Here is a 288,358-nt window from a genome sequence, read left to right on the forward strand (position 1 = left end):
GGTGGCCGCTCCTCTGCCTTCCGTCGACCCATTTGTGATCCGTCCAATGCCTTCCTGAAAGCCAGTTGCACCTGCCGGGGCCTCTGAAATGACTGAGACAGAGCATTAGCGGGCCCCGCCCCACCTTGTGCCCACCAATCCTCCTCCTCCCCCTCCTCAACCAACTCCCCTTCTTCCACACTGCCCTTATCAAATTCCAAAACACACGTCTCATCGCACCACGGGTCCCCTCCTTGTATCGCTGCTGCCCGGGTGCCCTGTGGATAGAACTCCTGCTGAGGCTCTACGCCCGCACAACGCACAACCTCACCCCGCGGAAGCCTTGATGGACCCAGACGTTGCTCCCAAAGAGGGGCGTCGTCACCGGGATCAATACCCATACTACCACACCCCCCTTCAGGAGCATCCGCAGTTAACGTCCTCTTCTTCTGCCCGCCTGTTGACGTACACCGGCCGGCCACACTAGGCTCTGCCTGAACTTCAAGCCAGGGTATCCGAGCCGCCCCAGACTCACCTCGCTTCACTGGACCACTCCGTTCCATCTGCCAAAAAAGGTCTGGCGTACCGGCAAAAACTTTATCCCTGGGCTGCACCCCCCCCTCACCCTGTCACTCACCCGCGCCTCCCGGGACCCCCCCCTACTTGGACCTCGAAAAGACCCTCTCCCGCAGTGGCTTACCCGGCACCTCGCCCGCCCGGTCCCCATAAACCCGATGGGGAACTCTGCAACGTGGCGGGGGGAAGGTGAACGAGACCTCTGTAGCCCTTGGCCTACTAACTCCTCTCCTTCACTATCAGTGGTGCTCCACTCAAGCATAGTGGGCCACTTCCTAGAAATAGGTATCAAAGGGTCTACTTTCGCCCCACAACCCAAACCCACTCTACCTTCATCATCCTCACTGCCATGAAACGACTCCTGCTGCCAGATCTCACCTGCCCCGGCTCCTCTGCACTCTGGGGACTCACGCCTTTCCAGCTCCTCTCCTCGCTGCTAGAAACCTGCTGGCCCCTCGGTAAAGACCTGCCCCGGCTTCGCGAGGGAGGACTAGGCCTTCAGCCTTAATGGTCCCCGCCACCCCTTCTTCCTCGCGCTGCGGGCCCGGGCCGGCCCCGCCCCCGCCCTTCTGGGTGTGTGGCAACACCCCGGTCCGCCTACTGAAGCCGGCAGCCTTGAAGGCTGCATGGCTTGCCGAAGCGACTTTCGCCCACCCGCGGCCCCGCCCTGCGGCCCGCCCAGGACTACTCACCTTTCCAACGCGGCCCGGGGAGTGAGACGGCGAGCACTAATGCGAGCGCCTCCTCCACGAGCCCAGCCTCCATCCTCTGGAAAACACCGACCATGTCGTGTGAAGAAAAAACACGTCGGCCTCGAGTCGCTTATAAGATTACCGATGCGTATTTCAAAACACCACCGGTATGCAAAACCTCTTGCCTCTATGCTACCTGCGCGTTTGTCTTGTTTTTTTTTTTTTTTTTTTTTAAACGAACTCGAAAATGCGAAAAAAATTCCCTGCCCAAAACGAGCCGGCCACCGTGTCACCTTATGACAAAATGGTGGCCGGCGACAAAATGGCCACATATATATATACCCCCCCTGCGGAGCCCAAAAGACACCCAAAAAGAGCCCACGGTGCCTCGGACCGCACCACCCTCCCCAAAGACCCCAGGGGGGAGACCTCATTCTTCGGCAGGTCCCCCCCCACCCAGGACCCCATAGGATTTCGGTGAATGTTAGCTTTTTTTATCAGGATCTTGTATCTTACTGAGAGCTCCCCTTCCCGTTTGTGTTGCTGCTGCCCAAGCGGCTTCACGGCCTTTTTGCAATGAAGAGCAGTATAACCAGATCTCTTCAGGCTGCCGGGGGCGACCTCCGAGGCCACCTCTCTGAGGGCGGTCTCCGAGGTTGCTTCTTCCCATTTACCTCAACCGCTTCCAAGAGCGGTTCACTTTCGGGCTGCACTTAGCAGAAATTATTTATTCCCCTGAGGTGGCTCCTTTCAAGAGTGGGCTGCATTCTCTATCATCGCGTCCGCCATTGGGGCATATGGAAGGATGTTAGAGGAATGTATTGGGCAACAGTCTCCAGACCCAACACAAGACTTTAGCCTCCCTTTTTCCATTCTCCTTTGGGCCCAGGCCCACCTATTTAAATTACAGACTGTACAGAGCTTTTGAAAATTCTATGTCAGGATCGGAGGTGAGGATTATGTATCATCTTTCTTCACTTTTTATTAACAGCAGGGTTCAAAGTTCAACAAATAGAAAAATGAACTACAACACTCATGGGACAGCGTCACCATGGCAGCCAATGTCCAATCACTGTTCTATCCGACAGTCCGTATATATATCCAGCGGTGCCGACGTCCGTCCTCTTTCTTCACTGCTCATTCGTCAGTTAAGTCTTTTCCCTTACTGTCTCTGAGTTTGGAAAGAGTGCATATCTATTTCTGTATTTTGCTATTGCATGTGCTATTGCTGTGTGCCGGCTGGTTTATAGTCGCTGTTTCTATTGTCAACAACGTGCAGTAGGCAGTTTTCTTTGCCCGAGCGCAGATTCCGATTTTAATCTAGGTCGGGTCCACCAGAGGGCGCTCTTTCGTGCGCTCTGGTGCCCAAAGCGTTTCCCTTCAGCGATCCGAGTCGCGTTAAGCGCTCGATCGCCTTAGAGTAACGCGTTAGGGTTTTAGTGAGCGTAAAGCTCAATTTTAACCCTCCAACCCCCGCAATAACACCTCTCTTTAAGAGCGCGACGCAGCGATCGCACATCGCGCGTCGAGACCGTTGGTCTCCTCTGTTACTGACAGGAGTGCGGGGGGGCTTCCCTCATTATTTTTTAAGGAAGAGTCTCCTGTCTTGACCCTCTGTGTCCCTCCATGCAGTCCTCTCAGGACCACAATATGTACCCCAACCTGTCCCCAACCTGTCCTCAGGGGAGGGCACCTCTCAGCGGACGCTTCCCCCTGAGGTGGATGTTTTCCTTACTCAAGCCATAATTAGGGCCTTGGCCCCTCTGAAGGATAGTGTAGCCAAACGACCTGACCAGGTTTTTAGGGGGACAGGCATGTTTGGGGGGACAGGGGCTGAACATAAAAGTGCGGCGGCCCCAAAGATAATTCGCAAGCGCGACGCGGGGCACCTGGAAGGCTTCGACATCCTTACCGAAGTCTTCCATAAGAGTGCGTGCACGCTTAAGTGACCACCCTTCCGGGAGGGTTCTTACCCCGGAGAGACCGGTGAAGAGGTTCACCAAATATTAGACCCGGATGCAGGGTCACCCAAGCAGGTCGAGGGGGACACAGGAGCAGGATTCAGGGCGTCCGTGGCGTCCGACCTCTACCTTAACAGACCCGCAGGAGGCTGAAGACTCTGAATCCGAAATGTTCCAACCAGAGGATATTTACCACCCTAGATTATCTGAATGGCGCCCGGAGAAGAGAGTGGCGGACTATGTCGCCAGTAAAATGCAGCAACCGCTAGATAAGGAGGTTAGGGCCCGGCTGAGGTCCGAATGCCCTTGCCCTACTCTGCCAGGCAAAGTAGCGGCGACACCAGAGATTGACCCGAAGATGTGCACATTCTTCGCTTAATACTTTAAAGACCCCAAGAAGGGCATAGACCGTTCCTGGAGAGGATGCCAGGACAAATTGTTGGACGTCCTGGTGCCTCTAACACAAATCATACAACTCGCTGAACACGCGAAGCACACCAATACTCCCCTGCCTACGGATATCGTGGCGGGATGGGCCCAGAGGGCAGTATGTCTATTGGACAACGCTGATTGCGCCCTCTCCGCGGAGGGGCAACGCTCTTTACTCTTCAAGATCGACCCCAAATTGGGAGAACTCTCCAACTCAGAGGCAGGGGCTATTGCCCAAGGGAACTTGTTTGGCGACCCTTTTGTGAAAAAGTTGGGCAAGTTCGTGGCCACCTTCTCAGCGCTTGATAAAGCGCAAACCTCCATAAAAAATATCTTCCCGGGGAAGGTGTTTGGGGGGGCCGGAAGAGGCAGGGGTCGCTCCTCCGCCGCACGTACCAACAAGGCCCCAGTCCATACCCCTCCAGAAACAATGGATGGCGAGACGGCCGACAAGGCACCTTCTTCCCCAATCGGGGTAGAGGAAAAAACAGAAGAGGCGCCCGGGGCAGAGCGAACGCTCGCGGAGGCACCAACGGTGAGTATTACCCTTTTTTCCCCTCAAATTCTCAGAGGGAGGCTGCGTTTTTTCACACACAAGTGGCCCCAAATAACTTAGGACGCCTGGGTTCTACAGGCGGTGTCAGGGTTCCACATAGAGTTCTGGGGAACTCCAGTCCAGGAGGAAATGCCGTGACCTTTGGTCTTTACGGAGTCAGACACCGCTCTGATAGACTCTGAAGTCCAGGATCTCCTGCGCAAGGAAGCCATTCGCGTGTCAGTCCGTCACCCCAGAGGTTTCGTGAGCAATCTTTTTCTCGTAGAGAAAAAGGACGAAGGCTTCCGGCCAGTCATCAATCTCAGAGCCTTCAACGAGTGGGTCGTATACAGGCACTTCAAAATGGAAGGCATTCACATGCTCAGGGATCTCCTGCTGCACGGGGATTGGCTGATTCGGCTGGACCTCGAGGATGCTTACATGACGGTCCCGATTTTTCCTCCTCATCGCCGATTCCTGCAATTCCTCTGGAGGGATCAGGTGTTCGAGTTCACGTCCCTGCCCTTCGGCCTCTCGACGACATCCTCCTGATTGACCAGTCCCGCACGCAGCTACTATCCAATGCAAACACAACTATTCAGCTCCTCCAGGACTTGGGGTTCGTGATAAACTCTCAGAAGTCAGACCTCCTTCCCTCATAGTCCATGACCTTCCTGGGGTTCCTCATCGACTCCCAGGCAGCCTTCTTCAGTCTCCCGGGCTCGAAGATATCCAAAATCGAAAAAGAGTTGACGAAGGTCTTGAGGCGCGACAGGATCTCTCTCACGCAATTGGCCAGAGTGGTGGGACTCCTCTCATCCTCGATTCAGGCCATGTTCCCGGGCTCGCTTCATTACAGGGCCCTTCAGTGCCTGAAGGCTCACCACCTGCGACGCAGCCTTACATATTCCGAATTGATAACTCTCCCCCAGGAGGCACGGACAGAAATCCAGTGGTGGCTGGACCACATGGAGGCGTGGAATGGCAGAGCGACCTTCGGAGCCTCGCCGGACCTTGTGATAGAGTCGGACGCCAGCAGTTACGGCTGGGGGGCCCGATGTGGGGATGTCTTGCTCGGGGGACGCTGGACCCCACAGGAACTCAACCTTCACATCAACTGCCTAGAACTCCTGGCGGGATCCTTTGCAATCAAGTCCCTGACGCGGGACAAGGTCTCCTGTTGCATACTTTTGAGAATGGACAACATTTCTGCGGTGCAGTACATAAACCGCTTGGGGGGCACCCCCTCAAAAGCCCTAACGGAGATGGCGAAGGATTTCTGGCACTTCTGCCTCCAACGGCAGATATCGGTGACGGCGGAGTACCTTCCGTGCTCCCAGAACACCCTTGCGGACTGGAACTCCAGATATCTGGAGGCTCCCAGCGATTGGCGACTGGACAGAACTGTATTCCTCACGCTCATGAAGCGCTGGGGTCCCTGTTCAGTGGACCTCTTCGCATCCAGGTGGAATGCCCACCTACCACAATACTTCAGCTGGCGTCCAGACCCCGGTGTGACGGTGGTAGACGCATTCCTACAGGATTGGGGGTGAGATCAGAGTTATGCGTGCCCCCCTTTCCTCCTAATCCCGAGAGTGACAGCTCAAGTACATCGCCAAGGAGCTACAGTGATCCTGATTACTCCGCTGTGGAGATCGCAGGTGTGGTTTCCATCCCTTCTGGAACTCTCCTGCGATTTTCCGATTCAGCTTCCGGTCTTCCCGACCATTCTATTGAATCCAGAAGGACAACTACACCCGCTGGTCCTTCAGGGCCATCTCTCTCTGGTGGCTTGGAGGATTTCCAGTCTCGCTGGACGGACCACAGACTTTCACAGGAGGCTGAAAAATTTATCAGACAGGCTTGGGCCCCGAGTACCTGTAAAAGATACAAGTCAGCCTGGAATCGTTGGGCTCGTTGGTGTGTGGGAAGGCACATCGATCCCATGGGGGCCCAGATTACAGATGTCATAAATTTCCTAGCCGCTCTTGCAGAGGCAGGTCAGTCCTACTGCTGGATTAATTCGGTTCGATCTGCTTTATCGGCGGGACACCCCCCTATTAACAATTGCCCGGTGGGGGAGCACCCATGGGTGTGCAAGCTGCTAAAAGGCATCCGGTTGACCAGACCTCCTGAACCCAGGTACTCCACGTCAACCAGGTTCTACGTCTGTTGCTCTCTTGGCAAGACAACTGGTATCTTTCCCGAGAAGAATTGTAAGCAAAGTTAGCTATTCTGCTCTGCCTCATCTCGTGTAAGCGTGTCTCGGATGTGAAAGCTCTGGACATATCTGCTAGGGTTTTCTCTCCAGAGGGTGTGACCTTCACGATATCCAGACGTACAAAGTGTAATACCAGTTCGGTAACCTACCCAGCTTTTGAACATACACCCAAACTGTGTGTGGTAAGGTGTCTGAAGACCCATGAGGAAGTGATGGACAATTGTTGATTTCCATAAAGAAACCCTTTAGGGCAGTTTCTTCCCCCTCCATTGCTAGGTGGGTCAAATGGATTTTGATGGAAGTGGGCATCAATGTGCAGGTTTTTGGGGCACAGTCCACTCTGGGGGCCATGGCCTCCAAAGCAGTACAGGTAGGTGGAAGGCTGGAGGACATAATGAACGCGGCCGACTGGTCTTCAGAATCTACGTTTAAAAAATTATATTTTAAACCCATTTACGAAGCAGCCTCTTTGGTGGTAGGTAAGCTTTAAAAATGCATAATCCTCACCTCCGATCCTGACATAGAATGAGAAATTTCCTAGCTATCGAGAAGGAAAGTTTCAATTCTATTAAGGACACGGAAGCGAGGATTATCCGTCCTGACATTACAGGCATGTCTCCCACCCAGGAGCTGACTCAACAGATCTGGTGGTGGTATTCACTTTTTCCTGATTTAATCAATGAGGTTATCTAAGGTTGAATTTGTTCAAGCCTGTTAATGGTGTTTGCAGGCATTATCGTTTCTTATAATGAGGGGAGGGGGATCTCCGGACTGTTTGGTTACTTCATTTGATTACACCTTAACGGACACAAGTCCCAATCTCATTGTTTTACATTGCTTCCTAGGAACAGAAACCGCACCAACCTAACAACAGCTTAACTTCCTATTGCAGTGAACTCGAGGACGGACGTCGGCACCGCTGGTTATATATACGGACTGTCGGATAGAACAGTGATTGGACATTGGTTGCCATGGTGACGCTGTCCCATGGGTGCTGTAGTTCATTTTTCTATTTGTTGAACTTTGAATCCTGCTGTTAATAAAAAGTGAAGAACGATGATGCATAATCCTTGCCTCCGTGTCCTTAATAGAATTGAAACTTTCCTTCTCGATAGCTAGGAAATTTCTCATTCAACTTTTCAGTTGACAGTTTTAATCTCTTCATTGCATCGGCAACTGTATCAACCTACTGAACAACTCCCTTAGCGAAACGGGCATTTTCCAGCTCCAACTTTAATTTAACAATACTACATAGATTGGCAAACTTCCAATACAGCATTTTCAACCTGAAACATGATTTATTACTACTGCTTCACAAGACAACCTTATTTTAACTCTAAAAATGTCTGACATAGATGGGCAAGCACCTGAAAGTTGGCAGGGTAGAATTAATTAAAAAACTGATCCAACATGAATGAGCTCCTGTGTCACAGAGACACTAGACCAGTTCATGTTTGGGAGTGACTCGGATGATAATGGAGGGGATCCTCCTCCTATTACCTTGGAGAGGATGGCTAAAAGTAACTAAGGGGATAAGCGGAAAACAAAAACTAAGCATCTTGATAACACTGAAAGAGAGGTTATAGCCTATAACAAAAATAGGAAGTCTAAGCACCTTGCATAGAATGGAGGTCTTAAGCACCTCAAGGAGAATTGAAGGTCCAAGCACTTCACAGAAATTGGGTGCCCTATGCGACGCAAAATTGAATACTGCCCCTCGCAGGACAGTGGACTCTGATGTTCCCAATGACATCCAAGATCATGATGCAAATGATGTTGAGTCTTTTAATGAAAACCCCTTGGATGATATGTTTTAGATTTGAATAATGATGATTTTGGTCAAGATGACTTCCTTATAGAGGAAGACCACCCCTCCTCCGCTTCAAAGGATGTAATTAGAGACCCTTTGGGTGAAGAATGTTCTCCCCTGATAATATCAAGCACCCAAGGAGTGCAGAATGGTGCCCACAAGAACATGTGACAAAATTCATCAAGCAATAGATTTGTAACCCTCTTGAGAAGAAAGTTAGGAACATTGTAAGAGCTGAATGTTCTCAGGCGGTCATACATGACAAGTCTTGGCTTACACCCTACCTTGACCCAGCATTAATAATGTTTCTCTTTAAACTGGGTAGAGACCCAAATAGAGGTCTTGAGACATCTCTCAAATCTTGCCAGGATCATCTCCTAGATGTGATCAGACCTCTGGCGAGGATTATTAATATGTTAGAGGATGCCCGAAGCAATGAGGTCCCTTTGGATAAAGCCTTACTAAGAGGATGGAGCTAAAGGGCTATGGTTTTTCTTGGCAACGTTACCGCCCAGCTGAAAATAGAAAGACGAATGGTTGTCCTCGTAAAACTTTGTCCTAAACTGGAGGACCTTGCCGAACATGAACCCTAAAGGCATTATCTCTAGACAAGGCACAAACCAACATGCGCATAGTCTTCAGTCCATGTGTTTTTGGACGGGCCGGCAGAAGGGGACTTTCTGTCAGCCAGGGCACACAAAGGTCCCAATGTTCAATCTATAGACAATCCAGGGGATTCTACAGAGGCTATCATGGCAGAAACTTCTCTCAGAGAGGACGCCCCTTCCATGGAAGAGGCAACAAAGCATGTGGTCAACCTCGTCAGGATATTAGGGTGAGTACAACATATTTATTTCCTTTCCCGGGTAAAGGTGGAAGGACGTCTCAGGTTCTTTTTTCATGTTTGGGAAACAGTCAAGCAAGACCCATGGGTTTTAGAAACTATTCAAGGATTCAAAATAGATTTCTGGGAAGAACTCCTCCGATCCTTTCCCCTAAGAGAACTAAATTTATCCCCTACACAAGAGGTTATTGTAGAAGAAGAGGTATGTACCAGGTTACAAAAACGAGCCATCCTACAGGTGCCCCTAGAAAACAAGTTGTTCGTAAGTACTCTATTTTTAGTGTAGAAGAAGGACAAGGCTGTAGACCTGTAATGAATCTAAGAAATCTAAACAAATTCCTAGTCTACAGACACTTCAGGATGGAGGGTATCCATCTTCTAAGGGATATGTTGTTAATAGAGAATTGGCTCATAAACTTAGACCTGAAGGATGCTTATATTACAATCCCAGTGGCTAGGGGGAATCAACCTTACCTCCAGGTCACCTGGAAGGGTCTCCTTTACAATGCTGTGCACTTCCTTTTGGCCTGTCATCGGCACCTTGGTGTTTCACCAAGGTACTGAGGGCAGAAGCATCCTACTTCAGAGAGAGAGGCATACGGATGATCATTTATCTGGACGACATCCTCATCATGTCTCAATGCCAAGCGCAGATTCTGAAGGACTTAGATATGACCATTTCCCTATTACAGAATTCAGGCTTTATTGTTGTGGTGTATGGCTTGTGTGGGCTCAGCAGGGGTGGAATGCTCACATAGCTCTGCCTCCAGCTGAGGTCACATATGACCTCATGATGGAATGTGGAGTGTTGATCTTGTTGGAGGAGAGCAGAGAGGAGAGCTGTTGTACTGGGCTGTTAGTGGATGGGATGCTTCAATAAAGGACCTGCAATACTTATTTGAAGACTCCTTGCTTCTCTTCTACAATTGTAAACAGAGAGAAGTCTGTCCTTACCCCTTCCAGGACCTCACAATAGATACTGTGAACGTAGTTCTCCAACTACCCCTAAAAATGATCACCAAAATACTAAAAGAAATATGATTTGCTCTCAAACAGGAGTCTATCACTCTGACAGAACTAGCCAGGCTCTTATGTCTTTTATTTTCCTCTATTCAGGCGATCTTTCTAGGTCTGTTACATTACCGAGCATTGCAGAGAATAAAAGCAAACGTTCTTCGGACAGGTTTGTGATGTGGAGATAAGGTAGTCTTAGATGGGGAAGCCAAAATTAAACTATCTTGGTGGCTGGACAATATGGACGCATGGAATCGCAAGGCAATATTGTTGTTCTCCAGACTTCATTTTGGATTTGGACGCGGGTTCTGTTGATTAGGGTGTTCATCTAGGGACAAGGGTTTGTGGTCACATTTAGAAAGGTCACACCATATAAACTATTTAGAGTTGACAGCAGGCTTTATAGCCTTATGAGACTAAAAGATTGTTTGAAGGGCAGCGCAGTACTTCTAAAGATGGATAAGATGGACAATAGTTCTGCCTTTGCATATATCAATCGACTAAGTAGAACAACATTTTCAGACCTGTCATCATTAGCAAAAGGGCTTTGGTTGTTTTGTTTGGAGCACAAGATCAAACTAAAGGCAGAATATTTTCCTGGAAAGGCGAATTTTCCTAAATCTGGGGCCCTCTACAGTTAGACCTGTTCACGAGCAGACTCACGTTTCAACTGGAGAGATACTTCAGTTGGATGCGAGATCTGGGTACTCTAGCAGTGAATGCCTTTCTCCAGACTTGGAAGGGAACAAATGCCTATGCGTTTCCTCCTTTCACGATGATCCCAAGAGTTCTACAGAAGATCAGACAGGAGAGGTGCTCCCTTGTTCTGATAACTCCTTTTTGGATCTCTCAGGAATGGTTCCCGATGTGCCTGGAACTAGCTTGCGCCATTCCCTTCTTGATGTCTGCAGTGCAAGGTCTTTTATTAAACACAGATGGAGAAGAGCATCCTAAGGTTCTGAATGGGACTTTGAACCTTCTTTCATGGAAAGTATCAGGAGATGTAGAGAAATGTCCGGTCAGTTGGAGAACTCCTGGATGAATCATGGGCACAGGGAACCCACTGAAGGTATAGAAGAATCTGAAAGTTTTGTGTATGTTGGGGTTTGGAAAGGTGTTTAATCCCATGGAGGCCCCTATAATGGAGCTAGTGAATATTTTAGTAGAACAGTTCAATAAGGGTCTTGATTATAGAGCATTAAAATGCTGTAGGTCTGCGGTTTCTGCAGGACACAGTCTCCTAAATAGCAGAACTGTTGGAAAGAACGTTTTAGTTTGCAGGGTGCTTTAAAAGCATTAGACTTAAAATGCCTCCTAGATCTAGGTATAGTTCTCTTCGGGATGTTAATTTGGTTCTTTCCATGTTTACCTCTTGGCCTTGCAATAGGTGTTTGGATGGCAAAAATACATTTTATGAAGTTGACCTCCTTGCTCTGTTTAATTTGTTGTCAAAGAGTGCCAGACGTTAAAGCCTTTGAGGTAAGTAACGGAGTTTATGATGCTCTTGGGGTTTCCTTTGAGATTACAAAAAGGACAAAAACTATGAAACAATTTTCTACCTACGTTTTGATTCCTGCAAAAGGTTTTGTGGGGTGGATTGCATGAAAGAATATGATTGCAGAATGAGTAAATTTCGTCCAGATGGTAATGACTAAATATTTATTTATTTTGTTAAGACTTTTAAGACAGTTACTATGGCCACTGTTGCAAGATGGGTTAAATGAACGATGCAATCAGCTGCCAGTGATTTACAGAAATTTCAGCACACTCTATGAGAGATTGTTGTGGCCTCTTTCTATCTTATGCATTCTCCCCACTACCTTAATGTTCCCTACTGCTCAGCCAGTGTGTGAAGTCATTGTATGGTTGGAATGCTGACAGTGTTTGTGCTTGGATGAGTGGACAGTTGGAGTGAGAAGGGCTGAGCGGCAGGATGCTGCTCATGGTGGGGCTTTATCTGTAACCTACAACTAAGCTAATAAACCTACTTCTTTTATTGGTCTAACTCCTCAACCTTTGCTAAACATTATTATGAACCAATCGAGCACATGTCCAATGCAGTTCTCAGGGGCTACCAACATGCATTACAGTAGCTTCCGGTCTTGTAATGAAATAGCAATTCTTCAAATGAAATGCCATTAGAATCTGAGGCCCATATTTATACTTTTTGACGCACAACTGCGCCAACGAAGTTGTGCGTCAAAAATTTTACCGCCGGCTAACGCCATTCCAACGCGCCATGCGGGCGCCTTATTATTGGAATGACGTTAGCCGGCGCTGCGGACTGGTGTGCATTAAAAAAATGACTCACACCAGGCAGCGCCGGCGTATGGGAAAATGGGGGTTGTGCGTCAAAAAATGGTGCAAGTCAGGTCTGAGGCAAAATTCAGGCCTCAAACCGGATTTGCGCCATTTTATTTGACGCCCAACCTCCATTTACATGACTCCTGTCTTAGCAAAGACAGGAGTCATGCCCCTTGCCCAATGGCAATGCCCAGGGGACTTATGTCCCCTGGGCATGGTCATTGGGCATAGTGGCATGTAGGGGGGCCCAAATCAGGCCCCCCTATGCCACAAAATAAATTGGAAAAAAATAATTACCCGAACTTACCTTTACTTCCCTGGGATGGGTCCCTCCATCCTTGGGTGTCCTTCTGGGGTGGGCAAGGGTGGCAGGGGGTGTCCCTGGGGGCCGGGGAGGGCACCTCTGGGCTCCTTCCGAGCCCACAGGTCCCTTAACGCCTGCCCTGACCCAGGCGTTAAAAAACGGCGCCCATCAGGCAGAGCGCCGTTTTTTAAGGCCCACTCCCTCCTGTGCGTCAAAATGACGCCAGAGTATAAATAAGGGGCACAGGCCTTAAAGTCATTTTTGGAAGGGAACGCCTACCTTGCATATAATTAACGCAAGGCTGGTTCCCCCTTCCAAAAAATGACGCACATGGTGGAATTTTGACACCTGCGGGGTCGGGCGTCAAAGTATAAATATGGGGCAGGGTTTGCGCCGATTGTGCGGCAACATTTTTGACGCACATTCGGCACAAACAGAGTATAAATATGCCCCTGAATTTCATTGAAGACACAGAGGCTAACATTATCCCCCCAAACCCCTCCCCTACGGACGGTTTATTTGAGAAAAATAAATTTGCAAAAAAACAAATATATATATATATATATATACACTATTTATATAGGAAATATGTATTACCCAACAGTGAATTAATTCAAGAGATTTGAATTATTGTTTTGCTTATGAAAATCCCTTGTCGTTTGTCTAGTTTGTCAGTTATTAGCGCAATTTCTTTAACAATTTTTGTTGTTTGCAGATAATTTGCAGTAATACTGTCTACTAGGGTGACTGTCATGGTGGCGCCGATGTTCTACATGTTTGGCAAATGGAAGAAGGAAGAGAATATCTCATGGCTGCGCAGCTAGAGGATTTCTTGCTCTGATGTTCTTTCTGTTGACATTCCTTTGGACTACTTACCTGGACAAGTTTCTTCAGCATTTAAAAGAGGCAGAATATTGTCTCCATAGAGTTGATATGTATAATGAGTGTTCTGTTCTGGAATATTTTATTTATGATGTTATGCTGCATGGAGTGGCATTAAAGGAACATATGCATAATTTTAGCCTCCGTGTCTAATGCAATTCAGATTCTCTTGGTATTTCATTTGAAGGATCGCTATTCGCTATTTGCAAAGTTAATGATGAGCATTATTGATTCCACACTGATTACCAGGTTAATATGGAAAATGAAACCAGAACCGTGTACCTTTGTGTTGATAGCAAAATCGAAAAAGAAGAAAAGAAAACATGTAAAGAATAAAAAAAAAAATAGCTCAAATCCTTAACTACAATATATGTACAAAGAACATTCAAATAGCTACCCATAATTTATCCACCAATAAGTCATCTCTAGTTGTAATCACAAATTTATCTTCACAAACACAACACCTTCCACAGTATCATAGTCTTAAGACCCCACACCCAGTCTACATCCAAAAGTATGTGAAAAAGAGGGTGAAAACAAAGATCCAAAGGGGGAGGAATTATCATAAACTTCTTTTTCAGAACAGCTTTACATTTGTATGTTAATTCACAATAACATCTGTGTAATTTAAACAAAAATGATATCATTATGAGGCAGTTAGTTTAAGGTGCAAATCTGTTAAAAACATAAACTATATCCAGGTCTACCCTCAGAGAAATCATCAAAGGTCATAATTTGTCTCTGTTGACACTAACAAAGGATGAAGTGAGGTCCCTATAGGCCATGTGTAAACTGGCTTACTTAGTCACCGTATATTTTTCTTTTTTATAAGCAGATGTAAGTTTAGACATTGGTCACATGGGCTCAAACCAGGCCGGAAATAATCGCTCACCATGACCGCCAAGTCAACTCAGTTGGATCCTCCTGCTTTTACGCACTCAGACTTCTCTGGAAGATCTACAAATGGATCCCAAAGGAATGCCGCAAAACCGTAACCGATGCACTGGTTACCAGCAGACGCGACTATGCCAACGCCCTCTACACCAGTATCCTGAACATTCCACGCCGCAAACATATCTCCAACCACCTAAGAGACCTCCTCTGGCTTCCCATTGAGAAAAAAATTAACTTCAAGCTCCTTGTCCACTCTTACAAGGCCCTCCACGACCTACGACCGCCTACCTCTACCACTGCATCACCTCCTACTCCCCCACCAGACCTTTCCGCTCGACAAGCACTAGAGACAGTACCCTGCATACGGAAGGCCTCACCGGGTGGAAGATCCTTTGCCTACCTCGCTGGTAAGAGCTAGAACACCCTGCCCCTGAACCTCAGGCAATTCAGGAAGGATCTTCAACTGAAGCTCAGAGGACTAACCACCCTAGAGCCTTGAAACCCTTGGCGGTGAGTAGTTGCGCTTTATTAACTCCAATTTGATTGGATTTGATTTTGGAAATCAGATACTACCTGATTTTTCACTGCCCAGCCCATGAGCCTCAAAAGAATCTCCTGTTCGAAAACCTTAACTATTGAAACAATTTGCATAATGGGCCTGTAACAACAGATCTCATTCATGTTCCCGTTTTTTTTGGAAACAAGGACAATTATTGAGTGTGACCATGATGAAGTAATCCCTTCTCTGACGGCAGCATTTTAAATCTTAGTGATTGAAGGGGCCCATAGATCAGGATTTAATTGAAGTAAGTAGGAAGGAACCCCATCAGAAACAGGTGCTTTATTATTTGCAAGTCAGGTATTTGCATCAGCAACTTCGTCATAATGAAATGTGATTCCCTAGGAATCCTGGATTTCATCTAAGCATGTACCAGACTTTTTATGGACTGCCGAATCATAAATCGCTAAGAGGTATATAACCCAATTTACCAGAGGGATGTGAGAGCACAACTGGGATCCTTCAACCTTGGAAACAAATTGGACGATTCACCACTGTTAGGTTACTTCATTTGTTTACACCCTACCTTGACCTAGCATTAATAATGTTTCTCTTTAAACTGGGTAGAGACCCAAATAGAGGTCTTGAGACATCTCTCAAATCTTGCCAGGATCATCTCCTAGATGTGATCAGACCTCTGGCGAGGATTATTAATATGTTAGAGGATGCCCGAAGCAATGAGGTCCCTTTGGATAAAGCCTTACTAAGAGGATGGAGCTAAAGGGCTATGGTTTTTCTTGGCAACGTTACCGCCCAGCTGAAAATAGAAAGACGAATGGTTGTCCTCGTAAAACTTTGTCCTAAACTGGAGGACCTTGCCGAACATGAACCCTAAAGGCATTATCTCTAGACAAGGCACAAACCAACATGCGCATAGTCTTCAGTCCATGTGTTTTTGGACGGGCCGGCAGAAGGGGACTTTCTGTCAGCCAGGGCACACAAAGGTCCCAATGTTCAATCTATAGACAATCCAGGGGATTCTACAGAGGCTATCATGGCAGAAACTTCTCTCAGAGAGGACGCCCCTTCCGTGGAAGAGGCAACAAAGCATGTGGGCAACCTCGTCAGGATATTAGGGTGAGTACAACATATTTATTTCCTTTCCCGGGTAAAGGTGGAAGGACGTCTCAGGTTCTTTTTTCATGTTTGGGAAACAGTCAAGCAAGACCCATGGGTTTTAGAAACTATTCAAGGATTCAAAATAGATTTCTGGGAAGAACTCCTCCGATCCTTTCCCCTAAGAGAACTAAATTTATCCCCTACACAAGAGGTTATTGTAGAAGAAGAGGTATGTACCAGGTTAAAAAAACGAGCCATCCTACAGGTGCCCCTAGAAAACAAGTTGTTCGTAAGTACTCTATTTTTAGTGTAGCAGAAAGACAAGGCTGTAGACCTGTAATGAATCTAAGAAATCTAAACAAATTCCTAGTCTACAGACACTTCAGGATGGAGGGTATCCATCTTCTAAGGGATATGTTGTTAAAAGAGAATTGGCTCATAAACTTAGACCTGACGGATGCTTATATTACAATCCCAGTGGCTAGGGGGAATCAACCTTACCTCCAGGTCACCTGGAAGGGTCTCCTTTACAATGCTGTGCACTTCCTTTTGGCCTGTCGTCGGCACCTTGGTGTTTCACCAAGGTACTGAGGGCAGAAGCATCCTACTTCAGAGAGAGAGGCATACGGATGATCATTTATCTGGACGACATCCTCATCATGTCTCAATGCCAAGCGCAGATTCTGAAGGACTTAGATATGACCATTTCCCTATTACAGAATTCAGGCTTTATTGTTGTGGTGTATGGCTTGTGTGGGCTCAGCAGGGGTGGAATGCTCACATAGCTCTGCCTCCAGCTGAGGTCACATATGACCTCATGATGGAATGTGGAGTGTTGATCTTGTTGGAGGAGAGCAGAGAGGAGAGCTGTTGTACTGGGCTGTTAGTGGATGGGATGCTTCAATAAAGGACCTGCAATAGTTATTTGAAGACTCCTTGCTTCTCTTCTACAATTGTAAACAGAGAGAAGTCTGTCCTTACACCTTCCAGGACCTCACAATAGATACTGTGAACGTAGTTCTCCAACTACCCCTAAAAATGATCACCAAAATACTAAAAGAAATATGATTTGCTCTCAAACAGGAGTCTATCACTCTGACAGAACTAGCCAGGCTCTTATGTCTTTTATTTTCCTCTATTCAGGCGATCTTTCTATGTCTGTTACATTACCGAGCATTGCAGAGAATAAAAGCAAACGTTCTTCGGACAGGTTTGTGATGTGGAGATAAGGTAGTCTTAGATGGGGAAGCCAAAATAAAACTATCTTGGTGGCTGGACAATATGGACGCATGGAATCGCAAGGAAATATTGTTGTTCTCCAGACTTCATTTTGGAGTTGGACGCGGGTTCTGTTGATTAGGGTGTTCATCTAGGGACAAGGGTTTGTGGTCACATTTAGAAAGGTCACACCATATAAACTATTTAGAGTTGACAGCAGGCTTTATAGCCTTATGAGACTAAAAGATTGTTTGAAGGGCAGCGCAGTACTTCTAAAGATGGATAAGATGGACAATAGTTCTGCCTTTGCATATATCAATCGACTAAGTAGAACAACATTTTCAGACCTGTCATCATTAGCAAAAAGGCTTTGGTTGTTTTGTTTGGAGCACAAGATCAAACTAAAGGCCGAATATTTTCCTGGAAAGGCGAATGTCAGTGCATACTGGAATTTAAGGTCTTACGTGATTTCAGAAACTGGAAACTCAATACAGAGTTTGTCAGAAGATTTTCCTAAGTCTGGGGCCCTCTACAGTTAGACCTGTTCACGAGCAGACTCACGTTTCAACTGGAGAGATACTTCAGTTGGATGCCAGATCTCGGTACTCTAGCAGTGAATGCCTTTCTCCAGACTTGGAAGGGAACAAATGCCTATGCGTTTCCTCCTTTCACAATGATCCCAAGAGTTCTACAGAAGATCAGACAGGAGAGGTGCTCCCTTGTTCTGATAACTCCTTTTTGGATCTCTCAGGAATGGTTCCCGATGTGCCTGGAACTAGCTTGCGCCATTCCCTTCTTGATGTCTGCAGTGCAGGGTCTTTTATTAAACACAGATGGAGAAGAGCATCCTAAGGTTCTGAATGGGACTTTGAATCTTCTTTCATGGAAAGTATCAGGAGATGTAGAGAAATGTCCGGTCAGTTGGAGAACTCCTGGATGAATCATGGGCACAGGGAACCCACTGAAGGTATAGAAGAATCTGAAAGTTTTGTGTATGTTGGGGTTTGGAAAGGTGTTTAATCCCATGGAGGCCCCTATAATGGAGCTAGTGAATATTTTAGTAGAACAGTTCAATAAGGGTCTTGATTATAGGGCATTAAAATGCTGTAGGTCTGCGGCTTCTGCAGGACACAGTCTCCTAAATAGCAGAACTGTTGGAAAGAACGTTTTAGTTTGCAGGGTGCTTTAAAAGCATTAGACTTAAAATGTCTCCTAGATCTAGGTATAGTTCTCTTCGGGATGTTAATTTGGTTCTTTCCATGTTTACCTCTTGGCCTTGCAATAGGTGTTTGGATGGCAAAAATACATTTTATGAAGTTGACCTCCTTGCTCTGTTTAATTTGTTGTCAAAGAGTGCCAGACGTTAAAGCCTTTGAGGTAAGTAACAGAGTTTATGATGCTCTTGGGGTTTCCTTTGAGATTACAAAAAGGACAAAAACTATGAAACAATTTTCTACCTACGTTTTGATTCCTGCAAAAGGTTTTGTGGGGTGGATTGCATGAAAGAATATGATTGCAGAATGAGTGAATTTCGTCCAGATGGTAATGACTAAATATTGATTTATTTTGTTAAGACTTTTAAGACAGTTACTATGGCCACTGTTGCAAGATGGGTTAAATGGACGATGCAATCAGCTGCCAGTGATTTACAGAAATTTCAAGCACACTCTATGAGAGGTTGTTGTGGCCTCTTTCTATCTTATGCATTCTCCCCACTACCTTAATGTTCCCTACTGCTCAACCAGTGTGTGAAGTCATTGTATGGTTGGAATGCTGACAGTGTTTGTGCTTGGATGAGTGGACAGTTGGAGTGAGAAGGGCTGAGCGGCAGGATGCTGCTCATGGTGGGGCTTTATCTGTAACCTACAACTAAGCTAATAAACCTACTTCTTTTATTGGTCTAACTCCTCAACCTTTGCTAAACATTATTATGAACCAATCAAGCACATGTCCAATGCAGTTCTCAGGGGCTACCAACATGCATTACCGTAGCTTCCGGTCTTGTAATGAAATAGCAATTCTTCAAATGAAATGCCATTAGAATCTGAGGCCCATATTTATACTTTTTGACGCACAACTGCGCCAACGCAGTTGTGCGTCAAAAATTTTACCGCCGGCTAACGCCATTCCAACGCGCCATGCGGGTGCCTTATTATTGGAATGACGTTAGCCGGCGCTGCGGACTGGTGTGCGTTAAAAAAAAGGACTCACACCAGGCAGCGCCGGCGTATGGGAAAATGGGGGTTGTGCATCAAAAAATGGTGCAAGTCAGGTCTGAGGCAATATTCAGGCCTCAAACCGGATTTGCGCCATTTTATTTGACATCCAACCTCCATTTACATGACTCCTGTCTTAGCAAAGACAGGAGTCATGCCCCCTTGCCCAATGGCAATGCCCAGGGAACTTATGTCCCCTGGGCATGGTCATTGGGCATAGTGGCATGTAGGGGGGCCCAAATCAGGCCCCCCATGCCACAAAATAAATTGGAAAAAAATACTTACCCGAGCTTACCTTTACTTCCCTGGGATGGGTCCCTCCATCCTTGGGTGTCCTCCTGGGGTGGGCAAGGGTGGCAGGGGGTGTCCCTGGGGGCCGGGGAGGGCACCTCTGGGCTCCTTCCGAGCCCACAGGTCCCTTAACGCCTGCCCTGACCCAGGCGTTAAAAAACGGCGCCCATCAGGCAGAGCGCCATTTTTTAAGGCCCACTCCCTCCTGTGCGTCAAAATGACGCCAGAGTATAAATAAGGGGCACAGGCCTTAAAGTCATTTTTGGAAGGGAACGCCTACCTTGCATATAATTAACGCAAGGCTGGTTCCCCCTTCCAAAAAATGACGCACATGGTGGAATTTTGACACCTGCGGGGTCGGGCTCAAAGTATAAATATGGGGCAGGGTTTGCGCCGATTGTGCGGCAAAATTTTTGACGCACATTCGGCACAAACAGAGTATAAATATGCCCCTGAATTTCATTGAAGACACAGAGGCTAACATTATCCCCCCAAACCCCTTCCCTACGGACGGTTTATTTGAGAAAAAGAAATTTGCAAAAAAACAAATATATATATATATATATATATATATATATATATATATATATATATATACACACTATTTATATATGAAATATGTATTACCCAACAGTGAATTAATTCAAGAGATTTGAATTATTGTTTTGCTTTTGAAAATCCCTTGTCGTTTGTCTAGTTTGTAAGTTATTAGCGCAATTTCTTTAACAATTTTTGTTGTTTGCAGATAATTTGCAGTAATACTGTCTACTAGGGTGACTGTCATGGTGGTGCCGATGTTCTACATGTTTGGCAAATGGAAGAAGGAAGAGAATATCTCATGGCTGCGCAGCTAGAGGATTTCTTGCTCTGATGTTCTTTCTGTTGACATTAGTTTGAACTACTTACCTGGACAAGTTTCTTCAGCATTTAAAAGAGGCAGAATATTGTCTCCATAGAGTTGATATGTATAATGAGTGTTCTGTTCTGGAATATTTTATTTATGATGTTATGCTGCATGGAGTGGCATTAAAGGAACATATGCATAATTTTAGCCTCCATGTCTAATGAAATTCAGATTCTCTTGGCATTTCATTTGAAGGATCGCTATTCGCTATTTGCAAAGTTAATGATGAGCATTTTTGATTCCACACTGATTACCAGGTTAATATGGAAAATGAAACCAGAACCGTGTACCTTTGTGTTGATAGCAAAATCGAAAAAGAAGAAAAGAAAACATGTAAAAGAATTTTAAAATAAATACCTCAAATCCTTAACTACAATATATGTACAAAGAACATTCAAATAGCTACCCATAATTTACCCACCAATAAGTCATCTCTAGTTGTAATCACAAATTTATATTCACAAACACAACACCTTCCACAGTATCATAGTCTTAAGACCCCACACCCAGTCTACATCCAAAAGTATGTGAAAAAGAGGGTGAAAACAAAGATCCAAAGGGGGAGGAATTATCATAAACTTATTTTTCAGAACAGCTTTACATTTGTATGTTAATTCACGATGACATCTGTGTAATTTAAAAAAAAATTATATCATTATGAGGCAGTTAGGTTAATGTGCAAATCTGTTAAAAACATAAACTATATCCAGGTCTACCCTCAGAGAAATCATCAAAGGTCACAATTTGTCTCTGTTGACACTAACAAAGGATGAAGTGAGGTCCCTATAGGCCATGTGTAAATTGGCTTGCTTAGTCACCGTGTATTTTTCTTTTTTATAAGCAAATGTAAGTTTAGACATTGGTCACATGGGCTCAAACCAGGCCGGAAATAATCGCTCACCATGACCGCCAAGTCAACTCAGTTGGATCCTCCTGCTTTTACGCACTCAGACTTCTCTGGAAGATCTACAAATGGATCCCAAAGGAATGCCGCAAAACCGTAACCGATGCACTGGTTACCAGCAGACGCGACTATGCCAACGCCCTCTACACCAGTATCCTGAACATTCCACGCCGCAAACATATCTCCAACCACCTAAGAGACCTCCTCTGGCTTCCCATTGAGAAAAAAAAAATTAACTTCAAGCTCCTTGTCCACTCTTACAAGGCCCTCCACGACCTACGACCCGCCTACCTCTACCACTGCATCACCTCCTACTCCCCCACCAGACCTTTCCGCTCGACAAGCACTAGAGACAGTACCCTGCATACGGAAGGCCTCACCGGGTGGAAGATCCTTTGCCTATCTCGCTGGTAAGAGCTAGAACACTCTGCCCCTGAACCTCAGGCAATTCAGGAAGGATCTTCAACTGAAGCTCAGAGGACTAACCCCCCTAGAGCCTTGAAACCCTTAGAGGTGAGTAGTTGCGCTTTATTAACTCCAATTTGATTGGATTTGATTTTGGAAATCAGATACTACCTGATTTTTCACTGCCCAGCGCATGAGCCTCAAAAGAATCTCCTGTTCGAAAACCTTAACTATTGAAACAATTTGCATAATGGGCCTGTAACAACAGATCTCATTCATGTTCCAGTTTTTTCGGAAACAAGGACAATTATTGAGTGTGACCATGATGAAGTAATCCCTTCTCTGACAGCAGCATTTTAAATCTTAGTGATTGAAGGGGCCCATAGATCAGGATTTAATTGAAGTAAGTAGGAAGGAACCCCATCAGAAACAGGTGCTTTATTATTTGCAAGTCAGTATTTGCATCAGCAACTTCGTCATAATGAAATGTGATTCCCTGGGAATCCTGGATTTCATCTAAGCATGTACCAGACTTTTTATGGACTGCCGAATCATAAATCGCTTAGAGGTATATAACCCAATTTACCAGAGGGATGTGAGAGCACAACTGGGATCCTTCAACCTTGGAAACAAATTAGACGATTCACCACATTTTAAAACAACTAGTTATTCTTAAAGTGCTGGCTTGTGAGAGCTGAGCCCGCGCTTCATCTCTCACATTCTTTTTCCTCTCTTCTAAAGCTCCCTGATATTTCTGAAAATAGGCCATATTGCATTACATTTTAAGGAAAGCAGAGTTGTAGCACTTTCCCTGCTCGTCAGTTTCACTCTAGAAAGCTGCCATTTAAATATCAGGCTCTGCCACCCCATAACAGCAGATGTGGTGCAGAGGGTGAAAGCTCATCTCAGTCCCCCATCCCTGTGGCATCAGCCTCCAAATCAGTTAGAGTCCCCTTAGTGGCACACAACAACAATGGAAGAGGCAGAATCTGACATTTTCTCCCAGGGATGCAGTCCATTACATCCAACAGATGGGTTCTCCAGATCGCCAAGCAGGGATATGCCCTTCCATTTCTCTATGAATCACCACAACTTCATCACACATCAAAGCAGCTTTCAGCGGAGCACCTCTCCATCTTTCTACAAGAGGTGCAGGACTTTCTGGCCATAGGTGCACTCAAAATCAAAAGGGTGCCAGCCTTGGATGTGAAAACAGGTTGTTACTCATTCTTTGGTAATGCTGAAGAAGGACAGAGGCCTTCATCCTATTTTGGATTTTTTCCCTATGAATGTCTTCCAATAGAATGCCAAATTCAAAATGCTTAAATTGACCCAGGTTCTATCTGCTCAGGATCTGGGTGACAGGATGGATCTGCAGGACACATACTGTCATGTTCTGGTTCTGCAGTCCTACAGATGTTATCTGTGGTTCAAGGTAGGCTAGGACCATTTTCAGTTCACTGTGCATCCCTTCAGTCTCACATCACCCCACAGATGTTCATAAAAGTGATGACAGTGGTCGCCACTTGTCTTCAGAACTTGGGGGTACCGGTTTTTACTTACCTCAACAACTGGCTGTTGAAAGTGGGCTCGCCACTGTCAGTCATAGACTACCTCCAGACAATGGCTAACCTCCTGAAACTGTTGGGATTTTCAGTCAATAAGCCAAAGTAACACCTGACTCGTTTGCAGAGACTTTGTTTTATAGGAGCTGCTCTGAGGACAGTACAGTTCCAAGCCTTTCCTCCCTTGCAACTGCAACAAGTCCAGGACATTTGAGCTATGATCCCTATGTTTCAGTCTTGGTCCTGGGTCTCTGTGAGAGCAGCTCCAAGGCTTTCTGGCCTGCTGGCCTCATGCACCCTGCTTGTCCACTTTGCCATGTGACAAGTCTAAGGGGCCCAGTACCAGGGACACCTGTTGGATATCATCCAGGCTTTATAGGAAACTACACGAGAGCTGCAGTGGTGGCTGCTCGACTGCAACCTGACCCACAGCTGACACCTTCCCCTTCCTCACTCAGAGTTGATGGTGGTGACAAATGTGTGCCTGCTGGAGGTCATATGGGAGAGGTGGAGATCTGAGGGCTTTGGATCTCCAGGGGAAATCCTGCTTCACATAAATCTGTTGGAGCTACAGGCGTTGAAGGCCTTCCTGCTGTCCAAGGGAAAGCTGTTGCAGGTTCTCACAGACAACATAACTGCTATGTTGTACTGTCACAAGCAAGTAGGGTCCTGGGTTTTGTGCCAAGAGGTGCTACAATGCTGGAATTGGCTGAAGTCTCAGGGTATCTCCCCGAATTGTGAAGCACCTGGCAGGATCTTTAAGCATCAGGCTGTACAAGCTCAGCCTGCACCACCTGGCAGATCACATACGGCGGTGAATCCTAACGTAGCACAGGACATCTTCAGACAGTGCGGAGAGCACTAGCTGAATCTTTTTGCCACCGCAGAGGACATGCAGTGTCAAAACATTTGTGTGTGTTAGAGTTCTCAAGAACCCTGACTCTAGCGGACGCATTCAGGCTAAAGTGGAGTATGAGAATTCTCTTGCCCCGAGTTCTGATAAGATCAGGAGTGATTGGGTCCAAATTCTCCTGATGGCTCTGAATTGGGCTAGAAGAGAGTGGTACCCCAGGCTTCTTGGCAGAGCATCTGTCCTACGATCAGGCCATTGCTTCAGGAGGATCTTCTGTTGCAGCAGCAGAGCATGGCTCTACACCCAAACCTGCTCAATGTACACTTCCATGAATTGAGATTGAGAGGTGGCAGTTGACTGCTTTCAATCTACCTCCTAAGGTTGTGAATGGCATCCTTGTAGCAAGGCACCTGTCCATAAAGTCTATTTATGGAGGATGATGGAACTAATTTCTGGCCTGGTGTGGTGTCCCCAACATAGATTAAACTATCAGATGTTTTTATGTTTGTTTTATGTTTGGCCCAGCAGTCCTGCATTGAGCACCATTAAAGGTTGGCAGCGCTTTCGGCCTTTTTGCGTTTCCCAAACCAACTGTCCTTCTTTAAATCACTTGTTATGATGAGGTGTTTTCTAGGGTTTGACACATGTTTACCCCCAAACCATTTGTGATGCCAGAGTGGGATCCTAGTGGGATGTTAATTTGGACCTGAAGTTCCTTGTGTGTATCCACTTTCAGCCAATGCACAGCTGCTTGTTGTGTTTACTGACTCCCAAAACCATCTTCCTTATTGTGGTCACTTCAGCTCATTGTGTAAGTGAGCTTCAGGCTCCCTCGGTTCAGGTGCTCTACATCACCTTTTTCCAGACACACTGGTGTTGAGGATTGAGGACGAGGGCAAACTTTTTGCCTCCAGCTGTGATGCCTTTTCACGTTGAGCAATCTATCACCCTCCCAATGTTTAATGCCCTGCCTCACCCCTCGAAAGAGGACAAGAGATTCCATCAACTAGACTCTAAAAGAGCCTATGCATCAACTGCAAGAAAGACAGTTGGGTGGAGCTTTTTGTGGGGCTCTCCAGCGTTAAAAAAAGGTAAGGGGTGAAGCATAAAGGTACTTTGTTGTGGTGGGTAGTCCTCTGCATTAAGGTCTTGTGAAGAAGAGGAAAGTGAAAGTGTGGTTGTGCAACCTCACTGTGTAATACACTAACAATACTTTCTTGGGTTCAGTCGGGCTTATTTCTTAAGCCTTAGCTCATCCTTAGTAGCTTTGAGCCTTCAAGCTTAAACAAAGTGCACAGTATTTTGAAGTACCATAACAACCAAATAAGAAAGTCATCCCACACAAAAGAAATCTAACACCGATTTATAGAAATAGATCCTTCTTTATTAATATTTAGAGAGAAAAAAATCAACCACAGGGTTCCAGAGATATTGATTACAAAAGAAAACATAAATCAATGCTTTTCACTACTAATATAAACAAGCACTGGTAACTACCGTGGTTAGCAGGAACTTTGGAAATGCTTTGAAAAGTTGTGTTTTCCATCCCACTTTGGGTGACCAACTCCGTTAAGGAGCCAGTGAGGAGTTGTAGGACAGTTACTTTGTCCCCAAAGCAGTCTCCAGTCCATTTCCTAGCTATATGGCAAACTACCACAGAGTTCAATGGAGTGTTCCTGATGCAAGGGTTATAGGATGCTGAAGAAGCTGTGAGGTCGATGGCGGAGAGACTACTCCTCAGTTCCCCAGCACTTTGGTTGCAGAGGTCAATGTCCCTCAATGTCCTGAGGGGTCCAGCAGAGGTCCAGTTGCCATTGGTCTCCGGTCACAACAAAACCAACGGTTCCCTTTTGTGTAGATTAGTGTCCTTCTTGGGTGACCAAACTGCACTTTTGTCAACTCTCCTGGGTCCAGCAGGCTCAGGTACAACTTTTGAGAAGCTGGACTTGATCTCCTAGGCTACACATTAGAGGTGAGTGAGGATTAAAGGATTGTAGCAGTTGTGTTGCCAAGGTGGGCTACTTTTACTTTTGTGGCCCTGGAGCTTTAACAGTAAGTCAGCCAACTGACTCCAGGGGTTCAACTCTTCTGACTGGAGCAAGGAATGACTTTTTCCTAAGCCAGGCACTGCAGGCACAGTCCTCTTTTTGCAAGCCTCGGAGCAGCAGGTGCAATCCAGTCTTCGGAGAAGCCGCCCTTTGCCGGGTCCAGGGAACAGCAGGGTATTACTTCAATCCTTTCTTCACAGCAGACGTGGACTGAGTGCCGGGGTGCCATATTTATGCCCAGAAAGTGCCCTTGGGGGATGTGGCAGTTACCAGCCAATGGGCTACCAGATCCCTTCCCGCCTGATGATGAATTCCTGTGATGTGTGGCATCTAGCTATCCCAGAATGCAACATTCCGCCCACTCCCAAGATGGCAGGACCCCTCTCTCGGATGGGAAGCTTGGTAGCCCACCCAAGGTGTGGCTACCTTAGGGCTATACACCCACAGGAAAACCTATTTGCCAACTGGTTTCCTCTCTATCTCCCCGTCGCTAACCTGTCTACCAAAACAAAAGAGCAGCTTGTGTTGTGTGCCTACCATCTGCTCTTCAAAGATGGCTTTCCATTTTAAGCTCATGTTCTGGGCTCAAAACTTGTGGCTTCCTGTCAGGGACAGGTAACGCCTCTTCCAAATGCAGACTTCTATTGTTTCCTTTTCTGGGAGCCGTTCTCACCTGTTCCCAGGAGAGCAGAAGGATGTTTTGTGGCCAGTATTGGAAATGGCCCCTCTCTGCATGGGTATCCCCAAACTTTTTGCCTTCCTTCTCCTATTTTTATGACCTCCTTTGTGTTGGTTTTAGGACTCTGGGCACTTTACCCCTGCTACTCAGTGCTAAAGTACATGTGCGTTCTCCCTTAAAACTTGGTATGATTGGCGTACACCTTTTTGGCATGTTTAATTTATCTGTATGTCCCCTGTAAAGTGGTATACCATATACCCAGGGCCAATAAATTAAATGCTACTAGTGGACCTGCAGTGCCACCCACAGAAGTAGCCTTTCATACATGTCTCAGGCCTGCCACTGCAGTGCCTGCGTGCACAGTTTACTGCCACCTTGACTTGGCATTTCAAACTACTTACCAAGGCCTAAACTCCCCTTTGACTACACCTAAGTCACTCCTAAGGTAGGCCGTAGGTAGCCCTATGGGCAGAGTGCTGTGTATTGAAATGGTAGGACTGTATCTTTTACATGTCCTATTAGTGACAAACAGCCTATTTCGTTTTTCACTACTATGACGGCTGCTCCTCTCATGGGTTAGTATTGGGAATTCCCTTATATATTTTCAGGTGGTAATTTCTGATCTGAAGGGAGTAGCGTTGGCATGTTTGGAATGGAAGAGGGAAATCCTGCTTATTGGTGGTGTAGTTGGATTATACATTACTATTTTAGAAATGCTACATTTAGAAAGAAGGCATCTCTCTGTGCTTATCAATCTAGTGTTTTCCAGCCTGATTCCAATCCACACCTAGGCCTGAGTGAAAGTTACGCTTTGTGCCTACTTTCCAGACAGCCACAACACAGGAGGGGCTGTATGTGACAGGAGATACATATGCATACTCATAGTCGTTCACACTTTACATATTACTGGGTTGCGTCCTGCCCTCACACAAAGCGGTGATTTACCCCCTACTGATGTCTGGGGCCAGGGCTGGGTTGAAAAGGGTTGTGTTAGACTTGAAAGTGTTCCTTTGAAGTCACCCCTTACATTAAAGACAATGTTGATTATAAGTACAGAGACACTGACCCAAGTTTTTAGAGAATTTATGGAACTGGAACTGAACTCCTGTCAGAAGGACTGCTGTGCTGCACAAAGGACTCATCTTAACTGCTCTTCTGCTTTTGCCCTGCTACCTACTGGGTGGGGTGAAGAACTCACTGGATTGCTTTTCTGTTAGTTGCCCTCATGCCAGCTGGTCCCTGACAATGGACTAGTAAGTACCACAGGCTGCACATTGCCAGAGGACTGCTGTGGTGTCAGGAGGAACCACCATTGTAACCCTGGGTTTTGTTGTGTGCTGGCCTGCCTGATTGCAGCTCCCTGCCTTGTGCCTAGTGTTCTCCAGGAGCTTGCTGGCTGGCCCCTGCTCTCTCAGAAGACTCTGCACCCTTGTCATTGTTGTGGCACTCTGAGTCTGGCAATTAAACAAACCCACAAAACCCACCAGCACTCCATCCAGCCCAAGTAAGGCACTTTGTACTACCTGGAAACCACAAACGTGTGGAGTGGTATCTAAAAAGGTCCCAAATTGAAGATCTGCATGCAGGTATCTTCTACTGTTTTGTGCTCTGTGTCTGTGAAAGAATCAATCAAGAAACTGATATAGGCTCATAGGGGATTGGCCTATACGCAGCTCCACTCCATCTCTTCCTAGGTGGAACAAAGATACAGTGGAGCCATACAACACCCCCTAATGGTGCAAATGAGCACTGATGTGAAAACGTACAGATCCTGTCTGGCATCTGGGCAATATTCTAAAGGCGGGGAATCTGTAGTTAGAAAAAGTATTCACCAGCAAGATTGTTACAGAAAATAAGTAACTTGTTCTACTGTGCGCATGATGGGTTCCAATCTGGTTATACTGCTGGTATGTATCCTGTGAAGCCATCCAGACATCTTGACCTTAGTTGCCAAGTAAAATGGGGTCCCATTATTTACTGCAGCAGGTTAAAGAGGTGGGGTGGGCAGGTAGAGTGACTCATTGGAGTTTAAGTACTTATCTTTTCGTATTTCTGAAAACATTTAATGTGGAAGCACTCCCTCTAGAGCTTTAAAAGGGTCACAGGGAAGCTGGCCAATAGAGTTCTGCTGCAAGCAAGCCAAGTCAGGATCAGCATCTGAAATCATCTTCTAGAAGAAGGTCTTCAATGTGGAGAGCAGGGCTGGTTGAAGACAGGTGGCCTTTGTTTAGTGTGTGAAGGGTGCCTAGAAGCAGAGGTTGGTGGATCTGTTTTTGTCTTCTAGTATTAGCAATAAGAAGAAGGTCTCTCCAGCTCTTGTTCAGCTTGAGATAGACTAAGGCATCCAAGCTTCAGTGCACATGAGTCAATTACTCAGTCAGATAATTTTGTGGCGTGGCAATAAGGCAATTTAGAGATGGATGCTACCTGAATAACACTGATGTTTTTGCCAGACGTCAGACTCACAGAAGCACCACTAGTGACAGGATGTAGTCCTAGGGAGTTGCCACAGGTTAGAAGGATGGACATGGATCTGGGAAAATTTTATGGATTCTGATCTTTACATATGACTCTAGCCACTGCAGTTAAAATCCATTCACAGTGCAAGGGTCTTGATTAGGGTTCGATGGTCGAAATTACTGCAGTATATAGAAAGATCAAGTGGTTTGAGAAGGAAGGGGTCACAGTCCTCTATGATATGCAGAGCATCATCATTCAGATTTGTAGTTGCTGCCTCCGCTGGTTTGTGGGGTCAATCTTATCCTGAGTCTGGTTTGCTGTGTTTCATTCAATGATCATCCTCAGAAATGTCAAATGTGTGATAATGCATAGTTTACAAGGTTAGAATAATCCATGTTCTGCTTGAGGCAGGATCTGTTCAGCACTGAGGGCACCATAAAAGTGACCTTGCAGAAGAGACAGTTTGATGCTGTTCAGTGGTGGTGTCTGTGCTTCTCTGGACTGCCCCTTCATCCATGATGCCAAGATGCTATCATCTGAAAACACAGAGTGCAATACTCCTTAGCACCAATCCTACTACGTGATTAACACTGGAGCATGGAGCCCTAGAAAATGATGAACCCACACCCACCTACCGTGGCAAGCTTCATCCCTGGGTTCCCCATCTAGCAATGGGAAACAGACACATGAACAACTGTACTACATTTGTTTTTCCAGTTGGTAAGGGGAATGGTCTAAGGGTATGCATTTCTATTCTTTATGGACAAACTATAATTTGTGTTTCCATCAGACTTAAGTTAAAATTGCGTATGTGCTGGCCACAGCTGACTTTATTTTTCCTTCCATATCGCAGGATTCAACCAAGCAGGTCAGGTTACAGGCCCCTCAATATCTTGTTTGTCAACATGTTTCTGCATTCTTTGGTATCCAAGTCTGGGTCATTCTTCAAAACAATGTGTCTGGATGGTGGGTGTTACATTCAATCAGAGCTCTTGCTGGAATCCAATGTGCTTTACCTTCAGTTTAGAATAGAGAAACAGTGATTTCTAATGCTTCATTTCACATGATTTAAGTTTCTATTATTACTCACACATGGTATCTGGTATCCAGTGTACCCTGGTCCCTTTATGAAACAAGGCTTCTATTTCAAATTTGTTTGTTCATACATTTAAAACATATTGGGAAAAGATCACAAGGAAGGACAACAAATTAATTGTATGTATATTCACATACTAGCTTTCTAATGTATAAATACATGCCCATATGTGGTATGCCATAATTCCAATATTGCCCATGTAAGCGAGTGTAGTCATGGCAGCACAGTGCACAGAAGAATCTGAATGAATATATACAGACGGTATTTATACAAACAGTGCCCATGCTGAATCAACTGAAATGCAGAGTGCAGGACAACAGTTCTTCATCAAGACTCGTGCACGATTCTCTAGATTCAATGTGGTGGGTTTATTATCTATAACTGTTTAAATTCTTCCATGAGTTCCTAACAATGTGCCTTCTGCAGCACTGGACAGTATTACAGGTATTACATGATCATTAGCAATCACTGCTTCCTGAGAGTGTTATATGACCCAGAGCCACCACTGTTGATTGTTACAGGGACCCTCATCTTGGGCCTGTGCCCACTGCTGCTAGTAGTGTGATGAGAAGCTGCACTGGGCCCATCCGTATCAAGTGCTATAGAGCCTCTACGAGATGGCTTTTCCCCTATCATTGCGTAGCAGGACTCCTGGACACCGGCTCTTCCCCACTGGTGCTAAATGCACCATGGCTCTAGCCATTGAGTCCTTCCCTGGCCATGTTATACCATGTGCTTCCCCACTAATGCTAAAAGTGTGATGTGTACCTCAGCTGTGGACCGAAACCATCATTGCCGAGTGTTCTACATGAACCATAGCTAGGAATTCTTCATCCATGACTATTGAGAGTTTGGCTGGAGTCTAATGATGCTCCCATCTACATCACCAACAATAGCCTGGATGCTGGGTAAGTCCTAAAACCCAACTTCAATCTGGAACACCCAACCCACGTGAAGGTTAAAGGTCCCTGTACCATACCAGCATGTTGTCATCGAATGGAATATGTAGCCCAGACTCCTAATGCTGAACTCTCTTGCTTTAGGTTGGAGTGTGACCTCAGCAGGCATAAGGTGCTTCTGTGAAGCCCGAAACTTTAAATGTATTGCAAGATACATTAAGTGTTGGAAGTATCAGTGGATAATCTATTTTAAATTCTGTATAGAATGGATAGAGTGAACCAACATGGTTATTATTTCTAGTGATTGGTACTTCCTGACTTTTCTTTTTAAAGGGTGGGAAGATGTCTTGCTTGGTGAGGAAAATGGAAGTGCGTGAATGTTTGGTTGAGCTGTCTTGGTACTGGTTGTACTGGGCTCAGCTCTCATTACCAGGTAAAGAAGAGGGTCTGTTTGGCATTTCATTGTTACATTCCATAATTTGACATAGATTTTGAAGGAGGTCGTTGATTGAAATCTACAGTGCTTATTTTTAACTTTGCGATCAATGCTTGTATATCCTTGCTGTATTCTGCAACTGGTTTTCACGCAGAAGCTGGTTCTTGTGGGTTCTGAAGCCAGTCCAAAGCACCCAGGTCTACGTTTCCTCCACAAAGCACCACACAGATATTCTGTATTTCCCTAGAGAGGACCTGGAAACGCTGCGAGAGAACAGCTGCCACTCCAACACCTGCAGTGGGTTCGATAACCAGCTTCATCCGCTCCCACACCAGCTGGGTCGCCTGCTGGTGGGACAGAGTAGCAAAAACAGCAATTGGCTATCACTCTTGCAGACACCAAAATTTGAGACAGAGAACCCTCACAGATGGCGTTCAACACTTTTAGAAAGTATTTCACTCAGATATCCTAGTCTAGAAAGGAACCATATTAGTCATTACTGGTGCAAGAAACTAACACATGCCACATTATGGACTAGCAAGAAAGAAATTGGAGAACATGAAACAAAACAAATTACATGCCATTTAAAAAAAAAAAACAATTAAAAGAAACCTAATAATGTGACATGGTCGTCACTACTTCCATATCTCAAAAATTATTTTATTTTGATTATATATGAGGTGAACAGGCCTTTAATGTAAACTATTAGAAGGAAAATTCCCCTGATACCAACACAATAGTCCAACAAGCTACAGCTCGCTGTTGACTTCTGATGTGATTTGCAGGTCATGAGTTTGAATTCCAAACAAAGGCTTTCATCGTTCCCAAGTGGATACAGTGAGTGTTGTTAATCTGGTTAATAACGACAGAGGCTATTTACAGGCTTACTAAGGCAGAGGTGCATTAATAAGTGCTATAAAACACTCATTATTATTACTAATCGTATTAGATAGGAGCTGCCCTCATTATCATCCATGCACCAAGGCCCCAAGAAGGCTTAGTGCAGAGGAAACTCGGTATTTTCTGACCTGTATAGTACACAAGAAGGTATAGTGTTAAAGCCACACGCACCTGGTTTACTACGGTTCTGGAGGCCAGTGAGAGGAAGGCTTGAACTGTGTCCCACAAACACTAAAGAAGAGGCGCTACTTAACTGGGGTGGGGTAACTGCCAGTACTAAGCATGGAAAGAGAAAAGAACTAAGTAACTATTTTCATAATTCTGGGAATTTTCTTTTTGACTGGAATGGGAAAGCACTATATTATTACAATTATGCTTACTGCTCTCTTTTAAAGCAATCGTTTCACGTGTGCTCCACTATGAGTGGAGATGCATTCATTATCTACGCTTTCATCATAGCAACACTAATGATTCTGTTGCACTCCAGCTGATACCACTTTGGCTCTGGCCTACATGAAAGAGTAACAAAGTCTTCCCATGTGAACAATATCCGCCACCCTCAGACAGAAACTCTTGTCACATCTGCAAGGTTAGATGACCCAGTCAATACCTTTATTTCCTCCTCGCTGACTGTGAACACCTCATCCACCAGGCTGCGGATTATGGGCCAGGTGTTAACTCCGATGCTTGTCTTGACTGCATCAGCAATGGTTTCTGGGGGTGCCGGGTTGGGGGTCAGTCTGTCGTTCAGCTTTGACTGGAAGCAGTCATCTGCGTTCTTTGGTTCAGCCGCGAATACCTTAACATCTGGCCTCAGTGTCTGTAGGAAGAATGGACTTGTGAGGTCAAGAGGGATTTCGACTCCGTGTCCGAGGATATGAAAAAAAGGAAACTATGGCAATGAGGGAAAAGCAATGACTACACAGTATCTGATCATGAAGTGAACCCAACCAAAAGTAGAGGCTCTGTACTTGGAGCTCTAACAGTGCATCATGGTGAACTTTCACGGTCTTCTCACTGAAAACTGCCAGGCGCCTCTTCGGATGCATAGGGCAAGCAGCGGCTAATGGGCCTCACCCAAAGGGGTTGGGGTAATTTGCCTCTGGTGTACTATGGCTCTGCAAAACAGGTCCAAGAACAACCCCTTCAGCACTTGACTCCCAGTGGTAGCGATGGCGAGCAGTCACGGGCATCCATGGGCGGTAGTGTGTAGGTGCTCGAGCTCAGAAAACAACAATCAAGCAGCAACGCAAAAAGTGATTGTCCAGCCCAGTGCTTTACTTTCAAGAAGAAAAATAATTTAATGCACACTAAGAATAACTACTACACATACAATTTGGGCAAGTGTTCTGGTGGCTGGGATGGGCTGCGCTTTACACACTGCTTTCCCCAATGTCCCTTCTTCTAGTACATGCAGTTTACCCCAGGAGAATTTATAAAGCAATTAAAGATTTCGACAAACCACTCAGACACACCTCTTTGTTGCACTGAAAATTTGTTTAGTCTTTCACAATTCAAGGTTTATTCTCACAGAGTGAGGTAGATGTTTTGTTTGTGGTGCTTCCAGCATTGTCAGATAGCTACCCAGCTTCATCTCCACACCGCTGCTTTCCCACTTCTTTTTCAGAGGGCACGTTCACTGGCATCTCTGGTGAAGCTTCTTCTATGTTTTGGACACCTGTGCTGCAGTCACGTCTTCAGCAAGGTTGCTGCAGGAAGGCGGCCGCCTCGCTGGCAGGAGTAGCTGTCTTTTCAGGTGTGGGAATCACCCTCTAAACAGATGGACAGAAGATCTGTGTTTGTGGTTGACTCTCAAAGGCAGTCAGGACATACGCATGTACAGTCCACCTTCAGGGGTAGCAAGGTCATCCGCAGGCCCCACTTCTCTCAGAAGCAGCCCGTGCATGGTCAGGTTTTTCTCATGGCTACAGCTGCATACTTAAGACACAATTATCTTTTCGTCACAGTGGTGTAAGTCTAGCTGCACTTTTCACAGTTTCTGCCTGGACCTGCAAACCGAGAGTCTGCCCAGATCACTCTTGTCTATCCTCCTCTTCTGGCAAACCACAATCAACACTGGGGTCATGCTTCTCCTGGCTGCTGCTGAAAAATCACTCCTCCTGAGGATTGGAAGGCTCCTTCTCTCTCTCAGCAGGCATGCTGGCTTCTAGGCACTTGAGGTAAAACAAAAGACTTCTCCCAGGAAGGATTAGACTTGGGTACTGTCCCTTCACCTCTGCAAAGCTGGCTATCAGAGAGAAACCAGCAATTCTATGATTACTCTGCAGAGCACTCCTTTCTTTGGTGATACAGAATATGGACCTGAAACAATAGGTGGGTCAGTTGGTCCCACTTTTACAGTCAAAGCAGACAAGAGATGTGGAGCCACTCTCTGCACTTTCAGAAGCGATTTAGGGTCATTATCCTTTCAAGTGTACTTTCCAAACTGCTCTCCAGACACAGCCTCTGTGTAGACTGATGCTCCTCACAGCAGTGTAGTCTCAAACCTGGAGTACCCACAACAAACGCACAACAAGGTGTTAGATTTCTTCACCTGACTGTCATCAACCACACAGAAAAGTGATCAGGAGAAAGACAAAAGGCCGGCCTCACCTCAGGGGGTCCCTTTCACCTTGAACAACAGAGACTGCAGTGCCTCCCTTCACCTTCATCATCTACCAAATTGCAGGGCTACAGGAAGACTAATTAGCAGTCATTCTCAACAAACAGCCTAACTGAATTTCCAAAGGATCCTTGTTCCCTCTAATTGCACTTCAGTGTAGAAGTCTCTTCCCTCCAGCTTCAGAAACTTCAGCAATACATTTCACTGTCAGGGGAAAAATAAAACTCACTTCCCTCTACTGCACAAGGCCACGCGAGGTTGCATCCCAACAGGGATGGAACAGGTGTACTACTCTTAACCACTCGTACACAAAATGCATATAACACCTAGAGCACAGACACATACTCTAGGAATATTAGATAGGATCCTGGGTAGCATACAGAAACTTTATTTGAAAAGGCTAGTAGACCTCCATGCCAGTGACAGATAAAAAGGTCTGGTCGCAACTATGGATTCACAAGACACTGCCACCACTGCTTTATGTACTAAACACATGACAGGGAAGGTAGCTCATTGTAAGTGCAATAATGGCATGCTTGCTGCCCCCTTCCCCACCCTCCAGTCACAGGATAGGACCAAGACATCACTCATGTCAAGGGACAGGGCTAGGCTTCTACAAACACACTAGATGAGTATGAGTCTTGGGCCAACACCAAAAACCCAGGATACCAAATATAAGCAGTCAGGAACTCAGGGCAGCTGAATTAGATTGTGCACCATGCCGGGGACATTACCATCGCAAAAAAAGCCATGCGAACTTCAGTGCAGGGCAATATTCAACTAAGGTGGACATAGGGGGCAAACATTAAAATCTTTAGACTCTATTAATGAAGAACTCCGGCTCAAAATAAAGGAACTCGAAAATCAAAACCACCAATCAAGCCATCTATTGTGGGTCCAGAATACTCACTTAGAAAGAAATCAAGCCATCTATTGTGGGTCCAGAATGCTCACTTAGAAAAACATCGGGCTATTATATGTATATACATATAAACATACATACACAGACACACTTTAATTATTAAAAACATTATAAAAACATGCATGTGAATAAACCACCATGATATAAGCGTAGATATACTTGCCTGCAATGTAATGATTCCCGATGTAGTGATGTAAGTAATCACGGCGTTACACCTGCAAAGTTAAGGATACATAACGGCAAGGAAGACCCCAGGTCAAGAGATCACTAGGACTAGGCAGTGAGGGAATCACAATTTAAGGCTAGGATGGGGCTGTAACAGAAGAAAAAGCAGGATTTTCGGATGCTGTGTAAAAGCTGAAGAGAAATCCTCATAAAAACAGGATGCCACAAGAGCTCGTAGATGATGGTGCAAGTGGTTCGCAATTCACTGAGAACAGAAAGTTCCAAACTGTGCTTAGATCAGTCCCACACACACCAATTTATTATAATTTAGAATTGCTGTCCATACCCAGACTCAAATAAGTGCCCTGGGGTTGTGGGCTTTATAATGACGGCAGGAAACAGCGTCGTAGTAATGCGGTAAGCTTTTATTCACGAAGCTCTCCTCTAACGCGGTGTCTTCTTCCCCGGTCAGCAAGCAACTGCCGGGCGGAAGAATCACCGCTAACATTCTAGGCTCGCGGCAACGATCGCACATCGTAGCCGCGAGCCACATCATAACACATCCCCCATCGTTGACACCCACAAAAGGAACCACAAATAACAACTGGAAAAACTATAACAAAATAATAGATAACAAGTTAAAAACAAAGAAAAATCTATACACAAAGTAATTACCCTAACAATAGGCTTTAAGTAACATAGTCATTCAAGAACCCTGGAGGTCTCCTACATCTAGTAGTCCTGGGAAACCCCACAGTTCTAGGCGACACCACACTTGGAACACAAGTAGAAGCTCCCATGGAATCTGAGCAGGTAACAGGAGCGTCAATAATCACTTCACTCCTGCCAACCGCAGCATCGCCATTTCCACCATCAAACTGTTTCCTCTCGCCACCACTAGAACCGTTCAGATCTTCATCTTTCATCAACATATAACCACTACAATCATCACCCCTCCTTGCACATCCACCCTCCAACGCAGAGGAAAATTTTGCGACACGCCTGAAATTCCAACGTTGACCATTATCAAGCAAAACATGCCACCTGTGAACCTGAAGAACTCTAAACGGACCTAAGAACTTGCTAAACCCCTGTCTCACTCTACCAGATTTGATTTTTACCCAATCACCTGGTTTAATTCTCTCATTGTCATCCCCTGTCTCATTGGCTGAGTCTCCATTGAATGCGCCACCACCACCCAACAATCTCTCCATCCATGCAGGTCTGAGTTTACTGACAGGTTTCCTGCCCCTCATATCAACAAACGGTACTCTGCACAACGTTGTATTTTCTGTAGTTCGATATCCCCACACCAATTCTGAAATCACCGAACCAGCATCCAAACCATTTACCACAGCCAATTGCAGACCACTCTTAATCATGCGATTAGCTCGTTCCACAATACCATTAGCACGAGGATTGTATAACGCTGTACGGGCATGCCTTATGCCACACGAGTTTAAAAACCCTTTCATCTCCACAGACGTTAATTGTGTGCCATTATCAGTAATCAACACTGACGGAAAACCCTCCTCAGAGAAAATTTCTCTCAGTATTCTTATGGTAGCAGATGTCGTAACCTCTCCCATAAACTTGACAATAAGCCATTTGGAGTACACATCCACCATAACCAAGGCAAAATTCCTTCCTCTGCCAATGCCAGACAAAGGTCCAATAAAGTCCAAACAAACACTATGCCAAGGTTTGCCAGGATCAGTTATATTTCCACTAACTGACTGCTCTCCCACTCTCAACCGTTTCTCACTCTGAATGCACTCAGAACATCTTTCTACCCATCTCACCACATCATCGTCCATACCAGGCCACCAAAATTCCATTTTCAACCTTCTCTTGGTAATCGTTTGACCAAGATGACCCTCATGTGCAATATCAAACAAGCGCTTGCGCACCCCCATAGGCGGAACAACTCTTTCACCCCGCAGGATCATTCTTCCATCAACTTCAGAAAGCTCATCCACAACCTTATTGAAAGGCCGTACAGATACCGGGAGAGTACTATCTCTCCTCCCGCCTTTCCTTATTAAATCTACGACCCGCAACAAGACATCATCTGCTTTCATAGCCAAATCCCAGTCAATTTCCTTCACTGCTCCTTTACACCAATGCATAACCTCACCCACTGACGCAACGACTCCCTCTTGTTCATGCTCCAATACATTGTCACCATCCACTGTCTGCCACTCAAGAGCCAGACGAGAAAGACAGTCCGCTTGCACATTCTTCCAACCTGGAATGTACTCAATCTCGTAATTAAATTCTTGCAAACGGGACGCCAACCTAGCCAATCTCGCTGACCCTTTACCAGTCCCACCTGGTGACAATATCTTCAGCAATGGTTTATGATCAGAACGCAATGTGATGGTACTACCCCATATATATGTGCGAAAATATTCCACACCCCACACCGCAGCCAGAGTTTCACGCTCAATGACAGCGTAATGTCTCTCAGCAGAAGACAAAGTCCGAGAAGCAAAGGCAACCGTCTTCTCCACCGACCCATGCATTTGAGATAAGACGGCCCCAATGCCCACAGCACTCGCATCCACCGTGATTATTGTTCTTCTCTTTGTGTCAAAAGGCACTAAAATGCCAGCGTTGCATACATCATCCTTAATCAACTGAAAACATTGGTATTGCTCTCCTCCCCAGACAAAACTAGCCCCTTTGCGCAAAAGTACTTTTAAGCATTCTGTCTTGCTAGCAAAGTTCTTTACAAATTTGGAATAGTACTCAATCAATCCCAAAAAAGATCGTAATTGATCCTTGTCTTTGGGTGCTGGAGCCGACCTAATTGCCTCCAACAGATCTTTTTTTGGTTTTACACCTTCTTGCGACAGTGAGTGTCCAAGATACTCCACCTCTGTCATCAAGGATTGACACTTCTCACGGCGCAAAGTCAAACCAGATTGCAATAATCTGTCCAATAACATCTTCAAAGTTATATTATGGTTCTCAATAGTTTCACCAAACACTAGAATGTCATCTTGGAAAAACAAGATATTGTCCAACCCCTTGAAAATTTGGTTCATCATCCTCTGGAACACACTGGCGGCAGACGCCAGACCGAACGGCATTCGTGTGAACTGAAATGTGCCCTCCATGGTGATGAAAGCAGTGAGGCCCTTCGAATCAGGATGAAGTCTAATCTGATGGTATGCGTGCTTCAAGTCCAGTTTTGAAAAGTACTTAGCACCCTTCATCAGTAGGACCAATTCATTAATGTTTGGCAAGGGAAAATTGTCTGTAACAATCATCTGATTTAGCCCTCTCAAATCCACACAGAACCTCAACTTCCCATCTCTCTTCTTAGAAATTACTACAGGTGACAACCATGCTGAGGCCTCCACTGGTTCAATCACCCCACTATCTAACATTTCATTCAAGAGTTCCTTTACCCTCTCTCTCACCGAGATTGGAACCTTTCTAACCTTGTGCTGCACAGGAACAGCACCGGGCTTCAACCTAATCTCGTGAACATAATCTCTCAACTCTCCCATCTCCTCTCTGAATACCCCTTTAGCCCCATTCAGTATACTAGCAAGGGAAACATCTTCGATTGCAGCTACCTGACTAGGGGCACACGGATTGATGACTATGCGAAGATCGTACTGGTGTTGCCAACCTAAAATAGGCGGACCTGATTCTGCCACATACACTTTGCCTAAGATCTTCCTCCCCTTGAACCCTATTTCAGTGAGCATATAACCTACGATGTCTATCTGTTCGCCCTGATACCCACCAGGATTAATGTCCTTTGGCAATAGTCTTGTTGAAGGCCACAATTTGAAAAATAAATCCTTAGGAACTATTGTATATAAAGAGCCAGAATCCACCATTAGCTCCACAGACACATTCTTCACCATAAATTCTGCCTTAGGTCTCTGCATCCTTTCTGCTCTCACCCCTGCTACATCCAACCCAGAAACACACAACACCCTTACGAATTTATCACCAACGGTCACTTCGCCTGAGACATCACCAACCATGGCCACCTTTCCCTTTGAATACTCTTTTTCCCTACATACCCTCGCAAAATGCCCCTTGCGCCCGCACCTTCGGCACTCTTTCCCTAGGGCAAAGCAATTCTTGGACTCAGAGGTATGGTACCTGCTCCCACACTTGTTGCACCTCCCATTTTTAGATCCACTAGGTCTTTCCCAGGATGATTTACTCGTCACAGCCACATCACCCTGAACAGAAGATACCTCTTCAGAAGCCTTAACTTCTCTCCTCTCCATTTGTTTCATACAAAACTCTGACTCCTCAACCACCTTCGCAATTTCTATAGCATCCTTCAGCTTGGGATCCTTCGCTGCCCACAATCTTTCCTGCATTTTCTTACTCCTACACTGCACTATGAGCTGGTCCCGAATCAACTCCTCTGTCATCGCCCCAAATCTGCATTTGATTGAAAGCTCTCTTAAACGAGTGACAAACTCGTCCACAGATTCACCATCCCTTTGAGGTTGTGTGTAAAACTTAAATCTTTGCATGACTACATTCTCAGTCTTGGCAAACCTTATTTCTAGTCTCCGCCTTGCTTCTAAAAATACATCATCTATGGGTTGACCAGACTGATCAACAGCTTTAGGCAAGTACTTGAAGACATGCTGACCTTCATTGCCTAGGGAACTAAGTAAGATAGCTTTTTTCCTACTTGACGAGAATCCTAACCCGTCTAAGGCTTCAAGGTAATTATCAAATATGTCTATCCACTCCTCCCAAAGTATTGGCGGATTTCCAGATTGCACCAAAAATAAAGGTGGAGAGTGCACAGCAGCGGTTGACATTTCCATTGTGTGAACCTGTGCTCAGTCTCTGTAAAACACAAATTTGACGGTACGTTCCAAAGAAACTAAAAAAAAAACACCCAAATCAATGTTCCAGGTATTTTCCAGAATAACACAATGTAGCAAACAGCAGGTTACAGGTGTGCCTATCACCGTAGAAAATACTTGTCCATGCAGTTCGTCGTGGCCAAAATCTATTTTGATTGAAGTTTTCCCAACACTCTAAGATGGCCGCCACAACACATAGTAGTTCGACGTATGCGCAAAGCAATTGAAAGAGAGTATTCCCAACTCTCTAAGATGGCCGCCACCAGTTTTCTATGACGTCAACGCGACGTTGCCATGACAGCAAATCAACAGCGCTGACATTACCGAGGCCGATGCAGTCGTGTCGCCAAATCCCAGCCGGACTGCAACTTATAAATACTCTCGTTGATTAAACTATCGCTGGGAAGGCATAAAACGCCACTCGTTATACCGCGTCTTTGATCCCACAACAAAAGCGGATCACAATGCAACGTTCGCGGCATCCGCGTTAAGAGGAAAGCAATCTGCTTGCTGACATCCTCGTCGCCAAAAGTGTAATGACGGCAGGAAACAGCGTCGTAGTAATGCGGTAAGCTTTTATTCACGGAGCTCTCCTCTAACGCGGTGTCTTCTTCCCCGGTCAGCAAGCAACTGCCGGGCGGAAGAATCACCGCTAACATTCTAGGCTCGCGGCAACGATCGCACATCGTAGCCGCGAGCCACATCATAACAGGCTCCCGTTTTTTTTAAAAGATGCTAAGCACAAATATGCTTTATGACAAAAATGACTTTTTTTTATTAGGTCCACCTGTTGGACCTAGGTGTGCGCCTCAGGCACGTTATAAAGTTTTCCTGCCTTTGTGGGGGTCGTTTGGGAGGGGGAGGAAAGCCAAAGCTCCTGCAACTCATGGGGATTGGAAGAAGCCATTCCATCCCTTCCTGCAACCGCCCTCCCCATTGTGGAGCCCCTAGGCCTCTCCAGGCAAACCTGTTGGTTGAAGGCCCCCAACCTATGGAGCACCAGAAGCAGCTTGACACTCACTGCTGTTCCCTGTGCACAAGGAGATCTGAAGTGGGCAGGCAGTCCCTTATAGTCCGCTCTACCATCTGGCATAGTGAGAAAAGATTCAGCTGGGTGGAGGAGCAGCAGCGGCCAAATGACTCCAGGAACCATCACATGATCCCCAGATCTGCCTGACGGGTGCTCCTACGACAGCACAGGCACCCATATCAAAAGGTAAAGCCCCTCCCCCCCCCACACATTGAAACAATATAAAGAAAAGGAAAGCTGAGGCAGCATCAAAGAAGCAATACACACTTTCTGTGTCCCTGGACATGACTGAACCGATATGAAAATGTAGGCCTGAAAACATCAATTTGTATATTTCCATAGGGAGTCTCAATGTTAATATACCCAAGGGATGTTCTTTTCGGTCTGTCCTGCCAGGATGACTTAGTGGAATGTGTCCGTATTCATAGCGAGACTTCATGTTTAAGGTTTATCTAAGTGTTGTTTTCTCTCTGTAGGTGGGAACCTCACATGAAGTAAAAGACATTTGGCTGCTAGGCCTTTTTAGGAGTATTGCTAGTTTTCAAGGTTGAGGCCTGCTGGTGTGCAAAATTGCCACATGCGCTCCTGCAAATAAGTGGACCAGTTAGCTGTCCCTGTGATAAATCTTCGGGGTGAGGGGCGGGGGTATTTGCATCATGTTTATTCTGTGAGGCATCCTTAGGAAGAGGTTGTAATTCCCACTGAAATCTTGTCTGCAGTGGTAATGTGCAAAGTATTTAGTTTTGCATGCATCAAAGTACTTTTTCTTTTTAATGTAACAACAGTGACTGGGCGTTAATTTATTAAATGAATTTATTGTGCTTTGAGGTGCTCTGAGGTTCTAGCCTATAGCCCACCCTGGGGTATCTGCCTCATCATCCTGGGATTCAAGTGCGAAAAGAGGTACTTGGTTTCCAAGTTCAGGATCTGCAGTATGGAGCTCCCAGGACACCAGAGATAAAAGGCCTGACTCTTGCACTGCCCTCTGAAGCAGACTTTTCACAGTGAGCAGAAATCAGAATTTTCTGTTTTTATAGCCATCACTTGGCCAATCATCATAACAGAGTTGAAAGCTCTTAGGAAGGAGTATGCTGATATGACCTTTTAGAGTTTGGATGAATAAGGAATGGCTAAATCATGATCTTGAATGATGAAATGTTTGAATGCTGAAGACAATGCCAGAAATTAAGGCAAACTGTTTTTGTTACAAAATAGATATCCAATGCAAACTGAATACATTATAAATAGAAGGAAAAGATAGGCAAACAAAACTAAACCAGGAAACTTTTTTTTGGGTGAAACATAAGGTTCTACAATATTTTTACCACAGGAAAAACAACAAATCCAAGCGTTCACATGGAATTGAGTAGCAATAAAACGTGCTATACCTTTAAGCGTTCCTTCCAATTTAGTCTACTCTTTGACAATCTAGAGGGTCTTTAACTCAAGGTTTAACCAGTCATCTGTTCAACTAACCATATCCGATTTAGAGTGCCTGTTTTCTCTGAACAACTTCAAGTTCCACATCTCCATGTCTCTCAAACAGAACGGACCCTTTATTCTCACTTCCATTGGTGAACGTGGAGGCCTTGTTCTTGAAAAGAGAGCACATGTGCATTTGGGCATCTCAGAGTAAAAGCCTACCTCACGTGTGCGGCCCTTCCTTACCTATTTGACCCTGTGACAACACCTAAGGGTGGCTCCAGGCACAGTGCTTACATCCTATTGTTCTTCTCAGTGTGTGCAACCTTTTCAAACCAAGCTATACTGCCTACAGTGTCTTTCATCTCCAAACCTCCCCCTCTTAATAACTATCAGCTGAGCTTCAGACCTCCCTACATCACAGATACTACCACCATCCAGTGAAGATAAAACCCTCTTTCTTGCAAATAAAAGTGACCTCTTCCTTTCTGACCTCTCAGGTTCTTCAACAATGTTGATCATTAAACCCTCATCAACATCCTCATAACACAGATTTAGATTGATGGAATAGTGAAAATCCTTAAAGAAGTGCTTTAATTTTCCCATGCCAGTTATGAAGAAACATGTATTTGCATACATGAAAATCTGACAGTTAAAGCTATAAATTCAAATCGATATCTTATTTTATTAGCATGAGCGCAGTCACTAGAGTTCCACCAATACTTTCTTACAATGGGAGAACATGGCAGCTTATAGTCTGATTTCATGTAATGTTGCAAGACAAAAATGTAGATCCAAAAGCAAAAAAGAAACGGCTTTATAAATATTTGTTCCAGTTTTCTCTCAATACTATTTGGCTGGAGGACGCCTGGCAGCTTGAACTTTAAGCTGTTTCTCTGTGTCTCTGTTTCTGAAAGTTTATTGAATAATGTAGTGCTATTTGGCATAATGAGACCTTGAATTGATTGAAAGTGGATAACAGGTTAAGAGTTCCGAACAGGATGCCCCAAAATATTTCTTACCTGGGGTCCCAAAATCCTTAAAATAGTACTGAATTTTCTGAGGTTTTTCACTGGGAAACGCAATAATTATAGACTGCAGCGCTACATGGATGTTTTATTTAATTTGCCATTCACTAAGCATAGGAGTTCTGGCTCTTCCAAGATGGATTCCAACAGAAAAAAGTTAGCAACAGTGGTATTCCAAAGAGATATTTCATTTGCAACATTTGTATGGCAGAATCGGGGTAACCCCACAAGGTTTTTGCAAATATGACTCTCTAGACACATGCTCCAAGAAAGATGTGGCATTCAGCCAAGCCATTATGTGCAAATATTTGAAACCTCGTCAGGTATATGCTTTATCTGTCTTCCAGCATTAAAAAGGTGTGAAATCAGATTCCTAATCAGTTGGGAAGGAGAGAAGGAAGACAGGACACCAGAGCAAGGTAAGATTCAAATTTAGTTAGTCGGGATTCCAGTATTTTTTATTCTAGATGTTCCTTTTCAATCCACTTCAGTCGTCCCCTTAGTATATTCCACGCCACACCATTGCATTAATGAATTAAACACTTAGAAAATGGGGCCCAGATTCATAATAAAGTCACAGTAACGCGGCAAGGCAATCTTCTTTGCTGTGTTGCACGACAGGAAGAAGGCAGGGACTCAAGCTGTGGTACATTCCTGTCCTCTTCTCAGGCTAGCATCAAAGCAGGCACCCTTGTGGCACAAGGGTGCCTAAGTTATAGGCAGGACTCGTTTTGTGCACGACTCATTTTGTGCACAAATGGACACCTTCCTGCACAGAACCAATCGTCGGAGGCATTTTCCCCTTTCTAAATGTGCTGCAGAAAGCAGCACACCTGGAAAGAGAAACAACAAGGAGAAAAAAAGATATTGCTCCTTGTTGCGTCTTTAATCAGGAAAGTGTACAATTCTGACACATTACCAGGTCTACCAGTGTTGGTAAATCTGGGAATGCATCGGAATACAAGGGTGGATATGTGGGAACACCTACGCTCCACCCATGTAATGCCTTCTCAGCACAGTGTAATGCAAGGCATGGTAAATCTCAGCAACACTTTGATGAATCTCGGCTTGGATGTGACTTTGTTGAGGCATGAACAGAGGCCCCAAGAGGGACGCTCATACAAGAAGGGATCTTTTGATAAGCTTTTCCAGCCCTGCCTCTTGTCAAGCATGTCCCATCAGCTTGTAAAAGAGGAAGAGTGAGCACAGAGTTCTGGTATCAACATGAAAGTAATGTTGTCTGTTTATTAACATACAAGGCAGCAAATGCACCCTCTGTGCTCAGTAACGGTGAAGGCTTCATACCTTGACAGCAACTGCTATTCCAGCCAGCATTCCTCCTCCACCCACCGGCACCACAAGTGCATTCACTGTCGGCACCTGATGGAATAAATTAGCCTTATGTAAGGAACAGCTTTCCAAGAAGCGTAATCTATGCTGCACAAATGAAGATCAAAGCGTATTAGTGTGTAACAAGTGCACTGTGCCTGAGCATACATGTTGGAGACAACTGGTGCACTGTGCTACAGTGTACCACACAGAGATCAGTCTGTGGTGTGAGCAATGTGCCCCTTCATACAACTCGGAGGTTGTAGGTTAAACAGAGTTCTGTGTGCCAGGGCAAATAGAGTACTGTTATTTTGAAGAAGGCAGAAGGAAGGCGTGAGAAGGAGGAGGAGGAAGGGAGAGAAGAAGGAAATGAGAAGGAATGAAGGAGGAGTATAGAAAAGGAGGAAGAAATGAAGAAGAAAAGGAAAGTGGAAGGTAAGAGGAAGAGAATGAAGGAAGTGGAAAGGAAGAGGAACGGAGGAGGGAAGGAAGAGGAAGGTGGGTAAGGAAGAGGAAGGGAGGTCAGGAATAGGAAGAGAAGACTGGAAGAGGAAGGAAAAAGAAGAAAAAGAAAGGCGGAAAGAAGGGGCGGCAGAGGAGAAAGAACAGCTTACATTTAACAGCAAGTCTTACTGTACCTGCTGTAGTATCTCGAGGCCAATTGAACCTTGTCCAGCTATTACTGATGGGTCCTGATTAGGGTGCACCAGGACACCCCCAGTTTCTTGCACTTTGTTTGCTGCTGTGTACGTTCTGGACTGTGGAAGGAAAAGGAGTCACACATTAATGAAAGCTGAATGCAACCCAAGAGTGACTGGCAGTAAGTAGTGCCTTCATGAGCTCACCCACACTGTAAGTTTTCTGAGAAGGCGCACCACTGTTTCACTTTATGCACACTTACATTATTTGTCTTTTGTGTTTCACATACTACACAGAATAAGTGCCAATCAAATTAAAAACACCGAAGGAAAAACAATTCAGTCGCAAACAGTAAAACAATGTTCATGAATTATAGCAGACAGTTTAACAGGGGGTATCCCTTCAAGAGTATCTCAGAACTCCACGGCTTGTCTCAAGTGACAAGTGCCATTCTGGTAAGTTTCCTTTTGGCTGTTGGCTTCTGCTTCCTTTCATTTAAACAAACTTCATCCATACTGAGGAGGGCGGGTGAAGGGGTTAAGAGAGAGATGAGACCAAAATACTATTAGTATTTTTTGTTGATATTGCGATTATGTTTACGTTGTGGTTAATTTGAATTTCCAATTTGCTAGACTGAGACTTATTGTTTGTTTTAACTATCTTCATTATGGGGGGGTGTTACATCAGGGTCTCCTTACTAGAGATGCACTTGTTTTCTTATTTCTCTTTTATTTCCCAAGTAGATCCTTTGTAAAGTAATCTCCGATATGGAGTTCTTGCCTTCATTTACTTTGTCTCTTGTAAGAGTTATGCCACTCTTATGGCTACCTCAGCCCATTGCTCGCTTAATCCATAGGTTGTAGCCACATTAATTCTTCTCGGGCCAACCTTTTACAAATGGCTCTATTAATTGTCTTCTGCTCTAGGACTTGAATATCAGGCACAGTTGTAATGTTCATCTTTGGTTCGTTCCATATTTCATATACCATCTTTGGGCATTCCATGTCTTCTCTGGGTTTTCCCAACAGGGAGCGAATTTCATCTCAACTGCAAAAATAATAATCTCGCGTATGCGTGGCGTAGTCCTCACATTTGTAATATCCAGAGACAAAATTTGCATCCAAGGTATTGACTTTAGGCTAGCCAGTGCTTGGGCAATTCACACTTTTCTCATAACATCACAATTCCCTCTGGATTTTGGATATAGCAGACCTTTTGAGGTCTGTGCCTGTCTACGCCTCACAATTTCTTCGCACTCCAATCTTGTACTTATATTTTTCAGGTACCATAGCCACTCTGATCGTGCTTCATGCTGATTAGTTCATTCTAGTACTGGTCGAACAAATACCTATTTTATTTTCTTGAAAACATATTGACTAAGTGTCATAATAGAGCAGATTTAAGCGAGAGAACTGTGGTTGTAAAATACATAGCATTACCACCTGTAGCAAGAGGATAGGTAACTTGCTTGCATACATCTTTTACCAAAAGCTGCCACTGACCACAACCATGCATGAAGTAAGCAAATGTGACACACTGAATTGGTGGCTGGACTGGAGAGGACTATAGGGTTTGGCAACTTAAGATTCACAAGTCAACATTTACAAATAATAATTGCACTTATTTTGACAGCATATGATACACAACCCAATACTCATATACTGTGGTATATGAAATTCAAAGGCGTTGTCAGCTACCTCGTCGCTTGGCTCACATTCCACCACATGTGCTCCATAACCCAAGATTGCCGCTTTCTTACAGGATGCTGCTGTGCTTGGAACCACAATGTATGCAGGAATCCCTGGGAATGGAAAAGGCCAGAAATCAACTATGAACTTTTACAGATATAGGCATCTGATACGGACTGCAAGGTCCTTATAGCATGGGCATTTCCCAGAAGGTAGTTCCCCCGATGCTCATCTAATGTCCTTATTCCTATAGCAGCTCCAGCAGTGTAAGTTATACGCTTCAGTTCTGTCTATGCATTTACAATAATTTTTCTCCCCTACAATTGGTCTGTTTACACTTCTCATGCCCATGGAAATTGAACGTGGTCCGACCTGACATTTTTGCTGCCAGGGCAAGAGCCTGTCCGTGGTTTCCGCTGCTATGAGTAACAACAGCCTTTGGCTTTTCTCGTCCTCCAGCAGAAAGACTTCTAACTGCATTCAAAGCCCCTCGGATCTAGAAAAAACAATTTATATTAACATTTGGGAGTGCACACATGTCTGCTTCTACCAGTGTTACCAAAATGGGATAAGGGATTATATTAGGCAAATGGGCGCAGAAATGAATGAACCAGGTCACAGAAGATGAGTGATGGGCCGGGTGAAAAGGCTGTGTTACAGGGAAGAGGAGTGGTGTACCCATGAAGTGTACAAAGTGGGCTGGTTCATAGCAAATTGAGAAAGGCATATCTAAGGGGGACTAGGCATACGTGAATGGGGTATGTGCACAATTAAAAGTGATTAGGAAATATACAAAAGAGACCGGAGTACAGAAACATTTTCAAATGTGTTTAGAATAAGTGAATGGGCTGGGGAAAATACCAATGGTAGAACACCTAGTCCTTCTGAGTTTTCAAAGGCATTGGGCTCTTAAGGAACCTCCTGGACTGCTAGGTGACCTCATCCACCTAAGTGTTTAGTTGTTTGTGGTTAAAAGTAAACGCCAGAGGGTGATGTTAGCTTTACTGTCATGAGTCGTATAATGATGACAGAGACCGTAAACCCTGCATCTTTTTTATGACAAGCACACACCCTTGAGTTTCACGTTGGTGGTGCTCTGTTACATTGATGTCAGAACCTGTCTTCTTTGAGTCTTTCTTTTTTATACCACTAGAGATCCTCCGAGAATCTTTGTGTAGAGCAAGGCCTGTCTCCTATATGTTTTTGCTTGGATTCGGAACCTGTTCTCCTTGAGTCCTCTCCAGGCTGTCTTTGATGTCATGATTGCTGCCCTTGGGACTTACTTTGATGCAAGAGTGTTACTTTTATTAGTCTTATCTAATGCCAGTGTTGCTGTTATAGAGTCTTCCCTTGATGAAAAGGCCAACTCTTCTCAAGTCTTACCTTAATGCCTGTGCCTCACCTCCTCGATGCTTACCTTGAATGATCCTGTCTTCTGAAAGAGTTCACACTTGAAGAAGAGGTTGCGGCCTGTGGATCCATTCAGGCTTGAGCTGGTCAAAACTGGGGTCAAATGAACCATGTCCTGGAGATATGTTTGAGCTTCTTCAACATCCTTAAGTGAGATGCAAAAAGGGGAGTTCATGTTCATGTGGTAGGTAGAACTAAAAAGAAAGAATATAGAGTTTATTAAGGTGCTTTTCAGAGTGCAGCAATGTCGACTTTGCAGCGAGTTCCTAGTACTACTCTGCTAGGTTGACAAAGGCTTCTGGTCAAGCATTTGCGCATTTGCCAAATCGATGGGGTCCAGTCCCTATGCAGATGGAAGAGAGATCTGGATTGGATTGATGGGGCAGGGGGAACGGGAAGGAGGGGGGGACAGGTTGTGTTGGAAATTCCCTTTGTAAGCCAACTAAATGTCCAGAAGCTGGATTCAAGATATTACTGCTTGGGGTGGTTCAAGCATGAGAAAGCACTACTCTTAATCCACTGGCGCTAGGTTCCTTTCAGTGACTGAAAAGCTGGTGGTCATCATGGCAAGTTGCCACTGTTGGGACTGAGGCTATGTACAGCAGACATGCTGTCTGGAAGCATGGCAACAACAAATTGTGATTCCCCGCAAGCCATGAACTCTTGTGTGGTCTAGTGAGAAAGAGGCCATCCTGGATGATTCGATATAGCTTTCCTTGAGGTCTATAATGTGAATGATCATGTGTCATATACAGATGATGTCACAAAGAAAAAAAAACCTGTCCTGGTGGAGGTGGATAGAAAACCATAACACAGAGGAGAGACAATGCCCCTGGGATACTACCTTTTCCTAAAGACAACAGTGGTCACTAGCTAGTTACTGGTACATTTAGATGATCTAGATTGCAGGCCTGTGCTTATTCTTTTGGCTCTGTGTAAGAACGTAGGCATGTGAAACCAGGACACAACTTCAAAGGTAACTCGCTTTCTTTATTCATAAATCCAGTTCTTTCGTAGCGAAAACATCTCGACCTCCGTCTCTCTCCCAACCGTCATTTACCACTCCTCTCCATTCTCCTCTCGCTCACCATTCTCATTCATCTCCTCGCGCACACACCACCAGACATTCTAACACTCACCTTCTCGCGCTCCCAACCCGGAACTAGGATATAACACTTCTCCCTTCTTTAACCAAAACAACAGTAACAGAACATAAACATTTTTTTTTTTTTTTTAACATGCAAACTAATTACAACTAACTACGGTATTTTGTAAAATAGATACTTCACAACAAGTTATAGTCTTTGAGATATGACGGAGGTTTGACAGATCTGTTCGATCTCCTCACATGTGAACTGCACGGCAACTCTTCCGCGATATCCTTCCAACTACTTGAGTCTGAGTTCCGTGCATCCTTCCGACCACTAGAGTCTGAGTTCTGTGTGGAGACTCCAATGGCCTTCTTATGAGACACATTCCTACACAAGGAATTGAGATTTCCTTTAAATCTAACAATTCTATTCAAATTCCAAACTCTATTATCATCTGTTTTCACAGCATTAGTAAACAACTTCACAACCTTCATGGGACCAGAGAGTTTTTTTTTTATCAAAGGATTTTTGATAAGAACATAATCACCAACATGAACTTCCGTTTTCTTCACAGCATGAGTTTTATCAAAATTAATTTTACTCTTCATCTTCTTTGCACACTCCCTGGACCTCCACTCATCATTCACCATCATCCTACCCCTGCCATCAAGTAAATTATTAACCCAAGAAGGTTCCAATTCAGAATTTCCACGCCTACCTCGAAACAGAGTAAAAGGTGTTTCTCCTGTAGACGTGTGAGGGGTATGTCTATAGAGATAAACCTTTTTTAGCACTTCTTCCTTCCAATTCAATTGGTTATCTTTTGCAATTGAGATAGTTTCTTTGAGAACCCGATTGAAACGTTCCACCATACCATTACCATCGGGATGATACAACGAACAGAGTTTGTGTTTGACACCACACCCATGCAAAAACTCATTCATTTCTCCTGAAACTAACTGCACTCCATTATCTGTGAGAATGGTAGTGGGTAAGCCTTCTTGAATTATTAACTTCTTGATAAATTTTATCACCTTGTTAGTTTCGATACTCCCAGTAAAATTTACCTCAGGCCACCTTGAAAACATATCAATAACCACAATCACGTATTCAGTCATACCACCACTCTGAATGGGTCCTAAGATATCAAGTGCAATATCATGCCACGGCCCTTTTGGAGTTTCCTTAGTGATCATGGGTTGAACACGAGGTTTCAAAGCTTTTTCACTCACCGCACACTGTAGACAATCTCTAACAACCCTTTCAGCTTGCATGTCCATTCCTGGCCACCAATAGGAGGAACGCAACCTCTCTTTGGTTTTAGATATGCCCATGTGACTATCGTGAGCCTGATTTACTAATTGACTCCTCACACTTCTAGGAGGTACCAACCTCGTACCTCTCAATAACAACCCATCAACACAAACCAATTCATTTCTCACATTCCAAAATTCAGCACTTCCCCCACAACTTTTATTTTTAATCCTCCAATCCTCTTGTATCAACTTGATGACTTCCTGTAGCACCACATCTCTTGAGGTTTCTTCACGCCATTTGACCTCAGGGATTATTTCAAAACTGACTTCACACACTTGATCAAAACATTCTGTATCATCACCCTCCAGACCTTCACTCTCATAGTTCCTACTTTCTGTAGAAACTAATCTAGATAAAACATCAGCCGACAAGTTATGAGAACCAGGGACATATTCTACAATAAAATCGTATTCCTGTAATCCAACAATCCACTTAGTGATCCTACTAGAGACAGAATCAATTCCCTTAGAGTAGAAAACTTGACATAAAGGTTTGTGATCAGTCCGCACGACAAAAGAACCTCCCCACAAAAACTTTTTTAACTTCTTAATTGCCCAAAAAACTGCCAGTGCCTCCCTCTCGATCACAGAATATTTGCTCTCAGCACCTCTAAGACTCCTAGAAATGAAGACAATGGTATTTTCAGGATTTAAACCACCTTGTTGTAAAACTGCTCCCAACCCTTTGTTACTGGCATCGGTCGTCAAAATAGAACGCATATTGGGATTAAAATTCTTGAGTGCAGGCGCTATCACCAGAGAATTCTTGATACTACTAAATTCCCTCTCACACTCATCATCCCACTTGAAATCAGTACCCTTTTTTAGCAAACTTCTCATGTTGAAACATGAACTGGCAAAATTCCTGACAAATTTACCGTAAAATTCAGCCATACCCAGGAATCGCACTAGTTCCTCCTTCGAAGTGGGAGAAGACAAACACCGAATAGAGTCAACCAGTTCTTTCTTGGGTAAAACACCCCCACCAGAAATAGTGTGCCCTAGATAATCAATGGCCTCCACTCCAAACTTGCACTTCTCAGCCTTTATAGTTAGACCACTTTCAGTTAACTTCTTAAGTACCTCTCTGAGTCTTGTCATATGTTCTTTGAAGTTCTTACCATAAACAAGTATGTCATCTTGATATATACATACTCCACACAAACCTTTCAACACACGTTCCATCAACCTTTGAAAAACAGAAGCAGCAGAGATCAGACCAAAAGGTAATCGTACAAATCTGAAGGTGCCATATGGAGTAATGAAAGCTGTGTAGTTTCTACATGATTCATCTAGTTCGACTTGATGATAAGCCGACGTGAGATCTATTGTAGAAAAAAACTTAGCTCCTGAGACTGTAGACAGCAATTCTGTAATGTTAGGAAGCGGATACCTATCCACAACAACACACTTGTTAAGCTTGCGGAGATCCACACAAAGTCTGATCTGGCCATTCGCTTTCCTTGCAATAACAATAGGGGCCAACCATTCTGTGCCCTCCACTTCTTCGATTATTCCTTGATCCTTTAGTTTCATTAACTCAGTTTGAAGATCATCCCTTATGGAAAAAGGTACGCTCCGTACTTTGCTGCAAAAAGGAACAGAACCAGGAAACAATTTGATTTTGTGTGAATAACCTCGCATGCAACCTATCTTATCACTAAATAGATTTCTGAAGTCTTGACGAAGAGTGGAAATGAAATCTGGAACCACATCAGTGTTATTTACTTCTCTCACACCCGGCAGTTCCTTAAGAACAATAGAAGGAGAACTGTTGGGGTCAAGCATCACTCCCAAATCTTTTTGATGCCACCAGCTAATTATGCTATCCCCTTTTTTTGAAACATACACCTTCCCCGTAGCAAATCGTTGAGCATATTCCAGTAAACCTATGAAATAACCATGTAGTTCTATGGGTTCTCCACCATAAGCGCATGGTCTGATGTCAGGTTCGAAAAGTTGAACTTTCCCTTCTAGATGTTCTTGATACAGTTGATTAGATATTATCGTTATTTTGGCGCCAGAGTCAAAAAGCATTAACGTTCTTGCCCCTTCCACTATTACGTAATCTACTGGACCCTTAACTCTGCAGTCAGAAATCTGTAAAACAATCTGACCACACTGAAAGTCATCAAGCCTCTGAGTTTCATCAAGGTCAATATCAATGGAGGCAACAGACTTCTTAAACTTCCTTTGGTTGCATACCGCAAAAAAATGACCCTTCTTCTTGCAGTACGAGCAGTAAGCTTTAGCAGCCGGACATGATTTATCATTGGCAAAATGTCCTTCTTTGCCACATCTAAAACATCTTTTATTGTTAGCAGGCCCTTGAAAGGAGTTATTGGGTCTATTGTCTTTCCGCACTACAGACACTTCCTTGTACTCTTGTTTCTTCATGACATCAACACACTTTACCGAGTGTTCAATTCTCTTTGCAAGTAAGATGACCTCATCTAGATGAGGATCATCTAACAACCATAGTTCGTCACGTACTTTATCCATTTTGCATCCTAGCATGAATTGATCACGAATTCGTTCATCCAAAGTAGAGCCAAACTTGCATGAGGAGGCCAAACGTCTCAGGTCTGTTAAGTAATTCTCAACTGTTTCTCCTTCAACTTGTAGTCTCCTACCAAAATAGTACCTCTCCAAAATTGTGCTGATTTTCGGTAGATAATGTAAGTCTAATTTTTTAATACAAATTTCATATTCATTTAAGGCAATAGAATCAGTGTCAGGAATATCTGGAAGATGGTCAAAAATCTCTTGACCTTCCGTACCTAGGCAGTGAAGTAACAAAGCAGTCCTCCTTTCAGTACTAAGTGATGTACCACAAACTCTAGAATATCTTTCAAATACCTTCTTCCATTTGCTCCACTTTATTGGAGGATCTCCAGGAGTGGAGAGAAAAAAAGGTGGAGCAGCAACATTCTGCATTGTGTATGGAGAAAGAAAAAAAAAAATTATATATATATATATATATATATATAATTAGCTAGTGAAAAACTAGATGAAAAGATTTGTTTCTGACAACCTTGTGAGGCAGTCGCAGGAGAGACGGCACGCAAGAAGGAACGGCAAAAAACTGCGTGATGGCAATGAACTCCGAAATTAGCACTTCATATGACTTTCAAAGATAAGAAACAGAATTATCCTGGAAATGGGAAACACTGAAGGATTTGAGTTTTTTTTAAAAGCATGAAAGTTGCTTTAAAAACGGGCTAGATATGCGCTGGCATCAGCATGAGAATCGCCCTGACATCAGCAAGCACTTCAGTTGACTTGGTAACAGTGAGTTCAAGAGCGCAATCTGCGCTCAAATCAAAAATGTGAAAGACGAACGAAACACGTTTGAAAACAAAGAAAACCATGAAGGCCTAGTAGGCAGCTTACGGTTACAGTTCACGCAAGTTCATTGACCTCTCCTTTTCCTTCCGTATATGTTTTCTCAAGTCAGGATGCTTTCCGAAGTTGGCGTGGGAAAAGCCTCTCGTCGCCAGTGTAAGAACGTAGGCATGTGAAACCAGGACACAACTTCAAAGGTAACTCGCTTTCTTTATTCATAAATCCAGTTCTTTCGTAGCGAAAACATCCCGACCTCCGTCTCTCTCCCAACCGTCATTTACCACTCCTCTCCATTCTCCTCTCGCTCACCATTCTCATTCATCTCCTCGCGCACACACCACAAGACATTCTAACACTCACCTTCTCGCGCTCCCAACCCGGAACTAGGATATAACACTCTGCTTACCGAAATATAGAGTTCTAACTTTAGTTTAGCCAAGACAAGGTAAAGTGTCATTATTGTCATCCCAGTTATGAAGAGAATGACTCGATTTACAGATAAAGGTGGTCATTAAGAGTCTGGCGGTCGCATGACCGCCAGACTCGCGGTGGCGGTCCCACCGCCAACAGGCTGGCGGTGGGACTGCCATATTATGACCGTGGCGAAGCCACCACGGTTGGAACACTGACACCGCCAGGCTGCTGGCGGTCCCGGTGGTTTCACATCCTCCAGGGCAGCACTGCTTGCAGTGCCGCCATGGGGATTAGGAGTCCCCATCCACCAGCCTCCCATAAGGCTGGCAGAATGGGGGACTCAGGGGGCTCCTGCACGGCCCATGCACTTGGTATGGGCTGTGCAGGGGCCCTATGCACAGCCCCATCGTGCATTCTACTGCCCGAATTACGGGCAGTGGAATGTGCGACCGGTGCTGCTACACCGTCACATTGGCGCTGGCTCCATTAGGGGCCGGCGTCAATGTTAAGGCCCTGATCATCGCAGGGTCGGCGGCCCTGCAGTGAAGTCCTATTAGGGCCGGCGGGGTTCAAGCCGCACAGGCGATCTGCTGTCTTAATGACCACCAAAGTCCTTAAGCCAATGCCCTCTGCCAGTGAAGACAATGATAAATCTCAGGCTTTTATTTGATGATGAGTCCTTTTTCGTTGCACAGATCGCCAAAGTTACCTCTTTGTGCTTCTATCATGTCAAAATTCTTCATACTATCATGCTAGTCCTACTGAATAATATACATCTTCTTATCTTCCAGGCAGCGGCAAGCTCTATACTTGGCTTGGTGAACACTTTGTGTCTGGGCTCACAGCTTATGAAACTGATTAAAAAAATGCTGCATCCTGGCTCCTTGTCAATTTCCTACCGCATGGACCCCATTTGGGTATCGGCAAACCTAACACTGACCTAACACTGACTACCTGTTCAGATGTGTATTGTTTTCAAAAGCCTATATTGCTCCTTTAAGGCTCTCCATAACATGGGTCTGGCCTTTTAGATTTTCCTGGTACTCCTCTAAGCCGACTAAGGACAACTTTTCTCCTCTAGATTTCTATGATCATGAAAACCTGTCAAGGGAAAATAGTGTTTGACTTCCAAGCAGCAAAGGCTTGGCACTCACTCCCTTTGGAGTTAAGATACTTCACACATTTTATGAAGTTTAGAAAACAGTTTTAAAAAGTAGCTATTCAGGCAGCAACAACCCATCTTCGGTGTTCTATTGATTTTTTTTTTAGAGCCAGGACACGTTCTGGATAAGCACAGTTTACAAATATGGCAAAGACATAAATAAACAAACAGGACAGTCACAAGGACATTCTCCCATCACAGTACCAACATATGGCCTGTCAGGCTCCCAGGCAATCACATCACAGACAAACATAATTGCATTCATACTTGCCACCAGTTGTGGTAGTCTGACACAGCTGGTGACAAGAGAAATTTGCCTGAAGCACCTAGCCTACCTGCAACCTAGGATGTCACTTCATCCCTCTTCATAGATAGCACAACTCTCCCCATAAATACCCTGCACCCCTCCACACAGCATGGAAGCTTACATAGCAATCACATTCAAACTTGGACTGGCCTGCATTTTGAAAATGTAGGTCAACAAAAGAAAACACTTTTTAAAACAAATATTTGCAAAACCAGTTGGTTTCACCTTTATACTTGGAGTGAGAAGTTACCGTGCAAAACCTACAAGGAAAGTGTTCAAAATACTGGAGGTGATGCAAACATATATACTAAGGTATCTTAAAATTGAATTCAATATTTTTAGGCCCAGCCTCCAAATCTGTTTCAGTGTATGTGTGGGACGTTTGAGAGTAAGAGTCTGACAGAGCAGAGGTATCTGCAAGGTGGAGTGAAGGAGATGCGCCGGGCCTATGTTGTGTAGTGACCTGCATGCTTGGGAGGAGTTTGAACTGACCCTGTTTGAGTATCGGGAGCCAATGAAGCTCTCTGAGGTGTCGTGCGATAGGGATGAGCAGTCCATGTGGAAGGTGAAGGATAAGTTTGGCTGCAGAGGTCTGAATGGTTTGTAGGCTTCTGGTGAATTGTTTGTGTATTTCAGATAGAGGGTGTTCCCAGAGACAGTTTTCTGGTGATTAGGGGCTGGGTTACAGGTTTCCTGGTGTTACTGGAGAGCCATTTGAAGATCTTCCTCAGTAGCTCTAGGGTGTGGAAGCAGGATGGAGTGACGGCACCCACTTGTGCGGTCATGTCCAATTTGAAGTCAGTGATGATCCTGAGATTCTTGTCGTGGGAGCGGGGAGTGGGTGTGGATGCATGGTTGTCACTGTACCACCGTAGCCTGACTGTAACAGTGCAAACAAGCACTGTAGCCTGTAAAAATAAACCCTTTTTGGCATGTAAACACTTCCCTTTTAAACATTAGTATGTCACCCTGTGTACATCTTGCAGCCCACAAGATAGGGTGCATTATATTTAAAAGCGGGACATGTATACAGTTAATGTTACCCTTATTCTACTTGAACTGTCCGAAGGCTAATTAGCAGAAGTCTCTGCCAGCCTTGAACACGTGCAATAAATGTGTGAAATGTGTCCCTGAAGGAAGTAACAGGCTGGCCTGAATGGGCATAGATGACTCCTTGAAACTCCACAGAATGTTCTGGACAGGACCTGTGAGCATTGTTTTTATACTTCATCTGGAAAATGCCCTAGCAAATGTCATTTTGGGCCTATTTATAGTAAATCAATCAGGAACTGCTGCAACCATAGATTGGGTTACCCCGAGACTTTTTACCCATTGGTTAGGGCATTCCTAGGATTCATTCCCACCCATTAATTACTGACAGACATAAATTTAGAACCTCGAGGCACCCACTTCAGGACACTTTCTGGACCTGTGAAAAATCAGAAACAGACTGAACCTGCTGACTGTTATCTGAGAGGAGCCCCAAAGTGTCACAGGCTATTCATTGTTTATGCCTTCGGCCCACTGGAACTGCAGAGTAGTCTTGAGTCATGTAGTTCTGCCTTGACCAAGGTAAGGGCGGCCCTTTCTGGTGGCCATGGTGCTGCTGATGAAGGAACGCCAAAAGACAGTCCGTGCCCTCCAGAAGGACTCCCAGAGGAAAAAAAAAACAAGGGAAAAAACCCTCATAACAGGAACTCCATGGAACAAAAACAAGCAAAAAGGTAAGTCTTCCAACAAGAAAAACAATACTGGAAGAAGCTAGAGCAAGTGGAGAAAAAAATAACAGGAGCGAAGATCACCACCAAAGGAAGTGTTGCAGCGCAAGGAGAACAAGAATCACATACCTTATATACCCTAAAACAGGAAATGACCAACAGGAAGAAGAAAAGACACCATATTGGACTGGGAAAGAATCATAGGAAAATATAGAGAGAAGGTGTCATTTTGAAAAAGGGTCCTAAGGCATGACGGGAAAAAGAAAGGTATGCTGGGAGAAAGAAGAACATGGCTGCTAAGTGTGAAAATAAGAACAAGAGGAAAAGAAGAAAGAAGAGAAAAAAGATGAAAAGATAGAAAGGAAAAGGCTGCACCAGGTAAGTGAGGGGGTGGGGGGAAGATGCCCACGTTTAATATTGAGGGCGCACCGCGTCCAAGACTCGCCGAGGCCCCATGCCCACTTTGGGGCCTTGTGCGAGGAAATAAAGAGCAGAAGGGGCGCGGCATGCCCGGCCGTCAGGAACCGCGGCCGTGCCCGAGCCAAATGCTCTGGCGACAGTAGGTCCCCCCCACAACCCGGAGCCCTGGGTAAGTGTGGATACAGACGAAAAAAACGACGGATCAAAAGTGGGGTGTGAACAGAAGAAGCATCTTCCCAAGAACATTCACTAAGAGGATAGCCTTTCCAATGAATAAGATATTGGAGATGGTTTCGGAATGTGCGAGAATCAATCAATCAAAAAATTTATAGAGTGCGCTACTCACCCGTGAGGGTCTCAAGGCGCTTGTGGGGGGTGGTGGGGGTGAAGGAGGGGTTACTGTTTGAACAACCATGTCTTGAGGTTTTTTCTGAAGAGTAGGAGGTCTTTGGTTTGGCGGAGGTTGGTGGGGAGGGAGGTCCAGGTTGTGGGGGCGAGGTAAGAGAAGGCCCTGCCTCCTGTGGTGGTTCGTTGGATGCGGGGGACTGTAGCTAGTGCGAGGTCGGCTGATCGGAGGTTGCGGGTGGGAGTGTGGAAGTTCACTCTTTCGTTGAGGTAGGTCGGGCCGGTGTTGTGGAGGGATTTGTGTGCATGGATGAGGATCTTGAAAGTGATTCTCTTGTCTATGGGGAGCCAGTGAAGGGATTTGAGGTGTGGTGAGGTTTGGTCGTGGCGGGGGAGGCCAAGGACGAGGCGTGCGGCTGTGTTTTGGATTCTCTGGAGTATGCGTTTGAGTTTGAGTGTGGCGCCGGCGTAGAGGACGTTACCGTAGTCTAGTCTGCTGCTGATGAGTGCATTGGTGACTGTCTTCCTGGTCTCTGGGGGAATCCATTTGAAGGAATTTTTTTGAGTGCGCAGTGTGTGGAAGCAGGAGGAGGTTAGTGCATTGATTTGCTGTGTCATTGAGAGGGAGGGGTCCAGGATGATGCCGAGGTTGCGTGCGTGGGTTGCGAAAGTGGGTGCGGGGCCTAGGACGGTTGGCCACCAGGAGTCGTCCCATATGGTTCTGTTGGGGCCGAAGATGATGATCTCGGTTTTGTTGGAGTTAAGCTTGAGGTGGTTAGTTGTCATCCAGTTGGCGTTGTCGAGGAGAGCAGCGTGTAGGTTGGTTTTGGTGGTGGTGGTGGGGTTGCGGGTGAGGGAGAGGATGAGTTGGGTGTCGTCTGCGTAGGAGAGGATAGTGATTCTGTGTGGTCGGAGGATGTTGGCTAGGGGGATCATGTAAATGTTGAAGAGTGTGGGGCTGAGGGAGGACCCATGGGGGACTCCGCAGATGATCTTGGTAACGGTGGAGTGGAAAGGTGGTAGGCGGACTCTTTGGGTCCGGTCGGTGAGGAAGGAGGTGAGCCAGTCGAAGGCTTTGTGGCGAATTCCTATGTTGTGGAGGCGTGTGCGGAGTGTGTGGTGGCAGACAGTGTCAAAGGCTGCGGAGAGGTCTAGGAGGATGAGTGCGACGGTCTCGCCTTTGTCGACTTTGGTCCTTATGTCGTCTGTGCATGCGATGAGGGTGGTTTCCCTGCTGTGGTTCTTGCGGAACCCGGATTGTGAGGGGTCAAGAGTGTTGTTTTCTTCGAGAAAGTGGGATAGGTGGGTGTTGACTAGTTTCTCGGCAACCTTGGCGGGGAAAGGGAGGAGGGAGATGGGGCGATAGTTGGAGAGGACCTCCGGGTCGGCTTTGTTTTTTTTTAGGAGAGCAGTGATTTCTGCGTGCTTCCAGGGGTCTGGGTAGGTGGCAGAGTCGAAAGAGGAGTTGATTATGGCGCGGAGTATGGAGGCGATGGTTGGGCTGGCTTTGTTGTAGATACGATGAGGACAGGGGTCAGAGGGGGATCCGGAGTGGATGGAGTTTATGGTTTTTTCGTGTGTGGTGGGGGCCCAGGTGGTGAGTGTGGTGGTGGGGGGGGGGGGTCATGAGTCGGGGTTGAGTTGGTTGAGTGAGGGGTGTGTGTGGTATGAAGCTGTTCTGGATGTCCAGGATTTTGTGGTGGAAGTGGTTGGCGAGGGCGTCACATAGGGGCTGTGTGTGTGTGGGGTCTATGTTGCTGGCTTTGGGTTTGGCTAGCTCATTAATGATGGTGAAGAGTTCTTTGCTGTTTTAAGAGTTGTTGTCAAGGTGTGTCTTGTAGTGATCTCTTTTGGCGGTGCGAATGAGTTGGTGATGGGTGCGAATGGTGGTTTTGAGAGTGGAGAAGTTGGTTGTAGAGGGTTCTTGTCACTATATTTTCTCCGCTTGGCGGCATTTGCGCTTGGAGTTCGGGGTTAACCATGGGGCATTCTTGATGTTGCGGGTGGCAATGTGTTTTCTGAGGGGGGCTAGTGTGTCTGCGCAGGTAGTGATCCATTTAGAGAGGTTGTGTGCTCCTGTGTTGGGGTCGTTGGTGAGGGGGGGAGGTTGTGAGCCAGTTGGGAGTTCAGGCATTCTGTGGGGATCTTGTCCCACATGCGGTAGGGTGTGGTGTGTTGATGGTGGTGTGTGGGGGGTTTGGTGAAGGAGAAGTGGACGCAGTGGTGGTCAGTCCAGTGGAGTTCAGTAGTGTGGGTGTAGGCTATGTGTTGGCTTGACGTGAAAATTGAGTCGAGCATGTGTCCTGCTGAGTGGGTGGGTGCGGTGACCAGTTGTTTGAGTCCGAGGTTGGTGAGGTTGTCTATGAGGGAGGTTGAGTTGTGGTCTTGAAGGTTCTCCAAGTGAAAGTTGAAATCACTGAGGAGGATGTAGGCTGTGGAGGTGAGGGCGTGTGAACTGATGGTGTCGGCGATGGTGTCGCAGAAGGCGGGGCGTGGTCCTGGGGGTCTGTAGATTAGTGTACCTGAGGGTGGAGTTGTTGTTAATGTGGATTAGGAAGTGCATGTGTTCTGTGTTGTCGATAGTGTCTTGGGAGCTGGTGATGACTTTGATGGTGTCCCTGTGTAGGAGGGCGATGCCACCACCTGGCCTGTTGAGGTGGTCTTTGCGTTGGAGTTTGTATCCCTTAGGGGTGGCGATGGCTATGTCGGGTTCCGAGGAAGGGTTGGTCCAGGTTTCCGTGAGGAAGGCGATGTCAGTTGAGTGTGATGTGATGAGGTCCCAGAGTTCTATGGCATGTTTGTGGAGGGAGTGGTGTTGAGGAGCAGGCAGTTGAGGTGGTTGTGGTGTGTGGTGTTGGTGTGGTGCATGAGGGTGTTGTTGCGGGTGTGTTCTGGTTGTGGGGTGGTGTGTGGCGGGCTGGTTGGTGGGTGTTAGAAATGGGGTTTCTGGTTGGCTAGGGTATGCACCTCAGCCAGGCAGAACTTACCCACTCTAGTCAGGGCAAGGGAGTTACACGTCCAAGATAACCCCTGCTCACCCCCTGGGTAGCTTGGCACGAGCAGTCAGGCTTAACTCGAAGGCCATGTGTAAAGCGTTTGCATAACACACACAACACATGTGACACACTATCCCCACCACAAAGGAAACACAACACCAGATTATATGAAAATATACTGTATTGTACACAACGCACTTGTTAGACCAAACATCACATATCAGTACTATCCTGCTACCTTAGCACTTGTCAGAACTTTACACATTAGTTACTCTGCAAACTAGCAGTAGTCACACATAACACACAGGTTACTCAGTATTCTGCAACATAAGCAGTAGTCAGGAAACACGTTATCACATTAGAACACTTGTCATAAGAATATCATAAAACGCCCATAGTAGGAACATTAGACAACATATGGCAAGTTAGGAAAACATATTAGCAAGCATGTCCATAAAAGGAACATTTGCATATGCACACAAAAACATCATAAAACAGGTAGGCAATATATAATCAAACAAAAGTCTGTAGAAAGAACTTTGGATTGCAACTATTTTGGTCCTTTAAACAGTACCTGGTTGGATGAAGGCACCTCCAGTGCCTAGAAGGGGAACAATGGGGCCTCGACGCTCCTATGTGCAAAACGGGGGCCTCCCTTATACTCCGGGGTCAGAGGAGGGCGACATGCACCTCCTCTCTTTTATAGACAGGCCCCTCTGGGGACCGTGAATACTGGGGGGCACCCCAGGGCTTCAACCGACCCTCACGAGGGGGGCCAAAGCCAGCACCCCCTCCGGTTTAATGACAGGCCCCTCCCGGGACCCGTGATCTCTGGCCAAGCTGGGGGGGGCACAATAATGCCCGTTTTACCTAACAGCAGAAAGGGAGCATCCTGCTCCTAACGCAGAGGCCAGGGGGAAAGGGGCACTCCCCGCGCCTTCCGCTGGTTCTGCCGTGAAGCCACAAGAAGATCAGACCCCCTCCTGGGGCCCGAGCAGACACTCGCCTGCACCCGATGCGGTGCACGAGTGTTCTTCCAGCTTCCCGGGCTGCTGCGTGATCTTATTTAAAGGGGCACAATGCAGCAAGGAACCTACGAGCTCCCAAGACTCCATAAGCGCGCTGCAATCATCGCTATGGCAGCCGCAACCACGGAGAAGCACCCCTCGTGAAGAAATGGATGCAGGGGTCAGGGGCCACAGCACCCTGCCCCTGGGGAGCAGAATCTTAAGACAAGGTCCTCAGGTGGAGGGCCCAGCTACAGGCCAGCAAAAGGGAAAGGCAGCAAGTGGCAAGTCCTTCACAGTTACCAGGCAGGTCACAGGTCAGCACAGCAGCAGCAGTCAATGGCGGTTCCTGGTGAGTCCTTTCAGCCTTTGGTGTCCAGTTCCAAGATGATTCCAAGAGTCTCCAAATTGTGGGGAAAATTCCCCTGTACTTATAGTCAGTTCTTACAGTGTTTTCCAATGGTAGGGAGAGGAGGTTCCAACCAGTTACAACTGGTTCTGGGAGTGCCCCCTCTCTCCTTTCAGCACAGGCTCCAAACATCAGTGGGGGGTTAACAACCCTATTGTGTGATGCCAGGGCACAGCCTTTACAAATATAGGTGTGCCCCGCCTCCCCCTTCTCTCAGCCCAGGAAGACTATTCAGTATGCAGATGCACCTCTGTGAAAACCTCCACCCTCCCTGTGTACAGGCTGTCTGAAAAGTATGCACAAAGCCCCAACTGTCACTCTGCCCAGACGTGGATTGAAGTCAAGCTGCAAAACACCAGTCATAAGCACAGATAAATGCGCACTTTCTAGAAGTGGCATTTCTGTGATAGTAATAAACAAAACGCCCACACCAGTAAGCAGTATTTATCATCACCATCACAACCATACCAAACACGTCTAATGCTACCCCTCATAAATCAGACAATACCCTTTACAAATAAGGAAGGGCATTTCTAATTCAATCTTATGAGAAGGCAGCACTCACAGCAGTGAGACACCAAGTTAGGCTGTTTGTCACTACCAGGACAGGCCATGCAATATGGCACATGTCCTGCCTTTCTACATACATGGCACCCTGCCCATAGGGCTAGCTAGGGTGTACCTTAGGGGTGACTTGCATGTAGTAAAAGGGGAGTTCTGGGCCTGGCAAGTAAGTTTAGATGCCAGGTCCCTGTGGCAGAAAACTGCGCACACAGGCCCTGCGCTAGCAGGCCTGAGACAGGTTTGAAAGTCTACTTCAGTGGGTGGCGCAAGCAGCGCTGCAGGCCCACTAGTAGTATTTAATTTACAGGCCCTGGGTATAGCGATACCACTGTACAAGGGACTTATAGGTAAATTAAATATGCCAATTAGGTATAAGCCAATCATACCAACTTTAGATGGGAGAGCACCTGCACTTTAACACTGTCAGCAGTGATAAAGTGCTCAGAGTCCTAGAGCCAACAGCGAGAGGTCAGAAAAACCAGGAGGAAGGAGGCAAAAAGACTGGGGATGACCCTGTGTAAGGCAAAAAGTCCAACAGTGGGGGTGGGGGCAGAGCAGGTGAGTATTGCGTTGGGGGTGTTGTGTTTGTTGTAGGGGGGTCGCTATGGTTGGAGTGTGGTGTGAGGGATGAGGAGCAGGAGAAATGACAGGTGTAGCAGGTGAAGGGGCCATGAGTGGGTGTGGGGCTGGAAAGGGTGCAGGTGGGGCAGGGGCCTGGGTTGAGTGAGTGGATTTGTCTGAGGGGGCCAGGGGGACTGGCGCTGGGTGCGGTCTTGGTGCCGACGGGCTTGCCTTTGGAGGGAGGGCTGGGCAAATGGCAAGGCTGGGGGGGTGGGGCCGCAGGGATTAGCAGCGGCGGGAAAAACAAAAAGGAAAACGAACGGTGAGGAGGTGGGGGGAGGCGGGAGGGGCCGCGGGGAGGCAGCGGTGGGGTTTTAGGATTAGAAAAGGAAAACGGACTGTGAGGAGGTGGGGGAGGCGGGAGGGGCCGCGGGGACGCAGCGGCGGGGTTTTAAGCAAAAGGGAATGGCCAAGTGGAGGCGGCGTGGGCCGGCGGTGCGAGGAGCGAGCAAGGGTCACATATTTCTTGAACTTCATATTCAGGTTCGTCATTCACGGACAAAGGGGGAGGACAGGTGATTTGTCTCTGAAAAGGGTCAGACTTATAGGGCTTCAATTGAGAGACGTAAAATACTGGATGGATTTTCCATGTTCGAGGCAAACGAAGATGGATGGACACTGGATTAATCTTCTGAAGAATTGAAAAGAATCCATAATAGCGGGCTTTAAACTTATTTTGTGATAGATGGAGGGGCAAAAATCTGGAAGAAAGCCAGACTTTATCTTGGATTTGATTAGATGGAGCCTCACATCGTTTCTTATTAGCCATTCTTTTCATGCGCCTTTTAGTTAACAAAAGATTAGACTGTATAAGACGTTGAATTCTATGTAATTTTTGGGAAAAGGACTTAATTGCGGAAGTGTAAAAGAGGTCTTAGGAGTGGCAGGAAAACATTTCGGATGAAATCCATATGAGCAGAAAAAAGGAGAGGCTTTTGAGGCACTATGTATGGTATTATTGTAGGAAAATTCAGCAATGGGTAAATACGTGGTCCAGCTACTCTGAGTGGTATTGTAAAAACAGCAGAGATATTGCTCGAGTCCTTGATTCAGGCATTCCGTCTGCCCATTAGTTAGAGGATGAAATCCAGAAGATAAGGCTACATCGATATTTAGGGTTTTACAGAAGTGCTTCCAAAACCATGATATGTATTGAGGTCCACGATCTGAAACAATAACTTGAGGAAGGCCATGGAGACGAAAGATTTCTTGGATGAAGACCTGGCTTAATTCTTTGGATGTGCGTAGCTTCTTCAAGGCAGTAAAATGTGCCATTTTTGTAAACAAATCTACAGTCACCATTATAACTCGGTTTTCTGCTGAGGGTGGTAATGAACACATAAAATCGGTTGATATAGTATGCCAAGGGACTGGTGGAACTGGTAAAGGTTGAAGTAGACCTACAGGCCTTGAATTGGGTATTTTTGTTAGGGCGCAGATGGGACAAGATACCACATAACTTTCAGTATCTTCCTTAAGATAGGCCACCAAAAAGAATGAAGGAGTCATTTCTGCGTGGCTTTGATACCACGATGACCGGCCACAGGGGAGTGGTGACACATTTGTAGTGCCTTTCTTTGCACTATCTTAGAAGGCAGGAATAACGTGTCTTTATGGTAGCAGTACCCTTTACTCTTGCATAATTTTGGATGCAGTTCCTTTATCTCTTGTTCTGAGAGGGTTGAGTACTGACTGTACTTCATCGCGGAAAGACTGGACTAAACCAGTGATTGTTTCTGGGTGTCAGTAATTTCAGGGTAGCGTAGAGACTGAGCATTTGCCAAGATATTTTAAGAACCTGGAACATAGGTACCATAAAAATCCAATTAGCTAAAGAAAAAGGCCCAACGGGCTTGGCGACTGTTCCGGCAATGAAAGTTTCGTAGGCATTGTAAATTGCAATGGTCTGTTCTCACTTCAAATGGTTCTTTAGAACTCATGAGGAATTGCCTCCATTTTTGACAAACTGTTTTTGGAGCTAGAAGTTCTCTTTCCAACACCGAATAATTTTGCTCACAATCAGAGAGCACATGAGACAAATAGAATATCCGATGTTCTAATCCGTCGTCTTCCTGTCTTTGTAATAATGCTGCCCCAATAGCTCTTTCTGAAGCATCAGTGACTATGATAAATTATTTGCTGGTGTCTGGATGCCGTAGTATTGGTGCTCGGGTAAAAGCTTGTTTTAGGTTTTAGAAAGCGTTTTCAGCCACATCTGTCCAGATTAAACTGTTTCGCAAACTCTCTTTTTTAAGAGTCTGTGTGTTTTGAATAGTTTGTTGAGCAAAGTCCTAAATAAATTGGCAATAAACGTTGGCCGGACCTAAAAAAAACACTGAGTTTCTTTGATGGACGAGGGGGGTGGCCAATCTAGAATGGCCTGAACTTTCTCTGGATCCATGGAGATACCAACCTGATTAATGTGATATCCTCAATATTTTACCTCTGTCTTGTCAAATTCACATTTCTCTGGTTTACAGTAGAGCTGATGTTGCCTAAGTCTGTCTAGTACTTGCTTTATGTGCTTGGTGTGGCGTTTGGGGAGTCTGGAATATAAGAGGATATCATCTAAATAAATCACAACTGTGTGATTTAACAGGTCAGAAAATACTGAATCCATGAATCTTTGAAAAAATAGAGGGGGTGCTTGTTAAACCAAAGGGCGTTACCCTATATTCGTAATGACCAAAAGGTGTACGAAAAGCAGTCTTACACTCATCACCTTCCTTAATTCTTAACAGATGGTATGCTCCCCGAAGGTCTAATTTTGAAAAGGTCTGTGCCCCTCTAACTACTTCCTATTTGTTTTTGATGGGAGGTAATGGATATCGGTCTTTTATACTGATTTTATTTAATTCATGAAAGTCTATAGAGGGACGTAGATCCATTGTCTTCTTAGGCACAAAGAAGAAGGGAGCCCCATCGGGAGAAGAAGATGGCGCAATGAGACCACTCTGTAGATTTTCTTGCAGGTAATCCTTGAGTATCTTCTTTTCAGGCTCCGTAAGAGAGTACATTCTACCAAAGGGAACAACTGCTCCAGGTTCCAGGAGAATGGTACAATTGTAGTCTCTATGTGGAGGTAGTACTGGTTTTGAGGGTTTTTGGAACACAACTGTATAATCCAGATAATGAGTGGGTACCCCTTGAATAGAGTTTATGGTACACCCTAATTCAGGTTCTGTGGATAACATCTTCTTTGGGGACCAATAGGCTTTGGAGGCATAACAATGGTCTTGACAGAATTTGGAAGATAGAGAAACAGTTCTGGTTTCCCAATTGATATAAGGATTGTGTCGGGTAAACCAGGGAATTCCTAAGATTATTGTATGATTAGGAGATTAAATCAAAAGTGACATGTTCCTGATGCTTTCCAAAGTGTAGACATAGGGTAGAAGTTGTATTGATGACAGGACCGGATGCTAATAAGGATCCATCTACAGTATGAACTTGTTCTGCAACGTCCTTCGGTTGTCGTGGAATTTTTTGTTTCTTGGCCCAGGTCTCATCCAGATAAATTCCACTGGCCTCACGGTCTAATAATGACAAAGCTCTTTCTTCCTGACTGTCAGGTAACTGCAGGGTAACAAGTAACAACAATAGGGGAGTTGCATCTTCTTTAGAAGAACTGATTGAAGGTATCTCAGAGAATCCCGTCCCTTCCCCTCTAAAAGAGGACAGGAATTGGTGTTTCCCGAGGACTTCACTGGACGGACTGGGCAAATATGGATCAAGTGGCCAGCAGCTCCACAATATAGACATAATCCTTTTCTCCGTCTCTTTTCGCGCTCACTAGCAGTGAGAGGGCCACGAGTGGTGTCTATTTGTATTGGTTCCCCTCCTGTTGCTTCTCTTAATTCGCGACTCTTCAGAATGATGGACGATTGTGCGTGGGTTTCCTGCATGAGAAGGTCCACGAGTTTTCCTCTTTTCTAGACAACGTTCTTGTAGATGATACTCTATGGAGAGCACTAAATCTATCAATCCTCGTAAATCTTCCACTCTAGCTGAATGTATTAGTTTGTCTTTTATTTTGTCTCATAGACCTCTACGAAAAAGAGTCACCAGAGTACGTTCTACCCATGTCGTCTCTGCTGCCAGTTGTCTAAAGCACGTTATTAGAGAACATCTTGGGTACCTTGCTTAATATCACATAAACCTTCCTCCGCTGATGCCTCCAATCCCGGTTGTAGAAACATGTGTTTAAATACAGTGACAAAAGTTGAATAGTCAAACAGCACAGGGTCATCGGAGGCTACTAACGGAGTCGCCCAGGCCAAGGCAGGACCAGACAAGGCACTAGTCTGGTAACCCACTTTCGTTTTATCTTGCGAAAATTGTGTTGGTCAAAAGGCAAAATAAACTGTCAGCGCACCGAGGAATTCTCATAGCTTATTTGGATCTCCTGAGAAACGTGGCATGGTAGCAGAGAAAGTGGGAACATCTGTGGTTTGGGATACCGGGGCTTGTCGTAAAGCCACATTTTCATTTAGTAATTGTTACAGTTCCTCAGCTTGCTGTTGAATGGTTAAGAGTAGCGACTGGTTGGGTTCTGCAGCTGCCGTTGAGATATTCTCCATACTGCTCGATAAAGTCTGGTTCGTTTGGCGCTGCAATCTGTCACGGGCTACTTGTCATTTATGTCTTTGGCCCACTGGAACTGCAGAGTAGTCTTGATTCTTGTAGGTTTTGCCTTGACCAAGTTAAAGGCAGCCCTTTCTGGTAGCTACGGTGCTGCTGACGAAGGAATGCTAAAAGGCAGTCCGTGCCCTCCAGAAGGAGTCCCAGCGGAAAAAAAACCCAAGGGAAAAAACCTCTATAACAGGAACTCCCTGGAACAAAAGGTAAGTCTTCAAACAAGAAAAAACAATACTGGAAGAAGCTGGAACAAGTGAGGAGAAAACTGGAGAAAAAATAACAGGAGCGAAGATCACCACCAAAGAAAATCCGGACGCACAGCAGCAATGAATAAGCACTGAACTGGTGATGCATCAATTCTACCGCCACTGTGACGATTTTTCAGCCGCAGGCACTGCAGCGATTTTTCTGCTTCTTGGTTCCGGTGCATGGATTTTCATCCTGGGTTCGCCAGCTTCTCCTTTCAAGGGCCAAGGGACTGGATGTGGCCCCACTTGGCAGGGTAGGGGTCTCAGCAAGAGAGCCAAGGTGCTGGCAGATTAAGTCTTTGATGGCCTTGAGATTTCAGAATAGTGAGCAAGCTCAGTCTGAGCCCTTGGAGAGACTTCACAAGCAGGATTTTACAAAGCAAAGTCCAGTCCTTTCACTCCCAAATAAGAAGCAGCAGGAGGCCAGCCCAGCAAAACAACAGGCAGAGTGGCAGGTCTTCCTCAAGCATCAAGCTCTTCTCCTTGATCCAGAAGTGATCTAAAAGTCTGGGGGTTTGGGTCCACTACTTATACTCACGTCTGCCTTTGAAGTAAGCAAACTTGAAAGGAAAGACTTTGTAGTGCACAAGACCTTGCCTCTTCCTTGCCCTGCCCCAGCCACATTCTAGTGGGTTGGAGACCGTATTGTGAGGAGTCAGGCACAGCCCTTGCAAGTGCAAGTGTCAGCTTCTCCCTCCTATTCTAGCCCAGGATGACTCATCAGTATATGGAGGACACACTTCACCTCCCCTTGTGTCACTGTTTGAGGGAATTCACAAACAGCCCAATTGTCAATCTGACCCAGAAGTGGATTCAGCAGTCAAGCAGAGGCACAAATGGTTAAGAAAGAAAATGCCCACTTTCTAAAAGTGGCCTTTTCAAAGAGACGATCTAAAAAAACTTTACCAACAGATGTATTTTTAAATTGGGAGTTCAGAGACCCCAAACTCCATAATTTGATCTGCTCCCAATGGGAAATTACACGTAAAATGTGTTTAAAGGCAATTCTATGGGAGAGACAGGCCTTGCAATAGTGAAAACTGGATTTGGCAGTATTTCAATATCGGGACATGTAAAACACACCAGGACATGTCCTACCTTTTAAATACACTGCAACCTGCCCAGGGGCTGCCTTGGACCTACCTTAGAGGTGACTTATATGTAGTAAAAAGGAAGTGGGTGCACGTGCCAGGTCGAATTGGCAGTGCAAGACTGCACACACAATGGCAAGTCTGAGACATGTTTACAGGGCTACTCATGTGGATGCCACAATCTGTGCTGCAGGGCCCACTAGTAGCATTTGATTTACAAGCCCCTGGCACCTCTAGTGCACTTTACTAGGGGCTTACTACTAATTCAAATACGACAATCATGGAAAAGCCAATTACCAATACAAATTTGACAGAGAGCACTTGCACTTTAACAGAGATCAACTGTGGTATAGTGCCCAGAGTCCTAAAACCAGCAAAAACGAAGTTCAGCACAGAATCATAACAGGAGGTCTGAATCCAAAAAGACAGAGGTAACAACGCCAAGAGCTGACAGGTCCAACAGCAACAAATCGAATAAGAAGCAAGCAAACTACAGTGACAATTAGGCCAACCAGTATAAGTAGCAGGTGGGCTCTGTGAGGTCGTGGGCAGCCAAGGCCTTTGATGATAGCGTGGCATGTAAGAATCACTAGAAAGCAGTTACTGGTTAATGGCCACGAGGAAAGCCTCCCCCAACCTTTTATTTCCTCTGGTTATACGTCACAGGCCATACCATCACACATCAAAACTCTGGGGAGATTAACCCCTACTCCCTCCCTGAGTGTGCATTAAAGGCATGCCCATGACGAACAGAACAGGCTGTACACCCACTTTAAGCTTCACAAAAACGAAATTGTAAAATCGTTTGAACTCCTCGTTGTGCTGTATAAAGGTGGTATTTCACACTACTGCTTTTTTGCTGACGTTCATAGTCTCTCATCTCACAGAAGGGCTCTTGTTCAGTGGCAGCTGTGAGTGAGAAGAGAACGGGAGTCTTTACACCATTTTTATTTTCACTTTCTACCCCGACCACCATCTTGGGGTTAACGCTCTAGCTCTTTCTGAATCTCTGCCCTATATTAAGGCCAGATGAACGCTACGTGCAGCGGAAGGAAGACATCCAGGTATTTGGTGTCTCCTAATGCTTGAAAACGTAATCGCAATATATTTAAGATCATTGTGAGGACTTTTTTAGAATGCTTTGCTAGTTTTTAGATGTGCACTATATTGCTGTCTTTATAAAATACTGTAGAAAATTTTAAAATCGTTTGAACTCCTCGTTGTGCTGTATAAAGGTGGTATTTCACACTACTGCTTTTTGCTGACGTTCATAGTCTCTCATCTCACAGAAGGGCTCTTGTTCAGTGGCAGCTGTGAGTGAGAAGAGAACGGGCATATTTACACCATTTTTTTTTTCACTTTCTACCCCGACCACCATTTTGGGGTTCACGCTCTAGCTCTTTCTGAATCTCTGGCCTATATTAAGGCCAGATGAACGCGACGCACAGCGGGCGCGCCGCTGGCATGCCAAAGGCACGCCAAAGGCAAGTCAGCCTGCGCCCGTCCGCGCCAGGATGAGCCTAGAAACTCTGATTCTCCCACAAGTAAAAGAGTATTATTATGGTATGACAGGGACACCTTGCATGCTCTTAATCCAGGGATACATAGCTCCTTTGGGAACTCAGTAGATCTTTGCAGCAAGAGTCATATATGTACACGATGCAAATGGACTACTTTGTGTACTGTTGACACAAATCTGCCGGTGGAAACTAATAAATACACTATTTTGCTGTCCAACTGTCGCTCTTTAGGGGCGCATAAGCTGGACATTAATCTCCTTTTGGAACAAACACAACCAATGATCTTATTTCTAACTGAAACATGGTTAGATGATAGTTCAGCCCCTGATATTGTAAAAACATTACCGCCAGATTATAAAATCAGTAGACTGGACAGAGCTACTAGGGGCGGTGGTATCGCAATTATTTTTAGAAACACATGCTCGGTTAATACAATACCCCTGAAGATTAAGGCATGTGAGAGCATGTCTTTTTCTACTAGCATCAACCCCCACTACAGAATGACTGGTGTTCTTGTATATAGGCCCCCGGGGCCGTTGGGAGACTTCTTAACATTATTAGCTGAGAATATATCGCAACTAGCCCACTGTAAGGAAATGCCTCCTTGGCATGGTTGCCCCCTGACTTTTTGCCTTTGCTGATGCTATGTTTACAATTGAAAGTGTGCTGAGGCCTGCTAACCAGGCCCCAGCACCAGTGTTCTTTCCCTAACCTGTACTTTTGTATCCACAATTGGCAGACCCTGGCATCCAGATAAGTCCCTTGTAACTGGTACTTCTAGTACCAAGGGCCCTGATGCCAAGGAAGGTCTCTAAGGGCTGCAGCATGTCTTATGCCACCCTGGAGACCTCTCACTCAGCACAGACACACTGCTTGCCAGCTTGTGTGTGCTAGTGAGGACAAAACGAGTAAGTCGACATGGCACTCCCCTCAGGGTGCCATGCCAGCCTCTCACTGCCTATGCAGTATAGGTAAGCCACCCCTCTAGCAGGCCTTACAGCCCTAAGGCAGGGTGCACTATACCATAGGTGAGGGTACCAGTGCATGAGCATGGTACCCCTACAGTGTCTAAACAAAACCTTAGACATTGTAAGTGCAGGGTAGCCATAAGAGTATATGGTCTGGGAGTCTGTCAAACACAAACTCCACAGCACCATAATGGCTACACTGAAAACTGGGAAGTTTGGTATCAAACTTCTCAGCACAATAAATGCACACTGATGCCAGTGTACATTTTATTGTAAAATACACCACAGAGGGCACCTTAGAGGTGCCCCCTGAAACTTAACCGACTATCTGTGTAGGCTGACTAGTTTTAGCAGCCTGCCACAAACCGAGACATGTTGCTGGCCCCATGGGGAGAGTGCCTTTGTCACTCTGAGGCCAGTAACAAAGCCTGCACTGGGTGGAGATGCTAACACCTCTCCCAGGCAGGAATTGTCACACCTGGCGGTGAGCCTCAAAGGCTCACCTCCTTTGTGCCAACCCAGCAGGACACTCCAGCTAGTGGAGTTGCCCGCCCCCTCCAGCCAGGCCCCACTTTTGGCGGCAAGGCCGGAGAAAATAATGAGAAAAACAAGGAGGAGTCACTGGCCAGTCAGGACAGCCCCTAAGGTGTCCTGAGCTGAGGTGACTCTAACTTTTAGAAATCCTCCATCTTGCAGATGGAGGATTCCCCCAATAGGGTTAGGATTGTGTCCCCCTCCCCTTGGGAGGAGGCACAAAGAGGGTGTACCCACCCTCCGGGCTAGTAGCCATTGGCTACTAACCCCCCAGACCTAAACACGCCCTTAAATTTAGTATTTAAGGGCTACCCTGAACCCTAGAAAATCAGATTCCTGCAACTACAAGAAGAAGGACTGCCTAGCTGAAAACCCCTGCAGAGGAAGACCAGAAGACGACAACTGCCTTGGCTCCAGAAACTCACCGGCCTGTCTCCTGCCTTCCAAAGATCCTGCTCCAGCGACGCCTTCCAAAGGGACCAGCGACCTCGACATCCTCTGAGGACTGCCCCTGCTTCGAAAAGACAAGAAACTCCCGAGGACAGCGGACCTGCTCCAAGAAAAGCTGCAACTTTGTTTCCAGCAGCTTTAAAGATCCCTGCAAGCTCCCCGCAAGAAGCGTGAGACTTGCAACACTGCACCCGGCGACCCCGACTCGGCTGGTGGAGATCCGACGCCTCAGGAGGGACCCCAGGACTACTCTGATACTGTGAGTACCAAAACCTGTCCCCCCTGAGCCCCCACAGCGCCGCCTGCAGAGGGAATCCCGAGGCTTCCCCTGACCGCGACTCTTTGAACCTAAAGTCCCGACGCCTGGGAGAGACCCTGCACCCGCAGCCCCCAGGACCCGAAGGACCGGACTTTCACTGGAGAAGTGACCCCCAGGAGTCCCTCTCCCTTACCCAAGTGGAGGTTTCCCCGAGGAATCCCCCCCTTGCCTGCCTGCAGCGCTGAAGAGATCCCGAGATCTCTCATAGACTAACATTGCGAACCCGACGCCGGTTCCTACACTGCACCCGGCCGCCCCCGCGCTGCTGAGGGTGAAATTTCTGTGTGGACTTGTGTCCCCCCCGGTGCCCTACAAAACCCCCCTGGTCTGCCCTCCGAAGACGCGGGTACTTACCTGCAAACAGACCGGAACCGGGGCACCCCCTTCTCTCCATTCTAGCCTATGCGTTTTGGGCACCACTTTGAACTCTGCACCTGACCGGCCCTGAGCTGCTGGTGTGGTGACTTTGGGGTTGCTCTGAACCCCCAACGGTGGGCTACCTTGGACCAAGAACTAAGCCCTGTAAGTGTCTTACTTACCTGGTTAACCTAACAAATACTTACCTCCCCTAGGAACTGTGAAAATTGCACTAAGTGTCCACTTTTAAAACAGCTATTTGTCAATAACTTGAAAAGTATACATGCAATTTTGATGATTTGAAGTTCCTAAAGTACTTACCTGCAATACCTTTCGAATGAGATATTACATGTAGAATTTGAACCTGTGGTTCTTAAAATAAACTAAGAAAAGATATTTTTCTATACAAAACCTATTGGCTGGATTTGTCTCTGAGTGTGTGTACCTCATTTATTGTCTATGTGTATGTGCAACAAATGCTTAACACTACTCCTTGGATAAGCCTACTGCTCGACCACACTACCACAAAATAGAGCATTAGTATTATCTCTTTTTGCCACTATCTTACCTCTAAGGGGAACCCTTGGACTCTGTGCATACTATTCCTTACTTTGAAATAGTGCATACAGAGCCAACTTCCTACATTGGTGGATCAGCGGTGGGGTACAAGACTTTGCATTTGCTGGACTACTCAGCCAATACCTGATCACACGACAAATTCCAAAATTGTCATTAGAAATTCATTTTTGCAATTTGAAATTTTTCAAAATTCTTAAAAGTCCTGCTAGGGCCTTGTGTGTTAAGTCCCTGTTTAGCATTGTCTTTTAGAGTTTAAAAGGTTGTTAAAAGTTTGAAATTAGATTCTAGAAACAGTTTTAGATTCTTTAAAAAGTATTCCAACTCTTAGCAGAATAATGTCTGATACAGAGATGCAGGTGGTGGAACTCGACACCACCCCTTACCTCCATCTTAAGATGAGGGAGCTAAGGTCTCTCTGTAATATCAAAAAAATAACCATTGGCTCCAGACCTACCAAAATTCAGCTCCAGGAGCTGTTGGCAGAGTTTGAAAAAGCCAACCCCTCTGATGATGACCTCACAGAGGAAGAAATTAGTGACTTGGAGGCCAATGTCCCTCCTCCAGTCCTAAATAGGGAGAACAGGACCCCTCAAGTCCTGTCTCCAACTGTGTTAGTCAGAAATAGTGAGTCCCTCACAGGAGGGTCCCACATTTCTGAAATCACTGAGGATGCTCTCAGTGAAGATGACCTCCTGTTAGCCAGGATGGCCAAAAGATTGGCTTTAGAGAGACAGCTCCTAGCCATAGAAAGAGAAAGACAAGAGATGGGCCTAGGACCCATCAATGGTGGCAGCAATATAAATAGGGTCAGAGATTCTCCTGACATGTTAAAAATCCCCAAAGGGATTGTGACAAAATTTGAAGATGGTGATGACATCACCAAGTGGTTCACAGCTTTTGAGAGGGCTTGTGTAACCAGAAAAGTGAACAGATCTCACTGGGGTGCTCTCCTTTGGGAAATGTTCACTGGAAAGTGTAGGGATAGACTCCTCACACTCTCTGGAAAAGATGCAGAATCTTATGACCTCATGAAGGGTACCCTGATTGAGGGCTTTGGATTCTCCACTGAGGAGTACAGGATTAGGTTCAGGGGGGCTCAAAAATCCTCGAGCCAGACCTGGGTTGACTTTGTTGACTACTCAGTGAAAACACTAGATGGTTGGATTCAAGGCAGTGGTGTAAGTAATTATGATGGGCTGTACAATTTATTTGTGAAAGAACACCTATTGAGTAATTGTTTCAATGATAAACTGCATCAGCATCTGGTAGACCTAGGACCAATTTCTCCCCAAGAATTGGGAAAGAAGGCGGACCATTGGGTCAAGACAAGGGTGTCCAAGACTTCAACAGGGGGTGACCAAAAGAAAGGGGTCACAAAGACTCCCCAGGGGAAGGGTGATGAGACAACCAAAACTAAAAATAGTAAAGAGTCTTCTACAGGCCCCCAAAAACCTGCACAGGAGGGTGGGCCCAGAGCCTCTTCACAAAACAATGGGTACAAGGGTAAAAACTTTGATCCCAAAAAGGCCTGGTGTCATAGCTGTAAACAGCATGGGCACCAAACTGGAGACAAGGCCTGTCCCAAGAAAGGTTCCACTCCAAACTCCCATCCAGGTAACACTGGTATGGCTAGTCTCCAAGTGGGATCAACAGTGTGCCCAGAGCAAATCAGGGTCCACACTGAAGCTATTCTAGTTTCTGAGGGTGGGGTGGATTTAGCCACACTAGCTGTCTGGCCGCCTAACATGCAAAAATACAGACAGCAACTCTTAATTAATGGGACTAGAATAGAGGGCCTGAGGGATACAGGTGCCAGTGTCACCATGGTGACAGAGAAACTGGTTTCTCCTGGCCAATACCTGACTGGAAAAACTTACACAGTCACCAACGCTGACAATCAGAGAAAAGTACATCCCATGGCAATGGTTACTTTAGAATGGGGAGGGGTCAATGGCCTGAAACAGGTGGTGGTCTCCTCAAATATCCCAGTGGACTGTCTGCTTGGAAATGACCTGGAGTCCTCAGCATAGGCTGAGGTAGAACTAAAAACCCATGCAGCAATGCTGGGTATCCCTGAACTGGTGTGTGTGAAAACAAGAGCACAGTGCAAGGCACAGGGTGAACAAGTAGAGCTGGAGTCTGGAAGAATGGCCCAGCCTACCAAGAGGAAAGGAAAGTCAGTTGGGAAACCAACTGCAACACAGCAGAAGAAAGGGAACCTCTCTTCTCAGGAAGAAGTTCTGCCCTCTGAGGGAACTGAGCCTTTGGAGCTTGAACCTTATCAGGTTGAGCTCTTAGGCCCAGGGGGACCCTCAAGGGAGGAGCTGTGTAAGGGACAAGAAACCTGTCCCTCTCTTGAAGGCCTTAGGCAGCAAGCTGCTGAAGAGTCCAAGGCAAGAAAAATGGAACGCATAGGGTCTATTGGGAAGATGGACTCCTGTACACTGAGGCCAGAGACCCCAAACCTGGTGCCACTAGGAGAGTGGTAGTGCCTCAGCTGTTCAGGAAGTTCATCCTAACATTGGCCCATGACATTCCCCTTGCTGGACATTTGGGACAAACCAAGACGTGGGAGAGGTTAGTCAACCACTTCTACTGGCCCAATATGTCCAACATGGTTAAGGAGTTTTGCCTCTCCTGCCCCACCTGTCAAGCCAGTGGTAAGACAGGTGGGCATCCAAAGGCCCCCCTCATTCCACTTCCAGTGGTGGGGGTTCCCTTTGAAAGAGTGGGTGTGGACATAGTTGGTCCACTAGAACCTCCCACAGCCTCAGGAAATATGTATATCCTGGTAGTAGTGGATCATGCTACCAGGTATCCTGAAGCTATTCCCCTTAGGTCGACTACTGCCCCTGCAGTAGCCAAGGCCCTCATTGGTATCTTTACCAGAGTGGGTTTCCCTAAGGAGGTGGTGTCTGACAGAGGTACCAACTTCATGTCAGCATACCTAAAGCACATGTGGAATGAGTGTGGAGTGACTTATAAATTCACTACACCATACCATCCACAAACTAATGGCTTGGTTGAGAGATTCAACAAGACATTAAAAGGCATGATCATGGGGCTCCCAGAAAAGCTCAAAAGGAGATGGGATGTCCTCTTGCCATGTCTGCTTTTCGCTTACAGAGAGGTGCCACAGAAGGGAGTAGGATTCTCACCCTTTGAACTTCTGTTTGGTCATCCTGTAAGGGGACCACTTGCCCTTGTTAAAGAAGGCTGGGAGAGACCTCTCCATGAGCCTAAACAGGACATAGTGGACTATGTACTTGGCCTTCGCTCTAGAATGGCAGAGTACATGGAAAAGGCAACCAAAAACCTTGAGGCCAGCCAACAGCTCCAGAAGTTTTGGTATGACCAAAAGGCTGCACTGGTTGAGTTCCAACCAGGGCAGAAAGTCTGGGTTCTGGAGCCTGTGGCTCCCAGGGCACTCCAGGACAAATGGAGTGGCCCTTACCCAGTACTAGAAAGGAAGAGTCAGGTCACCTACCTGGTGGACCTGGGCACAAGCAGGAGCCCCAAGAGGGTGATCCATGTAAACCGCCTTAAGCTCTTCCACGACAGGGCTGATGTCAATCTGTTGATGGTAACAGATGAGGATCAGGAGGCAGAGAGTGAACCTCTCCCTGATCTTCTCTCATCAGACCCAAAAGATGGCACAGTAGATGGAGTGATCTACTCAGACACCCTCTCTGGCCAACAGCAAGCTGATTGTAGGAGAGTCCTACAACAGTTTCCTGAACTCTTCTCCTTAACCCCTGGTCAGACACACCTGTGTACCCATGATGTGGACACAGGAGACAGCATGCCTGTCAAGAACAAAATCTTTAGACAATCTGACCATGTTAAGGAAAGCATCAAGGTGGAAGTCCACAAGATGCTGGAATTGGGAGTAATTGAGCGCTCTGACAGCCCCTGGGCTAGCCCAGTGGTCTTAGTCCCCAAACCTCACACCAAAGATGGAAAGAAAGAGATGAGGTTTTGTGTGGACTACAGGGGGCTCAATTCTGTCACCAAGACAGATGCTCATCCAATTCCAAGAGCTGATGAGCTCATAGACAAATTAGGTGCTGCCAAATTCTTAAGTACCTTTGACTTGACAGCAGGGTACTGGCAAATAAAAATGGCACCTGGAGCAAAAGAGAAAACAGCATTCTCCACACCTGATGGGCATTATCAGTTTACTGTTATGCCCTTTGGTTTAAAGAATGCCCCTGCCACCTTCCAAAGGTTGGTGAATCAAGTCCTTGCTGGCTTGGAGTCCTTTAGCACAGCTTATCTTGATGATATTGCTGTCTTTAGCTCCACCTGGCAGGATCACCTGGTCCACCTGAAGAAGGTTTTGAAGGCTCTGCAATCTGCAGGCCTCTCTATCAAGGCATCCAAATGCCAGATAGGGCAGGGAACTGTGGTTTACTTGGGCCACCTTGTAGGTGGAGGCCAAGTTCAGCCACTCCAACCCAAGATCCAGACTATTCTGGACTGGGTAGCTCCAAAAACCCAGACTCAAGTCAGGGCATTCCTTGGCTTGACTGGGTATTACAGGAGGTTTGTGAAGGGATATGGATCCATTGTGACAGCCCTCACTGAACTCACCTCCAAGAAAATGCCCAAGAAAGTGAACTGGACTGTGGAATGCCAACAGGCCTTTGACACCCTGAAACAGGCAATGTGCTCAGCACCAGTTCTAAAAGCTCCAGATTATTCTAAGCAGTTCATTGTGCAGACTGATGCCTCTGAACATGGGATAGGGGCAGTTTTGTCCCAAACAAATGATGATGGCCTTGACCAGCCTGTTGCTTTCATTAGCAGGAGGTTACTCCCCAGGGAGCAGCGTTGGAGTGCCATTGAGAGGGAGGCCTTTGCTGTGGTTTGGTCCCTGAAGAAGCTGAGACCATACCTCTTTGGGACTCACTTCCTAGTTCAAACTGACCACAGACCTCTCAAATGGCTGATGCAAATGAAAGGTGAAAATCCTAAACTGTTGAGGTGGTCCATCTCCCTACAGGGAATGGACTTTATAGTGGAACACAGACCTGGGACTGCCCATGCCAATGCAGATGGCCTTTCCAGGTTCTTCCACTTAGAAAATGAAGACTCTCTTGGGAAAGGTTAGTCTCATCCTCTTTCGTTTGGGGGGGGTTGTGTAAGGAAATGCCTCCTTGGCATGGTTGCCCCCTGACTTTTTGCCTTTGCTGATGCTATGTTTACAATTGAAAGTGTGCTGAGGCCTGCTAACCAGGCCCCAGCACCAGTGTTCTTTCCCTAACCTGTACTTTTGTATCCACAATTGGCAGACCCTGGCATCCAGATAAGTCCCTTGTAACTGGTACTTCTAGTACCAAGGGCCCTGATGCCAAGGAAGGTCTCTAAGGGCTGCAGCATGTCTTATGCCACCCTGGAGACCTCTCACTCAGCACAGACACACTGCTTGCCAGCTTGTGTGTGCTAGTGAGGACAAAACGAGTAAGTCGACATGGCACTCCCCTCAGGGTGCCATGCCAGCCTCTCACTGCCTATGCAGTATAGGTAAGCCACCCCTCTAGCAGGCCTTACAGCCCTAAGGCAGGGTGCACTATACCATAGGTGAGGGTACCAGTGCATGAGCATGGTACCCCTACAGTGTCTAAACAAAACCTTAGACATTGTAAGTGCAGGGTAGCCATAAGAGTATATGGTCTGGGAGTCTGTCAAACACGAACTCCACAGCACCATAATGGCTACACTGAAAACTGGGAAGTTTGGTATCAAACTTCTCAGCACAATAAATGCACACTGATGCTAGTGTACATTTTATTGTAAAATACACCACAGAGGGCACCTTAGAGGTGCCCCCTGAAACTTAACCGACTATCTGTGTAGGCTGACTAGTTTTAGCAGCCTGCCACAAACCGAGACATGTTGCTGGCCCCATGGGGAGAGTGCCTTTGTCACTCTGAGGCCAGTAACAAAGCCTGCACTGGGTGGAGATGCTAACACCTCTCCCAGGCAGGAATTGTCACACCTGGCGGTGAGCCTCAAAGGCTCACCTCCTTTGTGCCAACCCAGCAGGACACTCCAGCTAGTGGAGTTGCCCGCCCCCTCCGGCCAGGCCCCACTTTTGGCGGCAAGGCCGGAGAAAATAATGAGAAAAACAAGGAGGAGTCACTGGCCAGTCAGGACAGCCCCTAAGGTGTCCTGAGCTGAGGTGACTCTAACTTTTAGAAATCCTCCATCTTGCAGATGGAGGATTCCCCCAATAGGGTTAGGATTGTGTCCCCCTCCCCTTGGGAGGAGGCACAAAGAGGGTGTACCCACCCTCCGGGCTAGTAGCCATTGGCTACTAACCCCCCAGACCTAAACACGCCCTTAAATTTAGTATTTAAGGGCTACCCTGAACCCTAGAAAATCAGATTCCTGCAACTACAAGAAGAAGGACTGCCTAGCTGAAAACCCCTGCAGAGGAAGACCAGAAGACGACAACTGCCTTGGCTCCAGAAACTCACCGGCCTGTCTCCTGCCTTCCAAAGATCCTGCTCCAGCGACGCCTTCCAAAGGGACCAGCGACCTCGACATCCTCTGAGGACTGCCCCTGCTTCGAAAAGACAAGAAACTCCCGAGGACAGCGGACCTGCTCCAAGAAAAGCTGCAACTTTGTTTCCAGCAGCTTTAAAGATCCCTGCAAGCTCCCCGCAAGAAGCGTGAGACTTGCAACACTGCACCCGGCGACCCCGACTCGGCTGGTGGAGATCCGACGCCTCAGGAGGGACCCCAGGACTACTCTGATACTGTGAGTACCAAAACCTGTCCCCCCTGAGCCCCCACAGCGCCGCCTGCAGAGGGAATCCCGAGGCTTCCCCTGACCGCGACTCTTTGAACCTAAAGTCCCGACGCCTGGGAGAGACCCTGCACCCGCAGCCCCCAGGACCCGAAGGACCGGACTTTCACTGGAGAAGTGACCCCCAGGAGTCCCTCTCCCTTACCCAAGTGGAGGTTTCCCCGAGGAATCCCCCCCTTGCCTGCCTGCAGCGCTGAAGAGATCCCGAGATCTCTCATAGACTAACATTGCGAACCCGACGCCGGTTCCTACACTGCACCCGGCCGCCCCCGCGCTGCTGAGGGTGAAATTTCTGTGTGGACTTGTGTCCCCCCCGGTGCCCTACAAAACCCCCCTGGTCTGCCCTCCGAAGACGCGGGTACTTACCTGCAAACAGACCGGAACCGGGGCACCCCCTTCTCTCCATTCTAGCCTATGCGTTTTGGGCACCACTTTGAACTCTGCACCTGACCGGCCCTGAGCTGCTGGTGTGGTGACTTTGGGGTTGCTCTGAACCCCCAACGGTGGGCTACCTTGGACCAAGAACTAAGCCCTGTAAGTGTCTTACTTACCTGGTTAACCTAACAAATACTTACCTCCCCTAGGAACTGTGAAAATTGCACTGTGTCCACTTTTAAAACAGCTATTTGTCAATAACTTGAAAAGTATACATGCAATTTTGATGATTTGAAGTTCCTAAAGTACTTACCTGCAATACCTTTCGAATGAGATATTACATGTAGAATTTGAACCTGTGGTTCTTAAAATAAACTAAGAAAAGATATTTTTCTATACAAAACCTATTGGCTGGATTTGTCTCTGAGTGTGTGTACCTCATTTATTGTCTATGTGTATGTGCAACAAATGCTTAACACTACTCCTTGGATAAGCCTACTGCTCGACCACACTACCACAAAATAGAGCATTAGTATTATCTCTTTTTGCCACTATCTTACCTCTAAGGGGAACCCTTGGACTCTGTGCATACTATTCCTTACTTTGAAATAGTGCATACAGAGCCAACTTCCTACACCCACACTAAATCTAATTTCACTGTGCTCGGGATTTTAATCTACATGTCAAAGAAACAGAGAATGCCTCAGCAAGGCGCTTAGTATCTGACATGAAGGCATGTGACCTAACTCAGTTGATCACAGACCCTACTCATAATAAAGGTCATACTATAGATCTTGTATTTTCTAACACTTGGGAACTAAAATATTTGAGATTCCATAATTTGATTTGGTCGGATCATCATCTAATTGAATTAGAAATAACTGTCCCTAAATACAAGTTAAGGGCTGGTAAATCAACCGTTCGCACAAGAAAATGGCATCTATTAAAAGCTATGGACTTCAAGAAGTCTCTTGGAAAGTACAAGCTAGAGAATCTAGGAGACAATATGATTGTGCCTCTAATTAGGGTTAATGACAAGCAAAGGAATCTAAAAAATATAACACTTTAGTCTCATTCATTCAATAAGTGGTTATGCGATAGCCTTGACCAACTCATACCCGTCCAAAATTTAAGTGATAGACCTCAGAGAAATTTGTCACCTTGGTACACTCAACAACTACTTGAACTTAAAAGGATGTGCAGAAGAGCAGAAAGGAAGTGGAGACTCGATCATGAAGTATCATTGAAAGTAGAATATAGGACCTTGATTCGTTCTTACCATAATGAAATAAAGGAAGCACAGACAAAATATTATGCATCAAAAATTGAAGCAGCAGCTAACTCCCCAAAAGACATTTTTAAATCCCTCAAAGATCTCATTAAGACCCCTGAGAAGCCACGACACATGGAGGATCCACAAGCTCAGGTGGACCATCTAGCAACTTTTTTTTCACAAAAAAAGTACAGGATATTTATTTATCCTTTTCTAATATTTATACAGGAGAATTTAAGGCTAGAGCACATAAGGTCAAGGAAATGGCAATTTTTGATAATTTTACATCAATTCACAGAGGGACAGTAACTCAATCTATGGGCTCCATCAAATCAGGTTCACCATTGGACCCAGCAATGCCTCAGTTCCTCTCCTTGGGCTCGTCAATACTAAGCCTGGTGATTGCGGATCTAATTAAATTTTCACTTCAGTCAGGCACAGTTCCAGATCTCTGGAAGCAGGCGATTGTTAAGCCCCTTCTGAAAAAAATCTAATCTGGACCCAGAAATTATGAATAATTACCGTCCCATCTCTTTGTTACCCATTATAGCCAAAATAGCCTAAAGGCATGTACAGGGCCAACTCTCCTTTTATTTGGAGGAAAATAAGATTCTTCATCCGACACAGATGGGTTTCAGGCCATGACGTGGCACTGAAACTGCATTAATAGCAATTACTGAAGAAGCCAAATTGCAACTTGACAGAGGGATCGAAACTGCAATTGTTCTGTTAGATCTCAGTGACGCGTTTGACACTGTAGACTTGGATGTTCTAATGGAAAGGCTACAAGAGGCGGGAATAACTGGTACCGCTCTTGATTGGCTTAATTCCTTTATTAAGGAAAGATCCTATCAGGTACTAGAAAGTTCTTGCTATTCCAAACGTATTTCAAGTTGCTGTGGAGTTCCGCAAGGTTCATCCCTAAGCCTGTTGTTATTTAATATTTACATGCTTCCACTCACTGAGGATTCTCCAATCATTTGGCTTGAAACGAATTTCCTACGCTGACGACACACAACTTCTCCTCTCCTTGTCCAATAAGCAACCGGACTTCAGGACAGCGCTTGGACCCTGATTACGAGAGGTGGCTGAATGGTTGGCATCCAGTAAACTAAAATTCAACGATAGCAAAACTGAGATGATATTCCTTGGACATCCCAAGAACACGGGTCCACAATAATAGAGGGGCTAGGTGCTCTTCCACCACCCAAAGGCCTTGTAAAAAGTTTGGGAGTCTGGTTGGACCCCCCTCCTGACAATGGCCCAACATGCTAATAGAACAGCGGGACTTCCTTTGCACTCCTGAGGATGCTCAGGAAGATACTAGCAATTCTGCCCTTTACATCTAAGAGATTAGTTATCCAGGCCATGATAGGCACCCGGCTTGATTACGGGAATGCCTTATTTACAGGATCTCCCCAATATGTGATAGACAGACTACAGAGGGTCCAGAATGCTGCAGCACGAGCACTTTTGAACATTCCTACACATCAGTCTGTACGTAAGAGAATATCTTTGCTACATTGGCTTCCTGTCGCCAAAAGAATTCAATTAAAAACCCTATGTTATATGTAAAGAGCCCTACATAATCTCGGTCCTGAGATGACCAGACCATTAGCCACCTTCTATATACCAGGCAGACAATTGAGATCCTCCTCGGCTAGTCTGGCTAAGGTTCCGAGAGCAAGAAAGGCAAGATGGGGAGAAAGAACCTTGTCCTTTCAAGGAGCAAAATTATGGAATAGTCTGCCGATAAATATTCGAGCATGCTCACAGGAAGTGATATTCCGTAAAATTTTGAAAACATGGCTATTTAGAGTTTGAAGTATCTGATGTTATGCTTCTTGCGATCAAGTTGTCAGCATAAAGGGCTACGAGGCTTTGGGCAGATAATGCGCTATATAAAATCCTATAACATAACATAACAAAAGGTATTTCGCCAAAAAGATGTCAAAAAGTTGGGTTGAGAAGAAAGGTAGGGAACGCTGACATTGGGTATCTAAATGAAGAGCAAAACATTCTAATCTAAATCCGCAAAGCATTTTACCTGACAGCAGTACATTGGTTGTGTGCACTACATGTACAACACACATGAATGCTGAACAGCTAATTTCACTTTTGAAAACTAATATTTCTAAAAATAAACGAACCTTGTAACTGTTGAACGTTGTACTGTGCACTTCTGGAGCCACAAATTCCAAATGACCGGATCACGATGTGTATACGATAACAGAGATTTTTTTGTACTGAATTCAATAACCGAAAGAGTTAATCGTGTTGCCGCATACGCCTGAACTTTTCAACAAAACAAGGCTCAAAGTCCAATAACATGTATTTAAAAAGTGCGTTGTTTTATGTAATGCTTACGTGCACTGAACCAACCATTACATTTGTGTAACTGGTCTAAACGTTTGCCTACTCTCTGTAGCATGAATCCGTTCAAACCTTCTTCTGTTTCTATATTTCCATAGCTGGAAATCGCAACGAGGCTTGAAACGCAGCAAATGCAGACCTGATACACAACTTATGGTCTGTGAACCTCAATTCAATTTGAATGACGTAAGCTCGCGTATGTCGCCTGGTTTTCTCTAAAAATGATTTGAGTGAGCGGTGAGTGCTGCACGAATCCGTGCAAATGTGCAGTAACATATTCGAAAAGGTTGTGGGTTGTCCATGGTCGCAGCCCTGTGTGATACACACATTAGGCAATGAAGTTTATTTTGAATTGATGTACACAATTGAATACGAGCTATAAGATAAACAACGCGCGCGCAAACCCTGTACAATAACCTCTACTGCCACTTGAGGCATTTAAAAGGATGCAGACCAACGTGTATCATTTCCAGCGTCGCTTCTGGAGATTCCCACAGTCTGTTTTTTGCCGCGTTTGAGTTTCTGTAGTGTCCCTATATTTAAAGAAAGAAACAGACATGTAACCTTCACAGGATTCTGTCATTAAATCTACCTAGTTTGCCAGGCACTGGTAAACTGCTACCAAGTTTTTCTTAGCTCCCGGCATGCCACAGGCTTTGCGATGACTTCAACTCCCAGCTTGCCCCACGCTCTTGAAGGACTACGATTCCCGGCTTTGCCCCGTTGAAAAAATGGCTACCTGCTGTCGGGTCGGAAAACGGTTCAAGCAAGTGACAAGGGATCTCCTGGGTTCAAATGGACCTCAGCTGTCCCCGGAGATTCGCAGCGAGATAGAGGAAGCGCTCAGCGGTGACCGGCTGGGTCTAGTGTCTTTCAGAGCTCTGCGGGAGTTGCGGAAGACGTTACAGGATAGCGGTAAGGAAAGCAGTAGAAAGCCAGGAGACGTTGCTCAAGGAGACTAGAGGAAAATGGATATGGTATATGCAGTACTTTATATGGGCCGGTATTGAGTACCGGGACTTTTTTTATTTTGGGAGGGAAAGTACGTGCACTTCTTGGCAAAAAAAGTAATACTTTTGATTAGAGAATATCGGCACTTCTATCTTTCCATTTCAAATACTGGGTATATGAGTTAAGTGGCATTGGTGTTTGGGGTCGGTTGAAGGACGTTGGTATAGATGAATTCTATGTCAGGACCGGAGGCTCAGATTATGCTTCTCTTTCCATGCTTTATTTATACACAGCAGCCAATGAACATCATGGAAAAACAAAAACTACATGACCCAACATCAGCCATGACACGTGATGAACCATAGAGGAGGAAGCCTATAAAACGTTGAATCCCACCAAGTCACTCCTCTTTCTTTGCTGCTTCGCAGCCAGTTAAGTGTGATTTTGTTTTACTATTATTATGTTAAGTAATGTTAGGAGCGGGCTTTTCCCCTCCTTATAAGCGCACATTTGAGCGCTTTTACTAAGTGGAGTGGGAGTAAGGGAGCAGGACTCGCGCTTTGCGCGATCCTAGTTACTGCCGTGGAGATGTTCCCCTTCTAGTTTTAAAAAGTTTATTTTACGATCCGCGCTCGCCGTGAGCGCGTTTTATGGCCCCACGTCGGTCTAATTTTATCTTTTCATCTGCGCGCGTGCAAGACCTCTCTTTGTCTTCCCGCACGGGCGCGACTCTGCTGCATTTTGTTGAACACTCGCTGTGAGCGTTTGGTTTAACCTAGTTTCACGCTCGGCTGAGCGTGAAGAAATCAATATATCTCCTCTGCTCAGCGCCGGCTTCCAGCGCTCCTGACGAGCGCTTGTCTCGGTCGTAATTTTTCCCTCCCCCGGGGCCTCAAATCTTTCAACGCTCGTTCGGAGCGTTCTAGCGCTTTGTTCATGCTCAATTGAGCATTGAGCAAATAGATTTCCCTCGCCCCGGCTCCGGTTGCCGCAACGCGCTTCCAGAGCGCGTGTTCAATTTAATTTAATTTATGTTCGTTTTCAGTTCCCCTTTTTGAGGGCTTTACAGAGGCTCTGCCTCATCAGCAGTTAGCGCATCTGCGCCAGTTAACACCTCTGCTAGAGGTTATTATTGGAGAGGCTCTGCCTTGTATTTAACAAGTGCTACTGCACTTTTGCCCAGATTATTTACATCTCCATCGGCTCAGCTCCCACTACGCCCCAGTGCTTGGACGCTGGGGTTGAAATAATTTCTATTCAGGCTGGGCCTGGTTTCAAGGACATTAAACCCCATTTGGGCAACTCCTTCCACACCTAAAAAAGTTTTTTAAAAAATTCTTTAAAAATTTGTATTACCTTGAATTGTTGTGGACTGATTATGCTGCTCCTCGGGAGCTACCTTTTTACTGTTTTCAGTATGGCTGGTTATGATGACCAAGCAGAGGACTTGTACTATTTTGAGGATAATACTGGTTCTTTTGACCAGGACTTGGTGTATGCGCTAGACGCAGGGATGCGTCATTCAGTCAATCAGGCCTTAGTTCAGGCCATTCAACCCTTTAAGCCTCATCTCTTGGGTTTGGTCGACCAGCAAGCCTGGTCAGCACCCGCGGGCGCCCCCCCATGGGAGAACCTTCTTTTTCGGCAGACACACAATCTGCAAAACAAATCCCTAATCCGCATGCTGCGGATTTCCAATCTCTCCTTAGGAATATGGCTAGGGAGCACGATTACAATGCGGGATCGCTAAAGAAAGCGGTGGATGCTCCTGCATCTTCTTCCGCTTCATCCGGTCATTCTTCAGAGCAGGAGGATGCTCCTCCACGTAAGCGCAAGAAGAAAGCCCACCACCAAGAGGCTCCTACCCCGAAGGTGTTGACTTTCGAGCCGGAAGACATCGTGCACCCCAGATCCTCTCTGTGGTTGCCGCCCCCGGAGGTGGCGGACTATGTTGAAGCCCACATAAGGCACGGGTTTGATAAAGATATTCGATCTAGACTAAGATCTGAGTGCCCCAGACCTGACTTTCCCTCCAAAGTCACAGAGACTCCAGAATTAGATCCTACCCTTGTTACGTTCCCCAAAAAATCAGCCAAGGATCCGAAAAAGGGTATCGATCGCGCCTGGCGTGGATGTCAGGACAAACTTTTAGACGTTTCTGGACCGCTAACTAAAATTCTGGAATTGGCCTTTCAGACCAAGGAATCAGGGGATCCCATTAACCCGGATATTCTAGTTGGTTGGGCACAGAGGGCGCTATGTTTCTTGGGCAATGCTAATTGCGCTATTTCGTCTGAACGACGCAGATCGGTCTTGATGAAACTAGAACCCAAACTGGCAGACCTAGCTGCATCGGAATCTGGTCCCGTGGCTCAGGGCCTACTATTGGGTTCTCCTTTCATGAAGGAACTGGCTAAGTTCGTATCCACCTATGCCAGTCTGGACAAGGCACAGGGATCCATTCGGAGAGTGCTGCATCCACTTTTTCGTGGGGCCGGACGCTACAGAGGGCGTGCTTTCGGCCGTTTCAATCAGCAAAGCCCCTATCGTGGATCCTTCCATCAAGGAAGAGGGGGTTTCCAGGGTTACGATTCCTCATCCACCTTCTACCCATCAAGACCTAGATATGGTCGAGGCAGATTCCGCAGAGGAAGAGCGAAGGGACAACAATCTTTCTCCCAGGACTCGGGAGCCACAAGTGAGCTTGATTTTGAGTTCAAAAGTAATGTTGGGGGGCAGAACTCGGAGTCTTCTAGAGAATTGGCATCTTATCTCAGCAGATGCCTGGGTCTTAGAGACCGTTCAGGGGTTCAAACTAGAATTTTACGAGACTCCTCATCAAACATGCCTTCCCAGGCAGGGGTATTTTTCCCATCAAGAGCACGATCTCATTTCTGCAGAGATTACAGCTCTGCTCAAGAAGGGGGCTGTTATCAGAGCTCCCCTTCACCCTTCAGGGTTTGTCAGTCCAGTCTTTCTGGTAGAAAAGAAAGGAGGCGGATCTCGTCTAGTTCAAAATGTAAAAGACTTCAACGTTTTTTTGCTATATCGTCATTTCAAAATGGAAGGGATTCATTTACTAAGAGATGTTCTCCAAGAGGAAGACTGGTTAGTTCGCCTAGATCTAAAGGATGCTTACTTGACCATTCCTATTTTTCCTCCGCATTTGAGGTTCCTTCAGTTCTTTTGGGGAGCCGAATGGTACGAGTTCAAGGTACTCCCTTTTGGCCTGTCCTCTGCCCCGTGGTGTTTCACGAAGGTCATGCGTCCAGTAGTAAAATTTCTTCGCTCCCAAGGGGTCAGACTTATCGTCTACCTAGACGACATCCTAATCGTGGCTCAAGATCGAGATCTTCTGTTGGATCACCTCAATTGGTCTGTGTCTCTTCTTCAGAGTCTAGGTTTCATAATCAATGCCCAGAAATCTGTCCTGATCCCCTCGCATCAGATAGACTTTCTGGGTTTCCAGATAGACTCTTTGCGGTCTCTTCTGATTCTTCCTTCGGGGAAGATCCGGTCTATCAAGAGGGAATTGAAGTCTCTATTATCCAGACAGACTGTTTCCTTGAGAGCGATTGCTCGCATGGTGGGCCTGCTATCTTCTTCGATTCAGGCAATTTTTCCGGGTCCTTTGCATTACCGAGCCCTTCAGCGTTTGAAGATTTCTCATCTTCAGAAGGGTCTCAGCTATGCGGACCAGGTTCCTTTGTCGGAGGAGTCTCGTGCAGAGATGCATTGGTGGCTCGATCATATGGAAGCCTGTAACGGCAGAGCCATATTCAGCTCTCTCCCGGATGTAGTGATAGAGTCCGACGCCAGTCGTTGGGGCTGGGGAGCCCGGTGCGGCTCAGTGTCCACGGGAGGCAGATGGTCCACCTCGGAGTTGAATCTCCACATAAATTGCTTGGAACTCCTAGCAGGAGCATTTGCAATCAAGAGTCTTTCTCCCATCAGAGCGAATTGTTGCATTCTTCTTCGCATGGACAATATCTCGGCAGTGAGATATGTCAACAAGCTGGGGGGGACTCGTTCACGCATTCTAGCAGAAATAGCCAAGGAATTCTGGCACTTTTGTCTTCAGCACAGGATTTCTGTGGTAGCAGAGTATCTCCCGGGGACCAGCAACTTAGTGGCAGACTGGAACTCGTGTCACCTGCGAGATTTCAGCGACTGGAGGTTACATCCCAAAGTTTTCCGGACCCTGTCTGCGAAATGGGGTCCTTTTTCGATAGATCTGTTTGCATCTCGCCTCAATCGGCAGATGAAACGTTTTTTCAGTTGGAGACCAGATCCGGAGGCATCGAGGACGGATGCGTTTCTTCAGGACTGGTCTCAGGAGCTGAGTTATGCATTTCCTCCTTTTCTTATGATGCCCAGATCAGACGTCAGCAAGCGGAATTAGTTCTAGTGACGCCCCTTTGGAGATCGCAAGCGTGGTTCCCGATAGCAATGGAACTCAGTTGCGATCATCCGATCCTACTTCCCTTCCGAGAGAATCTCCTCCAGGACCCTCAGGGCTTGTTTCACCCGTTGATTCTGGCAGGCAAATTGTCCCTGATGGCATGGCGTCTTTCAGGCAGAGATGGGTCATCCCAGGACTTTCGCTGGAGTCTTCCGATTTCATTGCAGGTTCCTGGTCCGCCAGCACTCACAAGAGATACGCTTCGGCGTGGAAGCGATGGGGTGCTTGGTGTAGTTCTAGGAGTGCAGATCCTTCTTCAGCAGGTATCTGTCTGGTCCTGAATTTCCTCTCCTCCTTAGCAGCATCAGGTTTGGCATACCGTTCTATTAATAATTACAGGTCCGCTATTTCAGCAGGCCATTTACCAGTAGAAGGTAAACCCATTGGTGAGTCCCCTCTTGTGTGTAAATTAATGAGGGGTATCAGATTAGCTAACCCTCCTCGACCACGTTATTCGTCCCTTTGGGATGTTAATGTGGTTCTTAGGTTTTTAGAATCCTGGCCTGCTAATAGATTTTTGTCTAGAAAACAGTAATCAGCTAAACTCACCATGTTATTGTGTTTAATATCATGTAAGAGAGTGTCAGATGTTAGGGCTCTAGATTTGGCGGGGAGAGTTTTTTCTCCTGATGGAGGTGTTTTTTCCATCTCCCGTAGAACTAAATGCAATTTAAAATCCGTGACTTATCCATGTTTTGTGGACAACCCCAAGCTTTGTGTGGTACAATGTCTTAAAGCTTACGAGGTAAGTACAAAAGAGTTTCGTTCTGATTTGGGGGGTCAATTACTCATTTCTCTGGTTAAACCATATCATCCTGTTTCATCAGCCACTCTCGCCAGGTGGATGCGTTGGTTGCTGAGTGAAGCAGGTATTGATATTTCTAAGTTTGGTGCGCATTCTGCCAGAGGGGCTATGGCATCAAAGTCTTTGGCTTTAGGTTCTCGTTTGGAGGACATTTTGAAGGCAGCAGATTGGTCTTCGCCTTCTACGTTTAAAACTTTTTATTATAAACCTATTGTTGATACAGCCACTGTAGTTGTGAATCAGCTTTGAACAAGCATAATCTGAGCCTCTGGTCCTGACATAGAATAAAAAAAATTCTAGCTTTCGCGCTAAGAATTTTTCAATTCTATTAAGGACACGGAGGCGAGGATTATCCCACCGCACTGTATATACATAATGTTGGAATGTTATTATATCTGTTGATATGTGCAAATTACTGTACGATAGTGCTTCCCCACCCCTTTTGTTTGGTAATATAAGTATTTCTGATATTATTCAGTTATTATGGCCTGGATTTTTTTTTTTTCATTTATTCTAGGAAATGATGAGAAGTAAGGAGATCAGACGCGATTTAATTCTTCCAGTCAAGTGGGATGCCAGTTCGTCTGCCTTTCAGGATTTCGTTCATAAGTTTTGGATTGAGACTCTTGTTTCTTTCATTGAAGTTTTTTGGTTTGAATTTTGAATGTGTGATTGGTGTGATTCAACGTTTTATAGGCTTCCTCCTCTATGGTTCATCACGTGTCATGGCTGATGTTGGGTCATGTAGTTTTTGTTTTTCCATGATGTTTATTGGCTGCTGTGTATAAATAAAACATGGAAAGAGAAGCATAATCCTCGCCTCCGTGTCCTTAATAGAATTGAAAAATTCTTAGCGCGAAAGCTAGAATTTTTTTTAGTCTTAATTGAAAGGGCTATCACCTGGTATGGAGGGAAATGCTGGGCAGTGACTCTAAAAAATCAGTTCAAAAAGTTCAGTCTTACAGACACACATGAGGAGACCACTCAGTATTATAATTAAATTAACTACATTGATGGCTGGTGCAAGTCAAAATAGATCTATGTTGTTTGATTTGTATAATACATAGCAGTATCGAACTATATGGTCTTATTTAAAAAAGAAAAAACTAGCAAACACACTAAGCAAAATTTGACTGATGATCTAACTGACAGTTGTCACAGGAGTTCACCCTCATCATGGATGTCAATAGCATAAGCAGTTCTTTCTTGTTGCACTTGAACTCAGTAGCTGCTCACTTAGTGTATTTTATTGTGTATTTTTCTTTATTGTTCCAGCTAAACCGACCATACAACAAATCTCATTTTAAAACCTCATATCAAACACATTAAATTCATAGAATGGTCTCAAAATGTAAAATAAATTAATATAAATGATAAAAATGTACTGTTAATTCCGATTTAACAAGATATATCTTAACAAAAATCAAAGCAAACCAGATCAGCTGCTGAAATACATACGTCTAGATAATGTGCAAAAGAGTAATATCTCAGACAGAATAAAAATAGCAGCAACCTAAAATCTACAATACTCTGGTCCGAGGTACACAGATATTTAGTGAAAGGCAAAAAACAGGGATACGGATATCAACTAATCCTGAAAACTTCGTGTACTTGCACGTAGTATCCGAAGAATTTCTTATCTTTGTTCCCATGCAAGGAAAATATATGACAAAACAACCATCACAACATCTCTTGTGTCAGAACGCATACACAACACTTCTGCCTCTTTATACTTTCTGATCTTATACTTTTTGAAAAGCAGACGTAAATAATATTTACGGAGACAGTGTGTGAAATGACACCACAAGAGGAAATGAGGAGTGTTTCCCGACCACCCAAGAACTCAGTAGCTGAGATTAATTCAAGTATTCCGTTCAGCACATTGTTGTTGTTACCCCAAGTGCGATGGGTATGCCCAGACGTGGGTACCGTGCTCATTGTGCCACTGGAATCAAGCTATACCAGGATGATGAACCCATAATAAGGACAAAACAGGTCCTTGGTTGCTTGTTTTCCAGTTCAGAGAGGAGCTTGGCCTGGCAGTTCGGACTAGACTGTTCTGATTTGAGCAGGGTAAAGGCTGATTTGCGTATGGCTGCTGTGGCGTCTTACCCACTATGGTACCCACAGAATGACTAGGCCACACACGGAGCTCTAAATCACGCATCCTTATTCCTCTGTGTGTACCTGTGAACGCCAACATTCCCCTGTGAACTAGAACATTCTAAACCAAGGTTTGTTACATTCTATTCTAGTGAGTGCATCACACTGATACGGAACCCTCAGGGGGTGGGGCGGGGCCCAGAAAGGTTCCATTCTAAATTATGCAGGCACTACATCTCCCCCTCTGTTAAATGAACATTTCAAACTTTTTTTTAGAAAATCATTGGACATACACAAATATCCACATATAGAAACATTGTACAACTATATCTCTTCAATTAATCTTCTTGGCGCTTTGATCAGTCGTCCCACTCTGGCTGTTGGAAGCTGTAAACTGTCATTTTCAATGTCAGAAATGACTAAGGATGGTAAGGAATCCGCAACAGTCACTGAGTTGTCGGAATCTTTCTTTCTTTCACCATCTTGAGTTGAAGACCACTGAAATTTAGGCCTAAAGTGAGCAGTGTCTCTGGTAATAGACTTCTCCGGGTGCTGGGCAGTCACCATGTGTACTTTGGTAGACACTACTTGGAAAGGTTCAGCATTGTAAGAAGCACCAGATTTTCTTTTGCGTAACTGTTGAGCAATCACTAAATCTCCTTTTCTGAATGAGAGGGTTTTTTGCACGTCGCCCCTTGTCTGCATAAACTTTCATTTTCTGTTTGTGAACCAAGTCCCTTGCATGAATCGTGTTTTCACTTCTATCTCTTTCTGGGTCCACTGAGGTAACCTGGTTGCCATTGCTCTCCCGAGCATCAAAGTCGCAGGACTTTCACCTCTGGTCGAGTGAGGTGTCGAATGATAAGCTTGTAAAGTAGAATTTAATACTGTCTTTAAGCTGAGCTTCTCAAGAATTGCAATCTGTACTACGTTCTTTAGAGTACTCAGAAAAAACTTAACAAGTCCATTGGTCTGTGTCCATAAGGTTGTGATCTTTTGATGCTTTATGTTCAGATGCTCCAGAAATTATTTCACTTCTTTACTGTTGAAGGATGGATCACTGTCAGACTTTACAATGGCTGGTATGCCCCATGTTTCAAAGATGCCACCAAGTCTTTCAATTACTCGCTCACATATCATAGATGAAAGATTTTCAACCAAAGGAAAACATGAATATTTATCTACAGTCACCATTAAATGATGTCCATTATCAAGTAACCGAAGAAATCAAGGACCATTCTCTCCCTGGCATGCTGAGGGAGTTCTTGCATGTTCAGGGTATGTTGAGTAACTTTTATTGACAGGCAATTGCATATGTGACAGGTCTTGAGTTCTTTTTCAACTCTTTCATCTAAGTACAGAAACTAAACTCTGTGTCAGTGAGCTTTCTTTGTAGCAGCAGTACCACAATGTCCTTTGTGAGCCACTTCATTCACCTTCTGTTGTAGACTCTCCAGAATCAGATTCCTCGGCCCTCACAGTATAACTCCTTCCTGAGTAATGGATAATTCATCTTTAAAACATTTGTATTTTTGATATTCACCATCATTACTGAGAGGCCATATGTGTTTACACCACAACTGATGTGTAATTAAGTAATTCAACTTCAACAGATCACTGTTGTGACTCGTGGCGGTGACATTCTGGGCTAACGACATAGCAGCTGGTGTAATGGACTTGACAATAAAATTGATGTAGGCTTCAACCGTCTTAGAGGTGGTACCATGACCTTGGGTAGGCACTCTTGAAAAGTACTCAGCAGGAGTTTGATCCTTTCCTTGTCGATGCACAGTTGTATAATCATTCTCTTGCAATCATAGTCCTAATTATTCAATTAGAGGAGTGATCTTGGCTTTTGGATTGCCTAAGATGGACAGCAAAGCTTGATGATCAGTCACCGGTACAGGGATGCATGGAGATGTTCACAAGCCCATACTAAAGCTAAACTTTCCTTCTCAGGCTGTGAGTTAGCACATTCTATTTGAAACAAACTACTACTAGCATAGGCCACAGTATTGCCTCTGGCATTTGGGTGTCCACTATGCTCTGCCAGTATAGTGCCTAACCCAACCGGGCTAGCGTCAACCACAATCTCTGTATGGAATTTTGGATTGAAGTATCCCATTTCCATAGCATTTTTGACAGCGTGTTTGATTCTCTTGAAATGTTTTTCATATTCACATGACCATTTATAAGAGAGATTTTTCTTCGGTAACTCTTGTAATGGAACACTAACAGTGGCAAAGTCCTTTATGTTGTATCTTGAACAGTAACTGTCCGCTCCAAGAAAAGATAATACCATTGAAATATTTTGTTGGGGTTCAGCATTCGTCATAGCATGTACTTTTGCATGCTCGGGCGTCATACCCCCATCAGAAAAGATATGACCAGATAATTTGAGTTTTGTCTTGTTGAACTCACATTTGTCTCCATTTAAGGTCAAACCTGCATCATTGAGTAATTGACCTACTTATGTGCGGGTTTCATCATACTCCTTTTGTGTAGCTCTAAAAACCAATATGTCATCACTATAATTAAATGCATTCACAACAGGTTGTATGATGTCTTGGAAAAGTTATGCAGTCAATGACACACCAAAACTACATCTCTTGTATCTAAACAAAATTGACATGCAAAGAAAAGGTTGTGATATATCTGCAGCTTTCTTCAAGTTCTAACGGATGATAATCTTTATTCAAGTCAAGAAAATACATTGGCACCATTCAGATGAACAATCATGTCAGCAATGTGCGGTCCTGCATGTCATGCTCATTTAGTTCTTTGTTTGCCTGGCCCATGTCAACTCTTATGCTCACATCTCCTCCACAGTCCTTTTTAGGCATGTCTACTATGGGAGAAATCCATGGCGTTGGACCAGTGGCACGTTCAATAACGTGCTTAAGTATTTATTCAGATTATTTTTCCACAGCTTCTTGTAAATAAAAAGCAACTTGTCTGTCTCTGAGCAACAGGATGGACATTCTCATTAATATGCAGCTTTACTTAGTCTTTAAGCTCACTAAACCATGAAACAATGGAAAGGATTGACTTACTATTTTGTGATGAGCATTTATGTTGTAATTCACCGAAATCAGTCCCATGTCAGTGGCCATGTTGACACTCAGTAAGCAGGCACTTGCTGCTGTACCTTAAAGCACATGGATCGGTGCTTGTAATTTAGTTTTTCTTGTTTTTCACTGTCGCTATAAACAAAACCTCTTCATGTGCTTCGATGCAGTGCAACTGTGCACTTTGGTCTTTTACAACGTAAGCTGTGGTAATGGATACAGTTCTTTGTACTTTTCTTCAGGCATTATATTTATCAGTGCACCTCCATCAACAATGAAGGGTATTGAACGTCCATTTTTTTTTAATGTCCTCATTGGACAGTGTTTGTATGATTTTGTTGCTTTGGCATGTCAGCTTTTCTTTGACTGACTTTCCTCTACACAGATGACTAGACCGACATGCACCTTTTCTGAGGTAAGCATTGACATGGCACAATCATTTTCTTACTTTCAGTTATGAGGCAGAAGAACTGTTTGAGAATGATTTAGATGATGATCAACTTTATTTAGTATCTATTTGCCTCAAAAGATGTAGTCGTTTGGTCTTGTGGGTCGTGAATCCAACGTTGCTTCTGGAGTGTTCTGGCAGCCATTTTGCCTTTGTGCTGTGACACTTACTTTTTCCCTTCACTCTGCAAATCATCACAAAATGGTTCCCTTTACCACAGCCTTTGCATATCTAACCAATGGCGGGACACTTTCCTTTGTGCAGAAACACAAATCCACATCTGAAACACAACGTCTTTTTGTGTGTAGACATCACTTTGGGTCTTTCAGTCTTTTGTTTTGAATTACTTTTCACACTTATGACTGAGTTGTTCTGGGCACCTCTGTCCTCAATGTCAGCAGCTTGTCTTTCAGTATGTTCCTCAGCTCTGGCAGCCATAAACAATCACTCCAGATTAAGAGTTTCTCTCAGCATTCATAGTCTGAATGAATCGGACAGGTATCCATCGAGCACCCTAATCCGCATGGCTTCTTCATCATTAAATTCATTGAACTTGCAGTGTTTAGTGAGTGTCTTTCCACAATTAATCAATTGTTTCACCAACTCTTTGACATTCTTGACCAAAAACATATTGTAAATAGATAGTGTTTGGTAGTGGATTGAACTTTAGATACAACACATTCTTAATCGGACGGTATGTGACTTCTTTGTAAGTTCTTTGCATTTTCTTTATGACTTCTTTCACACCATCCCCAGCAAGATTTTTGAGATATTTGATAACCTTCCTGTTATCAATCTCTTCAAGTGCATCAATTAAAACTTTAAATGTCCCTATCCAGGCAGTCCATCTATCACCAATAATTTGTTTTTTGGCAGTATTGAATGGTGGTGTTAGTTTCAGGAAGGCAGCAGCATTGTAACTATTCATGGGAGTAGCTGATGTCGAGGGTGCAGCTCTGTCAAATGCTATCAACTGTCCCTGGGATTCTGCATCGTCACTGAGGCTCGATGCTATTTCAGTCCCTGGGTCATCCAGGATAATCTTTGCAGTTTTCACTTTCTTCTTGGTCTCCATCAGAGCCCCTTCACTTTTGGAGACCTCTGGAATTGTTCTGGGCCACCACTTGGCAGTTTTGATAGTGTGTCACACAGGTATTCGGTATATCGTGTGTCACACAGATTCTTCGGTTTCCCCACCTGGTGCTGAGGTCGTAATGCGGCACTTTTCAAGAGTCATGTTCGAGTAATAGCACTATGCTTCTTTTTTTGCTTGTTTTTGTCGGCCAGAACTATTATTTGTATTAACATATGGCAACTTATGATTGCCTTTATCCATACTTTATAAGCCTGGTTATATCTGTACAATGTATAACTTTATTTTGTGTGGCAGCGCAGTACTTCTTTGTAGGATCTTGGTTGTAGTTCCTTGACCAACGAAGCATAGACTTTTCTGTGACGCTGTAGGAAGTTGGCTCTGTATGCACTATTTCAAAGTAAGGAATAGTATGCACAGAGTCCAAGGGTTCCCCTTAGAGGTAAGATAGTGGCAAAAAGAGATAATACTAATGCTCTATTTTGTGGTAGTGTGGTCGAGCAGTAGGCTTATCAAAGGAGTAGTGTTAAGCATTTGTTGTACATACACAAGCAATAAATGAGGAACACACACTCAAAGACAATTCCAGGCCAATAGGTTTTTGTATAGAAAAATATATTTTCTTAGTTTATTTTAAGAACCACAGGTTCAAATTTTACATGTAATACTTCAAATGAAAGGTATTGCAGGTAAGTACTTTAGGAACTTTGAATAATCACAATAGCATATATACTTTTCAAATAAATCACATATAGCTATTTTAAAGCTAGACACAGTGCAATTTTCAACAGTTCCTGGGTGAGGTAAGTATTTTAGTTTTTTGTAGGTAAGTAAACCACCTACGGGGTTCAAGTTTGGGTCCAAGGTAGCCCACCGTTGGGGGTTCAGAGCAACCCCAAAGTTACCACACCAGCAGCTCAGGGCCGGTCAGGTGCAGAGTTCAAAGTGGTGCCCAAAACGCGTAGGCTTCAATGGAGAAGGGGGTGCCCCGGTTCCATTCTGCCAGCAGGTAAGTACCCGCGTCTTCGGAGGGCAGACCAGGGGGGTTTTGTAGGGCACCGGGGGGGACACAAGTTAGCACAGAAAGTACACCCTCAGCAGCACGGGGGCGGCCGGGTGCAGTGTGCAAACACACGTCGGGTTTCCAATGGAAATCAATGGGAGACCAAGGGGTCTCTTCAGCGATGCAGGCAAGGGGGGGGGCTCCTCGGGGTAGCCACCACCTGGACAAGGGAGAGGGCCTCCTGGGGGTCACTCCTGCACTGGAGTTCCGATCTTTCAGGTCCTGGGGGCTGCGGGTGCAGGGTCTTTTCCAGGCGTCGGGATCTGGGAGTCAGGCAGTCGCGGTCAGGGGGAGCCTCGGGATTCCCTCTGCAGGCGTCGCTGTGGGGGCTCAGGGGGGACAACTCTGGTTACTCGGAGTCGCCAGGGAGTCCTCCCTGAAGTGTTGTTTCTCCACAAGTCGAGCCGGGGGCGTCGGGTGCCGAGGTGCAAGTCTCACGCTTCCGGCGGGAAACGCAGTTGTCTTGAAGTTGCTTCTTTGGAAACAAAGTTGCAGTCTTTGGTGAACAGGGCCACTGTTCTCAGGAGTTTCTTGGTCCTTTTAGAGCAGGGCAGTCCTCTGAGGATTCAGAGGTCGTTGGTCCTGGGGAAAGCATCGCTGGAGCAGTGTCTTTAGAAGTGGGGAAACAGGCCGGTAGAGCTGGGGCCAAAGCAGTTATTGTCTCCGTCTTCTCTGCAGGGTTTATCAGCTTAGCAGTCCTCTTCTTCTTAGGTTGCAGGAATCTGAGTTTTTAGGTTCAGGGGAGCCCCTAAATACATAATTTAGGGGTGTGTTTAGCTCAAGGAAGGCAGTAGCCAATGGCTACTAGCCCTGAGGGTGGCTACACCCTCTTTGTGCCTCTTCCCAAGGGGAGGGGGTCACATTCCTATCCCTATTGGGGGGATCCTCCATCTGCAAGATGGAGGATTCCTAAAAGTCAGTCACTTCAGCTCAGGTTGCCTTAGGGGCTGTCCTGACTGGCCAGTGACTCCTCCTTGTTTTTCTCATTATCTCCTCCGGCCTTGCCGCCAAAAGTGGGGCCGTGGCCGGAGGGTCGGGCAACTCCACTACCTGGAATGCCCTGTGGTGCTGTAACAAAGGGGGTGAGCCTTTGAGGCTCACCGCCAGGTGTTACAGTTCCTGCAAGGGGGAGGTGATAAGCATCGCCACCCAGTGCAGGCTTTGTTACTAGCCACAGAGTGACAAAGGCACTCTCCCCATGTGGCCAGCAACGTGTCTCGAGTGTGGCAGGCTGCTAAAACCAGTCAGCCTACACGGGTAGTTGGTTAAGGTTTCAGGGGGCACCTCTAAGGTGCCCTCTGGGGTGTATGTTACAATAAAATGTACACTGGCATCAGTGTACATTTATTGTGCTGAGAAGCTTGATACCAAACTTCCCAGTTTTCAGTGTAGCCATTATGGTGCTGTGGAGTTCGTGTATGACAGACTCCCAGACCATATACTCTTATGGCTACCCTGCACTTACAATGTCTACGGTTTTGCTTTGACACTGTAGTGGCACAGTGCTCCTGCAGTGGTGCCCTCACCTATGGTAAAATGCACCCTGCCTTAGGGCTGTAAGGCCTGCTAGAGGGGTGACTTATCTATACTGCATAGGCAGTGTGAGGTTGGCATGGCACCCTGAGGGGAGTGCCATGTCGACTTACTCGTTTTGTCCTCACCAACACACACAAGCTGGCAAGCAGTGTGTCTGTGCTGAGTGAGGGGTCCCCAGGGTGGCATAAGATATGCTGCAGCCCTTAGAGATCTTCCCTGGCATCAGGGCCCTTGGTACCAGTGGTACCAGTTACAAGGGACTTACCTGGATGCCAGTGTGTGCCAATTGTGTAAACAAAAGTACAGGTTAGGGAAAGAACACTGGTGCTGGGGCCTGGTTAGCAGGCCTCAGCACACTTTCAAATCAAAACAGCATCAGCAAAGGCAAAAAGTCAGGGGGTAACCATGCCAAGGAGGCATTTCCTTACAGACGCTCTCTTTCCAGTCACATGCTTCACACCAACTGAAGTTGTTCTTTGACTCCACATACACCATCAGTCAACTCAGCACTACAATGATGGGGCACGTGGCACACGCAAGCAGCTTGCTTGGACTACAGCAAGCTCTCCAGGAGAGCCTTTTTATTTCTTCGGGTTGCTTATCCCCTGTCCCCTGTCTCATCACCAGTTGTAGTGCCCCCACTGAGTGACTAGGCTACACATGGAGCTGTAAATCACGTCTTTATTCCTATGCATGTATCTGTGAACTCCAATGTTCTAAAACAAGCTTTCATTGCATTCTGTTCTAGCGATTATGTCACACTGATACAGAGTCTTCTGGATCTAGAAAGGCTCTGTTCTAAATCGTGCAAGACACGACAGATCGGTCCAAGCTGAGGTGGCATGGTGGGTGAAAATGATGGATTGGGATGCAGCTCCAAGCGATTGCCACTGGTTGAGATGATTTCAGGCATTCAGTCCATCACCCTGTTGTGGCAGTTGCCGCACTTGAAATAATTGGCAGTAGCACTATTAGTTTTTAAAGTGTACTTTTTTATCAGAAATAGCAAATTGTGGAAGTTCTTTGTTGCCAAATGGCAAAAAATAGAAATTTACGCATGAATGTTTTATGTTCACCTGGCCTGGATTTGCAGTTGTTACATTCACTGTGCTGCTGTGGCTGGCAGCCTGACTCCCAACTCACATACTCTATTCTCTGGTTGACAGCAGGCTGTCTCTCCATCCACTCTGGGAGTTCACTCTCTTGTACATAGGGTCCATATCACTCTGAGTGGCAAACTTTCTCCACATTACCAGTAGGTTTCAGTTCTTCTCTCCTCCAGAAGTTACTTGCCCTTTGTGTGCCAGCCTCTCCCCTTCCAAACACACTGCTCCCACCAATATCGCTGTTTGTTCACTGTGATATTGTGCTTATTAGATAAATAGTTCTCTCCCCCTCCCTTTCCCCCAATTGGAGATGGTGTCACTACTCCGAGACGTCTCACATGGTAGGGAAATCTTGATTTTAATCAAACGATTCTCTTGTCACAAAAATTCACATTATGGAAACATTGGGAAGCCACATTTACATGCATATTAATATAAAGTTTTGAAAGAGTTACCACAGTGACGTCATTTACTTCTTAATAGAAATAGCTGAGGTAGAAGATAGTATAGAGCGATTGAGCATGAGGCATTGAGGAAGAGGCATGTATGCTATTTTTGTCCACCAAATAGTTCAGTTAGGTACATAAGTTTAATAGCTGCAGTCTGTTAAAAAACAGTCAAAAGAAGATTGCAAAGTACACTTTGACCTTCAAGATCAAATGCAAAGTGCTCAAGGACATGAAGGCATCCATATAATCATGCTGGCCCGGTGCAGTGTTGACCGCAATTCCAGGGGTGGGACAGTGAATCCAATGGACAGTAGACTATACAACAAAAAGTACTTGTATGTCAGTGGCAATTGTTTTCATATCTATTGCTCAGTCTGGAAAAAAAACGTGCATTATTCTGTTCAGTAGCTCGATGTACACAACCTTAAATGTTGGTGACTCTCTTTGACAACAGGCATTGGTAAAGCAAATAAGTCTAGCTTATGAAAACACATTTCGTGCCTTTTGATGGGTTTAGGCACTCAATAAGTCATTATACACGCACTCTGTCACTCATCTTTGGACTTGTACATCAATGCAACCACCCTCTGACTCACTATGACACAGCCACAATAAAGTACACTGAAAGTGAACAACATATGATAGATACATTTAAAAAATACAAATCGGAAAAGGAAAACATTCTACATTTAGATGCAGGCACATGCTTTCAATAACTGAACCAAACATAGCAGTCGGTTTACATCTTGCAGTCATATTGTACATAACCGATTATTGTCTAAAAGTTATAGTATGGCCACCACATTTAGAAAGCATTTTGGCCATATGGAATGGTAAAACAGTGATATACTATGGACAGCAGCATTTTGTAATAGTCATCTGGTTTAGAGGGAATGGATATGTGGAGTGCAACCCACTGCAGGTGAAACGAGTGGCAAGCAAGGGTTGTGCTAGCACTGCCTGGGGAGCTGCAGTATCTTATTCTCTTAAGAAATATTAACATAAATGGAAGGGAAGCAAATAAATGACAGTGGAACTATAAAATGAGTGAAATAAAAACTAATGGACTAGCCAACCAGCCTTTATAATGAAGTATAGTCATTTTCAGCTGGATGTGCACATATGACCCAAAAATGCTGTCACTTACATGGCAAGCAAGCCAATTACTGATGTGGATTGAACCATTGCCCCCATGCAGAACACTGTCACGGATGGAAGCTGAGTGTAAATTACATTCAAATGGACCAGTGACAGAAGAGGGCTGACCCAAAGGGCCTCTGTATATATGTGTGTAGATAGATAGAGAGATAGACAGACAGATATATCTATCTATCTACACACATTTTCATTGGGTTTTTTTAATGCCAAAATCTTGGCAGACAGATAAGCAAGTTGGGCCTTCCAAAGAGGTTCTGCACAAATGATTACAGTGCAAACCTTTTATCCCTAGAGTTAGTCTAAGCAAGTAACCAAAATCCTTCCCTACAAAGGTAATCCAGGAGCTTTCACGTAACAAATGTGATACTAAAACAATCTAAATTTTAAAGCGCTATTGGCATGAACATGTGTTTATATAGTAAATAAGTCAGGCCTACCTCCTTAAGTCATAATGTTTCATAATAAACCGATGAGGGTATGGCGTCTGAAATACCTTTTCCTAATGAACCAATAAGGTATTTATCACTGGCACATGACCGTAATCATTTTAGGCCTACTGTTTTGAGATTGTTTTCCCACACGCCAACCATTGGGCATACAGTCATAAAACTACAAAAGTATACACAATTACAGTTAGCAAGACAAAATACTATCTTTCCTAAGGGGGGGGGGGTCTAACAAGGGTTCTTACAGTGCAGATCTTCTATACCCACTGTTTGTCAGAGGGGGATAACCGACACCAAAACCTTTGCCTACTGTGGCAATCTGTCAGGTTCCATGTAACAAAATAGTTATCTGTAGGCTTTAATACAGAGTAACAATAGTTTGCCCATAAATGCCTGTTGGCATGCTCACAATAAATGCCTACTGCTTTTATCGCAACTTTTCATACCAAATAATCAGGCAGAACCCGAGAGTTTGTCAAAGTGGATGGCCAACTCCAAATTTTCTGCCTACTATGGTAATCTGTGCTGCTACATATATCAAAATTCCTGTCTACACCCTATAACGCAATGGGGTAGCAATCCATTTTAAAATCCTACAAGCTGTAAGAAAACAAGTTAGGTCTACTGTCTGTCATAACTTCATAATAAGCATCCAAGTTCAATGAAAGTACACACCGCACATGCTCTGATGTGCCAGTGAACGGGTAATGCCACCTTTTCTAGTCTCTGTGGTACATATCTCTGCTGCACCTGTTTGCAAAGACATCTAATCTTTGTTGTTTGCAGAAAGCATCTTGCAGTGCTATATTTTTTACAGTAGTCTTAGTTTCAGCCTCTAACAGGGAAAATACATGCACGAATAGTTAATTTCTACATCGTCTGCAAGTGCCCTTTCAGCAAAGCATATTTGTGCTGGTCCAGTGGTAGTTAGATAATGAGAGAAACGAGCATTGGCAAAGCCAAGAGGTCTTGCTTATGCAAGGGATATTGGCTTTGCCAATTTGTTTTAACCATGTTGTAAGCCAGCAAGGCTGCTCTTCAGCATGGCTAAAAGCTAGTGCCAAATCATGGTATAGTAGGGTGTTGTGGAATGGAGGGTCATACAGTGAAGTAGAGTGTTGTCGAGTGAAGTGGCACAGAGTATTGTAGACTGGGATGGCCGAGTGGCTTGGAGTAACGTGTCTATGAGTGGTGTTGAGGGGATTAGAGTATCATGGAGGAGCATAGAGTGGAGTGCCATGGAGTGTTGTGGAGTGAAGTGTTGTAGAGTAGAGTGTAGTGGAGTATGCCTGGTGCAGTAGTGCACTGTCATTACAGACAATACATTTTCAATTGAAATGACCATTACGTTTGCACAGACGTACAGTTTGACTGATGAAACTATACAGCTTAAAAACAATAATGTGTGGAAATGGCATCGCCTAGTGTATTGATTTGTTTTGATTGTATTCAAATATTTTTTTCAGCACACTTAAGAATGACAAAAAATGTGCTTCATTTGTGCTTTGGTAATTCTGATATATTTTGAAATATTTGCGCAGTTCTTTTACAGACACATACATTTTGTTGTGTGCTAGAAAAAAGTATTCAGTAAGTTAAAATACATTTGTAGAGCACATTGTACCCAAAAGTGTCACAGCGCCAGCAAAACCCAGAATCTCAGACAGAGGACGGGAGAGCAAATGAAAAAGATGAGAAAGCCCTACACAAAATCAAAGGGGTAAAAAGTCACTCCATTTCACACCCCTAGACTGTTAATACCTCTCGCTCTGAAGTAGGAGAAAGAAAAGTGAACACCAAGCTCACTTGGAAGACAGAGACTGACATTTGGCCTATACCCTTGAATGCACAGCAGATGTGACAAGATAAGAACAAATGTAAAGGCCTGTTTACAGAAAGGAAGCACATGTGGAAGAATACAAGGAGCGATGGTAAACAGGCTATGCTCCACAGGAGGGAAATACTGAAGCTGGACAACCTAAAACAGATAAAGCCAGCAAAGAGAAAGCAAGCAAATGTGAGTTACAGACCATAAAGCCTATGGTCAGCAATGGGCGAAATGCATTAAAAGAGAAGCTTTCCGAATGTCCCAAAGATGTCTTTAGCAAACCTGAGAGCTGTGCTGTCTGGTAGGCTTCGACCTAAAAATAAACTCTGTATGCTGTTTGATGGTTATTTTCAGCAAATATTTATTACTTCCGGGGTGACAGTGGAGCCTGTGTAAAGTGGGGGGATGGACCTGGGTCAGTGTGCAATGTTGTCTAACAGCACGGTTAGAAAAAAGTTGAAAAAAGTTGGAGAAAGGGGACTCAATCAAGGGTGTGTGACCTATGTAATTAAGGGCATGCTTTACACAAAATTTACATCTTCCCTTGGTGTGCCACTCGACTGGTATTTTGGTTCTTCTCTGACGTTTCTGTTATAGATTCCTGATATGACACAACATCTGACATGCATAGAATCAGCCGACTGTTGGCTTTGTCAGTGATTGTTAGCTGTTGAAGATAAACAAGTAACAATGATTTTGGTGTAAATAATATTGAAAATGTTATTCTAAAATTATTAGATGTTGGAATTAAACGTTACCAAGGCATTTGGAAACAGTAGTGGACTTCAGTCATGAAATCACTCCTGTTATGCTCACTCTGTTAGACTTGTGCATCCCTTTTCTCTCCACATCTCGTCCACCTGCATTTCTGCACCTCATCTTTTTCCTCTTCAGAACCCTCTTTACGTCGTTGCCTAACAGGCAGACCAGCTGTCTTGTTTGAGAAAGACATCTTGGGGACATTCATATAACTGACATAAGAAAGCATTCCGCCTGTTGGTTAACATTGGCTTTGTGGCCTGTAGCTCAAATTTTCTGGCTTTCTATTTGCTTGCATTATTGGCTTTAGGCTGTCCAGCTTGAGTGCGCCGCTCTCGTTGCCCAAACCTTGTTTACTGTATTCTTTCACAAACTCACTTTCTGTAAACAAGCCTTTATATCTTATTCCTAACTTGTCACTTTTTCTGTGCATTCAAAGACCGAGGTCAAATGTCAAGATCTTGCTTTTGGGGAGCTTGGTGTTTAATTCTCTCACTTTGAAGTCAGTGAAAGAAAAATAATTTGACAATCCTGGTAATGAGTACCACTTTTTTCTAGCACAAAAAATGAACTGTGCTGATATTTCTGAATTAGTACAACTGAAGCACATGTATTTGTAATTCTGAAGTGTGGTGGAAACAAATAATTGGATATGCTCAACACACATCAATACACTAGGTATGACGTGCACACATTGTGCAGTACAACTGTATTTCAGTGCAAATGTAATAGTCATTTCAGTTGAACTGTGTTTCTGTAATGGCAGTGCGCTACCATACCATGCATACTCCACAATATGCCACTCCACTCTATGCTTCTTCACTCAATGCCATGGTATTCCATTCTATAACTGTCCAATCCACTCTACACCCCTCCACTCTGACACTCTACAACACACCACTAGACTCCAATCCGTTTCAATCTACGCCATTCACTCCATGACACAACACTCCACTCTACTCCCTTCCTCTCCTGTCCACACTACTTATCCCACTCTACTCTACCCCCTCCAATCTATCCAACTCCAGTTTATCCCACTTCACTCCAGTATAGCTCACCCCTCTCCTGTCCTCCCCATTCAACTCCACCCTAATCTACCCCACTGTGCTCCAATGTACCCCACTCAAGTCTACCCCGCTCCTCTCTTCCCCAGTCTGTTCCATTTGAATCGACTGCACCCCACTCGTCTACAGTCCAATCTACTCCACTCAGATCTGTCTGTCTGTTCCACTCCACCCCAATCTACCTCAGTCCACCCCAATACAAAATACCCCAATTCCAAACTTCCATGCTGATCTATCCAAGTTTCACACTCTAATCCACCCCACTCTATTCTACCCCCACTCCAGTCCACTTTACCCCAGTCTGCTCCATTCTACTCTACCCCACTCCAATCTACCCCAACCACATCACTACCTTTTAGCCATGCTGAACAGCAGCCGCACTGGTGGTCAACATGGCTAAAACACAATCTCATAGGTGAGACCTATTGGCTTTGCAAACGCTTGTTTCATGCTCTAAAATTCACTTTCTTGCATCTTTTACTTCACCACACACAAATGCACAACACACTTGCTAACCTGTAAATACAGATTTTCCTTTTTTTTTTTTTTTGTTTTTTTTTTTTTACTTTTGCCTTGTCAGTATTTTAACTTCTGTGTACCTCCTTCGCAAATATTTGCACAGAATTGCAACTTCAGAGAGGTCAAGGATTGGATCAACATGCATCCAGAACTCCTTTTTGACCCACTGACATACAATCCGAGAAATGCACAGTGCCTTCGGCCCCAAATCCAGAGCTGTCAATTGTGGCCCATTATAAACACCTGGAGGCGACGCCGATCAAAGTATGCAGTCTAGAAGAGTGATATGCTACATGAAACAAATACAAAAACACAGCATCCTGGAAATAGCTTACTTAATCTTGCATTCTCAAGAGTGTTGAACATGTGAAATATAAGCAGAGGCTAAATTGTTGCATGGATTACCTTAACGGTTTTTACGTTTTATTTTTTTTCTTTCTTTTTTTAACTTGGTCTAATATTTTTGGCAGTGAAGTTAAGGACCTGAGTATAGAGCCCGGTGACCCAGAGGGACTCGGCCCCCTTAAAGCCCTGCCTACCAGCATCTTTCAAATACCAGAAAATTGCAGCTCGTCAAACAGTTAACTACAGAAAATGAATATTCAGTCGCAGCTCGCAGTTCCTAAAAAGGGCGGGGGAGAGGGAGCAGGGGGAGGCGGGAGCAGTGGGGCATACATTAAATTATATTAAAAACGTACCTTCACTTGACGCGCGCCGCTCCTCCGACTCTGCTGCCTTCTGCTGCAGACACAGGCTCCCAGCATGCCCTGTGCCAATCATGATGCTGCTCAGAGCAGTGTCGGGGTTGGCTGGGAGGACCCAGCTAGGGTGCTCCCAGGCAGACTAGGAGCCTGTGCAGGCTCTCTCCAGCCTGGCAACACAGTTTCCGGGCTAGAGACAGCCTACTGCGCATGTGTATTTGGCCGCCCCAAGACGGCCGGCAAAACACACATGCGATCTGAGGTAGTGTATTCTTCCCTCAGTGCACGTCGCCCCCTAATGCCCCCCCCTTCAGAACGAAAGGATGATAACCATAGTTTGTCATTCTTTCATTCTGAAAGGTTTGCAGCTTCTGCTGCCGGCGGGGAGGAGGGGGGACGCTCCTCCGCCCATGTGGAGGAGCTACCCCTGTAAATACTTATTTTCAGTAACAGGCAGTCTGTGTAAATTTGTGATGGGTGTTCACCTTCGTGAGAGTGGTGAAGAAAGGTGAACTGGGTGTGCGGTGTGAGAGACCTTGCCATTTTAATCTAAGGAACAATGGTCATAGCTGCTTACTTTTCACTCTGCTAATGAGTGACTGCTCCATGTTATCAGTCTGCCTGTGTATGACATATTATCATGAGCAGAGGTGCTTATGTCCACTTAGACAGATTTAACATACTACCCCTTGTGTGCTTTTAAATAGTTTGGAAACTGTACTAATACAGCAGCAACACTCATGAATTACTTGTGCAAACTTACTAGACAGGCTGGCCCTCAGCACATTTGTGACACCATAGCAAAAAGCATACTAGTAGTTTAACCCCGTTTTATATCAACATTTTGAAACAGAAGGGCTTTGGGCTTTATGCCCCTTTTGCAGCCCTGCACAGTATGAAGATGAGCTATGTAGAAGTGCCTGTAAGTGGCCAGTGTTTGTTTACATGGGAGAGTAGGAAGGAGAAGCTGTAGCCCGGAAGACACAACAATGCTTTAGAGCCATGTTCCTATTCAGCAATAGTAACTGAATAAGTATTTATTTCCAAGATAAGATGTCAATAGACAAATTCCATGTTTAATATACTCTACCATAAGCTGTTCTTAATTTCCTTATTAGCCAAAAGATTGGAAGACCACCCTATAATATCATTAATATATTCAAAATTGGCATTTCAAAAAGACCACGACCAGAACAGTAAAATACATCAACGGAAATATGTAGTGATTTTGCTAGCATTCTGTCTTACAATAAAATTAAAATGTGTAGTCTTGTTTTCATGTGGAAGTACTTCACGAACTATAAAGTGCATCAACAGTAAAGGGTGGACCTAGGGCATACACTAAAGTGTATTTGTAGTCAACTTTAAATGAGTCCTGTTGCTTCCAATGATCCCTGCAAGTCAAAAAGGAACAATAAGACATAGCAACAGTGACAAATATTCAAACTTAGCAGCAGCACAAAACACAGAGTGGGAGTTGTGGCCCATTTTACCTTGCTATTCTGTCTGTTTATGTGAATGTATATATGGTGGGAGTAGTCATAAAGGCACATTTGAACCAGTGAATTAAGATTAAATCAAATGATAACAATCCGCATACAGCAAAGAAGCATTCAACAAAGATGATTTCTTAAGACACCTTTAAAAATTGGTCAATAGCAAAGATTATTTCGGCCGAAGGAAGAAGAAAAATTAAGTTTAGGGCAGTGAGCCAGTCCTGAAATACATTTTTCAGAAAGAACGAGTGAAGAAATTTCCAGAAGAAAGACACAGTCTAGCAAAATGGGGGTATTGAAAGGTGTAGCATTTAAATTTGCATTGACAAAAGCCCTTTTTAACTTGGTTCTCAAGATGCCAGGAATAATACGTTCCAAATCTGTAATCTTTTCTAACTATCCGAAACTGCAACCAGATAGGGGTATATGTCCCTTGAACGTATCCACTTGGCAGGATTGTTTACCTAGCTCTTACTTGCTATATAAGAGAAATTAAGGTTAAAACTTGCTACTTGGACCTTTTCTTTCAGTAGGAGTTTCAGTTTACCTAGGCTTAAAGGCCAATACTCATCTAAGAAAGGGGAATCCATGTCGAGGATGGAAATCAGTAGAATCAGAATTGAAGTAACTTGGTCTCAAAAGGTCCTTGCTAGCTAAAAACGACGATTTACCCACCATTGTAGTTGGAAAAAATAAGACTGCTTCAACATTACCAAGCATGTTTCACACATCTAGATGACATTCTAAGTGAATTGCTTCAGTCCGTGTGTTTGTGGGGATTTCCAACAATCGTTGTATACACAGGCCTTCAAAGGGACCCCACACATCTTTAGTCACGTGCAAACACCTTGAGCTAATAGTTTACCAAGAGCTACCCTTAAGAGTGCTTCCAGGTAATAACTCCTCTACATGGAATTAAATATTCATGGCATTGACGGTGCCCAATACAGAACTCCTCAAAAGGAAAATTTAGATATAAAATGTATTCCCAAATATTTATCGACCCAGACCTATACTGCTGGAATTTAAGCAGCTTTGCATAGAAAATCATTGTTTTGATTTTGTCTACATTTAATAACCTTTTTTTCTATCTACATTAATGCCCCAACACAGTAATCTTTCTTTGCAAACATTTGGGGTATAATGCAACAGAATTAGGTTGTCAGCATACATTAAATATGCCACATTGTACTTACCAGTTTTTGGGTTAAAACGAATTGCTGGTTTTTGATTGCATCTGCAAAATATGCCAAAAATAAACTTTGTCTTAGGTAATTTCCAGTGGCGAACCTTCTAGTCTGGATCTTCTTGCCATCAAAAACATGGATCTGGAATGTCAACTTCATTGTGTGTGTGTGTGTTTTTCTTTTATATGAAATTTAAATTATGGCTTAAAACTGGAAGCCTCTTAAATTAAACTTTCAGCATCATATTTTACACCCATTTGATATCTACCAGAGTCCTTTTCTCCTTTTCCTGTTTAGACTGGTACATTTAACAATACATTTGCTATTGTGCCTTGTATTTTATTCTCTTTATTGAAAAACATTGATCAAACCACATTTGACACCTACCTGAAGAATTCACTTACATTTGTTTTAATCAACAAAAGTCATTTGCTCCCTATATTTTGTCCCTGTATGAATTTAGACCTCTTGAACAGTAAAATTATTTCTACAATTTTAGACTTACAATTTTATGAATTTGTGTCCAAATATGTCAATTAAAACTCTGCCTGTTCTATTTTTGAAGCTTCAAAAAAAGTTTTCTCTGTACACAGCCAAAATGTTTAGGTGTATAGGTTCTTATTTTCAAATGATGTGGCATTATGCTGCCTTGTTTCTCAAAACCACCTTTTTTTCTTTTCTTCCCCAGGCTCTCCGGTGTACCTTCATGAGCTGCTAGAGGATAGTCAGATCCATCTCCCAGAGGTGGAGAAACCCCTGAGGGTAAGTAACCAGACTGTTCTGTAGAGGACTGGATGCAGTTAATTCAGTTCAGTGTTTCAGACATTATCGTACTAGGGTCTTAACTTGAAATCATTTATTTCTTGTTCTTTTATTTTTTTTATTTTTTATTTTGCAGAATCCAGAGCTTGTGGCCCGTCTAGAAAAAATAAAGGCAAATCTAGCAAATGAGGAATACAAGAAGATGACCAGGAATATCAACAATAAGGTACCACAATGCATAAAAATATGTACACCATAATTTGTTTTAAATACACCCTGGAAAAGAGCTGAGAATGTGTCACAAATGCATTTTCATTGGTAGAAAGCCCATTTATTTGTGCCATTAGACAGTGGAACATTCTATTTACCTTGTACCCCTTTACTGATGCCTATTTTCTTCCTGGATTACAGTAGAACCATTCTTCTTCTGTTAGGTGAAATAACAGGAATGCATGAAGCCTAACTTGTCCAGAGTTCTCAAATCGGTCATAAGTCCTTCAGAATAAATATTATTTGAAATCCTTTGAAGCCTGAGGGGGAAATCCTCTGCCCTGCTCCTCGTCACCATGCAGTAGTCTAATTAATGTGCCTTAAGTTTGTATATTAGAACTTCATAATCCTTCTCATACTGTGCATTTTCAAAAGTTTATCTCTGAATTTATTTGTTTGTTAAACACTTTAGGGCCTGATTTAAAATTGGGCGGAGGGGTTACTCCATCACAACGGTGACGGACATCCTGCCCACCCAAATCTAAATACAATAAGACACAATGGTATTTAGATTTTGACAGACGGGATATCCATCACTGTTGTGACAGAGTAACCCCTCCACCCAAATCTAAATCAGACCCTTAGTCTAGATGCAGTCGTGCAATATAGCTACTCTGGTGTTTTCTCATTATTTTAATTTACATCCATCATACAATTCCTGTGTTAGGATACATTGGTGTAGTTTTTGTGGGACATGCAGCTTTTCTTTAATACTTTCATTCAGGCTGAGCATCCTCCTACGTTCCACCGAAGACCTGGAACAACTTCCTACAACACATCTGGCCTCCTTCTCACTTCTTGAATTCCACAAGAAGCTGAAGACCTACCTCTTCGACTAAATCTGAGGGGGAGGACACCAGCACCTTAGTCCAACGTCCACACACCTGTTGCAGTGCCTGGATACCCTCACAGTTGCTTAGCTGTGCTACACAAATCCATGTAATATAATAATATGTATTCAAAACGTTAGAATACAAAGTGATGCTGGTTAAAATGTCAGAATCCCGAGGTGTTATAGAACCATGTGCCAGCTATGTATTAAAATTTTAGAAAGACTTCTAGTCCATTTCAAAAACTGTTTGTTTAACATTTTGTGAGGGTTTATTCCTTCACTCACATCTTTCCTTAAAACGTAAGTGGCACTGAAAATTGCTGTGTCTTAGTATAAGTTTATAACGAGCTTCACAGTACAGCATGGACAGCAGCAGCGTAACCTTTGCTAAAACAAAGATGGGTAATGGACAAGTGGCAGAAGCGGGAGGAACACACAGTTGTCTTTCACATACAGGACCGGTACAGCACAATTAGTTTATATACCAAAGAGGGAATAAGAGACTTAAAAGAACTATTGTATGCTTTCTGAAAATAAACATATTAAAATACACATTTTCTGGAAGAAATAGCCAAACCTTTTATCGAATTGCTATACATTCCATGTACTCTCATACGATGATAAACCTTCACCTGCTTAGCTTGCTATTCTTCATGAGTTGGCTCCACATTAAACACTAGGAAGCATCCAAGAGTACTGATGTTCAGTGGTTCTGCAGTCTTTGATTTATGGGTACCCTTAGTTTGATTGAGGTTATGTTCACTGTATTGCCTCTAGGTTATGTCGCCATTTATGTTCTTCCTTTGAAAAATTGGTAGACCTATATTATTATTATTGTGTGGGTGACCTAAAAATGTCTTTTACTCATACCCCCTACCATAACATTAGGAACAGGAGGATTGAAAGCCTGCTTATCTTTTCTGTCAAGATGTTTTGGCGAATATTGCCTCAAAGGGGTCTGGCAACTTTGTCAAGGATATTATTATTTTATATCAAATATTGTGCAAGTCTCTGGTTCATAGGGCATCTTATGCAAGCACATTCAATATATCCTTTCTAATTTTTCATACAATTGGGCAACATTTGTGGGGAAATCCCCTTTTTAGGTTTCACCTGCACTGTGTTTGCGCAGTGCTTGCAAAATCTCTTGAAGTTAAAAAAACATCTTAAGGGGTTTAGAGCCCACCTATTACTTACCATTGGTTGGGTCCCACGCCACCGTAGTTTCCTTGCTTCCTATTGGTCAGTGCCTCCAGCTTCCTCCTGGGCTTCAGTTTTAGCTTTGTCCCTATGGAGCATGGACCAAGTACAGCTTCCTGTGGCCAGTGTCCTTCCACAGGCCACAGGCTCCTGCAGTACTCTTTCACATTTGCACAGAGAGCATATGTTTGTAGTCCCTCTCCCTCATGCCTGTTCTCCTCCCACGATGTCCATTCTGCTCCCATGCTGTCTGTCACAGCTTCTCCTCATCAGCCTTCTACTATGTGGCCACATCCTATGTATAGCAGTAGAAAGTCCTTGCACCAGAGAAAAATAGCAATGTTACCTCCTTTCACTTCAAAATGCACTGCAATTTTGATTTCCGTTTTAAACACTGTATTACAATTCTTTCAAAGACGTGCACACATTCTTTGCAAACGTTTACAGTCTTAAATTTCCTCCATAAAATGATTTGGTTAATATATATTATTTAAATACAAGGTTACATAGAACCCACGCAACTTCACGTCACAACTCGTCTTTGCTGCCAGAGTTCTGCCTTTAGGTGAAAAAGTGTTTTTCTTACAACTGCTATATGACGTACCAGTCCTTTCTGGTAAATAAGGACTCTCTGGAGAGGATTGGGGCAGGTGTGTGTACAGTAATGATCTACCGTCAACATTACAAACCATTGATGTTAGTAGACGGGAAGAGTTAGCATTAATATTGGGGGGGAAAACAATAGCACTGAAGTATGACAGTGACTTGAAGGGTGAGCTGTAGCTGTTTTTCTCAAGGAGTTGTTAGACTGATGTTGGTAAAGATAAAGATGTGATTTCTTTTTTATTTTTGTTTTATTTATTTTTTTAATCACAAGTTTAGTTATGGCCACATTTATAGCTCCCGTTGTAAATCTTTTGACAACAGGAACCCCTGCTTGTCATTGAATGTCTGCATGCTTCTGGGGATGAAGCACTCTATAAAATGGCCGCTGCCTGCTGTTACTGCTTTTGTTATCCGCTGCTGAAGTCTATTTATAAAGATGTCTGACCTTTGGTGTTCTCGAAGCTACACACCTTTAATCTTTATTTTGATATTTTTAACCATTAGAATATGTCATAATTTTTCAGTGTATGTGGGATAACTCGTTAATTCACTTACCCTACACTGCCTAGCCATGGTTTTAAAATGCAACTTCTGTAGTGAATGCCATTATAAGCTGTGCTGAAACTAGTGTGTGCTTGGCCACCGATTTCCTGCCAACCCTCTTTGTTCGAGACTACACCATAAATGAGGGAACTACTGCTTTCAAACCATAACGTGAGCCTCTGTGATGCAGCCTACATGGGAGGGGAGGGTGTTCACCTTATGCTGAAAATCAGGCGCTCCCTGTTTTCTCTATTGGTTGATGTTGCTTGGTTTTCTGTTGCATACATGCCAACAGACTGATTCATGCAGGAGACTCCCAATTATAGAAGGGAAAAAAGGCTTTATTTTAGCTGCTTCCCACCTGAAATTGCCTTCACTTCATTAAAAGCCAATGAGAGAATTTAATTTCACCAATTTGTCCAATAAATCCCTCTGTCTTGTTCTGAGGTATTGGCATGTATGCTGTTTCCATTAGCTAAAGGCATGGCTTTGGAAGGAGCTGCAAGGTTTTTGCATCATTACGAGGCAACTTTTTTTTAGGTAAGTTTGTAGTAAATAAGGCTATAAGTGTGGTAAACCGTAAGTCTTCTTTTATTAATAATGTACACCGCTGCAATGTCGCAGCTACCGCCTTCAAACCGTCCTATCGACTTTGCGTGTCTCGAGCGCTCTATGGAACTCGAGACGTAAGCTGCGAGTCGCGAGGACGCGGCAAAACCACATTATCCTCTTCCCTTACAAATGAGCAAATAACAATTTTTTTCATTACACATTACTCATCAAGGCAGCAGCCTACTAGAGAACAATAACAAAAAAAAATACATATATATATATATATATATATATATATATATATATAATAAAACTAAAGCTACAAAGCATCAAGAAAAATGAAACAAAAAATCCTAACTCAAATACATGTCACAGAGTTAACGGTATCTCAAGGGTTTCACCCTTTGTCTGCCGCTTCTGCGTACATAACGTTCAAAAACAACTTTATCAACATCTGTTGGATTCGTTTCGTCAGTAACTGGTTCACTGTGAGATGGTTTGCTCTGACATTCTATAGACTGATCACTTACACACTTTGTTAGGAATTTCCTTGACTTTAATCACCCTGTCAACATTCCACCAATTTTGCAAATTAATTCTAACAGCATTACCACATACTTTGTTAATTATCATGGGTTCTGAAAATCTCTTTTCTCCTTTCTTCCTGTGAACAGGAAATTTAATTCTAATCTTGTCCCCTACTTCAAATTGATGGCGATAGACCTTCTTTGATGAATCAAAATACTCCTTCTGTTTCGTCTGTGCCCTCCGGACATTATTCCTGACAGCATCATCAATTACACTCAAATCACTTTGTTTCACCCACTTAGACATCTAACCAGGACAGATCTTAGAAGATGGCTTCCTTCCACGCAATAGTTCGAACAGAGAAACACCTATAGAAGAATGGGGGGTTGTGCGATAAAACCAAAGCATAGTCCTTACAGAAACTTGAACATTTGACTTGTTACGATAGCCCATTGCACACAATTCCCCAATACTCGATTCATGCGCTCTACAAGGCCATTGGTTTGAGGATGATTTAGTGAACTCTTTGACATCACCTTCTAGTAAAAATTCTTTAAATTCCTGACTAACAAATTGCACACCATTGTCAGAAACAAAGGCCGTAGAAATACATCTCTCAAAAATTCGATTACATTTTTTGATGAAGGTACACGTATAAATTTGATTTCAGGCCACTTAGAGTAGTAGTCAATTAAGACTACAGCAAACCTACATGTAATTGGCAAGGCATAGAAAGGACAAATAAGATCAATTCCCAGCTTTTCCCAAGGCCTAGAGGGTAGTTCAATAGGTTGTAACGGTGGGGTCCTCACTTTGAACCCCTTTCACAACTCTTGCAAATCACGCATTCATCCACACAAACATCAACACATTGATCCATTCTAGTCCACCAAAACGCTTCACGTAAGCTGCGCTTAGTAAGTGTTCTGCCTAAGTGACCCTCATGCGCAGCAGCAACTATTCTTTTCCTCAGGCTCTCTGGGTTAACAAATCTCTCACCCCTCATAAGAATGTCATCTTCAACGGACATTTCACTTGACACCTTGACAAAAGTTTGGAATTGAATTGGCACATTTCTTTCCCTGGGCCACCCTTCTTTTTATAAATTTTATAATCTGAGCCAATACTAAGTCTTTCGCCAATTCCCTTTCCACTCACATTCACCTATTGCACACGTAATTTCCAGATCAACAGCTGCTATAAAACAGTTATCAACATCATCCTCTTCTTCATCCTCACCAACACCTGCTTCTTCAACCAATGGAAATCTAGATACAAAATCTGCTCTAACATTCTTGTTACCTGGAACATAACAGACTTCAAAATCATATTGTAATAATTTTGTGACTAATCTAGAAATGTGAGGTGTTAATTCTCTGATTTTGTCTCCAGTCAAAATAGAAACAAGGGGACTTTGATCTGTGTACAACACAAACTTGTTTCCCCAGTCATACGGATGAAACTTCCTTATAGCCCACCAACATGCCAACAATTCTCTTTCAATAACAGAAAAGTTTAATTCAGATCCTCTCAAACCTCTCGATGCATATCCCAAAGTATTTTCCGCACCTTCTTTTGCTTGAGTCAACATAGCACCCACACCGAAACTGCTCGCATCCACAGTTATAATACACTGCACATCTGGATCAAAAGGTTTCAAAATTCTGGGCCCAACTAGTTGCGACTTGATACACTCAAACGCCTCCTGACAATCCTTACTCCAAACAAAAACAGCATTTTCCTTTAATAAATTCGTCAAAGGTTTAGTTTTAGCAGCGTAATCACTCATGAAGCGTGAATAAAATTCGCACAGACCGTTAAAAGACTTCAACCCTGTTTTGTCTGACGGTGGAGAAGCATTCATAATCGCTTTGACTAACCCTGGTTTGGGTTCAATCCCTTGTTCGGAAACAACATGTCCTAAATATTCAACTCTATTACGCAAAAATTGCCATTTCTCACTTTTAAGAACCACTCCTTTTTCCTGCATGATTTTTAACACTTTCCTCACAATATGATCCTGTTCCTCTTTGGATGCTGCATGGATCAAAACATCATCTTGAAATACAGCTACCCCTTTTATGTCTTTTAACATCTGAGACATAACTCGATGAAAAACAGCTGCTGCCGAAGCTAACCCAAAAGGCATCCTGCAATACTGAAATGTGCCTAAAGATGAAACAAAGGCAGTAAGATGCCTTGAAGCTGGATCTAAAACGATCTGATGGTATGCCACAGCTAGATCCAACTTGGAAAACCATTTTGATTCACCGATAGTGGCCAGCATTTCCGTAATTTTTAGGTAAAGGATGCGAATCTACCCAAATATGTTCATACAAACTGCGAAGATCAACACAGACTCTCAAATTGCCATTTTTCTTCCTTGCAATAACCAAGGTAGACAACCATAAAGAGGAATCTATGGGTTCAATTATACCTTTCATACACAAATCCTTCAACTCCTTTTCCAATTTGTCCCTCAGACTGAATGGTACACCCCTAAATTTGTGTTTCACTGGAATGGCTCCCTCCTTGACTTTTATCTCAGGAGTAAATCCTTCAGTGGTGCCCAACTTTTCCGAAAATACCAAAGGACAATCCTTTATCAGATTGGCTGCATAATCACTTGATTCTACAACAGATACCTGTTCCTTAGTGCCTGGCCTAAAAACCATTTGGAACAAACCTTGATGAAACCAACCCAATATGTTTAGTCCCTTTATCGACACATAAACCTTGCCAAAAATCCTCCTTCCCTTAAACTCAAGTACATCTTCTAAATAACCAGCCAATTCAATCTTTCTCCCTCCCTTCATAGGACACAGGTGCTCTGTCAGGTGCACAGAGAGTTCTCTCTCCCCAAACCTCCTTGCACAGTTCTTGAGTAATCATTGTGATCCGAGCCCCAGAATCCACCAAAAGTTTGATTACTTTGTTACCAACACCAATTTCAATGTAAGGATCCACACACATAGTAGGATCTCCAGTCACTATCTGATCCTCTGTGACAATCATTACCATGTCCCTGAACTCTTCTTGGATTCTACCTACATCACCATCATCTACTTCTGTAACATATGCTACCCCAGAACTATTTGTAAACTTCCCTGAACTCTGTTGATAACCAACACTTATTGTGCCACTCTGACACACTTTGGCAAAGTGCCCAACTTTGTTGCACTTCCTGCATGTGGCATTCTTAGCAGGTCAGCCTCTGCCACTCTTAATATGGTTCACATTACCATACCGAAAACAAATATTGTTTTGCTTAAAAAATGGTTTGGAAGCAGTCTTAGTTAATTTTAGCATTTTTGCATCTTGAGAATTCACCAATCCTATATTTTCTGTTGTTCTGGATTCCAGTTCCTTCACTGACAATTTAGAGGTCTCAATGCTCTTTGCCAGTCGTAATGTCTCATCAAGTGACTGATTGTTCAAAGAAAAAAGTTTTTGCTGGATAGACTTGCCTGTGCATTTTGCAATAAATTGGTCCCTGACCAGCTGGTCACTAAACGCCTGAAACTGACAATCAGCTGCAAGTTTTCTCAGTGCTGACACAAAAGTATCCACATCTTCACCAGGCTTTTGTTCTCTTTTGAAGAACTTGTGTCTAATAACGACTAAACTGGGTTGTATGTGAAACCTCTGCTCCAATTTTTTTACTGTTTCGGCATACTCATCAATCTCTTCTCCTTCTTCTAATACCAAGGCAGGAAGATGTTTAAAAACGGATCTCCCTTCAAATCCTAGGGAATGCAGTATAAAATATTTTTTTTCTTTCACGACGGAAGCGTGCTGCACCAATTACTCCTAAGTACATTTCAAATGCATCAAACCAATTTTTCCATACAATTGGAGGATTACCTGGTGTCTCCAAAAAAGGTGGCAGTGGATTCACAGATTGCATTCTGAACACAGTTCAAGTGCAGAAGGTAAGTAATATCACTGAGTGTGCACTGCAGAAGAAAACGAAAGCTGATGAAACCCAGCAACAGTCTTTCACTTAACCTTCTTTTACTTTTACGTCTGTATTAATATAAGATCCAAAGTAGATCGCAGACCGCAAGTGCTAATGGTTCTGAACAATATAAGCAGCCAAGAAGTTTAAATAGGCTGTCAAAATTATTTTCCACTTAAACATTTATTTTCCACTTAAAATGAAGGTGCAGTACCTTTTTATTCCATGAGATGGCAGTGTAACTGCTTCAGCGTCTTCTTGAAAACAAAAATAGGTAACCAATCATGAGCCTTGATTGACGTTACCAATTATTAGCCGTACTTCCTGCTTGCTTTCAGCGTGGAAAATGAGTCCGGTGCAGCGGTCTTCTCGTCGCCAAAATAATTTTAGTAAATAAGGCTACAAGTGTTGTAAACCGTAATTCTTCTTTTATTAATAATGTAGACCGCTGCGATGTCGCAGCTACCGCCTTCAAACCATCCTATCGACTTCGCATGTCTCAAGCGCTCTATGGAACTCGAGACGTAAGACGCGAGGACGTGGTAACACCACAAAGTTATCTCTTCGAATTATGAATGGTCATATAGCATCTTTTAAAAAATTTGCCAATGTCAGCACTACTTTAATAATGTCCACTCACTACGCTTCCAACAGCTCTTTTTATTTATGGGTGGAGCATTTGTTTTTATTTACCATAAGTCATGTTACACAACAACTGCGCTGCTGTGCAACATCTTTAAGAAGACCTTAACAACGCCAGTGGGTCTTAAATAGGTAAAACCTATTTGTTATGTTGCGTGGTTCGTATGATCCACCTGATGCAACAGGGGGATTCCAGTGGCATGCCCTGCCTTATCTAGGCTTGGTGGAAAGGTCCATGACGTAGGTAGGGAAGTTAATAAAAGGCCAATGCGCCTTGAGACCAGAAAAAGTAATCAGTATGTGTGTCATTTTGTTACGCTGCAAACAGCAAAACATTGCAGAGCTCAGCACAACAAATTGGTGACGAGGGACTGGCTGCAGTCAGGATTCTTTGCACACTAGTGTTGGGCCGGGGTGAAGCATATATGCGCCGCACCGTAGCATGCTGATGTTTAACATTCTGTTGACCAGCCTCATTAATCCTCGCAAGGGCAGCGAGACGGCCTACACGCCCACATCGGAACAGGAATCCACCTATCAGATTTTGGTCAGAGTGCGGCGCCACCGTGTGGAGAAAAATTGCACTGCCACTGACTCGTCATCATTTTATGCTGAAGTAAAGGGTTTTTGCTCCTAACCCCTCGTAGATAAAGATTTTGAATTTCCCAGTGGGCGGCCAATCTGCAGATCATGAGGTGAGACTGTCCTTTGTCAAAAAGTGGAAGAAAAACACAAACGAGCTGTGCATGACCTCAACTGTTTGAAGTGGAAACCGAATGAAGCTCTATCTAGCACCTCAACTGCTTTAAGTGTGATTGAAGGACATTGACAGTATTTTCCTAGTGTGTTAATCTTATTCTATGGACTGTTTGACTTATACAATTGTGAGGTCAGTACTGTAGAGACTGACACCTAGTCACCACTGGCACGTTTTATCATCCGGTTCTGCACTCCCACCCCAAATGGCGTCCATCCCCACCCTTCAACCTTTTGTCGTGGAAGGTCCTCCATCAGTGCAGGCGGTGAGGGTGAAGGAATGGGTGGAGTGCTTGTAGACCTACTTCGCAGAAATGGGGTTAGAACAAGAGAGGCGTCATCCAATGCTTTTACACTTAGTAATCTTTTGAATGGAGGCAACCCTAAGTCAGTCACAGAAGAAGGACCGCCTTTCACCTACCAGTCCCTTTAAAAAGGCCCTAACAGTACACTTCGAACCTCTTGCAAACCTAGGCTATGAAAGGATCCTAAGACAAGCTGGGCAACTTCCAGAAGAGTCTGTGAAGACTTTCTGTGCCAGGTTTAAAGTACTTGCCAGCACATGCACATTGCATGCACATTGCCAGATGCAGTGCATGAGATCCGTGTGCAATTTATACAAGGGTGCGCCTCATTCATACTGCAAGAAACATCCTACCGGTTTCGGGGATGTTGATGGCTAATATCCTCACAATGGGGCGATCGAAGGAACTTTCAAAAGTGTGCACTGTTCTCATGGAGACTGCCTTGCAACGTCAGGTCAGAACAAAGCCAGTCAACGCAGTGACGCGGGTAGCGACAGAAAATAAAGACTTGTCCAAAGCCCACGGCAAGCACCAACGCATGCTACATTTGAGGAGGAGTGTACCCTCACCAAGGGCCATACCCTACCCAAGGCAAGAAATGCTTGCATTGGCACAAGCTGAACCATTTTGCCAAAGTCTGCCTGTCATCAGCACGTTAAAGACCGCAAAACCACAAATGAGTCAATCTAGTATAACTGCCAATGGGGATAGGAGAAGAGGATGCTATGGATGATGACGACGGTAATGACGATATAGAGGGAACTGTTCAGGTTGTGCATGCCATGCAGCCAGGAGGCCATCTGCGAAGACGCATACCGAAATGCACCATACTGTTTGCTCTCAGGCCATCAAGTATGATTGACACTGGGGCATCCATAAACATCGTAGCACAGTCCACATTATAAAATCTCCCATTGCAGCCGCACTCAAGTCCCACAACAACACTGATATGTGTTTGGATCATCTGCCCCGTTGCCGCTGGGGTATTCACCACCGATATTGCTCATGAAGATTACTCGACACGCACTAAAGTGTATGTGACAAAGACTGGGTCCGGCATGCTGTTGAGCTGTAAGATGGCACAGCAGCTTAATCTCATCTCTTTTACATTCAGCATCCACCTTGGCAATGTAGATGACCTACTTGCTGAATTTTCACCACTATTCAAGGGCATGGTCAGTCTGAGGGGCCGTTTGATATATCTCCACATCGACTAAAGCATTGTTGTGTGGCGTTCCACTTTCCTCCTAAAGTGGAGGCTGAGCTGAAGAAGCTGGAGCAGGCTGATATCATCGAACGGGTCGAGGGTCTTACACTGTGAGTATCCCCGATTGTCATTGCTCGCAAACCAAAGCAATCGGGTGAAGTCCAGATATGTGTGGACATGTGTTTACCTAATCTAGGTATCAAACGTGAGCGACACTTAACACCCACTGTGGTTGATATTATTGCGGAAGTGAGTGGATCTAGGTGGTTTGCAAAACTGGATCTGCGAGCTGGGTATCATCAGTTGTTGTTGGCTCCCGAATCCAGAGCCATTACTACATTCTCCACCTATATTGGACTAAGGAGGTACAAAGTCTAAGCTCTGGCATATCCAGTGCGGCTGAAGTCTTTCAAGACGCCATTCGAGGGGTGTTAGTGGGCCTGCCAATAGACATTAGTGTCAGCAATGACATTCTGGTGCATGCGCCCACCTTTGAGTTACACCTGGAACAGCTAGGAACAACTTTCAAACAACTACTTGACTATGGACTCATCTTGCACCAGGAGTGTAGGAAAGTAGCCCCTTTCTAGCATGGTTACCCCATGTCTGTGTGTTTGACTGTGTTCACTGGGATCCTGCTAACCAGGACCCCAGTGACTGTGCTCTCTCCTCTAAATTTGGTTGGTGGTAACCTTTTCTTCCCACAATTGGCATACTGGTCTCCCCATGTAAGTCCCTAGTATATGGTATCTAGGGTTCTAGGGGGGATCCCTATAGGCTGCAGCAGTTATTCTGCCACCCATAGGGAGCCCATGCAAAGTGTTCTGCAGACCTGCCATTGCAGTCTGCATGAAACGGGTGTATGCACCCACTTTCACAATAGGTCACTACACCAGGCCACTATAAGTCACCCCATGGTAGGCCCTCTAAGCCCAAAGGGCAGGGTGCAGGTACCTTTGTGTGGGGACATCTCTGTACTAGCAGAGGTGCCCCCACGAACTCCAGATCCATTTTCCTGGACTTTGTGAGTGTGGGGATGCCATTTTATGCATGTACTGGACATAGGTAGTGACCTATGTCTATCTACATAATGGTAACTCCGAACCTGGGCATGTTTGGTGTCCTTAGAGGACCCCCAGAATTGCTACCACCAGTCTTACAGGGTTTTCCGGGCAGCCCAGCTGCTGCCACCACTCAGACAGATTTCTGCCCTCCTGCTGCTTGTCTGATCAAGCCCAGGAAGGCAAAACAAAGGATTTCCTTTGGGAGAGGATCGTAATACCCTCTCCCTTTGGAAATAGGTGTGACTTGCTTGGGAGGGGTAGCTTCCCCAAGCCACTGGTTTGCTTTGAAGGGCACATTTGGTGCCCTCTGTGCATAAACCAGTCCACATCGGTTCTGGGATTCCCAGTCCCTGCTGTGGTGTGAAACTGTACAATGGAAAAGGGAGTGACCACTCCCCTGTCCATCACCACCCCAGAGGTGGTGCTCAGAGCTCCTTCAGAGGATCCCAGGGTCCTGCCATCTTAATTCTAAGGTTGGCAGCAAACTCTGGCAGCATCTCAGTGGCCAAGCCAGGCAGGAGACGTCAGAGCCTCCTCCTGATAGGTGCTTACATGGTTAGGTGACTGTAAGGAAATGCCTCCTTGGCATGGTTGCCCCCTGACTTTTTGCCTTTGCTGATGCTATGTTTACAATTGAAAGTGTGCTGAGGCCTGCTAACCAGGCCCCAGCACCAGTGTTCTTTCCCTAACCTGTACTTTTGTATCCACAATTGGCAGACCCTGGCATCCAGATAAGTCCCTTGTAACTGGTACTTCTAGTACCAAGGGCCCTGATGCCAAGGAAGGTCTCTAAGGGCTGCAGCATGTCTTATGCCACCCTGGAGACCTCTCACTCAGCACAGACACACTGCTTGCCAGCTTGTGTGTGCTAGTGAGGACAAAACGAGTAAGTCGACATGGCACTCCCCTCAGGGTGCCATGCCAGCCTCTCCCTGCCTATGCAGTATAGGTAAGACACCCCTCTAGCAGGCCTTACAGCCCTAAGGCAGGGTGCACTATACCATAGGTGAGGGTACCAGTGCATGAGCATGGTACCCCTACAGTGTCTAAACAAAACCTTAGACATTGTAAGTGCAGGGTAGCCATAAGAGTATATGGTCTGGGAGTCTGTCAAACACGAACTCCACAGCACCATAATGGCTACACTGAAAACTGGGAAGTTTGGTATCAAACTTCTCAGCACAATAAATGCACACTGATGCCAGTGTACATTTTATTGCAAAATACACCCCAGAGGGCACCTTAGAGGTGCCCCCTGAAACTTAACCGACTGTCTGTGTAGGCTGACTAGTTCCAGCAGCCTGCCACACTAGAGACATGTTGCTGGCCCCATGGGGAGAGTGCCTTTGTCACTCTGAGGCCAGTAACAAAGCCTGCACTGGGTGGAGATGCTAACACCTCCCCCAGGCAGGAGCTGTAACACCTGGCGGTGAGCCTCAAAGGCTCACCCCTTTGTCACAGCCCAGCAGGGCACTCCAGCTTAGTGGAGTTGCCCGCCCCCTCCGGCCACGGCCCCCACTTTTGGCGGCAAGGCTGGAGGGAACAAAGAAAGCAACAAGGAGGAGTCACTGGCCAGTCAGGACAGCCCCTAAGGTGTCCTGAGCTGAGGTGACTCTAACTTTTAGAAATCCTCCATCTTGCAGATGGAGGATTCCCCCAATAGGGTTAGGATTGTGACCCCCTCCCCTTGGGAGGAGGCACAAAGAGGGTGTACCCACCCTCCGGGCTAGTAGCCATTGGCTACTAACCCCCCAGACCTAAACACGCCCTTAAATTTAGTATTTAAGGGCTACCCTGAACCCTAGAAAATTAGATTCCTGCAACAACAAGAAGAAGGACTGCCCAGCTGAAAACCCCTGCAGAGGAAGACCAGAAGACAACAACTGCCTTGGCTCCAAAAACTCACTGGCCTGTCTCCTGCCTTCCAAAGAACTCTGCTCCAGCGACGCCTTCCAAAGGGACCAGCGACCTCTGAATCCTCTGAGGACTGCCCTGCTTCGACGACGACAAGAAACTCCCGAGGACAGCGGACCTGCTCCAAAAAGACTGCAACTTTGTTTCAAGAAGCAGCTTTAAAGAACCCTGCAACTCCCCGCAAGAAGCGTGAGACTTGCAACACTGCACCCGGCGACCCCGACTCGGCTGGTGGAGAACCAACACCTCAGGGAGGACCCCCGGACTACTCTACGACTGTGAGTACCAAAACCTGTCCCCCCTCAGCCCCCACAGCGCCGCCTGCAGAGGGAATCCCGAGGCTTCCCCTGACCGCGACTCTCTGAAACCTAAGTCCCGACGCCTGGAAAAGACCCTGCACCCGCAGCCCCCAGGACCTGAAGGACCGGACTTTCACTGGAGAAGTGACCCCCAGGAGTCCCTCTCCCTTGCCCAAGTGGAGGTTTCCCCGAGGAAGCCCCCCCTTGCCTGCCTGCAGCGCTAAAGAGATCCCTTGATCTCTCATAGACTAACATTGAAAACCCGACGCTTGTTTCTACACTGCACCCGGCCGCCCCCGCGCTGCTGAGGGTGAAATTTCTGTGTGGGCTTGTGTCCCCCCCGGTGCCCTACAAAACCCCCCTGGTCTGCCCTCCGAAGACGCGGGTACTTACCTGCAAGCAGACCGGAACCGGGGCACCCCCTTCTCTCCATTGCAGCCTATGCGTTTTGGGCACCACTTTGAACTCTGCACCTGACCGGCCCTGAGCTGCTGGTGTGGTAACTTTGGGGTTGCTCTGAACCCCCAACGGTGGGCTACCTTGGACCAAGAACTGAACCCTGTAAGTGTCTTACTTACCTGGTAAAACTAACAAAAACTTACCTCCCTCAGGAACTGTGAAAATTGCAGTGTCCACTTTTGAAATAGCTATTTGTCAATAACTTGAAAAGTATACATGCAATTGAAATGATTCAAAGTTCCTAATGTACTTACCTGCAATACCTTTCAAACAAGATATTACATGTTAAATTTGAACCTGTGGTTCTTAAAATAAACTAAGAAAATATATTTTTCTATACAAAACCTATTGGCTGGATTTGTCTCTGAGTGTGTGTACCTCATTTATTGTCTATGTGTATGTACAACAAATGCTTAACACTACTCCTTGGATAAGCCTACTGCTCGACCACACTACCACAAAATAGAGCATTAGTATTATCTCTTTTTACCACTATTTTACCTCTAAGGGGAACCCTTGGACTCTGTGCATGCTATTCCTTACTTTGAAATAGCACATACAGAGCCAACTTCCTACAGTGACAAATCCCCCTTTCAGGGCTATTTAGGGGTCTCTCTCTTGGGTGGCTCCTCAGATTTGGCTTGCAAGATTCCAGCAGGACTCCTCTGCAACCTCTCCTTTGACTTCTGGCATCCAGGACTGCAACTGGAACCTCCAGGACCCAACAAGCTGCTTCCAAGAAGAAAGGACTTCAGCAACACTGTTTCCAAGGCTCCTGCCAGCTTTGCAACAGTTCCCTCGTCGTGCATCCTCAGAAGACTGCAACTCTTCAGCCTACACAAGAAGAAGGAGGAATCTCCCTTGGAGTGAAGAAATCACTCCTCTGCAACTGCAGGCACCTATAACAAGTGACGACCGGCTGCGTGAATCCCCTCTCCTGCTGAGCTGTGTGGATCCACCATCACGGGTGGTGGTCCTTCCGGCTTGTGACATCTCCTGCATCCATCTGGAACTCTTCTCTGGCTCCAGGGCTGCAGTCCTGACATGTTCTTCATTACTGTTGACCAACTCCTGCATCCTCAGCTGGGTGGGTAGTACCTTCTGCTCCTCCTGGACTCCGCTGTGACTCTTGGACTTGGTCCCCACTCTCCATAGGTCTTCTTTCTTCAGGAATTCACAGCTGGTTGTCTTGTAGTCTACTCTGGATGTCTTCTTTTCATCATTTTGGGTGGTTTGGGGGAAAATCCAGTGTTTTACTCCTGCATTCCTGGTCACTTGGGGTTACTGTGTTACTTATCCCTGTGGTTTTCTAGTATTCTCAGCTCCCCTCATCTTACTTACCTAGGTGGGGGTACCTTGTTTGCATTCCATTTTTTTAGTATATGGTTTGTGCTCCCCCTAGGGTCACTATTGGTTATTACTGTTTTCTAACTTTTTCTATGCCTGTTTCTGATTGCTACTGTATATATGTAGTGTATTACTTACCTTCTAAGGGTGGGGTCACCTGTCTAGTATTTTGTGGTGATTTGTGCCAAAAATAAAGTACCTTTATTTTTGTACAACTGAGTGTTTCCTTTCATATGTGTAAGTGCTGTGAGACTACAGTGGTATTGCATGAGCTTTGCATGTCTCCTGGATAAGCCGTGGCTGCTCATCCACAGCTACCTCTAGAGAGTCTGGCTTCTAGACACTGCCTACACTTCACTAGGGGATACCTCGACCTGGTATAAGGTGTAAGCACCATAGGTACCCACCACACATCAGGCCAGCTTCCTATAAGGAGAAATGTGCATTTCTACAAAAGGAAGTTGCATTTTTTTGGTTATCGTTTCTCAGAGGAAGAAGTCATGCCTGATCTGGCCAAAGTTCAAGACGTTCTGTCTGCTCCGCCACCTACCAGTGTATCTGGTGTTCGCAGTTTTCTAGGAATGGTCACCCTCTGTGGGCGTTTCATCAAGAATCTCACCTCTCTAATTGGCCAATTGAGAGAACTAACTAAATCCAATTCCGTGTGGGAATGGGGCTCATATCAAAGAAGCTGCTTTCCAAAATACCAAGAGGGCTTTGGCCGAAGATACAATGTTGTTCTACTTCGATCTAAACAAGGAATCGGAGGCGGTGGATGCCAGATCCACTAGTTTTGGGGAAGTCCTGTCGCAGAAACTGGGTGAGGGGGAGTGGGCCCCAGTGGCCTATGCAAGCAGGGCACTCACTGACACTGAACAGCGATATTGAAAAGGGAGAATTTTTCGGTGCACTGGGGCTGCTGCCATTTTCATCTGTATTGCTATGGTCAATCATGCCTTGTCCACAATGACCACAAACTCCTCATACCTACCCCTTTGTAATGGCTCCTCTTCAAAACCACGTCCTCGGATAGAGAAGTGGATTTTGCAACTTCAAGACAATCGTTTTTCAGTGGTGTATCGCCCCGGCTCTCAGAATCGAGCAATTATCTGTCCCGACGTGCGAGACCAGCCACCCAGGGTGAAGTTTCTGAAGCCGAACAGATCGAAGAATATGTGCAGTTGGTAGTTGAACGATCTAGGCCTCTGCCGATCTCGCTAGAGGATATCCAAGCAGCAACTGCGGCTGATGAGTGTGTCCAATTAGCAGTCTCTGCTGTTGCTTCTGGGAGCTGGCATCTTCTTCTACAACATGTGGGACGGAGGACGGAAGATGCGAAAACGGCCCTGTCATCTCTACACAAGATCCGCCATGAGCTACTTGTCTCTTTAGAAGGGTGTCTTCTACGGGGTCCATGGTCAGTGATTTCTACGTCACTGCAGCCGCGAGTTGTGGTGCTGGCCCATCTGTCACACAAAGAGATGGTCAAAACTAAGTCCAGGCTCTGAAGTAAGGTGTGTGGTTCGCCGGTCTGTATGACAAGTTGAACACTCTGTGCAGCAGTGCCCCATTTGCCAAGCTGTAGGTCTGGTAGAGCTGCCATCGCGCCCATCATTACGGAGACTATTCCTTCAATACCCTAGTTTCGAGCTAGTGCCAATTTTGGAAGCCTGCCGGATGGTCAACATATGTTCATTGTGGAAGATGATTTTTCAAAGTATCTGGAGGTCGAGATTCTGGACTCAACAGCTGCTGCTCACACTATTGCTCATCTGGAAAAGGTGATGGCCACTCATGGTCTACTGAAAGAACTCCAGACCTATAATGGTTGTCCATTTTCAAGTCAAGACTTTGTGGAATATTTAGAGTCCAGATGATCACTCCTCGGTGTTCCCCAGGCAAACGGAGAGGCAGAACGTTTTATGAGGAAACTGAACAAGGTTCTACATATAGCGGTGGCCAACCATCAGGATGTAGACTGTGCCATCTACAGATTCCTCTGTGAATACCATCTAACTCCTATTGCCGTGACTGGTGTTCAGCCGAGCACTTTGTGCATGCATCGAATGGTAGGAGACACGATTTCTCATGTGATGGAACACTCCCAAGTGATCGATCAAGAGGCGGAGGCGCTGGCATAGCGTGGAAGTCTCCATAACCGGGTGTTGAAAAGGAGGCGTGCCAAGGTGCGGGAAATCCACGTCGGGGAAATGGTCCTGATAGGAAATAGGCGTTGTGGGAGGAAATTCCTGTTGCCTTTTGAAAAGGATCCGTGGTTTGTAAGTATTGTCAAGGGTACCATGATCATTGTCCGGAAAGGTGTGGAATCCATTACGAGAAATATCTTGTTCTTCAAGTTGTACTGCCAGCCTAATCCTGGGTCTTCCAACCCTGATGTCGCTGTAGATGACTGTGTGGCTGTGACTGGTGATACCGGGGATGTTGGTGTTGGAGTTGGTAGCCCCCAGTCTATGGATCAGCCTGGAAGGTCCTCTGTGTCCATATCTCAGTCACAGGGCTAGCCGGTTACGCTGTCCCTTTGTGAGACTGACAGCGATTCAGCAAACAGTTAGTTATCACATGACATGGCCCAAGAAAGGAACAGAAAATGTGACGATCGTGTCCGGCATGGTGTGGATCATTTTAATCTGCGGCCTCGGCCAGCAACCTCTTCACGACTAAAGTACTTTTTTACTAACCTGAGTTGTCTGGCGTCGTTACGAAGAGTTTGTTTGGCTGGTCTCAAAATATTAAGAGGTATTTTACCCAGGTTACCGTTTAGATGCCTGTATGTCAACACACCTGGGAACGCAAGTAGACAGTGTCACTGTTTCTTATTTTGTGATTCCAATGTCATGCCCTACCTCGTCTGGACTTGGTGGCAAGTTCCATGCCGTAGGTAGGGAAGTTAATAAAAGGCCAAGGCACTCGCGCCTCGAGGCCAAAAATGGTAACCGATATGTGTGTCATTTTGTTACGTTGTGCACAGTACATTAGCGCGAAGCTCAGCACAACACTATTGGCTTTGCAAGTGCTGTTTCAAAAAGCTGGTAAACCCTGTGCAGAAACTTTGCAAACTTTCCCCATCACAAGACAGACAGACAGACACAAATCGTGCAGCAGCAGTGCATGCTTTGCTTACAAATAATAATTATTTATTGAAGTTCAATGGTTACCCACATAGGGTGTCTTGGCACTCTAGATCACTCTACAGAGAAGGTGGAGGTATACAATCCGTATATTAAAAAACGTATACTTTACTAGTTTTCTGAAAGTTGTATGGACTAGAGTTAATCTTGTGGAGTGCCGGAGCGCATTCCAGGTTTTGGCCGTAATGAAGCTGAAAGATCTGCCTTTGATTTTTGGGCGACGTTGTCTGAAGATGGAAAGAAGATTGGCAGAGGACGAGCGAAGGACCTAAGTCGGAGAGTTGTATGAGAAAAGTTTTTGAATCCTTAACCATGCTTGGCTCGGTGGCAGATGAAGACAACTTTAAAAAGGCTCCTTTTCTGAATAAGCCAGAGCAAATTGACTAGATGAAGCAATATGTGACACTATGTTTTTTAGGCTGCTTATGAGACGAGGTGCTGCATTTAATTCTTCTGGCTTTTAATCTGAGGACCAGATGGCAATGCCATCCATGTGATGGAAGTATTCAGCTTTAGTAAGTTATCACTCGTTCATAACAAGATCTGTTTTATAGATGTTTTAAATTTTTCTTTCTGAATGTTACCATCACTGTACAGTCTCGATAATTTGGGAATCATCTGCTTATGCAAAGAAGGTGAAGACATAGACTTGGATCGTAGTATCTAATGGCACCAAAAAATATTTGAAAGTGAGGGACTCGATGCTGAGTCCCAAAGAAAAAATATATGTATAGTTCAGAAACTGTGAATGAAACGATAGAGAGAACATAACTTCCACGCAGAAAAAGTACAGAATGACAGCAGCAAAGCAAACTACTCCCTCTCACAGACAGCTGCATGTGCAATGACAGGAATGTACAGATAGGTGAGTGAATGTTAGATCGGACACCATTCTCATGTAAGTGGTAGTTCATGTCAGCATCTTGAAAGTTCTCGTGTTGTCACTCGGAGACCTGCTGTTTGTGTTGTTTTTCTGTTTTTTTAGGTATTTAAACACAGCCTAGTTGGTCATTTTTATTTTGAGCAGCATAGCCTAAATAACTATGTAGACAGGGAAATAGGTGTCCACATCGTTGCTCATTGCTCCTGCAGTATACTTTAAGTTCCTCATTTGGTATGTCTGAGTCCTGTAGTAAATCCTGAAATAAGTACTATGTGATAACTGCAATGTATTTATTTAATGTATTTTATAATGACATGCTTTTCTGTGGCAGTGAGGCTATATAGACTAATGCTCATGAAGAGGTATCTTTATTTAGGATATGGAATTTACATCTTATATAAATTCAGACTCCTTGGGTGCTGCACAGCTGTTAAACCTGTGTTTCCATTTGGCTGTACGTTTAACAGATCCCCATGCTTAGTATTCTTTTTCAATTGTGAATTTTGATATTTTCATATCCGCCAGAGTGACAAGAGACATGACAAAAGTGTTTTAATGTCTGCCTTCATGGTCTCTCTTGCCAAATCTTGCTAATACAATACTGCACAAACGGGGAAAATAAAGCTGCAATTGTAACCATACACTAAATTGTGTAGTGGAACGTGGGCAAGGGACCACTGTAAATATGTGGCATTGCTAGGGGCACTTGAACGTTTACAAATGGATTTCCCTGAAAGGAATTGCCCATTTTACCCAGTGAATTAGTACAGCATTTTGCTGTAGAGAAATCAAGACACCATACTTAGCAGCACCTAGAAGCAACTATACCGGTATTGGTGCAAGTAAACCTCACAACGTCCCCATGAGCCTCCGCCTGTGGCCTCTGGCCATCTGGGCTCCAGACCCTCAGCTACCAAATTCACCCATGGGGTAAAAAAAACAGAACACAGGCTGTCCGGGCCGTAGCTGGAGAAGTAGAGCTCGACAAGGGCCTCTTGCAACAGAATAAAAGGTGTTGATGTGACTCTGCCAAGCAATTCGATTCAATCTGTAGCACTAGTGGAATCCTTAGAAAGTACTCCGTTACAAAGTAGTATCAATAATTAACACCCAGAATCCATTCTTAAATGGGAACCCAGAGGGTTCAAGATGAAGGCACCCTTATGAGGGAAAGAAGGGCTCCTTTGGTACCACTCTTCAACTTGGGCAAAGTGTGTTTGGGAGATAACTGTGGTGTCGCAACAACGTAGTTAGTGCATAGTGGTCTATTTTAGATATCATCTAGCCTAGAGCCTTCCATCTGCCTCCTGTACAGTTACCCCAGCATAGTTCTATTTCTCATTCATTTCTCCTTGTTTTTCTGAACTTGGATCATTGAGACAAAAGAATCAGCTAATCTGCTGAGAGATGTGATCTGCCACAAAGAACCCATAAATGCTTTGCCCAGCTTCCCCGGTAGTCCGCTGAAAGATGTGCTCTGCCACAAAGAATGCCTTATTACTCTCCCCAGCTTCCCCAGTATATGTTCTACCCTACATAAAGGCCACTCTGTAGTTACGTTTAATCAATCTAACCAGAATAGTTTGGCTCTGCTTGCATTTCGGATTGCTTTCTGTTTTAAAGTGATATTGATTGAATACTATTGACATGCAAACGGAGGACTTCTGGTCTGCAGGTTTATCAGACATATTTCCAACTGATAATAAACACTAGTGAATCGGGTTAAACCCAGATGTCATGAACACAGTGACAAACTCTGAGATTAAACGTTATGTCCTCCTGATGATATCCCCCGCCTCCTACCTTTGTACATGTCACCACACCATGTGGCTATGGCTTTGCCCAGCTGTCATGCATAAAAAGACCTTCCTCTGAGCCCCATGCAGGTTCAGGGTGTCATCCAGGTTCCAGTAGCTGTCCACTAATTTATCATACAGTACTGTGCTTTGGCAAGAAATGTTATCAATAGTTTCCTTATTTAGACTGAATAGCATTCTGCTTATTCTAGGTTCTTCCTTTAAAATAATATGTCTGATCTCTTGCTTTCATCCAGGAACTTTCCCGACATGGTACTCTTGCAGATCTGGGCAGACAAGGTGAGTGGTCCAAAAGAGGCAAAAGGACATTTAGTCTCCTTCACAGCATGCAACATTTGTTTTAAAATGTTCTTGAGAGTAACGAAGCTGTCCTTATTCCAGTTTGCACAAGGTGTGAGGTATATTCAGTGTTTATACGAGGCTTTCAAAAAACTGTTTGTTGTGACATCTTTTTAAGTATTTTTAAAGTTGTTGTATAAACATTGCTATCTCTGTGATTGACTGTAGTTACTGACTAGTAGGGCGTCTGTTTCACTTTAGGTTTGGCCTCAGAGATGGGAATTTATGCTATTAGTGTTGGTTCATATGTGAAATACAACTTTGTACTGTTGGAATCAGTTTTTTGCTGTTGAAATAGAAACCTTGACCAGGTTCTGTGTAATTGGTGAAGAACTGTGTCTTCGATGTTGGCTATGGCTGTTGCTTGATGAGGTGGAGGAATATACCGCGAGACATCCCACTGAGAGTTTGCGCTTGGCACTGTGGTTAGTAGCTGATGGGGCAGGTGTGGGCCAAGAAATGTAAACCTGGTGGTTGTGATTAATGACTGGTTTGATGTTTTTGTCAGTGCAGAGACCTTCGGCTGATAGGGCATACCTAAGAATCCAGCTGCACCTTTCTCCCTTACCACATCTCTGTTTTTGTATTCTATTTTACAGTGAGATCTGTGAAAGCAGTGGTTGTCACAATCTTCAACTTCATGATTACGTTGGCGGCTACATTCGCTTGTACATATCTTGGTAGTCAGTATATTTTCACTGATTCTGCAGCGGTGAGTATGAATAAAGATAAGCTATGAAATGGTGGGTGGGAGGGAGAGTGGACACATTTTTGTGTGTGCATATGTTTGCTTGCATGCGAGTTGTTTGGAGACGAAACAGGCTAGGCATTGCTTCAGGATTAAACTTGGGTGTGTGGGGGTAGCGATGTCTATAATTTGAGGACTAGGAGCAAGATGAAGTAGCAAACTCTCCATAGCCTATGACGGGCTGTGAATAATGTGACAGACTAAAGGTGGGCAACCATTTCAGAACTGGAGTTTCTTGCATCAGGGTGTTGAGTCAGAACTTCTTCAGGGCGTAGGAACAGACTTGCGCCTCATGCTTGGAATATATTCAGAGCTTGGCAGCTGAGAGGGGGCAGGTGAAAGCGAAAGGTGGGTCTCTCATGGAAGCTTGGTTACAGTTCTAAAGTGTTGAAGGTGACCCCTTAAACTGCACACATAATAGAAGGAATGAAGTACGTAGTAAAAATGAGTTTTTAAGCCACTGTCCCCCACATTCTACTCCTGAACAAGGAAAGGGCCTTTTGAAGAGAGTGTGGTAAACTGTGGTCCTGCTTAATGGACTACATCAAGAGAACCCTTAGCATAATAGCCAAATTGGTGTCCTGTTTCAAGGAGGTGGAATTGCTTTTGTTGAAGAGATGGAGGACATAAATGAGAATGGCAACAGCCAGAGGGCGCACAGAAGTAGAAAATAAGTCTGCCAGTGGACCAAGCAAGCTACAACTTTACAATCAGTAGTATGAGGCCAAGAACGTACTACACAGAACAGATACTGCCTCTACACATAAATTACATATCGGTATTCAATGGCAGGGATTTGTTTTTAAACATTTTATTGCATTTTATCAAACTAGACATGTTCGAATCGTTACAGTAATTGCAGCATGTATACCAGTTAGTAAAGAAACAAATACTTTCGAACCAAAGCCTCTATATATCGCACATGATCAAAAATCTCACCGTAGAAGGTAAGCACACACATTGGTGAAAGTATCACCATTATATTCAATGGTGATGATAAATTGTAACTATCGCCTTCAGGCAATCACCCTACGGGTGAATTAGCCACGCTTTAGAAATCACTGATTGACTGATTGAGGCAATCATCAGCCTCTGGTGATTAAAGACCTGGTACAAATCGAACGACTTGCATTTTCAGGAATGAAAGCCAAAGAAGGTCTGTGTAAAGTAAGGGTGATGGAACCTTTTAAGCAAACACTCTTTGACATTCACCGTGAGTTTGTACAGAACATGAATTCTGTTGTGTACTGGACCACAAAATCTAATGGATAATTCTATCCCATTAACTGCTTCTCCTGCAGCCCTTTAAAACACAGGCCTCCAAACACTAATCAAAAAAATGTTAATTACTGGAGTCTCTCATGCACATAGTTTAATTCTTGCAGATCATCAAGATAAGCTTGATTTTCATGATCCCTCCCTTCTGCGTCATGACTTATTCTGTATCTTTCATAGTAACTTTCACTCATAACATCGGATAGCCTAATATTACAATCAGCAATAACAAACTCGGAGGTAAATGCACAGAATTACATGTTCCTTTTAACGAAAAACCCTATCAAATACATAACACAGAATTGAGTAATCTCATAGAAATAAATACTCAGCCAGCAGACAACAAAATGCATGATGCACAGTTGGAGGTCCACAACAGCACACAGAATTGAAGATGGAGACCTCAACTGGAAATACCCCCGCTGAAACCTGGTGTAACAACACACGCCCGACCCACATATCTTCACTTCCATCCCAGTAAAGTTCACCCTCAGCATGTGTTGTAGGTAGGCTCAATTTGGTCTCTTAAAAGATTTTTGTGGTGTGTGCTGTCTGGTGTGAGCAGCGTTTCGATGTGGAATCTGGGAGACAAAATAATTATTTTAGTGGTGTCTCCTAGTACAAGATTGACAGGATTTAATATTAGTTCTACCATGGCCAATTATATCATTTTAAAAAATGGTTCTTTATAAAGTTTTGTATCAAGAATGACAGAATAATAAAGTGGTGCCAATAAAGTAGCTGAGTACATAACTGAACTCATAAGTGCCAGCATCAGAAGGCAGAGGCAAAGAGTAAGCCAGGCAGGCACTTGAAGCAGCGTGCATAATAGCGGTGGGGAGGAAACTCTCCTCCCCTCTATCCTCCACCCCACTCATCCAACACTAGGAGCAGAAAGTGGAAATGGTGGTGGTAGGGGAAGCGCACACGGACGGAGCTGTACCAGATAAGTAGCGTATGTGAGAATATAACATCCAGGTCAGAGATAAGAGGCACAGATACGAAGAGAGGGATTACTCATCTGATGGTTTTTGGAACTTGAGCAAGCGGGCATCCCATTCCATGGAAATGGGGTGTTTCTTGAGACCTCACTTCTCCTCCGTTCTCAGAGGAGTACTCTCAGCCCCAGACCAGGAAAGAGCGTTGCCAGGACCATTTATATCTTTATCAGTCTACATGTCTCAGGATTTCCCTGTATCCTTTGTAGGTCTGGGGCTTCCCCTAGTGCCTTAAGCGAATCCCTGATTTACCCTAATTTTCCTACACTAGCCCTAGCTCAATTGTAGTATGGTGTATGAGTGTAGGGAATTGTAAAAACTTCTTGGCCAGTAGTCCACTGTTAAGGCTTAGCATTTATCTTATACGCACAAAGACAAACATAAATAGAATAAAGTTAAATGCATTATCTACAATTTTCAGGTATTATTCTTGGCAAGTAATCAGTAGTGACGAGGATGTGTGCACTGACTGTAGATCAATGGTTGTGACTTGATGTGGGTGAAGTGGAATGAACTCATTCAGAACAATGTTTTGTTATGTGTTGAACATGCATAGTCCTGTGAACTGCTCAGTTTCCTGCAACTTGTGAGTTTAGAAGACTTTTCATAACTTAATTCTCCTCCCCTCTTAATAGTTCCCTGTTTGAATTGCGTTTTTAATGTTTTTTTCAGCTTAGCTTCTTTTAAAATGCATATATTCCCTGCATTATTTACATAATTATTATAACAATATACTTTTCATGTCAATACCCGAATCTGCTCCATTGTGATTTGGGTAACTATCCGTATCAGGGCATATTTGGATTTCCAGTTGTGATCAATCATGTTTTTCTGTTTGGGACTTACGAACTGTCTGAAAGGGGAGTGGAAGTACAGTTGTGAAGGTGGCAATTTCAGTGCACATTAATAGTGTTCGGCCTTGAAGAATGATTTGCTTACAAACAAGTCCTGTTTGTTAGTCATAAAATATCACTTTACTTAATAAACTGGTTTAAAACCTGTCCTCTTCATTGCAAGTTTTATAGAACATAATGCACTTGTAACAAGGGACATCGGATATCTGTCATCTTTGTGACAGCCTAACCTGACCTCCAAGCTCTAAATCGTGTCCTTACACCTACCCCATTGCACCTCCTGATGGCAATGTGCCTCGCCTTGTATAGACTCTTTCCTTTTTACTTTTCAGTGGAAAAGCCCACGTCCTACGTCATTGTGCTTGTTCCACTGGTGCAGATGCCGTTTCACCAGAACTCTATGGGTTCTCTTCTCAGTAGCTACTAATCGCCTGAGTACATTACTCACCCTGATACAGTCCTGAGTGTTCCTGCACACCTTACCCTTTTAGGAGTTGGTTGCTTCCACAGTTCTAAACTATGAATATTCCACATGCTTTGCAACAGGGACTCGAACTATGAGGGTCTAAAGCTGTGTAGCATGAGATATGTGCAAAGCGCAGTTGTTGTGATGGTGTATGCAAAACAAATCCTAAAAGCTCTTGAAATTCGTCATTTAGGGTACCTATGCAGCCTTAACTTCGTCTCCCTGCTGCACACTGATTAAGAACACACACGTTGATGACAGAGTATCACGTCATGATTGACATCATTGATTCTACTTAAGTATAGTCTAGCATTGGCTGGGCCCTACTACTACAATCTATACTCTGCAGCTCTAGTCTCAGATCCCCTGGACTTGGTTTTGAGTTATGCGCAGCTCGATGAGGTACAGGGCCTGGCCTTTAACACTGAAGACTCCTTCTTTAGGACCTCTCTGCGCTTGGACCATGGCCGTGTCTACAGGGCTGAGGCTGCAAGCACTGTGATGGCCCACCAGTCGCCCCTGGCCCCTGCAACTCTTCTGTTACCTCCCTCCCCATCCTCTTTTTTTTCACCAAGCATGATGGGGGTTAGAAATCCCTATCATAAGCATGGACTGGTTCGAGAGCACTGAGCTCCAGGTTCAGGACTGCCCAGGCTACCATTAATAACAGGTTTTAACAGTTTGCGAACTGCAACTGATTTCCATTTTCAGTTGTTTAAAATAGTTTTGTCTTTTCTTCGGGATTGAAGTCGTTTGGCACCCCACTGCTTTGTGCTTTCACCTACTGGGGCAATTTAAAAAGGTTTTGCCGTATGTGGTATGTGCAAGTTGACATGCTGCTAATGGCAGACAGAAAAAATAAATCTCATTCACAGTCATCAAGATTTGGTTGGTTTCTTGGACAAACAATTAAAAGAAAGTTCTCTGAGCCAAGTCTCATAAAACCTTTGCAGACCTAACAGTACATATACATGAACAATTATGCTTTCCTAGCCTGACTTTATTTTTGTTAAAAACAGATATTAAGAAAAAAAGTGCAGAATTGTTTTAGCAAGCCAAAAATGGACCTGTCCTCTCACAGTAACTCTCTTCATACCACGTTTGTGATATATCTTTCTGCTTGTTTTTTTTATTGAAGATGAAACAAAAACATTAACATGGGGATGTTTTATGCACACACAAAATGATGGTCTTTATCTTTCAACCCTTTGACTACTTGGCAGCAAATGTGCTGTGAACATCCAAAACTAGAAATGCAAATCCTTGTCAATTTGGGGGCTAGGTCTTTACACTGGCTAAAGGTTATTAGTGAAAAAGAACTGGCGTTTTAATTCTATAGTCACAACATAGCTACCAGAACTACAAGAGATCTAGTGCTTAAATTTCAAATGTATGTCTTACAGAGTTGGTGATGCTAAGACCACGTTTGGTTTGCTGATAGCTTCCATTTAATGAATATGCATAGAATTTGGCAGTGACTGGTGCAATTTAAACTTTCATGCAGTTTGATCAAGATTTGTAATGTCCAATTGCAACTTTGTGCCAGTCCAGAAAGCATCCCTGTGCATAAAATAAAACATGTTATGGTGAATCCTCTGTTTAGTTGTCAGCTAATGTAGCATCCAATTAGTCTCTAAAACTAGATCCTGATTCGACAAATAAAAAAAAAAAGAAGAAACAGCTGTCTTTTGGGTGTGCAGTAATTTCCTTAGTATTTTTTTTCTGAGATACCAAGATACACCACATTCCAGTCGTACAGGAGATTGAATTGATGGTTCTCTAAATGAGGGGGGCTGTAGGGGTGTTGAGGGAGATAGAGGAAGGCCCAGAACCTTTTGGGTGAGACTTGTAGATTATTGCCTGGAACAAGGAATTCCTTCTCGCTACGATTCAGTTTGAAGTTGTCAGGCATCCAAATTTAAATAGTGGACAATTAATTCCTCAGCCAGTCTATGCTGCTCAAAGATGCAAGATTGAATTGTAACAGCAGTTTGTTATCCTTGATAAGCCATAGAACCCAAAACAATGATTCAACACACCTAGAAACTGCACTGAGGTTTAATGTAGCATGGCAGGGAGTGCAGGTCTCTGGCATACCTCGCTTCAAATAGGCTAGGCTGCTTAATAGAATGGGGTTAGTCGGAAAAACCTCTCTCTGATCCATCAGGAAGGACTTGAGCCAGTCTGAGGCTGCAGCTGCCAGCACTACGCTCAGTAAGTCATGTAAGGTGAAGTAATCTACTATGTCAAAAGTAGCCAACTGGTTGAAGAGCATCAGGCTAGCAACCCTTATCTTTGATAGATCTCAACTCATTCCATGGGGCAGCCAGAACCGCCTCAGCGCGATCTCTTTCATGACTAAAAGCCCTCATGTGACAAGGCAAGGGTATAGTTAGTGTCAGTAGCCATTTTGCAAGGTAATGTTTCATGATTTTCGAGACAACTGACAGTGAGGTGATGGCCCGTAGTTTTTCAGATCACTTGGGTCAAGGTTGTGTCTTATCAAAATAAGTGTTAACTGCCCATTTCCTACACTAGTCTGATGTGGTTTCTTTTGTGAATGAGGAATTGATGAAATGACACACCATCTGCAAGATGCGTGGAGCACGAGTTTGAAGTATGGGGATCAATAAGGGACTAACAGGGGTCCTTATTTCATGGTCATGAGAATTCCCCTCATATCCTGCTGCTGTATCTCCTAAAAGAGTGGTAAAGGCACCCAAAAATGGAACCCTTGTTGATACAGTCGATATGGTCAGGCAGTCAAGACAGTAAGTCTTTGTAAATGGTGGTGAAGTTGTTTGGGAAAAAATAGAAAAGCCAGTTGTCATGAGCTTGGGCATGGAATGCTTGGGATGGAACATTCTCAGGGAAGAAGGAATTTTCCAAGATGAGTTTCCTGACAACTGAGAGACTGTGAGAAATGAACGATGGGAGAAGATTTTTTTTCTTCTAGAAATCATAGAAGTTTTATATTGCCTCAGTTGTGCTATAAACACCCCCTGAGATTGCTAGAAGTCTAGCTTCCATTTATATTTTTCCTGCCTCATATGAAGTCTTATGACTTTAAATAAACAGTCGATTAGCATAGTTCTCATCCAGTGATGAGGAAGATGCTTCCAGGTGGTAGCTGCAGTCAAGGCGTTTAATTTGTTCTTGAAATAATAGAGCATCTTGAAGGCATTGACCTTGGACTCATGGATGATCGGATTGTTAACAATTCCTGTCAAATCCCTAGAGTTATCGGACTTGTGCAGCCATCTTTGTTCCACTTTGAACCCGTAGCTAGATTTATGGCAAAGACCAACACCAGCTCCTGGTTAGGTGAAGAAAACCAGAGCGTGGTCACTGCAGGCGATTGAAGCCACTGAGACACTGGTGGTCTTAGTGTGGTCCAAGTGGATAATTTTGATAATGACGGGTGGTATAGTAGAATGTCAGTTAGGGGGTATTTGAAATTCGCTACCTAGAGGCTTATGCATTCTTTAAAAAGAAATTCTCTGCTGCCACCCCTCTTCCCTTTACTATCCTGCTGCAGAATCTTTGAAAGCCTAGGTACTGCAATTTCAAGATTGGGATTGAAGTTATTGCCTACCTAGAATTCGGTGATTAGGAGCTTTGATTCTCTCATTTAGTTGTGTGATTTCCCATTGCTATTTTGGCAAGGATTTGACATTGAGGATTCTGCACTTAAGTTCATTTCTATGGGGTTGTACTGCTGGGTACTTGGCTTCTCTATTTGAATTTCTAGCCTCTTCCCTCAAGTCATTTAGCATTGGCCTCTCTTACTGCTTGCTCCACATGGTCAGCCTTCTCTGCAGCGGCAGCCGCCGCATAACTCAAGGGGAGGGCTGGGGGGAACGACAGAGATGAGGTGAAAATAAAAATGAAAAAAAAGAATAAAATGCACTTACCCCACCTCTGTCCCTGCCACCTCGCTCCTCTTGTGGTGTCCCAACATTCACTGCTGCTCTCCAGCAGTCTTGGCTCAGACTACCGCTTGGACACAGCCCTGGGGTCTGTGCAATTTCTCCAGCCCAGCTGTTAAACACAGCCAGACTGGAGAAACCTAAGTGCGCACATGTATTTGGCCAGCCTCAGATGGCTGACCAAACACACATGCACATTTAGGTGCACTCTCCCCTTCTCCCACTGCCTGTGGCCTAGCCCCGCCCATTCCTGCACTGCTGGCTGTGCCAGAAGCAGAAAAATGAAACAATAGTAAACTATGTTTTATTTTTCTGCTTCTGGCTCAGCCAGTAGGGCGATGCTCCTTCACCATAGCAAAGGAGCTGCCCCTGCTTCTCGGGGAGTTGTTGTCCTTGTAGATACCAGGTGACTTGGTGTGGCTAGGAAGTACTTGTACCTGAGAAACCTTGCTTCGTGCTAGAGAAAGGAAGTCTAAGTAGTAAAGTAGTAGTAGTAAAGGGATAACTGGAGGGCCTGTCTAGCAGCATTGCCCCAGACGGTCGTAAACAGCTTGCATTTGGTGTGCCTGCATCACATGGTTACTCCACAATAGGCGTTCAGTGGCCTGCACAGTACAGGATAATGATACAGGAGGAAGATGACAGAACTCCTCCCAAGCTTGAGCGACCCTTGCAGAATGAAATAGAGGACTGTGCGCCTCGAGTGAATGAGATCCCAGGTCAACTGGCAGGTCTGTGTTGCTCTGCTTTGAACCATGAGGAAACAATGCCAAAGAATGTAGCACTCTTAGGTCTATTAATGAATTTATTAATGCAATTCTCAGATATCAAATAAAAGCACACTAAAATATGAACATGAGCATTTAACTTGAAAGCAGTAAAACACATGTAAAGGCCAAATTACTCACAGCCGTTAAACAATGACAGACAGGAAAAAAGTGCAATGTATTAACAGTGGATATATGCAGTGAATATAGATAGTTGCACAGCTAAACTAAATAATTAAGAATAAAAATGCATCACCATGGCCGTCGAATCCATCATCATACTTGCCTTGCCAGCATCAAACTGGGGAACCCTGAACGGCTGAGACAGGAGAACATCCCCAATGGGATATTACTGGTCAGTGTGTCCACTCCCAAAACAGTTTTCCCCGCTTTATATACCTTAAATTAAATCAAGAGGAAGATTCTAGTAGTCGACCCCTCCCTTCAATTAATGACTTCAAATGCTGGTTGTACTTGGTCTGTGTCAAACATGCAAAAGAACTGACCAGGCCCCAGTGTGCATTCCTGAGATAGAGCGGTACCTTTCTCTGCTGAAAACATTCTCACCCTAGTACACTCTTATCACCTCCGCATCTCCCACAATATGTTCCCTGCTCTGGTGTGAAGAGCGAAAACACGTACAAATAGCATTACAAGGTCTCCTCTGAAAAGGCGTCAGAGGTGAGGGAAAAATAACTGAAGTGACAGAACATGACAAAGTGTGAGCAAAAGAATGCACATTATAAACCTGAAACAAATTGGGCTCTGGCCATCACAGGAAAAAACAAATCCTTGTTTCTTCATAAGGAGAGGAAGGCCCAAGCATGACACGTACGTGCACACATTCTGTCAGGAAATGGAACAGGTCATCCCATTTACCAGTACATAAAATGACAGTCTCAAATAGAGGTTGAGTGGCAGAGGGAAAGAGTGAGTCACACCCCTTCCCCCATTAGAAATGGCTATATTTAACAACACAAAAGCAAAACTCACTTTTTTTTTTTTTAAACCAAATAGTGCAGGATGGCATTAATGCATCCACCTTTTAAAATCTAATCCAAACTCTAAACTGGTACTTGTATGTACCACGCATAGAACCATGCTGTATCCTTAGTTGGTATTGGTATGTACTGCTATTTATTTCTGCTATAAAAATACTTTTTAGATTGCTTATAACTGTTACCAGTGTGACAAATATGCAGTAACCTTGTATAGCTTACCGTAACTTTGGGAGGGGGTGTTGTATCACTGATAGGTTGAAGTGAAAATAAAAATGGCACCAATAACTATGGATGGAAGCTATCACAAATAATTGTTATTAGTATATGGAAAATGAATAATTAAAATCCTGTGATATGTGGTGGCGTGCAGAAGGCGATATGGAGGGATGTTTTGACCCTTTTGCAGCATTTTTTGTGGTTGTATTTAACCACTTGTTTTGCTGCAGAGGTTTTGATACTAAGGGCCTGATTTAGATATTAATGGAGGGTTTTCTGCGTCACAACGGTGACTGCAGTCCCATCTGCCAAAATCTAAATCCCATTGGATATAATGGAATTTATATTTCAGCAGACCGAACATTGTCCCTGTTGTGACGGAGTAACCCTCCGCCAATATCTAAATCAGGTCCCAAGTCAATTCAGAACAAAAGTGTAAGAGTATTAGATAAGAGAGAGTAAGGCAGTTTTGAGTGAATGCCTTTGAGCTGTCTTTACTATAGCATATAGTGCACAACAAGTAGCCGTTTATAGTCTCTGTTTTTCTTGTCTGTCTGCTTGTGTTGCATGCTCAAGTGTAGTTAATGTGTCTAGGAAAATTGGATTTTTTTTTCCTCACATCTGGTCTTTTTCCCTCCTCAGCGGGTGCTTTTGGCAGTAATTGCAGCTTCGATCGTTGGTTTGGCAGAGTTATATGTGCTGGTGCGCACCATGGAAGGGGAACTTGGTGAATCATAGTGTGGGAAAGATGCCACACCAGAAATGCAGAAACACTGGGGTGGGTGCGTTTATTTGCCCAGCTGGACTTTGGCCATTGTTTTGCTCTGGATTTGGGTTACAGCAATATTGCTGGGCAATGATTGGCAGCCTTCAGTCCTATCTCCTGTCCACTTCTGAACCTTGGCGTTGTCTTCATCACGGAGTCCCCGATGTACTTCTGTCCTCGGCCTCTTTACACTCTGCCAATCTAATAATTATCTACGTTGTCATCTATGGAGAGGAGCACTTCATGAAATGCTCGTAAACTGGTGGACATAGCGGACAAGCTTGGACCAAAAATTAAGTCTTGTTAAAATGTTGTGTGAGATGAAATGGTGTACTAATATATTTTTTGTTACTCTAGAATGTATTCCAATTTTTTGGTTGTCATAATTCACAATTTTGTTTTGTAAGTTATTTTAATATCTGGTATGAGACACTTGATAGCATGTGTGTTACTTGCCAAACACCAGTTGATGATTAGACAGAGCTTCAGTGAAGAACACAGCTTCTCAACAATGCACAGTGTCTTAGTTTTTAGATTTCAATTTCATAGTCTTTCGTGTTGCCCTCTGAGTGTCACCGACATGTTTGTTCAGTTTTTCTGTCTTTGTTGCCACAAGGTCTATTAACGACTATTCCAGGAATTCTGAAAGATAAAGCACCGCATCCCCTTTAGGTTTTTAAAATCTCACCACCTTTGGGCTTTTACTCTTAGGACATGGGGTTAAAACCTTGCACCATTTAGGATTCTGTCTTTGAACTTTCTATTTATCGATAAGGTCTCCAGAAATAAACATTACTCAAGATGAGACAAAAGTGACAAAATGATGGTGTTAATTTATAGTTTGTATTTGTCGTTGTGTGTGGCTCGAAGCCAGGGATTAACCAAGGTTGGATATAGAGGACCTAGCAGTGACAGATTAGGCTGTGCCATATGGCAACTGCTTGGACTACAATAACCCTGTGCATGGGATCATAATGTGTGGTAGGTCTTCCCAAATGAAACTGCCACATGATATTCCATTTTACACACCGGTTTTGCTTTATATATTCATCAAAGTATTTACCAGCATTTACATTTGCAAAAAGCCTGGGACTAAGAACAAATTGCAGAGGGCATGTGGTTTAGTATCTTACACAAACACCTGAACTTCTCGATTCTAAACGTGATGCAACACTCAGCATGGGGCTGTATGAGTTTACTTCAGCATGGTCATTATTAGTCATGGAATTCCAGACACACTGATAATACGTGCGCTAATTCACAGTTGAAATGTACACACTCCAGTTGGTGTACTGGTAATTTATCCTCTCTCCCTTTCTGTTGAGAGGGTGTGCTCTAAACTTAAAATGTTTTGCAAGTGCACACAAAATGATAGGATTACTTTGAATTTGGGTGTGTATTGCTCTCTAATCTCGCAAAATCAAAACTGAAATAATCTCTAAATCAGACTTGTCTAACACAGGCCAGGAGGGACTGTTCCATACAGTGAATCTAAATGAAACTCCTTAAGGTATTGGTGCTCCTGAAAATCTGCTTTGCTGGACCTGTGGCAAACACTGTTGCGGTAAGTGGATTTACAGGTTGATGTCAAATTATGTTGTTCAAACGAAATATTGTGAAATTAAATTGTCTATGGTACAGTGAAGAAACTATTGCTCTGCTAATGTATGAAGGGCAGCATTCTTGACAGGCAACTGGATTCTATCTCTACAGTGATGATCTGTGGTATACATTCAACTAAAATGCTTGCCCTCAATTGCCTCCTAACATTTGGTCATTCTAACCTCCATAGGAGTCCTTATCGCCTTGCACTTGTTCCTTCATCTAGATCATTTGTTTGCACATGTGATACTTTGTCAGCCCTTTTATAGTCGGGTCTCAAGTCTGCGAGATTTCTGGAACTTGTACTGGTGATAGATTTTGATGTACTTCACCTCTCCTCTGAGCCGTCTGGATGTGCTGTCACAGGTGCTTTTGGATTTGGCTGAAGAACACGGTTTCTTCGTACAGGCACCTTACTCTAAGTGTGCAAGGCATGCACCATATTAAGGATGCAGACACATTTGACAGTGGTGTAATCAGAATGACTTGGTAGGTGCCTTTCCACCTCGACTTCATGTAAGATTTTCCCACGTTTCTTCACCAAGGTCCAGCCGCCTGGACGAAGGTCATGGCACTGCTGCTTATGTGGAGTGACAGCTCCAACCTGGTTAGAAACAAAATGTACCACATCATATAATCTTTTGAAGTAATCAAGTATCAGGTCATCTATGAAGTTTACAAGAAGTCTCATAGCACGACCCATGAGGATTTTATGGGGTGATAATCCTGTTCTCCTGTCGGGTGCTTCGAAGACTCATCAAATCCAGTGCTAAAGCTTGTGGCCATTTCAACAAAGTGGTTGCACAGACTTTGGCCTATCGAGACTTTAGTGTCCCGTTCAACTGTTCCACTATCCCGAAGCCTCAGGATGATAGCTACGGTGTAGGCTCTGTTCCACTTGGAGAGCTACACGCAGCATTTTAGGGACCTCATTATTGAAATGGCTCCCTCTGTCTGACACCAGAGAAACTGGAATCCAAGCCACAGAATGAGTTCATGCAAATGCAGTTTAGCTACAGTGAGGCTATCATTCTTCTGCATTAGGTAGTATTCAGCCATCAGGAGGAAATGTACGCTATAACCAGGATATACCTCAGCCCATTGCAAGCAGGCATTTTGATAAAATCCAACTTAATCCTGTTAAAGGTCATCCTGATTTTCCCGTGGCCACGTGTAAAAGGGGTTCTCCTTCCCACATTCATCTGCTGACATGTGATGCACCTATGGCACTATTCTTCTGCTAAGGCTCTGAATCGAAGATTAAACCAATTCTGCCTAAACAGTCTAATCATTGCATCCCTTCTAATGTGTGTGGGACCCTGGAAATGCTGTGTCACAGGAAACTTTCTGACAACCCTGGTCTTCCGTCAGCCGGAATCCAAATGTCATTTACATTTTAACCCATTCTACTCTAATCCTACCTTGATATTCTGCCTTGGAAACCTATTCCTTTAGTCTTTTGATTTCTTCTCAAGTATCAGCCACTGACAACATCGAAAAAGGCAGTGTCCTCATCAAATTAATTTGTATATGCTCCTTAAATGTGCCTGCCACAAGTGCACAGTATTGTGCAACTTCATCTGCATATTGTTTTCCAACAGTAGCCTAGTCATTGCCACTTTTGTGAGCAGCACATTTAACTACTGCAATCCCTTGTCGTAACTTTAAAGTGTCCAATCATTTCATTACATAGTCTCCGTTCCTAATAGGGGAACCTGATGGTGCCATAAATCCCCTTTGTGACCATGAGCTACCCAAACCCATGGACCATACCAAAGCCAGATTGACAGTCTATAAACATAGTTGCACATTGCAGAGACTTTTTTTCAGCTCTAAGATAGCTTTCAAGCAGTCGCTGCCCAATGGAAGCAGATCAGGTTCCTGTTTGTGCATCGGCCTCCGTAAAGGCTTGGCCATTAAGGAAAAAGTTGGCATCCACTGTCTACAGTAGCCAATCATTGCCTGGATCATCCTGACTTTTCTCTTAGTTCTGGGTACACTCTTCTTCAGAAATGTCTCTCTTCTCTCCTATGACACCTTTCTCAATGAGATGTCCCAAATATAGAACTTCTGTAGTATTGTAGTTTGCTTTGAGACATCTTGGGTCTGTTCTCAGCCACGTGATTTAAGAGAGCATTTGTATCCCATTTACAAGCAGTTAATCAATGTACTGTACAATAACTGAATTGCAAGGCATCTGCAGAGTCTCAAGATTTGTCTTCAAGATCTGATTAAAGTTTGAAGGACTCTGTATACCCTTTTGGAACTCAGCACCATGCCAAAAGTCTGTCTCTGAACACAAATGAAAACAGAAACTGTCTTTCCTCATGCAACAGAATAGACTAAGTCCTAGCAGATATCCAAAATGAAATACTATTGTTGCTGGATTCGTTACCACGGGACAACATGGAACAGCTATGTTGCTTATTTTTTCAAGGGTCCTGTACAATCCTTGATTCCCCATTGAGCTTCTGTGAACCTATGATAGGCATATTGCATGGACTTCTTTCAATTTATTTTAAAGCCCCACGTCTTAACATGTTTTCAGTCACCGGAGTTACTCCAGCTATTGTTTCAAATGTAAAATTGCATGGTGGTGTTCTCTGGAACACAGCATTGTTTTTTTTTGTTTTATTTTTTATTCGAACTGGGTCTACACCTTTGATTAGTCCGATGTCTTTTTCCTGAAAAATCCTATACCTCTGTTTTTACAATATCTCTTAAATCGGGAGGTAAATCCTCTACGATTCCCACACAATATAATCCCATAGCTGTTCCGTGTTGGGTCATTTTAAATTCAGCATCTTCATCATGCGTCTGAAATCCAACACCATGTGCAATAAATGGTGCAGTTTAACTTGCACAAAATATCTTTTCCTAACAGATTTACAAAGCTTGAATCACATACCACAAATTGATGGTCTTCCTCAAATGAACCTACTTTTACTAGAACTTTCTTTGAAACAGGATTAGTTATCTGTTTATTTGTGACACCTACAACTTGGATCTTCTTTCTCGAGTGGGGTAGGTCTGGGTCTTCCGCTCTTCTAACAGTAGAACGGGTAGCTCCTGTACCAATAAGAAATGACACTTTGTGCCCATTTAACTTCTCCTTCTACAACTGTTCCACTTTGGTCTAGCTCTAAGACTGCACCAAGTACTTCCTTCTCCCTCAGCCACTGTCACTGAGAAGTGTCAGAATCAAAACAGATTCTGATTTTGAAATGGATTTGCATTTACTGTTGATACTTGATTCATATTAAATCTAGGGTTACCCTCGTTTTGTGGGGCCATTAGAGCTTGTGGAACCTGTGTCATAGAACTGGTTACTGTATTGGCCTCTGCATTAGTTGGACTGGGACCTGAAATGGCACATATTGATTTACCGCTTGTACTTGTCCATCATTACTCAATCAATTTGGATTCTGTCTACACTCTCTCTTCCAATGACAGAGCCTGTTACAGCAATGACAAGAAGTTGATTTCTTCAAAGTTGGCAATGTTCTACTTCAGAGTTCGGATCACTTGAACACCTGGACCTCTACCCTGTGGAACACCAACTCCACCAAGTGTAATTTGACCTCCATCCTGAAAACCAGAGCCTTTCATTCCACCAACATTTCCTCCATGTGACTGGTTTTGAAACCCCTTTTGAACTACCTTTCTTTGTGCAAGCATAAACTTTTCTTTAAGTCTCTTCTGATTCATGTCCTGCTCATCACTACAGTATTTGGCATTCCTCAGGATCTAATCTAAAGGTTTTGCCTGCTGACAAATCACATTCTGTTGTATGTGCATACTAATCTCTGGTCGCAACCCAATAATGAACTGTGACACAAAACTCTCCATATTTCCCTTTTTCGGGATTTTCTTCAACAATAGTTCGTAATAAGCATGCACTGATCGTTGAGGTTCTTGGCAGTTCTATTGGTTTTTAGCCAATCGATGTCTCTAACTGAAACTGTCCCTTTCAAAAAGGTTAAAACCTTATTGTACTTGGTCATTACTACAGGTGAAGGTACACGACTGTGCACATCTCTTGGAGGTTCAGAATGTGGCCATTGCACAGCTATTTTTAATTCAGCCTAGACATCACTCGGTACCACAGTATCAAAGAAAGTATTCAAGTCTGTCTCCAACACCTTTGAAATCTTAATAAATCTGTCATCTTGTGTATACCACTGTGCAGGATTTTCTCTCAACTTTGGAAGGTTGTTCATAAATGTTGCAAGATCACCTCTACTCCCTACAGTAGATGAACACACCCTCCACCTGGTATTTCCCTCATAGGAAAGGCTAATCTGGGGTGCTGGTGGTTGGCTTACTATTTGCTTCTGTAGCATCTGCTTTTTTTCCTTTCTTTCTCTGTTTCTTTGCTCACTTGCTGTCTACTCTGTCAAAATTTCTCCATTTGAGGATGCACTTCACCAATCCCACAATGTCTAATCTCATCCCCGAAGACCTCATTGTCACAATAGCTTCCTCATCTAGTTGTGCCCTAAAGCTTTGATGTAAAGGAATACACTTGGAAAGATCTACTTCATATATTTCTGCCAATTCAGTTAATTTGCCATGTCTGGCAGCTACATGTCTTGTGATTTCTTTAATAAAAATTGTGCATCCTTTAATAATCTATTCTGACACCGCCTTTAATTTTGGTACATCCAGCGGTCTCACCCTTTCCTGGCTAGTAGATAGTCTTGCTGCTTTCCCACCCTTATATTTTCTGAAGTTTCTTCAAACAATGGTCTTGTCTCTCCCTGTGTAATTAGTGTTGTAAATGCTTTTTTTCCCTCCCTCCTCTCAATGATTGACTATTTTGCAGTGGTGTCCAGGCAACAATTCGTGAATTTTACGATGTCGGGATGAACCCTGGCTCAGCTACTCCTACAGCTCCTTGAACAACAGCATTTGGTACAATATTTATTGGTGCAGTTGAAACGGGCACCACCAATGTCTGAGCCGATACAGCTTGTGACACTGAGGCAGGTACAGTCACAATTGAAGCAGAAACATCCGGAACTAATACCGCAGGCGCTTCTTCACCAGGCACAGTTGCAATCAGAAGTACTGAAAGTGGTCTCTCAACTGAATTGTGTTTGGATCAAAAGGGGCTGTATCCCCTGTAGTACTAGTGGTTGTAGCACTATCTGTATTTGTTCTAGGAGCCACATATGGTGGTGGTTGGACACAAGAACAAACAAAACATCTAAAATGTCGTCCCTTGAATCATTATCAGTGTCTTGTTTTCCTTGCAGCTCCCTCACCATCATTTCCCTGTTTCGTTTATTTTTTTAATTTTATTTTTAGACTTTTCAGTTGTTATAGCTGGGTACATTCTAGCTCCCTCACTACACATTTCCTGCACCTCTGCTGTCCTTCATCCTATTCAGCATGTGCATAATTTTGCACTCCTGTCTTTGCTTTGTTCTTGTACCTTTCTTTCTCCATAGCATGAGCAGCTTGCACCCAAATGTTTAATGTTTCATATTGTGTAGGTCTAGAAGGTCATATTATTTGCCCCTTGATTATTCAATAATCTTTACATCAAAAGTACCATATTGTGGAAGCTTGAAGGGTCCTTCATTTTCAGTGATCTTGCACAGTTGACGGAGCCACAAACATGTATGGAGCCCTACATTTGTCCCCATATAACAAATTGGTGTACCTTCCGGTGGAGCCTATTCACCCTCCCAAAGTGGGAGTCGCACATCACCTCCTCATTAAATCTCTAACTACTTTGAAACATAATATCATAACTGCAAACATTTAACAATAAATGAACAGTTGTTAAATCCAGAAAATTCCAATGTGTTGGTTTAGGTTGTAGTTTCGCATACATCGATTCTTCTCTCCAATCCTGTCATCATCTCCTTCCCGTAAACCTCTCACAGTTTAATACTTGGTGAGTCGTCAACGATCTCAGCATTGCACTTCACACCAACTGACCTATCCCAGCACAGCACACTGTGACCTAACCCCCTTGCAGCAGTTCACCGTCTTTTACGATTTTCTCAGGCACCAAATTCTACAACGCTAAGCAAGCAAAGTAAACAAATAACTTTTGTCTACTCTGCTAACAAATTCTAAGTAGTTCATTCATACAAGAAACAACCAGAAATAAGGTTTAACACCATCAGGGGTTCTACACAGATACACATGAATGAAATCTTGACCAGTAGGAAATCACCCTGCCTGATCTAGCTTCCCCTTTGCGCAGTATGTTCCACTAACACCAATCAGTTTTAGTACACTCGCGACAATTGTTATAGTCCCTATCTCATTTGTGCGGTTAATGGTACCTCGGGAATCTGCACCACAAAACCTTAGCAGACAAATAACACCAGAATTTTAAATATCCCTGGATCTTGGACTATTTCAACATGTAAGCGTAAATGCAGACTTTACCATAACACAAAATACAAAACTTCAACACAGTGACAGACACTTAATCAGACAATTACGCCACATAACCCTATTGATTCACCTCCAACACTCCAACCATCTTCGAAACCGCAATTCTTCAGTCTTCAGGTTCAAGTTTTGAACTTGAGACATGAGTAATTCTATTTTGTGGCAAACTATTTCAGCTCCCCTCTCGTGACAAACTGTCCTCTGGCTTCCACTTGAGGGAGCAGGGTTTATTTAGTGATTACACCTGAAGAATGAGGTGTAGAAAACCCTGCTGCCTCACCCTCCATTTATTCCTTTACTGCAGTCTCCTCCACAGGAAATGCTTTCAGCTCTGCACCTCTTTTCTAGCAACATGGCTTCCAAGAGTGTCTCACTTTTGTTATGAATATGGAATGTTGGCATTTTACTTGTTCATTACAACTGTGGTGAAGCTACAGTAGAACACCAGGGAATCCACTGACAGGCTGCTGTTGGAAACACTTTGTTCGATGGCATCTGTCGCTGTAGATACACATGGTATGCATGAGCTCGCCATCTGGTGTTGGGTCGGAGTGTTACAAGTTGTTTTTCTTCGAAGAAGTGTTTTCGAGTCACGGGACCGAGTGACTCCTCCTTCTGTGCTCATTGCGCATGGGCGTCGACTCCATCTTCGATTGTTTTCTTTCCGCCATCGGGTTCGGACGTGTTCCTGTCGCTCCGAGTTTCGGAACGGAAAGATAGCTGAAAACGGAAGATTTTCGACGGTATCGTTGCGATCCGGTTAGAGATAGACACATACGACGACGCGTTGAACATCGAAGCGCTTCGGTGCCCTTCGGGGTAGATTTCTGCACCCCGTCGGGGCCTAGTCGGCCCGACCGCGTGGAGAACAACGCCGATGGAACGGACCCCGTTTCGATTCTGCCCCGAATGCCACAACAAATATCCTTATACGGACCTACACTCGGTCTGTAATCTGTGCCTGTCACCCGAGCACAGCGAAGAATCCTGTGAGGCCTGTCGGGCGTTCCGGTCCCGAAAAACTCTGCGCGACCGTCGAGCGAGAAGACTGCAGATGGCGTCCACGCCAAAAGAGCGTCGACAGTTCGAGACAGAAGAGGAACAGGAGGAATCCTTTTCCATCCAGGATTCAGACTCCGACGAGCTACACTCTACAAGAACTGTGAGTAAGACGTCGAGATCAAACCTTAAAAAAGGAAAGAAGGCCCAGGGGACGCCACTGCCAACCGGCCATGGCTCCACCCAAATTCTCGGTGACCAACAATCGGCACCGAAAAAGGCCCATTCAGTGTCGAGATCGTCCGACTCCGGTCGAGACACCGGCACGCAGCCTCCTCGAGACCGAGAGAGTGCTAAACAGAAGCATCGACACCGAGAGTTCGGTGTCGACACGGATCGACGCCGAGACAGTGGCGCCGAAGACCATAGAGGCCAAGAATTTTCGGCACAGAAAAAGAGGAAGGTTACCTCGGAGCCGAAAAAACAATCGACAGGGTTTTCGGAGCCGAAAAAAGCGACATCAGACCCTGTTTCTGGCTCCTATACTGAAGAGCATTCTATGTCTTCTCAAATGAAGAAACATAGATTTGAACAAGAACTGCAATCCACTGACGTGGATCACACGCAAAAGCGTATCTTTATTCAGCAGGGGACTGGGAAGATCAGTACCCTTCCACCTGTCAAACGAAAGAGAACGCTTCAGTTTACTCCTCAGCAACAAACAGCACAAAAGGTAACACCTCCTCCCTCGCCTCCACCTGTAACTCCGGCTTCGCCAACTTACACCCCGTCACATTCGCCAGCTCACACCGCCATGAGCCACGATGACCAAGATCAGGATGCGTGGGACTTGTACGACGCACCAGTGTCTGATAACAGCCCAGACACATACCCAACTAGGCCATCACCACCGGAAGACAGCACAGCCTACTCACAAGTGGTGGCTAGAGCAGCACTATTCCATAATGTGGAACTACACTCGGAACAAGTAGAGGATGATTTTTTATTTAACACCCTCTCTTCAACCCACAGCTCCTACCAAAGCCTGCCGATGCTCCCAGGCATGCTACGCCATGCAAAGGACATTTTCAAGGAGCCAGTTAAAAGTAGGGCAGTGACGCCTAGGGTGGACAAAAAGTATAAGGCGCCTCCTACGGACCCTGTATTCATCACCTCTCAGCTGCCACCAGATTCTGTGGTGGTAGGGGCTGCCAGAAAACGGGCAAATTCACACACTTCTGGGGATGCACCTCCCCCAGATAAAGAAAGTAGGAAGTTCGATGCAGCCGGGAAGAGGGTTGCTGTCCAAGCAGCAAACCAGTGGCGCATCGCAAATTCACAAGCGCTGCTAGCGCGATACGACAGAGCCCACTGGGATGAGATGCAGCATCTCATTGAACATCTCCCAAAAGATCTGCAAAAAAGAGCAAAACAGGTTGTTGAGGAGGGTCAAAACATTTCCAACAATCAAATACGCTCCTCCATGGATGCAGCAGACACGGCCGCAAGAACCATTAATACGTCGGTTACCATCCGTAGGCACGCATGGCTCAGAACGTCTGGATTCAAGCCAGAAATCCAGCAGGCAGTGCTTAACATGCCAGTAAACGAAAAACTTCTGTTCGGTCCGGAGGTCGACACAGCCATAGAAAAGCTCAAGAAGGACACTGACACTGCCAAGGCCATGGGCGCACTCTATTCCCCGCAGAGCAGAGGATCTTATAACACCTTCCGCAAAACACCTTTTAGAGGAGGGTTTCGGGGTCAGGCCACACAAGCTAGCACCTCACAGTCCGCACCGCCCACCTACCAGGGACAGTACAGGGGAGGTTTTCGGGGCCAGTATAGAGGGGGGCAATTCCCTAGGAATAGGGGAAGATTTCAAAGCCCCAAAACCACTACCAACAAGCAGTGACTCACATGTCACACACCCCTCCCACACAACACCAGTGGGGGGGAGGATACGTCAATATTACGAAGCATGGGACAAAATAACTACAGACACATGGGTCCTAGCAATTATCCAGCATGGTTATTGCATAGAATTCCTGCAATTCCCTCCAGACATACCACCAAAATCACAAAATTTAACAAAATACCATTCACAGCTTCTAGAGATAGAAGTTCAAGCACTACTGCAAAAAAATGCAATAGAATTAGTACCAAGCACACAAATAAACACAGGAGTTTATTCACTGTACTTCTTGATACCAAAAAAGGACGAAACACTGAGACCAATTCTAGACCTCAGAGTAGTAAACACATTAATCAAATCAGACCACTTTCACATGGTCACACTACAAGAAGTGTTACCATTGCTCAAAAAACACAACTACATGACAACCCTAGACCTCAAGGACGCATATTTCCATATACCAATACATCAATCACACAGGAAATATCTAAGGTTTGTATTCAAAGGAATACATTACCAATTCAAAGTATTGCCTTTTGGTTTAACAACCGCTCCAAGAGTATTCACAAAATGCCTAGCAGTAGTCGCTGCACACATCAGAAGGCAGCAAATACATGTGTTCCCGTATCTAGACGACTGGCTAATCAAAACCAGTTCGCTCACACAATGCTCAAACCACACAAATCAAGTCATACAAACCCTCTACAAACTAGGGTTCACCGTCAACTTTGCAAAATCAAACATTCTGCCAAGCAAAGTACAGCAATATCTAGGAGCCATAATAGACACGACAAAAGGAGTAGCAACGCCAACTCCACAAAGGATCCACAATTTCAACAGGGTCATTCAACACATGTCTCCAAACCAAACAATACAAGCAAGAACAATACTACAGCTCCTAGGCATGATGTCCTCATGCATAGCCATTGTCCCAAACGCAAGACTGCACATGAGGCCCTTACAACAGTGCCTAACCTCACAGTGGTCTCAAGCACAGGGTCACCTTCTAGATCTGGTGTTGCTAGACCGCCAAACTTACCTCTCGCTTCTATGGTGGAACAGTATAAATTTAAACATAGGGCGGCCTTTCCAGGACCCAGTGCCAGAGTACGTAATAACAACAGATGCTTCCATGACAGGGTGGGGAGCACATCTCAATCAACACAACATAAGAGGACAATGGAACATACATCAAACAAAACTGCATATAAATCATCTAGAATTATTAGCAGTTTTTCAAGCACTAAAAGCTTTCCAACCAATCATAACCCACAAATACATCCTTGTCAAAACAGACAACATGACAACGATGTATTATCTAAACAAACAAGGAGGAACACATTCAACGCAGTTAAGCTTGTTAGCTCAAAAAATATGGAAGTGGGCAATCCACCATCAGATTGGTCTAATAGCACAGTTTATTCCGGGGATCCAGAATCAGCTGGCAGACAATCTCTCTCGAGATCACCAGCAAGTCCACGAATGGGAAATCCACCCACAGATTCTGTACACCTACTTCACACTCTGGGGAACACCACAAATAGACTTATTTGCAACAAAAGAGAACGCAAAATGCCAAAACTTCGCGTCCAGATACCCACACAAGCAATCCCAAGGCAATGCCCTATGGATGAACTGGTCAGGAATATTTGCTTACGCTTTTCCTCCTCTCCCTCTCCTTCCTTACCTGGTAAACAAATTGAGTCAAAACAAACTCAAACTCATTTTAATAGCACCAACTTGGGCAAGACAACCCTGGTACACAACACTGCTAGATCTGTCTGTAGTACCACACATCAAACTGCCCAACAAACCAGATCTGTTAACGCAACACAACCAACAGATCAGACACCCGGACCCAGCATCGCTGAATCTAGCAATCTGGCTCCTGAAATCCTAGAATTCGGACACTTACAACTTAGCCAAGAGTGTATGGAAGTCATAAAGCAGGCCAGAAGGCCATCCACTAGACACTGCTACGCAAGTAAGTGGAAAAGATTTGTTTGGTACTGCCATCATAATCAGATACAACCGCTAGATGCAACTCCAAAACATATAGTAAATTACTTGCTCCATTTACAAAAAGCAAAGCTAGCCTTCTCTTCTATTAAAATACACCTTGCAGCAATATCTGCATACCTGCAAACTACCTATTCAACTTCCTTGTATAGGATACCAGTTATCAAAGCATTTATAGAAGGGCTTAAAAGAATTATACCACCAAGAACACCACCTGTTCCTTCATGGAACCTAAACGTGGTTCTAACAAGACTCATGGGCCCACCTTTCGAACCCATGCACTCTTGCGGAATACAATTCCTAACCTGGAAAGTTGCCTTTCTCATCGCCATTACATCTCTAAGAAGAGTAAGTGAAATTCAAGCGTTCACAACACAAGAGCCTTTTATACAAATACATAAAAATAAGGTCGTCCTACGACCTAATCCAAAATTTTTACCAAAAGTTATTTCACCATTCCATCTAAATCAAACGGTAGAACTACCAGTTTTTTTCCCACAGCCAGATTCTGTGGCTGAAAGAGCACTACATACATTAGATGTCAAAAGAGCATTAATGTACTACATTGACAGAACAAAGAACATCAGAAAAACTAAACAGCTATTTATTGCATTCCAAAAACCTCATGCAGGTAACCCAATATCAAAACAAGGTATAGCCAGATGGATAGTTAAATGCATCCAAATCTGCTACCTTAAAGCAAAAAGACAACTGCCCATTACTCCCAGGGCACATTCAACAAGGAAAAAAGGTGCTTCAATGGCCTTTTTAGGAAACATCCCAATGCAGGAAATATGTAAGGCAGCCACTTGGTCTACGCCTCACACATTCACCAAACACTACTGTATAGATGTGCTATCCGCACAACAAGCTACAGTAGGTCAAGCTGTATTAAGAACTCTATTTCAGACAACTTCTACTCCTACAGGCTAAACCACCGCTTATGGGGAACTAACTGCTTACTAGTCTATGCATACCATGTGTATCTACAGCGACAGATGCCATCGAACTGAAAATGTCACTTACCCAGTGTACATCTGTTCGTGGCATCAGTCGCTGAGATTCACATGGACCCACCCACCTCCCCGGAAGCCTGTAGCAGTTCAGAAGTTACCTTCAATTTTGTACATTTGTATATATATTACTTAATCCTTTAATAGGTACATACTTACATTTTTCATTGCGCGGGCACTATTACTATAGTACAACTCCTACCTCACCCTCTGCGGGGAAAACAATCGAAGATGGAGTCGACGCCCATGCGCAATGAGCACAGAAGGAGGAGTCACTCGGTCCCGTGACTCGAAAACACTTCTTCGAAGAAAAACAACTTGTAACACTCCGACCCAACACCAGATGGCGAGCTCATGCATACCATGTGAATCTCAGCGACTGATGCCACGAACAGATGTACACTGGGTAAGTGACATTTTCATTACTCAGCAAATCACCCTTTTGTTTCCTGAAGAGGAGGAGAAAGATTTGTGAATTTAGAATTCATTTTAGCTTTTGGACTATTAACCTTAATTTTCATGTGACCATGAGAGAAACAGTTTTCTCTCCAAGATGGTTTATTGCATCTGAGCAGAGGATTAACATTTTTCAGAGGGTAAAATCACCTTAGCACTCTCCACAATGTTTAAAACTACAGCACTAATAAATGGTATACATTGTGACTAAAATGTTAATATCTTTGCTATATTCTCCTTTTTTTGCCCCTCTTCCAAACAGGTTATCCACTACGATGCATTTCAGTGGGACAAAATGAATTGCAGTGACTTATCACTATAGGAAATTCAAAAGGTGTGCTTGTAACTTTCCACCTAAATAGTGTCATATTATACCATCAACTAAACATTTTAATGATTTTCTCTAGTTTGAAAGGTTTAATTTACACCTGCAGTAGTATTCAAGTGGGAGGGCACTCCAGGTAGTTATTGACTGTGTTGTAGTAAGGCCCTTGGGTTCGTTCGTTCTCTCTCTCTCGTTCTCTCTCTCTCTCTCTCCTCTCTTTTCTTTTTTCACTTAAAAAAAAAAAAACAAAGGTTACAGGGATATTATAGTTAGGTTCTGAATTTAACACACACAACCATAGAAATTCTGCACATATAGTCCTCTCAAGTAACTATAACTTGTGCCCTAGGGTAACTAACTTGCACCCCCCCCCCGCACAGTTATCGTATCTATAATTTTCCTGCTAATGTTACATCGATATTATTAACGATGTTATAAAAGATGTCAGTGCTGCAATATCTGGAGTAATTAGCAGTGCATGGCGAGGACGCCTTCAGCTGTGTGCGGTGGAGGTTGGCTGCAGAGCCTTATGGGTTGCCAACACTGTATACGCACCAAACCCTGTGCCATGCACAGTCTTTGGCTGTGCACGGCAGGGGTTAGCCACAGGGCATGGTCTGTTGTCAGGCCCTGCAGCCTGTCATAGCTCCTGCCAAGCAAAAGCAAATGGCTATCTCCCAAGGATAGGCACCTTGGGAGATAGCAGGAGCTGGCCCTGGGGATGGCCATCCCCACTGCCATTAATGGCTCCATGAGGGGCTCCGTGGGCTTCCTCTTTTCTTTTGCATGGGCCAGCCCTGGGGAGGTGCTGGTCCCTTAGGCCGTATAGGTCCACACTTCCCTGTCCCCCACCACCCATCTCCCACTCCCCGTTTAAAAAATTGGATTTGGCCCAGGGGTGGTTGTGGTGGTTCCCAGGGCCTGGGGTTATTTATACCATGCCCCCTTTCTAAAAAAAAAATATATATATATATATGTGTTCGATGGCATGTGTAGCTGCAAATACACATGCTGTGCACAGTCCGCCGTCTGGTGTTGGGCTCGGAGTGTTACAAGTTGTTTTTCTTCGAAGAAGTGTTTTCGAGTCACGAGACCGAGGGACTCCTCCTACTTCGGTTCCATTGCGCATGGGCGTCGACTCCATCTTAGATTGTTTTTTTTCCGCCATCGGGTTCGGACGTATTCCTTTTCGCTCCGTGTTTCGGGTCAGAAAGTTAGTTAGAATCTTGGAAAAAAACGTCGGTATTGTTTGCGTTCGGTATCGGGTTAGTTAGAACAAATCGACACCGAATTTTGAAGAGCTCCGGTGGCCCTTCGGGGTTTTTTCGATCCCCCGTCGGGGCCTGGTCGGCCCGGCCACGTGCGACTTCAAGGCTCATGGAACGGACCCCATTCCGTTTCTGCCCAAAATGCCATCACAAGTATCCGTGTACGGATCACCATCTGGTCTGTAACTTGTGCTTGTCCCCCGAGCACAAGGAGGATACTTGTGAAGCCTGTCGAGCGTTTCGGTCGAGGAAGACACTGAGAGACCGAAGAGCCAGGAGACTACAAATGGCGTCCACGCCGACAGGTCAAGATCGTTTTGAGGAGGAAGAAGAAGCTTTCTCCATACGCGAGTTGGATTCGGAAGAACTCGACGCCGAAGAAACAACCAAAACCGTGAGTAAGATGTCGAAAATCAAGACTCACGAGAAGTCTACAAAAGCCCAGGGGACGCCACCGCCAACAGGCCATGGCTTAACCCGAAAAATAGGTGACCCATCCAAGGCACCGAAAAAGGGCATGCTGGTGTCCAAGTCATCCGACTCCGGTCGAGATACCGCCACACAGCAACCTCGGAGCCGAGACGGCGGCTCCGAGAAAATTCGGCACAGAGACAGCGGCACCGAAGAATTTCGGCACCGAGACACGCCGAGAACAAAGAAGGTTTCTTCGGAGCCTAAAAAGACTTCCGAAAAGGTTTCGGTTCCGAAACAGCCAGCCTTGGAGCCGAAAACTAGTTCCTATACAGAGGAACAAGGATTAACCTCCCAATTACATCGATTTGGAGAGGAGCTTCAATCTGCAGAGCCTGACTACACACAAAGAAGGCTTCATATTCATGAGGACACAGGGAAGATAACTACTCTTCCCCCAATCAAAATAAAAAGGAAACTTGCCTTTCAACAAAAGGACAAGCAACCACAGGCAAAGGTGGCAAAGAAAACAACGCCACCACCGTCTCCACCCCCATCAATACATGCATCACCGGCAACAACTCCACCACTGATGCACTCACCAGCTCATACCACGATGAGTCAGGATGATCCCGATGCATGGGACCTCTACGATGCTCCAGTGTCTGACAATAGCCCAGACTCTTATCCTACAAAACCGTCACCACCTGAGGACAGTACATCCTATACACAGGTGGTCGCAAGGGCAGCCGAGTTCCACAATGTGTCCTTACATTCAGAACCAATTGAGGATGACTTTCTCTTTAACACCCTATCCTCCACCCATAGCCAATATCAAAGCCTTCCCATGCTCCCAGGAATGCTAAGACATTCAAAACAAATATTTCAGGATCCAGTTAAAGGCAGAGCCGTAACTCCAAGGGTGGAGAAAAAATATAAGCCACCGCCCACTGATCCAATATATATTACAACACAACTAACGCCAGACTCAGTAGTTGTGGGGGCAGCTCGTAAGAGAGCCAACTCTCATACCTCAGGCGAAGCACCACCTCCAGACAAGGAGAGCCGCAAATTTGATGCGGCGGGAAAAAGGGTTGCAGCACAAGCAGCAAATCAGTGGCGTATCGCCAATTCACAAGCACTTTTGGCAAGATACGACAGGGCTCATTGGGATGAAATGCAACATTTCATCGAACACTTACCCAAAGAGTTCCAAAAAAGAGCGCAACAGGTGGTGGAAGAGGGACAAAGTATCTCAAATAATCAGATACGGTCTTCCATGGATGCAGCAGATACAGCTGCAAGAACAATAAACACTGCAGTCACAATACGGAGGCACGCATGGCTGCGCACTTCTGGGTTCAAACCGGAGATCCAGCAGGCTGTGCTCAATATGCCGTTTAATGAACAGCAATTGTTTGGGCCGGAGGTAGACACTGCCATCGAAAAACTCAAGAAGGACACCGATACAGCCAAAGCCATGGGCGCACTCTACTCCCCGTAGAGCAGAGGCACATTTAGGAAAACACCTTTTAGGGGAGGGTTTCGAGGTCAACCCACAGAAACCACAACCTCACAAACAAGACCTACCTACCAGGGCCAATATCAGAGGGGAGGTTTTCGGGGGCAATTTAGAGGGGGCCAATTCCCACAAAATCGAGGAAAATTCCAAGGCCCCAAAACCCCTCAAAATAAGCAGTGACTCACAAGTCACACACCCCCATCACATAACACCTGTGGGGGGAAGACTAAGCCAATTTTACAAACTTTGGGAGGAAATAACAACAGACACTTGGGTCTTAGCAATTATCCAGCATGGTTATTGCATAGAATTTCGCCAATTCCCTCCAAACGTCCCACCGAAAACACACAAGATGTCAAAACAACATATAGATCTTCTAGGACTAGAAGTTCAAGCGTTGCTACAAAAGGACGCAATAGAATTAGTACCAACTCAACAGAAAAACACAGGAGTTTACTCACTGTACTTTCTAATACCCAAAAAGGACAAAACTCTGAGACCAATACTAGATCTCAGAACACTAAATACCTACATAAAATCAGACCACTTTCACATGGTCACGTTACAAGACGTAATACCACTGCTCAAACAGCAAGACTACATGACAACATTAGATCTAAAAGATGTGTATTTCCATATACCAATACATCCTTCAGACAGGAAATACCTAAGGTTCGTATTCCAAGGAATACATTACCAATTCAAAGTGTTGCCGTTCGGAATAACAACTGCGCCAAGAGTCTTTACAAAATGCCTGGCAGTAGTAGCTGCACATATCAGAAGGCAGCAAATACATGTGTTCCCGTACTTAGACGACTGGCTAATCAAAACCAATACGCTGGAACAGTGTTCACAGCACACAAAATATGTCATACAAACCCTTCACAGGCTAGGTTTCTCCATCAACTACGCGAAGTCACACCTTCTGCCGTGTCAAACGCAGCAATACTTAGGAGCGACAATCAACACAGCAAAAGGGATTGCCACTCCAAGTCCACAACGGGTTCAAACATTTCACAAAGTAATACAGGCCATGTATCCTACACAAAAGATACAAGTCAGAATGGTAATGAAACTACTAGGCATGATGTCTTCATGCATAGCCATTGTCCCAAACGCAAGATTGCACATGCGGCCCTTACAACAGTGCCTAGCATCACAATGGTCACAAGCACAGGGTCAACTTCTGGATATGGTGTTGATAGACCGCCAAACATACCTCTCGCTTCTATGGTGGAACAGTACAAATTTAAACCGAGGGCGGCCTTTCCAAGACCCAGTGCCACAATACGTCATAACAACAGATGCTTCCATGACAGGGTGGGGAGCACACCTCAATCTACACAGCATCCAAGGACAATGGGACATACATCAGAGACAGTTTCACATAAATCACTTGGAAATGTTAGCAGTATTTCTAGCGCTGAAAGCATTTCAACCCATAATATCCCAAAAATACATTCTTGTCAAAACAGACAACATGACAACAATGTATTATCTAAACAAACAAGGAGGGACACACTCGACACAGTTGTGTCTCCTAACACAGAAAATATGGCATTGGGCGATTCACAACCACATTCGCCTAATAGCACAATTTATTCCAGGGATTCAGAACCAGTTGGCAGACAATCTCTCTCGAGATCACAAACACACCCACGAATGGGAAATTCACCCCCAAATACTAAACAATTACTTTCAAATTTGGGGAACACCTCAAATAGATCTATTTGCAACAAAGGAAAACTCAAAATGCCAAAACTTCGCATCCAGAAACCCACAAGAGCAATCCCAAGGCAATGCTCTATGGATGAACTGGTCAGGGATCTTTGCATACGCTTTTCCCCCTCTCCTTCCATATGTAGTAAACAGGTTGAGTCAAAACAAACTCAAACTCATACTAATAGCACCAACATGGGCAAGACAACCTTGGTACACGACACTACTAGACCTGTCAGTAGTACCTCATGTCAAACTACCCAACAAACCAGATCTGTTAACACAACACAAACAACAGATCAGACATCCAAATCCAGCATCTTTGAATCTAGCAATTTGGCTCCTGAAATCCTAGAATTCGGACACTTGCACCTCACACAAGAATGTATGGAGGTCATAAAACAAGCTAGGAAACCTACCACTAGACACTGCTACGCAAACAAGTGGAAAAGATTCGTGTATTACTGCCATAATAATCAAATTCAGCCATTAACCGCATCTCCAAAAGATATAATTGGATATTTACTACATTTGCAAAAATCAAATCTAGCTTTCTCTTCCATGAAAATACATCTCACCGCAATATCAGCTTACCTACAAATTACTCATTCAACTTCACTATTTAGAATACCAGTCATTAAAGCGTTTATGGAAGGCTTAAAAAGAATCATACCACCAAGGACACCACCTGTTCCTTCATGGAACCTCAACATTGTCTTAACAAGACTCATGGGTACTCCTTTCGAGCCCATGCATTCTTGTGAAATGCAATACTTAACGTGGAAAGTTGCATTTTTGATTGCCATCACATCTCTAAGAAGAGTGAGCGAGATTCAAGCATTTACCATACAAGAACCATTTATTCAAATACATAAAAATAAAGTAGTTCTAAGAACAAATCCAAAATTTTTACCAAAGGTTATCTCACCGTTCCACTTAAATCAAACAGTAGAATTATCAGTGTTCTTCCCACAACCAGATTCTGTAGCTGAAAGAGCACTACATACATTAGACATCAAAAGAGCACTAATGTACTACATTGACAGAACGAAACTAATTAGAAAAACAAAACGACTATTTATTGCCTTTCAAAAACCTGCTATCTTAAAGCAAAAAAAGAGCTGCCTATTACACCAAAGGCACACTCAACCAGAAAGAAAGGCGCTACCATGGCCTTTCTAGGGAATATTCCAATGAACGAAATATGTAAGGCAGCAACCTGGTCTACGCCTCATACATTTACCAAGCACTACTGTGTAGATGTGTTAACTGCACAACAAGCCACAGTAGGTCAGGCTGTACTAAGAACATTATTCCAAACTACTTCAACTCCTACAAGCTGCACCACCGCTTTTGGGGAGATAACTGCTTACTAGTCAGTGCACAGCATGTGTATCTGCAGCTACACATGCCATCGAACGGAAAATGTCACTTACCCAGTGTACATCTGTTCGTGGCATGAGTCGCTGCAGATTCACATGCGCCCACCCGCCTCCCCGGGAGCCTGTAGCCGTTTAGAAGTAGATCTTGAACATTTGTACATTTGTAAATATATTACTTTAACCTTTATTATGTACATAAGTATTCATTCCATTGCATGGGCACACTATTACTAATATACACAACTCCTACCTCACCCTCTGCGGGGAAAACAATCTAAGATGGAGTCGACGCCCATGCGCAATGGAACCGAAGTAGGAGGAATCTCGTGATTCGAAAACACTTCTTCGAAGAAAAACAACTTGTAACACTCCGAGCCCAACACCAGACGACGGACTGTGCACAGCATGTGAATCTGCAGCGACTCATGCCACGAACAGATGTACACTGGGTAAGTGACATTTTCCATATATATATATATATATATATATATATTTTAAAGCTGATTCTGAGTCCCAAAATGACTGCCAACACTTCCTGGTTGAAGTGTTGGCAGGCAATCAGATCTCTGTACAAAATCTGAAGAATTTGCAAATTATTTGTGTACCTAAATATACAAATTTTAATTTTCTTTAAAATCTCTAAAATTACTGAACAGATTTACACCAAATAAAAAGTGTACTTCCTAGACCAAGAGGTACCTTTCTGACAAACTTTGTGTAATTCCGTTCAGCGGTTCAGGATTTAGTCGTGTCTAAAATCTCTATGGAAATTAACATAGGAAACTCACTTTTTTTTTTTAACTCACCTTTTTCTCTGCCTCTGTTTGACAGATCATCCCAAAACTTTCCATGCACTACAAGACACTTTTTTGGGGGAAAATTTCATGAAGATTCGTCAAATGGTGCCAAAGATACAGCCAACTCAAAAAATGCTTTTCCTATGGAAACTAGGTTCTGTTCATACCTACCTACTGGGGTCCCCCAGTAGTTTTTTTAAAAAAAATTATTTATATATAAAATAGATACCACCAATGGGTAGTTACTCCATAGGAAGAAATTTTTTTTGTTTGCTTTGGCACCATTTGACAAATAATCAGGGCACTTTACAAACCAAACACTACAACTAGTTCCTAGAAAGTTTCAGGATGATCCATCCATCAAGTGGGGGCTAAGGAAAAAAAAAAGGGGAGAGGGGGTCCCGAAACCAAATTTCCCCATGCGTTTTCCAGACTTTGTTAGCCAGTGCTACTGCAAAAAACTGCTGAATGGAACTACACCACCGTTGTCAGAAAGCTAGATCTTGGGATAGAAAGTGTGCTTTTTGTGATTTGGTGTAAATCCGTTCAGTAGTTTTGATATTGTGGATAAAAAATATTTGTTTATATGGACAGTTGAGTTCGAGGGACTCTTGCTAGAGTCCCTCAAACCCAATTCTAAAAATATAGACCATTCTGATTGGTCCAGGGTCAGAGACTGACTCCTCTTCCTTCCGCAACCAGAACTGACAGCGATGACCGATGCATCCCTTCTGGGTTGGGATTGCCATTTGGGAAAGGTGGAGGTCCGAGGCCTCTGGCAGAGTCCTGGCTCTACATCAACCTTCTGAAGGTGAGGTCTATCTGCTTGGTGTTGTAAGGCTTCCTTCCATCCTTCAAGGGGAAGCTAATACAGATGTTCACAGGCAATGCCATAGCCATGTGCTACTGAAACAAACAGGAAGGGGTCTCTTGACAGACCTTGTGCCAGGAGGACTTGCGCCTCTGGAAATGTCTGGCCTGCCAAAGAGTTTTCCTGGTGGTGAACTACTGCACAGGATCATTGAATGCCATAGCTGGCAAGCTCAGCCATCGGCACCTAGTGGATCACAAATGGTAGTTACACCTAGAGGTGGTACAAGGTCTCCTCCGCGAATGGGGAGAACCTTGGCACAATCTTTTCACCACCGAAGAGAACACTCAATGTCAACACTTCTGCGTGTTGCTATTTCCAAGGCATTTCGCTCGGAGTTTAGTTCCACCTTGCATGGAACTTGGTACATCTGCATACCAGTCCTTGCCTACGTCATCCTAGTGGCTTTAGATTAGGCATGCAGTGAGGGCTATGCAGAACTCCTGTGCTTGAGCATATGTCATCCTCTGAGGAAATGGCTTTTTGCAGGTTCACCCTCACTTTTTCCCCTTGACTATTAGGTACTGGTGAAATAACTCAATAGTGTACTGGGCTCTGCTGATCAGCCTTCAGTGCATATGATGTGACCCTTAAAAATATATGTTTTATTGGCTTATACCCAGTTGGCATAAGTGAACTTACGTAGAAGTACCGGGGGGGGAGGGAGTACCCAGGGCCTGTAATTTAAGTGTCCCACGTGGGCTGGAGCATGGGTTGTTCCACCACATGAGTGATAAAGGAAACCATCTCTCCCAGCCTGCCACTGCAGACTGGTGGAGCAATTTTAAACTGCTAACTCAATTTTGCCTCTTAAAGTAATTGAAAAGTCAAAATCTTCCATTTTAATATATTTGTCACCCCCAAAGGCAGGCCTAACATGCCCTAATGCTGGGTGCTATATTTTAAAAAGTAGAATGTGTGTTTTTATTTGTCCTGACAGTAAAAATCCTGCATTACTGTTTTTACTGTTGAAAGGCTAGTAGCCCCAATTGCGAGTACAGAGTTACATGCTGACAGCCCAGTGCTGTGTAGCCATTTTAGTTATAGCTCCATGCACGTTAGTTTAATACACTAGGCCGCTGTGCACCTTGACCTAGATATATTTTATTCAGCTTTGCATTGTTATTTTTACAATAACCAGTTTTACGGTCTTGTTTAAATTTCTTCTAGCTAACTGTTTTGCTTAGTCCAGCACTATGTTCTCAAACAACACATTTTTGATCACTCTGTGCTTCAGTCAAGGCTACAGTCTGGTACGTTGCCGGTAAACGTGGTAGAAGTTTAGTCTCCAACATTTGTAGAAAATACACATTCTTACGTAGGGACATTTTCTTAGAACATCAGCTGTGTTCATTATAAAAACACTTTCTAGTCCCATTACACATCAAGAGGGACATTCCAGCCAGGGAACCTTAATTGTTTGCTGAATGCTTCGCTGCAGATGCTGACGCAAATTACAGGCCTATGCTCAGGTATGAGGGTTGATGTCCTCCCAGGGGAACCTGAAAGGCAGGATTAGAGCTTAACATGTTGTGCTCAAAATATGATTTAGATAGGAAATAGTCCATTGATTCTAGTGGCAATATGATAGCATTATTCTTATGCTTCACTCTCATCGTCACCGTTTTAAATTGTTGTGTTGTGTCGTTCTGGGTAATGCAGCACACGCTTTGCTATCTAAAATGCAGTTGTTTTATTAACCCAATCTTTAAAACTTATACTGCTCTTATTGTCATTTATATATGAGACCGAATTGTGAATGAGAGAACCGGATGCGACCGGAGTGACCACGACTTCCCTGAGAAGTATGATATATCATGCGCTCAGGTGCCCGATCATCTCTTCCTTTCAGGAGGGATGAGGCACTGCTAGTTAGCCGGAGCAAAGCCCGGATTTGGAGCGACAGGTGTCACCCACCGTGGGTCAGACTCAGTCTCCCACACTGTGGGCGATCTTGCTGCTGAAAATCCAGTAGTCTCATTAGAATAATGAGCGCCTACGCGACATGGCGCCGCCAACGTTTGGTCAGGCTCTAATTTTCGGGTCCTCCGGAGTATCTGTGTCATATTATATATAATGACACCTGTAGGAAGTTGGCTCTGTATGTGCTATTTCAAAGTAAGGAATAGCATGCACAGAGTCCAAGGGTTCCCCTTAGAGGTAAAATAGTGGTAAAAATAAATAATACTAATGCTCTATTTTGTGGTAGTGTGGTCGAGCAGTAGGCTTATCCAAGGAGTAGTGTTAAGCATTTGTTGTACATACACATAGACAATAAATGAGGTACACACACTCAGAGACAAATCCAGCCAATAGGTTTTTATATAGAAAAATATCTTTTCTTAGTTTATTTTAAGAACCACAGGTTCAAATTCTACATGTAATAGCTTATTTGAAAGGTACTGCAGGTAAGTACTTTAGGAACTTTAAATCATAAAAATTGCATGTATACTTTTCAAGTTATTCACAAATAGCTATTTTAAAAGTGGACACTTAGTGCAATTTTCACAGTTCCTAGGGGAGGTAAGTATTTGTTAGTTTTACCAGGTAAGTAAGACACTTACAGGGCTTAGTTCTTGGTCCAAGGTAGCCCACCGTTGGGGGTTCAGAGCAACCCCAAAGTCACCACACCAGCAGCTCAGGGCCGGTCAGGTGCAGAGTTCAAAGTGGTGCCCAAAACACATAGGCTAGAATGGAGAGAAGGGGGTGCCCCGGTTCCGGTCTGCTTGCAGGTAGGTACCCGCGTCTTCGGAGGGCAGACCAGGGGGGTTTTGTAGGGCACCGGGGGGGACACAAGCCCACACAGAAATTTCACCCTCAGCAGCGCGGGGGCGGCCGGGTGCAGTGTAGAAACAAGCGTCGGGTTTGTAATGGAAGTCAATGGGAGATCTAGGGATCTCTTCAGCGCTGCAGGCAGGCAAGGGGGGGGTTCCTCGGGGAAACCTCCACTTGGTCAAGGGAGAGGGACTCCTGGGGGTCACTCCTCCAGTGAAAGTCCGGTCCTTCAGGTCCTGGGGGCTGCGGGTGCAGGGTCTCTCCCAGGTGTCGGGACTTAGGATTCAAAGAGTCGCGGTCAGGGGAAGCCTCGGGATTCCCTCTGCAGGCGGCGCTGTGGGGGCTCAGGGGGGACAGGTTTTTGTACTCACAGTCTTAGAGTAGTCCTGGGGTCCCTCCTGAGGTGTTGGATCGCCACCAGCCGAGTCGGGGTCGCCGGGTGCAGTGTTGCAAGTCTCACGCTTCTTGCGGGGAGCTTGCAGGGTTCTTTAAAGCTGCTGGAAACAAAGTTGCAGCTTTTCTTGGAGCAGGTCCGCTGTCCTCGGGAGTTTCTTGTCTTTTCGAAGCAGGGCAGTCCTCAGAGGATGCAGAGGTCGCTGGTCCCTTTGGAAGGCGTCGCTGGAGCAGAGTTCTTTGGAAGGCAGGAGACAGGCCGGTGAGTTTCTGGAGCCAAGGCAGTTGTTGTCTTCTGGTCTTCCTCTGCAGGGGTTTTCAGCTAGGCAGTCCTCCTTCTTGTTGTTGCAGGAATCTGATTTTCTAGGGTTCAGGGTAGCCCTTAAATACTAAATTTAAGGGCGTGTTTAGGTCTGGGGGGTTAGTAGCCAATGGCTACTAGCCCTGAGGGTGGGTACACCCTCTTTGTGCCTCCTCCCAAGGGGAGGGGGTCACAATCCTAACCCTATTGGGGGAATCCTCCATCTGCAAGATGGAGGATTTCTAAAAGTTAGAGTCACCTCAGCTCAGGACACCTTAGGGGCTGTCCTGACTGGCCAGTGACTCCTCCTTGTTTTTCTCATTATTTTCTCCGGCCTTGCCGCCAAAAGTGGGGCATGGCCGGAGGGGGCGGGCAACTCCACTAGCTGGAGTGTCCTGCTGGGTTGGCACAAAGGAGGTGAGCCTTTGAGGCTCACCGCCAGGTGTGACAATTCCTGCCTGGGAGAGGTGTTAGCATCTCCACCCAGTGCAGGCTTTGTTACTGGCCTCAGAGTGACAAAGGCACTCTCCCCATGGGGCCAGCAACATGTCTCGGTTTGTGGCAGGCTGCTAAAACTAGTCAGCCTACACAGATAGTCGGTTAAGTTTCAGGGGGCGCCTCTAAGGTGCCCTCTGTGGTGTATTTTACAATAAAATGTACACTGGCATCAGTGTGCATTTATTGTGCTGAGAAGTTTGATACCAAACTTCCCAGTTTTCAGTGTAGCCATTATGGTGCTGTGGAGTTCGTGTTTGACAGACTCCCAGACCATATACTCTTATGGCTACCCTGCACTTACAATGTCTAAGGTTTTGTTTAGACACTGTAGGGGTACCATGCTCATGCACTGGTACCCTCACCTATGGTATAGTGCACCCTGCCTTAGGGCTGTAAGGCCTGCTAGAGGGGTGTCTTACCTATACTGCATAGGCAGTGAGAGGCTGGCATGGCACCCTGAGGGGAGTGCCATGTCGACTTACTCGTTTTGTCCTCACTAGCACACACAAGCTGGCAAGCAGTGTGTCTGTGCTGAGTGAGAGGTCTCCAGGGTGGCATAAGACATGCTGCAGCCCTTAGAGACCTTCCTTGGTATCAGGGCCCTTGGTACTAGAAGTACCAGTTACAAGGGACTTATCTGGATGCCAGGGTCTGCCAATTGTGGATACAAAAGTACAGGTTAGGGAAAGAACACTGGTGCTGGGGCCTGGTTAGCAGGCCTCAGCACACTTTCAATTGTAAACATAGCATCAGCAAAGGCAAAAAGTCAGGGGGCAACCATGCCAAGGAGGCATTTCCTTACACAACCCCCCCCCAAACGAAAGAGGATGAGACTAACCTTTCCCAAGAGAGTCTTCATTTTCTAAGTGGAAGAACCTGGAAATGCCATCTGCATTGGCATGGGCAGTCCCAGGTCTGTGTTCCACTATAAAGTCCATTCCCTGTAGGGAGATGGACCACCTCAACAGTTTAGGATTTTCACCTTTCATTTGCATCAGCCATTTGAGAGGTCTGTGGTCAGTTTGAACTAGGAAGTGAGTCCCAAAGAGGTATGGTCTCAGCTTCTTCAGGGACCAAACCACAGCAAAGGCCTCCCTCTCAATGGCACTCCAACGCTGCTCCCTGGGGAGTAACCTCCTGCTAATGAAAGCAACAGGCTGGTCAAGGCCATCATCATTTGTTTGGGACAAAACTGCCCCTATCCCATGTTCAGAGGCATCAGTCTGCACAATGAACTGCTTAGAATAATCTGGAGCTTTTAGAACTGGTGCTGAGCACATTGCCTGTTTCAGGGTGTCAAAGGCCTGTTGGCATTCCACAGTCCAGTTTACTTTCTTGGGCATTTTCTTGGAGGTGAGTTCAGTGAGGGCTGTCACAATGGATCCATATCCCTTCACAAACCTCCTGTAATACCCAGTCAAGCCAAGGAATGCCCTGACTTGAGTCTGGGTTTTTGGAGCTACCCAGTCCAGAATAGTCTGGATCTTGGGTTGGAGTGGCTGAACTTGGCCTCCACCTACAAGGTGGCCCAAGTAAACCACAGTTCCCTGCCCTATCTGGCATTTGGATGCCTTGATAGAGAGGCCTGCAGATTGCAGAGCCTTCAAAACCTTCCTCAGGTGGACCAGGTGATCCTGCCAGGTGGAGCTAAAGACAGCAATATCATCAAGATAAGCTGTGCTAAAGGACTCCAAGCCAGCAAGGACTTGATTCACCAACCTTTGGAAGGTGGCAGGGGCATTCTTTAAACCAAAGGGCATAACAGTAAACTGATAATGCCCATCAGGTGTGGAGAATGCTGTCTTTTCTTTTGCTCCAGGTGCCATTTTTATTTGCCAGTACCCTGCTGTCAAGTCAAAGGTACTTAGGAATTTGGCAGCACCTAATTTGTCTATGAGCTCATCAGCTCTTGGAATTGGATGAGCATCTGTCTTGGTGACAGAATTGAGCCCTCTGTAGTCCACACAAAACCTCATCTCTTTCTTTCCATCTTTGGTGTGAGGTTTGGGGACTAAGACCACTGGGCTAGCCCAGGGGCTGTCAGAGCGCTCAATTACTCCCAATTCCAGCATCTTGTGGACTTCCACCTTGATGCTTTCTTTAACATGGTCAGATTGTCTAAAGATTTTGTTCTTGACAGGCATGCTGTCCCCTGTGTCCACATCATGGGTACACAGGTGTGTCTGACCAGGGGTTAAGGAGAAGAGTTCAGGAAACTGTTGTAGGACTCTCCTACAATCAGCTTGCTGTTGGCCAGAGAGGGTGTCTGAGTAGATCACTCCATCTACTGTCCCATCTTTTGGGTCTGATGACAGAAGATCAGGGAGAGGTTCACTCTCTGCCTCCTGATCCTCATCTGTTACCATCAACAGATTGACATCAGCCCTGTCGTGGAAGAGCTTAAGGCGGTTTACATGGATCACCCTCTTGGGGCTCCTGCTTGTGCCCAGGTCCACCAAGTAGGTGACCTGACTCTTCCTCTCTAGTACTGGGTAAGGGCCACTCCATTTGTCCTGGAGTGCCCTGGGAGCCACAGGCTCCAGAACCCAGACTTTCTGCCCTGGTTGGAACTCAACCAGTGCAGCCTTTTGGTCATACCAAAACTTCTGGAGCTGTTGGCTGGCCTCAAGGTTTTTGGTTGCCTTTTCCATGTACTCTGCCATTCGAGAGCGAAGGCCAAGTACATAGTCCACTATGTCCTGTTTAGGCTCATGGAGAGGTCTCTCCCAGCCTTCTTTAACAAGGGCAAGTGGTCCCCTTACAGGATGACCAAACAGAAGTTTAAAGGGTGAGAATCCTACTCCCTTCTGTGGCACCTCTCTGTAAGCGAAAAGCAGACATGGCAAGAGGACATCCCATCTCCTTTTGAGCTTTTCTGGGAGCCCCATGATCATGCCTTTTAATGTCTTGTTGAATCTCTCAACCAAGCCATTAGTTTGTGGATGGTATGGTGGAGTGAATTTATAAGTCACTCCACACTCATTCCACATGTGCTTTAGGTATGCTGACATGAAGTTGGTACCTCTGTCAGACACCACCTCCTTAGGGAAACCCACTCTGGTAAAGATACCAATGAGGGCCTTGGCTACTGCAGGGGCAGTAGTCGACCTAAGGGGAATAGCTTCAGGATACCTGGTAGCATGATCCACTACTACCAGGATATACATATTTCCTGAGGCTGTGGGAGGTTCCAGTGGACCAACTATGTCCACACCCACTCTTTCAAAGGGCACCCCCACCACTGGAAGTGGAATGAGGGGGGCCTTTGGATGCCCACCTGTCTTACCACTGGCTTTACAGGTGGGGCAGGAGAGGCAAAACTCCTTAACCATGTTGGACATATTGGGCCAGTAGAAGTGGTTGACTAACCTCTCCCACGTCTTGGTTTGTCCCAAATGTCCAGCAAGGGGAATGTCATGGGCCAATGTTAGGATGAACTTCCTGAACAGCTGAGGCACTACCACTCTCCTAGTGGCACCAGGTTTGGGGTCTCTGGCCTCAGTGTACAGGAGTCCATCTTCCCAATAGACCCTATGCGTTCCATTTTTCTTGCCTTTGGACTCTTCAGCAGCTTGCTGCCTAAGGCCTTCAAGAGAGGGACAGGTTTCTTGTCCCTTACACAGCTCCTCCCTTGAGGGTCCCCCTGGGCCCAAGAGCTCAACCTGATAAGGTTCAAGCTCCAAAGGCTCAGTTCCCTCAGAGGGCAGAACTTCTTCCTGAGAAGAGAGGTTCCCTTTCTTTTGCTGTGTTGCAGTTGGTTTCCCAACTGACTTTCCTTTCCTCTTGGTAGGCTGGGCCATTCTTCCAGACTCCAGCTCTACTTGTTCACCCTGTGCCTTGCACTGTGCTCTTGTTTTCACACACACCAGTTCAGGGATACCCAGCATTGCTGCATGGGTTTTTAGTTCTACCTCAGCCCATGCTGAGGACTCCAGGTCATTTCCAAGCAGACAGTCCACTGGGATATTTGAGGAGACCACCACCTGTTTCAGGCCATTGACCCCTCCCCATTCTAAAGTAACCATTGCCATGGGATGTACTTTTCTCTGATTGTCAGCGTTGGTGACTGTGTAGGTTTTTCCAGTCAGGTATTGGCCAGGGGAAACCAGTTTCTCTGTCACCATGGTGACACTGGCACCTGTATCCCTCAGGCCCTCTATTCTAGTCCCATTAATTAAGAGTTGCTGTCTGTATTTTTGCATGTTAGGCGGCCAGACAGCTAGTGTGGCTAAATCCACCCCACCCTCAGAAACTAGAGTAGCTTCAGTGTGGACCCTGATTTGCTCTGGGCACACTGTTGATCCCACTTGGAGACTAGCCATACCAGTGTTACCTGGATGGGAGTTTGGAGTGGAACCTTTCTTGGGACAGGCCTTGTCTCCAGTTTGGTGTCCATGCTGTTTACAGCTATGACACCAGGCCTTTTTGGGATCAAAGTTTTTACCCTTGTACCCATTGTTTTGTGAAGAGGCTCTGGGCCCACCCTCCTGTGCAGGTTTTTGGGGGCCGGTAGAAGACTCTTTACTATTTTTAGTTTTGGTTGTCTCATCACCCTTCCCCTGGGGAGTCTTTGTGACCCCTTTCTTTTGGTCACCCCCTGTTGAAGTCTTGGACACCCTTGTCTTGACCCAATGGTCCGCCTTCTTTCCCAATTCTTGGGGAGAAATTGGTCCTAGGTCTACCAGATGCTGATGCAGTTTATCATTGAAACAATTACTTAACAGGTGTTCTTTCACAAATAAATTGTACAGCCCATCATAATTACTTACACCACTGCCTTGAATCCAACCATCTAGTGTTTTCACTGAGTAGTCAACAAAGTCAACCCAGGTCTGGCTCGAGGATTTTTGAGCCCCCCTGAACCTAATCCTGTACTCCTCAGTGGAGAATCCAAAGCCCTCAATCAGGGTACCCTTCATGAGGTCATAAGATTCTGCATCTTTTCCAGAGAGTGTGAGGAGTCTATCCCTACACTTTCCAGTGAACATTTCCCAAAGGAGAGCACCCCAGTGAGATCTGTTCACTTTTCTGGTTACACAAGCCCTCTCAAAAGCTGTGAACCACTTGGTGATGTCATCACCATCTTCATATTTAGTTACAATCCCTTTAGGGATTTTCAACATGTCAGGAGAATCTCTGACCCTATTTATGTTGCTGCCACCATTGATGGGTCCTAGGCCCATCTCTTGTCTTTCCCTCTCTATGGCTAGGATCTGTCTTTCCAAAGCCAATCTTTTGGCCATCCTGGCTAACTGGATGTCCTCTTCACTGGGGCTATCCTCAGTGATTTCAGAGGTGTTGGTCTCTCCTGTGAGGGAACCAGCATCTCTGACTATTATTTTTGGAGTCAGGGTTTGAGGGACCCTGTTCTCCCTAGATAGGACTGGTAGGGGGGAATTGTCCTCCAAGTCACTATCCTCTTCCTCTGAGTTGCCACCCTCAGAGGGGTTGGCCTTTTCAAACTCTGCCAAAAGCTCCTGGAGCTGTATTTTGGTAGGTTTGGGGCCCATTGTTATTTTCTTTATTTTACAGAGTGACCTTAGCTCCCTCATCTTAAGATGGAGGTAAGGTGTGGTGTCGAGTTCCACCACAGTCACATCTGTGCTAGACATTTTGCTTCTAAAAGTTGGAATACTTTTTAAAGAATCTAAAACTGTTTCTAGAATCTAATTTCAAACTTTTAACAAACTTTTAAACTCTAAAAGACAATGCTAAACAGGGACTTAACACACAAGGCCCTAGCAGGACTTTTAAGAATTTAGAAAACTTTTCAAATTGCAAAAATCAATTTCTAATGACAATTTTGGAATTTGTCGTGTGATCAGGTATTGGCTGAGTAGTCCAGCAAACGCAAAGTCTTGTACCCCACCGCTGATCCACCAATGTAGGAAGTTGGCTCTGTATGTGCTATTTCAAAGTAAGGAATAGCATGCACAGAGTCCAAGGGTTCCCCTTAGAGGTAAAATAGTGGTAAAAATAGATAATACTAATGCTCTATTTTGTGGTAGTGTGGTCGAGCAGTAGGCTTATCCAAGGAGTAGTGTTAAGCATTTGTTGTACATACACATAGACAATAAATGAGGTACACACACTCAGAGACAAATCCAGCCAATAGGTTTTTATATAGAAAAATATCTTTTCTTAGTTTATTTTAAGAACCACAGGTTCAAATTCTACATGTAATAGCTTATTTGAAAGGTACTGCAGGTAAGTACTTTAGGAACTTTAAATCATAAAAATTGCATGTATACTTTTCAAGTTATTCACAAATAGCTATTTTAAAAGTGGACACTTAGTGCAATTTTCACAGTTCCTAGGGGAGGTAAGTATTTGTTAGTTTTACCAGGTAAGTAAGACACTTACAGGGCTTAGTTCTTGGTCCAAGGTAGCCCACCGTTGGGGGTTCAGAGCAACCCCAAAGTCACCACACCAGCAGCTCAGGGCCGGTCAGGTGCAGAGTTCAAAGTGGTGCCCAAAACACATAGGCTAGAATGGAGAGAAGGGGGTGCCCCGGTTCCGGTCTGCTTGCAGGTAGGTACCCGCGTCTTCGGAGGGCAGACCAGGGGGGTTTTGTAGGGCACCGGGGGGGACACAAGCCCACACAGAAATTTCACCCTCAGCAGCGCGGGGGCGGCCGGGTGCAGTGTAGAAACAAGCGTCGGGTTTGTAATGGAAGTCAATGGGAGATCTAGGGATCTCTTCAGCGCTGCAGGCAGGCAAGGGGGGGGTTCCTCGGGGAAACCTCCACTTGGTCAAGGGAGAGGGACTCCTGGGGGTCACTCCTCCAGTGAAAGTCCGGTCCTTCAGGTCCTGGGGGCTGCGGGTGCAGGGTCTCTCCCAGGTGTCGGGACTTAGGATTCAAAGAGTCGCGGTCAGGGGAAGCCTCGGGATTCCCTCTGCAGGCGGCGCTGTGGGGGCTCAGGGGGGACAGGTTTTTGTACTCACAGTCTTAGAGTAGTCCTGGGGTCCCTCCTGAGGTGTTGGATCGCCACCAGCCGAGTCGGGGTCGCCGGGTGCAGTGTTGCAAGTCTCACGCTTCTTGCGGGGAGCTTGCAGGGTTCTTTAAAGCTGCTGGAAACAAAGTTGCAGCTTTTCTTGGAGCAGGTCCGCTGTCCTCGGGAGTTTCTTGTCTTTTCGAAGCAGGGCAGTCCTCAGAGGATGCAGAGGTCGCTGGTCCCTTTGGAAGGCGTCGCTGGAGCAGAGTTCTTTGGAAGGCAGGAGACAGGCCGGTGAGTTTCTGGAGCCAAGGCAGTTGTTGTCTTCTGGTCTTCCTCTGCAGGGGTTTTCAGCTAGGCAGTCCTTCTTCTTGTTGTTGCAGGAATCTGATTTTCTAGGGTTCAGGGTAGCCCTTAAATACTAAATTTAAGGGCGTGTTTAGGTCTGGGGGGTTAGTAGCCAATGGCTACTAGCCCTGAGGGTGGGTACACCCTCTTTGTGCCTCCTCCCAAGGGGAGGGGGTCACAATCCTAACCCTATTGGGGGAATCCTCCATCTGCAAGATGGAGGATTTCTAAAAGTTAGAGTCACCTCAGCTCAGGACACCTTAGGGGCTGTCCTGACTGGCCAGTGACTCCTCCTTGTTTTTCTCATTATTTTCTCCGGCCTTGCCGCCAAAAGTGGGGCATGGCCGGAGGGGGCGGGCAACTCCACTAGCTGGAGTGTCCTGCTGGGTTGGCACAAAGGAGGTGAGCCTTTGAGGCTCACCGCCAGGTGTGACAATTCCTGCCTGGGAGAGGTGTTAGCATCTCCACCCAGTGCAGGCTTTGTTACTGGCCTCAGAGTGACAAAGGCACTCTCCCCATGGGGCCAGCAACATGTCTCGGTTTGTGGCAGGCTGCTAAAACTAGTCAGCCTACACAGATAGTCGGTTAAGTTTCAGGGGGCGCCTCTAAGGTGCCCTCTGTGGTGTATTTTACAATAAAATGTACACTGGCATCAGTGTGCATTTATTGTGCTGAGAAGTTTGATACCAAACTTCCCAGTTTTCAGTGTAGCCATTATGGTGCTGTGGAGTTCGTGTTTGACAGACTCCCAGACCATATACTCTTATGGCTACCCTGCACTTACAATGTCTAAGGTTTTGTTTAGACACTGTAGGGGTACCATGCTCATGCACTGGTACCCTCACCTATGGTATAGTGCACCCTGCCTTAGGGCTGTAAGGCCTGCTAGAGGGGTGTCTTACCTATACTGCATAGGCAGTGAGAGGCTGGCATGGCACCCTGAGGGGAGTGCCATGTCGACTTACTCGTTTTGTCCTCACTAGCACACACAAGCTGGCAAGCAGTGTGTCTGTGCTGAGTGAGAGGTCTCCAGGGTGGCATAAGACATGCTGCAGCCCTTAGAGACCTTCCTTGGTATCAGGGCCCTTGGTACTAGAAGTACCAGTTACAAGGGACTTATCTGGATGCCAGGGTCTGCCAATTGTGGATACAAAAGTACAGGTTAGGGAAAGAACACTGGTGCTGGGGCCTGGTTAGCAGGCCTCAGCACACTTTCAATTGTAAACATAGCATCAGCAAAGGCAAAAAGTCAGGGGGCAACCATGCCAAGGAGGCATTTCCTTACAACACCTCAATGCCGTATGCGGAGACGTCCGTGGTACTGAGGATTTCCACCACAGCTGTGTAGGTAATCCTATTACAACTGGCAGTTGTTCAAGCTTGAACTTTAAAAGGAAACCCCATTTTGGCGTGCCTTATCTGAACTCATAGTGTTACTATCATGGCGAATCCCCAACATGTACAAATAGCTGTTAACATGAGACAACCTCTCACAGCACACTTATTAGCAAATGGCCTAACGGCCCAGGGAAGTCCAGTCACGTTCGTGGTGGACGCCCACGCAGCTTATAGAACAGAACTTTTTTACCCCTGGGTCACATTTCCAGCAGTTGATGGGAACACAAATACATTTCCCCAATATACACCTGCGAACGCGCCTGGACAATGCAGAGTGTACGCATATTTAGAGATTCCTCTGTCTTATCAAGAACATAATAATTGGCTTGATGGCGCCCTACCCCATACAATATTACCAGTAAGGTTAGGTCCACTAAGTACTGACTGTCCCACCTGGCCTTTATTGGCCACCTATACACCACATCCTGCGGTTGGGAATTTAGCGATAGCTGAGGTTCGTCGCTTATACATTGAGTTAATAGCAATATACTGACGATTAGTACAATTTGTGATGCAAACATTGAATACAAACCCAGCACGTGCTGCTCCAGCGCACCCACATGCAGTAACGCCAGGTATAAATCCTGCAACTGTACATTCGATTATGGGTAAAGTACCCTCCAAACGAGCAGAAACTCCGTTTTGGTTAGCACAAAAAATTAATACGCTGGAGGAAGTATTTCCCCATACGGGACCGCAGGATAAACATAGAATATTAACTATGTGCTTGCCCTTTGGGATGGTCCCTACAGTAAAAAACTGTAATACTTGGGTATGGTATTTGCCGCGCTCTACACAACCGCACACGGTACACCGTCACTTGCCAATTTACCGGAAGTGCTGAAACAAATTCAAGATGAATATGGGGCTGCCTCGGCCCTAGGTTTGGGGATGCAACTGATAGGCAACTTTGCCACAGTATCCTCAATCATTTTAAGTAACCTTAAAGGGGAAGCAGTAGCACTTGCAGTGCGCATGCGGCTCCATGATGTTCCTCAACAAGACCAAGAACGAGAGCTGCCTAAAACAATAGCAGAGACATATTCAAGTATCGGTCAATAGCCCAGGGTCCAGACCACAAATACCTCAATTCCAGGGTAAATCAAATAAAGATAACTCCAAACAGCAACCTATGGGTAATAAGAAACGCTGGGATAAAAAGCAACAAACGCCTAAAAAAGAAAGCGGACAATCTCCATGTGCGGAGACCCCACAGAATAGGTATAATCTCAGAAATAGAGATAATATCAAAACGCCGATACGATAAATATCAATATACTGATACACGCCAATCTCGTTCCTTTCAGGACTCATCGGAAAAGAGAAATGAGAGAGGTGGGCGATCGGAGCGAAGAACAGAGTATGTGAAACCGAGACAGGAATCACAGCGCTCTTCAGAGGTTTCTGTTAAAAAGGAAGAGAAACCTGCCCAACAAAAAAAACAGCAGTCGCAGTTCGACATGCCACACAGGAAGAGGGTCCTCTTGAAGAACAAGAATTGGGCTCTAGCATTGCTAGACAGCGCGGCAGAGGTCACAATAGTTTGCCGGAATCTTCTAGAGCATCTGTAGGTGAAAGCAACTGATGACTTTATACAAGTAGAAACGGCGGACATGCGTGTCTCCAAGCCTGATAGGGTGTACAAAGTAACGCTGCAATTAGAAGGAGACATTGAAGGCACAATAAACGCAATCTTTTGGGATCGCATAGTAAAAGTGTATGATGTCTTGTTGGCCGAACAAGATTGGCCGCCTGACTTTGTCCGTACCTGCCCATATGGAGACGATGTCGTTAAGCCTTCCTTCTCGCCCCTTGTTCCAGAGGAACTCGCTGAATCCTATTCCATTGAATGGGCCCTAGCACAAGCACCTGCATTATACAGAAATCACGTAGGGTGGGATAAAGACTCCCCCTACCATGTAATTCCCATTAAAAGTGAACCTCAGCCACAACCGCAGTATCCTATAAAACATGAAGCAAAAGCACCAGTGAGAGAAATACTCACACAATTAGAGTACCAGGGTGTGATTGAACCCTGTGTCTCACCGATGAATAACCCTTTATTCTGATGGATACAACTACCTGTGGATTCCTCACCTCATGAATTTGATTCCTGCGCCAGCATCCGACGGAAAGTCTTCTTCCTAGCTGTCTACGTCGATGAGGACGTCCTAATGGCACGGCTCCACGTGACTCTGTCTGACGTCAGTGTGCCAATAAGAGGTCCCCGTCGGCGTACTAACGTCAGTTTTTCCTTTTTCCGTGCATTCGACTTCAACGGTTTTCTTCCTGGCCCATTGGTTACTGTAGCGATCTGGTGAAAGTTACAATGTCGCCTCCGAAGAAGTCCGGTTTTAAGCCATGTAGGGAATCCGGGGGTCGGATGTCAGTGACCGACCCCCATTCGGATTGTATTTGGTGTTTGAGCTCTGAGCATGATGTGGAAGGCTGTTCTTCGTGCCAGAGCATGAATCCGAAAGCTCTGAAGGAAAGAGAAGCGAAGCTCTTCTTGGCCAAGGCAAAGAAGAGGGAACACAAGAAGGTTTCTTCCCATGCTTCTCCCAAAAAACATAAGAAGCGGCGTCATCATGACTCTCAGCGCCGTCATGACTCTCGGCGCCGTTCGGAGCGGAGCCGATCGAGGAGTCGTTCGCGGTCTCGTTCGTCACGGCGCCAGAAGACGTGGGAGATGAGTCCTACGGTCACGCCTCAGCCGGAGTCTCCGAGGTGGTCACTGGCGCCTTCAGTTTATGAGGTCACTCAAGATAGTCCTCATTTCTCACCGGCGCCGAGGGATCCTGATGTTCCCCAGACGTCGACACAGCAGTACCCAGCGTTCCCGACTCCAGGGACGGATCCGGCCGCATTTTTGAATGCGATGTATGCTGTGTTTCAAGCCATGGCCCCTGCTGGTGCACCGGCGGGTCCCACGGGCCATTGGCATTCAATTTGGGCTCGCCGGCATCGTTCAGGGCTGCTCCATTCATGCCCTTCTGCCCTTCAGAGCCTGGTGGTCCAGCGCCGGGGGTTTCCCCTGGCAGGAGTCCTTCGCCTGGGACTGTGGATCCGTCGGCTTCTCGTCCGACTCCTTCTCCGCGCCATCCAGCACCTTTGGTGGCCTCATCCAGACCGGCTCCATCTCCTGCAGCGCATTCGGTCATCGGCCGACATCGGGTCGGCGCCGGTTGAATCCGGGGGTCTCCCGGAACCAACTCAAGGTTTGAGGTCATCGGAGTCGATGGAGTGCGTGTCGACGCCGGCTCTGGAGACCCATTTAAGATCTCGGAGGAAGGCGTTGAGGCTTTTGGAGGAAGAGGAGTATAGAAGGCTTGAGGAAGGTGAGATAGAGCCTTCTGATGATTTTCAAGGACTTGCCACTGCAAGTGGCTTGGATACTTCCCCGGAGTGGGACATTGCTTCTCCGGGGGAGTTTACTGAGGAGGCCTCCTCTTTCCATGCTGTGGTGAGGAAGGCGGCTGACTATCTAGATTTGCCTTTGTCCTCGGCAGAAGTCAAGACTAACTTGCTCACGGAGGTTCTTCATCCTTCTTCCTCCAGTGCTGACCCCTTGTTACCTTTTAATGAGGCGTTGACTGAGCCTATTTTGGACCTGTGGAGAAAGCCGGTGACATCTCCTGCGGTGAACAGGGCAGTGGCGAGAAGGCATAGGAGTGCCCCAGGAGATCCATCATTCCTATCTCGTCACCCGACTCTGGAGAGTTTGGTGGTTCAGGCATCATGCTCCGCGAAATCTGCCCCAGGTACATTCCCTGGTGCTCCAACAGACAGAGAAACCAAGAGGATGGAGCAATCCTCGAAGAAAATTTTCTCTTCTTGTAGCATGGCTCTGAAAGCTACTAATGGACTCTGCGAAGGAGATGGCAAAAGATCTGCCACAGGAAGTGAGGAAATCTTTTGGGGCCCTTTTCTTGGACGCGCAAGCTGCTGCACAGCAGATTATTCAATCTGGCCTGGATACTACGGATTCTATAGCCAGGGCCATGGGAACATCGGTGGCTACGAGAAGGCATGCCTGGCTAAGGTCTTCGGGTTTCTCGTCAGATGTACAGTCCACGTTAATGGACCTTCCATTTGATGGGGAAAAGCTGTTTGGGGACAAGGCAGACTCTGCCCTTGAACGGTTTAAGGACTGTCGGGCTACAGCTAAGTCCCTGGTTTTGCAGACCCCTTCTGCTACTATGTACAGGCCTTTTCGTAGGTTTCGAGGGTTTGCTAGAGGCTCTGCCTTTCGTAGATCTCAATCGTATGCCCAACAACCTGCCAACCCGCCCTATCGTGCCTTCAGGGGGCGAGGTAGGGGCAGGGCTAGAGGTCCAGCCCAGCAGCTCTCTTCTTCTTCTTCATCCTCCTCGGGTGGACAGCAGCAGAAGCAGCCCTAGTTTTCCCCACTTTATCAGTCACACTTCTCCTGTAGGAGGAAGATTGAGCCTTTTTCTGCAGCAATGGAGGTCAATTACAGCAGACTTGTGGGTGCTAGGAATTGTGGAAAAGGGCTATGCTCTCCCCTTTCAGGAGTTTCCTCCTCCCTTCCCTCCCCGTCCCTCCTTTTGTTCAGAAGAACATCTTCTGTTGTTGCAACAGGAGGTTGTGGTCATGTTGGCAAAGGTCGCTATAGAGTTGGTACCGTTGCAGGAAAGGGGTCAGGGGTGTTATTCAAGGTATTTCCTGATTCCCATGGTGGACGGTCATCTAAGGCCGATCCTAGACTTGAGGATTTTGAATTTGTTCCTCAAGCAGGAAAAATTCAAAATGCTGACCCTAGCGCAGGTGCTATTGGCGTTGAACGAAGGAGACTGGATGGTGTTTGTCGATTTGCAGGACGCGTACTTTCATGTTCCCATAGTCAAGTCGCACAGGAAGTATCTCTGTTTTGTGGTCGGATCGCAGCATTAACAGTTCGCGGTCCTCCCGTTTGGTCTTACTTCAGCACCCCGGGTCTTCACAAAGGTGATGGCAGTTGTTGCAGCACATCTCAGAAAGAGGGAGGTAGCGGTTTTTCCCTACCTGGACGATTGGTTGATCAAAGCCAAGTCTCCAGAGATTGTGTTGTCTCATCTGCGAATGACAACGCAGTTGTTGTTCGATCTGGGTTTTTCGGTGAACGTACCCAAATCTCACCTGGAGCCCTCTCAACGCCTCCTGTTCATAGGGGCAGTATTGGATATGACAAGGTTTCGGGCCTACCCCCCGCCTCAGCGGGTGCGGGACATTCAGGCACACTGATTCCTTTGTTTCAAAGAGGAGCAGCAGTTCCAGTCCTTAAAGTCTTACGCCTGCTAGGTCTGTTTGCTTCTTGCATTCTGTTGGTCACTCATGCTCGCTGGCATATGAGGGCTCTTCAGTGGTGCCTCCGCAGACAGTGGTTCCAGCACAAAGGGGATCTCAGGGATTCAATAAAGATCTCCAGGGACGCTGTAGCGGATCTTCATTGGTGGTCAGTGGACGGCAACCTTTCCCAAGGGAAACCGTTTTCACTACCACCTCCGGTGGCCACAGTGATATCGGATGCTTCCACTCTAGGGTGGGGAGCTCATCTGGGGGACCTGGAGATCAAGGGTCGTTGGTCTCCAGTGGAACAGATGTTGCATATCAATCTGTTGGAATTGCGGGCTGTACGTTTGGCGCTCAAGGCCTTCCTCCCTTCCCTTCGTGGTCAGTCAGTTCAGATCCTGACGGACAACACTACCGCGATATGGTATATAAACAAGCAGGGAGGAGTGGGGTCGTATCTTCTTTGCCGAGAAGCCCTATGACTCTGGTCCTGGGCTCAGGACCATCAGATTTGCTTGATAGCAAATCATTTGGCCGGAGTGTTGAATGTACGTGCGGACGTTCTCAGTCGTCACTTCTCATTAGATCACGAGTGGCGTCTCCATCCGGATGTAGTCCTCCACATCTTCGAGATGTGGGGTACTCCTCAGGTGGATTTATTTGCCACTCGGGAGAATGCGCATTGCACGTTATTCGGCAGCCTCCAGTATCCGATGCAAGGGGCGTTGGGGGATGCGTTTCAGATGTCCTGGAACGGCCAGTTGCTTTACGCGTTTCCCCCCATACCCTTGATTCCTCTGGTTTTGAGGAAAGTTCGTCAAGACCGGGCCCAAGTCATCTTGGTGGCACCAGACTGGCCGAGAAGGGTATGGTATACAGACCTACTTCAACTCTCTCAGTGCCCTCCGCTCCGTCTCCCGCTCGGGGCAGATCTCCTCTCTCAATCGCAGGGGCAGGTTCTACACCCCCACCTCCAGAGCCTGCACCTTCATGCCTGGAGATTGAACGGGGCAACCTGAGTTCTTTTTCTCTCCCACCGGATGTAGTGGATGTTATACTATCGTCCAGGCGACACTCCACTAAGTCTATTTATGCCGGAAGGTGGGCAAAATTTGTGTTGTGGTGTGGAGAGAATCAAAAAGATCCTTTAAAGGCCCATCTTTCAGATGTACTTTTGTTTGTTCTCAGTTTGGCAAAGAAAGGCTGTGCTATAGCTACAGTTAAGGGTTATTTAGCAGCTCTGTCGGCGTTTCTTTGCCTTCCGGATCAGCCATCTTTATTCAAGTCTCCCATTGTACATAGGTTCCTTAAGGGTTTGGTGAATAGATTTCCTCCTACTCCTTTTCACATGCCTCAGTGGGACTTAAATCTTGTTTTAACATTTTTAATGGGTTCGCCTTTCGAGCCCATGCATTCATGTTCATTGAGATATTTAGCCTTCAAGACTGTTTTCTTGATCGCGATTACTTCTACTAGAAGGATTGGTGAGCTTCAGGCGCTCTCTGTTAAGCCTCCTTTCACTGTGTTTTTCCCTGATAAAGTGGTTCTAAAAACCAGGGCTGCTTTTCTGCCGAAAGTTGTCACCCCTTTTCATTTAGTGCAGAATATCACTCTTCCTGCTTTTTACCCTCCTCCCCACCCGTCTAAAGAAGAGAGACTCCATAGGTTGGATCCTGGGTCATTTTGTGTATCAAGATCTGTTACTCTTTGGCAAAAAAGGCTCCTCCTGAAGGTATCAGGGCCCACTCTACTAGAGCTAAATCTGCATCCTCGGCTCTGGCGAGGGGAGTTCCATTGGTGGACATATGTAAAGTGGCAACTTGGGCGTCCCTCCATACTTTCGTGAAACATTACTGTTTAGACTCTGAGATGAGGAGGGACGGTCACTTTGCTCGCTCGGTATTGCAGGATTTCTTAGTGTAATCAGGTGGGCACCCACCACCGAGTGCGGTACTGCTTGGGACTCTATTCATGAGGTGAGGAATCCACAGGTAGTTGTATCCATCAGAAGAACAAGTTACTTACCTTCGGTAACGCTTTTTCTGGTGGATACACTGACTACCTGTGGATTCCTCACGGTCCCTCCCGCCTCCCCGTTGCCTACCTGGTTACACTCTTTTCTTGCAGTATTTAGTTTTATATTTATATCAATGAAAGCGTGTTTTATGTGTGTGTATATATAAATATATATACTACTGGCATTTGAGAAAGGCAGGTTGCCGAAACGCGTCATGCTGGGGAGATGAAATTAATGTGGCTGTGAATTCCAAGAGTGCTCCTGGAGGCTCGGAAGTGGAGCCTGTTCGTCCTCCTCGACGTAGACAGCTAGGAAGAAGACTTTCCATCGGATGCTGGCGCAGGAATCGAATTCATGAGGTGAGGAATCCACAGGTAGTCATTGTATCCACCAGAAAAAGCGTTACCGAAGGTAAGTAACTTGTTCTTCCCTGTAGCTAAACCGGACCATTCATACAGAATAGTCTTAGACTACAGACATTTAAACAGTCATACATGCACCTATGCTATACAAAATTCACATAGCACTGCACTAATGAGAAACATGGTGCGCAAAAAATACAAAACAGCATTCGACATTTCAAATGGGTTTTTCTGCCAGAATATAGCGCCTGAAAGCAGGGACTTAACAAACTTTCGCGCACTAGGCTCTGAGAAAAATTCTGTCTTTTACCTTAGGGGTATAAGAACAGCCCAGGACTGTTCACGGCTCGTGTCACTGCCATTTTACACGAGATTGACCCTGAAGCATTGTCCTATGTAGATGATATATATCTCACGGATGAAGAGTTACTACAACATTTAAGACGGGTAGTCCGCATTGTTGTAGGGTTTGCCGAATTTGGCTACAAATGTAATTTAAAAAAAACAAAAATTGCCTTCCTCAGCGTCCTGTTTCTAGGTTATGAGCTGTCAAGTTAAGGGAAGAGCCTAGCGCCACAATTTTTTTTAAAATGCACAGTTACAACCACCGAATACGATTAAAAAAAAACTCCAATCATTATTGGGCTTCTTCCATTTTGGTAGAACCTACATTCCAGATTATGCTACGCGCATAAAACCTTTATATGACTTAATACGTCCCGATTTTTCAAGTAAATTCTGGACAAATGAACATACACGCATTCTTAGAGAATTGCAAACAGACATGATTGCAGCAAAACATTTACACACAAGGGACAACAAAACACATTTGGTCATCAGGGTAATAGCTGGGGCCATCGGTTTCACCTATGTGACATTTAATGAAGGTGAGACAGTCCCAATTGCATACAAATCACATTTGTATTCAGTAGCTGAACAACGCTTTCCTCCCACAGAGAAAATTCTCACTGCTGTGCAGATGGCTGTTATTAAAGAAAGACCTCTTGCCCAAGGAAAACGCATTGTCATTTCTCCAATCCGAGCCCTAGAGGCTGTTACAAAAGCTAGCGTTCCGAACGCAAAAGCACTACATCCACGTTGTATACAATGGGCTACGTCTTTAACAGCCACTGATGTAGACTACATTTTTGACCCAAGTTACAAACTCAGGAATTCCTACAATATGAAGTAGAATATCCAGTTCCAGCAAATACCTTGCCTATTGATCAGTATCACAGAGTCATGTACACCGATGGCTCTGCACAACCTGCAATTGAAACTAAACATCAATATTCTGCTGCATGCGCAGTCGTAAGTGGCTATATGGAAGGGGATACATTTTGTCCTCTACATACGTTTACACAGACCCTAGGGGATTGTACAGGACAATTGGCTGAGCTAAAAGCTCTGCTGATGGCACTGGAACACACAGATCCGGCACAGCCTACGCTGATTGTTTGTGATTCATATTATTATGTCCAGTCCTTTAATGAATACCTGCATTATTGGTGCCAGAATGGGTTCAGAGTTTCCAAAGGCAACACCATTAAACACAGACTACTGTGGAGGAAAGGAGCGGATCTGAAAGAGACGCTACTGAATGTCCACGTTGTGCATACACTTGGACACCAGCGCGTTGGAATACACGTTGCTGGAAATACATTGGCTGATGGAGCCGCAAAGTCCGCGGTGGCAGTAGCCACTGTAGCTGCAGTAACTCGCTCGAGTTCCAAACCAGATGCAGACATTTGGGCTGCCGTAAAAGCTACGGCTGATGGTACGCCCCTTCCTAAAGGGTTTCCTAACAAATATCAATACGGGAAGTATGCTGAACGCTGAAGTTAAGATACCAGGCATACGAGACGTCCCTAACAAAGAATATAAGACCACAATTGATCAAAGCAGCACATGAGGGGGTGGCATCTGCACATGCTGGTGTGGTGGCTACAATTTCAATCTTACAGGCCTGTTATTGGTGGCCAGGTCTCTATAAAGAGACTAAGCAGTATGTCCTTTGTTTTGACATCTGTCAACAAATTAAAGTTTCCACGGCCAAGCGCCCGCCGCAGACACCTCTCTTAATTTAAAACAAACCGTTACAGTGTGTGTACTTGGACCACTGTGGTCCTCTACCACCTGATAGTGCATACAAATACATAATAGTCGCTGTTGATTCATGCTCCATAATTGTATGGGTGTGGCCACACGCTCGGCTGACGCTCGGACTGGTATTAAAGATTTGCGAGTCTTTATCAGTACATATGCAGTTGCGGCGTTCCATTCGGACCTGGGCCCTGCTTTCGTCTGAAGGGTATTCAGGGACACCATGGCTTCGTTGGGGTCCAACCGCAGTACTCGTCTCCATTTCATCCTGAGGGAAATAGTGTCGTGGAGTGATTAAACCGCAATTTAAAGCAATCCTTAACATCCAGAGTCTTAGGTACGGGTCGTAGTTAGCTTAATCACCTGTATGGAGTCCAGAGAGCACTAAATAACCTGCCTAGAAGGTCCCTGGGGGGTGGTACTTCATATGAGTGCCTGTTCGAAACCTGAATGTTTGTTCCGCATCTTGATGGTCCTAGCGTGGAGGCACCAGAAACACCTTTTGACATAAATAAACGTGTCACTGTCTTATAGGAATTGCAACAGTTCCGTGATAATTCTTCCAAAAGTGGCGCCTCCACAGGAATTAAGGATGTGCCAGTAGCATCTACCGGCTGGATTCCCAGAGTTGGGGCTCTTGTACGTGAAAAAGTCGCAGTAAAAAAGGAATTTGGCCCTTCTTATCGAGCACCAGTCCCTGTACTAGGAATACACGGTACCAGAACTGTTATTTTACCACTGTTGGCAGGTGCCAAAGAAAATCGTTTTGTTTCAATTGACAATGTCAAGTTACACCATGTGGCCGATCCTGCACAGCCGACCAAGAGGAACATCCAGTAGTTCCTGAATCCCTCTCACTACTGGAGAAGAAGTTCCGCTACAAGTTGTTTATACCAACACTGATACCTCTCCGAGCTTGGGGAGGGTGGAAGATGATCTTGCATTAGTTCCACTAACATCAACTAACTTAGAAACGTTTGAACAAGTAAACTCGACTACAAGCCAAACAGATGGTGCTGTCTATAGTGTGCCACCACAGGAAACACCAACTCCACCACTGACAACGGGTATGCCATTCGCACGAACTGCCTCTGGTTACTTTGCCAACTTCCACGATGATTTCTCAGACTCATGTGCCTCTTCGACATCTGATTTGTCAAGTGCACTTAAGCTAACAAATTGGCTAAAAGAAACATATTTCATTTTTCCATGGAACTATGTATGGCTTTCTCTGACTGTCCTAGCCTTTCTCCTTTGGATTGGTTTTGTTATTACCTTTTCCTTATTAATACATGGTCATTTTCTTCCCGAAAGATCAGCGGTTGAACAGGTGGAGGAGGTTTGAAACCACATTTTTCATCATATAAGGTCCGAAAAGACTTATCCTTTGTGAATATTTCCGCAGTGCCAATTCCTCATGGGATTGTTTGGGACAAAGTAATGTTTGATATATATGGTCTCACGGAAATTATTCAAATACTGTATGTGTTAAAATTATCAATGAATGATATAGTAATAGCAGGCATTCTATCTGATGACTGGGATGTGAAAACAGTTGATTCTATAATGGCAGAATTGCAATATTATGCTGTCTTTGAAAACGAAGATGTTTACCAATTCAAAGAAAATTATGGTGATATGTTTTGCTGTAATTATTATGGGCACCACTTCATACATAGAGCGAGTAGTCCCAAAACGATATTTAATTACGCGCAATGGGAACACTGTCCAACTCCACCGCAAGGAAGTTCTAAAACTTATACTGAAAAGTTTACATATTTTTCTGGGCATAATCAAAAGAATGCTGAGTCATATTATTTTAAAGTACCTTCTACTAAGGATATACACATGTTATTGACCAATACGAAATTTGGAATCTTTTGTTTCCCGGTTATCAATAGAAGGTTATGAATATTGGTCCAAATCAATTGATTTGAAAAGTGTCCGGGGACGAAAAATTGGCAGATCAAGGGAAAGGAAACATTGTTTAGAGCATGTCTCATCCCTTTTCAAATGATCTTTTTAAATGAAACAGTGCAACAAACAAGTTGTTTAGGCTTAGCAACAATCAGAGAATTAAACATTCCCAGTATACCTGCCCCTGCAAAATCTGACAGCTGGCAAAAATGCACAAATGCAACTAAAGATGAGCTCCATGAGTGGGTCCAGAATGGTACGTTTAATGCTTCACTGACACGTCCAGGCGGGGGGTTATTGTGGCCCATAGATACCAACGGGTGTAATCAACGTTTTATTAACTCCTCGGGGGGTTTTAGGACGAGTAGGCCAGACCCTTGCTATATATCGCCAGAACATGCAGATATCATTACAACATATAGTGTAGGAAAATTATGCCAACAGTGGCTAAAATCATCCTCACTAAACGCGGTTAAAGCACACCTCAATCTCTTGTCTAACACCACTGACTTACAAGATTTCTTGTCAGGCCCCAGAATACCACATAGGAAGCGTTTCTTAAATGCAGTATACAATGAAATATGGAAACTTTCCCAACAAGATGCTGCAGCCCGGTTAAGGCAAATAGATTAGGAAATCTGAAAAAGGCATTAGCTGTTGTGGATAATGGGATCCAAGGTGGGAACACCTTGTCCGACCGGATATATACAGATAACAACATTGTCTCTTCAGCTATAGACATTAGACGATCTGATATGTCTTTATACCATGGACAGAGTCAGACCAGGTCCATTATGCAGTTGGGTTGGACACTTCAAACATTGAAGGCGGGTCGCGTTCCGTGGCAGCACGTCAGTGCAAGGGAAATATTTTTTTCCTTTAATCTAACGCGGCAACAACAACTAATGGCTAAGAAAGAAGCGACTTATGTCATGCTTAACATCGAGAAATTAGAAAGGTTGCCTTTCAACGTGGCAGAAATACCATTAGCAGAGTGGTTAATACACGGGGTTATTAATCTGCCTATTTCAACACTACTATTCACCTCCTGTTTGAAACACATTCCAGTAGGCAGATATGGAAAGCTGGGAGATAGTTACATCCATGAGGTGTGGGAGCTTCCCTTCTCGTACAAATGCTTCAATGGCATGAAAGAGGTCTTTCTTAGTGGTAGTGAATGCAAGACTTCTGTCAGCCCTTCGATGATTTGTAAACAGCTGTACTTGCATGGGGCGTGTGATGCCTCGGCTGCAAACTTGGCTTGTTATCTTAAGGGAGTTCCAGTCCCCTTGATTAGACCTACGTTCCAGGTGCTTTCAAACGGCAGCTACGTCCTTCTCAATAGTGAAGACTGTTGTGGCATGCGAGCCGGAATAGTTTACGTTGTTTCGGTCTCTAAGGTCGTTACATGCTGTGGGGACGTACTGTTTCCCCCCACCAACATGACGGATGTAGCTGATATCTGGCCTCACATTGCTACTTCAAAAGTGAATTTTGACAAGTTAAGTAGACGCAAGGCTTTATTGTTTCAAGAGCATGTGGCCCTTACATCTGCACGCGAGACCTACGCACTTCGTGGCAAGGTCATCAGCAGAAATACAGTCCCTGTTAAATATGAACTATCCGAGACACTTTGAACTCGTGGGACGAATATTTAATGCGTGCAGCACGGCTGGATTAGCACATTTTTTCAAAGCTGTCGGTTTTGGTTTTGTTCACACCTTCTCCTTCATATTCGGTTTGATAACTTCAGCTATCCACTCAATTTTCGGTAGTATTATTGGGGGATTTCCAATTACTTTGGCTTTATTAGGCGGCATCCTGCTGTTGCTGTTGTTTATGCGCAATGGCTGTCCCGCTGCAACAAGGACAAATGACGGCGCTCCCATCAGCGCAGCTGTGTTGTTAACGTATGATGCAGCATTTCGGAGCAACACTCCTGGAGCATTTGGAGTGTAACTGGTCTTTGTCATTCAGACTGGTTTTGTATTGTGTGCAGCCCGTGTTCCTGTGCCTTTGGTACTCTTTTGAACATGCACTGGAAGTTTGTCTTTCACATCAGCGCTCCCCAGCAATAGATGCTGATCTGTTGATGTTCTCGTTGAGGGTTCATCACCAGACATGCGCACTGAGGCTGCGTTTGCTACGTGAAGCTAATTATGAGTTACCCTTCCTGGAGGAAGTTGCCATCAACCATCAATGGGCACTGCACGGGATGCCGTCTTGGTTGATACTGGGGCTATGGAACACGCCTGCTCCTCAATCATTTTTGGCACGGACTTTGCGGTTTTGTAATTTGCCAAAGTGGAAGATCTCCTGCTTTCCATGACTCGTGCTTGATTTGGAACTCTTCTAAATTGACATTTTCATTGAATTCGGTTCTAGGCCACTTGCTCATGATTTAAATTGCCAAGTAGTATGCTTGTGTGTCCTTTTAACTTGTCAAAATTGAGTAGGGTTTTAGGTATTTCTTAGGTTGAGAAATTTTAGTTTTGGCTTGAACCACTTTCTACTGACCAGGGGAGGGCGTTGTGTAGCCATTTTAGTTATAGCTCCATGCACGTTAGTTTAATACACTTGGCCGCTGTGCACCTTGACCTAGATATATTTTATTCAGCTTTGCATTGTTATTTTTACAATAACCAGTTTTACGGTCTTGTTTTAATTTCTTCTATCTAGCTGTTTTGCTTAGTCCAGCACTGTGTTCTCAAACAACACATTCTTGATCACTCTGTGCTTCAGTCAAGGCTACAGTCTGGTACATTGCCGGTGAACGTGGTAGAGGTTTAGTCTGCAACACTCGTAGAAAATACACATCCTTACGTAGGGAAATTTTCTTGGAACATCAGCTGTGTTAATTATAAAAACACTTTCTCGTCCCATTACACATCAAGAGGGAGATTCCAGCCAGGGAACCACAACTGTATGCTGAATGCTTCGCTGCAGATGCTGACGCAGATTACAGGCCTTTGCTCAGGTATGAGGGTTGATGTCTTCCCAGGGGAACCTGAAAGGCAGGATTAGAGCTTAACATGCCTTGCTCAAAATATGATTTAGATAGGAAATAGTCCATCGATTCTAGTGGCAATATGATAGCATTATTCTTATGCTTCACTCTCATTGTCACCATTTTCATATTGTGTTGTGTTGTTCTGGTTATTGCAGCTCACGCTTTGCTATCTAAAATGCAGTCATTTTATTAAACCAGTCTTTAAAACTTATACTGCTGTTATTGTCATTTATATAGGAGACCGAATTGTGAATGAGAGAACCGGATGCGACCTGAGTGACCACGACTTCCCTGAGAAGTATATGTCATGCACTTGGCTGCCCAATCATCTCTACCTTTTGGGAGGGATGAGGCACTGCTAGATAGCCGGAGCAATGCCCGGATTTGGAGCGACAGGTGTCACCCACCGTGCGTCAGACTCAGTCTCCCCCACTGTGGACGATCTTGCTGCTCAAAATCCAGTAGTCTCATTAGAATAATGAGAGCCTAAGCAACACCAGCAATGCTTACTTCTGAATGGGACTACTAAATACGATCCTTAAAGGTATCAAAAGAATCCTTACATTAAGACCGACTTGATGCGCAAGTTGAATTTAATGTAATTTTTGCACAAATGCAACTTCTGAAATTTTCTACTTTGTTGTTTCAAGTTTTCTAGTGACTGTTTATGGTTGCACACAAACTGCTGTCATTGAGACCTCCTTCTGCCTTTCCCGGGGTAGGCAATGGGGGGAGTGTGTGAATGACTCTCGGAAAGTAACACAAAAGGACTGCCATTGGAAGAGATGTGACTCCTGGTACAGTGGCCAATCAAGGCATGAGTCCAAAAGCGAGCTTCAAGGGGGAAGCTTCTTTTGACGGGGCATATTAGTCACACAGGAGAGGGGCTGCTCTTTCGTTTTAACAGACAAGCTGGCATCGTGGACAAAGCCAAACTGTTTTGCAAGGAGTGTGCAACTCCAACTATACGATGGGCTAGGGAGCTCTGCACACCAGTAAAAGTGTTGTAGGAGAGGGCTGAATGGTGCATTCTGGGCTAGCTAGATGCCACCCTTCACAGGAAGTCGTCACTAGGCAGAAGGGGACCTGGTACCCCATTGGCTAGTAGTTGCCACATCCTCTGAGGGCAAAAACTGGGCATAAAAGTTGTGTGCTGGCACCCAGACCTCACATATAAAATCTGTACAGGAGAGAGGACTAAAAAAAGGACTGCCCTGCTGTTCCCTGGACCCGGCAAGAAGAGAGTGCACCAACCTGCTGCTTTTTGGACTAACAATGACAGGACCATGCCTGTGGTGCCCTGCTTGAAGAAAAGTCATTTTCAGCACCTGACAGAGGGAGAGGAGTGACTCCAAGTGTCAGTTGGCGGACTTCTTTTTGCAGGTACAGGGTCACAAAAGCTGAAGATGTCTCCCTTGTTGAGATGGTAGCCAAGAATTCCTGATTGCCAATGACCACCGAAGTGCAGCCTGGGAGATGGAGTCCTGACCTTCAAGAGTTGCACCCCATTCTGCTGGACCTGGGTGAGTCGCTGGAGTGCAGTTTGGTCACCCAGGAAGGAAGTTATCCCCAGTAAAAGGGAACCACTGGTTTTGCTGTAACCAGAGAAAAATCGACGAGTGGCAACTTTTTTGGCAGGACTTCATTCATCCTGACTTTCAGGGACATTGACCTCTGTGGCCAGAGTCACCCCACCATGTTCGTGGCCTCAAGGGTGGCCCAAGGAAGTCATCCCTGTCCCCCTGGTCACCGTCTCAGCATCCTTGAAAATCTTCAGCATCCTGTATCCCTTGCATTAAAGTCTATGGAGTGTGGAACACTGGATTATTTTGTTGAGTTGTCTATTTAATGATAAAAATACAACCTATTTTTATAAATTGGAATCTGATTTTCATTGTGCTGCGTTATCTTCTTATTTTGCTGTTTAGCTACTTCTTAATGCTTTACACTTGTTTATTTGAAAAAACTTGACTGCTAAGCGCCACAGCTGCGCAGGGTTGAGTTGAGGTTTCTCAAACAAGCCCGACTGGACCCACTTTGGATCTATGCTGTTATATGATGTGCTTGCACAGCCACCCCCCCATAATAAACCATTTTCCTCACACTGGCGATCAAGCTGACCCTCCGGTGGGGGGCTTACTGTTGCAGCAACAGGGAAAGATTCTGCACCCGAGCCTTCACAATCTCCATTCTAATGCTTGGAGATTGAGCAGTGACAGCTGAACACCTTTGAACTTCTTCCGGAGGTGGCATCTTGGCAGCCAGACATCACTTGAAGAAAACTGTGTAATCCTATTGTTGGGACAAATTTGTCATTTTGGTGTGGCACACGTCAGATTAACCCCCGACCCCAAACCCCCTTAAGGCAAGTTGTCTGACATTTTTCAGTTTGTTAAGGGTTATCTTTCTGCTATCATATATTTTTCTGACCAGCCATCTTGATTTAAGTCTCAGATTTTGACGCATTTTCTGGAATGGCTACAACACGTGTTTCTCCCTTCTTTTGTAATGCCCCAATGGGACCTTAATCTGGTCCTTGCTTATCTGATGTACATGCATTCAAGCCACTTCACAACTGTCCTTTGTGGCTCCTTACCATTAAGACTGTGTTCCTCATCGCCATCACCTCGGCATGGCGTGTGAGTGACCTTCAGGCCACTTATTTTACTCTCCCGTGCACTACCTTCTTCCCAGGCAAACTGGTTCTGAGGACGTGGGCTACCAAACATTGTGCCACTGTTTCACGTCGGTCAATCCATCACCCTAGCTGGCATTCTGTGCTCTGCCTCACCCTTTAATGAGGAGGAGAGACTCCATTGCTTGGACCCCAACAAAGCATGGAGCCTCAACATAGATTATATGAAAGACCACCGGTTGGTCAATCAGCTCTTTGTGGGGTTCTCTGGAGGCAACGCAGAGCAGAAGCGAACCATGTCCCACTAGACCGTTCTCTCCTTTAAGATCTACTATGCATTGCCCAAAAAGCAGCCTCTAGAAAGGCTGCATTCCCATTCTACCAGTTCCAAAGCTGCTATCACTGCATTGACAAAGCAGTCTCCCTGTCCTAGAAATTTACGGTGCGGCTATATAGGTGTCCCTTCATACATTCATGAAACACTGTTGCCTTGTCGGTCAGGTTTGCCATGAGGGGCATTTTGCCTGCTCTGGCTAGCAGGACGTCCTGGTTTGAGTCCATTCACAGACCCACCTCCAAATAGTTATAGCCTTGGTATCTATTTAAAATTTGAGGAATCTGCAGCTAGAAGTCTCTAACAGAAGAACAGGTTATTTACCTTTGGTAATGCTTGCTCTGTCTGGTGAAGCCTCTATCTAACCGCACATTTCTCATCGACCCTACCATCCTATACATTCTGTAATTGGACTGTTTCCTTTAATAAAATCCGAAGTATAGGAATCTGCAAATGGTCTACAAATTTACTTTTGGGACCCTGCGTCTTCAACAATCTTGAGAGCAACTGACCTCTCTGGAATGACGCTTAGATAGGCTCTGCACGTCATTTCCGGAGCGGAACAGCATCAGTGCGGAACCGCATGCCTCCAACTTCTGCCATGAAGCAAAAGTACTTTTAAAATGCAGTCTATTACAAGGTTGCAGTCACCTCCAAAAAGTAAATGGTCATCTGTGATACACATGAATTTGTGTGTAATGGTGGACAAAAATGATTTATTTAAGTGTGTGGGAGCAAAAAGAGTAAAGGCCTTTTATTAGCAGTTAATTTCACTATAAACCATGGGACTTCCGGATCTAACTCATGGAATATCAATAGAACATCTAAAGTTTTTTTCTGAGAGGATATCTACATCATTTGATTTACAAGAACCTGGTACAGCAAAAGCATGACCAACCCAATTTTGAACCAGTTTCTTAACCTTCATGTTAACAATGTGGGCTTCTTGTAGTAAAGCAATGCTAGCATTCAATTTGGACAAATAGGTCAATACCCTCTGTCTTTTGATATTTGAACCCAACCCCTTAACATTCCATGAAATTACACAGTCATTTAGTTAACAAAAATTAGAACTGAAGCATTGTACTCTACATATAACAAGTGTGTAAAATGCGTACATAAACTATGAAATTTAATAAACTTGAAAAAACATCAATTTGTGAATAGAAGAAATGAAAAAGATTATGACTTCTGGAAAATAGCAAGAGGTCAAAAAGAAATGAGAAGACATTAAAAATGAGAAAGTAAGATAGAATATCTCATGGGAGAGAAAGAAAGTGATATGAAGAGAAAAGATATGCAAAGTAATAACAATAAAAGAGACAGGAAATCACAAAAGACATACATGAATAGCATAAAAATGGCTGGGGTGGTGAGACCACAAAGGGAAGATGACACATCTGGAAGCACCTGAGGGGGGTAATTCAGACCGCATCGATGGGTATGTGTACACATCTGCAAGAAAAGGGAGAGAAAACACCTAAGAAAAAAGAGAAGAGAACAATTATTACATAAAGAATGTATATATATATACACACACACACACACACACACACCCCACCCCACCCCACCCCACCCCACACCACACACCTTGAGGCAGATGAGACAAATTAGAACAAAACCATTTAATATGTATGTGGATATAAAAGATAAACAGCAAGTACTAAAATGCAAAATGTTCAGGAGTTCAAACGTTTAGAGGAACAGACCAAATCTGGCATTGAGAGAATCAAGAGATGGAAACATGTCTAGAAATCTTTTCCTTCTGTCTGTTGTACATTTAGCTGTCTTGAGTAAAGAATATTGACTTGCCAGACCAAGTGACATGACCTTTGCTTTTTAGCTGTTTTCATACCTAAAAGGAGATCTTGATGCGGCAAAAAGAAGATAACACGCCAAGGCTTCTGTGATGACGAAGGTTGGCAGGGACTATGACCAAGTCTGTGTGCCTGCTGAATATTTAAACAAGTGGAGTCTGGCAGGCCAAGGACTTTGGGATTAAAGGATTGAATAAAACTGTAATAGGGTAAAAGCCCTCCAGTCCTTTAGCTAGCCAGTAAATGCATAGATTGTTTTGGCAATTACTATTTTCCAAATTGTCAGCCAGTTTTTTTTTTTAGGTTGTGTGACTACAGTTTGGAGACGTTTAAGATCCTGTACAATATCCTTTAGGACACCAACTTGCTGTTCCATTACAGTGACTGTTGTCCTTCAAAGACCACTTGTCGTCCAATTGTTGATGGTTTCTATTAGTGTCTTCCAAATAGGGCTTAAAGTCTCTGATTTCATCTAATATAAGTTCCATGGAAATGGAAGAGCAGTCCTTTCATAGCCTTTTATCAGTCAGTAAAGTCATTGTCATAGGAATCTTAGAATTCAGCTTAGAAGATATAGCAGATAAAATGTTACACACTGAGGATGAAAAAGATGACATAGAATCTTGAGACTGATGTATGGTACTTTCCATGGTGGTATCCAGAGCAGAGAATGATTATAAATATCAACAGTATGATACTGTGACACAGGTGTAGCAAGTGTCTTTAGTTTTAAGCATCTGTATTTCTTATCTGTGAAAATGGGATTACTTGGTGCAGACAATCTGCTGAGAAGAATCTCGGTATAAAATATAAATATTGCCAGGAAGACAGAACTGGAGTATTTATACAAGAATGACCTGAATGCAGTAGGGCGCTTGGAAGATATAGACAAATGTTTCCTCAGGAAGAAATTCTAAATGGCGGCTGTAACAGCGTCATCAGCACACATGATTTTGAAGTAGGAATACTGTCCAGTGGTGTCCAAGTACTTCCATTAATCACCCTACAAACGTCTCCAGTTTTGATGTGGGTGTAGACAAACTATTGATAAGGAAGTATAAAATATAAATAATGACAGAAAAACAAAATATCAGAAAAAAATCCCTAAGTGTGGAAAAATAGCTCATTTATGAAGCTTAGTGAGGTTTTGCTACAAAAGTGATCTGAATGCGGCTGGGCGAAGCTAAAATAGAGGCAAGCATTTCCTCAGAAGAAATTCAAAATGATGACTGTGATGTCACAGCACTTACCGGCGGGACAGGAGTGCTGTGCAAGTGTGTTGTTCAGGGTGAAGAATGATACTCCATATGGGGAAGGTGCTCCCCTACAGGAATCTCCAGTTTGGAAGTAGCAGCCAGAAAGATGTTTAAGAGCCGGTATTCCTCTCCATTGCACCTGAGCTCTGTAACAAGGTGGCCATCTTTGCCTGGCATCAAGCCATGCCCTCTTCCCCAAACTTCCTAATTTCTGAAAATAACCCAAAACGTAGCTTCACACCACCTGCCATGAGCTAACCCTTGATTGCATGACCACGTTAATCAGGGAGAGTAAAAGGAGATTTGGAGGCTTAACTTTCTATTGTAGAGCAAGTAATTATTGTTCAGGTCCACAGAAAATACATGCAGTCTCAGATGTTATACTTATCAGTGGTCTTCATAAATTCTAATTTCTAGGGTGAATGCTTGATAGGCAGAGTTAGCACTTTGAATTTTGTGAGCCAGTCTAATTTCATAAACAGTGGGGAAAATATTCTTTCTGTGCACTAGTGGGTGGGGGGTTGTTAATATCTGAGATCAGGGAGCTTTTCAATATGTTTGTTCATTGTATTTGTCAGAAAGAGATTGCAATTGCATATTTTTCCAATTCTTGTTACAGCTGCCCTGTGTTTTTCAAATAAAAATGGACACATTCTCTACAAATGTCTTTTATAATTATTGACTGATGTCATTCTGTAGTGCATGCCTTGAATTTCTGTATAGTAGTCTATGTATGTTTGTTTAGAAGAATAGAATATTAGGTGCATGTGGAATCTTAGGTGCTTGTTATGTGTGGCGATTGAGAGAGACAAGAAAGACTGAATATAGGAGTGGACACTGTCTTACTCCATCCTTTCAGGCTGTTCTTTCCTGAATAAAGGATTCAACTTTCCAAGTCGTCCGACTTGTCATTACACACTCCTTTGTTTGTCTGTGTTCAAAGAGGTGTTAAAAGTGATATATAAGCTTTTACTATTGCTCTCAGGTGCGAGTAGCCTGTTTCCAATTGAGATGTATTGGTAGAATTATTTTACTTGAAGCAGTATAAGAGCAAGCTAAGCTAATTAGGGTTGGAGAGTTTACATATCTTTATAGCCTCAAGAGTATTTTGCTACATTTATTAGGATCTGAGGGACAAGAAGTATTCAGATCTTTTCCCAAATTATAGACACCTGATGATGATGATGATGAGTATGATACCGTTGAGAAAGCCAAAATGAGGTTGGAACTAAGATTCAAACCCATCTTAAGTATAAAATCAGAAAGAAACCATTTCTATACCAGGCGTCAAAGAAAAAACAAGAGCATTGATGACTTTCTCACTGCACTCAAGAGTTTATCAGTAATATGCTGTTTTGGTGATACTACAGTTGAGATGATCAGGGACCAGATCATGGTCTATACCAACACTAAGTGCAGGAAAGCACACCTTTGGGTCACTAGAAATCCTTTCCTAAAACTGCAAAAAAATATCGAACAGTCCTTGGCCTGGGTTAAAGAAATCAACACTAACAGATAGAAAAACCAAAAAAGAAAGTGTTATACTAATACAAAAAGCAACAACGCATTTTCTCTCGGCTCCCCAAATCAGATTTGAAGGTTGTCTGTAACCTATGTGGTAGCAATTACCATGTTTCTAATTTTAAGGGTTGCCCTGCTTACGTAAACATCTTGGGAATTTCCCTAGAATATGCAGAGAAAGAATAGGAGTAATGAGAACAATATAGCACAGATCCGATAAGAGTCGTTGAAGGACACCAAGGAAGATTATGAGGTCTAATGTGCCTCAGAAGTCCATTCTTCGTATAAAAGCATGGTGTTGGTGGTACGCGAGGGTTGGTGGTACATGAGACTCAGTGTTACATGAGGCTCAAGGCACAAAAAAATACAGTAATTCTCATACTTTCAGGGGCAACAAGGGACCTCTTCCTCCTGTGTGTACACTCTCAGTGGATAGATGGCAGATTTAGCTTCTTCTTTTTCTATCCTTTCATACCAGATTTTCACTCATTATTTGCCTCAAGAAATTTCACACTTCATAAACCTAATATAAAGTCTGTAACCTATGATGGTTACAAAATTGTGTTCCTGGGATACTTCATAAAGGAAACAAAGTTTGACGAGAGAACAGTTAGAGCAAAATTCTGTGTTGGAAGGAAAGGTGTCAGTAGTTTGGGATGGAAAGATAAAAAATTATTGAGAATCATAAATCCTTGTGCTGCAGTACCAGTGATGGACATAGCAGAGGAGGAATCGGCACCAATATAGGTTTCTGTTCCAGAAGTGTTCAAATAATCTACTAAAGGCAAATTAAAGGGATATGCCCATCAAATAAAACTCTGAGAACATGCTGTAAAACAAAAAATCAAAAATATCCCTTTAAGCATACTCAAAGACTTGCAGAGATTGCAGTAGAAATTACAAAATGATGATATAATAGAGGAAATAGAGTCATCTGATTGAATATCCCCAGTAGTCTTACCGAAAACAACAGTGGTGATCTGAGGTTATGTGCGGACCTCAGGGCACTTAACGCAAAAAATTTGTGGACAGTCACCCACTTACAAGGATTAATGACTTGTTGTCCATGCTAGATGGCGCCACTATCTTTGCTATACTTGATGTATGCAGTGCATATCAGACCTTGTGGAACTGATAAAAGCTTCTACACAATGCACCGCCTTTGTGTAACCTTTTGGAGTGTTCCAATGCAAGTGGATGCCATTTGTGTTGGCGTCAGTAGAGTCCGTTTTTCAGAGAGTGATGTTTCATCTTTTTAAGTATATGGAATGTAATGTGAGGTGTTGCCGGACTATGTTTTGGTGTTCGCAAAATATTTGTCTACCGTTGTTTGTTAAAAAGTGCTGACAAGTGTTTATAGGTCAAATCCAAATTCAATTATCTGTGACATACTATCTATTTCATCTGAAGGAGTTACACCAAAGGAATCCCTTGTGGAAGCCATCTGCTCGCCCCCTTCTCCTGATGATCAGGACAAATTAAGATAATTTGCTGGTCTCTATAAATATTATTCCAAGTTTCTAAAAAACATGCTTCTCAAATAGAACCTGTATGGAAACTGCTGAAAAAGAGGTGAATTTTATATCTAAAAAAGAACAAGATGAAGTGTTTGACTCTATTAAGTACCAAATTATCTATATGGACTGTGTTCAGGATGTGAGTGTCACAGAGGGTGTGGAGTTATATGAAGAGCAGTGGCTGCCTGAAATTTGGAAAGGCAACAAGCTCAAATTTGTGAAAAGTTACATTGTTCAAGGGTGGCCTAAAGACAAAATGTATAAAGGAACTCTCCAGTCATTTTTCCAGGAATCAGATCTGTGTGTGGAAATAGATATGGTTTTGTGTAAAACAAATATGTTCCCCTCACTAAGTATGAGTGACATCTTAATAAGCCAAGATTACCCCGGCCTTATGGGAATGTCTTCATTGAAAATTTTAGTGAGACAGTATTTTTGGTGGCCATCTATGGCTACAATAGTTGAATGCCTGTTGGGGAATTATGGGATATGTTCATAAACTGACAAAATTTGTAAAACAAATCATACTCCTATGGGTAATGGGCTCTGCCTATCCTGTGCATGGCAAAAGTTAGGTCTGGGTCTTTTAAGGCAAACCTTTTGACGTGCAATTGCAGTAGTGATAGTAGATTACCAATTGAAGTAGCCTGAGTGATTGCTTATAGAAAGGCTAATTACATTTGTTGTTTTGGGTTTTCTCAAACGAATGTTCCAACATGAGGGTTTCCCAGAGTGTATTGCCTCTGACAGTGGAGTGCACTTTACTTCCTCTGATATGACTGACTTCTTTGAGACATACAAGATCAAACATGTTAAAACTGCCTTGTGTGATCCCCGGTGCAACAGCCAGGTCAAATAATTTAATAAGTACCTCAATGACAATGTTCATCTGGCAGTAATGGGAAGACTGGCTCCCTCATTTACTCTAAAGGATCATTGTTGTCTTATAGAATCATATCTCATTCAGTCACAGGAATATCACCTTTTCTATTGATGAAGGGAAGAGAGCCTACTTCTGCCATTTGCTTGTGGTGCCTTAGGACTAAATTGCAAAGTTCCCAACCTAGTGACATTGCTTATTTCACCGACAAAGCACAGATCAATGTTAAACACTACCAAAGTCCCTGTGTGACATTAGGCATAAATTTCCAGAATCTGAGACCTTAATTGGTAATACAGTAAGGATACGTACTCCCTGGTGGGGGAAAAGCAGATTTCTAAGACCCCTTAAAGTTGTGAAGGTTAACAAAGGGAGTGTCATAACTCAGGATCAAAAGTGTCGGAGTTTGAAACGTGTCCAAATGTAACTCCCTATCTAGCTCAATCCACGATAGGTACCATGTTGACAAAATGATTGTTCTCACAGGTTTATTGATCCTGCAGCACTTTTAAAGACAAGTTTATCTTGTGAAAACCAACTTCCCCACTTTTCAAAACTGCAAAGATGCTTCTATGGAACATTTTGACTCTATTGACCAATGGTTCAGAAATTGTCCAATATCCAGAGAACCGTCATGGAAAATTACTCAAGGTTTTGACTTTGTTTTTCTAGGAAGGAAGATGTATCACATGTATGTATTATACAATGGTTTGTTCCATGTTCCCTGTCGCTCCTGGTTATCTGTTCTTTTCTTGACGTTGAAGTCTAATGTTTGAAAATGACCATTGAGAACATTCATGTGTCAGCTTCCATCTTATGAAGACAGGTAGACTAGTGCTTTGTTATACTTCGATGCTGTGCTTCTTGCCTCTTCAATCCGACACATGTCACCATAGAAGAGTCCAATATATTGTCATCCAGACATATTCATGGCCATTCATGAGTTTTGGAAGAGAGAAACCAATTTTTATGTTAGCCAGTCCAGCACAACCTCCTTGGTTATAAGGATCAGAAGAGAAAAGCTAAATGCATCAACAGCTTCCAAAACATTAAGTAACACCATGCTGGCAGAACCTTTGTCAAGGATATCCAAGATACTTGACTGGGTATCCAGCAAACCTATTTCCATGCCAAAGACATGTTTGCCCATCACTCACCATAACGTTTGCCTCTAGGAACGACTGCAGCTGTGTTGTTCATTAGTTTCAGAGATGGTGGCACTCCGGCCTGTTTCAAGGAGTCTGGACTAGTGCCTATGTTAAAAAAATAAAGTTTTAATGAAATTAATGATAATTGGAATGAGTTTCTCAGCACGCCCACAGTCAGATAGAAGAGGCGGGGGTCTGTGTATAGTGAGACAGAACATTCTTATTATTGATGGATCTGCCCTCGCTTACCAAGATTTCTCAGAACTGATTTAAAAATTCTTACTTTTTGACAAAGCATCACTTTTCCTCATACTGAGCCCAATCCAGGTGCTGATTTTTAGAGGAGTCAAATCTCCTTGGCAAATCATCTCTCTCTTATCTTCAGTTGGACTGTGTCTTTGTTTTATGAGAGGTTGTAATTTGCTATGGCCATTGGCTCTTTACATGGTCTGTTTTTATCACTTTTAATTCAGGGATAAAGTGCGTTTATTATTTTCTCACCTTTTTGATTTGCAAATGGTTCATGGGGCTTTCTAGTCAACAATTATGTTAAGTAAAGTTTTATGATATGAGGATTTGTATAGCGCAGTAATCACCCATGGCAGGCGACAGACTCCATAAGATTTATTTTAAAAGCCAGATCTTCAGCTTCTTGTGGAACTCAAGGAGTGATGGGGAGGCTCTGATGTGCTGTAGAAGGTCATTCCAGGCTTTGGGGAGATGAATTATAATGTGCAACCTCCTGCTCTGCTTCAGAGAATGCGAGATATGTGTGTGAGCTTCCTGCCAAACGGAGGTGTCTAAAGGGTTAATGAAAGTGTATGTGGTGGTTTAGGTATGCAGTGCTGATGTTGTGTAGTGGTTTTTGTGTGCGTGAGGAGTTTGAAATGGATGTGTTTCTGTTTGAGGAGCCAATGGAGTTCTCTGACGTGAGGTGTGATATAGGAGTGGTGGGATAGGTTTAGAACGAGGTGCTTTCTGGATGGTTTGGAGTCTGTTTAGGAGCTGCTTTGTTTTCCGTCTGAGAGTGTGTTTCCTTAGTCCTGTTTGCTGGTTTTGAGTGCTTGTGTGACTGTCTTCCTGAAAAGCTCTGGTAAGCGCTTGAAGATTTATCATAGTATCCTCAGGATGTGGAAGCAAGTGGAAATCTTTGAGTTTTCCTGGACAGATTTGGTGAGTTTGTCATCTAAAATGATTCCTAAATTTCTGGCAGGTGGGTGGGTGTGGGTCCTTGGTCTGCCAAGCACAAGGAGAAGTCCCATGGGGAGGTCTTTTTTCCAAAGATCATAACTTTGATTTTGTCTTTGTTGAGTTGAGGCAGTTCGCCCTCAGCCATGTGGCAACTTCATTCATGCAAGTGGTGAAGCTAGTTCTAGTCGTGGGAATCTGTTTTGTGAGGGAAGGTATCATTTGTGTGTCATCTGCGTAGGCGAGAATCTTGATATTGCGCAACCTGACGATGTTTACTAGTGCAGTCATGAAAATGTTGAATAGGCTCGATGTTGACTAGGCTCGCGCTGAGGGATGATCCTCTTGGCACTCCACAGATGAGCTTCCTGTTTGTGGAAGTGTACTGTGGCATGATGACTTTGTTCTTCCAGTGAGGAAGGAGCAGATCCAGTTGATTGCAGGTCATTGGATGCCAGTATTATGAAGTCTTCTGATCAGGGTAGAGTGTAAGATTTTAAGGCCAGGATGAGGGCTGCTGTTCTCCTCTGTTGAGGATCATCCTTATGTCATTGGTAGCTGCAATAAAAGATGTCTAAGTGCTCTGGTTGGGTCCGAAACTTGGCTGGGTAGCGTCCAGGTTCTGGAGTTGGTTGAGGTGGTCTGCGAGAAGCTTGTTGATCGCTTTTTCCATGGCCCTCCCTGGGTATGGTAGTAGGGAGAAGGGGTTGTAGTTTACAAGCTGGGTGGGATCTGACAAAGTTTTCTTGAGTAGTGCGTGGACCCTTCTGTGTTCCTTGCTTCTAGGAAGGTGGTGGTGGCAATGGAGGTGTCTAGGAGTTGAGTGTTTGTTTCGCTGACCGGTGAGGCCCCTAAGTTGTAGATGTAGTGGAGGCAGGGGTCATCCAGTGCTCCGGAATGAATTGTTCTCATGATATTACCTGGTTCTTTCACAGTGTTTGATTTCAAAGTGTTTATGATATTTCCTGGACTTTCTGTGTTTAGGCTTGAGGCGAGACTGCTGGAGTTTGGTTGGGGTAGAAGTTGTTGTGAATGGTTGCAATTTTGTTGCTGAAGAATTCAAGGAGGTTGTCGCAGAGGTCTTGGGAGGGGGTGATGCTGTTGGTGGTGGATGCTGGTGTAGTGAAGTCTTTGACGATCATGAAGATCTCTTTGCTGCTGTTGGAGCTGCGTTCTATACGCTTGACTAGGGCTTTCTTCTTGATTCATTTGATTTGTTGGTGATAATGTTTTTGGGCAGCTTTGAAGGTGGTCTTGTCAGTTTCTGTCTGAGTGGAGCACCATTTCTGCTACAGTTGTTTGCAGTGCTGCCTGGTTGAGCGGAGTTCCTCTGTGTACCTGTTGGCCTGTTTCCATGGGGGTTTTGTTAATTTTGTGCAGGTGCGCTGGCACATTCTGTGATTCACATGTTGAACTGGTTGATGTGGTTGGACCAGTTCTGGCGTTGAGTGTGGGACCACTCAGATTCTTTGATGGTGTTCCAGCTGCACCTGCGACAGGCCAGAGCAGTTGTGGCAGCTTTTTTGGTGAGAGGTGTTGATTTGGAAGTGGACAATGGCATGATTGGTCCAGGTTTTGTTGCGGTGACCATAAAACTAGTTAAGGAGGTGTAGATGGGATCGACGGGGTGCCCAACGGTATGGGTGGGTCCTGCGACATGATGTCAGTCTGGTGTTTCCTAGCCTTTCGAGTAGTGTGGCTGAGTTGAGGTCAGTTTGTTACTCCAGATGAAAGTTGAGGTGATCTACGACAGTTGATATTTTAGAGTCGATGGTTAGGTGGTAGGCGAACACTGCTATGTTGCTGGTGAAATTTATTTGTGTACCGGGTGGTCAGATTTCAAGGGTTCTGGTGAAGTTTTGCTGAAATGTGCAGGAGAAAGTCCCTTTAGTGTTGTGTAGTGCGATGCAGCATCACTGTGAGGGATTGCCATCCTGGGTTTAGCGATCTGAGATAAGCTACTGCATACTGCTAGGTTGGCGGCTGGACCAAGTTTTGTGGTGCTGAGCCTGGTCCAGGTGTGGACGAGCTTGCCTTTGCTGAATCAAGGAGTAGGTTAGGAGTGAGGGGGAGGAAAGGGATGCTGTGGGTGGGGAGGAACACAGAAATGTCACAAGGAGGAAAAAGAGGCACAAAGAGATGTCACAAACTGAACAATATGACACAAAAGGCAAAACAAGAAAAAGACTCAAAGAGATGGCACAAACTAGACAAGATGGCATAAGATGGTAAAGCAGGAACGAGGCACAAAGAGATGGCACAAAACAGGGCAATAAAGCACAAAGGCAAAACAGGAAAGCGGCACAGAAGGATGGCGCATAAAAAGCCTAGAGGCAATAGTAGGCACTAAAGGTCCACAGGTGACAGAAAAGATGGCACTAGAGGTGTGAAAGAAGAGACAAACAGAGACAAACAGAGCGAGAGCAGGAATGTGTGAGAGAGAGTAAGAGGTTAAGTGAGAGAGCAAAGTGGGTGTCTTGAGTCTCAGGAGCCGGGTCGTAGAAGGACCTTGACTGGTGGGAGGATTGGTCACAGGTAAATTGAAGGGGATAGGCCTAGACACCTGCTTATTATAAATGTTGGTAATTAAGTTAAGGTCATTCTTGTAGGTGATAACATCCATACCCATACTATTAGAGGGTTTATTCTTCGGTATTCCATATTTTGTTATGTTTTTTTATTACAACTTTTTAGTCCTGATAGTTTACTGATACGTAGCTCTAAATGCTTGTTGCCTGGTCAGACCAGTCTAAGCGTAGCATGTGTACATTCTTTGATTCAATGAGGATGATGATAAACTTGTAGAGTGCACAAATCCCCCGGGGTGTCTTGCGCTGTAAGTGTCCAAGGTCAGAAAGTCCTTTTTAATTGCTAAATAGCCAGGTTTTTTAAGATTTCCTAAAGGTTAATAAATTGGTGGAAGATTTAGCTTATGGGGGAGACGGTTTCATTTTAAGGCAGTGCACAGACCAAAGCTTCTTCTTTCCCAGGAGGAACGTTTGAAAGAAAGGACAATCGGGTTTTTAGAAGTGCTAGGTACTAATGTTCTACTGGCACAATACCATTTAAAATTTTCCCTCAAGTAGCCAGGGCCCAGCCCATGGAGAGCTTTTAATGCAATGCAGAGAGCCCTAAAGGTATTCTTCTGCTTAATAGGGTGCCAGTGTAGCCTGCTAGTGGCCTGGGATCCGGATGGAAATCAAAGGATGTTCAGGAGCATCTGAGCTGCGGAGTTTTGCAGTGTCTGAAGTTTGTTTGAGGATCTTTTTTTGTAATGTCTGATAAAGGCTATTGCACTAATCTAGCCTGGATAAGACCAGGGCAGTGACAATTGTCTTCAGTAGATCATGAGGGATGAATTGAGCAATTTCCTTTATTATTCTGAGAGTATAGAAAGAAGAAGAGATGACTATGTTGACTTGATCTTTGAAAGTTAATTTCTCATTGATTAACTCCTACGTTAACTGGAGTATGGAGGGTCCCAAGATCTTGGGGCCACCATGAGGGAGACCAGAAGAGAACATTGTTTCCAAATAAAATGACTTTGGTCTTAGTCAAATTCAATTTCAGGCAATTGCCATTCATCCAATTATTGACTGCACTTATGCAGTTCCAAAAAGACTTACCCATGTTGTTATCACTGCTGGAAAGTGAGATAAAAATCTGAGTGTTGTCAGCATAAGATACCAACAACAACCCAAACGACTTGATCAGACTGGCAAAAGGAGTCAAATATATATTAGACAAAGTTGGGCTCAGTGAGGAGCCCCGTGAGACCCAACATGGTAATGAGAGTGGCTTGGATTTAAACTCCTTCAGGGCAACTGATTGAACATGATCGGTGAGAAAAGAATGAAGCAAGGCCAAGGCAGCGTCTTTGATCCCAACACTCCATAGACGGTCAATCGACAGATCATGATTGACCGTAGCAAATGCTGTTGACATATCAAGTAGAATAAGGGCTGTTCTGCCGCACATGTCTAATGTTGTCCTAATTTTCTCGGTGGACACAATTAAAGCAGCTTCAATGCTCTGGCCACTCCTAAATCCAAACTATGTGACATCTAAACGATGGTTGTTTTCAATGAAAGAGGACAGTTGTTGGTTCATGGCCTTTTCTAACATCTTAGCTGGAAAAGGGAGCCAAGAAATAAGGCGATAGCTGTTAGGGTCTAGCGGACTGAGACTCAGCTTTTTTCTTAGTGGAAGGACTTATTGGCATTTTCCACTGTTGAGGAAAGTATCCTGAACTAGATATTGCATTAAATACTTTAGTCAGATGAAAAGCAACAATGTCAGATACTTGTACCATTACAGGAGGACAAGGGTCTAAATGAGATCCCGATTTGGTGGTAAGGATGAACTGTTTTCCCTGTTCTACCATAAGGTGGGTAAATTCTTTAAATGTTTCTCTCCCTGATGTCGAGAAGAGAATGGTATTATTTCCTTCGCATGTTGCATTATTGGCAGAAAACCTATTAAATATCTCTTCAACTTTGTTCAGGAAAATATTAGCAAGAGAATTGCAGAAGGTCTGCCTGCATCCTTCTGTGTTTCCAACAGGCAGGGTGGTAAGTTTAGTAACATTGTAAAATAGTTCCTTTATGGAGTTTTTGGAGGATTCAGTTTATTTAATGGAAAAGTCTGATTTTACTTTCTGTAACAAACCTTTATACTCTGCGATACAGTGTTTAAAATATTTTTCTTTTTCCAGACTACTATAATCTTTACTCCATATGCGTTCCTGCCTACAACAGCATTGTTTTTGGGCCCGTAGTTCATCACTAAACCAAAGCTCAGATGGTTTACTTGGCTTATGCGTTCTAATTTTGGCAGTCACAAGGAGGTTTACTGCAGAATTCAACCAGTCTGAATAGCCCTGTGACAAGTGGTCTAGATCATCCTACCATTTTGACTGAGTCCCTGCTAGGAGCAGATTAAGATCTGAGGACTGAATTTTATGCCAGGCATGTGAAACTTGCCAATTATACGTGATCTTGGCTAAGGGGGCTTTACAGAGGTTTTCTATGTAAAATATGACAGCTTTATGGTCAGTCCTGGTCAGTGGAAGGATATCAGACCAAGTCATAAGGGAATTGTTTGTAAAAATGTCATCGAGGGTATGCCCAGGTGCGTGGGATCATTAACGATCTGAGTCAGGCCTAGGCAGGACATGGTATCTCCTAGTACTTCCGTATCTTTGTCTAGTTGGTCCTTCATATAAAAAAATAAAGTCACCCAGGATAGTGAAATCTGTTTTATGGGAACAAGATTCAAGAAAGGAGCTAATCACTTGTGTGTAGGTGGATCTCGGCCTGGGAGGGCTGTATACAAGTAGACCATTAAAGGAGTGTGTTTTAGTTAGTTCAGTATTAAAAGCCAACGCTTCACATTCGTTAGAGGGTGCTGGGGTAAAAATAGCAGCAAAAGAGTCACGGGGTGTAACAACTAAACCACCACCCCTATTATGAATTCTGTCTACTCTGTAGAAGGTGTAACTGGTGGGTAAAGCTGCAACCATGTCCGGCCCAGACGTAGGGTTCGCACAAATCTCAGTTACAAAAAAAATCTAACCAATGTTTATCTAAGAATTCTGCAAATTCAAATGTATTTTTCATCAAGGATCTTGCATTGATCAGGGCGCATGTTGTTTTAGAGTGCCCAGATATATTCATATCACAAGAGGTAGCCCACACCCGGTCATCAGGCCAGCTGCAACCTTGTGATTTTATGAACCTAAAACGACATTTCAAAGATATAATTTGCGGAGCATCAATAATAGGAAATGTATTGAGCTGAGGTCAATTGATGGTATTACCTTTCCCATTAAGAGCTAAAAGATCATCTCATCATTGGCGGGGAGGGCTGCTGGCCAAAACTGCTAGGGGGATGGGCAGTAGGCGTGGGCCGGGCACAGACAGCCTTGCCTTTGAAACGCCTTTGGTGTGCCAGCAGCGCGGATGCGCTGCCTAGTTCTGTAAATAGCCCGCCATGGAAGAGGGGAGTGTCTGGGGACGTCTCTTAGGTATGGTGCTTGCAACGCGCGAATGATAAAACAGGTGGGAGAACTTAAAATCAAACTGGAGTCCAACAACCCCTTTCTGTGGCCCCAGGCTTCCCTGGGGATAAAGAATACTGGTAACTAAGAACTAATGCAACAAAAAATGGGAGAAAGGATAACTCATAAAATGATTACAAAAGGGTCTGAGCCCTCGGTAATATGGCGCCCACGAGAATAGGAACAAGGCATCGCCCAAAACGGCACAGGTGTGGCAACATGGAAGGTAAAAAGTAGGTTTCAACCAACCTTGTTCGCCAACTATGCGGACACGCTGTGTAGTTCTCTAAATAGTCTGTCCACCACGGAAGGGGGGCGTGTCTGGAAGCGTGTCCTAGGTATGACACTTGCAGCGCGAGAATGAGAACGGTGGCGAGGACTTAAAAATCAAACTGGGTTCCAGTAACCTTTTTCTCTAGCCCAAGGCTCCCCTGGGGATAAAAATACGGATAACTAATAATGGGAGAAAGGATAACTCATAAATAAATTTAAAAAAGGGTCTGAGCCCTCAGTAATATGGCGCCCACCAGAAGAGGAGCCAGGCGCCTCCTAAAGTGGCACAGCTGTGCCTACAAGGGAAAGTAAAAAGTGGGCTTCAACGAACCGTGTTCTGGTCTAGGTTACTAGCAGTATTAACTTGTATTTATATAGTAATTAATACAATAGATGTTTCTGTTTCTCAGTGTTGTCATCAACATGAGATTCTATTCTTCAAATCAGTGTAGGATGAAAGATGTCTTGGACTTGCCAGGATTTAAACTTGTGACCTGCATGTCACAAATATGTTAGTAACGATGGCTTAACTCACTGAGTCATCTTACTAGCTGGAAGCCAAATGAGGTTGTGATCCTTGTACTGGGTAGGCTTTCAGAACTACAGGCTAAATTACACTTATTGTAGGAGTCCCTATAAGCCCTAACCTTATTATATGATGGATAATTTGAACCAGAGTGTTAAATTGCTGGCACAGTGATCTTTCTTTGTTGCCTGTTATAATTAGAAGTGGCGCTAGTAAATCAGATCTGACTGTTTTTGACTCTTAGGTGGTCAATAAAGTTTTACTATTGTGATGGTATGGGTCGGATTTCAGCATCTTTCACTACGGGAGGGGTATATTGTAATTTGTCTAAAAACCGCCATCAACCCTAACTCTCTTTAACCTTGTCTATTACTGTTCAGGGTAGTATAGTATTCTCAAAATCTCTGAACAGTTACCAAGAGAAGCGTAATCCACCCTCTATATGTTGTTAGTTCAGAGAGGGACCGGGTTTCGGACTGGTAGAATCCCTAATTCGGGCATGTGCAGTTAGTCCACAGGTGCATAAAAAATACCGTAATCGTTTGGCATATAGAGGTTGCAGGTGTGTGCAGTCATTATCCCCGTTAGTATAGCGGAAGAAGCAGCATGTGCCGTGAGGGTCTCCCTTAGTGCTGCGTGGGGGATGGGGATGGGGGTGGGGGCGGGGGGTGCAGCCAGGATCCCCGCCGTTTTCTTGCTACAGAGAGTAAACACAATTGCAGTCACGATCCCCTCTCGGTATGTTTAGAGGGTAAACCGCCATGTGCAGTCACGATCTCCCACTATGCCGATTTGGGGAGTAAAGAGGCATATGCAGTCATGATCTGAAGAAGAGGGCATGAGGTAGCTATAGCACTCTGACCCTTTTATTTTGCTTTTTTCTTTAATGAGTCTATTTTCTCCCAGTGGGTTTGACACATTAAGCCTCACTCAACTTGATCAATGTGTTTTGATGTTCCACATGCCAGGAGGTGCACATAAAATGTAGAGTTAGCTACAGTCGAACCCTTGAGTGAATCTATAGGGAGTCTGGTGGCTGATGGAAGCGAGATCAGTCCTTCAAGCCTATTTTCCGACATTCACTCTTCATGTATGCAGTTGGCAGTATGCACTGTAACACGCATCCGTTTGGGCTCATATGTTATGTGCATGAAAACGGATTGTGCCATAGCTCGTGTCCAATGTGAGGATATATTGCATACAGTACAAAGTGGTGAGGATTCCCTGCACTGCTGTGTAGCATCCCCTAATGGTGTACTACAGACACCCCTTTGAAGTCACACGTGTCATCTTTCTGGATGCATTATCCATTCAGCCCGTTGCCCTGCCTGAACCCAAAATAGTGCCAAAAACCTCTTCTGTTGCTTGGCAAGTCTGCCTGAAGACTTGCATTCAGGTAAGCTTATATAAATTGCTACAGGTTGGGAAGCCTACAGTATAACCTGTGTTTAATGCAAACTTGCATGCAGCGAAGCAAAAGATCAAAGACAGTTAAAATTGAACTGTTCACTTTTCTCCTTAGAAAAGGGTTAGTTGTAGCTAAAAGCTAAAATTCATGTAAAATCAACCCATTGTAAGTATGTGTATATATATATATATATATATATATATATATATATATATATATATATATATATATATATATATATATGTTTATGATTTCTCTCAATATGCATTAATTACATGACAGAAACTTGATACTCTCAGCAAAATCTTATCTAATATACAAATGCCATTCTATTTTGAATGAGCATGTTGGCATGAGCATCTAGTTGTTCTGTCACTAATCCCAAATCTTTTGTGGTTGAATTTGTTCTTTCTTCCAGAATTTGTACATTCCTTCTAATCTCATCTAGAGCCACTGTCATTTCATAGATGGGAATTAGAATGGAGAAGAACTTAGAGGTAGCTGAAAGAGCGCACCTACCCCTCGTTCATTCTAGATGATAATCATAAAAGTTTCTTAGGCAGGAACAATGCACCCTGGGTAGCAAGTTCAATCTAAAGGCAGCCAAGGATAAGCTTGTGATCTGCAAATTAAATATGCATTACCTCCTAGGGATTGGCATTTGAGAAGCAACACTACACGGGGGAAATGATATTGGAAGGGAAGTGACTTGAAAGGAATGTTCTCCACATTTAAATCACATTAACTGGGTCTAACAAAGGTGACATTTGTTTCCCGGTGTACAGAAATTTATCCTTGCTCAGTCATTGCAAGGTCTGGCATTTTGCAATTAAAAGGAAGGTTGAAGTAAGGCATGAGGTGTGTTTACCATTGATGAAGCAGTGTACATAGGAGCCCTTTTGGTCTACAGGTATTGAGGTAGTCATTTCACATTTGGAACCACTCTGACTGTCCTAAAACTCAGGGTATGGACTCTGAACAATTAGGTGGTACCCAGGTTGATTCAGAGGTCCTGGTACACCGGAAGTGGTGTTACAACAATCTCACTTTCAGTGCCCCAGATGACTACATGCAAAAGAAGAACCTCCCTTGGCCCTTTGTTTTCTCCTTCCAATTCATCCACCTACCTGACCTCGTCAGCCTCCCCGCTGTTGTGGAGCTCTTGGCCCTGTTTCAAAGCTAATCTCCTGCTGAATATTCTGCAATTTCGATTGTATCAATTCTAATTATGCATTCTCTCTCAACTCTATTAACTTCTAAATCACCCATACCATACATTTAGTGGCCAATTGATTCCTAATATTCAGTATCAATCCTCACAAAAAGCAGCATCAACAGCTTCCTGAGTCATTTGTGATGTACTGTATATACCTGGATACCTTTCACACACACACCCTTAAGCCTGTCCAAATATTTGGCTTAAGGCTTACCCTTATTTCGCTTATAAATTGAGATTTTAGTCCAGTCAGTTTTCACTGGACATAACTCCTGGGTTGTATTCAATAGTGCACATTTGTCTGATTCAACTCTCCAGCATTCCCAAGTACTCCTTTCGGGCACCGTGCTTTCGCCACCAATCTCTCTCTCACCTCACTTGGGGCTATCACTCAAAACTGATTAACATCTACCCAGTTGGGTCTGTACACTTCAAGAATGCTCTGTAATTCTTCTTGAAACTGCATTGGATTTTCCCGAATGGTGGGTATTATTTATTAATGCTCATTGTGTCAGAGTGGGTTCAGAGAAAGTGGACCAGAACTCTACCTCGGCTGCTTGGTAGTCCCTCAAGGAGAAGGATGGAAGAGAACAGACTATCATCATCAGCGTCACTTGGATGGGGACGGAGATCATCTAGAAACTGCCATGCAGTTTGTCTCAAGCTTTTGAGAATGAATGTAGGACTTTGCTGTTGCCAGTTCCTTCTCCTGGAGCAGAACACGTGCTTGCTATAGATTGATCCACAGTAGTCCCTCACTGTACCCCACCTGGCAAAGGTCCTGCAGGAGCTGCTTATTTCTGGATGCATCCCCAGATGTGCTCCCTGGCTCCATTAGCTGGCACGGGGAAAATATCCAACAAATTATTTTCCCTTCTATCCTCACTCGCTTTCTTCTCTTCCAAATCAGTGATCTGTAGGAACCTGTGCAGAGGAGGCAAATCAGTTCAAGCAAAACTCCGACCATGTTTTTTAGTTGGTTAATTTGATACACCAATTTCTCCTGAGAAGGATTCATGCTTGTGCTAGAGCTTCCTCATGTAGCTGAATAAATAGCAATACATTAAAGTTTTTCAAAAAGTGATGGGTGGAATGTTTGAATTAGTCTCAGCACCTGGTAATTATGCGGGACCGCATCCCAGTCCATTGTTATTTTGCACACCATGTCACCTCGGTTTCGACCCAGCCATATGTAAATCAGTCTTGACCCTGCTCCAGTGGGAAAAGTCCAACCTGAGCTGCCAGACCAGGTCCTCCCTGAACCAGAACACAAGCAACCCAGGACCGATTTTACCCTAGTTGGTGTTCATAAGCCAGGTTTGGCTTGGTTCTAGTGACACAGTGTGCATGAGACCCAGGTCTGGCCATATCCACTTAGGGCGACACACTAAACTATGCAAAAAGTGATAGAAGGATTGCTTTAATTAATCCCACCTACTGGTAATTACTCAAGGCTGCATCCTAGTCCATTGTTATTTTGCCACCCATGCCACCTCAGTTTGGATCCAGCCAAATGCAAATCAGTCTTGACCCTTATTCTGGGAACAGTCTAGCCCGAATCCAGGAGGACCTAGCTTAGCACTTCAGGCTGGGATGATCACATTGGAACAGAATGAAGATTGATTTCCATATGACTTGGTCCAGAATGAGGTGGCATGGTGTGAAAAATAACAATAGACTGGGATACCCCTCAAGTAATTACCAGTGGCTGAGAATAATTCACGCATTCCATCCATCACTTTTTTACATCGTTTTCTAGATAAAAAGCGTCCACTGTTCGTTGTCTATTTTTTTTTTTTTGGGGGGGGGGTCTTCTGCAGATTAGCTAATCTATGTCAGAAGTACTATGCTCCAGAAAGGACTTAATTCCGTCCTCATCAGTCCCACGTTCATTTTAGGAGTCCCTTTACAGTTACTCTACATGTTTGTGGATGTTTATCACTAACAGAGTGCTACACTCTGTGAAGCGACAGAGGTACTCCAAAAGTGGTTCTTTTTCATTACGGAGCATGGCATGGTAAATGGTTTATTAATTAATTGATATTCATACACTACATGACTTTTCGTCTACACCCCAGAGGGAAGTCTTCCTAGGGCTCCTTTCTGAGTAAATTTGTGTTAGTCTGCCTTGACTGGGTCCCTCGATTCTCCCTGCTTGTATTAGGGCTTGTCTACATGAGAGGCGGAGTTCCTCCAGTTTCACAGGGTTTAGTGGTAGTCAGAACTGCTGTCTCCCTCTCCATTCCATGACTGTTCCTCAGCACAGCTTTTTGTTTGCTTTTTTTCCTGCAGAAAACATTGTAAAGCCAAGTGTTTGTGTCTGGTGTGAAATCACTTCACAGGATGAATTATTTTCTTCACCTTTCATTGACCATAACACTTCCAGCAGGTCAGCTTGTGGTCAGAGCATTCGAGCATGTGAGCAAAAGACGGTGACCAAAGCTTTGCAAAAACTAAACATCTACGCAAATAGATGGGCATTCTACCCATTGCCACATCTTGTCACTGCTCTGCCCAAAACTCCAGGTCGCTGCATGCATTATGGTCATCTTATTTCAAGCAAAATCTACAAAATCAGAGTGGCAGTACACACTGGAAACTTGTTGACGTAGAGTTGCTTCATACTTCAAGGAAACACATTTTGAAATATTGTCTCTCTCTAAATGTTTGGGGCCAACTTTATACCTTAGTGGTCATTTGGCTGAGGCCAAACTGGCACTGTTTCTGGGTATAAGGTAGCCCATTTGGCTTTATTCACCACTCTTTTTTTTACTTGGAAAAGATATGTACATCTCTGCACAGAAATGTTCAGATCAGAGGCAGGAAATAGTGTTTGTCTTCACTGAAGGAGAAGGGAATATACTTAAGAACCGAAACAAAAATCACTTTGCTCCTGCTCCAACGTGAAATATACATGGATATATATTGCCTGGAGAGATTCTGCTTTGATTTAGCCCAAGGCATGAGTCAAGCTGTAGTGTGATCCTATGAGGATCTTGGTGATACAGAAACTACCATGGCTACGGGCCTGTCACAGGTACTCACCCCGCCAAGATCACTACAAATGAGTGGTGGGATGTTTGAATGAATAAAGTGAAGGGTAAGGGCAAATAGAAAATCAAAGTGCGTGTTACCTGTAGTCTCTGTATTCCCCCCTTTTTAGTGTCCCTGATGTGAACGTGAGGGTCCATTGACTCACACTTCAAGGAGACACATTTTCAATGTATTGCCTGTCATCAAACATTTGGGGCCAACATTAAATCTTAGTGGCCATTTGACTGCAGCCCAACTACCACTATTTCTGGATCTGAAGTAACCCATTTAGCTTTATTCACGGTTCTCCTTTTCACTTGGAAAAGATGTGTACACCTGTTCACAGAAACGTTCAGATCAGAAGCAGGAAACGGTGTTTATCTCCACGAAGGAGGAGGGAATATACTTAAGGACAGAAAAAAATGTCTTTGCTGCCGCTCCAACCTGCAGTATTTCTCCTTCTGTGGTGACAAAGTAAGCAGGAAGGGCCAAGAGCCCCCATGCCGGTGCCCCTGCCTGCACCCTGAACAGGGGCTTACCTGAAGTGTAAAATTTCTGTGAAGCTGTTGATTCAGTACTGCCACTTTCCTGGTGATACACCTGCGTGAGCATGAAACTCTTGCACACAATCAACTTTTTTCCATGACAGAGCATGAATAGAGAAGTTGATGTACAGCAGAACTGGAGCCCCAGCTTTAGTCAGAACAACAAACTATGTGAATCCACTGATCTCTAATAAAACTGACCAAGCTGAACTGCAAGTTATACACTTAGAAACCAGATGCTTGACTTGAAGAGACCACTCAAGTTGTAACCCTGTGAGCTGCATGTGAGAATGCTAATTAACAGATTTGAAAAAAATATATTTGATATTTTTCAGTTGCTAACAGTAGGCCTTTAAAATGCGCAAGACAAGTCAGTGTGCACAAGTTCCCTTTGTTTGTAGAACAGAAAAGGTTAGATTAGTAATGAATGTTTGTGTATTGATAAGAATATACATCTTAATGGGAAGCAAGGAAATTTGTTTAATTTGAACTAACAATTCTAGATTCCTAAATCTGTTGCTAACAAATGTTACGTATTCAAAAATGTCATAATATATTTCTGTATAACGTGTTGTTCAAATCATTATAAAAGGCCTTTGGTTTCTCTTTTGGTCTTTTACTTCATTTGCACGGATAGCTATTGGCCTACACTCCTATATTTCACTTGGTGATATTTTTTCTAGAGGCATTTCATTTGTGCATTTATTATATATTTGCCTATTGGCACGTTTTGCACTGTTGGTTTATTTAACTTAATAACAAACGTGTGGTCAGGGTGGGGTTCTCTCTATGAGCAGACAATGTCATCTTCTCCTGCAGGGCACTTGCTAGTTAACTGGAACATGATTTCTTTCTTTTGACAGTTTATGTGCCAAAAGCATACACATGATTTTTTGTAATGTATGAATATTTGCTAACTCTATTACTGATGTAACTTTAACTATATATACTTAATAAATCCAATGATAAAAGAAACAAGTGAGAACCTTATTCAGTACAATATTTTTAGCCTTTGCCTCTTGATCATCCCATTGATGCTATTGACATTCCATATTATGACCACTTGGACCTCTTTACGTGTGCTTGAATAATTCTCTATTTGGTATGTGAGCCACCTTTGGCACAGCACTTTGTGTGTTGTTTCCCTTTAGCTCCCTCAATGCCCCAAACTCCCTGGCTCTCCCGAGGGGACGTCTCCAACTTGATCCCCACAATTTGCACATAAAGTACTTCCCTTCGAACAGCAAATGAAAACAATCTATTCCTAATGTTGCAATCAGCGGTTGGTTTCTGTTCAGTTCCTCCTATAAGAGGTCCACCAGCACTATCCAAGTCACCCTTCTCTATTTTCTAATTTTCTCTCTTCCAGGCCACCTTACATTTTTCCTAATTTCAACTGTCTTTGTGATGTCCCCTTAATCTTATAATTCTGTCATTATTACAACTTTGTTCAGAGCATGCTATTACATTACGTTTGCCCCCAGGCATTCAATGAAGTCCGTTGTTTTGCGTGGATGCTTAAAAAATGTCTCTTGACTTCTATGTCACTACAAAGGTGTGCAGGTGGTATTGAAGAGTATGAAATATTTAACTGTCTAATTTTCCTTTTCACTTCTTAGAAAGTCTTCTTTTTCTTTGTGTGCTGGGGCCAAGGTATGGGTAGATTGAAACTCAGTTCAATCAATCAATCAATGGATTTAAAAAGCGTGGCTAATCACTCAGGGGGCAGTATCCATGCGCTGGGTGCACATGGGGCTTAATCGAACAGCCAAGTCTTCAGTGCCCTTTGGAATTTCAGAAGAGAGGAGGAGGTCTGTAGCTGGAGAGGGAGGTTGTTCCATGTCTTGGCTGCGAGGTAGGAGAAGGAGTGTCCTGTACTTCTGCTACGGTTGATGTGGGGCGTATGAGTGAGGGAGAGGGATACCTAGCAGAGATAACTGGAAGTATGGTGGAAGCTGAGGCGTTGATGTAGGCAGGTCACTGGTTGTGAAGTGCCTTGTATGCCTGGATCAACAGCTTGATGTATGGGAGTTTTCTGAGGTGGGAGGTGATAGGGGATCGACGAATGAGGTCAGGGATAAGTCTCACTGCGGCAATCTATATGGTCTGAAGTGTCTGTAGGAGGTGGGTGGAGTTTCCTACATAGAGAGCATTGCCATAGTCCAATCAGCTGGTGATAAGGGGCTGTGTGACAATGTGTCTCGTGTCCTGGGGGAGCCACTTGAAGATTCTCTGTAGCATGTGCAGAGTGAAGAAGCAGGCAGAGGAGAGCGTGATAATCTGGGACTTTATGGTCAGTTTGCTGTCCAGCATTATGCTGAGGTTTCTGGTGTGTTCCGCGGGTTTGGGTGATGTTCCTAGATCTAGGGGCCACCAGGAGGCATTCCAGAGTGTGGTGTTGTTGTGAAGGTAAGTACTTCTGTTTTGTCAGAGTTCCACTTCAAGTAATTGTCCTTGACCCACCTGGCAATGCTTATCATGCACCTGTGGAAGTTGGTTCTGGTTGTAGGGGCGTTGTTGGAGAGGGAGAGGATAAGTTGGGTGTCATCTGCGTAGAATATGTAGTTGAGTCCCTGGGATCTGACAATGTCGACCAGAGGGATCATGTAGATGTTGCAGAGGGCAGAGCTGAGGGACAATCCTTGGGGACATCGCAGATGATGTCTATGGAGGTGAATGGTGGTAGGCAGACTTTTTTTAGTTCTTCTGGTGAGGAATGATGTGATCCATTTGACTGCTTCTATATGTATTCTGACATGATGTAGTCTTGTGATTAGTATGTGGTGGGATACGTTGTTGAAAGCTGGCGAGAAGTCAAGGAGGATCAGAACGACCATGTTACCCTGGTCGAGGAGTGCTCAGATGTCATCAGTTGTGGTTATCAGAGAGGTTGCAGTGCTGTGGTTGCTGTTGTGGAATTCATACTGAGAGGTAGCAAGGAGGGGGTCCTTTTCCAGATGGTTTGTGAGTTGCCTGTTAATGGCTGTCTTCAGGACTGGAGGAGGGAGAAGAGGAGGTAGTTGTTGAGTTAGCTGAGGATCGCTGATTGCTTCTTGAGTAGTGGTTTGACCTCGGCCTGTTTCCAATCTTTGGGAAGTGGCCGTGGTTAAAGAGGTGTTGAACAGAGTGGTGAGTTCATGACTGATCCTATGGCTTCCGAGATTGAAGATGTGGTGTGAACAAGGATCCGTGGGTGCTCCTCAGGGGATGGTGCTCATGTCGATGGTGGTGTTCTGGAGAGTGAACTGGTTTTATGTGGTCAGAACTGGTGGCAGTGAGTTTCTTAATGCAGTGATAATCTTGTAGTGAAAGAAGTTGGCGAGGTTGTTGCAGAGTAATTGAGAGAGGGTTATGCTGTTTTGTATTGCAGTGGGATTAGAGTACTCTTTGACAAATATGAAGAGTTCTTTGCTGTGGTTGGGGCTGAAGTTTATCCGATCGGCTAGGGCACTCTTCTTCTCTCTCAGCATCCTGTGGTAGTGGCATAGGAAGGTTTTGAAGGTGGTCCTGTAGAAGGTGTTCTTGCTTGCAGGCCATCTTCTCTCCAGACATTTGAAGTTGTGTCTTGCTTTTCCCAGTTCTCTGGTATACCATACTGCTTGCTTGGTGGATGTTATGTGTCTGCTTGTCTTGGCGGAGGTGACACTCTTGGCACTGTTGAAATTATTGAAACTCTGGTCCAGGTGTGTGCCGGTGTCTGGGTTGTATGTGTTGAGAGTGTCGGTCCATTGGGTCTGTGTAACTTCGCTCCAGCTGCGGTGATTGGGATAGGGGGCGAGGGGTTGCATGGTGGTGGCAGTACTATGCTGGAGATGCTGTAATGGATGATGGAGTGGTCGGCCCAGCTGAGTTTGGTGACATGACTGTATTTGACTTATTTATGGTCCAGCATGTGTCCTGCGATGTGAGTGGGGTCATTGACAAGCTGTGTGAGGCCGGTGTTGTTCATGCTGTTGAGGAGGTGGGTGGTGTTGTGGTCACCGGGGTCTTTGAGGTGAAAGTTTGGGCGTTGAAGATTATGTAGTCATTTGAGTCTATGGCGAGGGGGGCGATGAAGTCGGCAATGATGTTGCAAAAATTGGGGCGTGCTCCAGGGGTTCTGTAGGCGAGGGTGCCCTTGATGGTGGATCTGCTATCAGTTTGGAGCTTGAAGTTGAGGTGTTCAAAGACTGGTTTGGAGTTGCCCTTCGTGGCAGTACACTGGATTGTTTTTTGTGGATGATTGTGAACCTTCTTCTGGGTTTGTTGATGCGCTGTGGCGCCTCCCTTAAGTAGGTCCTGGGAAGTGAGAAGGGCACTGGGTGGTGGTGGGCAGGGCTAGTGAGAGGTGGGAAAGCAAGGATGGAGGTGGGAGAGCAAGGCTGGAGCGGCAGCAGGAGAGTGTGAGTGGGGGGAAGAGTGAGCGAGGCAGCCGGAATGGGCCAAACAGTAAGAGATACAGAGGCAGTTTAGCAAGATGTAAAAAGATCATAAAGAGGCAAAAGGATAAGATAAAGGGGCAAACAGAGGAAAAGCAGCAAACAGGAGAAAAGAGGCAAACGGAGGATAAACAGGCAAAACAGATAGGATAAAGAGGCAAACACAGGATGGAGAGTAGAGGATAGAAAGAGGCAACGGCAAAAGCCAATAGTTGAAAAGAGGGAAACAGCGGCTGTCAGAAGGCAATGGGTGGCTAAGAATAGTAGCTCCTCAGGAGCCTGACAGTGACAGGGATAGCTGGGCCTGGGAACCTGCTCATATTGTACATAATGTGTTGGCTGTCTTGCTGTCTATAGTATAAGAGTCTTATGCCAATATTTCTACATCATCAGTCAGTTTATGTGGGCCGCTTGGCTCTAAGTGTTGTGAGACCTTCTGTTTAAATGATACTGAGCCCTCACTGACCCTTGTCCGACACATGGGAGAGAAATATCTCCTTTAGGCGTGTGTGTAGCCACTACCCAACTCAATTTGTGGTCGTAGTCAGAGCCCACATCACGTGCTTCTACTTGCAGTGCTTCACCCGATTCTAAGCTCTGCCCATGAAGTGGGCACTTCTTGCAGCGTCTGTCTCTTCCTTTCGTCACTCTGAGGACTCCTTCTTTCTCATGGGACTGGGCCTTCGGGTACGGCCCCTCTCCCATGCAGTGCTCAGAGCACAACGCTGCTCCACAAACCGTCTCCTGCCCTCTCCAGTCATTCCACCTGGCATTGACACGTGATTGTAAGGCGTGGTGGCCTATTCAGCTGGAGGCATAGTGGAGCTACAATGAGGAGTGACTGCACAGGCAGCCTGACATGGGCAGTGCAGGGGCCCCCGTGCACAGACCTGTCATGCAGGTCACTGCCTGATTTACAGGCAGTGATCTGCGTGACGGGTGCTCGTGCACCCGCTGCACTGTGACATTGACGACGGCTCAATGTGGAGCCGTCCGCAATGTCCTGGCCCAGCATTCCGCTGGGCCAGCTGGCAGAAACACTGTTTCCGTCTGCTGGCCCTGCGGAATGTTGTTTATACGGCCGGCACGGTCTCAAGGGGGCTGGCCGTCTGTGTTCAGACCGCCAGCATGAACACAGCGGGGATTCCCACTGTGTTCATAATGACCCCCAAAATGTTAAGTTGCTACAAAAGTGCAGTTTATGAATAACACTTTGCAGTAAGCTTTATAGTACTGCTGTAGTACTATAAAACGTTCTACAAAGTGCAGTTTGCGAATCTGGCCTTATATCTATAGTACGTTGCACATTGGGTTACTAAAACTGGACCTTGCATTCCACAACACTATCCAAGAATAAACCTTGACCTTTCGACCTTGCTGCCCCCTGAAAGTTGAAGTTTAAAAATGAGGTACTAGGCAATTCAGTTAGCTTGCAGTTATATTTGTACTCAATCTGCAATATTTTTCAAAAGGATTGCATACTTGTCCTTGTGTTCCACAGACCCCAAATAGCTGGCCCAACATGTAGCCAACTGTTCTTGGGATTTGGGCCCATGATACTTGTTGCCCCTGTGGACCTTCTATGGGTGCAGCCCATCTCATGCATCAGTTGTCAGTCAGGACTAGTAGTCATTCAGCATTAGTAGTTTTACCAGTTTGACCCTTAACTTTGGAGATCAGTTGGAGCAGCAACTGGTTTCTTCCTGTGCCCATTAATCCATTATCACTGATAGCTGGTGTTCCAGTGCCTGCGTGTTAGCTGAACACTAAAAATATGACTTTGGATCAGATTTTGTGTGCAACCTAGAAGCATATTGTTGTGCATATAAATTGCAGTTCACTCTTGATTCATCGATTTTTGAGTGTCAAAACATTTTGAGGTTTGTGACATTTTTGGCAGATTCCTAGCTGAGCTGTCCCACCATGCACCCAAGACTGTTGAGCAACTACTCAAAATAGCAAGTTTAACTTAGTGTGTTTGGTATATTGCTGATTCTCACTGGGAACTGTAAACAAAACCGTAGTAGAAGAACTGAGGTCATAGTGTATCCAATAGTAGCCTGAGAACACATTCTCTCCACCTATAGGATACAATTGTTGCTGTAGGCCAATGTTGTTAGAAATGTAGCACCTCAACATATATGTGCTCCAGAACTTAAAATTAGGCTATCTGCGCCCCTTCCCTCCTCACCCCCCATGTCTCTTTTTGGTTGGAATACAGACTATAAATGAAAATGATGATGATGATGAAAGTCTCGTCTCTTCCTCAGAAGATGCTAAGTGCTCTTAGAATTTTGTGGCATTTTGGCTGCCGTATGTCGCAGAGACATAAATGAAGACATAATTATTTTTTAAAGTTGCAGTACTAGCTGGGCATTGAGTTTACAGTGTGTGGTATCTCTTCGATACCATATCCAAGCTCCAATCTTTCTACTACCTCCAGAAATATGCTTTGAGTGCTCAAGCTTACCACACTTGGGAGTGTCAAAGGTACGAGAAAAGTAACTTGGGTATCAAATCATAGTGCTATAATAATGGAGCAGGCACGTGCAGGTAGATTCGTAAATATTAGAGGTGCAGATGGTGTAATGGCACCAGGGCCAGAGGGTTGGGTGGCCTACCCTGCATCAGCTGGAGTTTACTCAACAGGCTGAAAGGGAAATGAGAACCTTCAGATACAGTGAAAGTGGGGGAGAGTGACAGGTTTAAAGTAGCCAGATTCAGACGGATGCAGGAAGGAAATAGGAGGGAGTGAAGAGAAAGCATGGCCAGTAAAAAGGGACTAGAGCAATGCAGGAGAAAAGAGGGTAGAATTGAAACATTAATGGAGAATGGAAAGGAGGAAGGGCAAGTGGAGAAATAAATGAGGGAATGTGGGAGTGTAAAAGGTAGAAGTTTCGAGATAGGAAAATGGAGTGAAGATAAACAAGGAAGGAAGGATACTTAAGAGTGAGGAAGATTGGTAGAAGATGGAGAGATATGGCAGACGGCGTGAAAGGGACATGAGAGATGCAGGTAAGGAGAGATGGAACAGTGTGGAATGAAACCATCAGTAGGGAATTGCAAGGGGGAGGTAAAGAGAGGGAGGCAGTGATATGGATGAAAAGGGATAAAAGATGCGTCTCTGGAGATTCAAGAATTGATGCAGCGAAGGCGTGAAACGATGCAGGAGGGCAGGAAGAGTATCATTAGTGCAGGATGTGCGATAGCGCCGATGTCCATTGATGTGCTGGGCCCATTGCACTTTAATTTCTGTCGTTTTTTTAACTAGCTAGTCATTGGGGTAGGGCATCTTTATGTGGATTGGCACGTGCAGTTAGATTTCCTATTTAATTATCATAGGAAAGCAGGAATGTGCAGTCACACTTCCTGTTTAGTTTAAACTGTTACTATAAGGTGGGGACAGGCACAAGCAGGCAGGTGCAGTCATGTTGTTTGTTTGTTTTTTTGCACTTTTAATGTAGAGGTATGTGTGAGTTCAGTTCAAAGGTTAGTTATTTCCGATGGTCTAGGCCTGGAGCAGGGACGTGCAGCCAGAATCCCCGTGTAGTTCTTACTGCTAGCATGGAGTGGAAGCAGGCCATCACGTCAGGTTGTTAACAGTCGGAGCAGGCACATTCCGTTTCCCCGTTTAACTTTGACTGTACAGTGGGAGCAGTCATATGCAGTGCTATCTCTTACTTAGTTGTTACCGCTGCTCGGGAGTGGGAGGAGGCACGTGCATGCAGGTGTAGCCCGATTGTCCATTTATTTATGTATTTTTACTTCTAGTGTAGAGTGGGAACATGCATGTGTGAGTGAAACTCCATGATTAGTTTTTTCTGCTTGTCTAGGGTTAGAGCAGGCACGTGGAGTCAGGATCCCAGTTCAGTTTCTACTGCAGGTCTGGAATGGAAGCAGGCAAGTGCAGTCATATGCAGTCAGTCCCTGTTTATTATTTTTCACTGCTGTAGCGGAGGGGGAGCAGCCCTTGCTGTCACGTCCCCCTTCAGTTCTTTCAGCTCAGTGGGAGACAGCGGTGTGGACGCCATGTTTCTACCAGCCCTGCACAGAAGGCCGCGAATGCCCAACCTAACAGGTTGATTAATGTTCTGATATCTGTTAAGCCTCTTCTAAAAACGCACTTTAATATCTATGTACATGTAAAAAACACCATCTCTTTTCCAACCTGGGAATGTAACATGCTGTGGGATTAGGTGAGGCAGCTAAACCCCGAGACCTCTCACAATCATTTGCAAACAGGAGCCTGGATTAAAGTATCGTTTGTTTTTATTTCGGGCAGATTAGTTGGTATTACTGGTGGTTGGGATAGTCCGAGCCCCCGCGCCGCCAGCCCGTGGCTGCTGCTAGCTGCATTTTGACATTCACTGAAATAGAAACAACTTTATGGAGTTGTGAGGTCAGTAATACTTTCAGTCTAGAGCAAATGAATAAACAAAGATAAGCGTGTGCATGCCACCGCGATTTATTTTTTAGTGGATTTATGAAATTGTCTGAATAGAAAAGTAAAAAAAAAAAAGATATCTCTTCTCGGATGTTTTTCCAGGATTGTGTGTCAATGGGAGCATGTCCGCAGCATTGTTATACATATGTTCCATCACATTTTAAATGCACTCCTATGGAATTCTAGCCATAATCGCATTATTATAGAGTGACTGAATATAAAATTGCATCTGTGGCAAACGACTTTTTCCTCCAAAGCTCATGTTGTTACATATCAGCTGCAAAAGTTCTCCAAATCTTCTATCCAAAGATAGTTAGAAATGTATTATAGATTTCTGACGGGGGTGCACTTCGGTAGAAGTCAGTCCATTATTAGCTAGTACAAATAGAAGGTCTTTGTAGGTTATAGTGTCTTTTTTGTTTGAAATACAAGTTCTTTAAGGGTTTACATTAAAAGACTCAGCCAATATGTTTCGTCCCATTTCATGGAACTACTTCAGGGCATATGTGGCTTTCTGATACTATAATGCTCCAAGCAAAAGGCATCTCACTAGAAGGCTTGTTCCTTCTGATGAAATCAACTTGTGCAAAGTACAAACAAAGACTTTAGTTGATAACTGTAAGAAGTAGACAGATTATTCTACAACAAACAAAAGAGCCATGGTAAGCCTCTAAATAGTTGGGAGCACATGAAGAGCGCCAGAATATGTTGGCTGATCTTTCAATGTAGATTCTGGAAAGAATATACATTTGAAATAAAAAAAATAACAAATTCAACACCCAAAGTCAAGACCTTTTATTTGTATTATTTACTAATTGGTTGATGTCTTGCATAATGTCCTCACACCAGAACCTATAATATATTATACAGATTCTGTTCCCACTGGCATTCACCAGCATGCTTCAAATATTGAATTTTAAAAAAAACCTCTACATTTTATTTTTTCAGTAAATACAGAGCATGATTACACAGTCGGTGTCCCCTTAGTGTGTCTGTGCTTATACCTGATAGAGAAAATTCCCACTGTCTTGGTTTTGTTAATCAGATAGGTTTGGATCATGAAACACTTACTCTTTAATGATACTATTTGCTGTTGCTACCTTTATGATATTTGTTGATCATCGTTGCAAATTGTATCACTTGTGCACCTTTACCCCAAATAAATAGAATCCCTCAGCAGTGTTACACCCCACTGCCCTAAGAATCTCCAAAGTTAGTGACAATGGCGGCATTGTAAATGAGATCCGAGATGAAGCTCAGGGATGTCTGTTGACCGTGCTCAGACCTGCTCTGAGGGAGTAGCTCCCAACAAGGCATCTGCGAGGACACCATCTGGTCAAAGTCTGTGAACTCTGCCCCGTACACCTCAGGCTGGTACCCAGAGATAACTCGCTTCTCTGCACCATCCACATTACCATCAAAAGAGTTGAAGTTCTGCCAGTGGGCTCCATCCTGGCATAAAGGTGATAGTGTTTGCTGGGAATGCAAAGTGTTCTCCCCACATAGGTGCTGCTCTGGGAGACCTGGAGGTATGTCTGAGAAGGACTGATACTGGCACTGCTGGAGGGAAGTCCCCTGTAGGCTCAGATCAGGCATGTGATGCAGTCTGGTGTCCGGGTCCTGAATTCTGGGGTCAAAGTACTGCATCCTGGGGTCTGAGTGCTGCATTGTGGCCAAGGGCTCCCTATGACTGTATCTCTGCTCCGAAAGAGAACTGGAGAAGGGCTGCAGGAGCCCTAGCTGAGGTGTGTGGGTGGATGAGCATATCTTGTACATGGATCGGTCCAGCTTCCCGCTCTTCATTCTTCGTGCTCGTCTGTTCTGGAACCAGACCTGGAAAAAATTATACAAGGAATCAGAAGGGATCTGAAGCGATCATGGGTACAGGTTGAAAATGTTGAGAGCAGATGAATGGGGAAGCATCGCTCAAGCCAATACTTGTGGAGAATTCTCCAAAAGCCCATACCATAAAAAACTTACACAAAACAGATTGTTACACTGGCAGGGTGAGTGCAATGGTGCAACAAGAAAATATTCACTAAAGTAAACTGAAAATAAAAAGACTGTAGGTTCTGTTCTGGATGGGATTTATCCCTATTGGAAAAGGGAAAATGTGAACATGTACTACACTGTCCCCTCCATTCCAGCTTAAGTGTCTGGACAATATGGCAACATTAGTGCAAAGCTTAGAAAGAAATAAAATAACCCAAAACCCAACATATATTTAATGCACAGTGCTCAAATTGTGTTAATGAGCTGCAACATGATATGGAAAGGAGGTAGATATGGTGCACAGTGGAGTAGGCTGATACTACTAAATCATTAAACCCTGTTCCTGTCTTGAATTTTACCCATGGGACTGAAGTTTAGCGAGATCGATACCGTTCCATCAAAAGGAGTTTTGGACTTCCACCTTGCAAAATCCCCTAGATTATCCAAATGTCCTACCTCCTTCTTTTTTTCCACCAGTGAATTCACCAAAACGCACCCCTTCCTTTTCACTGCACTACTCATTCACACTAACATTAGGGCACGTATGTGGTGCAAAGGCCCTCATAGGAGCGTTGAAGCCTTACCAGTCTCCTTCCCTCACTGTGAACAAAGCACATTCAGCCATTAGCATGAGCCTGACAGCCACAACTGACGATCAGTGGAAGGATATACAGATGGGCCAATGAATCAATGGACCGATGGAAGTATGGGTTAATAAACAAACCCATGGGTTGATGTATGGCTTCATTAAGTGGGTGATGGGCAGATGATGGCTGGGTAAATGTTTTGATAGATCTTTGGACAGGTGATTGAGTAGTGACGGATGACCCATTTCCAAGTGCACTTGATCCTAGACTGGTGATCATCTATGCCTTGACATGCTGCTTTAGGTACAGTAATCATTTAGAGTTTTTTCAATATGGGCATGTTCTTGATGTTTTGGAGGGATTCTCAGCATCAGTTCCAGATTTAGTCCCAAGGGAAAAGAAGAATGTGCTGCCTTTTCTTGGATAGTTGACCGCAAGTAGCGTAAATAGTAAGCTTGGGTGAAATTTAAGTTATACCGGTGTAATTTGCATAATTTAAGGAACTTTGTGTTAGCCTTGTTAAGCAAAAATCCATCATTCCGCCAAGTTGTGTAATTATACAACTGTTCATGGGAAAATTACATTGCAGGAGCACAAGAACAAGTGAGCAACAGGACCGAGAGAAGCTGTTGTTTGTAGCACTTGCGTTTTTGCACTACCTTTTAAACACACATTGTGCCCTGAGGGCTCATTTTGAACTACACTAAAGCACTAAATTACAGTTTTGCATTTTGTGTAATTACAAGTAATTTTGTGTATTTGTGAATTTTTGCATAATTGCGCTTAAGAAAATTCCACTCATTTTCACAGTTGGTTAATTGGTGATGGGAATGGTTAGACATTGCATGAGCAGAGATTTTTTTTTCTGTTAGAAAGTTTGAGTTCTCAGAATAACGCTGGCTGTTTGCATTGTTAGCAGGTCAGAATTGGTGGACAGATGTCTGCTGAGACTTAGTATGTCTTGTGGTTTAAGCCTCCTCTCACCACGAAGCTTCTATCTTCTGACAAACCAGTGCCCCAACAGAAACAATTAGCCTACCGTTCCCCATGCCCCCAGAACTCCCGTTTTCCAATTGTGGGCACTATGTAAAGGTACCTGTCGGGGAGAGGCAGTATGAGAGATCTGGCTGTAGAGAGTAGAGGGGTGGGTTAGAGAGCCACGGAGCTGTCAACGGCTCAAATGGTATGCTTAGGTATCTCTCGAACACCGTACTCTGGATTCCTAACTATGACAACGCCTTGTTGACGGCTTTGTTATTGACTTCTAAGTCTTTTGTCCCCTGTTTCCTCTGGCCTCCTCCCAAACGCCCGCCCTACTTCCTCAATCAGTAATCTCAGGCAGAGACGTGAGTCCTGCTATTCACAATGCACCATTGCACTGTCCAGTGTGATGTTGGCCAGGGGTACACTCCATCCAGAGGCCTCCTCCCTCATGTCTGCTATTTTATCCTATCTATTCATTTCCCTATAACTCGTCCCATTCCAGTCCCCGCACTTTGAGTAGACCTTAGGGTCGCTTAATATCCTATTGGAATATGTACATAGAACAGGGGTCTCAAACATACCTGGATTTTAGCCTCTGGGAGTTTTGTGACAGCTGCAAGTTCCTCCCGGGTGCTGATGTCTGGGTAGGGGACCATTGCGAAGACCCTTTCCAGCTCTGCCAGCTGTCCCCTGGTGAAGGTGGTCCTCTTCCGTTTCCTCTGCCCCTGAAGTGATGCAGTCACCTCGTTCTCTGGATCCTCATACTGCGCCTTCCCAGCTCGTCGCACACCTGGGAGGTGGAAAGACACTCCTGTTACCACAAGGCTGCGTGAGTGTGAAGTGACAACAGCACATTTGATGCCAGCTAGCAGGCATGCGAGCTCTAACCCATGCCAGCCATGCTGCCTGCAGCTAGGTGTGTGCCAACCCCTAAACTGGTGTTCTTATGTAATCTGTTGCCACTTTCCACTCGTGCACCAGCAAGCACACCGGTAGCCTCATTAGTGCGTCAACTGTATAAAGTAGCGCCCGCGTGTGCAAAAATGTTGGCAAATTAAGTTCATGAAGACAGACAATTTCAAATGTTTTTGTGGCTCGAGGCAAAAAGCACTTCCGAATTTACCAGCACCCTGGGATGTTTTATATCTGGCCACTACCTAGTTGACGTTTCCAGTCCACACCATCTCTGGGGCAGCTGGTGACATCGGTCGCAGTAACTACTTAGCAGGCATATTCTACCTCTGAACACCACCCACCCCAGCGTGGCTTCCGATATACCAATTCGATTATTTGGAGGACATTTAAAATTCTTCGGAACGAAGCACCTTATTTTATCTATTTCCACAGACATGGCCTTATTTCTAACCCTATTCTGTAGGACATTTGTAAGGTTCGGCCAGTAACATTTACATACAGGCCCTGAAAGCCGAGCGACCACTGACCCTCGGGTAGGTCGCTCCCCTGCTCACACAGCGCCACCAGTCCCTGACTGCCCTCCTCTCCGTTCTCCTCCTGTGAGTGTGTGCGAGTGTGCCCTTCTTTGCCCGTGTACCCCCGAGTGCCTGTGTGACGGACTGACTGGATTCCTCTTTTTCCCCGTGTATCCCGTGCGTGTGCCCCTGAGTGCGCCTGAGTGCCCCTGAGTGCCGTGTGCCCCCCCCCCCGCCGTCCTCCCTCTTCTCTTCTCAGCCCCTCCCCTTAGAGTTTTTTCTTGGCCTCTCGCCGTTCTTTTACCGCCGCTGCTTCGCCGCCTTTTGCCGCGTTTTCTTCCCCAGGCCTCCAGGCCTCCTCGCCGCTCTTTTCCCGCCTCCAGTTTCCCCCGCCTCCCGCCTCCCAGCTGACCCCTCCTCCCCGGCTACCCTTAAATGGCGGCCGCGCCGTTGGCGCGCCAAAGGCGCGCCTAAGTCAAGCCCGTCTGCGCCCGTCCGCGCCTAGCGCCACAACCCCTGGCCCCCGCAACCCCCACCTCCCCCGCCTGACCCACAACTCCGCCTTCCTCACCGCTCTCAACCCCGGCCGCACGCCGGGCTGCTGCCGCGCCACCCCGAAGCGGACCCACGGACCCTTCACCTGCCGCAACTGCCATTTCACCTGCCTACGAACTCACACCACACCCAACAGGAACGACTCGCCCGGAAACAACCTCGAATGCATCCTGGTCAACACCAGATCCGTCCACAGGCACGCCATCGAACTGTGGAACCTCATCGACTCTACAAACCCGGACATCGCCTTCCTCACCGAGACCTGGATGAACCCCTCCTCGGCACCCGACATCGCCATCCCCGACGGCTACAAAATCATCAGGAAAGACCGTACCAACCGCACCGGAGGAGGCATCGCCATCGCCCACAAGAGCTCCATCCGCATCTCAACCTACACCGACAACTCATTGCCCGACGCCGAGCACCTCCACTTCTCAATCAACAGCGACCCCAAGACCACCCTCAGAGGCACCCTCATATACAGACCACCGGGACCAGGCACAAAGTTCAGCGAAGACATCGCAGACTTCATCAGCCCACACGCACTCCCGTCCACCAACTACATCCTCCTAGGGGACCTCAACTTCCACCTGGAGAATCGCACCGACAACAACACCACCGCCTTACTGGACAACCTCGCCAACCTGGGACTGAAACAACTAGTCAACAACCCCACCCACTACGCCGGACACACGCTGGACCCCACCTTCTCCTCCAGCAAACACATCTCTTTCAGCCACACCACCGTACTCTCCTGGACAGACCACAGCTGTGTCCACTTCAGCTTCAAGAAAACCAACGTACACCACCACGCCCAACAGCCACCAAGAAGACAGTGGAACAGAATCTCCTTGGAACAACTCACATCGACCCTCTCTCAGAACCCACCCACCAGCACTACAGACCCCAACAAAGCCGCCAACAACCTCACGAGCTGGATCTCAGACTGCGCCAACCTCCTGGCCCCCCTGAAGACCCAAGCAAACAGAAACAGCCACAAGAAAAATTCCTGGTTCACCCCCAACCTCAAAGACTCCAAAAAAGAATGCCGCACCCTCGAGAGACTTGGCGCCTCAACCAGACCGACGAAAACATGTCTGCTCTCAAAAACGCCACCCGCAAACACCACCAACTCCTCCGCGCAGCACGAAAATCAGCCTTCCAGAACAGACTAGACAGCAACGCCCACAACAGCAAGGAACTATTTGGCATCGTCAAAGAGCTCTCCAACCCCGACGCCGAAAACAACTCCATCCCTCCCTCACAGGACCTCTGCGACTCCCTCGCAGCCTTCTTCCACCACAAGATCACCGACATCTACAACAGCTTCACCACAACCAACACGAACCCTCCACCGGAACCCGCCACCGACAACACCACCATCCACACCTGGAACCCAACCTCCACTGAGGACACCACCCGCGTCATGAACTCCATCCACTCAGGATCACCATCCGACCCCTGCCCGCACCACATCTTTAACAAAGCCGACAACATCATCGCACCCCACCTCCGAGACGTCATCAACACATCTTTTTCCACCGCCACCTTCCCGGAGAACTGGAAGCACGCCGAACTGAACGCCCTCCTAAAGAAACCAACAGCAGACCCCACCGAACTCAAAAACTTCCGGCCCATCTCGCTCCTACCGTTCCCCGCCAAAGTGATCGAGAAAATCGTCAACGCTCAACTCACCACCGCCCTGGAAACCAACGACTCACTCGACCCCTCACAGTTCGGCTTCAGAGCTAACCACAGCACCGAGACCGCCCTCATCGCAGCCACGGACGACATCAGATCCCTGACCGACAAACGAGAAACCGTGGCCCTCATACTCCTGGACCTCTCTGCAGCATTCGACACGGTCTGCCACCGCAGCCTGATATGTCGCCTAAGCAACGCCGGCATCAGAGGCAAGGCCCTGGAATGGATCACCTCCTTCCTCTCCGGAAGAACTCAGAGAGTCCGCCTCCCCCCCTTCAGATCCACGGCTACGGAGATCATCTGCGGCGTCCCCCAGGGATCCTCCCTCAGCCCCACCCTCTTCAACATCTACATGACCCCCCTGGCGAACATCGCACGCAAACACGGACTCGACCTCATATCCTACGCAGACGACACCCAGCTCATCCTATCCCTCACCAACAACCCCACCTCAGCAAGAACCAGACTACACGAAGGCATGAAGGAAGTAGCGAACTGGATGACAGACAGCCGGCTTAAACTAAATACAGAGAAAACGGAGGTCCTCATCCTCGGCCCGACACCAACCGCCTGGGACGACTCCTGGTGGCCTCCCGCCCTAGGCAGCACTCCCCAACCCACCGACCACGCACGCAACCTCGGTTTCATCCTGGACTCTTCCCTCTCCATGACCAGACAGGTCAACTCGGTGACTTCAGCATGCTTCAACACCCTCCGCATGCTCCGCAAGATCTTCCGCTGGATCCCCACCGACACCAGGAAGACCGTCACCCACGCCCTCGTCACCAGTCGCTTGGACTATGGGAACGCCCTGTACGCCGGCATCACCATCAAGCTGCAGAGGAAACTTCAACGAATCCAGAACGCTGCCGCACGACTCATCCTGAACATACCCCGCCACCACCACATCTCCGGTCACCTGAAGAAACTCCACTGGCTCCCAGTCAACAAGAGGATAACCTTCAGACTCCTCACCCACGCACACAAAGCCCTGCACAACCGCGGACCAGAACTCATCAACCACCGCGTCTCCTTCTACACTCCTCCTCGCACCCTACGCTCGACCGGACAAGCCCTGGCAGCCGTACCCCGCATTCGCAAAGCCACCGCCGGAGGCAGGTCCTTCTCCTACCTAGCAGCGAAGACCTGGAACTCCCTTCCCAGCCACCTTCGCGCCATACAAGACCACCTTCACTTCAGAAGGCAGGTCAAGACCTGGCTCTTCGAGCATTGACCCCGCCCCCCCCCCCAGCGCCTTGAGACCCTTACGGGTGAGTAGCGCGCTTTATAAATGCGACTGATTGATTGATTGATTGATTGGGGTAGCCCGAAAATGGCGCGCGACTGTTCCTGCAGGCCAGGGCCTGAATACAATACCAAAGCAAATAAGGGGTGTGCGGGGCAAGGGGGTTGCACTTTGACAGCTGCAGGAATTTCAGACTATTAATCCAACTGATTTGTAGGTCAAACACGAGTTCAAGAGATGACGTGCAAGTCTTTAAGGTAACTGTTAAATGAACCCCTAGGAGTGGGGCACAGCTATCGACACAAAGCACTGTTTTCATGGTAGATGGAACTACACAGGGGTAGAATAATGGACCACAGTGAAGAAACCCAAAGAGAGGAGATTTAAAGAGGCTTCAGAAAGAGACCGGAAGAGCTGAAACAGAGTGAACCTGGCAGCATTGTGACGCTGTGGAACAGTCTGGACACAGGGCGCACGCTGTCTCCTACACTGTCCTAGAACAGAAGTCATGCTGTCTCATACAGTCACAGAGCATGAGACATGCTATCTCATATACTTCCGCGGAACATGAGACATGCTGTTTCATACCTGCCCTAAAACAGGAGACATGCTGTCTCATACAGTGTCCCGGGACAGGACACATGCTGCCTCATATACACTGTCCTAAAACATGAGGCATGCTGTCTTATGATCTGTCACAGAGCATGATACATACTTTCTCATATGTTTCCTAGAACAGAAGGCATGCTGCCTCACAGTCAAAGAACATATGACTTGCTATATCATACCTGTCCTAGAACAAGAGACACGCTGTCTCATATGTTGCACCATGCATTCCCGCACCCCCTACTCTCCCGAGAGTCCTTCCTGTAGGACCGCTTATCTACCTCTCAAGCCCGGCAGCCCCCCTGATTCGGTTTACAGACTAGCTCCCCGATTTTCTCCTAAGTGCTTTGCACCCCCATTCTCAGGCTGACACTTCAGTATTCTCCCTCCGGACAGCCCTGCACCCTGCCCGGTCGTGCATCCACACACTGCCCCGGCCAGAGACCGCCCTGAGGTGCACACTAGGATGGGCGAGTTACTCAAGCTAAAAGGGGACACCCAAATGCAACAAACAGCCGCGCTGCTCGCTAAAAGTGCTGCTCCGACCTGGATCAAACGGTGGAACTACCGGCTGAGGGGAGGCATTGCGGGACCACTGAGTAACAAGCGCTGGCCAGAGGGGCGCTGGGGCGATGAACATCTGGGAAAAGGGTCAAGACAGGAGCAGGGGCAAGAGCTTGGGTACATGGGAGTTGGATTAGCGGCAGAGATAAAACGGGTAAAGAGTTGGGGGAAACTCCGGGATTAAGTGGTACTTGAGGCAGGGGGTGCAATGGAACGAGAGGCAGACTAAAGGTCCGGGGGTTGGGACTAGGAGAAGGTCGGGGCTCAGAGTGTGGTTTTTGATGAGAGTTCGGGCAGGGTTAATGTTTGGTCAGAGAGAGTTTGCTATGGTGCAACTGTGGCGGGCGATGATACTGCTGGGTAAAGTTGAAAGTTAGGCTTGGTGGGAGCGAATGTTTGATCCGGACGAGGGTGAAACCAGTGGGAAGAGTCGCGGCAAGGGCAGTCGGACTAGTAGAGGAAATTAGTGCATTTTCAACCCGGGGGCGGGGGTCTTTGAAGAGAGTTAGATTAGAAAGAGAGATGGGTCAGTGAAAGGGAGCATGGGGCTGAAATGGGGCACGTGGGCTTGCCTTCACACCAGAGAAGTGTACAGCCTCAGATACCCTCGTGGAGTGATGTCAGGGGCGAGGGTCTGGGCCTCTGAGTTGAGGGTGAGGATGTTTTTTTCAGGTGAGAGGTTCCAGGGAAGGGAAATGAGGTCTCATCAGTCTTACCTGACACATGCTGCTCCTTCTTGAGATTATGGTGGCAGGGGGCAAACTCCCCCGGGCTGAAGAAAGCCGTGCCCAGATGTGCCATGTCTGCAGAGGGAGCTCCTGCTGTCCGTAAAGCCCAGGTGGGGGCTTGTGCCGCCCGGTAGTTTCCTATCTCTGCGTCCGGTAATTCAGGAGGATGCTGCCCCTACCGCCCGGTACTCCTAGTGCAGAAAAGCTATTCCCAGCGCCAGACGGTCCACGGGACCCTTCGCTTTTACCGCCCGGTGTTTTCTCGTAGAGTCCGGTAAATCACAAGAAAGGTCTTGGGGTCCCGTCGTGTGTGCCCTGGCATCAGTGCCAGAGAGGGTATGACGCTCTAGACTCTCGCTGACTCTGGTGATGCTGTCGCTCCCTGAGGCGCCCGGGCGGCTTTGCACTTTATATCCAGTTCAGAGATCGGCCCATCCGTTGCCCCCACACCCCCGCGGCTGCCTTTGATCCCTGGCCCCCACCCCCACCCCGGAGACTCAGTCTGTCTGACACCTGGAGCACTCGTCTTGCCCAGCCCAATCCACAGTCAGCGGGGCATCTCCCCGCCTGACTGGAAGAGCCCCCGACCACCCTCAACAGAAAGATACCTCCTGCCATTGAAGGATAGGGAGCAGGAAACATCACAGACCGAGTGCTAGCTGGCTGGCAGCCCTCCTATTGAAACAGCGCTGGGTGGGGGGCTCACTGAGCTTTAATATTCTTAATACAAATATAGCAGTGACTTTTAAAATTTAGAACCATGAAATAGTGGTGCCAGCTTATATATTGTTAATGCTGACCAGCCAGGAAAGCGGATTCCTGTCTGTCATTACAATAACGTACTCGTACACCCACTTCCTTTACGCATATCTGTGGTAGGGCATCTGGCGCTAAGGCATTATTGTAAAGTATAATTAAAGAAGGGCAAAATACAGTTACCCAAATCCAATGCTTCCAGCGTTTAAACCAATCCAGAACTGTGCTCACACGAAGAGAAAAATAACTCAGAGCCCTGCTCCTAAAACCGAGGTCCTAAACTCACGGGAGTAGCCAGAACCCCCACTTTGAAGCGAGCAAGCACAACCTTCACAATTTCTTCCATCCATTCTCCACCCATCTTTCAATCCGCCCACGTACCCATTTATAGTCAACCTTCACTTTCCCGTCCCTCCTTTCTATAGCTTTCCGTCCACCCTTTCACCATTCCATGAATTCATCTTTTTATTAAACTGTCAATCCATATCCATTCGTCCTTTTGCCCTCTTGTTAATCTGTTCATCCATCCCCCATCCCGCCATCTTTCCTGTCACCATTCTATCTAATCACCATCCATCCTTCCACGTATCTGGCCATCCTTTGATTTTCCACCCAATCTACTCTGTCCCCCATGCATCCATCATTTCACCAATCCACCCTTACATCCAACCAACCAACCAATCAACCATTTTAGCTATACTTTCTTTATTACAACGACTTTCGTACTATCCATCCATCCTTTCACCCATCCACCCTATTACCTAAACTCTGACCCTTCAATCCATCCTTCCATATTTTCACCCATTGATCTTTTCATCCCTCCAGCCAAACTTTCTCACTTCCATTCATCCATTTGTTTGCCCTTGCAAGCATCCGAACTGTCACTGTTCCAGTGATCCGCCTTTTCCTTTGGTCCTTTTTTCTTTTTTACCTTTCCTTTCTTTCTTTTACTCATACTCCTTTCTTCTCACCTTTACATCCTTTCAGTTTTCCTTCTGTCTACCCTTTTTTCCCTGTCTATGTATCTTTCTTTCCCCCCTCCTTACTTGTTCCTTTCTTACCTTTAATTCTGTTGCTTCCTCTTCCTAGTTGCCTGTGGCCCTCTCTTCCCCATTTTGACAATTTATTTTTACCCTCCACTCTTCATGGCCCCTTTGGCAGCCTTTGACCCACACCCATCAGCTCTGTGATGATATTCCCTTCCAGATTTGTCTATGGACCAAGGTAGTGGATGTTATCCTTGTTGCCAGATGCCCTACCATGTTGTCCATCTATGATGGATGCTGGAACAATTTTGTGGCCTGGTTTGGTGCCTGAGACACTGATCCATTGCAAGTAGGTCCGGGCGTAATTTCAATTACGGTATAGGAATCAAAGTCATTTTGATAACCCCACACTACTCTTTGACATAATTACCAATAATAACCAGATTATGTGCGCTTGTGTAATTAAGAGTCCTACTGCAAGAGCACATTTAGAGAGCATGAGTGGCTGCTCGCGCTGCTGTTTATGTTCTTTGGCATTTAGCCCTATTTTTTAAGCACAGAATGCATCCACACATCCATTTGTGATGCGAGGGTGCATTTTGCATTAAGTGCTGAATGCTGTGTGTAAGCTGGGGAAAAATCGTACTCCAATCATGTTCTGTAGAATTTTGCTCTATTTCTGAGCGCAAAATGCATCCTCACATCCATGGTGGATGCAAGGGGCCATTTTTGCGCTAAGAAAATAATGCTTAATACAGAATTACTCCTCTCAGATAATCTTGCAGAATTTTTGGGTTATTCCATATAATTATGATACATGGAATTCCGCAAGTTATGCCGACCGCTACTCATAAGCCAAACTTTCCAATGTTCTTTTGTTTGTTCTTTCCTTAGCCCTGCAAGGCAGTGTAGTGGGCACAGTGAAAGTTTTTTTTTTATGTCAGCCTAACCACATGACTCCTAACCAACCTCCCTATATTTTCCAGGTGAACCGTCCTTATTTAAATCATCAGCTGTGACGTGCTTCCTAAAAGGTTTGACAGATATATTTCCTCCCAAACCATTTTTAATCTCAGTAGGAATTTAACCTGATGTTGACATACCTTATGCATGCACCCGTTGAGCCTATGCAGAGCTGCTCATCAAGGCTCTTGATGCTGACAACAGTCTCTCTTATTGACATTACGATGGTATCCTGTGTGAGTTAGATTACACTACTGTTGGTATAGCAGCCCTACACCTTCTTGCCTGACAAGTTGATGCTGAGGACACAGGCAGATTTCCTCTCCAGGCTGTGATGCTCTTTCATATCAGCTAATCAGTCACCTTGCCCACATTTATACTCTGCCTCATCTTTCGAAAGAGGGCTAGATGTTCCATTTCCTTTACCTGAAGTAAGCATTAAGCTTTTATGCCAACAAGATGAAAGATCATTGGGTAGACAGTCAGTGGCTCACTGGCTTCTCAGGTGCAAAGAAGGGCAGGGCAGTGCAAACGAGGAATCTGTCATGGTGGATAGTCCTCTGCATTTTCATCTGCTAGGCACTGACAAACAAGCAGCCCCAAGGGCCTCAGAGCCCATTCTACCAGGGCCATGGCTACTACAACAGCTTTAGCTAGAGATTTGTCTATTCTTGATATCTGCTAGGTTGCAACGTGGGTGTTGGTACATACATTCATGGAACACTACTGCCTTGACATCCAGGTCCAAAGAGAGGATCACTTCACTCACTCAGTCCTGCAGGACTTTGTGATCGGAGTCCACTCCTCAGACCCTCCACCCTTGGAAGGTAACTACTTTGATATGTATTCTAAAGGTGAGGAATCTATGGCTAGAGGTATCCATTACAAGAACAAGTTACTTACCTTTGATAACACTCTTCCTGGTAGATACTTTATCTAACTGCAGATTCCTCGCTGCCCTCCCACCTCTCCAGTCTGTGGAGTGATCTCTTTAAGTTTGAAAGCTTTACCTAAACTAGTGAGATACAAATCATAGATTACAAGAAATACAGGAAATATAACAGTATATAAGAGGAAAAAATGGTTGAGGTAAGAAAATACAACATGGCTAGAGTAATATTATAAATATGACATATTAAAGCTTATTTGAACTTTTATAGAGATAAAAGTGGTACATGAGAAGTAAAATCGTAAAAGGAAAAGGCAAACCGGATGAAGAAGAATAGAGAGGAACAGGCAAGAAAAATATGAGCAGAACGCCAATAAGAAAAAAAAGATATTCAGGAAAAATAAAATAAATATATGGGGAAATAGTGACATAGTAACAAATGCATGTGAGAATAAGTAAAGAGGCATTATATGATCAAGTCGGTTTAACATTTCCTGATGTAGCAGAAGATATATGCAAAAGATTTTTACAATGTTAGAATAAGATGTTATTGGGAGCTGGAATGCATCTCTATTGACTAGTAGAACTGAGGAGCCTACAAATGCTCTATCCAGTCTATGGTGATAACAACCTGCATACCACCACACCTTGATGGATATGTTTGAAGAACACTTACATTTGAAGGTTATTTGTTGAAAAGCAATAGCCAATGAAAGGTCAAACAACTTATTGCGGAATAAGGATGAGTCAGTAGGATCTGCAAGACTTACAAGAAAAACATTAGTGACAGTAAAAAAGGTTGAAATATGGAAAATCCACTTAATTTAATTCAATACTCTGTTCCAAAAGGTTAACGTATTGGGACACCACACTAACATATGTAATAAGTCACAATTTGGCTGAGCACATGACCATCAATTGTTGGTGGATGATTTGGAAAATTTAGCGGACATAGAGGGAGTTATACAAATCTGTTAAAATAAAAAAAAACAAAGTCTTAGTAATGTTGGCTGTCCTAGGGGTTTTATGATTTTATTTAGCTAAAGTTTATCCCATAACGATATTGGCCAAGTAAGACAAATATCTTTTTCCCATGATAGTTCAATCTTAGATTTGGGTCTCAATATCAGTGAGGATAAAAGTGACCTGCAAATAAGAGAAGCTTTGGGATGAACATGTAAAAAAGAGGCAAATGAGCAGTAAGGGATAATGGTTCCTAAGAGTCATCTAGAGAATAAAGAGCATCCAAAAGTATGTTTAATAGACGAGAGAATCAAGACTGGAATGAAGTAGGATAATGACATTTCGATTAAAAGTGAGCAAAAGAAATAGGATATTATCCTGAAAGAGATCAGACATCTACTTAACTCTGCGTTCTCTGCAAGACTTACAATAAAGAGGTCTGTTGTTAAGTTTAATTAATGTGATATGCCATAAGATTAATTGAAGAAATTCTTTGTGAGAGGGGGAGGAAGAGGTAAGAAAAGAGGACAATAACAAACGGGTATGGTTGTATACCACAGGAGTAACAACTGAAGCACGTGTAGAAAAATAAATAAGCTCTCGAAAAAAGAAAGGAGGAAGTAAAGTTTGTTCATTATCTAAGAATTGTGGAGAAAATAGGGGATGATTTTTTTGCAACTAGAAAGAAGCCTGACAGAGAGAAAAGGCCTTGTAATATTGACGAAAATCTGGGAAGAGTACCCCTCCCTCCCACTTGTCTTGTTTAAGCATGTTTAGTGAAATTCAGGCTCTATTTGTGTTCCACAAAAAAGCCAAGAGAAGTGAATCAAGTTTCTTAAAATAAGTGAAGGGAATTTTTACCCGTATCATCGGAATGGTATAAAGTATAATAGGCAATTTGATAGAATCTAAGTGACCCTACCAGGGTAAGAAGAGAAGATTCCGAAGGCGTGGGCGAGGCGTCAAGATGGCGGACGCACTTTTGTAGTGCTCCGGACCCCTCCATCATCCGCCTCTAACCGACACACCATCCAGCTCCATTGGATGACCCCCTCGCACCCTGTTGCCTCTCCGGCACGGCGCCGCCGCTCGCCCCTGTCAGGTCGGTGGGCTCTTCGGCCCGAATTTTGCAAGCCGCGGGACCGGAGCTGGCTAGGCTCCAAAATGGCGGAAGACAGCTGAGGCCGCGCTCCGGGCCTCCGGGTGAGACGTGCGGCTGTGACTGTTCACCACGGATCAATGGCGGAGCCTGGGACTGGGGCTGGGGATCCGTGTGGCCGGGGGCAGCCCCCGCGGCCCACTGCGGACCGGGCCCGTGGCGCAGAGGGTGACAGATTCCCCCCCCCCCCTTCTTCCTCCCGCCGCCCTCCTGGTCTCCTGGGCGCGGGCCGGGCCTGGGGCCGCGGACGGCCGGCCCGGGGCTGAGGCGGGGTTCCTTGGCGCCCCCCCCCCTCTGGACAGACGCTGCGGGTGAGCTGCACGCCATCCTCGGAGGTCCCTGGCGGGCGCGCGGCCCCCTCTGGGAGGGCCTGGAGAAGATCCTGCGAGCTTGGAACTGGTCCCGGGACGGGCCAGGGCCCGCGGCGCTTCGTGGGACCGGAGTTCCCCCCTCTTCATCCGGGGGCGTGGCTTTGGGGGGAGTTCGGAGAGTCGCCCCGTCGGGGGATTGACAGTGAGTCCTTCGCTGGCCTGGCCGGTGGTGGGCGAAGCCAGGAGCACTGTGTGAGATCGGCGCACACCCACCGGGTTCTAATGTGGGGATCGGTGTGAGCGGTCTGCTGGCGGGCGGCCCCTGCCCTTTGCCTGGAGCTACTCTGGAGCCAGGGACTTCTGACGTGGGATAGGCAGACCGGGGTCGTGCCCCCCCTCCTCCTCAACACGTGGCTGGAACTCGAAACTGACCCCCGAGAAACATCTGGGAGCCGGGGACCCCCCCTCCTTTGGGGGCTGCGGACGAGCCGGTGCCAAATGCAAGGACAGCAGACAAATCTGGGGTCGAAGCCCCACGGAGTGCCAACCTTAGGTCCTGCCAATCCTTCACAGCAGGGCCTCACGGGATCACACCGCATCTCCAGACACTGAAGCCCTGACCTGAAAATCGCACTAGACCTGCCATGGGCAAAGACAGACCGGCACGACAACCGGCGACACAGACCCGCATGGACCAGTTCACCACAGGCACTGCTGGGCTGCGAACGGATGACCGAACCCCGGGCGGGGGTAACGAACAGCAGGCAGCATCCGGGGAATTGGCGACGATACTCCAGGCGATCCAAGCTTCCCAGGCAGCCGTCAAATCTAAAATTGGGGAGGTTAGAGTGGATGTGGCCCTAGTCAGACAAGACCTCCGCAACGCCACAGCCCGAATTACAGAGGCCGAGTCTAGGATCTCCACAGTAGAAGACGACGTATCTGCCCTCAAGGCCCAGGTTTCAGCGCTGACAGCTTGTACCTCAGAGTTGCACAGGAGAGCCGAAGACGCCGAGAACAGATCGAGACGCAACAACCTTCGCTTGGTAGGCCTTCCCGAAAACACAGCGGAAACATCCCTTGTCCAGTACCTGGAGGACTGGCTCTGCTTCTGGGTCCCCGCTGCCCGCCTCACACCATGGTTCGCTATCGAATGAGCCCACCGGGTCTTACAGGCAAAACCCCCTCCAGGATCCTCACCCAGATCAGTGATACTACGCCTCTTTAACTTCAAAGACAGAGATGCAATACTACAAGAGGCACGTGCAAAAGGGGACCTCCTTTGCAATGGAATAGGGGTCCTTCTTTTCCCGGCCTACACACAAGAAGTTCAACAACAACGCCGCTCATTCACTGAGGTGAAACAAAAACTTAAAGCTATGGATATCCAAAATCTACTTCTGTTCCCGGCGCGACTCCGTGTAGTCTACAAAAACCAAACCCAATTCTTTGACCACCCGACTGCAGCCTGGACCTGGTTGACAGAAGAGATCCCCCTGGGCCTATGCAGGGATCATGCCAGGCCCCTTCGGGGTCCGCGGCCGGATCGGCCCGGGGGCGGCAGCTCGACCAGCACCGCTGCACACGGTCTCGACCGGATCCCCTTCACAATCACCTTCCGAAACCCACCGGGCAAGGCCGCAAAGCCCGCGCCAGACCGCAGCCCTGGGAGCTCTGAAGGCGGCCCGTCGCGCAGAGTGGGGGGCAGGCCCGGTCCGGGCCCCTGGAAGACACGGACTTATCACGCAGCCCGGTGCTGTGATGCCGCTGGCGCCATGGACCGCTTGAGGAGAGGTCACCAGTGGACTAACAGGGTATATATGTCAAGACAATCTTATCGATATTCACCGTAATTTTAGACTTAATCCGGAGAATGGAGGGGTCCACCATCACTACAGTTACCGCTACTTTATCAGTTTATAGTACACCTCACCAGTTATAGAAGGGAGGTAATTATATGGGCGACAGATGCTTCTGGGGGGGATGTATGGGGTGGGATGGGAGTTGGGGGGCAAGGGAGTTCAGGCCGGGTTCCAAGGGCCATTGGTACCGCGTTTAGGTCACCAAAATGTTTAATTTTCAGGTCTAGCAGACAGAGCAGGAAATATAGGGATTCCACAGATCGTGGGAAAACACACACCCCACAGAGTCAAAGACTAGATGAGGGCTTCCCAATATTTTCCGGGCCCATTGGGGAGAGGCCCGGGCGGCTACGACAAACACCTTTTATATACTCACCCCCCATGAACCAAACACAGATCATCTCATGGAACGTCAACGGCCTCCTAGATAAGATAAAACGCACTGCTGTGTTCACTTACATACACAGGCACAGGCCAGACGTTACTCCTGTTACAAGAAACTCACCTTCTGGGAAGCAAATGCCCCTTCCTGGCTCGTAGGGGCTTTGATAGAGTCTACCACGCTGGGTTCACTCGTGGCTCAAGGGGAGTGGCTATACTACTTCATTGGTTTTTCCCCATGACGAATATCCAGGTACGAAGAGATCAACACGGGCGATACATAGCCATTACAGGCAAAATTGAAGGGAATACGATTAATATGGTCAGCACCTATGTTCCCCCCACATTAGTTCGGAAAACTTTAGACGACCTCTCCCAGCTACTCTTAAATCTGCCACCAGGGTTCACAATGATAGGAGGAGACTTTAACTCCACCCCAGACCCAACAACAGATGTGACAGGCTCAATCTCCGCACATAGACATGCAATGGCAACGGGACTCAGGGGTTGGTTTTCGGCGACAGGGCTCTGTGACGCTTGAAGAGTATGGCACCCAAGACGGCGTCAATTTACCCACACATCAGCTGCTCATGGTTCACAATCCAGGATAGACCTGGTCCTTCTTCCAAGCACAGAGTGCACAGCCCTCTCCCACATTGAAATATTGACAAGGGGAATCTCCGACCATGCTGACCGGTAGGTCACACACAATCTCAGGTCCGCCCAATGTGGCGACTAAACGCATGGTATCTCCAGGACCAAGGTTATGTGGAACGGATGCGCGAGGAAATACAGGACTATTTTGAGCTGAATGAAGGGTCAGTGTCACCCACGAGTACTTTATGGGCGGCAAGCAAGGCAGTACTAAGGGGTAGGGCCAAAAACCTGGTACGGATCCAGGAACGCACTCGAGCCCAACACATCGAAAAGTTAGAACTACGGGCCAAGGTCCTTGAAAATGAAATTGAAATAAGCCCGAACGACAAAACGACGTGACAACTATTCTTAATCCGAGAGGAAATAAGAGACCAATCCCTAGAGGCAGCCAAGTACTTATGGAGAGCCAGCACTTCAAGAATCTATGGTTGGGGGGACAGGACCGGTAAAATGCTACATTGGCTGGTGTCTCACCACCAGGCCTCCAGGATAGTCCATGAAATTCGGGATGGGGAGGGTAACATTGTCGTAAACCATGCAGAAATCGCAAATGCCTTCGCTACGTACTACCGAACTCTTTATCAGGCTTCGGGACGGGTCAATATGAGTGTAGCCAGACAGTTACTGGATCAAACCCCCCTCCCACGGTTGTCGGTACCAGAGGCAAAGGCCTTGGACGAGCCCGTTGACACAGAAGAAATCCAGGCGGACATTTCGGCTTTGGGCACTGGGAAAACCCCAGGACCCGACGGATTCCCCTCAGAATACTACAAGGTCTTTAGAGAAGAATTAATACCACACCTGCTGAACCTCTTTACAGACGTAGATAGCAGTGGTGTCTTCCCCAGAGAACTAGATACAGCTACCATTGTGGTGCTCCCCAAGACCAACCCCCCTCAACACATTGTGGGGATTACAGGCCGATCTCACTGATTACCACTGAGATTAAAGTCTTTGCAGCCATCCTTGCCGCCCGTCTCAAAAAGGTTCTGCCTCAACTAATAAACCCAGATCAATGTGGTTTCATGGCCACTCGCAGCACTCAGCATTGTATCCATCGGTTGCACATAGCATTAGCTGAACGTGGCCGTTTGACCCGAGACCTTGCCCTTTTACTCATTGATTTCGAAAAGGCCTTTGACTCGGTCGACTGGGGATTTCTTTGTTTGGTACTCTGACGCGCAGGCCTCGGCCCCAGATTCTGCCGCTTGGTTCAAGCATTATACATCAACCCCACTGCCCGGGTGCAAGTTAACGGTTCCCTGTCGTCGACCCTAGAGATCCACCGGGGCACACGACAAGGTTGTCCTCTGTCTCCCCTTCTATTCACCCTAGCCATTAAACCTCTGGCCCAGATGGTCAGATCCGACCCAGTATATTGTGGCTGGCAATGGAACCACTCCCAGGAAGATAGAATAGCGCTTTATGCCGACGATGTCCTGCTGTACATGGAAGAGCCCAGTGTGACAGGCCCGAGATGTCTCAAACTGCTAGATCGCTATGAAGTGGCATAGAGTCTGAAAATGAATCCTGTTAAATCCATACTAATTCCGCTTGTACACTCACGAGACTGCTTCGATTGGCAGGAACAGATACCACTGCACAGACTAAGCTTTAAGTATCTGGGTGTCACTGTTGCCGGAACTGATCTGGGCCAAGAACTTGACTCCCTTATTGTCACGCATAAAAGCTGACCTTCAGAAATGGCAGACTCTACCGCTAAACGTAATGGGCCGAGTGGCTCTGTACAAGATGATGGTTCTGCCGAGGCTCCTCTCCACCTTTCAAAATTTCCCTTTACTTATCCCCCGCTCGTGGTTCAGAGCCCTCGAAAGAGCCACAGGGTTGTTCCTCTGTAGCGACCCATCACTGCCGGTGAGGGGTATATGATGGAGGCCTGGGTGCCTCAGACCCCTACCTTTATTATCTAACCTCCAACTAATAGTGATACATGACTGGTTTAACCGGGGATGGGGAGACCCAGTTTACCGGGTGGAAATGGAAATCCTGGGGTTCCCTCACCTTCTAGACATAATGTATGGGAATCTCCTACCCCGAGGAATGGGAGAGGTTACCAAAGTGATTTTTCAGGCATGGCGTGCTGCCCTGAGATACACCCACTGGAACGCCACTGTTACCCACCATACGCCACTATGGCGAGGGAAATGGCTAAGCGCAACTGCAGCTCTGGAGGGATTTGGGGAATGGGATCTGGTGGGCATCTCCCTGGTGGGAGACGTGTGGTCAGGGGACTCTATGAAATCTTTCCAAGACTTAAGGAGGGACTTCCAGCTAGCCCAAACACAATTCTTCCGATATCTCCAACTCAGACATGCTTTAAGAACCCACATACCAACAATAGGCTCTCTGCCAGGGTTTAACCCGCTAGAAGCCAAATTACTCATGGGAAATTTAGGAGGGAAAGGTGTTTCCCAAATGTATAAAACACTGATCAACAATGCTCCTGGGGATCTGAACCTCACTAGATCTAGATGGGAGGTATGGCTGGATGCTCTAGAGGACACAGAATGGAAAGAAGCCCTGATGACACCCAGGTCTTTAGCTGTGTCGGCCAAGCTCCGCACAGTGCAATTTTATTACTTACATAGTGCATACTTATCTCCTGCTAGGCTACACCGCGCAGGTCTTCGCCCCTCGCCCCAATGCCCACGATGCTTGATCGAACCCGCAGATTTTTTCCACATGGTTTGATCCTGTCGAGTTATTCAGCCCTACTGGGACTCGGTGCTCCGAGTGCTGGGGAAAGTCTTGGATTGTGAAATACAAAGATCTGCCAAACTGGTCCTACTGGGAGTGATGGAGGACATGGGAGGAACACGGGCCCATCGGGCTCTGGTGGCCACAGCCCTGTTGATAGCCAAGAGGGACATAGCGGCAGCCTGGATCTCCCCCGAGGGCCCAGCGCTCCGAAAATGGAAGAAAGGGGTAGACTGGTGCGCAACCCAGGAGAAAGTGGTCTACAACTCTAGAGGGTGTCCTAAGAAATGTGAAAAGATATGGGGAAGATGGATAGACTTGCTGCCATAATAAAGGATGAGAGACTGACCAGGATGGCCGTATTGGAAATAAGACAGTGCCCCCCCCCCCCCCCCAGGTCTAGACTTTTATCCCCCACACTGTGTCTGTTTGGAATTTACTAATGTCCTTGATATCTACTGCAATGTCATTTGGAACTGTAACTGCTCTCTGCTTGATACATCATTGTTCTTTGTCCTTAATCTTACTTTCATTTCCTTGTTGCTATCTTTTCCCCAAAACAATAAAATATGTTTATCAAAAAAAAAAAAGTAGATTTGGACAAATAATATTGATGTTCTAGCTGCTCAATAGAAGCAAGGAACACATTATGGGTGTCATTCTGACCTCGGCGGTAAAAGGCGCTTTCCGCCGGTCAGAAGACTGCCATAACACCGCCGCGGGCGCGGTAAACCGCCACGGTCATTCTGACCCGCAACTGGCAAACCGCCAAAAACCCGACATCCACAAAAGTCCGCCACACCAACGGCCAGCGTAAAACTGGCGATGACCAAACCTCCACCGTCACACCAACAGAAATACGCCCATGCCATTACAACCCATGAATCCCCGCAGCTGTCTTTCAACCGCGGTATTCTATTGGCGGTACACATTGCAGCGCTGAAAATACACACACCTTTACAAAACACTACCACATTGGACAATTTAAAATACACACACCTGAGACACATACACACAACACTCCCACACACCCAATACAATATAAAACACACACCCACATCACCCACAAACCCTTACGACCAAAAAATCAGACAGAAGGCCAGAGAGAGACAGCACAGAATAGAGAACACCATCACACAGAGGCAAACCACACCATCACCCACACAATATCCACGCACAAAACACCACACACCACCACACTCACCACACTCTACAACACATACACCACCCCACACCTCATCCACACCACCCCATGGCACCCCAAAGACACCCCCGGTTTTCAGACGCTGAACTCCGGGTCATGGTGGAGGAAATAGTTTGGGTAGAGCCCCAGCTCTTCGGGACACAGGTGCAGCACACCACCATTGCCAGGAAGATGGAGCTATGGCAAAGAATAGTGGACAGGGTCAACGCTGTGGGACAGCATCCACGAAATCGGGATGACATCAGGAAGCGGTGGAACGACCTACGGGGGAAGGTGCATTCCATGGTATCAAGGCACAACATCGCGGTGCAGAAGACTGGCGGCGGACCCCTACCTACTCCCCCAGAATTTACAGCATGGGATGAGCAAGTCTTGCACATCCTGCATCCTGAGGGCCTCGCAGTAGTAGCTGGAGGAATGGACTCTGGTAAGTCAACCCTTCACCACTTCATTCCCCCCACCCCACCTGCATGCCAAATCATACCCCCACCCTCACCCCCATCACCCCAACTCCTTGCAAATGGCTCACCATCACAACCCACCCATCCCAACACCTAGCCCTGCATGCGTCCACAAAGCATGGACACCCATCACCAAAGCATGCCCACTGCACATACCCATCTCCCCCACAAGCCACCGTCACAACAGCCCCCACAAGGGAATTACAGCACTTGGGTACACGGGCACCCACCCATTGCACGATATGGCACACACAGAAGCAATAACCATACTCCTATACCCCTGCAGGACCCGAACGCCACCACACCGCCCAGGAGGGTCCAGAAATGTCCATCCCACCCCCAGAAGAGGCCACTAGTGATGACAGCAGCTCTGTCTCCCTGGACCCAGATGACCAGCCCGGCCCATCAGGGACCTCGGGACAGTCGGTTCCCCTCACACAGGCACAGGCCACAGCAGACCTAACCCCCTCTGGGAACACCAGCACAGCTCCCACCCAGCGGGCCCTTGCCTCTGTCTCCAGGACACGTCAATCAGCGGTGTGTCCACCACTACAGGGCACCCAGGTTAACCCACAACCCCAACAACAACAGGGACCTGGGGGCAGTGGTAGTGGGCACACGGTCCAGGGGACAGAGGCCCAGGGAAACAGGGGAACTGGGAGGGCTGCTGTGCGACAGGGGGGGGAGGACAGGCCCAGGGAACCCACTCTCCACGAGGCCCTCTCCTCCATCATGGGAGCATACCACCACTCCCAGGAGACGATGGCGACGGTCCTGGCCAGGTTCCAGGAGATCCAGGTACTGCAGGAGGAACATTACATGGGGTTCAGGGAAGAACTCCGAAGCATTAGTTCCGCAATGGGGACCATCGTCGGGGCTCTCAACCAGATTGTCACCACATTGCGGGACCATGTGGCACCACAAAGGGCCCCTGTCACTAGCATGGACCATGAACAGGCTACCACCTCCGCCGGCGCTAGTGGACAGGAGGCCCCCACACAACAACAGGCCACCAGAACCCCACCCCCTGCAGAAGAAGAACCACCCCGCAAGCGGGGCCTGAGATCTCGGAAGAAGACAGAGTAGGATGCCAAGACCCCCGCCAGCAAAGGATACCCCCTGATGTCATTTAACTGTCCCACATTGTCACCCTGTCCAACCTTAAACTGCCCCTGCTCCATCCTTCCACAGGCATATGGACAATGCACCTGTGAGACTGAAAATCTGGACTCTGCCATGGACATTCCTCCACCATCACCCATCACCGATTTTCAACCATGTCCCTAAATTCAGCACTTTAATAAAATCACTTATTGCACAAAAATAATCTGGAGTCTGCTTGTATTTTGAACTAATGTATTAGACATAACGGTGCCAAAATGTTCAGTTACATTGTGATGACAACATATCACTGTCACATAGCTGTAGTCCATGGGCAAACAAAGCAGAGGTCACGCAGTGGGGCCCACATCTCTGAAATTGGAAGGGAAAGTCACAACTCAGTTAACATACACTGGGGGGAAACTCAGACAGTAGAGAGGCAGGAGACTGAAAATAATTGTAAAATGCCGGTGTTGATTCTTACCTGTGTGTTATTGAAAATACTGTTGTATCACTGTGTCCCTGTTGTCTGTGTTGTCCCTGTCGTCTTCCTCCTCTTCACTCTCCACAGGCTCCACAGCTGCCACAACACCACATCTGGACCATCCTCCTGCAGGAAAGGCACCTGGCGTCGCAAAGCCAGGTTGTGAAGCATACAGCAGGCCACGATGATCTGGCACACCTTCTTTGGTGAGTACATTAGGGACCCACCTGTCATATGCAGGCACCTAAACCTGGCCTTCAGGAGGCCGAAGGTCCGCTCGATCACCCTCCTAGTACGCCCATGGGCCTCATTGTACCGTTCCTCTGCCCTGGTCCGGGGATTCCTCACTGGGGTCAGTAGCCATGACAGGTTGGGGTAACCAGAGTCACCAATTAGCCACAGACGGTGCCTCTGTAGCTGTTCCATCACATAAGGGATGCTGCTATTTCGCATGATGTACGCGTCATGCACTGACCCAGGGAACTTGGCATTGACATGGGAGATGTACTGGTCAGCCAAACAGACCACCTGGACATTCATCGAATGATAACTTTTTCTGTTCCTGTACACCTGTTCACTTTCTGTGGGGGGTACCAAAGCCACATGGGTCCCATCAATGGCATCAATGATGTTGGGAATATGTCCAAGGGCATAGAAATCAGCCTTCACTGTAGCCAAATCACCCACCTCAGGGAAAACAATGTAGCTCCGCATGTATTTCATCTGGGCAGACAACACCTTTGAAAACATAGGCTGAGACATCTCTGATGAAATGGCCACTGTTGATTGAAATGACCCACTTGCCAAAAAATGGAGTACTGACAGAACCTGCACTAGAGGGGGAATCCCTGTGGGTTGGCGGATGGGTGACATCAGGTCTGGCTCCAGCTGGGCACACAGTTCCTGTATAGTGGCTCTGTCAAGTCTGTATGTCAGTATGACATGTCTTTCTTCCATTGTTGACAGGTCCACCAGCGGTCTGTACACAGGAACATTCCTCCATCTCCTGGCAAGTCCCAGCGGACGGTGCCTAGGAAGGACAACATGGAGCACAGAGTCAATCAACCCACAGGTACGTTCCCACAGCTTGCACAGTACACGATTCTCTATGCATTGAATGGCTTGTATGAGTGGCGATGCAAGGCCTAGGCCTGTGTGACGCAGTAGAATTTAAGCCATGTGGGCCCTTGAAATGGCGGCTGCCTGACCTGTGAAGTGTGACAGTGGGATGTGAGGTCAATGCGCTGGTGTGGCACACCGTGGCAGTAGGCGGTCGAAGACCGCGGTGCAAAGCCGCATTGGTTAACATTGAACCCTATGGGTTGCAGGAGCCAATGACGATGTGCGCCGGCGGTCGCGGTTCGCACCGCCACGACCGTGACCGCCATTTTCTATCTGCTTAATCACTTGAGACCTGATCATCCACAGGAGAGGACCTATACTGCAAGTGCTGCTGTGACCTCGGTCTGGAAGAGACAATGGCTGCTGCGACTGGGGAAAGGGCCCCTGCCTTCACTTCTGAGGAATTGGAGAAACTTGTGGGTGGGGTCCTCCCCCACTATGCGCTACTCTACGGTCATCCAGACCAACAGGTAAGTACACTGGGACCACGCTTTACGGCCAATGCCTGGGTTGAGTGGGGTGAATGAACGATGGTGGGGAGGGGAGCGAATGAGGCATGCATCAAACGACAGATGAGAGCATGTGCCATATGGCAAGGGTGGGGAGGGGGGGCCACTCACATCGAGCATGCAGAAAATGATGATATTTTATTTCCTCTCCCTGTACATGTCACATAGGTCAGCGCCCATCAGAAAATCGACATTTGGCGTGCCATCGCCAAGGACGTCCGGACCCTGGGGGTCCACAACAGACGGGGCACCCACTGCCGCAAGAGGTGGGAGGACATCCGCCGCGGGAGCAGAAAGACCGCGGAGGCTCTGCTGGGGATGGCCTCCCAACGTAGGAGGGGTGCCACTCGTCAATTGTCCCCCCTGATGTCTCGGATCCTGGCAGTGGCCTACCCAGATTTGTATGGGCGCATGAGGACATCACAGCAGACACAAGGGGGTGAGTACCAGCACATTCTGCTATCTTAGCGCGCAGTGGAGGTGTCTGGGTGGGGGAGGAGGGCTGTGGGTATCCCTAGGCCAGGGCGATTTCTGTAGGCTAGTCCCACCCGTAAGGCATGGCCCTGTGCCCCCGCCCCTCACCTCTGTAGGGTGCCAAGTACAGCTATCCATGGCCCTGTGTCACCTATGTGTGCAGTTGTCGTCCATTGGCTTGTAGGACAAGTCTCACTGATTGAGTAGTGTACCCCAAGTGCGCGGCGTAGTGCAGGGGGCTTCTGTGTCTGTCCTCTCCGCCAACTGTGTTGCCATTGCATGCACTCAACATGTCTTTATGTTCCCCCCCCCTTTTTTTGCTGCTCTTCCTGTTCATGTGTGCATTAGCATCATCAGGCGGAGGAGAAGTGGCATCGGAGCACGAGGGAGCTGCATCTCACATGGCCCCGGAGGGCCATGCAACGGACTCTGATTTCACCAGTGAGACGGAGGGCGAGGGGGGCGCCACAACGGGGACCCGTGGAGACATCAGCGACACAGACACGTCCTCGGAAGGGAGCTCCCTTGTGGTGGCGGCAACATCCATGCCCACCGCAACAACAGGTACAGCCGCCACCCAGCGCACCAGCTCCGCCCTCCAAGCAGCCCCTCAGCGTTCGCCCCATGCCCGCTCGCACACCAAGGTGGGCATCTCCTTCGCCCCAGGCACCTCAGGCCCTGCCCCAGTTATCCCTGCTGCCCTCAGTGAGGAGGTCATTGACCTCCTCCGGACGCTCATTGTTGGGCAGTCTACCCTTTTGAATGCCATCCAGGGGGTAGAAAGGGAGGTGCACCGGAACAATGCATACCTGGAGGGCATTCATTCGGGTCAGGCTGCCCATCAGCGATCGTTCAACGCTCTGGCCTCAGCACTGACGGCAGCCATTGTCCCTGTCTCCTGCCTCCCTCCTCCAACTCCCTCCACCCAGTCCCACTCCCCTGTTCCTCTGCCTATCCCAGACACACCTACAGACCAGCCTGCACACACCTCAACACCCAAGGTCGGCTCATCCAGACATAAGCACCACACATCACACAAGCATTCACACAAGCAACAGCCACATGCAGACATACCAACAGCCACTGCCTCCTCTGTGTCCCCCTCCTCCTCGTCTCCCTCCTCCCTCCCTGTGACGTCTCCACTCACACTTGCATGCACAACATCATCAGCCACTACGTCCATCACCAGCAAACCCACCAGAACACTCCGCACACGTGCAGTCACCACCCCCACTGCCATTTACACGTCCCCTGTGTCCTCTCCCACTGTGTCTGTCACCCCCTCTTCCAAACCACACAAACGCAGGCAGCCACCCACACAACAGCCATCCACCTCACGACAGCCTCCAGCACAAGCACCTGCACCCAAAGACAGCACACTTGACTCTCCTACAACCACGTCCTCTTCCTCCTCTCCCATACCCACTGCCCCTACCCTTCCCATTGCTCCTAAAAAGTTTTTCCTCTCCAAAATTAACCTCTTTCCATCACCTGACCCACCCCCTCCATCTCGTAAGAGTCCAATCAGCACCTCAGCCACCACAACCCCTGGACCTACAAGGACCATAGTCCAAGGATATTGGAGTCCACCACCTTCAAGGGCAGGTACATCGGCCAGCAGTAAAGGGACAGCCAGCCCTCCCCCTGGGAAGAAATCCAAAAAAGGGAAGGCCCGGCGCGAGAGGACAGAGACGGCAGCCTCCACAGGCACTACCCTGGCACAGTCAGGAAGTGGGGTGCCACCTAGCACATCTACTAAGGGAGGCAAGGGCCACAGAGACTCACGGAAGGATGGCAAGGGCAGCACGGCCGACAAGTCCGGCAGCAGGCGAGCTGCCCAGGAGGGCCCAACCAGCCCCATTCCGGGTGTGAAGGAGGACACCCACGGGCACGGGACACCAGCACAGGAGGGCCACGCAAGCGAGAAGTCGGATGGCGAGTGAACACCATATATTGGCCGGATCTGGTGCCCTGGAGACACATGTCAAGCACTGCTGAACAGGGCCCTTCAAGACAAGAACCGCTGAGCAGGGCCCTTCAAGACAAGAACTGCTGAACAGGGCCCTTCAAGACAAGCACCGCTGAACAGGGCCCTTCAAGACAAGAACCGCTGAACAGGGCCCTTCAAGACAAGAACCGCTGAACAGGGCCCTTCAAGACAAGAACCGCTGAACAGGGCCCCGCCGTCTCGGGAACCGCTCCGCTGGGCCCTTCATCTCAAGCACCGCTCCGCTGGGCCCTTCCTCTCAAGCACTGCTCCGCTGGGCACTGCCATCTCTGCACCGCTCCACTGGGCCCTTCCTCTCAAGCACCGCTCCGCTGGGCCCTTCCTCTCAAGCACCGCTCCGCTGGCCCTTCATCTCAAGCAACGCTCCGCTGGGCACCGCCGTCTCTGCACCGCTCCGCTGGGCCCTTCATCTCAAGCAACGCTCCGCTGGGCCCTTCCTCTCAAGCACCGCTCCGCTGGGCACCGCCGTCTCTGCACCACTCCGCTGGGTCCTTCATCTCAAGCACCGCTCCGCTGGGCCCTTCATCTCAAGCACCGCTCCGCTGGGCATCGCCGTCTCTGCACCGCTCCGCTGGGCCCTTCATCTCAAGCACCGCTGGCCCATTGGCAGAAGGAGCAGGCCCGGATCTGTATCGGGCAGGGCTGCACGATACACTCTGGGCACCATGACTCCTCCAGTACCAGTGGAGTCTGTAATCCACTTGAGAGACTGTGGCTTTGCACTCCCCAGGATGGCACAGTGGGCAACCCACCCACTGTAGAGACTTGAGAGACTGTGGCTTTGCACTCCCCAGGATGGCACAGTGGGCAAGCCACCCACTGTAGAGACTTGAGAGACTGTGGCTTGGCACTCCCCAGGATGGCACAGTGGGCAACCCACCCACTGTAGAGACTTGAGAGACTGTGGCTTTGCACTCCCCAGGATGGCACAGTGGGCAAGCCACCCACTGTAGAGACTTGAGAGACTGTGGCTTTGCACTCCCCAGGATGGCACAGTGGGCAGCCCACCCACTGTAGAGACTTGAGAGACTGTGGCTTTGCACTCCCCAGGATGGAACAGTGGCCATGGAGGCCCCTCGTGGATCTGGCGTCGTGGACTCATGTGGCTGAGGTGCCCCCCATTCCCTTCCCCCTGAGGTGCCTGTAGTTTTGCTATCTGATGCCCCTGCAGTGTTCTCTCCAATGGATTCGGGTCTCCTGTGTGGGCTTTGCCCATGTGTTGAGGACCATTGGCCCACGTACAATGACTGAAAGACAATTTTGACAGGACAATTTACATATGTGTATATAGTTATAAGATGTTCGAATTATTTTTTACTTAGCCTTACAATATATTTGAATTTCATGATCATATTATTTTGTCTTTGCATTCTTCCGGGGGCTTGGGGGGTGTCACTCTGAGTTGTTGCTCTGCATTGATGTGTAGGTAGTTGTGGGGGGGGGTGTGTCGCGTATGTGTGTGCCCGTAATCTTTTCTCCTCCCCCATCCACTGTGTCGTAGGTGCAGTACTCACCGTTGTCTTCTGCGCCGGCGTTCGTGCTCCTGGTAGAGGAGCAGGTAGACAATAGCTGGTAGGATGTGTAGTTCTGGTTCCATGCTGTCCAGATTCCTCGTGGAGTGTGTAGAGGTGAGCGTTTTCCCGTTCATAGTCTGTTTCCGCCGTGTTTTTTTCGGCGGGGCTCCCGCCCCGGAAAAGGTGGCGGATTGGTGAGTTGTGATAGGGTGGGCGGTACATTGTCTGCCGCCTGTCTGTTGGCGGTGACCGCCGCGCTGTTTGTTTGTCCCGCCGTGGCGGTCGGAGTGTTAAAGTGGCGGGCTGTGTTGCCGGTTTCCGCCAGGGTCAGAATTCCATTTTTTTTACCGCCTGCCTGTTGTCGGGTTGGCCGCCGCTTTAACACCGACCGCCAGGGTCAGAATGACCCCCTATGTTCTTTAACAAATTAATTTTTTTACCCAAACATGTAATCAATTATAAAACCATAAGCACTAGCCTTAAACATGTCACAGACTAATGGGAATTAAAAGGTAGAGTCATTATGGGTAGTAGAAAATTCTGAAATAAATGAAGTGAAATATTAAGATAAATTAATGTTATTTAGCAAAGAGTTATTACATTTCCATCCATTTATCCAAAGAAGATCGAGTTAGGGTTAAATCCAAGTGGGTGAGGCTTATAGCATGGACCGAAATCAAAATGGACCAATTCTTAGTGCCAAGAATATTTTGATTTGTTTGCTTACTCAAAATTATAAGATCTAATCTAGTAAATTATCCATGGGCTGGGGAGTAGAAGGTATATTCATGTGCATGGGGTTGCATAGTTTCGGGGAGTCAGTTATAGCTCTTTGAGAAATAGTAGAATGAAGCTGTTTATGCATTTTACGAGGGATACATTTAACTGATGACTGGTGATCTAAAAAAGAGTCAAAAATCTGATTGTAATCACCCCCCTTAATAAATAATCATTTTCACATTGAGTACATTTCATTGCTAAATTAGGTCAGGAATTAAAGTCGTTCTGTGTGAGACCATGAATATTGAGTACTGTAAAAAGGAATCTTGTTAATCAAAAAACAAAAGTCCACCTACCTTCATCCTCAGTTTCAAGAGATAAAACATTACAATTCAAATTTTTGTTCCAACAAATAACACAATTTTTCTTATGAAGTGAAGGCGATGCAAGAATTGTACCAATCCAGCTATGTTTGAGTTTCAATCCTTCAGGTTGAGTTAAGTGAGTCTCTTGCAATAAGATCAGATCGGAATTAAAATAACCTAAAGGAGAGAGAATCATCTGCCTCTTTAAAATGTTATTAAAACCTTTAACATTCCATGAAATAGCTCTGAACGGTAACAACAATATAAAAAATAAGAAACTTACTTGGTCTTTGAGGATAGAAAGAAATAACATGAAAAGAAAAAAGGAAAAATACAGAAATGGCAAGTTCTATAAAAAGGATGTTGTAAAACAATAAAGGTGGTAAAAGAAAACATTGAAGAGGGAACAAAAAATAGGAATACAAGAAGGAAAATAAGGAAGAGATAAAATAAACAGTACATGACAAAAATATTACAACTGAAGAAAATGTACCTTAATAAGATGTAAAGTAGGGGCTAGGGTGGTGAAATCACAAAGTGAAGGTGGCTCAACTAGAGAACATAACATGTCAACGTAAAGTGGGACAGGAAACAAACATTTTGAAAACAAAGACTCCATGTAGTAAAATGCCTGAAAACAGAAACATATGGAGTTAAGACACAAAAAGAGCAGATAACTTCTTTGAAGGAGATAAAGACAAAAACACCAAAATATAGATAATGATATAATGCTACATGTGCAAATTCAACCACAACTGATGTAGAAGGCAGAAAAAACTGTCACGATGGACATGACTTTAACTTCAGGAGCAAGAATGTGCAGACATTTTCTAAGGACCTTAGGATCATCATAAGTAGTAATCTTGTGTTGTTGACAGAACTAGTGTGGGGAAACTGCAGATGTCGAGTGCCTCTTAGTAGGCTTTATGCCCCCTTAGAGGTGCCTGGACATGGGAGCTTTCAATTAAGAACTGTTTTGCGTTGCTACCCAGCTGCAGTGGCTGATGCATTGGCTGGATCGGGCACTGCCGTTAGAGTACATGGGGGTCTTAAACAAAGTAGGTGAATGGCCCCTCCTATATTGGTTACTAGACATCATCCCACCCAGAGACGTCAACAGTGTTGTACTGTGAGTAGCCCTTCAAACCTGGAGGAGGAAGAGGCCACACGCTATGCCCCCATTCTTCCCATTTGGACAATACCGGAATGTGCCACCCTCTGTATGGTGAATGAGCCGATTGTTTCATTTCACTTTCACTGCCTCGGTGCTCAGGAGGCTCTTTCAGCCCTCGAGCACTGAGGCAGACTAGAAAGGTTTCATTGAAAAGGGGAGAATCTCCTCTTTCCAGTGCTACCCTTGCGTAGTAGATTCCTGCTTGGGGATCACCGCAGGAGGCCGATCCCCAGGCAGGGATCCACCCACTGGACATCAGGGAGGAGGAAGCGGCTCCGTGGGCATGGACCTTTGCTCCCCCTATGATTTGTTGGCTGTATTCAGCCTTTAGTAGGCACCAGGGGTCATTTATTGTATTGCTCTTGGGGTGTGAGCTGCCCAGAATGGGCATTGCAATGCCCCTCCCCGTCCCAAAAAAATGGCACAGTGTTTGTGCCCCCCTGGGGGGCCAATGGGGCAGCAGCCCCCAATCTGCCCCTTCCCCGGGAGGGCAGAATGCCCACTAAGCACCAAGGATTTGTTTATTTTTTTATTCACATAGGGGTGGGGGCTGCCCAGAATTGGCATTGCAATGCCCGCACCCCCAGCCCCCAGAATTGGCATTGCAATGCCCCCACCCCTCTCCCCACAAAATAGTCACGGTCTTTATGCCCCCCCCAGGAGCAGATGGCATTTATTAGACCCGATCTGCCCCTCGGGGGGCAGAAAGCCCACTAGACACCAGGGACTATTTTGTTTGGTAGTGTAGAGGTGGGGACTGCCTAGAATGGGCATGACAATGCCCCCACCTCTCCACAAAATGAGCACAATCTTTCTGCACCCCCTGGGGGTCAGATGGTGATTATTACCCCCAATCTACCCCTCACGGGGGGTCAGAAAGCCAACTATATACCAGGGAAGAATAACAAAAAAAATAGGGGTGGAGGTTGCCCACCATGGACATGGTCATGCCCTCACCCAAAATCACTGGGGGATAAGGAGGTCATTACAACTTTGGTGGTCTTTTGGGAAGACCACTGTGGTGGTGGCTGCCAAAAGACTGTCATGTTGGTGGTAATCTGACAGCCAATTTAGGAGTCACACTGTGAAGTCTGCCAATAAACAACCAAATTTCCTAAACCGCCAGGACACTGGAGGACGGAAAAGAGGCAGTTCCAACACCAGCTCCACCAGCCCGACAAAATTCCACCCATCAGATTACGATCCACAAATCACAACAGCGGTTCTTCCATGGTGGAAAATCGTTGGCGGTGCGAACCGCGGCTGTCTCAACTCACATCACACTGAACACAACACCACACTGGATATTTGAATACCCCACACCTGACACACATCCACACACCAGACACACCTACACACTGCTTTATATAACACACCCGTAAACAACCCACAATCCCTTGCAAACAGAATGCCACATACAGCCCTAGACAAGCAAAATCTTTCCCAGATATAGAAAAAAACACATTAGGCTTCCATATGCATTTCACCATTCATACATCCCACACCTGCACAACATTCACAACACACATTTTACTACCACACACAATCCACAACAACCGTCATCCACTCACATCACAGCACCTCCACCTCACCATTAACCTTCTTCTGCAGCCTTTTTCTTTGAACACCACCACACCATCTTCACAACCACTACTATGTCCCCACACAAGCACTCATGTTTCAGGGATGATGAGTTGAGGGTCATGGTGGATGAAATTCTCAAGGTAGAGCCACACCTGTTCAGAGCACAGGACCAGCACGCATCAATAGCTAGAAAAATGGAGTTGTGGCAAATAATAACCGAAGTGTCAATTCTGTAGGCATCTATACACATACAAGGGAGGACATCAGGAAGAGGTGGAATGACCTCAGAGGAAAGGTATGGTCCCTGGCATTCAGGCACCAGCTGGCAGGAATGAAGACTGGTGGCGGGCCCCCACCTCCTACCCCTACTGTCACATCTTGGGAGGAGAAGGTCTTGAACACACTGCAACCGGAGGGCCGGACAGGAATACCTGGGGGAGTGGAGTCAGGCAAGTTCCCACAAAATCCATGTCAGCCACTTTTCATGTCCTGCATTCACCCTCACCACCGTAGCCCACCCAAATTAACATACTACCCACTAGACCTCTGTCCAAATGTTCTAATACCCCTCTCTGGCATTCCACGTGTCCACTAAACTCACCTGGCTCCACAGCCCTTGGAAATGGCATGTGAAGTATGGGCAACTCAGAGAACTACAACTCCAGGAATGCAATATGCCACCATTGTGAAAACCTGAACAGTGCACCAAATGTGAGATGTCATGCATGTGAAACTAGCTACCAATGTAACCCATCTAATTGTGCAAGTGTGATCAATTAATGCCATTGACAGCAATGCAATGGCCCGCTCCCACTATCCAGCACAAGCAAAACACAGCTATAGATGAGTGCCCTATCATAATGCCCTTAGAATAGCGATTCCTAAGATTGAAATGTACTCACCTGGGGTTGAAATCTAGATGCTAAAGTGGTTGCACATGCAGTACATCCAGATATAGGTCAATGTCCATTGCTTACTCCCATACCGTGTCCCTACTCTGACACTATTGTACATTGTTCAGTTCTTTTTGTGCCATGTACCATGTCAGACACTTCACTAGGCAACAAAGATGAACACCCATGTCAATAATCAGACAGCATAAGATGGTATCAGCAGTCCAATCACTACCAACATAGTTTAACAGCTTTAAGCATGGTGTATGGTATTGAAATGACAGAGGGGGTCATTACAACATTGGCGGTAAAAGCCGCTTACCTCTGTGCAGAAGACCGCCAATACACCGCTGCGGCCGTGGAATTCCGCCATAGCTATTATGACCCACATATCGGAATCCGCCGAAACTCAGACACCCACACAAGTCCGCCACACCGAAGGTCAGTGTTAAACTGGCAAAAACAAAACCTCCACCTCCACGCCAACAGAAACACGCCCATGCTATTACGACACACGAATCCATGCAGCGGTCTTTCAACCGCGGTATTCCATTGGCGGTACACACCGCTGCGCTCAAAATACACACACATCTCCAAAACACCGCCACATTGGACAATTCCAAATACACACACTTGATACACATACACACACCACTCCCACACACCCACCACAATATAAAACACACCCCCACATCACCCACAAACCCCTACGACCAAAAATACAGAAAGAAGGCCAGAGAAAGAGCACAGAATAGACAATACCACCACACAGAGGCACACAACACCATCACCCGCACAACATCCACACACAAAACACCACACACCACTACCCATCACTACACTCATCACCACATACACCACCTCACAAATCACACACACCACCCCATGGCACACCAAAGACACCCCCGCTTTTCCGAGGAGGAGCTCAGGGTCATGGTGGAGGAAATCCTACGGGTAGAGCCACAGCTATTTGGCTCACAGGTGCAGCACACCTCCATAGCCAGGAAGATGGAGCTATGGCGCAGAATAGTCGATAGGGTCAATGCAGTGGGACAACACCCAAGAAATCGGGAGGACATCAGGAAGAGGTGGAACGACCTACGGGGGAAGGTGCGTTCAGCGGTCTCCAGGCACAACATTGCGGTACAGCGGACAGGCGGCGGACCCCCACCTCCTCCCCCACAACTAACAACATGGGAGGAGCAAGTCTTGACCATCATGCATCCAGAGGGCCTCGGAGGAGTCGGTGGAGGAATGAACACTGGTAAGTCAAATCTTAACTATCAGATCCCCCACCCTACCTGCATGCTATCACACACCCCCACCCTCACACCCTCCCCTATCACTCCAACTCCACACTAATGTACTAAGAACACAAACCACACATCCCAACAACAAGCCCTGCATGACACAACTAAGCATGGTCACCCCTCACCAAAGCATGCTCACTGCACATACCCAGAACAACCCCCTAACCATCATCACACAAGCCCCCACACAGGAATGCTAGCACTGGGGTACACGCTCACCCACCCATTGCACATCATGACACACACACATGCAATAATCATTCTCTTATGCCCCTGCAGGATCACGAAGGACCGTCACCACACCGGAGGGTCCAGACATCTCCACTCCACCCACAGAAGAGGCACACAGTGACGATAGCAGCTCTGCCCTACTGGAGCCTGATGACCAGCCCGGACCATCGTGGGCCTCGGGACAGTCGGTTCCCCTTGCACAGGCACAGCCCAACACTGACCTTCCACCCTCTGGTAACACCAGCATAGCACCCACCCAACGGGCCCAAACCTCCGTACCCAGGACAGGTCAATCAGCTGTGTGTCCACCACTACAGGGAACCCAGGATAACCCACCACCCCAACAACAACAGGGACCTGGGGTCAGTGGTAGTGGGCACACGGTCCAGGGGACGGAGGCCCAGGAACACAGGGGAACTGGGAGGGCTGCTGTGCGACAGGGGGGCGGACAGGCCAAGGGAACCCACTCTCCACGAGGCCCTATCCTCCATCATGGGAGCATACCACCACTCCCAGGAGACGATGGCGACGGTCCTGGTCAAGTTTCAGGAGACCCAGCGCCTGCAGGAGGAACAGTATTTGGGCTTCAGGGAGGAGCTCAGGACCATCAGCTCCGCCTTGGGCACCATCGTAGGGGTGCTGAAGGACATACAGCAGACCTTGAGGGACACCGTGGCACTCCAAGGGGCCCCTGACACTAGCCAGGACGGTGAACTGCTCACCACCCCTGCCGGCGCTAGTGGACAGGGCGCCCCGCCACAGGACCACCACACCAGCACCCCACCCCCTGCAGACGGACAACCACCACGCAAGCGGTCCCTGAGATCCAGGAACAGGACAGAGCAAGGTGGCAAGACACCCGCCAGCAAATGAGACCACCCTGATTGTCCCCCCACCGTCCCACTTTGTTACCCTGTCCATACTTTAATTGCCCCAGCTCTACTTCCTATGCCCAGATGGGCAGTGCACCTGTGAGACTAATAGACTGGACTCTGCCATGGACATTCCTCCACCATCACCCATCACCATTTTACAACCCCCCTCCATTTTTGAGCACTTAAATAAACACCCTTGAACCACAAAACATTCTGGAGTCAGTCTATGATTTTGTAAAATGTATGATCAATGACAGTGTCAAAATGCTTTTTTAGTTGTTAAGGCAACATACCAATGTCACACATCACAAGTCCTTGAAGGATGCATGCAGATGACACACGTTGGTAACCACACCTGTGAAACCGTAATGGAAAGGAACAACTCAGTTACCAAATAATCCCATTAAATTACACACTGGATAGAGTAAGACGTGTGACAGTGAATGTAATGTTAAAAATGAAAATGTTCTCACCTGTGTGTCACTGGAAATATTGCTGTATGACTGACTCCCTGTTGTCGTTGTCTTCTTCCTCAGCTTCCTCCTCCTCACTGTCCACAGGCTCCACAGCTGCCACAACACCGTCATCTGGACCATCCTCCTGCAGAAAAGGCACCTGGCGTCGCAAAGCAAGATTGTGAAGTATCGAGCAGGCGATGATGATCTGGCACACCTTCTTCGGTGAGTAGAATAGGGAACCACCTGTCATATGGAGGCACCTGAACCTGGCCTTCAGGAGGCCGAAGGTGCGTTCAATCACCCTCCCAGCCCGTCCATGGGCCTCATTGTAGCGTTCCTCTGCCCTGGTCCTGGGATTCCTCACTGGGATCAATAGCCAGGAAAGGTTGGGGTAACCAGAGTCCCCTAATAGCCACACACAGTGCCTCTGGAGTTGACCCATCACATCAGGGATGCTGCTATTCCGCAGGATGTATGCGTCATGCACTGAGCCAGGGAACATAGCATTTACCTGCGAGATGTACTGGTCTGCCAAACAGACCATCTGTACATTCATGGAACGATAACTCTTCCGGTTCCTGTACACCTGTTCACTCCTGTGGAGGGAGACCAAAGCCACATGGGTCCCATCAATAGCACCTATGACGTTGGGGATATGTTCAAGGGCATAGAAGTCACCTTTCACTGTAGCCAAATCTTCCAGCTCAGGGAATATGATGTATCTCCTTACGTGTTTCAGCAGGGCAGACAACACTCTGGACAGCACGTTGGAAACATAGGCTGGGACATCCCTGATTCCATGGCCACTGTTGTCTGAAAAGACCCACTTGCAAGGAAATGGAGCGCTGACAGCACCTGCACGTCAGGTGGGATTCCAGTGGGATGGTGGATTGGTGACATCAGGTCTGGCTCCAACTGGGTACATAGTTCCTGGATAGTGCACGGTCAAACCTGTAGGTGACGATTAAATGTCGCTCCTCCATTGTCAACAGGTCCACCTGCGGTCGGTACACCGGAGGATTCCACCATCTTCTCAATTGTCCTAGCTGACGGCGCCTAGGAAGGACAACAGCGAGGATCGAGTCAACTTTTTTTCCAGGTATGTACCCACAGTTACACAGAACACGACACCAAACACAAAACCCTTCCTGTATGTGTGTTGAGTGTAGGCCTAGCTATGTGTTACACAGAAGTAAATGGAGCCATGTGGGCCCCTGAAATGGTGGCTGCCTGACCTCTAAACAGGGACAATGGGATTATGGGGTAACTGCGTTGGCGTTGCACACTGTCTCGGTAGGCGGTCGTAGACCACGGCACAATGCTGCATTGTTTAACATTGGGCCCTATGGGTCCCTGGAGCCAATGATGAAGTGCACCGGCGGTGATGATACGCAGCGCCGCGGACGTCACCGCCATTTTCTATCTGTTCAATCACTAGATACCTGATCTTCGACAGGAGAGGACCTACACTGCAAGTGCTGCTGTGACCTCGGTCTGGAAGCGACGATGGCTGCTGCGTCTGGGGAAAGGGCCCCTGCCTTCACTGCTCAGGAGTTGGAGAAACTGGTAGACGGGGTCCTCCCCCAGTACACGCTACTCTACGGTCCTCCAGACCAACAGGTAAGTACAGTGGGAGCACGTTGTATGGGCTAGGCCTGGGTGGAGAGGGATGGTTGGAAGAGGGAAGGGGGCAGAGTTCAGGGAACATTAATGCATGTGAATGAATGTGCCACATGGCTAGGGTAGGGAGGGGGGCCACGCACATTGACGGTGCGGTTGTTAATGGCTTCTCTTCTTCCCTTGTGCATGTCATGTAGGTCAGCGCCCACCAGAAGAAGGACATTTGGCGTGCCATCGTCAAGGACGTCCGGACCCTGGGGGTCCACCAGAGACGGGGCACCCACTGCCATAAACGATGGGAGGACATCCGCCGCTGGAGCAAGAAGACGGCGGTGGCTCAGCTGGGGATGGCCTCCCAATGTGGGAGGGGTGCCCGTTGCCCCATGACCCCCCTGATGTTCCGGATCCTGGCGGTGGCCTACCCTGAGTTGGATGGGTGCTTGAGGGCATCACAGCAGACACAAGGGGGTGAGTACAACATCATTCTGCGGACTTTGCGCGCAGTGGAGGGGTCTGGGTGGGGGAGGAGTCCTGTGGGTGTACCTAGGCCAGGTAGACTAGGCCCCTCCGTAATGCAGGCCATGTGGCTCCCTACCCCGCAGCAGTAGAGTGCCAAGTACAGGTATAGATGCCCCTGTGGCATCCATGTGTGCAGAGGTCCACCATAGCCATGTAGGCCAGATCCCAGGAATTGCATCTGTAGAGGCCAGGAGCACGGCGTAGTGCAGGGGGCTGCTGTGTCTGTAGTGTCCGCCAACAGTCGTGGTATGCCATGCACTCAACCTCTCTTTCTTCTGTCTTCCCCTCCCCCCTTTTTGTGCTCTCCATGTTCTTTTGTGCATCAGCATCATCAGGCGGAGGTACAGTGGCACCGGAGCACGAGGGAGCTGCATCCCACATGGCATTGGAGGGCCACACCACGGACTCTGAATGCACCAGTGGGACGGAGGGCGAGGGGAGCTTCACGTCGGCCACCGGATCACCAACCAGCGACACGGACTCGTCCGACGATGGGAGCTCCCTTGTGGTGGCGGCACCATCTGTGCGCCCCACTTCTACAGGTACAGCCGCCACCTCCCCTACCAGCACTGCCCTCCCAGCAGCCCCTCAGCGTTCGCCCCGTGCCCGCTCACGCAGGAGGGTGGGCATCACCTTTGCCCCAGGCACCTCCGGCCCTGCCCCAGTCACCCCTGCTGCCCTCAGTGAGGAGGCCATTGACCTCCTCAGGTCCCTCACTGTTGGGCAGTCTACCATTGTGAATGCCATCCAGGGTGTAGAAAGGAAGTTGCAACATGGTAATGCATTCCTGGAGGGCATTCATTCTGGTCAGGCTGCCCTTCAGCGAACCCTGCAATCTCTGGCCTCAGCACTGATGGCAGCCATTGTCCCTGTGTCTAGCCTGCCCCCTCCAACCTCCTCCACCCAGACCCAATCCTCTGTACTTTAGCCTATCCCAAGCACACCATCAGACCAGCATGCACACACCTCTACACACAAAAGTAGCTCAGGCAAACATAGGCACCACACAACCCACAGGCACACATGCAAGCATCACCCACGTGCAGACACAGCAACATCCACTGCCTCCACTGTGTCCCCCTCCTCGTCGTCTCCCTCCTCCCTCCCAGTCTCGTCTACAAACACCTGCATGCACTACATCTACAGGCACCAGGACTCGCACCACAACACCCAGCACCACACCCCACTCACCTGCACTCACCACCTCCACTCCCATTTACACGTCCCCTGTGTCCTCTCCCAGTGTGTCTGTGACGCCCCCTCCCAAAGTACACAAACGCGGGCACCCACACACCCAACATCCATCCACCTCACAACAGCCTCCAGCACCTGCACCTGCACCCAAAACACCTAAAGTGACACCTCCGACAACCACCTCCTCTTCCTCCACTCCCAGACCCCCTCCAACTACCCATCCCAGTGTTCGTCAGAAACTGTCCCTGTGTAAAGTTGACCTTTTTGCCCCCCCCTCCAATTCATCAGTCCCGTCGTAGCGCCTCAGCCAAAAAGCCTCCAATACCAGTGGTGCCTGTTCAAGGTGTGTGGAGTGCACCGGCCACCAGGACTGGCAGTGTGACCCGGAGCCAAGGCACTGGCAACCCACCCCCTGTAAAGGCTCTGAAATTGGAAAGTGGCCGACGGGACCCTGTGAAGACTCCTGGTGGCAAAACAACTCACAGGGGTTCCAGGGGGATTGCAGAGTCAGCTGTGACTCCTCCAAAGGTGGGGAAGGGCCAGAGGAAGTCTGCACAGCCCAGTGTGAGCAGCACGGTGGAGGAGGGCGGCATCCTTCACGGCGGTCGGGACGCCACCGCCAGCACCGTCGTCACTGGTCAGGAGACCACCGCCAGAGTCAGTGCCCAGGAGGGCCCAAGTATCGCCACTGGTCAGGAGACCACTGCCAGAGTCAGTGCCCAGGATGGCCCAAGTATCGTCACTGGTCAGGAGACCACCGCCAGAGTCAGTGCCCAGGAGGGCCCAAGTATCGTCACGGGTTAGGAGACCACCGCCACCGCCGGAGTCAGTGCCCAGGAGGGCCCAAGTATCGTCACTGGTCAGTAGACCACCGCCAGAGTCATTGCCCAGGAGGGCCCAAGTATCGTCACTGGTCAGGAGACCACCGCCGAAGTCAGTGCCCAGGAGGGCCCCGGCTGCCACAGCCCCGCTGGGCAATGAGGGGACGTCATGCCACATACCAATGCCCAGTCCAGAGAACGTCATGCCACACACCAATGCCCAGTCCAGAGAACGTCATGCCACACACCAATGCCCAGTCCAGAACCGGCTTGTTAAAGCACCGCTGAACCGTCCAGACACCGCCATGGCAAAGCAACGCTGAACTGTCCAGACACCGTCATGGCAAAGCACCGCTGAAGAGTCCAGAGACCCCCATGGCAAAGAACCGCTGAACGGGGCATGCACCGCCATGACAAAGCACCGCTGAACAGTCCAGAACCGCCATGGCAAAGCACCGCTGAAGAGTCCAGAGACCGCCATGGCAAAGCACTGCTGAACAGTCCAGAGACCGCCATGGCAAAGCACTGCTGAAGAGTCCAGAGACCGCCATGGCAAAGCACTGCTGAACAGTCCAGAGACCGCCATGGCAAAGCACCGCTGAACGTTCCAGACACCGCCATGGCAAAGCACCGCTGAAGAGTCCAGAGACCGCCATGGCAAAGCACCGCTGAACAGGGCATGCACCGGGGAAGAATGAAATGTCTGCCACATCAAGCATCGTTATCCCATGTGCATGTGGGACAGGGACGGTACAGGAACTTCCACAGGGAGACTAATCCAGTCTGGGCACCAGTCCCCCTCCAGAACCAGTGGAGGCTGTTATCTACTTTGGAAACTGTGGCTTTGCACTCCCCAGGATGGAATAGTGGGCAACCCACCCACTGTAGAGACTTGAGAGACTGTGGCTTTGCACTCCCCAGGATGGTACAGTGGGCAACCCACCCACTGTAGAGACTTGAGAGACTGTGGCTTTGCACTCCCCAGGATGGAACAGTGGGCATGGAGCCCCGTCGTGGATCTGGCTTTGCACTCCTCCTGCTGAGGTGCCCCCCTTCCCTTCCCCCTGAGGTGCCTGTAGTATTTCTATCTGATGCCCCGGCAGTGTTCTCTCCGTGTGTGGACAGGTATCTTTTGTGGGCCTCGCCCATGCATTTTTGGACTAGTGGTGCACGGACATTTATATGTGCATATCTGCACTACTTCTCGGAATGTATATACTTTTGTATGGTTTGCTAATATATCTGTATATTTTTCAAACATGTATATTGATACATTACAAGGTTTGGACTGATTTTGTTTTGTCTTTGCTTTCTTCCGGGGGGGTTGTGGGTTGTTGATGTTATTTTTGTGAATGCTTTGGTGTGTGTGTTGTGATATGCGAGGGTGGGGGTGTTGCGTGTGTGTCCCCCTAACTTTTGCCTCCCCTATGTCATAGGTGCAGTACTCACCGTTGTCGTCGCCGGCGCTGGCGCTGGTCTTTGTAGATGAGTAGGAATACAAAGGCCGGTAGGATTTGGAGTTCCGGCTCCATGGAGTCTTCCTTCCTCGTGGGATGTGTTCAGGTGATCGTTTTCCCATTGCAGAAACTGTTTCCGCCGTGTTTTTATCCACGGAGAATCCGCCCCGGAAAAGGTGGCAGATTGGCGGGTTGTGATACTATGGGTGGTACATTGTCTTCTGCCTGTCTGTTGGCGGTGACCGCCGCGCTGCTTGTCTGTACCGCCGTGGCGGTCAGAGTGTTAAAGTGGTTGTCTTTGTTGGCGGTTTCCACCACGGTCATAATTCCAAATTTTTTACCGCCGGCCTGTTTGCGGTCTTACCGCCGCTTTAACACCGTCCGCCAGGGTTGTAATGACCCCCAGAGTCTCATGTCGTACTAAGTAAGATTGTGCAGCAGTTGTCATTGTAATTTCCGGGGATCATGTTAAGGCACTGTCTGCATCTCACACAACATCAATAGTACCCTAAATATAACAGCAACTCTGTGTTCCACTTTACTCACAGGTAACATTGCCATTGTCACCATGGACAGGATACCAGAGGCTGTCCATACCCCTCTGGATGAAGACCCCAGTGAGGACAACACCCCAGGATGTGTGGACACTGAGGATGAAGCTGGCCCATCAGGGAAACCTGATCTGTCTCACCCTGCCCACATTGACTCCTCCCAGCCCTGTTGCATCTATATCACAGGCAGCCATTCACCATGAAACCTGCATCACAAGGACTGTCTCATCCATAGTCTGTTCCACCGTGTAGGTACCTGAGTCTCCTGTTGTCACCTCTGACAATGATGGTCCTGCCACCACTGGGAGTGGGCACACTGCCAGGGGCAGGGAAGGGTGCGTGGGAGGGATGGTGTGTGCCAGAGGATGGGGACTCAAAGGGATAATGCTGACCAGGAAACCATTTCCCAAGTCTTGGGACCCTACCGAAATCCCCAAGTCATGGTAGGCCAGGTAATCACTATGATGGAGGAACTCCAAAAGCTGCAGCGGGACAACCACCAGGAAGTCATGCAGCAGTGACAGGCACAAAATGCCATCCTGGCTGCCATTAACAGGGTGGTGAGGGACATCAGCACTACCCTGAGTAGGTCTGCCACACAACATCAGGCCTCTTTCACTAGTAGTCATCAGGCCCATCAACATCTGTGGCTGCTATTGGAATTGAGGTCCTGCCTAGGGAAGGACATGCCTCAGACACCCACACCCTCTGTAGCAGAGGAACCCCTCACAAACGTGCACATCCCCCCAGACATCCAGGAGGAGCAGATGCCAAGACCAAACCCACTGCCAGGAAGTGAACCTCTCCTGACTGGTTCCCCTTGTGTGCCACAGATACACCACTGACTGTTCAGAAACCTATCCCCATTTTCCTATGGTTAAAGGACATCTTCCCAACTTTCAGGAACAGGCAGACTTAAATTGGAAAACCCAATTTTTCAATACAATTTTGACATTTTACTGGGACATACCCCATTTTTACAATTTTTTGTGCTTTCAGCCTCCTTCCATTTAGTGACCAAAATGGGTGAGAAACCAATGCTGGATCCCAGAAAGCTAAACATTTCTGAAAAGTAGACACAATTTTGAATTCAGCAAGGGGTCATTTGTGTAGATCCTACAAGTGTTTCCTACAGAAAATAACAGCTGAAATAAAAAAATATTGAAATTGAGGTGAAAAAAACATTTTTCTTCATGTTTTACTCTGTAACTTTTTCTTGCGATGTCAGATTTTTTAAAGCAATATACCGTTACGTCAGCTGGACACTTCTGGTTGTGGGGATATATAGGGCTTGTAGGTTGATCAAGAACTCTAGGTACCCAGAGCCAATAAATGAGCTGCACCTTGCAATGGGTTTTTATTCTATACCGGGTATACAGCAATTCATTTGCTGAAATATAAAAAGTGAAAAATAGGTATCAAGAAAACCTTTGTATTTCCAAAATGGCCACAAGATAAGGTGTTGAGAACCAGTGGTTTTTTGCACATCTCTGAATTCCGGGGTGCCCATACTAGCATGTGCATTATAGGGCATTTCTCAAATAGACGTCTTTTTTACACACTGCCTTACATTTGGAAGGAAAAAATGTAGAGAAAGACAAGGGGCAATTACACTTGTTTTGCTATTCTGTGTTCTCCCAGGTCTCCCGATAAAAATGGTACCTCACTTGTTTGGGTAGGCCTAGCGACCACGAAAGGAAATGGCTCAAAACACAACGTGGACACATCACATTTTTTCAGAGAAAACAGAGGTGTTTTTTGCAAAGTGCCTACCTGTCGATTTTGGCCTCTAGCTCAGTCGGCACCTGGGGAAACCTAGCAAACCAGCGCATTTGTGAAAACTAGACACCTAGGGGAATCCAAGATGGGGGAACTTGTGGAGATCTGACCAGGTTCTGTTACCCAGAATCCTTTCCAAACCTCAAAATTTGACCCAAAAAACACTTTTTCCTCTCATTTCGGTGACAGAAAGTTCTGGAATCTGAGAGGAGCCAGAAATTTCCTTCCACCCAGCGTTCCCCCAAGTCACCCGATAAAAATGTACCTCACTTGTGTGGGTAGGCCTAGCGCCCACAAAAGAAAATGGTCCAAAACACAACGTGGACACATCACATTTTTTCACAGAAAACAGAGGTGTTTTTTTACAAAGTGCCTACCTGTGGATTTTGGCCTCTAGCTCAGCCGGCACCTGGGGAAACCTAGCAAACCAGCACATTTCTGAAAACTAGACAGCTAGGGGAATCCAAGATGGGGTGACTTGTGGGGCTCTGACCAGGTTCTGTTACCCAGAATCCTTTGCAAACTTCAAAATTCGACCAAAAAAAAACACTTTTTCCTCTCATTTCGGTGACAGAAAGTTCTGGAATCTGAGAGGAGCCACAAATTTCCTTCCACCCAGCGTTCCCCCAAGTCTCCCGATAGAAATGGTACCTCACTTGTGTGGGTAGGCCTAGCGCCCACGAAAGGAAATGGCCCAAAACACAACGTGGACATATCACATTTTTTCACAGAAAACAGAGGTGTATTTTGCAAAGTGCCTAGCTGTGGATTTTGGCCTCTAGATCAGCCGGCCCCAGGGAGGGCAGAAATGGCCTAAAATAAATTTGCCCCCCAAACAACCCCCGGGGAGCGACCCTTGCCTACGGGGTCGCTCCCCCGAGTGACATTGGCGCAAAAAAAAAGATCCCCGGTGCCTAGTTGTTTCTGTCCCCCTTGGGGGCAGATTGACCTAAAATCCACCGATCTGCCCCCAAGGGGGGCAGAAATGGTCTAAATACAATTTGCCCCCCAGGGGAGCAGCCCTTGCCTAATGGGTCGCTCCCCATCTCTAAAAAAAACAAAAAAAAACAAAAAAACAATCAAAAAAATTTGCCCTGGCACCTAGAGGTTTCTGCCCCCCCCTGGGGGCAGATCGGCCTAATAACAATAGCCGATCCCCCGAGTGACATTGGCGCAAAAAAAAAGATCCCCGGTGCCTAGTTTTTTCTGCCCCCCTTAGGGGCAGACTGACCTAAAATCGGCCAATTTGCCCCCAAGGGGGGCAGAAATGGTCTAAATACAATTTGCCTCCCAGGGGAGCGACCTTTGCCTAATGGGTCGCTCCCCATCTCTAAAAAGACTAACAAAAAAAAATCCACACAATTTTTTTTTCCCTGGCGCCTAGAGGTTTCTGCCCCCCCTGGGGGCAGAAATGGCCTAAAAGAGATTTTCCCCCCAACCCCCCTGGGGAGCGACCCTTGCCTACGGGGTCGCTCCCCTTCCGTGACATTGGCGCAAACAAAAAAAATCCCCGGTGCCTAGTTGTTTCTGCTCCCCTTGGGGGCAGATTGACCTAAAATCCACAGATCTGCCCCCAAGGAGGACAGAAATGGTCTAAATACAATTTGCCCCCCAGGGGAGCAGCCCTTGCCTAATGGGTCGCTCCCCATCTCTAAAAAAACAAAACAAAAACAAAAACACACCAAAACAATTTGCCCTGGCGCCTAGAGGTTTCTGCCCCCCCTGGGGGCAGATCGGCCTAATAACAATAGGCCGATCTGTCCCCTTGGGGGCAGATTGACCTAAAATCGGCCAATTTGCCCCCAAGGGGGGCAGAAATGGTCTAAATACAATTTGCCCCCAAGGGGAGCGACCTTTGCCTAATGGGTCGCTCCCCATCTCTAAAAAGACAAACAAAAAAAAAAAAACACACCATTTTTTTTTTCCTGGCGCCTAGAGGTTTCTGCTCCCCCTGGGGGCAGAAATGGCCTAAAATAAATTTTCCCCCCAACCCCCCTGGGGAGCGACCCTTGTCTACGGGGTCGCCCCCGAGTGACATTGGTGCAAAAAAAAAGATCCCTGGTGCCTAGTTGTTTCTGCCCCCCTTGGGGGCAGATTGACCTAAAATCCACCGATCTGCCCCCAAGGGGGGCAGAAATGGTCTAAATACAATTTGCCCCCCAGAGGAGCAGCCCTTGCCTAATGGGTCGCTCCCCATCTCTAAAAAAAACAAAAAAAACAAAAAAACACTCAAAAAAAATTGCCCTGGCGCCTAGAGGTTTCTGCTCCCCCCTGGGGGCAGATCGGCCTAATAACAATAGCTGATCCCCCGAGTGACATTGGCGCAAAAAAAAAATAATCCCCGGTGCCTAGTTGTTTTTGCCCCCCTTGGGGGCAGATTGACCTAAAATCGGCCAATTTGCCTCCAAGGGGGGCAGAAATGGTCTAAATACAATTTGCCCCCCAGGGGAGTGACCTTTGCCTGATGGGTCGCTCCCCATCCCTAAAAAGACAAACAAAAAAAAAACCACACAATTATTTTTTTCCCTGGCGCCTAGAGGTTTCTGCCCCCAGGGGGACAGAAATGGCCTAAAATAAATTTTCCCCCCAACCCCCCTGGGGAGCGACCCTTGCCTACGGGGTCGCTCCCCTTGCGTGACATTGGCGCAAACAAAAAAAATCACCGGTGCCTAGTTGTTTCTGCCCCCCTTGGGGGCAGATTGACCTAAAATCCACAGATCTGCCCCCAAGGAGGACAGAAATGGTCTAAATACAATTTGCCCCCCAGGGGAGCAGCCCTTGCCTAATGGGTCGCTCCCCATCTCTAAAAAAACAAAACAAAAACACACCAAAAAAATTTGCCCTGGCGCCTAGAGATTTCTGCGCCCCCCTGGGGGCAGATCGGCCTAATAACAATCGGCCGATCTGCCCCCTGGGGGGGCAGAAATGGCCTAAAATAAATTTGCCCTCCCGCCCCCCAATCCCCCCTGGGGAGCGACCCTTGCCTACGGGATCGCTCCCCTTGTGTGACATTGGCGCAAAAAAAAAAATCCACGGTGCCTAGTTGTTTCTGCCCCGCTTGGGGGCAGATTGACCTAAAATCGGCCGATCTGCCCCCAAAGGGGGCAGAAATGGCCTAAATTCAATTTGCCCCTCCAGGGGAGCGACCCTTGCCTAAAGGGTCGCTCCCCATCTGTAAGACAACAAAACAAAAATAATCCCCGGTGCCTAGTGGTTTCTGCCCCCCTTGGGGGCAGATCGACCTAATTAAAATAGGCTGATCTGCCCCCCAGGGGGGCAGAAATGGCCTAAAATAAATTTGCCCCCCAGGGGAACGGCCGTTGCCTAAGGGGTCGCTCCCCTTGCGTGAAATTCGCGAAACAAAAAAAAACTCCCTGGTGTCTAGTGGTTTCTGTCCCTCTTGGGGGCAGATTGGCCTCATAAAAATAGGCCAATCTGCCCCCAAGGGGAGACAGAAATGGCCTAAATATAATTTGCCCCCTAGGGGAGCGACCCTTGCCTAAGAGGTCGCTCCCCACCTCAAAAATACAAAACAAAAACAACAAAAATAAATAAAAAAATTATCCCTGGTGCCTAGAGGTTTCTGCCCCCCCTGGGGGCAGATCGGCCTAATTATAGGCCGATCTGCCCCCGGGGGGGGGCAGAAAAGGCCTTTAAAAAAAATGCCCCCCCTGGGAGCGACCCTTGCCCAAGGGGTCGCTCCCCTCGCGTGAAATTCGCAAAAAAAAACAAAAATACTCCCTGGTGCCTAGTGGTTTTTGCCCCCCCTGGGGGCAGAAAAGGCCTTTAAAAAAAATGGCCCCCTGGGAGCGACCCTTGCCCAAGGGGTCGCTCCCTTATGACAATTTCATTTTTTAAAACCAACATCCCTGGTGTCTAGTGGGCGTTTTGACAGCCGGATTGCTTTCAATCCGGCTGCCAAAACTCTGAGAGAGACTTCAAAGGGAAGGAAAGTTATTTCCTTCCCTTTGAAGCCTCTCTCGGCCTCCCCCACGTGATCGGAAGAGAAATGCAAAGCATTTCTCTTCCGATCGCGCTGGAAGCTCAGGGAGGAGGCCTTGTGACAATCAGCGTGCGCTCGCGCGCTGATGTCACGGGGGGGACGGGGGTCAGGGGTGGAAGGGGAAGGTATTCCCCTTCCATCCCTGCCTTGGGGGGGAACCCCACAGAGGGAGCCCTAGCTCTTCCCTGGGCAATGTGCCTCAGGACGTAACCATTACGTCCTGGGCACAGAAGGGGTTAAGAAGACATCACATACCTTAAGCCAGTTGAAGTAAATGGCAGTTCAAAATGGCAGCTGCCTGACCTACTGTACTGGACACATGGAAGTGATCTAACTCCGCCGGTGGATGTTGTCATGGGGGTAGTCGGTCACAACCGCGATGGAAATTGCCATTGGAACTCACAGTGCAACTGCCTCTGGCAGACTTAGGTCAATGGCGATGTCTGCCGGCGGTGACAGTCCTGTACGTGCAGATGTGACCTCAATCTTCTGCTGTATTGCTCACTTGACTCCTGCCAGCAAGACCTCCACTACCTCAGCTGCTTTATACTTTCTCTGGGAGCTATCATGCCACATCCGGCAGGTGATAGGGCCCCAGCCTTCACCCCAGAAGAGATGGACACGCTCTTGGATGAGATGCTACTCCTGTGTGGACAGCTAAATGGTGCACCAGAGGAGAAGGTGAGTCCAATGAGATACCAATGTGTGAAAGGTGGGGTGTATGATGGTGTACCTGAAATGTAAAGTAGTGAAGGTTTTGCTGCCTGCAGATGCTAAATTGTGCATGAGCGTGAACTGAGAGGATGGGAATGTTTGTCTACTTGCTGTAACTGAAGTGTTCTGTCCACTTGTGCTGGTATGGTGCACGTGGAGATACCTTTTTCCTTTGGTCTGTGTCATCCATGCAGGTCAACGCCCATCAAAAAAGCAAGTGTGGCATGCCATCGCCAAGCAAGTGTGGACTATGGGGGTCCACAGCTGGCATAGCACCCACTGTAGGAAGCGGTGGGAAGACCTGAGATGCCGGGCCTGGAAGACCGCAGAGGCCCAGCTGGGGATGTCCTCCGATCGAGGGAGGGGTGCCTGCCGGACCGTGACCCCCCCCCCCCAATAGCCTTCATTTTGCCAATGGCCTACCCTGAGTTGGATGGGCATTTGAGGGCAACACAGCAGCCACAAGGGGGTAAGCACCGACTGCACACATGTACATACCTCTGCCAGTGAAGTGCATGATGTCTAAGTATCTCAGCTGTGACAATGTGGTAAGTGCTAAGGGTAAAGGGTCTCCTAGGAAGACACAGTGCTACAGTTGCCAACATTGATACACAGATGTGGACATTGTATTGTGTGTTGGGACATATTACTCACCTATGTTAACCAAATTGTATAACAGCATGTGGTGATGCACGTGTGACTGTGTCATGTGTACCTCTACACTGCTATACATAGGTGTAACCTGCTGTGTCATCCTTTCCACCTACTTATCGACAGTCCATATACCTAACTGGTAAGTTGTCCAGCTCTTTGTTCTCTGACCATTCCTATTCCACTGGCTCTAGCTCTATGTTCAATATAGGGTCTGACAGATAGGTAACAGGGCCAAATATCCCTATGTTCTGAAATGGATGGAAACTTCATGTGAGGGTGTTATTCCAATCAGGAATTTGACATGGCATACGTACTACACTCCCTCTGAGGTGTGAAGAGGTGTCCCCATTGTTATGTCTAAACTATACATTGGCAAATGTGATGTTTGATCAGGATGGACATCCTACATGATGGGAAGCTTGATGGTAATGATACATTAACAGTACAGGACATATCATTGAGATGTTTGTTCAGACAATGTGTACCATGTACATGGTATTTAGATGGTAAGTGGCTAGCCTGCTGATCCCTTGGGCCATGTATTTTGTCCTTGCTACATTGGGCAGGACCTTACCTATATGGGTGTATTATACACTGTTTTTTGACTACACCATGTGTCAGTTGGTACTTTGTGCTTTTTTTTGTAGAGGGCTCTACTTTGCCATACTTACCTTTGCTAATCTGAGACTGTTTTGACACATTTTGTAATGCATCAGCTCATTTCAGCCTGATGTAATAGTAGCAGGTGTTCTAGTTGACATTCACATGATGGTGGAATGGGATATTTGCTGAACTCTAGGTGCATGCATCAAACATGGTTACATTAGAAGTGGCTTATGTCAGTGTTACTTTAGTCCTAAGATGTTAGGTTACACATGGCTGGACAATTGGCAGTGATGTAAGTATTGTGATGTTGTCATCTAGAGTTTTCTACTCAGCATGAATAGTGGAATAGTATGTGGCCTTTATAAACATGATTAGTGTGAATTGTATTGAAGGTGTTGGTATGTTCCCTGTGGTTGTCTGTGAGTGTATCCTGTGTGCTACATAGGCCCCTATTTCTGGACATAACTTTGTTGTCTATGTGTCAATGAGTAAGATACGTGGGTCCAGAAACTCTGTCTAAACCTTTGCTAAACACTTTTGATAGATGTTTTGCTGACATGGTATGTCACTTTATGAGCCTCACAATTTGGGTATGCCACATGTAGGGATTTCAACTGATGTATTTGACATTGTGCATGTTATGGATAGAGTCACATGTTAGGTATGTGATTGCAAAGCAACATGCTGTGTTGTAGTTGAAATGAGATGAGTTTGACTTCATGGAACATGACTTCTGGTGATTGGCTGGGCAAGTGTGGATAAGGGGTAGGCATTATACTGTGAAGCCAGTTAACAGCATTTGCTAAGGATGATTTGTTGATACACAGTGATGATCTGTATAGGGAGAGACTTTTGATGTTGCCAAAATATCTTGTGCATGAATAGTTAGTGTTACAGCTGAATTAATGGGATGGTGATGTAATGGCTTATATTGTGGGTGAGACAGTTGTCATTTGGATTGTTGGAAGTATGTAGTTGTGACATGATGTAGGCTCTAAATGGTTCCTATCTGTGTCTTTCTTAGACATAGATATGATGTTACTGTTGTATATGGTGTAATGTTTGTGTATGTTAAGAATGTAATGACCCCACCCTTCTCTCTATGTTTCTCAGCATCAGCAGGCGAAGGAGATGGGGCATAGCCGAGTGTGGAAGTTGCTGGCCATGGGACCCCAGGTCAAGATCCCACCGACAGCGAAGGACTCAGTGGCCTAGAGGGGAGTGCTACAGGGGAGACAGGATCCAGTTCATCATCTTCTGAATATTCCTCCAGTGGACACTCCCTGTTGGTCGCGACCCATCTGGGACCACCCCAGCACCATCTAAGTCCACCATGCCCCTTACTACCAATGCCCTCCCTGCAGCTCCCCACCCAGTTGGCCGTGCCCACTCACCCAAGAGGGTGGGCACCTCCTTTTCCACAGGCACCTCTGCCCCTGCCAGCCTTGCTGCCCTCCGTGCGGAGGCTATTGACCTCCTGAGGTCCGTCACTGTGGGTCAGTCGACCATCGTGAATGCCATCCAAGGACTTGCATCTCAGTTCCAACAGAGTAATGCATTCCTGGAGGGCATTCACGGTGTACTGCCCGACCTACAGAGATCCTTTCAGGCTCTGGTTTCCACCCTGACGGCAGCCAGTCATCCTTTGTCTCCCATCCTCCCCTCAACCTTCCTTTTCCCAAATCCCTCTTCCCCAACCCAGCCAAAGCACAGAGATAGACAAGCAAGCATCCACCTCAACATCCAAGAGTAGCTCAGACAAACATAAGCACCACAAGACACACCACCGGCATGCACACAAGTAACATACACCTGCACACAGCCAGTCATAACCTGCCCTGATACCCTCACCACCCACATCATCACTGACAGCACACTTGACATACCTGCAGACACCACACCAACATTCACAGATCCAGCCACTACACCTTTCCTACCCATAGACTGCACCACAGCAGACCCTCAGGCATCCACCTCAGTCACCACACCCACAGACACCACAACCACAGACACGCCTACATGCAGTACATCCACCATACCTGCAGTCTCCATCCCATCAGTCACCCACCCACCATGGCATCCCCCAGCACCTCAAACCCCCTCCTCCCAAGACAAATAAATGCCCTCACTCACTCGCCCACCCAACAGACACCTACCACCCATAAATATACCTTGCACAAACATGCACCCAAGACATCCACACCAACACCTCATACAACAACTTCCTCTCCCTCCACACCCAAACCCTTTTGCTCCAAACACCCCCCTCTCAAGCCGGATCCCAAAGGCCCTGCTCCGAAACCTAAACCCAAAACCCCCTCTACCTCACTACGAGATAACCCTTGAGGTACCTGCTTGCCCCCTAGCTGTGGAGGTTACATGGCAGTCAGGAGTCAAGTTTGGGGCACACATCTGTGCACTGTGTGCATATAGACTTTGACATTACTGACTGGCCTATGGCCTTTGCTGTTGACAATGGTTTAAAAAAAATAATAATAAATTAAACCAACATGTAGTTGGTTTCCTTGTTACATCTATGTCATGCATTTCTTTCCCTAGTATGGAGTTGTTCCTGGCTGACATTAGTAGAGTGTCTGTATGTGTGTGTGTGTGTTCTGCTTGGGCTACGTGTGTTGTTTAGGCAGTATGTGAGGGTGTGTGCAGTGCTTTTGTCTAAAAGTGGTCGGGTGTGTCTTGTGTGATGGACATTTTTGTGTTCAAGAGTTTTTGTTGTGTTGGTATTGTGTGTTGTTTGTGTTGAGATGTGTTTGTTGGTGTGTTGTGTGGCTGTGTGTGCTTTGACTGTGTGCGTATTATGTGCATGAAATGTTGAATACGATGTTCTGTGTAAGTCAATGATCGGTAAGTAGTATAATTGTGTATTTGTATGTATTTTTTGCCTGTAGGTGTTATGTTGTGATGTATGTGTGATGTGTCCCTGGGTAGTGTCCCCTCTGGGTCCCTGACAAGAAATTGGATCTGGTGCAGTTGTGTTGTGGTTGTGACGTGTTGTGGTGTTGTGTGGTACTGTGTGAGTGTGGGCCTGTGCAGTGTTTCCATGCGTACCTGTCTGTGATGTTTGTGTGTGTGTGTCTGTGTGTGTGTGGTGGTCGTAGTGTGTTTGTTGTGTATATGTGAGTGTGTGTGTGACTGTATGTGAGTGTGCGTGTTAGTGTGCTGTTTCATGTGTGTGTCGCCCTTCCCGAAATAATGTGTGAGTGTCCAAAAATTGACAATCTACAACAGTAACAGGTAAGTGTGTTTACTTAGGGTTGCTGTTGTTGTAGTTGCAGATTCCGAAGTCGTTGGGCTAGCAGGAGCAGTGGGAAGAAGTCTAGTTCAGGTTCCATGGCGGCCCCAGGCGAGTCTGGCTTCCTGAATGCGGGTGTTTCTTTTTATGCTATTGGTTTCCGCCTGGGTTTCTGTGGTGGTGTGCAACCTCGTAATATGTCTGGCGGAAACATGGTCTCCGCTGGCCTGCAGGTGGATACTGTCATCTGTGGCAGCCAGACCGCAGTGGTGGTGCCAGCGGTGCTTTGGCTGTATTCCATTGGGAATACCGCCATGGTCATAATTTGGCGGTCTTCTCCGCCAGCCTGTTGGCAGTATGACAGCCACCGCCAACGTGGCGGT

At 45.9% G+C, this 288,358-nt stretch overlaps 3 protein-coding genes across 6 annotated transcripts; 1 reads left to right on the forward strand and 2 right to left on the reverse strand.

The window, feature by feature from the left end:
• Positions 1-31,046: 31,046 nt before the first annotated feature.
• Positions 31,047-87,965, reverse strand: SRR (serine racemase). Of its 4 annotated transcripts, none has more exons than XM_069226159.1 (8): positions 87,899-87,965; positions 50,060-50,246; positions 49,015-49,138; positions 48,652-48,755; positions 46,954-47,073; positions 46,292-46,366; positions 33,548-33,757; positions 31,047-32,384 (listed from the first exon to the last, which is right to left on the reverse strand). In XM_069226159.1, exons 2-8 carry the CDS (start codon positions 50,231-50,233, stop codon positions 32,184-32,186), a joined length of 1,008 nt encoding a protein of 335 aa, XP_069082260.1. In that variant the 5' UTR covers positions 50,234-50,246; positions 87,899-87,965; the 3' UTR covers positions 31,047-32,183. The 4 variants fall into 4 exon arrangements, with proteins under 4 accessions (XP_069082260.1, XP_069082261.1, XP_069082259.1 ...); XM_069226160.1 differs by having other exon boundaries at positions 87,761-87,899; XM_069226158.1 differs by lacking the exon at positions 87,899-87,965 and adding an exon at positions 87,084-87,367.
• Positions 87,966-87,992: 27 nt separating this feature from the next.
• TMEM199 (transmembrane protein 199) lies at positions 87,993-148,821 on the forward strand. The gene is made up of 6 exons (XM_069226161.1): positions 87,993-88,221; positions 114,237-114,310; positions 114,447-114,536; positions 136,878-136,920; positions 137,580-137,692; positions 147,877-148,821. The coding sequence occupies exons 1-6, from the start codon at positions 88,038-88,040 to the stop codon at positions 147,970-147,972; spliced, it is 600 nt and encodes a 199-aa protein (XP_069082262.1). The 5' UTR covers positions 87,993-88,037; the 3' UTR covers positions 147,973-148,821.
• An 83,545-nt stretch (positions 148,822-232,366) lies between these two features.
• SEBOX (SEBOX homeobox) lies at positions 232,367-243,104 on the reverse strand. Its single transcript, XM_069221432.1, has 3 exons — positions 242,664-243,104; positions 236,424-236,632; positions 232,367-234,112 (listed from the first exon to the last, which is right to left on the reverse strand). Exons 1-3 carry the CDS (start codon positions 242,746-242,748, stop codon positions 233,477-233,479), a joined length of 930 nt encoding a protein of 309 aa, XP_069077533.1. The 5' UTR covers positions 242,749-243,104; the 3' UTR covers positions 232,367-233,476.
• Positions 243,105-288,358: the final 45,254 nt, after the last annotated feature.

Source organism: Pleurodeles waltl, chromosome 3_1 (genome assembly GCF_031143425.1).
Source record: "Pleurodeles waltl isolate 20211129_DDA chromosome 3_1, aPleWal1.hap1.20221129, whole genome shotgun sequence".
NCBI classification, from domain to species: Eukaryota; Metazoa; Chordata; class Amphibia; order Caudata; family Salamandridae; genus Pleurodeles; species Pleurodeles waltl.

What these genes read in the sequence shown, in the direction of transcription:
- SRR (XM_069226157.1), bottom strand. Translation starts at nt 51,528, where the DNA reads ATGTGTCTCATAAGAAGGCCATTGGAGTCTCCACACAGAACTCAGACT. An exon ending in GCCTCGAGATACTACAGCAG is followed by an intron (nt 46,367 to 46,953) that starts GTACAGTAAGAC and finishes TTATTCCATCAG; the next exon opens with GTGCCGACAGTGAATGCACT. An exon ending in TCAGCGAGGAGGAAATAAAG is followed by an intron (nt 32,385 to 33,547) that starts GTATTGACTGGG and finishes CTGTCCCACCAG; the next exon opens with CAGGCGACCCAGCTGGTGTG.
- TMEM199 (XM_069226161.1), top strand. Translation starts at nt 88,038, where the DNA reads ATGGCTACCTGCTGTCGGGTCGGAAAACGGTTCAAGCAAGTGACAAGG. An exon ending in GAAGACGTTACAGGATAGCG is followed by an intron (nt 88,222 to 114,236) that starts GTAAGGAAAGCA and finishes TTTCTTCCCCAG; the next exon opens with GCTCTCCGGTGTACCTTCAT. An exon ending in TTTTCACTGATTCTGCAGCG is followed by an intron (nt 137,693 to 147,876) that starts GTGAGTATGAAT and finishes TTCCCTCCTCAG; the next exon opens with CGGGTGCTTTTGGCAGTAAT.
- SEBOX (XM_069221432.1), bottom strand. Translation starts at nt 242,748, where the DNA reads ATGGCACATCTGGGCACGGCTTTCTTCAGCCCGGGGGAGTTTGCCCCC. An exon ending in GAAGGAGCAGCATGTGTCAG is followed by an intron (nt 236,633 to 242,663) that starts GTAAGACTGATG and finishes TCCACCTCCCAG; the next exon opens with GTGTGCGACGAGCTGGGAAG. An exon ending in TCCCAGAGGCTAAAATCCAG is followed by an intron (nt 234,113 to 236,423) that starts GTATGTTTGAGA and finishes AATTTTTTCCAG; the next exon opens with GTCTGGTTCCAGAACAGACG.